This window comes from Salmo salar, chromosome 28 (genome assembly GCF_965601325.2).
Source record: "Salmo salar chromosome 28, fSalSal1, whole genome shotgun sequence".
Lineage (NCBI taxonomy): Eukaryota > Metazoa > Chordata > Actinopteri > Salmoniformes > Salmonidae > Salmo > Salmo salar.
The window spans coordinates 5485800-5774157 of record NC_138318.1 but is presented as its reverse complement, the minus strand read 5'-3'; the positions used below and the strand labels follow the sequence as shown (position 1 = coordinate 5774157).

At 43.1% G+C, this 288358-nt stretch overlaps 4 protein-coding genes, 1 long non-coding RNA gene and 1 pseudogene across 12 annotated transcripts; 3 read left to right on the top strand and 3 right to left on the bottom strand.

Moving 5' to 3' along the window:
* The first annotated feature begins 45555 nt into the window (after window positions 1-45555).
* On the top strand, window positions 45556-49194 carry LOC106589333 (transcription factor Sox-8). The gene is made up of 3 exons (XM_014179177.3): window positions 45556-46307; window positions 46674-46921; window positions 47145-49194. Exons 1-3 carry the CDS (start codon window positions 45901-45903, stop codon window positions 47885-47887), a joined length of 1398 nt encoding a protein of 465 aa, XP_014034652.3. The 5' UTR covers window positions 45556-45900; the 3' UTR covers window positions 47888-49194.
* A 4247-nt stretch (window positions 49195-53441) lies between these two features.
* Window positions 53442-100014, bottom strand: LOC106589331 (arf-GAP with dual PH domain-containing protein 1). 2 transcript variants are annotated; one of them, XM_014179175.3, is made up of 10 exons: window positions 99643-100014; window positions 70937-71067; window positions 69648-69739; window positions 68674-68756; window positions 64338-64450; window positions 63875-64039; window positions 58539-58622; window positions 58316-58450; window positions 57918-58146; window positions 53442-53738 (listed from the first exon to the last, which is right to left on the bottom strand). In XM_014179175.3, the coding sequence occupies exons 1-10, from the start codon at window positions 99725-99727 to the stop codon at window positions 53710-53712; spliced, it is 1146 nt and encodes a 381-aa protein (XP_014034650.1). In that variant the 5' UTR covers window positions 99728-100014; the 3' UTR covers window positions 53442-53709. The 2 variants fall into 2 exon arrangements, with proteins under 2 accessions (XP_014034650.1, XP_014034651.1); XM_014179176.3 differs by having other exon boundaries at window positions 63875-64021.
* Window positions 94702-96282, bottom strand: LOC145865515 (uncharacterized). The gene is made up of 3 exons (XR_014383016.1): window positions 96077-96282; window positions 95034-95116; window positions 94702-94849 (listed from the first exon to the last, which is right to left on the bottom strand). It is a non-coding gene; the product is annotated as an uncharacterized LOC145865515 (long non-coding RNA).
* Window positions 100015-100998: 984 nt separating the features above from the next.
* On the top strand, window positions 100999-102550 carry cox19 (cytochrome c oxidase assembly factor COX19). Its single transcript, XM_014179174.3, has 3 exons — window positions 100999-101185; window positions 101470-101581; window positions 101715-102550. The coding sequence occupies exons 1-3, from the start codon at window positions 101104-101106 to the stop codon at window positions 101803-101805; spliced, it is 285 nt and encodes a 94-aa protein (XP_014034649.1). The 5' UTR covers window positions 100999-101103; the 3' UTR covers window positions 101806-102550.
* Window positions 102288-106549, bottom strand: LOC106589181 (uncharacterized; annotated as a pseudogene). Its single transcript, XR_006762544.2, has 7 exons — window positions 106529-106549; window positions 105656-105771; window positions 105383-105517; window positions 104971-105073; window positions 104636-104789; window positions 104334-104447; window positions 102288-102828 (listed from the first exon to the last, which is right to left on the bottom strand). The product of XR_006762544.2 is annotated as an uncharacterized LOC106589181 (transcript).
* Window positions 106550-106977: 428 nt separating this feature from the next.
* On the top strand, window positions 106978-279133 carry LOC106589328 (vesicle transport through interaction with t-SNAREs homolog 1A-like). 6 transcript variants are annotated; one of them, XM_014179169.3, is made up of 9 exons: window positions 106978-107178; window positions 119772-119830; window positions 120771-120881; window positions 149086-149163; window positions 154589-154609; window positions 169444-169528; window positions 225303-225373; window positions 227712-227773; window positions 274667-279133. In XM_014179169.3, exons 1-9 carry the CDS (start codon window positions 107085-107087, stop codon window positions 274758-274760), a joined length of 675 nt encoding a protein of 224 aa, XP_014034644.1. In that variant the 5' UTR covers window positions 106978-107084; the 3' UTR covers window positions 274761-279133. The 6 variants fall into 6 exon arrangements, with proteins under 6 accessions (XP_014034644.1, XP_014034647.1, XP_014034646.1 ...); XM_014179172.3 differs by having other exon boundaries at window positions 227712-227784; XM_014179171.3 differs by lacking the exon at window positions 154589-154609.
* The last annotated feature ends 9225 nt before the right edge of the window (window positions 279134-288358 follow it).

Here is a 288358-nt window from a genome sequence, read left to right as displayed (position 1 = left end):
TCAAAACTTGAGACATCTGTGTCATTGTGTTGTGACAAAACTGCACATTCTAGAGTGGTCTTTTATTGTTCCCAGCACAAGGTGCACCTGTGTAATGATCATGCTGATTAATCAGCTTCTGGATATGCCACTCCTGTAAGGTGGATGGATTATCTTGGCACAGGCGAAATGCTCAGTATGTCCCAATGATATCCACAAACATCAAACTAACACACCTGGACAGAACCACCGGCCAGATAAAGATGCAGTGTCCCATTTTAAGTACTGTTTTTTTTCTGCACCTTGAAAATGTCAACTTGAGTTGAACTCAATGATTGACACGTCGCATTTTTGTGCATATGGAACATTTCTGGGATCTTTTATTTCAGCTCATGAAACACGAGACCAATAATTTACATTTATATTTTTGGTCAGTGTAATTTAACATCCTAAAAATGACCATGAAACCAGAACTTCAGGCCTAGTAGCATGTCAATAAACTATATAATCAAGCCTAGTGTTTTCAGTGATCATTCAATAGGAACCCATGCCAGCAGAAGGGTGTGCTGTCAATCACAACCAAATCAATTTAAAATGGAAACAATTCTGAAAGATTGCAAGACGTACGTCAATGGGCTGGCATTATACAGTTTGTGTTTATTAGACAAGAGGGATTTCATATTCAACCAATCTCCCTCATGCTGGCCAAAGCTGCAGCTTACTTGTGCTGGTAACTAGCTATCACTAGCAGCTAGCAAGCAGCTAACTGTGGAGCGCCAATGGCTAGCTAATAGTCAGAGCATGGCTATTCACACAAGCCCTCAAAACAATGTCAGAAGAACATTGATATGGAAAACAACCTGTTCCATAAAGGTTATTTCTGCTCGTCATTTCTGGCAGAATAAACATTTGTATTCAGCTCTGACAAAAAGCAATTTGCCATGTTTGAACATAGTCTCTTTTCAAGGCTTTTATAAATGGCAGTATTGTCTGTGTACTTGAAGAGAAGGTTTATTGGATTGAAAATATGAGAGGAAACGCAAGATTATCCTGCACAAATGACATTTCCACTCCCTCTCATTTTTTCCTCATGCCATCTGTTGAGGTACAACAACACTTTACATCACAGATCACACCACACCATCACAGTGGTGTGTGTGTGTGTGGGCTGGCTCGATGAAAACACAGGGCTATAGAAATGAGCTCAGTCCATCTATGGTAACCATACTGAGAATGAAAACTGTTGCGCTGTGTCTAATCCACTTGAACAGCTGCTAGTAGCAACTTTCTACGAAAGGCAGTGAAGAAATAGTCGTTATCATATCATTAAGTAGAAGTTCATCACAGGGCTCCAGAATTTAGTCGCATTTTGCAACCTTTTGCGACCTTTTTTAAAAATGTACTGGTCGCATTCTACATGGTTACCTCAAAATGTCCCTCACCTCAAAACAGACAATTTTTTAGGAGGCTAAAACCATAATTTGGTCAAACAGTAAAGTACATTTTCCTCATGAAAGTGTCTGCCTGCTTCCCCTGTGCCTGCTTTGCTGGGGACTGCTGCTGTGTCAAGCAAGCCACGAACAATCTACTTTCCCAGGGGCAAATATTTATTTGGATTTTATAACATTTTAAAATCCAATTGGGGAAAATACAGCTATCCTGTTGTCATAGTTGGAGGGAGGAGGTTCTCAGCTTTCTGTAGGTATACTTCTTTATTTCTAAACTCTCAATTTGAGTTCAATGGCAACTATTTTGCAAACAAGATATTTGATATGGCTTTGAGATATGGAGCATGCAAAATGCACATTGGCCATTGTGAGTGCATAGGCCTCATTGGGTGGTAGGCTGCAACATATTTTTGGGACATTGCATTTAGCGTTAGGTTAATACATGGCTACTAGCAGTGGGTATTATATTTAGAGCTAGCGATCTAGCTAATGTTTTTTGAGTTCCCACTTAATCAGGTGGTGAATTAGCCCCAAATAAATTAGCCTATGATATAAGAGCACATAAAGATTCAGGCAAATTCATCTCTATTGAACCAAAAAAATCTGAAAATTCTAGAGCCCAATTTTGTGTATCCAAAATGCATGAAAATTGCTGGATTAGGTTGAATGTTACAATGTTTTGAATCACAGTAGGAAAAGATGAAACAACTTATTTATTTAATACCATCTCAGCAATCTGCTACACTTTTTAATAAAGCACTGTGAATGACTTTATAAGGTGATAATAATATTTAATGTAGCTGACATTTTATGTAATGATGGTCCCGGGAATCGAACTGGACTTGGTCTTTTACCAAATAGGGCTATCTTCGGTATTCCACCCCTACCTCCTCACAACAACTGATTGGCTCAAACGCACTAAGAAGGAAAGAAATTGCACAAATTAACTTTTAACAAGGCACACCTGTTAATTGAAATGTATTCCTGGTGACTACCTCGTGAAGCTGGTTGAGAGAATGCCAAGAGTGTGCAAAGCTGTCATCAAGGCAAAGGGTGGCTATTTTGAAAAATCTCAAATATTAAATATATTTTGATTTGTTTAACACTTATTTGGTTACTACATGATTCCATATGTGTTATTTCATAGTTTTGATGTCTTCTATTATTCTCCAATGTAAAAAAAAAAGTAAACATAAAGAAACCTTGGAATGAGTAGGTGTCCAAACGTTTGACTGTTACTGTGTGTGCGTGTATATATACTGTAAATATATATATATATATATATATATATATATATATATATATATATATATATATATATATATATATATATATATATATATATATATATATATATATATATATATATTGTGGCAGACCAGGGGGTTTGGTCAAGACGTTTACACAGATCAGACACGGACAGAGTTTGATTAGCTCGGTTTCAAGGGTGTTTATTTAAATAACAAACAAAATTAAAATAATACTTATCCGGGATACTGTATTCTGGGCTCCGGATCTTGCTGTATCCTGTGGGGAACAAAACTGAGCTCCCTTTGTCATCCCTGGGACTGAGCAAGGCTATAAGGGAGTAACCTCTCTTCCCCCAGTCCCCTCTCCCGTATGTTGCCTTCCTGGCAGCTTTATGGGACTCGTCCAGCTGGTGAGCAATCAGCCCCTTGATTACTCACCAACCACAATCACACTTCATCTGTCACCAGGCCTCGATCGCCCTGGTGGCTGACCTGCTGTGGATGATGATATCATCCAAATAGGCCGCTACGTACTGTTGGTGGGGTCGAAGTACTTTGTCCATCAGGCGCTGGAATGTGGGCGGGGCTCCGTGGAGACCGAAAGGGACCGTCCGGTACAGATATAATCCATCCAGTGTCAAAAATGCCATCTTCTCCTGGGAGGAGGCTGCCAACGGTACCTGCCAATATCCTTTGGTCAGGTCGAGGGTGCTGATGTACCTGGCCTTTCCCAATCAGTCAATGAGCTCGTCCACCCTCAGCATGGGGGTAGGCGTCAAATAAGCTGATGTCGTCCACACCCTGGAAATCAATACAGAAGCGCAGGCTACAGTCCGGTTTGGGCACCAACACGATGGGGCTGCACCATGCACTGTGGGACTCTTCGATGACCCCCATCCTCAGCAAAGCCTCCACTTCTTGCTTTACGGCCTACCTTTGCGCCTCAGGAATCCAATGTGGCCTCTTTCGTGCTGTTTCCCCAGGCCGGGTGCAGACGTGGTGTTCAATGAGGGTTGTGAGGCCCGGCTTCTCGGAGAACACCGCCGTGTTCCGATCAACAAGCTCCCTGAGCGCTTGCTTCTGGGCCGGGTCGAGGTCCTCATTGCTCGGGACCACCACTGGTACCATTGGCGTCCTGGGTCCTGACCATAACATGGCCAAGGTTGTCCTCCCGTGTCACTTCTTCAACAGGTTCATGTGGTAAATCTGTTGGGGTTTACATCTCCCCAGCTGCCGTTCTATCACCCTGAATGGCCCGTGTCATGTTGCCAGGATGTACCAGTGTCCTCGTGCTGTTTTTACCAGGGGTCCCACTATGTTCATGGTGATGCGTTCAAAGGGCACCCTGATGATCGGTTGGGGGACCAGCAGGGTTTCGGAAGTGTGCTTTTGGGGCAGTGATTTGGCATTCCGGGCAGCTGCGACAATAGTCTTCCATGGCCCTCCTCATCCCGGGCCAGTGGAACCGGGCGTCGATCCGTTCCCGGATCTTCTCCATTCCGAGGTGCACCCCCAACAGGTGGGTGTGGGCCAGCTGAAGAATGGTTCCCACGTACCGTCGGGGCAGCAACAGTACCTCTCAGTTCCCCCTGTTGGCACAATACCTGATACAAAAGGTTATTCTTGATTTGGAAATGGGGGTATCGCCAGTCACTCACCCCCAGAAGTAGCTGTCCATCCACAGCTATCACTTGGGCTGCGGCGGCTTTCAAGTTTGGATCCTCCAACTGGGCAGTCCAAAACTGTCCCCTCAGTTGGCCCCCAGTGGGTGTCTCAACTGGTCCCTCGAAATCGAGGAAGGGGAGTATGGGCTCCTCCTCCAGTGGTTCACCAGGGGGGTCAGGTTCTGACACCCCCTCTGACTCCGACTCCGGACCCGTATATACAGGTTTGTCAACCGCTTTCTTCCGGGCCACACAGGCGACGGGTCGTCCTCGGTCTCGTCTTCGGACAGCTCGTACCTTTTTCCTCAGCTCGTGCCTCCACAGTGCCACAAACAGTGGACAATCTCGTCGCACGAGGAGGGGTACCGGCAAATCCGTTACGGCACCCAACATCATCTGGCAGCTCCCTTGTGGTGTCACGATATTGGCCTGTACGGTTGGATAAGCCTTTGTGTCACCATGGACACAGGAAATGGACATCTCCCTATCATGTTTGGTCCCCTAGTTCAGGAAGCTCGTGGTTACGAGCGTAACTATACTTCCGGAGTCTAATAGAGCTTCTGTGTCGTGTCCGTCGACCTTCACTGGGACCATGGGTGCCATTGGTTCATGTTGCGCCTAACAGGAGGTGACGTAGTTCACTGTGTGGCCCACCTTGCTTCCGGGGCTTGCTGATGGCATCGACTCCTCTCATGCCAGGCGAATCCAGGCAAGGTTCCCCCGGGAGCCACACTCAAAACACCTCCTTTGGTCTCCATCAACCTGGGGTTGTCGGTGGCTGGTCGCCTCTCCCCCAGCCGTCTGTCCATGGGTCTGCGACACTATGGCCCTGCCGACTGTCGGTTCAGGGTATACAGCAGTGGGGCTGTCCTTCCGTCCCCTTGGATGGATCCCCGACTCGGCCCGGCTCCCTCTCAGCAGGGCCTCAGTGTTCTGATGCGTCTCCACTGCTCCCAGGAGGCCCTCCAATGTCTAGGGCATGCATAGACCCGCTGCCCTCTTCATGTCGTGGGGTAGCACCCAGAAGAAGCGATCCAGGACCCCTTTGTCTAGAATGGAGAGGGTGGATAAATTGGTTAGGAGCCATGCCCTGGTGACGCACAGTAGATCGCTCATCTGGGCTTGGGGGGATGCATTGGCCACAAACCTCCAGTTGTGGAACAGTTGGGCCTGATGGGCCAGGCTGTACCCATAGCGAGTATCTCATAATGAGTATCTCCCATTGTAGTCCGTCGTAGTTAGCCGCCTGTTCGTCGTTAACCTCTATGGGCTAGGTGGGATGCTTGCGTCCCACCTACTCAACAGCCAGTGTAATCCCGTGGTGCGTCATTCAAATACCTTAGAAATGCAAAACCTTCAATTTCTCAAACATATGACTATTTTACACCATTTTAAAGATAAGACTCTCGTTAATCTAACCACACTGTCCGATTTCAAAAAGGCTTTACAACGAAAGCAAAACATTAGATTATGTAAGCAGAGTACCCAGCCAGAAATAATCAGACACCCATTTTTCAAGCTAGCATATAATGTCACATAAACCCAAACTACAGCTAAATGTAGCACTAACCTTTGATGATCTTCATCAGATGACAACCCTAGGACATTATGTTATACAATACATGCATGTTTTGTTCAATCAAGTTCATATTTATATAAAAAACCAGCTTTTAACATTAGCATGTGACTAGCATATGACTAGCATTCCAACCGAACACTGCCGGTGAATTTACTAAATTACTCACGATAAACGTTCACAAAAAGCATAACAATCATTTTAAGAATTATAGATACAGAACTCCTCTATGCACTCGATATGTCCGATTTTAAAATAGCTTTTCGGTGAAAGCACATTTTGCAATATTCTCAGTAGATAGCCCGGCATCACAGGGCTAGCTATTTAGACACCCAGCAAGTTTAGCACTCATCAAAGTCAGATTTACTATAAGAAAAATGTTATTACCTTTGCTGTCATCGTCAGAATGCACTCCCAGGACTTCTACTTCAATAACAAATGTTGGTTTGGTCCAAAATAATCCATCGTTATATCCAAACAGCGGCGTTTTGTTCGTGCGTTCAAGACACTATCCGAAAGGGTAAATAAGGGTTACGAGCATGGCGCAATTCGTGACAAAAGATTTCTAAATATTCCATTACCGTACTTCGAAGCATGTCAACCGCTGTTTAAAATCAATTTTTATGTCATTTTTCTCATAAAAAAGCGATAATATTCCGACCGGGAATCTGCGTTTAGGTAAACAGACAAAAGAAAAGAAAGCATTCAGTCGACTCGGGCACGCGCCTAAGCCCATAGTACTCTGAGCGGCCACTTGCCAAAAGCGATAAAGTGTTTCACTCTGAGAGCCTATGGGAGCCGTAGGAAGTGTCACGTTATTGCAAAGATCCTCAGTCTTCAATAAAAAGAGCCAAGATAAAACACACCTTGTCAGACAGGCCACTTCCTGCATGGTATCTTCTCAGGTTTTGGCCTGTCATTTGAGTTCTGTTATACTCACAGACACCATTCAAACAGTTTTAGAAACTTTAGGGTGTTTTCTATCCAAAGCCAATAATTATATGCATATTCTAGTTACTGGGCAGGAGTAGTAACCAGATTAAATCGGGTACGTTTTTTATCCGGCTGTGTCAATACTGCCCCCTAGCCCTAACAGGTTAAGGTCCCAATACGCCTTTTGGGCGTTCCCGTAGAGGAACGGAGCCAGCAGACTTGCCCACTTTGGCCTTGGCCATCCTTCCCATAGTGCTGTCCATTCAAATGTGCAGAGGTATGTTTCGATGTGGTGGTCTCCCGTTAGCTTGATTAAAAACTGGTTTGGATGCGATTCAGTAGGCGCTCCTCCTTGTAGCTTCCTGATTTCTTCAACAAGGCGGACATTTTGGAGCCGCTGTTCCTTCAGCGTTCGTTCCTGAACCACCAGTTGTGCTTGTTGGGCCCGGACGAACTGAGCTACAGTATCAACTCGTCCATGCTGATGCTGCATAAACGTCAAACCTGATCTGACCACGTTATCAGAATTCCCGCGTTCTCCACCACTTGTGGCAGACCAGGGGGTCTGGTCAAGAAGTTTACACAGATCAGACATGGACAGAGTTGGATTAGCTCGGATTCAAGGGTGTTTATTTAAATAACAAACAAAAATAAAAAAATAGGTCTCCACCAGTAAACCTTCTCCGGGATACCGTCTTCTGGGCTCTGGGTCTTGCTGTATCCTGTGGGGAACAAAACTAAGCTCTCCATTATCCCTGGGACTGAGCACGACTATATGGGAGTATAGTGATGTGGACTATTGTGGCGTACAGCAGGTCAGACGGAGTCCACATCACGGGGCGATGGCTTCCTTTGCTGGACGTGCCAGGTCTAGACAGGCTCTCCGGACAGTACTAATTGGGGCTGATTGTGGTTGGTGAGTAATCAAGGGGCTGATTGCTCACCAGCTGGACGTGGCCCATAAAGCTGCCAGAAGGGCAGCATACGGGAGAGGGGACTGGGGGAAGAGAGGTTACTCCCATATAGTCGTGCTCAGTCCCAGGGATAATGGAGAGAAAAATTGCATCTCTGCACTTAAATAGCGAATGGAGGACACTTTTCCCGTGGTTCATTTTCATGCCAGCCAGGTAGGCTATGCTCCTGTTGTAAAGATAAGCAATGTGCTTAATATTAGTAAAGTTGAGAAATAAATATTGTAGACCCAGTTTATAGAAAGCTGAAGGGACCCTTCTCTTTCTAATAGAGGCTATCACTGTTTTCCTCACGCAATTGCATAGCCTAAAGAATTATTGCGCAACATGAGCTTACATTGATTACATTTGCGATTACATTTGCATTGATGTCAGATTGATTAGAGGGACTATAGAGAGCTGAGTGCCAGGCTGTTAGCAAGCTTGGTAGGCCGCTAATGACCATCAGCAGCATCAGAGCTTGGAGAAGCCTAATTACCTTGACTAAACAGTCACATGGAATTTGACTGCCTTCATGACTCGTGACCGGCGGTGTGGCAGTAATACGGTCACCACAACAGCCCTAGGTGTGAATACTTTCTGAAGGCACTGTAGCTTATATTTGTCACTCACTATTGTACCCTTTACGTTCAGAACTACACTCAAACAAGTTGGTTAATACAAGTTGTCAATCAAGCCCTATCATTGAAGTGCCTACTAGCCCCATGCTACATCCTACCCGGACGGTCCTGTGCCTATGCCATCGTGCCCTATAGTGTATGAATCCTCATCTTCATTAAACCCGCTTCAACTGTAATTTACATGTCTCATCTGTGTTCGGATCAGCACCTGGGAGCGAACACATTAAGGAATACCAAACCTAAGCATATACAGTCCACCAAGTCCTTAATTAATTACAAACTGTGTTGGTCTCTAGTTGTTAATAATATGCTTTGATTAAATCTAAGACGAGTATTAAGGCACACCCTGTAGTTGGTCCTGCATGTCAATCAAAATGAATAATATATGTTCCAATATATTATATGTTAGGCCTCCCTGATATTCACTAACAAAACAAGGGACTTTTAGATAGGAAGACCTGAGACAAGCTGACAAACTGCATGTCCAGAGTGTGCAGCCAATTTTGTGACGAGCCCTAAAGCCATCTTCTCAATTACTAAAGCAGTTTAATGAGAGAGGGATTTCTGCCTATGCCTTGATAGATATGAAGCTGAATTTAATGTGCATAATCACATTAAATAAATCAACAAATTAAATTAAGAGAAAAACAAGGAAGGACAAGTGAGGTAAATGAGCAAAAAGAGCTGAATTGTGTGATTAAAGGGGAGACCGCAAAATTAGGTTGCTGTTAAATATTCTGATTGGTTTCATCCTCCCAACTAAAAGTCCCAATATGGCATACTGTATCACTTTACATTTGTATTTTGGGAGAAATGTATATTTTTTCTGAATTTGATCGAAGTCATGCCGTCAAGAGATGATAAAATATTATCACTTAGTGCTAATGGAGTGGTTGTAGCTTGCTTGCTAACTTATTCCATCCCCAAACCATGCTAGATCTGAGTGTGCCAGTTTGTTTTGCATGGACCGGTGCACTTAGATCTTTGTTGTCTACTGGTAACATAACATGACAACCCCCCCCCCCCCCCCCCCCCCAATTCGTTGGGGCATCAACTCTAAAGGTGTCAAAAGCGTTCCACAGGGATGCTGGCCAATGTTGACTCCAATGCTTCCCACAGTTGTATATCGTGCAACCTTTAAGCTATTTATCTCTGATTTAATCTCCAATTATAGGACATAAAAAGCAGCACTAAAAAAGACAGCAAGGGAGAGAGATACATGGAAATAAAATGAAAAGTTAGTTCCAGTTCTCTTCGGTGGTCCATCAAAAGACCAGAGCATTACGACTGACTCAGAAAAAAGTAAAGGGGGATAAAGTAGTCTTTACTTGTTGTTTGACATGTATTTCCTCCTCAGAGAACTCAAAAAGGCAAAACTCAATCTCCTCTTTGCAGAAACCTATGAACCAATGCAGTTACCAGTGCTTGCAGCCACACACATGGCTCAGTCAGAGCTCATGCAAAGGTTAGCTCCCCCACAGTAACATTCTCCTCAAATGGTCTCATGCACCACAGACCAGTCCCAAATGCATCCCTCTCCCTCTCCACTAATGCAATAGAGGCTGATTAGTGTAATCAGGCTGCATATTGCAAGCTGATATACCCCTGGGGGAGCAGGGATAGAGGGTTAGCAGGGTAGTTGCGGCCCCTCACTGACGATGGGGGCCTAATTCATGGGTTACCTTTGCTATTCATCAGCGAGCATTCTTGCATCTATGACATTACAGATAATTTAATAAAGGAGCCGGCAATGTATTTTCTCTCAGGGAATAAATTTGATTCCACTAATTTGAAAATGACTGTCACCCCCCCCTCTTCTAGTCCCCTCCACCTCTCAGCTGGTCTATAAACCTAACGAGGATACATTTAGTTGTCTGCTTCTGCCATCTCTGCCTGCTGTCCTAATGCCATTTTAAACAGGATTGTTTTCTAGCTACAGCAACAGAGGGCCATCATGACTGTTCTATTTAAACATTAGCAGATGTGACCCGTGCTAACAATGTGCTATGGTGTACTTCAATAATAGTGTTGTTCTGTTGTGTTCTGTTCCTACACACAAAGCCAAAAGAGAAGACGAATGAAAGGCTTGGAGGACCATGACAAATCTAAACAATAGTTCTTATGGGGTAATAACTCACTGTTGTGCAACAACTGCAATTTAAGCCCCAGAATAAAGCTTGAAGAGAGAGCAGTCCTAGTCAAAGTGAGGGGTTGAATGGCACTGACTGAAAGACAGCCTTGGAATGGCAAACCACAGTGTTTGATATCAGACATTATGATATCTGCAAGAAATTATATCAAAAATGTCCCTATGAAATGAAAGGGCATAGGAAATAAACTTCATATGGCACAGTTGTAGAGGGAAAACCCCAGGATCAAAATGTATACCATACGACTGTTTGAAGCACTAGTCTGTCTTGGCAATGCATAATCGACAACAACTGCAGACAGCCCTTGGAGGTCAAGCGCTTAAAGCCTTATTTCGACAGAGAAGACTAAACCCACCGGGCACAAACTGGTTGAATCAACATTGTTTCAACGTAATTTATCAACGTATTGTCTCAGGAATCTTCAAGGAAAATGCATTGTTTTGCAGGTGAAATTTCAAGCACAGGATTATGTCATCATGGTAACCAAATGTCAACATAGAAAAACCTTGTATAAAATGTTGAATTTGTACCTTTGAAATAACGTCAGATCTTTAACGTGATATCCACTATCAGAAAAAAACTACTTCTAGGCAGCACCTACTGCTGGAGAATTGATCTACAGCTACTCTTTGGACTTCCATCCAGCGTTTTAACCAAGCCCAGCATTGCTATATATTTGTCCTTTCAGACTATTACCAATGTGCTATCGTGAGAATGACAGTTGAGAGATCTCCACTTTAAAACTAAATAGATTCACTCCATCTCAACCAAAAATCTACGTTAAAGAATAGGACTAAATCAAATCAAACTTTTTTTAAAGTGCATTTAAAGTATGATTTGATTTAGTCCTATTCTTTAACTACAAACTAATGTAACAAATCTTAAAATGAGTAACACATCCATGGCCACTTTGAGGTTACTGTAGAAAAAAAAAATCATCTTATGTAATCATATGAAGCATGCATGTTCAAGATAGCAAGCATAGGTCATTGCAGGTCTGTGGGGATCTTCACAATTGCTGTAATAATCTGTGCAGAATCTCAAACGACATTGATCAGTTGCGCCATGTACTTTCGTTGGGCCCAGTGGGCAGTCAATGAAAGGTACTGAGACTGCAACTCCAGAAAAAGCAGCAGGGATACAAGCAAACTTCTGTCCTTAAAAAAAATCATTTTTTTCCCCCAAATAAATAAGCAGTGATGCGCTTTGAGAGTGCAGCCAGGACATGAGATTGTCAGCATTGACACATCTGCCTGTCATAGGGCACGGAATGCGCAATAACTCAGTTAAACTTTGTTAAGCCAAATTGGAATTATCAGGACATTGGATTTTGTTTATAACTCATTGGGTCAATCAATGCCCAACATCCAATTCAGTCGTGAGGATCTGAGTATTATCAATTGCCATATTTTAAACATGGAGATAAACAGTTTCCCAGAGAACCTTGGAGGCTCTACTGCAACGTTATTTTGAAAAACTGTTTAATGGAATGGCCTTTAATGATATTGGAATTCTGAAGAAATGTAGGAATGAATCATTGAAGTGTTAACAGGTTTATAAAATATTGAGCATTACGAAACAATTTGAAGCCATCAAACTTTTCCTTCTTTTATATGATGGGGTTGTCGCTGTGACACTGCTTTGCGTTGTTAACACCACAAGTGAGAATATGAGAACAGGCATAAAAGAGAGAGCGGGTGCCGCAGCCATTATCCCACGAATTTGTCACCATAAAAAAAATATCCCGGTCATGACAAATTGAGTCGACGCAATAAAACACCTTTTGGAGTGTTTTATTCCACAGTGCTGGGCTCCATCCATCCACACCGAACAACAGAACTCTTGCCCTCCAGTTGTACATTGGTTGGAGCCCTTCACAACTGCACAAACGACAGCAAGCAAGTCCCTCCATTTTCTGTTTGGGTGTTGCACTGAGATTTATTCCGATTTATTCCGTGTTAATCCCTCCTGAGATGTGTGCAAACCTGGTGGCCAACTACAAGAAACGTCTGACCTCTGATTTCCAACAAGGGTTTTGCCACCAAGCACTATGTCATGTTTTGCAGAGGGGTCAACTACTTATTTCCCTCATTAAAATGCAAATCAATTTATAACATTTTTGACATGCGTTTTTCTGGATTTTTTTGTTGTTATTCTGTCTCTCACTGTTCAAATAAACCTACCATTAAAATTATAGACTGATAATTTCTTTGTCAGTGGGCAAACGTACAAAATCAGCCGGGGATCAAATACTTTTTTCCCTCACTGTATGCGTTACAGGGAAGACATCCTCCTCCATCACGTGGTACCCTTCCTGCAGGCTCATCCTGACATGATCCTCCAGCATGACAATGCTACCAGCCATACTGCTCATTCTGTGCGTGATTCCCGGCATGACAGGAATGTCAGTGTTCTGCCATGGCCAGCGAAGAGCCCGGATCTCAATCCTATTGAGCACGTCTGGGACCTGTTGGATCGGAGGGCTAGGGCTAGGGCTATTCCCCCCAGAAATGTCTGGGAACTTGCAGATGCCTTGGTGGAAGAGTGGGGTAACATCTCACAGCAAGAACTGGATAACATGGTGCAGTCCACGAGGAGGAGATGCACTGCAGTACTTAATGCAGCAAGTGGCCACACCAGATACTGACTGTTACTTTTGATTTTGACCCCCCCTTTGTTCAGGGACACATTATTCCATTTCTGTTAGTCACATTTCCGTGGAACTTGTTCAGTTTATGTCTCAGTTGTTGAATCTTGTTATGTTCATACAAATATTTACACATGTTAATTTTGCTGAAATAAATACAGTTGACAGTGAAAGGATGTGTCACGTTTGTCGTAAAGATGGGACCAACGCGCAGCGGGAATGTGTAAACTCATCTTCTTATTTATTGTGTAGAAAACGTGAACACAGAAAAACAAAATAACAAACAATGACTAAGACGCTAAACAGTCCTATAAAGCACACAGCTTACATACGGAACAACTACCCACAAAAACCCATGGAAAAACACCCCTACTAAAGAGGACCTTTAATTAGAGGCAACGAGAAACAGCTGCCTCCAATTGAAGGTCAAACCAATAAACTAAGCATAGAAATAGATAAACTAGACACAGACATAGAAATAGCCTAACATAGAACATAGCCCAACAAACCCCAAAACACATTAAACAAACACCCCCTGCCACGTCTTGACCAAACTACAATAACAAATAACCTCTTTACTGGTCAGGACGTGACAGTACCCCCCCCCACCCCCCCCCCCCCCCCAAAGGTGCAGACCCCGGATGCACCTCAAACAAAAAAAACACAAATAAACACAAAAATAAACCCCAAAACAAAATAATCCAAAACTAAAGGGAGGGAAGGGAGGGTGGTACACCCCAATCCTCCTACTATGGAGGTGGCTCAGGCTCTGGCCTTAGTCCCCAACCTAACCTGTCCACCCCCGCTGAAGGCTCAGGGCTAAGGCGCGTCGCTGGAGACCTCGGGCTGATGCGCGTCGATGGAGACCTCGGGCTGATGCGCGTCGATGGAGACCTCGGGCTGATGCGCGTCGATGGAGACCTCGGGCTGATGCGCGTCGATGGAGACCTCGGGCTGATGCGCGTCGATGGAGACCTCGGGCTGATGCGCGTCGCTGGAGACCTCGGGCTGATGAGCGTCGCTGGAGACCTCGGGCTGATGTGCGTCTCGCAGAGACCTCGGGCTGATGCGTCTCGCAGAGACCTCGGACTGGAGGGCGACTCTGGGAGCTCCGGACTGGAGGGCGACTCTGGGAGCTCCGGACTGGAGGGCGACTCTGGGAGCTCCGGACTGGAGGGCGACTCTGGGAGCTCCGGACTGGAGGGCGACTCTGGGAGCTCCGGACTGAAGGGCGACTCTGGGAGCTCCGGACTGAAGGGCGACTCTGGCTGCGTCGGTTCCGGACTGTAGGGCGATTCTGGCTTCGCCGGTTCCGGACTGTAGGGCGACTCTGGCTGCGCTGGTTCCGGACTGTAGGGCGACTCTGGCTGTGCCGGTTCCGGACTGTGGGCCGTCTCTGCAGGCACCGCACTGTGGGCCGTCTCTGGCGGTTCCGGACTGTGGGCCGTCTCTGTCGGTTCCGAACTGTGTGCCATCTCTGTCGGTTCCGGACTGTGGGCCGTCTCTGTCAGTTTCGGACTGTGGGCCGGCTCTGTCGGTTCCGGACTGTGGGCCGTCTTTGCAGGCTCCGGACTGTAGGACGTTGCCTGAAGCACTGAACAGGGAACTGTCGCCGGAAGCTCTAGACGGGGAACTGTCGCCGGAAGCTCTAGACGGGGAACTGTCGCCGGAAGCTCTGGACGGGGAACTGTCTCCGGAAGCTCTGGACTGGACAGGCGCACTACAGGCCTGGTGCGTGGGGCTGGCTTTGGAGGCGCCAGACTGGTAACACGCACCTCAAGGCCAGTGCGAGGAGCAGGAGCAGGACGTACTGGACTGGGCTGACGCACTGGAGGCCTGGTGCGTGGGGCTGGTACTGGAGGTACCAGACTGGAGACACGCACCTCAAGGCTAGTGCGAGGATCAGGAACTGGATACACCAGGCCATGAACAAGCACTGGAGGTCTGGAGCGCACAGCCTGCACAACCCGTCCTGGCTGGGTGGTAACAGTAGCCCTGCACGGGCGGAGTGCTGGCACAGGGCGAACTGGGCTGTGCAGAGGCCTGATGGCTGCCGTGCGTAGAGCAAGCGTAGGGTAGCCTGGGCCTAGGAGACCTACTGGTGGCCAGATGTACTGCGCAGGCATACTCCTACCTGGCTGGATACCCACTCTAGCACGGCACCTGCGAGGGGCTGGAATCGCTCGCACCGGACTGTGCGTGTGCATGGACGAGATCGTGCGCACTTCCGCATAAACCGGCGCTCTTCTGATCCGCTGCTCCCCATAATAAGCACGGGGAGTTGACTTAGGGCTCACCCTTGGCCCAGCCAAACTACCCGTGTGCCCCCCCCCAAAACATTTCTTGGGGGTGCCTCCCGTGCTTCCGTCGTTGGGCACGCTCTTCATACTGTCGCTGTTCCTCCCTCGCTGTCTCCACCTGTTTCCATGGCAGGGTCTTGTTCCCTGCCATTACCTCCTCCCATGTCCATGATGTCCTCCACTCCCTTCTCTCCCTGGCCCAGGATCCTTGCTCCTCCTGGGCCCGCTGCTTGGTCCGTTGGTGGTGGGTAGTTCTGTCACGTTCGTCGTAAAGATGGGACCAAGGCACAGCGGGAATGTGTAAACTCATCTTCTTATTTATTGTGAAGAAAACGTGAACACAGAAAAACAAAATAACAAACAATGACGAAGACGCTAAACAGTCCTGTAAGGCACACAGCTTACATATGGAACAACTACCCACAAAAACCCATAGAAAAACACCCCTACTAAATAGGACCTTCAATTAGAGGCAATGAAGAACAGCTGCCTCCAATTGAAGGTCAACCCAATAAACTAAACATAGAAATAGAAAAACTAGAACGAACATAGAAATATACTAACATAGAACATTAACCAAAAAAAAACGAAACACATAAAACAAACACCCCCTGCCACGTCCTGACCAAACTTCAATAACAAATAACCCCTTTACTGGTCAGGATGTGACTGGATGTTTCTTTTTTTGCTGAGTTTATGTAAAGCGTTTTGAGTACACCAGTGTGTAGAAAAGTGCTAAATAAAATGCAGAATTTGGCACTTAAGCAAGTCTTTATTCATATTGAAAATCTGATTTATTGAATTATCCAGGTAGTATATATTAAAGGGCACTTCAAACAGGATTGTAAAATGAAATATTGGTGCATCATTTCCACTTAAACACGTCCACCAGCAATTGTTTAACTTTTACTGTTGAATAGCAATATCCCAAGTATACATACAGTAAAGTACACACACAAAGGGTAAAATAATGGGGTGCAAAAAGCGTTCATTTCGTGAAACGACCTAGTACAAGTTCTGTCCGTTGGACTTTTCTTCTAATGCTCTCATCAAGTTTGTCTGTTTATTTGTCATACGCACATGAAAGACATTTGCAGTCATTTTAATGCATGTTAGAGTTTTTAGTGTGCTTTTGTTGTGTCAAGTACAATAAAAATGCATTTGAAAAAAGATATACTGTACCAGCGGCAGCCTATTAGAAAACTTGGAGGCATGGCTTGTTGAGGGTGTGGCTTTGTCATAGTGCTTATTTGGCTCACATAACACAGATTGTCATGCCAGTAAATGTTATGGTTTGTTCTGTGATTATAGGTTAAGCTTGAACACTGCCAGCTCTGCAGTATTAATGAGACTGACATAAGTGCATGTGATGCCAAAGAGTTACATTGTTAAGACAGTCACCATTTCTTTCCAATATGATTTGGCCAATATTTAAAAGGTCAGGAAACATGAGTTTTTACTCACCAAAGTAAGAACAGTGTGGTCAAAGACTTAGTAACTTCCCACAGGGCACAACCCGTCATTTCAATGTGGAAATGCAGGTAACATTTGGTTTAGACATTGACCAATGATATTTCAATCTTCATTCACCAACTCAGAAAGACAGCCAGAAGTTGGCTGAATTCCCAATGTTTTATCCCTGCACTTTCAACTATTTAAAAGCACATCAAAGGTCAAACGGGAATACAATGTCAGATATTTTTAATTTAAACAACTTAGTGTTAGAACTGTGCTTCATCTAATAGCACAACTAAATGACCTGGATTGCATTTGAGATTACATTCGAAGTACATAGTGTAAGTGATCAATGCTATTCTAGACTCCAGCAGATAACAGCAATTGTGAAGATCTCTACAACCCTGAGACCTTTGCATGCTATCTTGAACATGCATACTTTATGATTACAGAATACATTTATAGTCACAGTAGGCTAACCTCAAAACGTGTCCATGGATGTGTTACTATTTAAAACTTATTTGAGATCGGTGTCCCTTCCAAGGGACGGTTGAGCTAACGTAGGCTAATGCGAGCTTGTAAGTAACAAGAACATTTCCCAGGACATAGCTTATATTCTTGTTAATCTAACTGCACTGTACAATTTAGTGTCTATTACAGTGAAATAATACCATGTTATTGTTTGAGGAGAGTGCACAATTCTGAACATAAAAAGTTATTAATAAACAAATTAGACATATTTGGGCAGTCTTGATACAAACCTTTGAACAGAAATGCAATGGTTCATTGGATCAGTCTAAAACATTGCACATACACTGATGCCATCTAGTGGCCAAAATGTAAATTGCACCTGGGCTGGAATAATACATTATGGCCTTTCTCTTTTATTTCAAAGATGATGGTACAAAAAAATGCAAAAGAATAGTTGTTTTTGTCTTTGTATTATCTTTTACCAGATCTATGGTGTTATATTCTCCTACATTTCTTTCACATTTCTACAAACCTCAACGTGTTTCCTTTCAAATGTTACCAAGAATATGCATATCCTTGCTTCAGGGCCTGAGCTACAGGAAGTTAGATTTGGGTACGTCATTTAAGGCGAAAATTGGAAAAAAAGGGCCGGATCCTTAAGAGGTTTTAAGGTTGAATAAATACTGTTATATTAGTTTGTGAGAGCCTTAATTTTAGGCATTTGCTCTATTACCAAAATATTACTGAATTGTGTTTGGTTGACAACACAATCAAATATAACCATTTAAAGAATATCTAACGCTTGGATTGTTTTATCCGAGCCACTAGCTTAATCCTATTCTTTAACTTTTATTTTTGATTTAGTTGGTGACGTGAATCCAACATTATTTGTTAACTTGTCAACAAGTTAATAGGCCATTTACTGTATTAAAAGTGAATTGTCAACAAATTCCAGTTTGTCTACAAATTAATAATTTATATGTTGGATTCAGGTCTCCATCTAAACCAAAAATAAAAGTGAATGAATAACACTAAATCGAATATAATCAAAACTTTAAATAAAGTTTGATTTAGTCCTATTCTTAAACTTAGATTTTTTGGTTGAGATGGAGATGTGAATCCAACATAAATATTGCATATTAAAAATCAAACAAAGCTTGAAACCAAATGCCTATATTTATTGTGTATTTTTAGTTGAATCTCAAGTTGAATTGAAACAATTGCTGTTGACTACTTTGCAAATGCTATATAGGCCTAAATAGTATTGTTGATGATATGTGACTTATGGTTACATTTATCAACAGTGAAGATATTTAGTTATTAAGAGGTCTTTCAATTATCATTCTCATGATAGCACATTGGTAGTAGTCAGTGACAAATGTAAAAGCTGGGCTTGGTTAAAACCCTGAATGGGAGACCAAATTAATAGCTGTAAAGCAACTCTGCAATAGGACTTGCTGCCTCAGCCTATTGTTTTTTAGTGAACGTTTTTATAACATTGAAGATCTGACGTTGTTTCAAAGGTACAAATTCAACATATTTTATACAAGGTTTGGCTGTTGAAAATTGTTTACAATGACATGATCCTGTGGTTGAAATGTCACCCTCAAAGCAGTTGACTTTTTTCAAATCCAATGTATTATCCACAATAGATTTCACATCACAATACGTTGACAAATTACGTTGAACCATTGATTCAACCTATTTGTGCCCAGTGTAGCTACGATCTGGTTACCTATAACAAACAGTTATGTTGAGTCTTTTACATATTTAAACTTATTTCCGGATATCTTCTAAACTACCCACAAACTCAATGCATCATTTCTCAACATCATACCAATAATCAACTCTGCATTAGCTAGCTCAAGCTGGCTAATGTTAGCCACCAGCCATGCAGTCCGAGTGTTGGCATCAGTGAGCTACAATCCACCAATCAGGAGGAGGTGTGATGTAAACAACCAATCAGATTCCCCACACATGGGGGCTGCATGACCTGTTCTCTGTGTAGGGTACCAGAGTTTGTCAACCTTGGCTTTGTACTAGCACGCTACTGTTGTGATCATTTCCACAGCAGGGCTAACATTAGCAGGTTAGTTGGTTAGGAACCTTGCAAGCTGATTTTTAACAATACATTCATAAAGTATTTTCTTGTAAGTTGGCTGAAAATTCAATTAAAACTAGTCATGAGTACAAATGATTGGTTTAATTTAAAGTTATACATTTGAAGTTACTGGCTTACCCAGTCATACATATTATGTCACACTCGGCAAAAACATTTTCCGGTATGAATTCGGAATTCTGATCGGTTTCATGTAATAACTAGAAAAATTGAGAAGTGAGGTTTAACCTGCTTTGGAACATTTGATGCATATACTAATGCAAATCCATTTGTTAAGTTTATGCTACCTACACTTTAATAAAAAAATATATTAGTTACAAATACATTTACATGCATGTTGAAATATATTTTGCAAAAAATATCGGTAAATACACAAAATATATTCTAAACTATATTCTTTAATGTATTTCGAAATACATTAAATACGATTTCTAATGCATACAGTGTAACATAAAGTGTATTCGGAAAGTACTCAGACCCCTTGACTTTTTCCACATTTTGTTACTAGAGCCTTATTCTAAAATTGATTAAATAAAAAATCTCATCAAGCTACACACAATACCCATAGACATTTTTGCAAATTTCTTAAAAATAAAAAACAGAATACCTTAATTACATAAGTATTCAGACCCTTTGCTATGAGACTCGAAATTAAGCTTGGGTGCAACCTGATCCCATTGATCATCCTTGATGTTTCTACAACTTGATTGGACATGATTTGGAAAGGCACACACCTGTCTATATAAGGTCCCACAGTTGACAGTGCATATCATTGCAAAAACCAAGCCATGAGGTCGAAGGAATTGTCCGTAGAGCTCCGAGACAGGATTGTGTCGAGGCAAGGATCTGGGGAAGGGTACCAAGAAATCGGGGGTGAAGGGAGGTGACCGAAAGCCTGATGGTCACTGACAGACCTCCAGAGTTCCTCTGTGGAGATGGGATAACCTTCCAGAAGGACATCCATCTCTGAAGCACTCCAACAATCAGGCCTTTATGGTAGAGTGGCTAGACGAAAGCCACTCATCAGTAAAAGGCACGTGTCAACCCGCTTGGAGTTTGCCACATGGCACCGAAAGGACTCGGACCATGATAAACAAGATTCTCTGCTCTGACTACAAAAGGGAAACCCAGCAACGAGCTGCCCAGTAACACGAGCCTACCAGACAAGCTAAATGCTTTTTATGCTCTGAGGCAAGCAACACTGAAGCATGCATGACAGCACTGGTTGTTCCGGACGTCTGTGTGATCATGCTCTCTGTAGCCGATGTGAGCAAGACCTTTAAACAGGTCAACATTCACAAGGCCGCAGGGCCAGACGGATTACCAGGACGTGTACTAAGAGCATGCGTGGACCAACTGGCAAGTGTCTTCACTGACATTTTCAACCTGTCCCTGACCCAGTCTGTAATACCTACATGTTTCAAGCAGACCAAAAATGTGAAGGTAACCTGCTTAAATGACTGTCGCCTTGTAGCGCTCACGTCGGTAGCCATGAAGTGCTTTGAAAGGCTGTCATGGCTCACATCAATGCCATCATCCAGCAAACCCTTGACCCACTCCAATTCACATACCGCCCCAACAGATGACGCAATCTCCATCGCACTCCACACTGCCCTTTCCGACCTGGACAAAAGGAACACCTATGTGAGAATGCTGTTCATTGACTACAGCTCAGTGTTCAACACCATAGTGCCCACTAAGCTCATCACTAAGCTAAGGACCCTGGGACTAAACACCGCCCTCTGGACTTCCTGACGGACCGCCCCCAGATGGTAAGGGTAGGCAACAACACATCTGCCACGCTGATCCTCAACACGGGGCCCCTCAGGGGGCCGTGCTTTGTCCCCTCCACAACTCCAACGCCATCATTAAGTTTGCTGACGACACAACAGTGGTAGGCCTGATCACTGACAACTATGAGATGAGTTTGGTGCCAGGACAACAACCTCTCCCTTAATGTGTGCAAGACAAAGGAGCTGAACGAGGACTATAGGAAAAAGAGAGCCGAACAGGTCCCTATTAACATCGGCGAGGCTGTAGTGGAGCAGGTCGAGAGTTTCAAGTTCCTTGGGGTGCACGTCACCAACAAACTATCACGGTCAAAACACACTAAGACAGTCGTGAACAGGGCACGACAACACCTTTTCCCCCTCGGGAGACTGAAAAGATTTGGCATGGGTCCCCAGATCGTCCAAATGCTCTACGGCTGCACCATCGAGAGCATCCTGACCGGTTGTATCACCGCCTGGTATAGCAACTGCTCGGCATCCGACGCTACAGAGGGTAGTGCGTACAGCCCAGTACATCACAGGGGCCTGTCAAGGACTCCAGTCACCCAAGTCATAGACTGTTCTATGCTACCGCATGGCAAGCAGTACCGGAGTGCCAAGTCTAGGTCCAAAAGGCTCCTTAACAGCTTCTACCCCCAAGCCATACAACTGCTGAACAATGAATTAAATGGCCACCCGGACACACAATTGGCCCAGCGTCGTCCGGGTTAGGGAGGGTTTGGCTGGCAGGTATATCCTTGTCTCATCGCGCACTAGCGACTCCTGTGGTGGGCCGGGCGCAGTGCACGCTGACCAGGTCGCCAGTGTTTCCTCCGACACATTGGTGCTGCTGGCTTCCGGGTTGGATGTGCGTTGTGTCAAGAAGCAGTGCGGCTAGGTTGGGTTGTGTTTCGGAGGACGCATGGCTCTTGACCTTCGCCTCTCCCGACTCCGTACGGGAGTTGCAGCGATGAGACAAGACTGTAACTACTACCAATTGGATACCATGAAATTGGGGGTAAAAAAATATATTTTTTAAAAAAAGAACATCTCTGGAGAGACCTGAAAATAGCTGTGCAGCAATGCTCCCCATCCAACCTGACAGAGCTTGAGGGGATCTGCAGAGAAGAATGGGAGAAACTCCCCAAATACAGGTGTGCCAAGCTTGTAGAGTCATACCCATGAAGAATCAAGTCTGTAATCGCTGCCAGAGGTGCTTCAATAAAGTACAGAGTAAGGGGTCTGAATACTTATGTAAACATATTATTTCAGTTTTTGTTATATTTAATACATTTGCAAAAAAATCTAAAACCTGTTTTTGCTATTTCATTATGGGGTGTTGTGTGTAGATTGATGAGGAAATTGTTTTAATTCATCCATTTTAGAATAAGGCTTTAACGTAACAAAATGTGGAAAACGTCAAGGCGTCTGAATACTTTACAAATGCTCTGTATATTGTGATATACATTTGACATATACTACGCAATATACGTTGGAATGTATTTAAATTGTATTCAATACATTTGGCCAATTCAATATTTCACATCTACAGTGCAGTGAGAAAGTATTCACAACTTTGTCTTTTCACATTTTGTTGTATTACAGCCTGAATTTAAAATGTATTAAATTGAGATTGTGTCACTGATCTAAACACAATACCCCATGATGTCAAAGTAGAATTATGTTTTTAGAAATGTTTACAAATTAATAAAAATGGAAAGCCTAAATAAGGAGTAAAAAAAACTGCTTAACAAGTAAAATAAGTTGCATGGACTCACTGTGTTATAATGGTGGTTAACATGATTTTTTAATTACTACCCCATCTCTGTACCCCACACATACAGTATCTGTAAGGTCCCTCAGTCAAGCAGTGAATTTCAAGCACAAATTCAATGACCAAGTCCAGGGAGGTTTTCCAGTGCCTTGCAAAGAAGGGCGTCTATTGGTAGATAAGCAGACATTGAATATCCCTATGAGCATGGTGAAGTTATTAATTACACTTTGGATGGTGTATCGATACACCCAGTCATTACAAAGATACAGGCATCCTTCCTAATTTATATGATGGAGAGAAAGGAATCCGCTCAGGGATTACCAAGACGATATTGAATTTTCCTGAGTGGCTTAGTTACAGGTTTTACTTAAATTGGCTTGAAAATCTATGGCAAGATTTGAAAATGGCTGTTTAGCAATGATCAACCACCAACTTGACAGAGATTGAAGAATTTTTTTAATAATAAAATGGGCAAATGCTGTATTGTACAATCCAGGTTTGCAAAACTCTTAGTAGACTTACCCAGAAAGACTCACAGCTGTAATGGCTGCCAAAAGTGATTTTTAACATGTATTGACTCAGGCGGTTGAATATTTATCTAATCAAAATATATTAGTGTTTTATTTAGCATTAATTTTTAAAAGTTAGCATTTTTCTTCCACTTTGACATAGTTTTGTGTTTAATTCCACTTAACCTCTACTGGATGGGTGTCCCGAAACTGGGATGGTTGTTGCTAACTTGCACTAATGTGACTAGAATGACTGTATACAACAGCCAACTTTCTGGGACATAGACATATCTTATATGGGCTGACAGCTTAAATCCTTGTTAATCTAACTGCAGTCTCCAATTAACAGTAGCTATTACAGTGAAAGTACTACCATGTTATTGTTTGAGGAGAGTGCACAACAATAACTTTTATCATGGCAACTGGTTTGATACATTCACCTCAAGGTAAATAATGTTCTTACATTCAGTAATCTTGCTCTGATTTGTAATTCTGAGGGCCCCAGAGATAAAATGTAGCATAGTTTTGTTTGATAAAATCCATTTTTATGTTCAAATGTAGGAACTGGGGTCCACAGTTTGACCCCACTGCTGTCTTTGGCTCCACACCCACCCCGCCCAGCCATCCAGATGTGTGAAAGTTAGTGTATAAGCTAATGATCCATCATGTATGACATTCTTGTGAGTGTGTAAACTTACATTTGTTATTACCATAGCATTTTTGTGTGTTCTCCATAGTTATGTACTTGAAAATGTATCAATTGACCAATTCGGCACATTTGGGAAAACTCCAGGTAGACTTGATACAAAATATTGTGCAGTAATGTAATTCTTCACTGGATCAGTATGAAATGTTGCACATACACTGCTGCCATCTGGTGCCCAAAATCTAAATTACTCCTAGACTCCTATCTGAACGTATGGCCTTTCTTGCATTTCAAAGATGAAAAAAAAACATGTTTTTGTTTGTATTATCTTTTACCAGATCTAATGTGTTAAATTCTCCTACATTAATTTCACATTTCAACAAACTTGAAAGTGTATCCTTCCAAATGGTATCAAGAATATACGTATCCTTGCTTCATGTCCTGAGCTACATTTACATTTACATTTACGTCATTTAGCAGACGCTCTTATCCAGAGCGACTTACAAATTGGTGCATTCACCTTATGATATCCAGTGTAACAACCACTTTACAATAGTACATCTATATGTTTTTTTTGGGGGGGGGGGGGGGTAGAAGGATTACTTAATCCCATCCCAGGTATTCCTTAAAGAGGTGGGGTTTCAGGTGTCTCCAGAAGGTGGTGATTGACTCCGCTGTCCTGGCATCGTGAGGGAGCTACAGACAGTTAGTGAGGGTGTCATTTTAGGAGGGAATTTTAAAGGATACCAACAAAATGTGAAAAAAGGTCAAGGGCTGTGAATACTTTGAAGGCACTGTATCCTAAAAAAATATCTAAGAATATGTTTTGAAGTTCCACTATGCAGAAATCACTCCACCATTTCCTAATTGCTAAAACTAATAGCTCACCTAATTTCAGTTTATGTGACAAAATAAGCTAGTATAGTGCAGAGAATTATTGTACCATCTAAACCACTGTGAAATATATTTTCCATAACCCCAAATATTGTTTCAGCTGGTGTGCAAAACCGAAAGTAAAAGACACAAAAACAAAACTTAAGAACGGGAAGCATAGAATTTCTATGTGAATTTGGTGGGGTCACCCAAAAAGTTACATATTTCCACTTTAAATATATATTTTTCCTATGCTTCCTACAGTGTTGATACTTCCTAAACACCAAATTCACTCAGTAATAACCAATCTTCAACACCCAATGACCAACAGCCAATGACCCTGCGCTCTCCCATTGGCAGCTGTACACTGGATCAAGCCAGCATCCGTTTCCCTACAAAGGAAAAAAAGCCTAGAATACATTTACGTAGCATAGTCTTCTCTCCTCCAAAAAGATTATTATTTCATTTGGCGTCTGGGTTCATTCTGACATGCTTCGGTAAATAAGAGAGACAAAGGGACATCCTAAAGGTACACCTGAACACCCCTGCCAACTGACTTAAGGTATGCCCCTGCCAACCGCCTAAACAAGACATTAAACACTCCCAGAAACCCTCAAACAGGAACGATATGTTTCTCCACAGGATGCAATCAACTACATTACAGTGAGCCTTTTATTCCATGTCAACTTTCAGCTATTTTGACCTATACAACATCTGTAATTCCCAGTACTGGGAACCAATAATTGTTTTATACCTAGCTCTCCCTACCAAAAATTCCTATCAACAGTCTGAGACAATAGACAGCGCAGAGGCCAACTACATCTACAACATGGACGCATAGATACGGACCAAACCAACAAACAACCTGCAGGAGACACTTCTTCGCAAAGTGATCACCCTTAAGTAGAATGGCACGGTCCAACCAGACATGCACTTTACTGGACTTCTTCAAATCAACATGAGCCTGAGGGGAGATGCACAATATAATATAGGAACAAGCTACAAAGAGGAAAAATGTTAGACTGAATTCTGTTGGCTGAAGATCATTTATGTGCAAATGCTCTCCATCATTGCCTGGTGCACTCTTCCTACCGTTCCTCCTGCAAGAGTGTGAGATGTGACACGTCATGGTGTGGCTGTGAGACAGCTAGTTAACTGGCCAGGTCCAAACTATATCACACCCAGTCATTGGGCACCAAACCGGCCCACTGGAACCCTGATTACTATGATTATATTTCACAGTTTAAACAGACACTGCCCTGTGCATCAGATCCCATTAACACCACTTAGCTAACCGCCTGGACTTAAACTCTGATGCTAACAGCCTTGATAGCAAATTGAAGGAGATGCTTACGCACATACATGCACGTGCGTATGTTGTTTTGGTTTACACGCACGCACAAACTTAGCTTAGGGACGTGGAACCATTAAGGAACAGGGGAAGAGAAAGTAATGTGTTGCCAGGAGGGATATTTTAAGCATGTGAGGGAGGGCCTTATGTCTAAAGTCCTTAAAAATGTAGAATCTGTTTAGATGAATCTGCTGAAATTATCAAATATATTTTTGTTAATAGCACAATTATTAAATTCTAAATAATTTGACAGCATACGGAGCAGTTTGGATAAAACTGACAGATATTAGACATTGAGAAATAAGACAAATCAAAATCAGTGAACTGGGTTATGATCTGATGCATTCGGAATCCAAACATGAAACCGCTCTGGATCGAGTTTCTTACTTAAGGTTCCTTTGAAGTTTACTGGTTACACCCACTTCACTTAAGGGTTCTCAAAAGCAGTCTAACAGAGGTCAACACAGACCAAGGGATAGATTACCCTGACCTAGTCTAACCAACACTTACAGAACCAACACTGAGTGACTGTAGCATGGGCTTTGAACTGTACCACACTGTATTTACACTGCCAGTGTCAATCTAAGGAACTTCAGACTTTGTCTATCATTTCCAAAAAGGTTTAAGCTTTAACCTCATGTCATCTAAAGATCAAAACTATATGCTTTCAATTATATAAAAAAAAACTATTTGTATCCTACCCAAACCACAATAAAAATGATTATCCCACAATTAATAGGTTGTTTATTGGTTAGGCCTCAGCTGTGTCTAAGGGGACCTAAAGTGCTTTGTTTTTAATAAATGTGTTGTAAGAACTTTGTGTCTATGGGAAATGAGTTAAAGTAAGCATTTCAAGTCAATCATACTCTTGAAACTGAGGTTAGCTGAATGAACCCTCGTTGCTCTGTCCTCTTTATGGGCCTAATTGAAAAAACACTGATCATTGTGGCAAGTTTCAACCCCCAAGTTCTGGCAGACAACTGTGCTGTGTTAGTCTGGGTTCGGTGTTCCATCTCTCCACTATGGAAACCATAAGCGAGTCAGAAAAATTGCCTGACTGGTTCCATACTTGCATTTACAATGCATGTCAGTTTTTTTAAGAGGTGTTTTTTTCCAAAGGGTTTTTCCAAAGTGTCTAAGCCCAGTACACTTTTTTTTATCTAAACACAGTGAATGACAAATCACTAGAAATTCTGTGTTTTTCCACAGACTATGAGGTGAATTCAGGTGAGTGTCCATTTGCCCCACTTTGCCCTTACAAATGTGAAGGGCTGGCAATATATGTGTCAGTGTAATAGATGTGTACATGTGTGCGTATGAGTCTGTGCCTGTGTGAGTCTTCCTGTCTGCCTGTGATTGTGCGCGTGTGTGTGTGTTTATCAATCACGGCACCCAGAATTATCTCTATGGGGGTGCCACAGGGTTCAATTCTTGGGCCGACTCTCTTCTCTGTATACATCAATGATGTAGCTCTTGCTGCTGGTGAGTCTCTGATCCACCTCTACGCAGACGACACCATTCTGTATACTTCTGGCCCTTCTTTGGACACTGTGTTAACAACCCTCCAGACGAGCTTCAATGCCATACAACTCTCCTTCCGTGGCCTCCAACCGCTCTTAAATACAAGATAAACTAAATGCATGCTCTTCAACCAATCGCTGCCTGCACCTGCCCGCCCGTCCAGCATCACTACTCTGGACGGTTCTGACTTAGAATATGTGGACAACTACAAATACCTAAGTGTCTGGTTAGACTGTAAACTCTCCTTCCAGACTCACATCAAACATCTCCAACCCAAAGTTAAATCTAGAATTGGCTTCCTATTTCGCAACAAAGCATCCTTTACTCATGCTGCCAAACATACCCTCGTAAAACTGACCATCCTACCGATCCTCGACTTCGGCGATGTAATTTACAAAATAGCCTCCAATACCCTACTCAATAAATTAGATGCAGTCTATCACAGTGCCATCCGTTTTGTCACCAAAGCCCCATATACTACCCACCACTGCGACCTGTACACTCTCGTTGGCTGGCCCTCGCTTCATACTCGTCGCCAAACCCACTGGCTCCAGGTCATCTACAAGACCCTGCTATGCTAGGTAAAGTTCCCCCTTATCTCAGCTCGCTGGTCACCATAGCAGCACCCACCTGTAGCACGTGCTCCAGCAGGTATATCTCATTGGTCACCCCCAAAGCCAATTCCTCCTTCGGCCGCTTCTCCTTCCAGTTCTCTGCTGCCAATGACTGGAACGAACTACAAAAATCTCTGAAACTGGAAACACTTATCTCCCTCACGAGCTTTAAGCACCAGCTGTCAGAGCAGCTCACAGATTACTGCACCTGTACATAGCCCATCTATAATTTAGCCCAAACAACTACCTCTTCCCCTACTGTATTTCTTTCTTTCTTTCTTTCTTTTGCTCCTTTGCACCCCATTATTTATATTTCTACTTTGCACTTTCTTCCACTGCAAATCTGCCATTCCAGTGTTTTACTTGCTATATTGTATGTACTTCGCCACCATGGCCTTTTTTTGCCTTTACCTCCCTTATCTCACCTCATTTGCTCACATTGTATATAGACTTATTTTTCTACTGTATTATTGACTGTATGTTTGTTTTACTCCATTTGTAACTCTGTGTTGTTGTATGTGTCAAACTGCTTTGCTTTATCTTGACCAGGTCGCAATTGTAAATGAGAACTTGTTCTCAACTTGCCTACCTGGTTAAAGAAAGGTGAAATAAAAAATACAAAAAATAGAATTATGTGGACGATGAGCCAGCGGAAGGTCCAGATGGAGATGAGCGAGGGGGCAGGGGCAGACACCATACAGGAATATCCCCAGGAAGCCTGTCTCCAACAACTGACTCTCCCAACCTGGGGGGGAAGGCGAAGAGGCAGAGAGGGAGCGAGAGAAGAGAGAGAACAGTCAGAGAAAGAACAACAGGAAGAGAGTACAGAAGAGAGAGATTACAGAAAAAGGACAGGGGAATGACTAGTAGTCAAGCAGATGTGGGGGGAATATAGTGTGGCAGTGCATGTGTGTGTAAGGAAGGAGAATGAGAGGGACCATGATATGGGATGAGATGACTAAGGGGCATGAGAGATGAAGAAATGGGATATGAGAGAAAAGGACAGATGGGATTGCTAAAGGACAAGCTTGGCAAAGGTAAAAAGTTACCACATTTCTCAGCAAGGGAAATAAGGCATTGATACGTTCGGGAAGTTACTCAGTTACGACATCTGTGATGAAGTAGTTATAAAGGGGAGAGTTAAAAAGGGGGCAACAAAAATTCCCTTTTGCATAAAAAACAACAACATCTGAGCTGACCTCACGGTTCTGAAGCATTATTTACAGTTAAAGCAATGAGAGCAGGTGGGGATGCTTTAAATAACCAAATATGGCCAGCTGTAATGGGAGAAGTGACATAGGGTCAGTTAACCTGCTGTATATGCAAAAATCACTGTTCTGGAATGATCTCTATCAGTCATTATAAACTGGGTGGTTCGAGCCCTGAATGCTGAAAGCCGTGGTATTTCAGACCGTATACCACAGGTATGACAAAACAATTAGTTTTGCTTTTTTACAGCACTTTGAGATACCAGCTGATGTAAGAAGGGCTATATAAATACATTTGATTTGATTTGATACTTTTACTTTCGTAACCAGTTGATAATAGCAATAAGGCACCTTGGGGGTTTGTGATATATTGGCCATATACCACACCCCCCTCGGGCCTTATTGCTTAATTCTGCAGTGATGAACCCAAAACCTCCTATGTGTATAAGCGTGTGTGTGTGTGTGTATATATGTCTCGAGTGGCATACACAGCAGGCTTGTTCATAAATGTAAAGTGAAAATGTTCAGAGGTAGTGCACATCAGAGAATGTACAAAACATCAGGAATACATTCCTAATATTGAGTTGTACCCCCTTTTGCCTTCAGAACAGCCTCAATTTGTTTGGGCATGGACTCTGCAAGGTTATAAAAGCGTTCCAAAGGGATGCTACCCAATGCTACCCACAGTTGTGCCAAGTTGGCTGGATGTCCTTTGGTGTGAAAAACCCAACAGTGTTGCAGTTCTTGACACACTCAAACCGGTGCGCCTGGCACCTACTACCATACATTGGGGTGGCAGCGTAGCCTAGTGGTTAGAGCGTTGGACTAGTAACCGAAAGGTTGCAAGTTCGAATCGCTGAGCTGACAAGGTACAAATATGTCGTTCTGCTCCTGAACAAGGCAGTTAACCCACTAGGCCGTCATTGAAAATAAGAATTTGTTGTTAACTGACTTGCCTAGTTAGATAAAGGTATACAAAAATAAATACCCTGTTGAAAGGCACTTCAATAAGGGGTCATATCTTTAACCAGGTCAATCTATGTCATGGAAAGAGCAGGTGTTCCTAATGTTTTGTACACTTAGTGTACATAGAGAGTTGAGCCAATGCGATATGTCTGAAAGTTCCGAGAGCGCTGTTCTCCTCCATGGCCACTGCTAAGTGATAACTAACACTTCCGCACTGTGCTTTTTCTTTCTGATAGTTTAAAACCAATGAAGATGTCCAGTGAAAGCAGATATTCAATTTGTCGACACCAGAGGGTACAGACTTGGCTACATATTACATATCATCCCGAATGTTAATCAATAAAAATGTCTTAAGGGCGCTGATCTGTTTTGCTTGTTTACAGGGACATCAAATCAACATCAAATCAAATCAAAATCAAATCAAATGTATTTATAAAGACCTTCTTACATCAACTGATATCTCAAAGTGCTGTACAGAAGCCCAGCCTAAAACCCCAAACAGCAAGCAATGCAGGTGTAGAAGCACCAATGTTATGAATAATGGCGGTGGCATGACAGCAGAACTCACTGTATACACGCACACGCACACACATGGCCAAAGGTATGTGGACACCTGCTCGAAAATCTCATTCCAAAATCATGGCCATTAATATGGAATTGGTCCCCCCTTTGATGCTATAACAGCCTCCACTCTTCTGGGAAGGCTTTCCACTAGATGTTGGAACATTGCTGCAGTGACTTGCTTCCCTTCAGCCACAAGTCGGCGTTCCAATTCATCCCAAAGTTGTTAGATGGGGTTGAGGTCAGGGCTCTGTGCAGGCCAGTAACATTCTTCCTCACGGATCTCAAACCATTTCTGTATGGACCTTGCTTTGCGCACAGGGCATTGTCATGCTGGAACAGGAAAGGGCCTTCCAAACGTTTGCCCAAAAGTTGGAAGCGCAGAATTGTCTAGAATGTCATTGTATGCTGTAGCGTTAAGATTTCCCTTCACTGGATCTACGGGAACTAGACTGAACCATGAAAAACAGTCCGAGACCATTATTCCTCCTCCAAACTTAACAGTTGGCTCTATGCATTGGGGCAGGTAGCGTTCTCCTGGCATCCGCCAAACCCAGATTCGTCCGTCAGACTGCCAATGGTGAAGAGTGATTCATCACTCCAGAGAACGCGTTTCCCCTGCTCCAGAGTCCAATGGCGGCGGGCTTTACACCACTCCAGCCAACACTTGGCATTGCACATGGTGATCTTAGGCTTGTCTGCGGCTGCTCGGCCATGGAAACCCATTTCAAGAAGCTCCCGATAAACAGTTCTTGTGCTAACATTGCTTCCAGAGGCAGTTTTGAACTCTGTAGTGAGGGTTGCAACTGAGGACAGATGATTTTTATGCGCTATGCTTCAGAACTCGACGGTCCCGTTCTGTGAGCTTATGTGGCCTACCACTTTGTGGCTGAGCCGTTGTTGCTCCTAGACGTTTCCACTTCACAATAACAGCACTTACAGGTGACGGGGCAGCTCTAGCAGGGCAGAGATTTTACGAACTGACTAGTTGGAATTGCAAAAGGGTTTTCTAATGATCAATTAGCCTTTTAAAATGATAAACTTGGATTAGCTAACACAACGTGCCATTGGAACACAGGAGTGATGGTTGCTGATAATGGGCCTCTGTACGCCTATGTAGATATTCCATAAAAAATCTGCCGTTTCCTGCTACATTAGTCATTTATAACATTAACAATGTCTACACCATATTTCTGATCAATTTGTTGTTACTTTAATGGACAAAAAATGTGCTTTTCTTTCAAAAACAAGGACATTTCTAAGTGACCCAAAACTTTTGAACAGTTCCCCAATAGCTGCCCCTCAACCATCCGAGACCCCTCCCACAGTCCCGCCCAAGATTTAAAAATAAATTAAAAAAAACAAAGATAATACATTAATTCCATTCCCACCCCCAGGAACCCTCCCAATGCACCAACATCCCAAAAAATTAACTGAAGAGAAAAAATCTAAAGACAAAGGAAAACAGAAAACAACAATGCAAAAAACACAGGACATCAAGGACAACTTAAATCATAGCAGCAAGGCCAACTGTATATGTTTGAGTACATGTCTGGCACTATTTACATGTGCGTGTCCCCGTGTATGTGTGTATTTGAATGAGAGTGTATGTATATGCATGTGTACAAACACTTGCACGGCATCAGCCTCAGGCAAACTGGCTTTAGCTGTAAAAACACTGCCCTTCAGTGTCATTCAAACTTACTTTTTATTATGTTTTATTTTGACTTTATTTTTTATACTTTTATCTTTGACCATCATTCTATCCCAACCCTCAGCTTCCCTCAGCCCATCCCACCTATCTCTGCTGGCCACCCTCTTCGGATTTCTATGCAACATATATCTTTCAACTATGCTGCGATGTTTAACGTACAATTTCAATCTATCTAATTGAATAGAATCCACAGATTGCGAGTTGAAGATAAATATATTAGTAATTGACTGACCCGGTCTCTCCAGATCTCCTAACAGTACTATTTCTAGGGTCAATTTTAGATCAATGTTATGCATTATCAGCCATTCCTGAACCTGAGACCAGAAACAGACTACCTGAGGGCAATATCAAAATAAATGGTCTATTGATTCTATATCGTCACAACAAAATCTGCAGAGCTTAGATGATTTTATGCCCCAAATAGTCAACATTTTGTTGGTGGCAAGAATTCTATATAATAATTTTAGTTGAAAAGCAAGAAGTTTTGAATCTTGCGTTGTTTTATATATCAACTCATACACCCTCTACCGTGGAATCGGTACATAAAAAATCTCTTCCCAACTATTTTGCAATCTGTATGGCACAGTTGTCAACATCCTGGTCCTCAAATGAAACTGGTATACTTTCCTATTTATGCTATTTTTATTCCTCCGCCAGTTTTGATCCTTTATATTGGGCAGACAGACCAGTTCCCCACCTCCTCCCGCTGCCACCTGCCTCCTCCATTTTTGGGGTAATGCTGTAATCAATTGGTTGTACTCTTGGATTGAGCAGACCTTCCTGTACAATTCTGATAACTCCAGTTATGAAAGACAGAACTCTACCATTCCAATTTACAATATAATTTAAGAACAAAATACCCTTTTCAAACATCTTTCCCATAAATACAGGTATTTTATCAACCAGCACATTTGAGTTAAGCCATAATATTTGTTGTAATATTTGTTCTATCTTTTCAGGGGGATGAAAATGAAATTGTAGCCAGCTTTGCAATGCTTGTTTGAAAAAGAGAGATACTTTGAAATAAGTATCATTTTCAATTAATTCGAAAACTGAGACATGGCTATCTGCACAAAGGCAAAAAAGCATTTTTTAAACAATGGATGAGCTTTTCTTAGTAATCTACTTGAGAACTATTTAGGGTTCAAGGAAAACTTTTGAATAAGTGAAGGTTTTAGAGAGAGGTTTAGTGCTTTTATATTGAATAATCTCAACCCACCCAATTCATATTCATTATATAGATAGTCACGCTTTATTTTGTCTGATTTAGCGTCCCAGAAAAAGCTAAATATTATTTGCTCATATGACTTGAAAAACGAATCATCAGGAGTAGGCAGCGCCATAAGTAAGTGAGTAAACAGAGATATGACTAAGGAGTTAATCAGGGCAATTTTTCCATAAATAGACAGACACCTCTCCATGGTTGCAGGATCTTGTCTATTTTTACATGTTTTCTATTGAAATTCATTGTGGAGAGCTTATTTATATATTTTGTGATATGAGTACCAAGTATATCTACTTCACCTTCAGCCCATTGTATAGGTAAATTGCAGGGTAATGTAAAAGTTGTATTTTTTAAAGATATTTTCAGATTTAATACATTGTAAGGCTGCATAATGAGACTGATGATGTGAAAAAAAGTATCTCGAAGGGCATGAGTTCTGCTTTCTTTTTTTGCAAAGGCTGTACACACTAGCAGTCTCCCATTCACAATTTGACAAGCACATTGATAATGCATCGAATTTCACGGCGGCATCTCCTTTGTGTAGCCGTAATTTTACATTTACATTTAAATCATTTAGCAGACGCTCTTATCCAGAGCGACTTACAAAATGGTGCATTCACCTTATGATATCCAGTGGAACAACCACTTTACAATAGTGCATCTAAATCTTTTAAGGGGGGGGGGGGGGTTAGAAGGATTACTTTATCCTATCCTAGGTATTCCTTAAAGAGGTGGGGTTTCAGGTGTCTCCGGAAGGTGGTGATTGACTCCGCTGTCCTGGCGTCGTGAGGGAGCTTGTTCCACCATTGGGGTGCCAGAGCAGCGAACAGTTTTGACTGGGCTGAGCGGGAACTGTGCTTCCTCAGAGGTAGGGGGGCCAGCAGGCCAGTGGTGGATGAACGCAGTGCCCTTGTTTGGGTGTAGGGCCTGATCAGAGCCTGAAGGTATGGAGGTGCCGTTCCCTTCACAGCTCCGTAGGCAATCACCATGGTCTTGTAGCGGATGCGAGCTTCAACTGGAAGCCAGTGGAGAGAGCGGAGGAGCAGGGTGACGTGAGAGAACTTGGGAAGGTTGAACACCAGACGGGCTGCGGCGTTCTGGATGAGTTGTAGGGGTTTAATGGCACAGGCAGGTAATCCATGCCTTTTGTGCCCTGAGTGCTGCACATGCCGAAGCACCTCACTCACATGGCTCTCCATCAGGTGATCGGGTCTTTCTCACAGGCTACAAGTGAAGACAGTCCTTATCCAATTCCGAGGTGCATATTGGAAGAACTGTCCACATTTACTTTTCGTCAGCCAACAAGATGATTAGGCCTAACGAACAGCTAAAGCACTAGCCTATGTCACTCTACTATCCCCCATAGTACACAAGTTGACCTATTATATTCTGTGTGAGAAATAAATATTCCAAACAACCACTAGGATCAAAAAACTTTTACGCAATGAGGCTGACGCAAAAGATCAGAACGTTTAGCTTAAAATGTCGATATACTATTAGGGTATTTATTCACATTATAAGTGCAGCAATGCGAACATGGCAGTAGGCTATAAGCACAAATGTTCCATTAGCAGGAAAACACCATTATCAAAAGTGTGATTGTGCATGTAAATGTGATTATGCATGCAATGCTTTTATTATAAAAGGTGCGTTTTTATGGTGAAAATTATCTTCCCCAAACTTGAAACTCACGCGATGCTTATGTATGCCAGTTAGGCTCTACACCCGTTGTACAGCAGATTAATGTGCTTCATTTTTAAGAAGTCATTTGGCCACTTTAGTTTTGATACAAACCTTATCAAAACATAGACCTATGGGCTAGGCTACAAGAGGTGTCTGACTATGATTTGAAAAGCTCGCAAAAAAATAGAGCATCGAGCCAGCGGGGTGGTGGCACTGGAATCCTCATCTCTCCCAAGTGGACATTCTCTCTTTCTCCCCTGACCCATCTGTCTATCTCCTCATTTGAATTCCATGCTGTCACAGTTACCAGCCCTTTCAAGCTTAACATCCTTATCATTTATCGCCCTCCAGGTTCCCTTGGAGAGTTCATCAATGAGCTTGATGCCTTGATAAGTTCCTTTCCTGAGGATGGCTCACCTCTCACAGTTCTGGGTGACTTTAACCTCCCCACGTCTACCTTTGACTCATTCCTCTCTGCCTCCTTCTTTCCACTCCTCTCCTCTTTCGACCTCACCCTCTCACCTTCCCCCCCTACTCACAAGGCAGGCAATACGCTTGACCTCATCTTTACTAGATGCTGTTCTTCCACTAATCTCATTGCAACTCCCCTCCAAATCTCCGACCACTACCTTGTATCCTTTTCCCTCTTGCTCTCATCCAACACTTCTCACTCTGCCCCTACTCGGATGGTATTGCGCCGTCCCAACCTTCGCTCTCTCTCTCCCGCTACTCTCTCCTCTTCCATCCTATCATCTCTTCGCTCTGCTCAAACCTTCTCCAACCTATCTCCTGATTCTGCCTCCTCAACCCTCCTCTCCTCCCTTTCTGCATCCTTTGATTTCCTCTGTCCCCTATCCTCCAGGCCGGCTCGGTCCTCCCTCCTGCTCCGTGGCTCGACGACTCACTGCGAGCTCACAGAACAGGCTCCGGGCAGCCGAGCGGAAATGGAGGAAAACTCGCCTCCCTGCGGACCTGGCATCCTTTCACTCCCTCCTCTCTACATTCTCCTCCTCTGTCTCTGCTGCTAAAGCCACTTTCTACCACTCTAAACTCCAAGCATCTGCCTCTAACCCTAGGAAGCTCTTTGCTACCTTCTCCTCCCTCCTGAATCCTCCTCCCCCCCCCCCCCCCCCTCCTCCCTCTCTGCGGATGACTTCGTCAACCATTTTGAAAAGAAGGTTGACGACATCCGATCCTCGTTTGCTAAGTCAAACGACACCGCTGGTCCTGCTCACACTGCCCTACCCTGTGCTTTGACCTCTTTCTCCCCTCTCTCTCCAGATGAAATCTCACGTCTTGTGACGGCCGGCCGCCCAACAACCTGCCCACTTGACCCTATCCCCTCCTCTCTTCTCCAGACCATTTCCGGAGACCTTCTCCCCTACCTCACCTCGCTCATCAACTCATCCTTGACCGCTGGCTACGTCCCTTCCGTCTTCAAGAGAGCGAGAGTTGCACCCCTTCTGAAAAAACCTACACTCGATCCCTCCGATGTCAACAACTACAGACCAGTATCCCTTCTTTCTTTTCTCTCCAAAACTCTTGAACGTGCCGTCCTTGGCCAGCTCTCCTGCTATCTCTCTCAGAATGACCTTCTTGATCCTAATCAGTCAGGTTTCAAGACTGGGCATTCAACTGAGACTGCTCTTCTCTGTGTCACGGAGGCTCTCCGCACTGCTAAAGCTAACTCTCTCTCCTCTGCTCTCATCCTTCTAGACCTATCTGCTGCCTTTGATACTGTGAACCATCAGATCCTCCTCTCCACCCTCTCCGAGTTGGGCATCTCCGGCGCGGCCCACGCTTGGATTGCGTCCTACCTGACAGGTCGCTCCTACCAGGTGGCGTGGCGAGAATCTGTCTCCGCACCATGCGCTCTCACCACTGGTGTCCCCCAGGGCTCTGTTCTAGGCCCTCTCCTATTCTCGCTATACACCAAGTTACTTGGCTCTGTCATATCCTCACATGGTCTCTCCTATCATTGCTATGCAGACGACACACAATTAATCTTCTCCTTTCCCCCTTCTGATAACCAGGCGGCGAATCGCATCTCTGCATGTCTGTCAGACATATCAGTGTGGATGACGGATCACCAGCTCAAGCTGAACCTCGGCAAGACGGAGCTGCTCTTCCTCCCGAGGAAGGACTGCCCGTTCCATGATCTCGCCATCACGGTTGACAACTCCCTTGTGTCCTCCTCCCAGAGTGCTAAGAACCTTGGCGTGATCCTGGACAACACCCTGTCGTTCTCCACTAACATCAAGGCGGTGACCCGATCCTGTAGGTTCATGCTCTACAACATTCGCAGAGTACGACCCTGCCTCACACAGGAAGCGGCGCAGGTCCTAATCCAGGCACTTGTCATCTCCCGTCTGGATTACTGCAACTCGCTGTTGGCTGGGCTCCCTGCCTGTGCCATTAAACCCCTACAACTCATCCAGAACGCCGCAGCCCGTCTGGTGTTCAACCTTCCCAAGTTCTCTCACGTCACCCCACTCCTCCGCTCTCTCCACTGGCTTCCAGTTGAAGCTCGCATCCGCTACAAGACCATGGTGATTGCCTACGGAGCTGTGAAGGGAACAGCACCTCCATACCTTCAGGCTCTGATCAGGCCCTACACCCAAACAAGGGCACTGCGTTCATCCACCTCTGGCCTGCTGGCCCCCCCACCTCTGAGGAAGCACAGTTCCCGCTCAGCCCAGTCAAAACTGTTCGCTGCTCTGGCACCCCAATGGTGGAACAAGCTCCCTCACGACGCCAGGACAGCGGAGTCAAATGGTCGGAACTAGAAGCACAAGCATTTCGCTACACTTGCATTAACACCTGCTAACCATGTGTATGTGACAAATAAATTAGATTTGATTTAGGCAGGTTACCTTGGTGTTCTTGGGCACAGGGACTATGGTGATCTGCTTGAAACATGTAGATATTACAGACGGTCAGGGACAGGTTGAAAAGGTTCAAAATATACATTTTTATGCTGGTCTATTATTTTTCTCTCCTTACAGGTATTCGTTTGGTAAGTTACCTTCGATTACATGTATGACTGCAGCATCAATCTGCACCTGGATCTTAACAGCCTGCTTTTTGTTACTCCACAAATTCCTTTTCTTTAGAACCTTCCCACAACTATAACAGAGCCCTTGTTATCCCCATTCCCTAGGCTTAGGTGAAGGGATCACATTCAGATCAGTGTTAATATGATCTGGGTCTGGGCCATAGCCAGTGGTCTGGGATGATTACATTTGATGTCAATGCATAATCTCATCACTCTGGTGGTGTGGGGGTCGTCAACACCAGCCAGGTGTCTCAGCTGACATGATTTAATGCCGCTCACTGGTCTGTACTGGCAAATTTTCCTGCTGGCAGAGAGATCAGAGTTAGTGTATCATGCCACCCAAACCCCCATTAAACATCTAGCCATGGATGGGCCTGTATTCAAAACGTGTCTCAGAGTAGGAGCTCGTATAGGATCCGTTTTGCCTTTTCAATCATGATAAATATGATTATATATGACAGGGGGGGGACCTGTTCCTATACAAATAAGCACTGCTACTCTGAGAAGCTTTGTGAATACGGACCCAGAACCTTGGGAAACAGGGTTAGCAGATGTGGCTGATTCAGCTGGACTTTGTTGTCTGAAAAGGATTCCTCAGTTGTCATCCCAAAAACTCAACTCGCTCAATTCAATCCGACTGAGGTTTTATGGTACGTGGGGCATCTAATCTTTCAAAAGCAGTTATGGTGTCAAATCTAATCGCTGCAGGGGTTGAGAATAAGTAGTTCTGGATGTAGGCCACTAGTTCAGATAAGAGCCCAGGTCAATTTGACTTCTCTGATTGGTTAATGACACTTTGGATGCTGGATGTCTGTTGGTCAGGTTCTATGGTCTCTTTTTGTCTTCTTGTTCATTATACAGAAGACTCGCTTATCGAGGAAATCAAATGCTGTAGGTACCACAGGAGGTTGGTAGCATCTTAATTGGGGAGGATGGGTTTGTGGTAGTGGCCGGAGCGGAATGGTATCAAACACATGGTCTGATGCCATTCCATTCCAGACATTATGAGCCATCTTCCCCTCAGCAGCCTCCCCTGGTTTGTACAGTATTAGATCAATGAAATGAAAACAGAACCAAGAATGAATTGGTACCCTCCTCCCTTTCAGTTGTAGGACTTGTGTTCAACTACACACTGTGTCCTTCCATATTTCTGTCTCTACATCGCTCTTTTTCATTCCCTCTGTACTGTAAATCCATCTCTGGCCTGATCACTATACAGTAGTCGCATGTCCACTGGGCCAGGGTTACAAAGACAGTCTTTGGCCCTATTCCCTCTACGAGATATGAAGGAGAGTCTGGGTGGGGTGGCAAAATAGAATTCTACTTTTCAACTCGCATTACATCCTTGCCTTACCATTCATTGTGGATGGCAAAGAGACATTCTTGGTCCACAGCTGAAAATTGACCAGTAGCCAGTAAGCATAGACTATTCAAAAAATATCACAGTAGCCAGGTGAAAATATCACAGTAGCCAGTAAGCATCGACCATTCAAATAAAATTACACTTTGAATAATGCAACAGTTTATTTTCTCGTCTGTAGACTACTCGTTACAGCCTCATTCTAAAATGTATTAAATTGTTTTCCCCTCAATCTACACATAATACACCATAATGACAAAGCAAAAAAAGGTTGAAATTACTAAATATATCTTTTTTAATTAATATCACATTTACATAAGTATTCAGTTGAGCTCCGGTGCATCCTGTTTCCATTAATCATAATGCACTGTATAGCCCAACATTAGTATCACAACTAAAGTTACATAAACTCAATTAAGCATATAGGAGTACCGTTTCTTTGTTAACCGCTCAACACTAAATGGCCGCATGTGCGCCCTCAAATCATTTGGAGAACGTATCCGTTCTATTTTATTCAGCTATGTTCAATTGCATTCTTCATACTATAAAATAATTCCACGGAGTTCTAAGCTAATCTTCTCTGCTTTATTAATAGTGAAGCCCACATCCATAGCCAGACTAGGGCCTAACATAAGGACAACTCAGAGTATGCTATTCTGTTCTTCTGAAATACACAACATTTTCTATGTATCAAAAGGTCTGCATCAGTGGCTTGCAGGCTATGCATGGAAGCCAGGAGATGCTAAATGTGTTAATTAACAGTCAATTACCGTGAGACCGGCAGTTACTTGCTTGACAACTACAGACCGACAATTTCATGACCGCCACAGGCCTTGTCCAAACACACCAACACAGTCATGAAGAGAGCACGTGCATTGGGCTGTAAGCACTACCCTCTGTAGTGCCTTGCGGTCGGTGGCCGAGCAGTTGCCATACTAGGCAGTGATGCAACCCGTCACGCTGCTGTCGATGGTGCAGCTGTAAAATCTTTTGAGGATCTCAGGACCCATGCCAAATCTTTTCAGTCTCCTGAGGGGGAATAGGTTTTGTCGTTCCCTCTTCACGACTAATTGGTGTGCATGGACCATGTTAGTTTGTTGGTGATGTGGACACCAAGGATCTTGAAGCTCTCAACCTGCTCCTCTACAGCCCCGTCGATGAGAATGGGGGCGTGCTTGGTCCTCCTTTTCCTGTAGTTCACAATCATCTCCTTTGTCTTGATCACGTTGAGGGAAAGGTTGTTGTCCTTGCACCACACGGTCAGGTCTCCCTATAGGCTGTCTCATTGTTGTCGGTGATCAGGCCTACCACTGTTGTGTCATCAGCAAACTTAATAATGGTGTTGGAGTCGTGCCTGGCCATGCAGTCATGAGTGAACAGGGAGTACAGGAGGGGCTGAGCACGCACCCCTGAGGGGCCCCCATGTTGAGGATCAGCATGGCGGATGTGTTGTTACCTACCCTTACCACCTGAGGGCGGCCCGTCAGGAAGTCTCGGATCCAGTTGCAGAGGGCGGTGTTTAGTCCCAGGGTCCTTAGCTTAGTGATGAGCTTTGAGGGCACTATGGTGTTGAACGCTGAGCTGTAGTCAATGAATAGCATTCTCACATAGGTGTTCCTTTTGTCCAGTTGGGAAAGGGCAGTGTGGAGTGCAATAGAGATTGCATCATCTGTGGATCTCTTCGTGCGGTATGCAAACTGAAGTGGGTCTAGGGTTTCTGGGATTATGGCGTTGATGTGAGCCATGACCAGCCTTTCGAGCATTTCATGGCTACAGACGTGAGTGCTACGGGTCGGTAGTCATTTAGGCAGATTACCTTAATGTTCATGGGCACAGGGACTATGGTGGTCTGCTTGAAACATGTTGGTATTACAGACTCACACAGGGAGAGATTGAAAATGTCAGTGAAGACACTTGCCAGTTGGTTAGCGCATGCTCGGAGTACACGTCCTGATAATCCGTCTGGACCTGCGACTACGGAGAGCGTGATCACACAGTCATCTGGAACAGCTGATGCTCTCATGCATGTTTCAGGGTTACTTGCCTTGAAGTGAGCATTGAAGTTTTTCAGCTCGTCTGGTAGGCTCATGTCACTGGGCAGCTCTCGGCTGTGCTTCCCTTTATAGTCTGTTATAGTTTGCAAGCCCTGCCACATCCGGCGAGCATCAGAGCCGGTGTAGTACGATTCGATGTTAGTCCTTTATTGACGCTTTGCCTGTTTGATGGTTCGTCAGAGAGCATAGCAGGATTTCTTATAAGCTTCTGGGTTAGATTCCCGCTCCTTGAAAGCGGCAGCTCTACCCTTTAGCTCAGTGCGAATGTTGCCTGAAATCCATGGCTTCTGGTTGGGGTATGTACGTACAGTCACTGTGAGGACGACGTCCTCAATGCACTTATTGATAAAGCCAGTGACTGATGTTGTGTACTCCTCAATGCCATTGGAAGAATCCCAGAACGTATTCCAGTCTTTGCTAGCAAAGCAGTCCTGTAGTTTAGCATCTGCTTCATTTGACCACTTTTTTATAGACCGAGTCAATGGTGCTTCCTGATTAAATGTTTGCTTGTAAGCAGGAATCAGGAGGATTGAATTATGGTCAGATTTGCCAAATGGAGGGCGAGCTTTGTATGCATCTCTGTGTGGAGTAAAGGTGGTCTAGAAATGTTTTTCCTCTGGTTGAGCATATAACATGCTGATAGAAATGAGGTAAAACTGATTTAAGTTTCCCTGCATTAAAGTCCCCGGCCACTAGGGGCGCTGACTCTGGATGAGCGTTTTCATGTTTTCTTATGGCGGTATACAGCTCATTGAGCTCGGTTTTAGTCCCATAATATGTAGACTGCTACGAAAAATACAGATGAAAACTTTCTAGGTAGATAGTGTGGTCTACAGCTTATCATGAGATACTCTACCTCAGGCGAGCAAAACCTTGAGACTTCCTTAGATATCTGGCACTAGCTGTTGTTCACATATATGCATAGGCCCCTGCCCTGTGTCTTACCAGAGGCTGCTGTTCTGTCCTGCTGATTGAGTGTATAACCCGCCAGCTGTATGTTCTTAATTTCGTTGTTCATCCACGACTCAGTGAAACATTAGATATTACAGTTTTTAATGTCTCGTTGGTAGGATATACGTGCTTTCAATTCGTCCCATTTATTTTCCAGAGAATGAACGTTAGCTAGCAGGACGGAAGGCAAGGGCAGATTAGCCACTCGTCGCCTGATCCTCGCAAGGCACCCTGAAATCTAATTTCGATTACGACATTAATGTGCGAGCTAGGACGGACAATATACTGTAACGATTTGTTCAGCACTTTTGAAATGTACAGTGACATAATTCAGAACATGGGCCATTCTTACAGTATTCTCCCTGTACACCAAGTCAGAACTGTAGCAGACAATGAAAGCTCTTACAAAATTAGATGATTACATTTCTCTAAAACAGGCTATAGGCTACATGTGCACCACCAAATTAGACCAGTAGGCAAAATTAGGAGGGGAAACAGGACCAAATTATTAGAGTGAGGCACATGGGCTAATAACAGCTTACTACACAACATACACTTAGTATTACTTTCCTAGCTACAGTATACATACATCTCCCTAGCATATTACATAATTTATGCAACAGCATACAAGACATTTTTGGACTCACCTTGTTGTGCTGTGCTCACTTGAACAGGAAGGTGGCGTGGCGGTCCTTCGTGTGCAAATTTTGTCAACAAACTTTGTCATCAAAGTCTGTCATTCTCTGGATTTATGGGGCTATCAAGACAACTGGGAACTCTGAAAAAACAAGGTTGAATCATGATGACATCAGTGATCTTCAGGTCGGAGCTTTAGAAAGAGGCCATTTCACTGAAATCAGATTTCCCAGTTCTGTGTCTCCTGTTGTTTTGAGCGCGGCAAATGTCATGCTGGATTGATACAATGGCCAATGTTGAATGTTTATCCTATTAAGCTTGGAAAAGAGACCCTTAATCCTAGACTTTGGACCACACACCCACTCCAGTGAATAGCAGGCTGGTGATTGCTTTGCAATGCTTGCAGTTAGCCACTGATTCCTTCCAAACCACTCATTGTTGAATTTGTGATTTCCAACTTTTTGTGTAATGTTTAAGTCCAAAGGCCGATGAGCACCGATACGTTTTATCTGTAATTTCTTTTCATTATTTCTCTTCACATGAATAGGATTGAAATGGATTTGCCAGTAGATTGTCAACTTGATTCATGATGACTGCTAGCTTGCTAGCTAAGATTCTGAAAGTATGATGTTGACATTTATGGCTCCCTAGTGGCACAGCGGTCTAAGGCACTGCATCTCAGTGCTAGAGGCGTCACTACAGACCCCGGTTCGATCCCGGCCTGTACCAGCTGGGATCGGGAGTCCCATAGGGCGGCGCACGATTGGCCCAGCATCATTCGGGCTAGGGAAGGGTTTGGCCAGGTTAGGCCATTGTTGTAAAATAAGAATTTGTTCTTGACTGACTTGCCTAGTTAAATCAAATCCCAACAAAGCTGCTGTAGATAAAATGTAATTATATCTGTGGCCAATTACCTTGAGCCTTCTTGGATTGGCCCATCTAATGTAACTCTATGGCCGCACCCAAGGGTCTTTAATTTTTTTTGCTCTAACCTTAGATTTGGCGGTGACATAGTGTCCCCATGAGTGACAGAACACTGAGCCAATGACAGCGCAAGAGAACATTACCAACCCCTACACTCCGTATTTTCAGCTGGCTGCCCCACCACCATAGAAACCACTGAGCTAGACTGAAACACCTGCATTTTGGAGCTGCCTTACTCAAGAAAGCAAAAAGAAAGCAAGTTTGTATGCGGCTTTATTAACATTGTTTGCAAACTGATATGTGACAAGTATTAATGCCAAAATAACATGCAAAACAGGCATCACCCCATATTTCATTTTTAGCTAGAAAGGTGGGACTCAAAACAGGCGGGGGTCTGCTATGAGGTTGCAAGTCCATAGAGTTCATGCCTTGCACATATTGTTCCACAGTTATTGTATCTGAATATAAAGACCATGTTAATTTTGTCTACGAGTCTCCTGTTTTAATGTCTGAATGATATAAGCAATTTTACATCGGTTATACAGCAAAACTAATCATTAGAATGTATATAACACACATTTCAAATCACTGGCTCATATTTCCCACAAATGGGAGGAATCAGTGGAGCTACAGTGTATGTACAAACCAATAAGATATGAGGGGTGGAGTGAGAGGACGCAACCAGATTCCAACAACATTCTCTTAACAACAAAATGTGTCAGTATCAAACTGAGATTTCAGAGTGTGGACATTATAACCAATATGACAAAACTTACAACAGGGTGATAGGTAAGAATTAACATCACGACAAGCGTTTGGGATTTTACATTAAAAAATTTCGTCACTCAGGTCTCCGTGCGTAAAATGCGCATGTGGCACAATCAACAGGCAGCTAGACAGACCAAAGCAAATTTTCACTGAACATGACCGAGGAAAAGAGTAAGTCATTCAACGACCATCCATGTAGTCCAACGGGAACCGCCAGCTCGATGTCGCAGGACGACTCGGATTCGGACGTCCCGTCCTCTCCAACCGGCTCCGATGGACAGGCTCACGGCAACGGGATAACCCCAAAAATGGACACTAGCGAGGAGGATAAACGGTTTCCCGCGTGCATCCGAGACGCAGTGTCTCAGGTACTGAACGGATACGACTGGTCGCTCGTACCGATGCCTACACGAGGAGACCGGTCTCTGAAAAACAAACCCCATGTGAAGCGACCGATGAACGCGTTCATGGTGTGGGCGCAGGCGGCGCGCAGGAAACTAGCTGACCAGTACCCGCATCTCCACAACGCCGAACTCAGCAAGACCTTGGGGAAGCTCTGGCGGTCAGTAGAGAGAACCGAATGTTTATATTTAATGGGGGGTATAGTACACATTTGCGTACCTAATGTGCCGCATAGAACATGGCACAGATGTACTATGGAAATGTTTTTTGCACCAAACCCAAAAATCTGCAGTGAAGATTGTTGTAGACAATGTTCATTGTTGACAAGTTACAAAATACTTATTATTAGTTTATTTTCTAGTATTGTTTCATGAAAATTTGTGCACAACTTTGCCTTTTCATAATGATTAACCTCATTTTACATGGCATGTTTAGAATGAAGATGATAATGATATTCACTGTGACATCCAGCATTATGCATCTTATAATAGTCCACAACTCAACCCAACCTGTCATCAATTTCCAGCCTGCTCTCTGAAAGCGAGAAGAGGCCATTTATAGAGGAGGCAGAGAGACTGAGGGTGCAACACAAGAAAGACTACCCTGACTACAAATACCAACCCCGGAGAAGGAAGAGCATCAAGCCAGGTCAGAGTGACTCGGACTCCGGGGCTGAGCTGGCCCAATTCCACCCAGGCCAGATGTACAAGGCTGAACCTGGTCTGGCCAGACTGACCTCCATGGGGAATGGGCATAATCATCCAGAGCGGACAGGTGAGTGGATTTCCCAGCATATTTGATACATTTGTGCAAGAATGTAGAACAATCCTTACTCAATAGCAACACGCAGTTTGTCAGTCACCAGGTCTTTTTTTTACTGATTGAGATCTTGTATGAACGCTTATCTCTCCTGGGTTCAGGGTTGAGGTGTTCAGGCACGTTCTTTTGTTAGTATGCCATAGCTAATGTTTAGGCATCTGTTGTGTCTTTTCTGAAGGCCATCCACATGGTCCCCCCACACCCCCCACCACCCCCAAGACAGAGCTGTATCTTGGGCTGAAACATGAGGGCCGGCGCCACCTGGATGGGGGACGGCAGAACATCGACTTCAGCAACTTGGACATCTCTGAGCTGAGCACCGATGTCATCAGCAACATGGATGCCTTTGACGTCCACGAGTTCGACCAGTACCTGCCACTCAACGGGCACAGCTCCGCCCCGGCGCCTCCGGACCATGGGCACGGATCCAACCCCCCCTCTGGGTCCCTCAGTTCCTCCTACGGCCACTCCCACAGCAATGCCTTGCCTTGGGGGCCAAAAGGGGCGGGAGCGGAGGCGGCGCTCCCCTCTTCCTCCTCGTCTTCTAGTAACAGCGATGGCGTTCACCACAGAACGCAGATCAAAACGGAGCAGTTGAGTCCCAGCCACTACAGCAGCCAGCACTCCCACAGCTCCTCGCCACCCCACCCCGACTACACCCCCCTCAGCTCTGGAAGCGGCCCCTCCTCTGCAGCCTCCTCCTCCCTGCCCAGCCCCCAGTGTGACTATGCAGACCTCCAGAGCCCCAGCTACTACAGTGCCTACTCCAGCTACCCCGCAGGTCTCTATCAGTACCCCTACTTCCACTCCTCTCGCCGCCCCTACGGCAAACCGCTCATCAACAGCGTAGCCATCCCTCCGCCCCACAGCCCCACCTCAAATTGGGAGCAGCCGGTCTATACCACACTCACCAGGCCTTAGACTCATTGACAGCCTATGGTGCCTGATATGGCTTTCTTCTGTTTTTGCTGTGTTAGTGAGGACATGACATAAGGCTCAAGGTTGGACATGATCTAAGAACAAGTGCCTGCTGGTTTTGTCAGAATGGACAGAGAATCTCTACCCACAATCATGCATGAATCTTCTATGGGAAAAATGTGGAACACACTTCTGTTTTGACCACGAAATCACAAATGAATACAATTCTAGATTAACTTTTTTTAGTGCCTTTCTTATGTTCAACTCTTTATCTCAGATTGAATAATTATTGTTTGTATTTATGTTTTATATGAACATGTTTTATATTGGAATGCACATTCCAGCTTAACAAATGCACCAAATGAATAATAATTCCACTTGTTAGTTACTGTTCATCACTCCAGTGCAGTTCCATTCCTTCCTTCTTAGTTACTGTTCATCACTCCAGTGCAGTTCCATTCCTTCCTTCTTAGTTACTGTTCATCACTCCAGTGCAGTTCCATTCCTTGTCAGAAAAGGCGGCGGGGACTTTCACTCAAGGCAACAGGTGTTCAATTCTGTTTCCTACAAATCGAGATGACAAGATTTCAGGGTCGAAGGAAATTAGTAAAATGATATACCATATGCTGTGATTGACTGGACAGCTGGACTGAGGACAGGAACCACCATGCTCGCCATATAGCATGGACCGCTAAGCCCTGTGCATCTGCTGCACTTGTCAACTTTTGAAGAAGACATGTCCATTCCATCCCAGCAGTTCTGTGCGGATGAAGGCCGAAATGGCTTGTCTTTCTGAAAAGGCAACTGCAAAAAAACATGGAGAGACTGCCCAATGGGCAATCCAGGTTTGATTATTGGACTTTTATACTTGATATGTGGACTGGATTATTTGTATGCTGGCTCTATGAAAACCAGCTAATATCATTTGTAACTGGTGCTTGTAAAAGCTTGATGAACTTAGTGTGCGTGACCACGCATTTATGCTGTTTTATGTTTACCTTTACGATTAAATAACTGCATTGCAGAGTGTTTTCACCAACAACGAATTCGGTTAGAAGTTCCTCCCCTTGCGGGGGATTGTGGGAAGGTGAGCGGCGAAACCCTGCTAGCGGAGTGGTAGAAAAAGTTCAGCTCTTCTCTACTTTGTGCAAATTTCAAGCGGAGCGAAGCGTTGTCAAGAGGAGGCACCGCCTCTGGTCAAAACCCACTGTATGAACTCACGCAGAGCCGTTAAATACGTTGGCCCACACACCTTTTTCTTGCAGTTCTGAATATTTTTGCAAATGACATATAAACTTAATGTTTGAGTAGTTGGGCAGTTTCTTGAAGACAAGATGGATGCTCGCCATGCAGTTACTGAGAGTGGGCATACTACCAAGTGTGTTTGTGTGTGTGAGTGTGTGTGTGAGTGTGTGAGTGCATGCATGAGTGAGCGCGTGCGTCTGTGTGTGTTTGTGAGCGTGTGCTTGCGTGTGAACGTGTGACACAGACAAAAAGCTCTGAATTTTAATGAGCAATTACTTTGTTGAAAGATCCTTTGTCTCCCTTTTATCTGGGGAAAGAGAGAGAAATTAATTGGACTGACAAATAAAAACTGCATCATTACCAAACGCACCAACAAGCTACAGGGTATGAGAAGAATTAACCGCAGGGAAGCTGATCAGAACAGATGGGATGTGGGTGGCTTGTGAGCGGAATACTCATAACAGATTTAAATGTATAGCCACCAGTACACTACCAGTATGCTGTAACTCAGACTGTCCTGCCTATTGTTTGCCAAGACATTTTAGTAGAAACTCAACTAGAGAGATAAGGATGAGGATAGAGAATGGAGACAGAGTGTTAAGAGTTATTGACAGAATGAATCAGGGTGCGTTGCATAATAACAGGAGTTTGGCGATACAAATGATGCATGAATCACCACGATCACTTGCCCAACTTGAATAGACTGATCATCCAGTGAATAACGGACACTGTACCTAGACCAACATAGCTATTAACAAACTTTTTTTTTTTACAGATATACTGTACCTGGCTCATAGGTTGCTATATTTACTCTCAGGCCATGCTAAATGCCCTACGTTTCTGCCCCTGGGCTTCACTACAGATATGATGGCTGAGGATTTGGGGTTCCACCCACTTTTAATTACTTCCTGAATGGTGAAAATATCTGGTGAGTTTCACTGAGTTAGTGTCTAATGGAGTTTGCCTGGCCTGCCGGGGCGCCAACGACAACAAGCTGCCAGACAGAACTAACATTGACTTACCCATGATGCCACGGGGATCTGGAGCCAGGGCGGAGGGGCAGAGGAGTGTGGAGGGACACATCAGGAGACCTGACTCGCACTGTGATTCGCCACACAAATGGTCATATATACTGTACAGGTGGGAAGGCAGTTCCACCTCATTTGGATTGGTAAAAACACACAGAGGCAGTTGAAATTCTGCTAAGACTTTGCATGGGAAAATCGACCAATTGACCAACTGTTCAATCACCTACAAATCCCAGTTGAATCACTGCACACACACCCTCACTTACAAACCTTTCAAGCAGCAGCTTCATGTGTTCATCTTATTTCGTTCCAAGTCAAGTTCTGTTCACGTTAAGCTCTGTTCAATTAGTCTCCTTAATTATTTTGAAACATGTTTATAAAGTTACTGATATCTTTCTCATTTTCATTACAGCTTTTAGAAGTTAAAGCCTATAAGTGGTTCATACAATTTTAAGCAGTGAAGGGGATCCCTTGTGTGTGTGGGTTTATCCCGGGACTTTTCATTACATTTGTGCTGTAGCCTCTCTGTAGCCATCCTTTAGGCTTTAGACTCATCACTAAATTATTCCCTCTAACTTGAAACAGACTGAGGCAGCAATGTAATAGACTTACAACAGTCAATTAGACCATAAAACCTCTAATGATGCAAGTGATGAGGTACAAGTTTCTCCCTGATCTTGTCTATGTGGTATTCTCTGTCTCAAGATAACAGGATGATACTGGCAAGTTGTTCCAGTGCAGTGCAACAATGACAAAAGGGTGAATAACAGTTGTTCGAACTGCAGGCCCATTTCTATTGTTCAATCTAAGTAATGGCTTCTATTTTCTACAAATTCATCAATAGAAAGACTAAGGAGGTTCCAAGACATTGACGTTCCCACAGATATGGTACACTTCTCATTTCAACCAAAAATAGTGCCCTTTGACCCTTTGGGGTGTATCAACTGTTCTTCAATCCCCCGTCGTGTTGGCTGTTTGGACCACTCCAATCCCTATAAAGAGAAAGCACTTTGCCTTGGAGTGGTCTGGAGTGGTCTGCGATGGTTTACAATGCCAGAAACAGAGTAACCGTGAAACTTCACCGCGGTGACTGAGGTCAACCACAGCACGTTGCTTTGGCGCCAGTCCTTGGGAAAAGCATGTAGCCCCCATCTCGCAGACAGAGGGATGGCCTGTCTCGATGCCTGACAGAAAAAATCTGCCAACTCACTCATGCGCTTTATATATTCAGTACATGTACATTTGAAGCATACTATTTCATATGAATAAAATCTAAATGTTTAAATAAGAAAACATTCTCTATTACCAGTAGATAAAGACAATGTTAATTGACTTAGTCTTGATGGCAGAAGCAGATGTGAACCCTAAAGTCAGTGAGATTACAGAAAACTGAGGGAGGGAGAAAAAGGTGTCAGAAAGAGAGAGGGAAAGAAAGAGTGAAGGTAGCATGTGCGACTGTGTCCCAGCTGTTGCTATGACGATTGGGCTGCAGCGCCATGAGCCTGACCCCCCCTGAAGCTCTTAATCCTAACCTCCCAACACACACACACACACACACACAATCACACACACACCACACACAGAGGAGTATCCCTCAAGGATTTCCCGCCATGTGGGACCGAGATGTGAATGTGGTACAATTTACTGGAAGTTCACAGGAAAGGCACGCAGTTCACAGAACAGGCACATACTGTATGTATGGAGACATGACGGGAGCATGTCCTTATAGTTACGCAAACAAATAAACAGAGATAATCACATGCCCACACAGAGACACCAATTGACAAGAATCAACGCTCCACCACATCTAACCATTACAATGTTACCATAACTATTTACTACATAATTGAACTGTTGTGAACTTTTAATTACACACAATACCAGGTCTGTGGGCATGTGTAAGCTGCACAGCCATTATCATGCGTCTTGTGCGAGTGTTTGTGCAGACAGTCAGCGCACTCCAGCCCATACTGATAATGTTGGTCCTCCACACTTCACAACTGCTCAGCCACACTTCCCACCCGCCTCAGAGAGTCCATCCAGCCCAGGCTTAACACCAGAACTCTCCCTGGGTGGAATTCCAACAGCTGTCTGAGCTCTCCAACCGCCACCTCTAACGGCAGCTGTGTGTCTGTCTGTGTCCACGCATCAGTCAGCACAGAGAAGCACACAGCTTCGGAGGGTGGCTCTATGAATTCTGCACACATGCATACTACCAGAACACACACACACGCACGCACACACAAACAAACACAGGCACACCCGCACACATTATCTGAAGACAAGAGACTACTGGAGTAGTGGTTTCCAAACCCTGAAATTGAACTGGGGTCAAATTTGATCAAACAAATGAATTGTTCTCTCTTCAAATGGGCGTGGTGTATAATAGAACATTTTGAGTGTCAACTAAGGACCTTTTACACTATTAAAATTCACTTTCATGTAATTATGCGTTGGGACAGCCCTGCTGAACCTTAAATTGAGTGAATATGAACCCATATACAGTACAAAGTGGGGTCCCCTTCATTTTCTAGCGTCAATTTGTGCGGAACATTTTTGGGAACCCGTGCACTAGAGAGAGGACAGACAGACAGACAGACAGACAGACAGACAGACAGACAGACAGACAGACAGACAGACAGACAGACAGACAGACAGACAGACAGACAGACAGACAGACAGACAGACAGACAGACAGACAGACAGACAGACAGACAGACAGAGAGAGCCCAGCGGTTGATGAAAAACAACAGCATTATTTAATGATTTATTTGATAATAAGAATCCAAAGTAAAGGAGACACGGTCAATGGGATTGTTCTCAGCTTGGATCCCTGTCAAGTTTATTACAGCGGCAGACCAATAGAATGACAATGCACATCATGGGTGATGTATTACAATGGCCTAGAGTGCCATCTAGTGTCTTTCAATGATAATCACAATTTGGTTGAATCAGTTAATATTAAATAAATTACAACCCTGTTGCATGAAGTAACAAAATATTTACATTCACATTTATATTTAAAAAAAAAAAAAAAAACAGCCACGAGATGTGTATAACCCTGACTAAAAGCATACGTTTAGAACAATCAGAGAAATTGCATAAATCCACTGTCATCAAAACTGTCCAAACAATAAATTACAATTACAGTACTGCTCTCAACAAACACAGTGAACATGACTCATTAGTATACAACAAGGGATGAACCACTCACAACACTAAGAGCGGGGGTGCAGTGTAGAAGAGTCTATGTGGAGAGCGGCAGCAGGGGAATTGATGTTTCAGTGTTATTTTCTCTCCTCTCAAATCCCCTGACCCCTGACCTCTAACCCCCGGTTTAGGCATCATGTTCAGAAGAGGTGGAGAAGTAAGACCTTTTATTGTTTTTCTCTCTCCTCTCTGATCTATCTCTTCCGTCTCTATCATCTCGTTCCTTCGCTCCAGGTACAGTAAAGACTTGTGTTATTCTGGCGTCTCTGCAGAGAAATCCTGTCTGTTCTGTTCTTGGTGGGACTTGAGCTGACCAGTAGAGTGACAGCTCTAGCTCCAGTCTCAGGGCTTGTGTTTGAAATGGGCCTCCACTGCACGGTGAAGAGCAGAAAACCAGTCAGTGTTACCACAACATAGAGATACAATCACAGATAGGCATATAGACACAGCACAGTACATAAACAGGCAATCACTCATTAACCTGCTTTGGACTGCCTCTAAAAACACACCATCAATCTATAATTATAATGATTAATACCAATGCTGGTGCTAGGGAGTTACCCGGTGTGCAGGTTTTTGTTTTAGCCCTGCCATAAAACATTGGCTTTAGCCAAGCAACTGCTTGCGAGACCTTGACTAGTTAAATTGGGGGTTGTACATACCCTGCAAATATTATTGCAAAGATGCAATATCTGCATACATGCATGCTCCTCAAGAGTAAAGCTGTGGCACCCGGTGATTGTCAAGAAAATAGCTGCCGGGCTCACGGTAATTAGCATAAGCGCGTTTAGCATCTGCTGGCTTCCACGCATAGCCTACAAGCCACGGATGCAGATCTTTGGAACATCTACATTTAAAAAAAACAAATAAATCCATATAATATAGCCTGCATGATCACAATAAATCCATTATTTATTTTTGACAGGTCTTAAGAAACATGATATTAAAAAATGAACAGAATAGCATACTCTGAGTTGTTCTTATGTTGGGCCCTGATCTGGCTATGCCATATGGCTGTGGGCTACCCTCGTTCATTTAGCAGACAAGATTTGCTTAGAATTCAGTGGCATAATTTTTTTAAATTACTTCATAGTATGAAGAACACAATTGAACATAATAGAAAGGATATTTTCTCTAAACGGTTTCAATGGAAGTGCGTACATGTGGCTATTCTGTGTTGATCGGTTAACAAAGAAACCAGTCCTATATGCTTAATTTAGAGTTATTTATGCAGTTGTGATATAAATGTTGGGCTATATGTTAAGATTTTTAATACATTCTAAGGCTGCATGATGGGACTCTAGTGATGATTTGAAAAAAGTCACAAGCTTCACTCATTACATCAGTTTCTCATTCACAATTTGACAAGCACTTGATAATATTCTCACCAGGACTCGAATTTCCCGAAGGCATCCCCCTTGTGTGGCGGTAATGCCCCCTAAAAAATCCATGCCTTTTGCGGCCAAAGTGGCCATTGTGCCCATGGGCTGAAACTAATAGGCTAATTATAATTCCCTTCTCCCGGCTGCCGTACTCCGAAGCACCTCTCACTCACATGGCTCTCTCAGATGTACAGTTGAAGTCGGAAGTTTACATACACCTTAGCCAAATAAAAATTTCCTGTCTTAGGTCAGTTAAGATCACCACTTTATTTAAAAAATGTGAAATGTCAGAATATTAGTAGAATGAATGATTTATTTCAGCTTTTATTTCTTTCATCACATTACCAGTGGGTCAGAAGTTTACATTCACTCAATTAGTATTTAGAAGCATTGCCTTTAAATTGTTTAACTTGGGTCAAACGTTTCGGGTAGCATTCCACAAGCTTCCCACAATTATTTGGGTGAATTCTGGCCCATTCCTGTTGGCCTCCTTGCTCGCACACACCTTTTCAGTTCTGCCCACAAATTTTCTATGGGATTGAGGTCAGGGCTTTGTGATGGCCACTCCAATACCTTGACTTTGTTGTCCTTAAGCCATTTTGTCACAACTTTGGAAGTATGCTTGGGGTCATTGTCCATTTGGAAGACCCATTTGCGACCAAGCTTTAACTTCCTGACTGATGTCTTGAGATGTTGCTTCAATATATCTACATAATTTACATTCCTCATGATGCCTATGATGATCTATTTTGTGAAGTGCATCAGACCCTCCTGCAGCAAACCACCCCCACAACATAATGCTGCCACCCTCGTGCTTCATGATTGGGATGGTGTTCTTCGGCTTGCAAGCCTCCCCCTTTTTCCTCCAGACATAACAACGGTCATTATGGCCAAACAGTTCTTTTTTTGTTTCATCAGACCAGAGGCCATTTCTCCAAAAAGTACGATCTTTGTCCCCATGTGCAGTTACAAACCGTAGTCTTTGTTATGGCGGTTTTGGAGCAGTGGCTTCTTCCTTGCTGAGCGGCCTTTCAGGTTATCTCGATATAGGACTCATTTTACTGTGGATATAGATACTTTTGTTCCTGTTTCCTCCAGCATCTTCACAAGGTCCTTTGCTGTTGTTGACGGCTGCTCGGTCCCATGGTGTTTATACTTGCGTACTAATGTTTGTACAGATGAACGTGGTACCTTTAGGCGTTTGGAAATTGCTCCCAAGGATGAACCAGACTTGTGGGGGTCTATAATTTGTTTCTGAGGCCTTGGCTGATTTCTTTTGATTTTCCCATTATGTCAAGCAAAGAGGCACTGAGTTTGAAGGTAGGCCTTGAAATACATCCACAGGTACACCTCCAATTGACTCAAATTATGTCAATTAGCCTATCAGAAGCTTCTAAAGCCATGACATTATTTTATGGAATTTTCCAGGCTGTATAAAGGCACAGTCAACTAAGTGTATGTAAACTTCTGACCCACTGGAATTGTGATAGAGTGAATTATAAGTGAAATAATCTGTCTGTAAACAATTGTTGGAAAAATTACTATCATTATTATTATTATTATTACTACTATTATGTCCTAACCGTCTTGCCCAAACTATAATTTGTTAACAAGAAATTTGTGGAGTGGTTGAAAAACAAGTTTTAATGACTCCAACCTAAGTGTATGTAAACTTCCCGACAACTGTAGCTAATTCCCGTGACCGGGTCCTTTTCACAGTCATTTCAGCTAAGTAGTAGGCTACGAGTGAATGGAGACAGACACATCTGGGACGCATCTGCGCGCTTCCCTCTTATTGAACTCTGAGGCGCATATTGAAGATGTTAGAGCTGTCCACATTCATCCTACATTTCATCAGCCAACAAGATGAGTAGGCCTGACGAACAGCAAAAGCAATTGCTTATGTCAATGTACTATCCCCCATAGTACAAAAGTTGACCTATTCTATTGGTCAACGTGCTTCTGTGCAATAAATAAATATTCCAAACATACTCTGGGACAGTTGTGGGATGCGATAGATCCCAAATGAATACAACCACTTGCATCAACACCAAAAAAACGTTTAAAAGCAATGAGGCTGATCGTTTAGCAATAAGCGCGAATGTTCCAAAATGCAATCAATTAGAAGAAAACGCTGTTCTCAAAAGTGATGGCAAATGCGATTATGCGTGTGATGCTTTATTATAAAGGTGCATTTTTATGGTGAAAATGATCTTCCCCCAAACTTGAAACTCACGCGCTGCTTATGTAGGCCAGTTAGGCTCTACACCGGTTATAAAGAGGATTCATGTGCTTAATTTTAACAAGTTATTTGGCCACTTTAGTTGTAATACAATCCTTATCAAAACATATAGACCTATGGTCTAGGATACATGCAGGGGACTATGATTTGAAAAAGATTCCCCCAAAAAAGGTATGCGCTTCTTGCCTTAATGCACAAGCTGGGCATCATTCACAAGTGATAATACCTCATTCACAAGTGATAGTCTAATATTGTCACCCATCAGTCTATTCTTAATTTAAATGTTGTCTTTACGTATAATATATGTATGACATTTGTTCTGATTTAGAATGGACCATTATCATGCACCTGTCTCGGAACAGGGGCATGTGGGAAAAAATACACATGTCATCTATACACTTAAATAGCGAATGGAGGATGCATTTCCCATGGTTCATTTTCATGCCAGCCAGGTAGCCTATCTTCCTGTGTTAAAGGGAATCAATGTGCTTAATATTAGGAAAGTTGATAAATAACATTTTGTAGGCCTAGCCTATAGAAAGCTGATGGGATCCTCTTTTAAATAGAGGCCATCGAACCTCTGTTTTCTCACGCAATTGCAGAAATGTTGCGCAGCATGAGCGCTCATGAGGTGTCTGATTAGATTTTTGATAACATTTGCATTGATGTCAGATTGATTAGAGGGACAATAGAGTGCTGAATACCAGGCAGTTAACAAGTTTGGTAAGCTACTAATGACCATCAGCAGCATCAGAGCTTGGAGAAGCCTAATTACAGTGACTAAACAGTCACGTGGAATTTGACTGCCTTCATGACTCGTGACACCGGTGCAGCAGTAATACGGTCAGCGTAACAGCCCTACTCAAGAGTACACCTAACGTAGTGCATACTCGAGTACGCCGGTGTAATTCAGGCTCATGACTTACCTGCGTACTCTTGTGGTCTCATGGGTCTGTTGATGACCCTCTGGAAGGCAGCGATCCAGTCCCTCTGCTCCGCCTCCGTCTCGCAGGCAAACAGGAACTTCCTGTCTGGTGTTACTATGGTGATGCCATGGTTCCAGTGGTAGCCCTGTGTTGAGGGGGGAAGGCCTGGGAGCACGGTGTAGCTGTTCTCTTTACTGCCGATGAACACCTCTCCCCTTGCATAGGCATCCTGAGAGAGGAGGAGGGAAAGGCGGGGGGAAAGAGAGTGTGAGAGAGATCAGAGAGAGAGATATCAGAGAATAAAGTATGCTGTATGCCACAGAATAGAAAGTTATGACAAGTAGGGTTCATTCAGCATGGATCAGTTATTTTAGGGTAGGGTGTGTCTGTCTCCTCACCAGAGGATCTTTGAAGTACATGAGTCTCCTGTCATCCATGGTGAACCACCTTTTCTTAAAGCCCTCTGTGTGCTTTGGGCCTGTCTTTTCCATGAAGCCCTCTTTCATGAAGCTACGTGTAAGTTTGGGCACCAGCTGAAGGCAAAGACAAGAGAGAAAATGATTTGTTTAACTGTGTTTAATAGTGGTAATACAAATGTCTAAATATATGTTGTGGCCTCACCTCCTCATCACTGGCTCCAGGGAAGGCCACCTGAAGGTAATGGAACCTGGCAGCTCTGATAGCGTTGAACCAGTCCACCATTTCCTACCAAAACAAAAGACACAAAAGCACCCTAGTCAGAGATAGTCAGACACATGCCTTATTCAGAGTCATCCCTGCATTGAGAAGACCGTAAACCTACTACAGTATGGAACATTACGAGACGTGATTAAGGTATATCACGACAAAACCGCTTTAATATTACTGTTCTGTTCAAGCTTGCTATCGTGTCTGTTAATCAGTTGAGGAGGCTGTACCCACGGTGCCTTTCATCCTAACCCACAAACAAGGGTGACTTGCTACTGAGAGAGATGATCACCTGTGTGCACAGCAGTAAACCCTCAGAGAAAAACAGCTTGCCAGCCAGCAACTCTCTGTGTGATTGCAACCCCCTCCACATTCCTCTAGCCAGCTCCACTGACCAGATTGCACGGCAGGATGACGAGTACTGCTGTCACAGTGAAGAACGCGTCTGCTGATGAAATAGATATCTAGACATGTTCATTTCCACTCTCCCTCGGTTATCCAGAACAGCTCATATCTACTAGAGATGCTTAGAAGGAAAAGGTGCTATCTAGAACCTTAAAGGGTTCTCCGGCTGTCCCCAAAGGAGAACCCTTTGAAGAAACCTTTTTGGTTCCAGGTAGAATCATATTGGGTTCCTTGTAGAATCCTTTCCCCAGAGGGTTTTACATGGAACCCAAAAGAGTTCTACCTGGAACCGAAAAGTGTTTTCCTATGGGTAAACCCGAAGAACCTTTTTGGAACACTTTTTTATAAGAGTGTAGAGACTGAAATTTAGTTGAACAGACTACAGTGGTTCGTCCTTTAAAAGTTGCAGTATACTGCGGCGAAGCTTGTATGTTGCTGCAGAATTCGATGGCACGTATTTAAGTGTGAACCACTGGTACCATTAATGCTCGTTAGTGCTAGTTTGACCACCAGAGGAGCATTTGATAGCCTTCAATAGTGGCTGTACTAAAGAATGCGGGCACGCGGGAGACCTGTAATGAATACCCAGGGAGAAAAATGTGTAGATTCACACGCAGAGCACGGCAGATGTTTATTAAGCCTTCACAGAAGGCAGGAATCGTGATCACAGGCAGGCAGGCAATGGTCAAACACAGGTAGGTAGTCAAAAACAAACAATACCTCACAACCACACAAACAGAAAGAACTGAACTAAATAGGGAGCTGATGAGACCAAATGAGAAACGAACACAGGTGAAATAGGCTACCTGGAGCGGCAGGTAACCTTGTGGTTAGAGTGTTGGACTTGTAACCGAAAGGTTGCAAGATCGAATCCCCGAGCTGACAAGGTAAAAATCTGGCATTCTGCCCCTGAACAACGCAGTTAACCCACTGTTCCTAGGCTGTCATTGAAAATAAGAATTTGTTCTTAACTGATTTGCCTAGTAAAATAAAAAGATTTAAAAAAAATCTATGATCAAAAATGAAAGACAGGGCTATGATCCAGAACACAAAGAAACAGGGCTATGTTCAAGAACACAAGGTTGACTAAGAAAATAAATGCAGAACCTTACAAGACTGGGGGTCAATTCCCCGACGGGGAGGAAGGAGTAAGCTGTCCTTGAAAATAAGAAATTGTTCTTAACTGACTTGCCTAGTTAAATAAAGGTTACACTAAGAGCATAAGTCTAACATATACCCAAACAGAGATTCTGTGAAAATAAAATCGTATTGATTGATCAAGACCAGTCCCCATGCTTGTCTCAGAGCAGCGCGAAACGGTGCTAAAATAGTTGTAGGCTATTGCTTCAAATCCAATGGCTTCTAACTTCAATATGCTCTTTAAATAAATAAGACCTACACCACTTTTAACAGCACATTACTCAACACTAGTGAGACTCATGTCGCCTACGGTCGGCCTAGAGTATATCAAAAAATATGACGTGACTCTCCGCCAATGATTACATATAGAGGATTGGAGGATATTTCTGTAATTCAGTGATATTTATTCCCATAGTAATGGATCCATAACTAAACAAACAGCATTTTGAAAGAGTATTTTATCATTATTTTATTAACGAAAGCATAAAGATGCCATTATTAGTTACATTGTTTTAGTTTGAACGTGCAGACTGGCACTAAGAACAGAACAGCGGGAATGTTTCCCTAGTCAGCGCCATTATTAGTGCAATGCCCCTTAGTGTTGCCTGTCTGGCAGGGTGGGGGTGGGGGTCCACACCCCTCCCCCTTCCTCCTCCTCCCTTCCCCATGGGCTAGGTCGGCCTTCTGTGTGCGGCTCTGCGGCCCTTCCCGTGCCCCCTGCCCTCGTGCCTTGAACCTTGCACACTTTCAGTGGATACAGCTGGAGAACTGCAAGGCAATCCCATTGTGCGCCACTCAGGAGCCATGACCAATATGACCAATATATATTGTCCTGCTAATAATAGGGTTAATAATATACTGCTGAAAAAAATAAAGGGAACACTTAAACAACACAATGTAACTCCAAGTCAATCACACTTCTGTGAAATCAAACTGTCCACTTAGGAAGCAACACTGATTGACAATACATTTCACATGCTGTTGTGCAAATGGAATAGACAACAGGTGGAAATTATAGGCAATTAGCAAGACACCCCCAATAAAGGAGTGGTTCTGCAGGTGGTAACCACAGACCACTTCTCAGTTCCTATGCTTCCTGGCTGATGTTTTGGTCACTTCTGAATGCTGGCGGTGCTCTCACTCTTGTGGTAGCATGAGACGGAGTCTACAACCCACACAAGTGGCTCAGGTAGTGCAGCTCATTCAGGATGGCACATCAATGCGAGCTGTGGCAGAAAGGTTTCCTGTGTCTGTCAGCGTAGTGTCCAGAGCATGGAGGCGCTACCAGGAGACAGGCCAGTACATCAGGAGACGTGGAGGAGGCTGTAGGAGGGCAACAACCCAGCAGCAGGACCGCTACCTCCGCCTTTGTGCAAGGAGGAGCAGGAGGAGCACTGCCAGAGCCCTGCAAAATGACCTCCAGCAGGCCACAAATGTGCATGTGTCTGCTCAAACGGTCAGAAACAGACTGCATGAGGGTGGTATGAGGGCCCGACGTCCACAGGTGGGGGTTGTGCTTACAGCCCAACACCGTGCAGGACGTTTGGCATTTGCCAGAGAACTCCAAGATTGACAAATTCGCCACTGGCGCCCTGTGCTCTTCACAGATGAAAGCAGGTTCACACTGAGCATGTGACAGACGTGACAGAGTCTGGAGACGCCGTGGAGAACGTTCTGCTGCCTGCAACATCCTCCAGAATAACCGGTTTGGCGGTGGGTCAGTCATGGTGTGGGGTGGCATTTCTTTGGGGGGCCGCACAGCCCTCCATGTGCTCGCCAGAGGTAGCCTGACTGCCATTAGGTACCGAGATGAGATCCTCAGACCCCTTGTGAGACCATATGCTGGTGCAGTTGGCCCTGGGTTCCTCCTAATGCAAGACAATGCTAGACCTCATGTGGCTGGAGTGTGTCAGCAGTTCCTGCAAGAGGAAGGCATTGATGCTATGGACTGGCCCGCCCGTTCCCCAGACCTGAATCCAATTGAGCACATCTGGGACATCATGTCTCGCTCCATCCACCAACACCACGTTGCACCACAGACTGTCCAGGAGTTGGCGGATGCTTTAGTCCAGGTCTGGGAGGAGATCCCTCAGGAGACCATCTGCCACCTCGTCAGGAGCATGCCCAGGCGTTGTAGGGAGGTCATACAGGCACGTGGAGGCCACACACACTACTGAGCCTCATTTTGACTTGTTTTAAGGACATTACATCAAAGTTGGATCAGCCTGTAGTGTGGTTTTCCACTTTCATTTTGAGTATGACTCCAAATCCAGGCCTCCATGGGTTGATAAATTGGATTTCCATTGATTATTTTTGTGTGATTTTGTTGTCAGCACATTCAACTATGTAAAGAAAAAAGTATTTAATGAGATTATTTAATTCATTCAGATCTAGGATGTGTTATTTTAGTGTTCCCTTTATTTTTTTGAGCAGTGTATATCTGTGAGAATATCCAAGGGGCTTTTATATAATTCTAAATTAATAATAATAATCACTTTGTTTAAAAAAATAACAATCTTTTGGAGATGATTTTCTTTTCAAATAACGTAAATGTAACGTCTGCTTTCAACTCACACCCTCAAATACCTAGATCCCCTGAACGCAGCTCACTCTCCAGATCCCAATCACCTGAATTCTGATCACCTGTTCACACACCTGTATGTCATTATCACACACTATTTAGTTCAGTTCTTTGCATCCCATCACTGTGAGGTATTGTTTGTTTTGTGACACACGGCTGTCAGAGAACTGGGTTTCTGGTGAGTTACTCCTCCCGTGTATGATAGTTTTTGCCTATTCCCTGCCTGTACTTTAGCCTGATCTCCCGGACTACGTTACTAGCCTTTTCCCTGCCTGTACTGTTGCCCTTTTGGACCCCTGTGTATGACCTTCTGCCTGCCCCTGGACCTAGCTACCTGCCTCCTCCTGTGGTCCTTTGCAATAAACACCTGCTGCGCCCTGCGCTTGAAACCAGCTCTCTGTCTCCCCTTGTGTTCATTACAGTAAAATGAGCGAGGAAAAAGGCCATTCTTGAACATGGGGTGAGACATTGTTACTAATTTGTAAATAAAGCCAGTTTGTTATTTAGAATGATTTATTTCTGTTTTTAGAGGGAGAGAAACCTACAATCAACAAATGGGTCTCCCAGCTGAGGCTGGCACAGGTATTGAACGAGAATCTGTCGTAAACCAGCTTAGAACGTTGCGCCACTCAAGCGCTGTACAACGTGACCGGTCGGGAGAGGCATACAGTACTACAGTAAGAATAAAATAATAAAAACCTTAGTCTAACAACAGTTTTAGTAAGTAATACTGAAGTCGTGCACAATTATCAGTTTCTATTTAGGTTTATGTCGCCCATTCATTGTCAGTTAGAGACACAGTAGGACCCAAAAGCATAATCGGTGCTCTAACTCCCCCTTGCGCTGGTCTGGAGCAATGAAGTGGTGACGCAGGGTACCGTACTAAACCACAAATCACCTCAAAGTCCCGCAGCTTAATCGCAAAACTTTTAGTGGAGCAACCGCTGTAAATCAGTGTTCCTTGATATGAGGAACAGCAGCCATGTTAGGTGTACCACTGAATTGATGATTCATCATACATCATATCTCTAAGAATTCCGTGCATTTACACACTATACAATAGGAGTTGGCTATACCAGTATAAACAGATCTGGGACCAGGATACAGAGCCTCAGTTTTGTCACAGTCACCCATAATGCCTCACCTTAGAGTCGCTGTGGTAGACAAAGATGTTCCTGGTGCTGTTGTCTCTCAGGTAAGTAATCTGCAGGCCGTAGGGGTTGCCTATCTTAGCCGGCTGGAACGTGGCGTTGAGAGTCTCGATCTTCATCACCGCCTTGGGGTCCCGCGCCTGGGGGAGATACACAAACTGTACGGTACATAAATACAGTATACGTATAAATTGTTACATTGAATAATACATACTGTATGTTTACAGTAAACACAAAAAGATAGGTAAGGAGATTAAGTCTGAGGTATTTGTTTTAGTTTCCTCGTGGACACATTTACATAGCGCGCTATACAAGTATTCGTGGTTAACTTGAAAGAGATGATTAACCTGGAAGCTAGTAGCATAAGTTAGCTGGAGATTACGTTTCCCAGGAACATGCTTGGATTTATGTGTGAGAGCATGTGCAGATGTGAACACGTGTGGACTCCAGCCTTACGTCCTGCTTGTTGAAATACTTGAGCGCCCCCTCTCGTTCTGACAGGATGAATTTCCGGCTGAGGAACTGGCCGTTGTCTCGCCCGCGTTTCCATAGAAACCCCTCTCTGTAACCTGGGTAGATAGAAACCCACCAGACAAACTCAGACAAACTGAAATAACTCTCTGGTGTAATCAAGAAATACCAAAGCGTATGAAGGGAGAGAGAAAGGGAGACAGAAAGAGAGGGATGAAGAGACAGAGAGAGGGGCTTTAGGTGAAAGAGAGTACATGAGAGAGGAAGTCATAGAACAGAATGCAGGAAGAAAAAAATAACCTCACTGATGGTAAAGTACTGTACATTCTTTTACATGTCAATGACACAGCACTCTAGTCCTTCCAGTCTATTTCTGGACCTCTTACAGACAGGAAGTGGTTTCATTAAGTGGCAGTACAGAGCACTGTGTATAATTCATTACAGACTACACACTCTCTTCAACTCTCTCTTACTCTCTCATATTCTCTCTTTCTCCCTCCTCCCCCTCTATTTTCTCTCTTTACTTCTCTATTTTCCTTTCTCCTCCCTCCCACGAATCTCTGCTCACTGTATCCCCATCTATGTATCTATGTATCTAATACACACTCACATATACTGTATCCATGACATACTACTAATCCCCATTTTCAATCTTCCCATCCAACACCCCTCAAGTCCCATACCTCCCAACGTCTCTCCTTCCTCATCTGTCCCCTGTTTTCTCCTCCCTCTCATCTCTCCATCCCCTGGTGACAGAGGTTGGCATCTCTCTTTTTCCCAGTTAATCGTGATTTATTCACCTTGCATTACCTCATCGATCAATAACAACCCCCCACTCCTCCCTTTTCTCTGCATACAGAATCAATACTGCCATTGAGCACTGGGAGTCTAGTTTACCACCACCCTCCCTGCTCTACAGAAGGATATACCCTACCAGTCAAAAGTTTGGACACACCTACTCATTCAAGGGTTTTTCTTTATTTGTACTATTTTCTACATTGTAGAATAATAGTGAAGACATCAAAACGATTAAATAACACATATGGAATCATGTAGTAAACAACAAAAAGTGTTAAACAAATCAAAATATATTTGAGATTCTTTAAAGTAGCCACCCTTTGCCTTGGTGACAGCTTTGCACACTCTTGGCATTCTCTCAACCAGCTTCATGAGGAATGCTTTTCCAACCGTCTTGAAGGAGTACCCACTTATGTTGAGAACTTGTTGGCTGCTTTTTCTTCACTCTGGGGTCCAACTCATCCCAAACCATTTCATTTGTGTTGAGGTCATGCTGGTTAAGTGTGCCTTTCATTCTAAATAAATCACAGACCGTGAGACCAGCAAAGCACCCCCACACCATCACACCTCCTCCTCCATGCTTCACGGTGGGAACCACACATGCGGAGATCATCCGTTTACCTACTCTGCGTCTCACAAAGACACAGCGGTTGGAACCAGAAATCTAAAATGTGGATTTTCACCGGTCGAATGTCCATTGCTCGTGTTTCTTGGCCCAAGCAAGTCTCTTCTTCTTATTGGTGTCCTTTAGTAGTGGTTTCTTTGCAACAATTCAACAATGAAGGCCTGATTCACGCAGTCTCCTCTGCACAATTGATGTTGAGATGTGTCTGTTACTTGAACTCTGTGAAGCATTTATTTGGGCTCCAATCTGAGGTGCAGTTAACTCTAATGAACTTATCCTCTGCAGCAGAGGTAACTCTGGGTCTTCCTTTCCTGTGGCGGTCCTCATGAGAGCCAGTTTCATCATAACACTTGTTGGTTTTTACGACTTCACTTGAAGAAACTTTCAAAGTTCTTGACATTTTCCAGATTGACTGACCTTCATGTCTTAAAGTAATGATGGACTGTGGTTTCTCTTTGCTTATTTGAGCTGTTCTTGCCATAATGTGGACTTGGTATTTTACCAAATAGAGCTATCTTCTGTATACCACCCTACCTTGTCACAATACAACTGATTGGCTCAAACGCATTAAGAAGGAAAGAAATTCCACAAATTAACTTCTAACAAGGCACACCTGTTTATTGAAATGTATTCCAGGTGACTACCTCATGAAGCTGGTTGAGAGAATGCCAAGAGTGTGCAAAGCTGTCATCAAGGCAAAGGGTGGCTATTTGAAGAACCTCAAATATAAAATATATTTTGATTTGTTGGAATCATGGTTACTACATGATTCCACATGTGTTATTTCAAACAAAAAACCTTGAATGAGTATTTTAAACAAAAAACCTTGAATGAGTAGGTGTGTCCAAACTTTTGACAGGTACTGTAGGTAACAGAACATATAAGGCCCTAAAGAGGGTAGAGAGGCGACAGATGTCTGGATGAGGGTAGGACCTATGGATCTATTAATTTTAACCCTGGGTACAGCCGATGCAAATGTATAGACGATGCAAATATTATGTGATGCAAATAGATATAAACAAATTCAAATCTCCTGCCTAATGCATCCCTATGTATCACAGACAGATAGCTGTGTGTGTGTGTGTGTGTGTGTGTGTGTGTGTGTGTGTGTGTGTGTGTGTGTGTGTGTGTGTGTGTGTGTGTGTGAATTAAGATGAAAGGAAAGGAGTATGTGTGTTTTTGATTTTACTATGCTTGTTGAGACCAGAAGTCCTCACAAGGATAGTAAAACAAGGAAAATTCAGACAAGTGGGAACATTTTGCCGGTACCCACATGGAAGAATACTATTTTAGGGTTAAGGGTTAGGAGTTAGGGTTAGCTTTAGTATTAGGGGTTTGGGGTTAAGGTTAGGGTTAGGTTAAGGGTTAGGTTTAGGAGGTTAGGGAAAATAGGATTTTGAATGGGAATCAATTGTTCGGTCCTCACAAGGATAGTAAAACAAACGTGTGTGTGTCTGTCTGTTTGTGTGTGTTTGTGTGCGCTGTGTGTGTGTGCATGCTTGTGCATGCACGTGTGTATGTGTGTGAGTTAGTCAAGCGCAGGTCAGCTGTTTGTTCACCCGCAACCCCCCACAACCCCCCACAACCCCCCACAGTGCCCTTTTTTCTCTTGAACATTTATTGAACAATTAATTTTTTTATGCAAAATGTTTTCACTTATTTATTGCATATTTAGGCCTTTTGAACAGTATGTGATGATGCGACACACCTCTGTATTTCCTGCAATCTGTCATTGCATTGATTAGTCCTGTTTGGGATTCATGCTACACTCTGACAATGATCCATTGTATTGCTTAACCAGTAACTGTAGCAAATATGGTGTATGTTTATTGCGGTGACGTCTGTCTATTTGATTTCCTTTTAGTGCCTATAACGATGGTCTATTCATGTATCCGCTTTAAGTGCGCATTGGTATGGTCTTTCTACAATCGGGTGCGCCGGGGTATTGTGGGTATATAAGCCCGCTCTTTACCATTATCAGAAGGACTGCTGTTGTAAATATTCACCTACACTAATTTCACTGGACAGCAAATAAATCATAATAATATGTAAATACAACCTTTGTTCTGTACCTTATTTTAATACTGGTTGTTCTCTGGTGCTGAAAACCTAAGTTAGACTGCCGGATCCCATGATACCTTAACAGAGTAGCCTAGTAATGTTCTGCTGAAACAAAAAACGGCATGTATTTGGTGCGCATACAGTTAGGCCCTAAAGCTAATGCCAGATTTAAAAAAAATCTGAATGAAAAACCTAAAAGTAGCCTATAGATATGAATTTCACAAGAATTCTACATTCATGGATTTTTATTGCACTGTTTTCTCTTTAGCCACCCGCCCTTCATCCACACAATATTACATAACCCTAAACCTGACCACCCTGAGGATATAACTGCAGGTTATGAGTCAACCCGCGTATCACTACTGTGTGCGTGTGTGCCCAAGGAGGAAGTTGAATCTCATAGTAAACAGATGAGGTCATCTTTAATCAATGAGAGTCCAGTCTGGCTCCAATAAGAGCGAGAGTGCTTTCATGCAATGAAAAAAAAAGAGCATGAGTCATTCACTGACATTGACACTTATACTGTCTGCCTCAGCTTAATAAGAACACAAACAACCACCAAGGAAGAATACAAGGCCAGACATTTTCACTCTGCCTTCATTCTACGCCTCAACGTCATCCTTTCTTCAAATTCATAGTTCACAAAAAGCATTTATGTGGCCACTGTTGAGTGCAATGGATGAAAAAATGTTCTGACTTGATGCTCGGGAATGGCTTTTCTTCATTTTTAGAGGACGATTTGTTGGTTTGATTTTGCATAGCTCTGCATCCATAGCTTTGCATAGGCAAAGCTTTGTGTGTGTGTGTGTGTGTGTGTGTGTGTGTGTGCCAGCTCACCTGCAGAGTATGGCTCCTGTTTCTCGATGAACTCAAACTCGTTCCTCTCGTACCTGGCTCGGATCCACTGCTCCCGCAGTAGCCTGGAGCACAATGGAGCAATGGATGAGTTTCACCTTCTCTCACCTTTCTCTATGGCACAGGTGCCACGCTGCTATGTGAATGAATGATGACCTAACAAGCTGGGAGGTTGGGACACAGGCCACATTTCTACTTATCTCGCGGTGACAGATTCTCCTTTCCTTTCATCTCATTGCACACACACACACACTCCTTTACCTTTACTCCAGGACAAAGAGATTGATTAGCATGAGTAAACAGATTAATAACAGATGATCTATTTTTGGTTGTGTGTAGAGGAGTGAACCTCACCATGACAACAACAGCCTCTCCCCTCTCTCTCTCTCTGATAGATGTTTTTAAGCTGTATGCAGGTCTATTTTAGATGTTTCTATCTTTTTCCGGTGTCTCTTATAATCATGTCAGTACGGTCAGACCGTATTTGTTCATCTTTTCAGAACAAACATCAGATAATTCAGATTAAAGTAATCCATTCAATTGACACAGAACCAAATCTGTCTCTCACATGTAATATGCTTATTGGGTTGGCACCCACAGAGAAAAGTAATGGCACAGGCACAACTCGGAGTTGTCATTGTAGAAGTCACACCTCTCTCTCTCTCTCTCTCCAGGCAAACGCACTGACACACACACACGTGCACACACACACACACACACACACACACACACACACACACACACACACACACACACACACACACACCCACACACACACAAAGGAAGAAGAAGTACTGAAGTGTCTTACATTTCAGTACGGGTGTGAAACAGTAAGCGTTTTACAGTAACAACACTTGACACAGCAGTGATGTCTTTGTATACCACTAAGTGTCTACATACTAATCGACCAGACGTTGTTAGTACATCATTAGAACTCAGTCATGTGGGTGACTTACTTGCAGTCTGTGTGTTTGGGTCTGTAGTAGAATGCTGGAACCTTCTGTTCATACTTGGCTTTGGCTGGTTCATTACCCATGGCAGCCATTAGCTGAGGACAGATGGAACAATAAAGGTTTCTCGGTTTTAATACAAATCAATGAATGCATTGACAACTTATGACGTATATAAACCCTGGATTGCTGATGCTATGTACTGGCCATTGAAAGGCTTTGAAGCCACCGGTCAGCCATATTGGCAATCCCAAGTAGGAGCAGTCTTCCATAGGAATGAATGGAATTCTACAGTACAAAATTACATATATTTAAGTATTTTGTTGTTGTAGTGGGGACAGTAATATTAGTAATCTCCAAAAATCATACTTTAAGAACAAAACATGTTTTCATTTTTTTAATGTTTAGCTCACATAATATAATTTAAAAGTATGTATTAACCCAAGTTGACCCAAGTTAAACAATTTAAAGGCAATGCTACCAAATACTTATTGAGTGTATGTAAACTTCTGACCCACTGGGAATGTGATGAAAGAAATAAAAGCTGATTTTTTTTTTACTAGGATTAAATGTCAGGAATTGTGAAAAACTGAGTTTAAATGTATTTGGCTAAGGTGTATGTAAACTTCCGACTTCTATATATATATTATATATATATATATATATATATTCACATACATACTTACCACCCCTACCTTGTCACAACACAACTGATTGGCTCAAATGCATTAAGAAAGAAATTCCACAAATTAACTTTTAACAAGGACCACCTGTTAATACTTGGCACGCATGGGGAATGGAGAATGGTGGTTCTATGTTATGAGAGAGCATTAGAGAGCTTGCATCGTCATATACTGTTCAATAGACCTAAATATGAAATAAACTAATTCATATATGTTGAAGAAAAACCTATTTGTTCAATAAATGTTCAAGAGAAAAAAGGGAACTGTACAGCACATTTTCTATATTTGCGGGTTAGGGTCAGGTGTGGCCCTCAGATGTTCCCTTTATCACATATAGTCAGGTGGTTGCGGAAGGGGTTATAAGCAATTGCGGGTGAATAAACAACTGACCTGCGCATCCCATTCAGACACACTACTGGAACTGACTGCGGGTCAGTTTTTTGCTTGTTCTAACATGAGCAGACTTAAGAACTTGGATGGCAAGATCTGATCTCAAATCAGGTTGTGACATGTAATAAAATGTACTTGTACCAATGTAATGCAACACAATATCATGTACATGGTCCCAGTATCTTGCTCTCCTGCTTCCCTCTATGGCAGGGGGTTACTGACCTCGACCTCTGAGGCGTCCCATGTCTCCTGCTGGACAGACTTGACCCTGCTGATGTGAGGGATGCCTCTGTGGAGGAGGGAGCAGCCCTGGCACACAAACACACCCAGAGTCACTGAAGCCCAGTCTGGCTCTGAGGAGAGAGGGGAGGGCATGAGAAGGGGGAAAGAGAGGGAGGGAGGGAGAGAACAGTGGGGATGGAGAGATATGGAGGGAGAGGAGGAGAAAGGAACCAAAGGGGAGAGATAGCGTCATAAATGCGGTGCAACAGAAGGGATATGAGCTCAAGGTCCAAACTATAAATACTAAAAGTGCTGACACCTGCAGTTCTGAAAGGTAATAGGTAAATGAAGCAAACCCAGTATAACTGGATAGAGCTGCGTAGAGAGAGAAAGAGATAGAGAGTGGGTTTGTGTGTGGACCAAAGACAGCAGAGCTACAGAATTGGATTAGGGGAAAACATTTTTAGGCTTCGCACAGGAAATGAGCTAGATGCTGTATTTATTCACTGATCAAACTCCACAGAGAGTAGTAGAGCACTGTTCAACAGACCTCCAGGCCATCGCTAGACTATCACACACATGCAAGCATGTACGCACGGTCCCGCACACACAGCGACTACAGAGCTATGACAGGCAAACACATGACAGAACTCTGCAGAAAGCACTGTGCTATGGAAAGAATAAACTGTCAAATTGCATCTGCCACAAACATGAATAGGCCTGCACTTGGCCTTTTTTGGGACACAACAAAGAGATATTCATGTTTATAAGCATGGGTGTCCTGAAGATATGAGAGATGTTATCTCTCTACTGTTGGCTGACTGAATGACCTTATGCATTGACTTGAAAGAGAGCACTCATCCAGGAATTGAGCTTATTCTAGGCTTTTGAAACTCTTGACAATGTGAATGTAGCCCAATCAGCTGATACCTATAAAAATTCCCAGTCTTAGATCAGTTAGGATCACCACTTTATTTTAAGAATGTGAAATGTCAGACTGGTTGAGAGAATGATTTATTTCATATTTCACCACATTCCCAGTGGGGCAGAAGTTAACATACACTCAATTAGTATTTGGTAACATTGTCTTTAAATTGTTTAACTTGGGTGAAACGTTTCGGGTAGCCTTCCACAAGCTTCCCACAATAAGTTGGGTGAATTTTGGCCCATTCCTCCTGACAGAGCTGGTGTAACTGAGTCAGGTTTGTAGGCCTCCTTGCTCGCAAACGCTTTTTCAGTTCTGCCCACAAATTTCCTATGGGATTGAGGTCAGGGCTTTGTGATGGCCACTCGCAAACCGTAGTCTGGCTTTCTTTATGGCGGTTTTGGAGCAGTGGCTTCTTCCTTGCTGAGCGGCCTTTCAGGTTATGACGATATAGGACTCATTTTACTGTGGATATAGATACTTTTGTACCTGTTTCCTCCAGCATCTGTTGGTCCTTTGCTGTTGTACTGGGATTGATTTGCACATTTCGCAACAAAGTACGCTCATCTCTAGGAGACAGAACGCGTCTCCTTCCTGAGCAGTATGACGGCTGTGTGGTCCCATGGTGTTTATACTTGCGTACTATTGTTTGTACAGATGAACGTGGTACTTTCAGCCGTTTAGAAATTACTCCCAAGGATGAACCAGACTTGTGGAGTTCTACAATTTTTTTTCTGAGGTCTTGGCTGATTTCTTTTGATTTTCCCATGATGTCAAGCAAAGAGGCACTGAGTTTGAAGGTAGGCCTTGAAATACATCCACAGGTACACCTCCAATTGACTCAAATTATGTCAATTAGCCTATCAGAAGCTTCTAAAGCCATGACATAATTTTCTGGAATTTTCCAAGCTGTTTAAAGGCACAGTCAACTTAGTGTATGTAAACTTCTGACCCACTGGAATTGTGATACAGTGAATTATAAGTGAAATAATCTGTCAGTAAACAATTGTTGGAAAAATGTATTGTGTCATGTACAAAGTAGATGTCCTAACCGACTTGCCGACTATAGTTTTTTATTTTTTATTTCACCAGGTAGGCTAGTTGAGAACAAGTTCTCATTTGCAACTGCGACCTGGCCAAGATAAAGCATAGCAATTTGACACATACAACAACACAGAGTTACACATGGAATAAACAAAACATAGTCAATAATACAGTAGAAAAAAGAAGTCTATGTACAGTGAGTGCAAATGAGGTAAGATAAGGGAGTTAAGGTAATAAATAGGCCATGGTGGCGAAGTAATTACAATATAGCAATTAAACACTGGAATGGTAGAATGTGCAGAAGATGAATGTGCAAGTATAGATACTGGGGTGCAAAGAAGCAAGATAAATAAATACAGTATGGGGATGAGGTAGATAGATGGGCTGTTTACAGATGGGCTATGTACAGGTGCAGTGATCTGTGAGCTGCTCTGACAGCTGGTGCTTAAAGCTAGTGAGGGATATTTGAGTTTCAAGCTTCAGTGATTTTTGCAGTTCGTTCCAGTCATTGGCAGCAGAGAACTGGAAGGAAAGGCGACCAAAGTAGGAATTGGCTTTGGAGGTGACCAGTGAGATATACCTGCTGGAGCGCGTGCTATGAGTGGGTGCTGCTATGGTGACCAGTGAGCTGAGATAAGGCGGGGCTTTACCTAGCAGAGACTTGTAGATAACCTGTAGCCAGTGGGTTTGGCGATGAGTATGAAGCGAGGGCCAACCAACGAGAGCGTACAGGTCGCAGTGGTGGGTAGTGTATGGGGCTTTGGTGACAAAACGGATGGCACTGTGATAGACTGCATCCAATTTGTTGAGTAGTGTGTTGGAGGCTATTTTATAGATGACATCGCCGAAGTCGAGGATCGGTAGGATGGTCAGTTTTACGAGGGTATGTTTGGCAGCATGAGTGAAGGATGCTTTGTTGCGATATAGGAAGCCGATTCTAGATTTAATTTTGGATTGGAGATGCTTAATGTGAGTCTGGAAGGAGAGTTTACAGTCTAACCAGACACCTAGGTATTTGTAGTTGTCCACGTATTCTAAGTCAGAGCCGTCCAGAGTAGTGATGCTGGACGGACGGGCAGGTGCGGGCAGTGATCGATTGAATAGCATGCATTTAGTTTTACTTGCATTTAAGAGCAGTTGGAGGCCACGGAAGGAGAGTTGTACGGCATTGAAGCTCGTCTGGAGGTTAGTTAACACAGTGTCCAAAGAGGGGCCAGAAGTATACAGAATGGTGTCGTCTGCGTAGAGGTGGATCAGAGAATCACTAGCAGCAAGAGCGACATCATTGATGTATACAGAGAAGAGAGTCGGCCCAAGAATTGAACCCTGTGGCACCCCATAGAGACTGCCAGAGGTCCGGACAACAGGCCCTCCGATTTGACACACTGAACTCTATCAGAAAATTAGTTGGTAAACCAGGCGAGGCAATCGTTTGAAAAACAAGTTTTAATGACTCCAACCTAAGTGTATGTAAACTTCCGACTTCAACTGTATGCATGCACATTTGCACGTGCATAAGTTTGTGTGTGTACATCATTTGTGTTTAATATCATTTTAGCTTACTTAGGCTCAATGTTTCAACTCATTTGAATAGGTCCTGAGCCATTGAAACATCCCATGAAGTGTAGAGGAAGTTTGCACAGCTGGCAAGACCACCCTCTTTGCAGATAATTCTGACACCTCGTTCTGACAAAGCACATTCACAGACACTGGAAAGCCCCTCCCAAACACAAAGGCACTGCAGCCTTGTGCTCCTCACACACACACACACACACACACACACACACACACACACACACACACACACACACACACACACACACACACACACACACACACACACACACACACACACACACACACACACACACACCACTGCTAGAGTGTACAACTCAAGAGAGTCAGTTGAGAGCTAAGCGGTAGGTATAGAGTCTATTCTTGCATTTCCATGTACTCTTGGGATGCAGGGAAAGCTCAGATGGAGATACAGACCCTTTTAAGTGCTGGGGCAAGTACCAAAGAGAGAAACGTGACATTGGAAAGGGGGAAAAAAATAAAGAGAGAGAGATGGGGGGGGGGGGGGGGTTGATCTGCTTTGTGTAGACTTTGTCCACTCTCTCCACTGTATCCTTCAGCTCTGAGTGCCCAGAACATGTAATCAGGGTGTGGCCTCATGTACGTAAACAATGACTCCATCTCTAGGGAAACAATCCCCATCAGAACTGGCCTACTTTCTATAGCCAGAGGTGGGGTCACTAGGTGTGTGAATCAGAGAGCGGAGGAAAGCAAACTGACCAGCAACAGAAAACACGTGCTTCTGTCACTGGGATTTTCCACTTGACATGACTGTTAGTATCGGTAAGGTGGAAAACACATCCTCGTTAAAACACATTGGATTCCCCCTGTGTGTGTGTGTGTGTGTGTGTGCGCACACGTGTTTGTGTGCAAAGCAGCGTCACAGTACAGACAGTGGGGGGGGGGGAATGTTTAATTAGTCAGAACGAGATAACAAGGCTATTAATTGATTCATTAATTGGCCGCCTAATGCCTACCCTCTCATGTTCCCTAGAATGGCTGATGTTTTAACCCCTTCGTCACCATAGCATACATTAGTTAGATCGCTTCAGCAGTAGGTCTACACTACACTGCTTTCACCACATTCTCTTCCTGCTTCTCTGGGCACTAGTCTGACAGAGAGCTGAGAGCTGAGCTAGGCATTGTTATCATGCCCTGTGGTTGTGGGCGTGTTTAACTATAATAAACAAACAGAAATTTGACCAACTGGGGACATTTTGTTAGTCCCCACAAGGTGAAATGCTATTTCTAGACGGTTAAGGGTTACGGTTAGAATTAGTGTTAAAGTTAGATTTAGGGTTAAGGTTAGGTTTCATTGTTAAGGTTAGGGTTAAGGTTAGGCAAAATAGAATTGTGAATGGGACTGAATTGTGTGTCCCCACAAGGTTAGTTATACAAGACCGTGTGTGTGTGTGTGTGTGTGTGTGTGTGTGTGTGTGTGTGTGTGTGTGTGTGTGTGTGTGTGTGTGTGTGTGTGTGCGCGTGCGTGAGCGTGCATGCGTGAGCGTGCATGTGTGCGCGTGCATGTGTGTCCGCACCTGGGCGTCTGTGTTTGATGGCTTATTCGTTCTTACTCTGTGCTCCACTAGACGAGGTAGGTCAGTGACTAGTAAAGCTTAACAGTTTCTCTCTGTCTCAGCATTTGGATGCTGCCCTTCATGGAGGGTACAGACAAATTCCCGTGTGGGAAAACAAAATCGCAGTCATTCTCTGTGGGCTGTGGCCATTGAAGGGAAGCATCCTGATAAGAGAGATGAGGTTGTGTGCGGGCCTACAATATCTGGCCTTATATCAGTAGGACCACACAGGGGAGACATTCTGAACATTAGCATAATACTGTATGGCTTCATCAACGTGTGGGAGCAAATGGCTATCCCTCTGACAGTGGTACAGTACATCACTGGTGTAAATTACCCTGCATAAATCAGTGAAATACACTAATTCCTCACTGTATATCTCAGTGCCAGAGGCGTCACTACAGACACCCTGGTTCGATTCCAGGCTGTATCACAACCGGCCGTGATTGGGAGTCCCATAGGGCGGCGCACAATTGGCCCAGCGTCGTCCGGGTTTGGCCGGTGTAGGTCGTCATTGTAAATAAGATTTTGTTCTCAACTGACTTGCCTAGTTAAATAAAGGTTAAATTATTATATTTTTTTTTTATTAATAAATAAATAAATAGTAGGTTGGTGACAGATGGTTACGGGAAAGCAAGAGAGTCGCTTGCGTGATATGTAGCCTATGATCAGAGGCAGAGCCAGAGCGGAGTCTTCCTGCCCATAATCATCACTTGCTCCACCTCAGCTCACCAGCGGGTTTGGCGCATCCTTCTCACTGCTAGAGAACAGAACCCTTGCTGCTTTGCGCACCCATTTCTGCTAATATTCTGCTTAGCACAGTAGCCTATCCAGTCCAAGTGCAAATACAAGTCACGAGAAGGCGAGTTCGAGTCACCAAGGGTCGAGTCCAAGTCAAGTCACAAGTCTTGAAAATCGGGACGTGAGTCCTGGACTCGAGTACTACAACACTGTCCTCTGCGGGTGATTTGCAGGATGTGCAATGATCAAAGTAAAAGGAAGGCTGTGAATGGTTACATTGCCTATTATGCCAATTTCTCTGTATAAAATGGGCCTTAACTTTGAAACTAGCAGAGATCCCACTCTGGAAATGTGATATGCCCTTAGAGTATATTATGTTCAACAATATATAGAATCATTTGCCAAATCAAAAATGGTACATTGTTCATATTCCTGTTTATATTTTTCTATATTCATAAATTGGTGTAAAAAGAGTAATATTGAAATCAAAATACTACTCATATTACAGAGCAAGCATTAAAGATGAATATGACACCAAGTTTTGCTTTGTAGCATCTACGGATTAAACATTACAGAGTCTTAAAGGGTAAGGCCAAAATGTCATAAATGTGTATATGCCAACTTTAATTAATTATTTCTCAATTATGCTTTTAGATACAAATGTCAAATACACATTGATTGTACAAAACATTTGGAACACCTTCCTAATATTGAGTTGCATCCCCTTTTGCCCTCAGAACGGCGTCAATTCGTCAGGGCATGGACTCTACAAGGTGCCGAAAGCGTTCCACAGGAATGCTGGCCCATGTTGACTCCAATGCTTCCCACAGTTGTGTTTTCTGGATGCCAAAGCGGTCATCAAGGCAAAGGGTGGCTACTTTGAAGAATCTCAAATATAAAATATATTTTGATTTGTTTAATACTTTTTTGGTTACGACATGATTCCATATGTACTATTTCATAGTTTTGATGTCTTCAATATTATTCTACAATGTAGAAAATAGTAAAAATAAAGAAAAACACTTGAAACTTTTGGACACACCTATAAATTCTCAGACAACCCAAAGATTCCTTGATGCCCTTGCAGACTCCCTCTGCCTACCCAAGGACATCAGAGGACAAAAATCAGTTAACCACCTAAGTAAGGAACTCAATTTAACTTTGCGCAATACCCTAGATGTTAGTTGCACCCCTAAAAACTAAAAACATTTGTCATAAGAAACTAGCTCCCTGGTATACAGAAAATTAGAGGTCGACCAATTAATCGAAATGGCTGATTAATTAGGGCCAATTTCAAGTTTTCATAACAATCGGTAATCGGTATTTTTGGCCACCAATATATATATATTTTTTTTTTACACCTTTATTTAACTAGGCAAGTCAGATTAAGAACACATTCTTATTTTCAATGACGGCCTAGGAACGGGGGTTAAGTGCCTTGTTCAGGGGGGATTCGGGGATTTGTTTTTTCAACCTTCCGGTTACTAGTCCAACGCTCTAACCACCTGCCTTACATTGCACTCCACGAGGAGCCTGCATGGCAGGCTGACTATCTGTTACGCGAGGGCAGCAAGAAGCCAAGGTAAGTTGCTAGCTAGCATTAAACTTATCTTATAAAAAACTATCAATCTTAACATAATCACTAGTTAACTACACATGGTTGATGATATTACTAGTTTATATAATGTGTCCTGCGTTGCATATAATCGATGCGGTGCCTGTTCATTTCTCATTGAATCACAGCCTACTTCACCAAACGGGTGTTGATTTAACAAGCGCATTTGCGAAAAAAGCACTGTCGTTGCACCAATGTACCTAACCATAAACATCAATGCCTTTCTTTAAAATCAATAAACAAGTATATATTTTTAAACCTGGATATTTAGTTAATATTGCCTGCTAACATAAAATTGTGTCACATCTCTAGCGTTCATTGCACGCAGAGTCAGGGTATATGCAACAGTTTGGGCCGCCTGGCTCGTTGCGAACTAATTTGCCAGAATTTGACATAATTATGACATAACATTGAAGGTTGGGCAATGTAACAGGAATATTTAGACATAGGGATGCAACCCGTTAGATAAAATATGGAACGGAAAAACTTTTGTTTTCGAGATGATAGTTTCCGGATTCGACCATATTAATGACCTAAGGCTCGTATTTCTGTGTGTTATTATGTTATAATTAAGTCTATGATTTGATAGAGCAGTCTGACTGAGCGATGGTAGGCAGCAGCATGCTCGTAAGCATTCATTCAAAACAGCACTTTCGTGTGTTTTGCCACCAGCGCTTCGCAATGCATTGCGCTGTTTATGACTTCAAGCCTATCAACTCCCAAGATGAGGCTGGTGTAACCGATGTGAAATGGCTAGCTAGTTAGCGGGTGCTCGCTAATAGCATTTCAAACGTCACTCGCTCTGAGACTTGGAGTGGTTGTTCCCCTTGCTCTGCATGGGTAATGCTGCTTCGAGGGTGGCTGTTGTCGATGTGTTCCTGGTTCAAGCCCACGTAGGAGCGAGGAGAAGGACGGAAGCTATACTGTTACACTGGCAATACTAAAATGCCTATAAGAACATCCAATAGTCAAAGGTATATGAAATACAAATTGTATAGAGAGAAATAATCCTATAATTCCTATAATAACTACAACCTAAAACTTCTTACCTGGGAATATTGAAGACTCATGTTAAAAGGAACCACCAGCTTTCATATGTTCTCATGTTCTGAGCAAGGAAATTAAATGTTAGCTTTTTTACATGGCACATATTGCACTTTTACTTTCTTCTCCAACACTTTGTTTTTGCATTATTTAAACCAAATTGAACATGTTTCATTATTTATTTGAGGCTAAATTGATTTTATTGATGTATTATATTAAGTTAAAATAAGTGTTCATTCAGTATTGTTGTAATTGTCATTATTACAAATAAATAAATAAATAAATAAATCGGCCGATTAATCGGCATCGGGTTTTTGGGCCTCCAATAATCGGTACCGGCGTTGAAAATCATAATCGGTCGACCTCTACAGAAAATACACGAGCTCTGAAGCAAGCTTCCAGAAAATTGGAACGGAAATGGCGCCACACCAAACTGGAAGTCTTCCGACTAGCTTGGAAAGACAGTACCGTGCAGTATCGAAGAGCCCTCACTGCTGCTCGATCATCCTATTTTTCCAACTTAATTGAGGAAAATAAGAACAATCCGAAATTTCTTTTTGATACTGTCGCAAAGCTAACTAAAAAGCGGCATTCCCCAAGAGAGGATGGCTTTCACTTCAGCAGTAATAAATTCATGAACTTCTTTGAGGAAAATATCATGATCATTTGAAAATAAATTATGGACTCCTCTTTAAATCTGCGTATTCCTCCAAAGCTCCGTTGTCCTGAGTCTGCACAACCCTGCCAGGACCTAGGATCAAGGGAGACACTAAAGTGTTTTAGTACTATATCTCTTGACACAATGATGAAAATAATCATGGCCTCTAAATCTTCAAGCTGCATACTGGACCCTATTCCAACTAAACTACTGAAAGAGCTGCTTTCTGTGCTTGGCCCTCCTATGTTGAACATAATAAATGGCTCTCTATCCACCGGATGTGTACCAAACTCACTAAAAGTGGCAGTGATAAAGCCTCTCTTGAAAAAGCCAAACCTTGACCCAGAAAATATAAAAAACTATGCTGTTGCGCAGCAACTCACTGCCTTCCTGAAGACAAACAATGTATACGAAACGCTTCAGTCTGGTTTTAGACCCCATCATAGCACTGAGACTGCACTTGTGAAGGTGGTAAATTACCTTTTATAGATGTCAGACCGAGGCTCTGCATCTGTCCTCGTGCTCCTAGAACTTAGTGCTGCTTTTGATACCATCGATCACCACATTCTTTTGGAGAGATTGGAAACCCAAATTGGTCTACACGGACAAGTTCTGGCCTGGTTTAGATCTTATCTGTGAGAAAGATATCAGTTTGTCTCTGTGAATGGTTTGTCCTCTGACAAATCAACTGTACATTTCGGTGTTCCTCAAGGTTCCGTTTTAGGACCACTATTGTTTTCACTATATATTTTACCTCTTGGGGGATGTCATTCGAAAACATAATGTTAAATTTCACTGCTATGCGATTGACACACAGCTGTACATTTCAATGAAACATGGTGAAGCCCCAAATTGCCATCGCTAGAAGCCTGTGTTTCAGACATAAGGAAGTGGATGGCTGCAAACTTTCTACTTTTAAACTCGGACAAAACAGAGATGCTTGTTCTAGGTCCCAAGAAACAAAGAGATCTTCTTTTAAATCTGACAATTAATCTTGATGGTTGTACAGTCGTCTCAAATACAACTGTGAAGGACCTCGGCGTTACTCTGGACCCTGATCTCTTTTTTGAAGAACATATCAAGACTGTTTCAAGGGCAACTTTTTTCCATCTCTGTAACATTGCAAAAATCAGAAACCTTCTGTCCACAAATGATGCAGAAAAATTAATCTATGCTTTTGTTACTTCTAGGTTGGACTACTGCAATGCTCTACTTTCCGGCTACCCGGATAAGGCACTAAATAAACTTCAGTTAGTGCTAAATATGGCTGCTAGAATCCTGACTAGAACCAAAAAATGTGATCATATTACTCCAGTGCTAGCCTCCCTACCCTGGCTTCCTGTTAAGGCAAGGGCTGATTTCAGGGTTTTACCGCTAACCTACAAAGCATTACATGGGCTTGCTCCTACCTATCTTTCCGATTTCGTCCTGCCGTACATACCTACACGTACGCTACGGTCACAAGACGCAGGCCTCCTAATTGTCCCTAGAATTTCTAAGCAAACAGCTGGAGGCAGGGCTTTCTCTTATAGAGCTCCATTTTTTATGGAATGGTCTGCCTACCCATGTGAGAGATGCAGACTCGGTCTCAACCTTTAAGTCTTTACTGAAGACTCATCTCTTCAGTGGGTCCTATGATTGAGTGTAGTCTGGCCCAGGAGTGTGAAGGTGAACGGAAAGGCTCTGGAGCAACGAACCGCCCTTGCCGTCTCTGCCTGGCCTTGCCTCTCTCCACTGGGATTCTCTGCCTCTAACCCTATTACAGGGGCTGAGTCACTCGCTTATTGGTGTTCTTCCATGCCGTCCCTAGGAGGGGTGCGTCACTTGAGTGGGTTGAGTCACTGACGTGGTCTTCCTGTCCGGGTTGGCGCCCCCCCTTGGGTTGTGCCGTGGCGGAGATCTTTGTGGGCTATACTCGGCCTTGTCTCAGGATGGTAAGTTGGTGGTTGAAGATATCCCACCTCTAGTGGTGTGGGGGCTGTGCTTTGGCAAAGTGGGTGGGGTTATATCCTTCCTGTTTGGCCCTGTCCGGGGGTATCATCGGATGGGGCCACAGTGTCTCCTGACCCCTTCTGTCTCAGCTTCCAGTATTTATGCTGCAGTAGTTTATGTGTCTGTTATATCTGGAGTATTTCTCCTGTCTTATCTGGTGTCCTGTGTGAATTTAAGTATGCTCTCTCTAATTCTTTCTTTCTTTCTCTCTCTCTCTCGGAGCACCTGAGCTCTAGGACCATGCCTCAGGACTACCTGACATGAGGACTCCTTGCTGTACCCAGTCCACCAGGCCGTGCTGCTGCTCCAGTTTCAACTGTTCTGCCTGCGGCTATGGAACCCTGACCTGTTCACCGGACGTGCTACCTGTCCCAGACCTTCTGTTTTCAACTCTCTAGAGACAGCAGGAGCGGTAGAGATACTCTCAATGATCGGCTATGAAAAGCCAACTGACATTTACTCTTGAGGTGCTGACTTGTTCCACCCTCGACACCTACTGTGATTATTATTATTTGACCATGCTGGTCATTTATTAACATTTGAACATCTTGGCCATGTTCTGTTATAATCTCCACCCGGCACAGCCAGAAGAGGACTGGCCACCCCTCATAGCCTGGTCCCTCTCTAGGTTTCTTCCTAGGTTTTGGCCTTTCTAGGGAGTTTTTCCTAGCCACCGTGCTTCTACACCTGCATTGCTTGCTGTTTTGGGTTTTAGGCTGGGTTTCTGTACAGCACTTTGAGATATCAGCTGATGTAAGAAGGGCTATATAAATAAATTTGATTTGATTTACTGTATCTACATATCTGCATGTATTTAATTATTTATCTATGTATTATCTAATTACTCAAACTTTAATTAATGTATATATTTATTCATTTATGTATTTATTCCTCCAATGTTATAATGAGGGGGTGTCAAACATCTGTATCTAACACACTATTGGTTGATTAATGTCACGGTGCATTGCTCGACTCGTTTTGCCTGCTTTTGCATCACCTATGTGAAGCTAGCCACAATAATGATTAGCCACAATGGTAGAATTTGTAGTTCACCTTCAAAATAAAAGACCTGCATTGAAACTGACGCAAACAGATACAAATAGTGGAATCATGCCATATTTGAACTGGATAATGCTTAACAAGTTTGGAATGTTGTTATATAAAGTCAACAATTAGTTAATTTGCCCCCAAAATTGTAATCAGTTGAAATCACACTGTGGACGTATTCGACTTCAGAATTGCATTGGGGGCGGACTGAATGCATTGTACAGCTGTGGCCAAAAGTTTTGAGAATGACACAAATATACATTTTCACAAAGTTTACTGCTCAGTGTCTTTAGATATTTTTGTCAGATGTTACTATGGAATACTGAAGTATAATTACAAGCATTTCATAAGTGTCAAAGGCTTTTATTGACAATTACATTAAGTTGATGCAGAGTCAATATTTGCAGTGTTGACCCTTCTTTTTCAAGACCTCTGCAATCCGCCCTGACATGCTGTCAATTAACTTCTGGGCCACATCCTGACTGATGGCAGCCCATTCTTGCATAATCAATGCTTGGAGTTTGTCAGAATCTGTGGGTTTTTATTTGTCCACCCGCCTCTTGAGGATTGACCACAAGTTCTCAATGGGATTAAGGTCTGGGGAGTTTCTTGGCCATGGACCCAAAATATCGATGTTGTGTTCCCCGAGCCACTTAGTTATAACTTTTGCCTTATGGCAAGGTGCTCCATCATGCTGGAAAAGGCATTGTTCGTCACCAAACTGTTCCTGGATGGTTGGGAGAAGTTGCTCTCGGAGGATGTGTTGGTACCATTCTTTATTCATGGCTGTGTTCTTAGGAAAAATTGTGAGTGAGCCCACTCCCTTGGCTGAGAAGCAACCCCACACATGAATGGTCTCAGGATGCTTTACTGTCGGCATGACACAGGACTGATGGTAGCGCTCAACTTGTCTTCTCCGGACAAGCTTTTTTCCGGATGCGCCAAACAATCGGAAAGGGGATTCATCAGAGAAAATGACTTTACCCCAGTCCTCAGCAGTCCAATCCCTGTACCTTTTGCAGAATATCAGTCTGTCCCTGATGTTTTTCCTGGAGAGATGTGGCTTCTTTGCTGCCCTTCTTGACACCAGGCCATCCTCCAAAAGTCTTTGCCTCACTGTGCGTGCAGATGCACTCACACTTGCCTGCTGCCATTCCTGAGCAAGCTCTGTACTGGTGGTGCCCTGATCCCGCAGCTGAATCAACTTTAGGAGACGGTCCTGGCACTTGCTGGACTTTCTTGGGCGCCCTGAAGGCTTCTTCACAACAATTGAACCGCTCTCCGTGAAGTTCTTGATGATCCGATAAATGGTTGATTTAGGTGCAATCTTACTGGCAGCAATATCCTTGCCTGTGAAGCCCTTTTTGTGCAAAGCAATGATGATGGCACGTGTTTCCTTGCAGGTAACCATGTTTGACAGAGGAAGAACAATGATTCCAAGCACCACCCTCCTTTTGAAGCTTCCAGTCTGTTATTCAAACTCAATCAGCATGACAAGAGTGTTCTCCAGCCTTGTCCTCGTCCACACTCACACCTGTGTTAACGAGAGAATCACTGACATGATGTCAGCTGGTCCTTTTGTGGCAGGGCTGAAATGCAGTGGAAATGTTTTTTGGGGGATTCAGTTCATTTGAATGGCAAAGAGGGACTTTGCAATTAATTGCAATTCATCTGATCACTCTTCATAACATTCTGGAGTATATGCAAATTGCCATCATACAAACTGAGGCAGCAGACTTTGTGAAAATTAATATTTGTGTCATTCTCAAAACTTTTGGCCACGACTGTACAGCCTTGCCTATGGAACTTGGGTCAATTAAATGTTCACAGCTGTGAAGAGTTTACACAAATATTAGGGTCATAGCTCTTATTGCAGGACTTAAACTGTGGGAAATTACTTCACTATTCAGATTATTTTGCGTATTGAACATTCATGATGCAATGTAGAGCTTTACCTATGGATCTTGGGTCCATGAAATGGGGTAAGTCCAGAACACAGCTGTACACTGCAATATGAATGTCCAAAATGCACAATAGACTGACAGGTGAGGTGATTTCCCACAGTCAAAGTCCTGCAATAAGAGCTACAACACTAATATTTGTGAGAACTCTTCACAGTTGTATTCTGTGGGTGTCACTGAGTAGGCAGATACCCAATTTAAGTGGCCCAAGATCCATAGGTAAGGCTGTACATTGCAATATGAATGACCAATACGCACAATAGTGACTGGCGAGGTGATTTCCCCAGAGTCAAAGTCCTGCAATATGAGCTACAACAGTAATATCTCTGTGCACTCTTCACAATTGTGTTCTGTGGGTGTCACCGAGTAGGCTGATACTCAATATCATGGTCCCAATATCCATAGGTAAGGCTGTACATTGCAATATGAATGTTGAATATGCACAATAGGCTGAATATTGAGGTGATTTCACACAAAGTCCTGCAATAAGAGCTATGACGCTTATGTGTGTGTAAACCCTGCACAGTTTCGTTCTGTGGGTGTCAGTGAATAGGCTAATACCCAATTTAATTGATCCACAATCCATAGGTAAGGCTGTTAAGTGAAATATTAGTACGCCCCCAATGCAATTACAAAGTCTAATATATCCACAGTGCCATTTCAACTGATTTGTCCTTTTTGCCAAATTAACAAATGATTGTCTTTTGTTGAATATATATATAACAACATTCCAAACTTGTTGAGCATTATCGTTGTATAAATTAGCGACGCATGAAGTGACATGCTATGATTATCGGAGTAGGGCACCGATAAATGCCGTCATATCTGGCGTCTCGATGGATATTGAGGCTTCATGGTTTAAGATGAACATGCAAGGAATAGCTGATTCACGTCGCTTAACCCGCGCTGTGAATTGAAAGGAGGAAAGCCTTTCTGTATTCTTGATGATTGATGTGAAGAATTTCCCCTGACCCATTTTAAGCTGGGATATGAGATATGTGGTGCAAGCTTATGTAAAAAAGCCACTTCAATGTCATAAATGTAAAAAGTCTGGCCAACGGTCTGAGGAGGCACGGTGTTGCAATTGGGATGGGAATCACGTTCCCTGAGTGCCCTGTTAAGGTAAAGAAGGTCAAAGCAGGAAGGATCAGGGCTGTCGAGAAGGTCCCCTATGCAGAGGCAGTGACAATTGTCGAAGCAGTGAGTAGAGATGATGAAGCTATGGCAGTGGATGCCCAACAGTCTGTGGATGTCAGTCAGTTGAGAGATCCTGAAACACTAATCGTGTAGAACAAAACAAAACAAAAAAAATGACCTGGAAATCATTGTGAAAGCGGCTAAAAGGTTCTTGGATCTCCAGGACTCAAATACTGCAGGGAATACTGTCTGAAGATACTTCCCCCTTTCAGGCCCCAAAGCCTGTGTAAGGATCTGAGTACATTTGACTACAATGCATTTTCTTATATATATATATATTTTTTTTTTATAATATATTTTGTCATTCTTTTTTTAAATGATATCTGTTTTTACCCCACCCAGTAGTTGGCAGCAATACACCTTTTGGGATGTAGTCTGCCAATAAATTTAAGAAGCTTGTGCACATTTACATTAGTGTTTCGTTAGCTAAGTTACTGACTGAGTAAGCTAATTCTTATTCCTGTTGTAGTTGCATTTCAGGTGGCGTGGCATTGCTGACAGGCCAGCATGCATATTGAAAGAATCTCAGAGTAGCACTGATTTTAGGATAGGTTTTGCATACACACCGAGTACAATTACATTGACAAGGGGGAGGTTATCCTAGATCACTATCCCTATGCTGAGACGCTTTGTGAATATGGGCCTTGGAAGAAATACCTTGCACAGCAGTCCTTTCAATACAGGATCCTAGAGCAGGGGTAGGCAACCTGGTTCTAGGAGTACTGCAGGATTTTGTTTCAGCTAGGCACCACAGCAGGGGTGCGTTCAGTTCACTTTCCCAAAACATTATTGTATGTCCTTGATCAGACTTGGAGATACGTTTGCGCCGTTCGGTGGGTGTGGCTTGAAGCAATGAGTGAAGTATTTAAAGGGCAGTGGTGCATTTTGTACCCACAACCCAACCCCTAACCATTTGTCAACTTGTCGCTCAGTACAGCACCGTTTCTGTTCAATTAAACATTCTCTTACATTTTTATGTACTGAACGCAGCTCTGACCAACTGAGCTAATTGATCAGTTCAGTGATTGCCTAAATTCAACACACCTGGTCTTCCAGGTCGGTTAAATCAAAACCATGAAGTGCCTGCGGCACTCCAGGACCAGGGTTGCCTTCCCCTTCCCTAGAGGAATTAGTCAATGCTTATGAACTGAATATTGTATATGAATTTCCATATATCAATGACACTAACAAAAGGGTTGAATTGTTCAGAAACACGGGCAGTAAACGCTAACATGGCTTTGGTATTTGTATTAGGATCCCCATTAGCTGTTGCAAAAGCAGCAGCTACTCTTCCTGGGGTCCACAGAAAACATGAAACATGACATAATACAGAACATTAATAGACAAGAACAGCTTAAGGACAGAACATCATACATGTATTTTTTTAAAGGCACACGTAGCCTATACATGAACAATCTAGGTCAAATAGGGACGAGGCGTTGTGCTGTGAGGTGTTGTTTTATCAGTTTTTTTTCAACCAGTTTTGCTGTTTATTTGAGCAATATGAGATGGAAGGAAGTTCCATGCAATAATGGCTCTATATAATACTGTACACTTTCTTGAATTTGTTCTCGATTAGGGGACTGTGAAAAGACCCCTGGTGGTATGTCTGGTGGGCTAAGTGTGTGTGTGTGTGTGTGTGTGTGTGTGTCAGAGCTTTGTGTAAGTTGACTATGCAAACAATTTGGGATTTTCAACACATTAATGTTTCTTATGAAAAGAAGTGATGCAGTCAGTCTCTCCTCAACACTTGGCCAAGAGAGACTGGTATACCATAGTATTTATATCAGCCCTCTGATTACAATGAAGAGCAAGACGTGCCTCTCTGTTCTGGGCCAGCTGCAGCTTAACTAGGTGTTTCCTTGCAGAACTCGACCACACAAATGGACAATAATCAAGATAAGACAAAACTATAGCCTGCAGGACTTGCTTTTTGTAGTGTGGGTGTAGAAAAATCTCTTTATTACGGACAGACCTCTCCCTATCTTTACAACCATTGAATCTATATGTTTTGACCATGACAGTTTACAATCTAAGGTAGCACCAAGTAATTAAGTCTCCTCAACTTCTTCAACAGCCACACCATTCATTACCAGATTCAGCTGAGGTCAAGAACATAAGGAATCATTTGTACCAAATACAATGCTCTTAGTTTTAGAGATGTTCAGGACCAGTTTATTACTGGCCACCCATTCCAAAACAGACTGCACCTCTTTAAGGGCATCATTGGTCTTGGCTTCATAATACAGCTTATTCTTTTTGTTGAGTTTAGTCACTTAATTTCTCAATTTGCAGTAAGTCAGCCAGGCAGATGTGCAGCCAGACTTATTAGCCATTCCCTTTGCCCCATCTCTTTCAACCATACAGTTTTACAGTTCCTCATCAATCCATGGAGCCTTAACAGTTCTAACAGTCCATTTCTTAACAGGTGCATGTTTATCAATAATTGGAAGAAGCAATTTCATAAATTCACCAAGTGCAGCGTCTGGATGCTCCTTATTAATCACATCAGACTAACAAATATTTGTAACATCATCCACATAAGTCACAGCAAAAAATGGGTACGATACAGCTTTAGAACAAAGTTCTACAGTATTAGTTCAAATGTGATCGAATCATGTGGATGATCTTGTCCATGTAGTGTTTGTACTGTAAACACCATGGTAGGTTGATTAATAACCTGAACCAGATTACAGGCACTGGTTACAGTGAGAAGCTTCCTCTTGACGAGACTACTTGATGAAAAACCAGTCAATATTCAGGTCCCCAAGAAATTAGACCTCTGTTTACATCCCATACACTATCAAGCATTTCACACATATTATTTAGATACTGACTGTTTGCACCTGGTGGCCTATAGCAACACCCCAAAAGAAAAGGCTTTAGATGTGCCAAGTGAACCTGCAACCACAACACTTCAATAACACTTGACATAAGATCGTCTCTAAGCATTACAGGGATATGGCTCTGAATATTCAGTGGCAAGAGAAAGTATGTGAACCCTTTGGAATTACCTGGATTTCTGCATAAATTGGTCATCACATTTGATCTGATTTTCATCAAAGTCACAACAATAGACAAACACAGTGTGCTTAAACTAATAACACAGAAATTATTGTATTTTTCTTGTCTATATTGAATACATCATTTAAACATTCAACAGTGAAGGTTGGAAAAAGTATGTGAACCCCTAGGCTAACCTGGAGTCCAATCAATGAGACGAGATTTGAGATGTTGATTAGAGCTGCTCTACCCTATAAAAAACACAACATTTGAGTTTTTTATTTACAAGAAGCATTGCCTGATGTGAATCATGCCTCGAACAAAAGAGATCTCAGAAGAATTTTTGACTTGCATAAAGCTGGAAAGGGTTACAAAAGTTTCTCTAAAAACCTTGATGTTCATCAGTTCACAGTAAGACAAATGGTCTATAAATGGAGAAAGTTCAGCACGGTTGCTACTCTCCCTAGGAGTGGCTGTCCTACAAAGATGACTGCAAGAGCACAGCGCAGAATGCTCAATGAGTTTAATAAGAATCCTAGAGTGTCAGCTAAAAAGACTTACAGAAATCTCTGAAACATGCTATAACATCTCTGACGAGTCTACGATACATAAAACACTAAACAAGAATGGTGTTCATGGAGGACACCACGGAAGAAGCCGCTGCTGTCTAAAAAAAACATTGCTGCACTACTGAAGTTCGCGAAAGAGCACCTGGATGTTCCACAGCGCTACTGACAAAATATTCTGTGGACAGATTAAACTAAAGTTGAGTTGTTTGGAAGGAAAACGTAACACAATGTGTAGAGGAAATAGGCACAGAACATCAAAACCTCACCCCAACTGTGAAGTATGGTGGAGGGAGCATCCTGGTTTGGGGCTGCTTTGCTGCCTCAGGGCTTGGACAACTTGCTATCATTGACGGAAAAATAAATTCCCAAGTTTATCAAGACATTTTGCAGGAGAATGTAAGGCGCTCTGTCCGCCAATTGAAGCTCAACAGAAATTGGGTGACGCAACAGTACAACGACCCAAAACACAGAAATAAATCAACAAAAGAATGGTTCCACAGAAGAAAATGTGCCTTCTGGAGTGGCCCAGTCAGAGTCCTGACCTAAACCCGATTTAAGATGCAGTGGCATGAGAGAGCGGTTCACACCAGACATCCCAAGAATATTGCTGAACTGAAACAGTTTTGTAAAGAGGAGTTGTCCAAAATTCCTCCTGATCGTTGTTCAGCTCTCATCGATAACTACAGAAAACATTTGGGGGATTTTTTTTTTTAGGTTATTGCTGCCAAAGGAGGGTCAACCAGTTATAAATACAAGGGTTCACATACTTTTTCCACCCTTCACTGTGAATGTTTACACAGTGTGTTCAATAAAGACATGACAACGTCTAATTGTTTGTGTGTTATTAGTTTAAGCAGACTGTGTTTGTCTGCTGTTGTGACTTAGATGAAGATCAGATCAAATTTGATGACCAATTTATGCAGAAATGCAGGTAATTCCAAATTCCAGGTAATTCCAAACTGTATGTATACAGTTGAAGACGGAAGTTTACATATACTTTGGTTGGAGTCATTAAATGTCGTTTAATCAACCACTCCACAAATTTCTTGTTAACAAACTATAGCTTTGGCAAGTCGGTTAGGACATCTACTTTGTGCACGACACAAGTCATTTTTCCAACAATTGTTACAGATTATTTCACTTATAATTCACTGTATCACAATTCCAGTGGGTCAGAAGTTTACATACACTAAGTTGACTGTGCCTTTAAACTTCTTGGAAAATTCCCCAAAATGTCATGGCTTTATAAGCTTCTGATTGGCTAATTGACATCATTTGAGTCAACTGGAGGTGGACCTGTGGATGTATTTCAAGGCCTACCTTCAAACTCAGTGCCTCTTTGCTTGACATCATGGGAATATCAAAAGAAATCAGCCAAGACCTCAGAAAAGATTGTAGACCTCCAAAAGTCTGGTTCATCCTTGGGAGCAATTTCCAAACGCATGAAGGTACCACGTTCATCTGTACAAACAATAGTACGCAAGTATAAACAGCATGGGACCACGCAGCCCTCGTACTGCTCAGGAAGAAGACGCGTTCTGTCTCCTAGAGATGAACGTACTTTGGTGCGATAAGTGCAAATCAATCCCAGAACAACAGCAAAGGACCTTGTGCTGGAGGAAACAGGTACAAAAGTATCTATATCTACAGTAAAATGAGTCCTATATCGACATAACCTGAAAGGCCACTCAGCAAGGGAGAAGCCACTGCTCCAAAACCGCCATAAAAAAGACAGACTACGGTTTGTAACTGCACATGGGGACAAAGATCGTACTTTTTGAAGAAATGTCCTCTGGTCTGTTTGGCCATAATGACCATTGTTATGTTTGGAGGAAAAAGGGGGAGGCTTGCAAGCCGAAGAACACCATCCCAACCATGAAGCACGGGGGTGGCAGTATCATGTTGTGGGGGTGCTTTGCTGCAGGAGGGACTAGTGCACTTCACAAAATAGATGGCATCATGAGGGAGGAAAATTATGTGGATGTATTGAAGTAACATCTCAAGACATCAGTCAGGAAGTTAAAGCTTGGTCGTAAATGGGTCTTCCAAATGGACAATGACCGCAAGCATACTTCCAAAGTTGTGGCAAAATGGCTTAAGGACAACAAAGTCAAGGTATTAGAGTGGCCATCACAAAGCCCTGACCTCAATCCTATAGAAAATGTGTGGGCAGAACTGAAAAAGCGTGTGCGAGCAAGGAAGCCTACAAACCTGACTCAGTTACACCAGCTCTGTCAGGAGGAATGGGCCAAAATTTACCCAACTTACTTTTATTTTTTTAACAAGGCAAGTCAGTTAAGAACAAATTCTTATTTTCAATGACGGCCTAGGAACAGTGGGTAAGTGCCTTGTTCAGGGGCAGAATGACAGATTTTTATCTTGTCAGCTTAGGGATTTGATCTTGCAACCTTTCGGTTACTAGTCCAATGCTCTAACCACTAGGCTACCTGCCGACCCAAATATTGTGGGAAGCTTGTGGAAGGCTACCCGAAATGTTTGACCCAAGTTAAATAGTTCAAAGGCAATACTAATTGAGTGTATGTAAAATTCTGACCCACTGGGAGTGTGATGAAACAAATAAAAGCTGAAATAAATCATTCTCTCTACTATTATTCTGACATTTCACATTCTTAAAATAAAGTGGTGATCCTAACTGACCTAAGACAGGGAATTTTTACTAGGATTAAATGTCAGGAATTGTAAAACATTTAAACTCAGTTTATTTGGCTAAGGTGTATGTAAAATTCCGACTTAAACGTTGTGTGTGTACAGCAACACCTTCCCATAAGCATTTCTGTCTCTTCTATAGATGTGTTACCGTTGTATTGCTACTGCTGTATCATCAAATGAGTTATCTAATTAGGTTTTTAAAAAATGCTAATATATGAATATTATCTGACGTTAGCAAGTTATTGATTTCAAGGAACCTTATTTCTAAGGCTACATATTAACATGGGCTATTTTCAGCCCATCCCTGGGTAGCTTATTAGAGATAGACATAATATGGAAAAGAGCAAACAAAGCAAGAGAACAAAATTAAACAGTACATTCAGCAGTCCATGAATTAATTGTTGTGTGCTGCGGAGTTGAAGCTATGAACCAATAGGCTTGGCTCTCTCATCCCTTCCAGGCTTCTGGGAGTGAGGGTTGACAAAGCACCTGTCATTGCGGATGTAAGCAATGTCCCCACGTGTTCTGGCAGCTTTCATGGCTGGGAAAAGTAATTTCCTCTTCTGGTGCACAGCTTCAGGATAGTCCTCGTTGAGGAAGATATCCATTCCTCTCAAGTTCTTGGCTCTTTCCAGAACAGCTACCTTGTCCTTGAACCTCAGGAACTTGACCCCTATCGGCCTGTCACCTGGACCGGTGGTGGGTTTTCCAGTCCTGTGGGCGCACTCCAATTCAATCTTCCTGTGGTCCATCTTCAATTTCTCAGAGATCATTTCCCTCAGTTTGTCCTCAGACTCCATCCAGGTCTCATGTGGAGATTCTGCAATTCTGTCCACAACCATGTTTCGCCTTGATTGTCCCTCGAGTCTGATTTATCCATCATTGTTATCATGGATTCGCACACAGAACTAATGTCCTCTCTCAATGACTTACAGATTTCTGTCATCTTTCCATTCTCCTGTTTCAACTCATCGAGCTGACCTTGGGAGAACTGCAAACTGTTCTTCAGGTCCTGGACCCCTCTGGTGAGGTCGTCCATTATTTTATTAATTGGATCCACCAGTATTTGGACAAAACACTTGAAGCTATTTTCTTGTTGTAACAACTGCTTGTAGAACTATTTTTGTTAGTTTAAAAGATCCTTCACGTGTGATAGAGAGACACTACTCAACGGTACTCCCACCGCCTTTGGTCTTTGTCATGGTCGGTAGCAACGTAGGTTATGCTGTTACTCCTTGCAGTTCCAGACAGGGCAGGTCACAGGGAAGATTGAAAACTACAAAGAGCAGGGATCTCGACAGCCACAAACCCGAGACAAACAGCGGTCCCATCCACAATGGCTAACTGCGTCACGGGGTTGCGTTCAAGCCCTCAAGAAAACCCTGCTAGCTTGATAGGCAGTTAGCTAGCTGCTACTCCAAATAGCTCCTCAAACCCGGCCTTGGTCAGCAGGATCACTGGACAGAGACTAGCCTGTCACAGCAACTGATGCCAACTGCGTTGTGGGATCCAAACTAAAAAGTTAGCTAGCTACTAAGAAACTTTCCAATACACTTTCAAAACAACAAACCTTGCTCTCCCTCGTTCAACAGGGAGTGACGTATGTGTGCCAGTGTACTCTGAAGAGTTAAACAACAGGTCTGGGACCAGGCTAGAGACAGTGATGGAAGCTACATAATGCATTTATTGTCATCTCCCTATCAGAACACTGCATGCTGTAACATGGGCCTGGATGAGGACACATCTTCAAGCTGCCTGACTGAAGACTGTGGCCTTCAGTGGTAGCGGAACCAAAAGCCTTCCCTGGGTGTACAGCAACAGTCTCTCTCGCTGTCTCACAGCCATTCTGTCAACAGGTATTGTATGTAACCACTCAAATTCATACCAACAGCTATGGACACAAGCATTGACTTATTTTCACTTTGTCGACTTGTCCCATTCTTCAATCTTGTCTGAGATATACAGTATATTTTAGTTGAAACACCTGTGTTATGTCTAATATACATGAATACAAATCTATTTAGCATTCACTTTAGACCTTTTGAATCGTAAGCTCCAAGTGTTGTGTTTGTTACCACAGGAAGTAGTAAAAGTTAATGACAAACATTCTATGGAAAAGTTGTTGTATTGTAATGTAACAAAATGTATGAGTTTATACAAAACTTTATTGCATTTGGTCATCCCCAAAAATGTGGCCTTTGAAAGCCTTGATAGACGCATCCTTCGCGTAGCTGACAACAGGGTGGCAGGTCTTTTGATGTGCTGCTCTAGAGTTCCATAGCCCAGCAGACTCACCTGGGGATAGGGGGACGGACACATGTTAGTTTTGATAAAAGTCTGGGAGACGGGGAGGAGAGAGCATGAGTTTTGGCGTGAGTACAAAAAATCCAATCCAACCAGTGGCTTTGGATAATATGCTATGTCATCACACAGGCAGACTGCCACAGAGAAAGAGGATTACATAGCGCATCATGTATACCATTATGAGCTTAGTTAAGCTTCTCTGTTGCTCTGGAGAGGTTGTTGGTCAGAAGGCCTTAGACCATTCCGTCTCTGTAGCACCTGGAGAGAGATGAATCGAGGTAGTGAGTGCTAGAAAGAGAACGCCCTTACCCCTGATCTCCCATTGGCCCAGAGTCTCCTGCTCAGGCTCCAAGAAATCAGATGACAAACCTGCAGAGATTAACAAAAGAAAATGGTACCTTTATTCACAATTAATTTGTCACTTTGTTCTGGGGCGCAACTTTCACTGGGGGGGAAATATAATTTTTTTTCTGAAATTGAATTTTCGTCTCCTCCAGTTTTATCATTGGAATATGATACAAAACGAGGCAACGGTGTGCTTGAGGACCATGCAGACGCCTCCGAGCGGTCGGGTAGGCTGTTTTGAGTGTTTATCTGACTGGATAAAAAATTGATGTCTCCCCACATCTAAAACCAAAGTTGCGCCCCTGACTTTGCCTATTTCACATTAATAAATTACAATATCTGATTAAAAGTACGCATGCCATTTTGTGATAACAGCTATGACAAATTACATGGCATACATGTGAATTTACAGCTAGCTAAGATATTATTTATATTTTATGGCACAATGTCTCATCTCACTAACAATTACTAAGGGGAACAGCAAATTCCATTATTGTGGCTCATCCGTATTGTGGCTAGCTACACAGAGGTGATTTATTCCATCATGACAACATGCTCCTCATTTGACTGTAGTTAGCTAGCTGCTAGCTTATTAATTAAGTATCCACTCTATTGCTTAAAAAGTGATCTAGTTAATGTGAGCTAGCCAACATGCTTTGCTTTTGACATGCCACGATCTTGCTTGCTTTATATCTGACAAATATTTTATCTACCATAGCTAGATAATGCTTTATGATAATTATAGTTAGTTCATTAGCTAGCTAGCTAGCTAAGTGTAAAACTGAGAGTCTGGCTGTAAAACGCAGCTAGCTAACCAACTCGACGTTATCAGTTGTAGCCAAGCTGGCTTGATACTCAGTAACGTTATCTTACCATGCTTTTCTGGCCAACTGCACATTCCTCTCGCCCATCCCGGTCGATTCCGTCTTGACTACTCCCGTCTCCTGGTCTTCCTCTAGGTTCAAACCTATATGGCTGTAGTCCGTTGCCTTACTGTCAAAAGCAATCCACTCCTAACACAACCACCTGGTGCAGGCAGGTAGTCAATGGCTCAGCGTTCCAAAACTGTTCACCTGTTTCTACGTCAAGCAAGCACAATGTTCCATTTGTTATTTTTGAGTGTTTTTATGGTGCGTGTAGGGAACAGCAGCATATAATAGATTTCCAATCCCCCCCCCCCCCCAAAAAAAACTGACAAATATAATAGATCAACATGCAGTGGTATTGATCAACCAATCAATATCACCCATATACGTTTGCTTGACACCCCCTCATTGTCATACTGGAGGGATAAATACAAAAGTAAATGCAGAAATTACATGAATGAATAAAATGAAAGAAAGTGGGATTCATTATTTAAATGATGTATCTATTTATGTGTGCAATTATTAATCAATGTATTTGTTTTATCTATTTCTGTGTTTATTTACCTATTTATATATGCATTTTTATTTATTCATGTATCTATTTATGTGAGTATTTTATTCTAATTAAGGCAGCTTTGGTGCTCCATAGTAAAGGGGCCTTTGCTCCCTTAAAAATACATGTTTAGATTTTCCTTTTGTATTTCGTGATTTTAGTCGTTCTTTGGTGGAGTTTCCCACCGGGCACAGAAGTCAATTCAACATCTAGTTTTGATTTACATTTGGTTGAGTTGTCAACTAACATGAATTCAATGTGAAATCAACCCAAAACGTCACCCTGTCATTGGATTTAGGTTAAGACTAAGACTTGGGTGAAAGAAATATAACATTCCATTACATTGATTACTTTTTGCAAATTACGTAATCACATATCTTTTTTTGGTTCAAATTATGTAGACACAACGTTGATTCAACCAGTTTTTGCCCTGTGGGTTGTTTGTCTTTATGCGTTCTTGTTGATTGTAGGCCTAAGTATGTCCTTCGATGTCTTTTTATTTCAATGCATGTGTATGATTTGTATGGCATAGTTTGCATTCGCGGTCAGCTGTTTTATGCACTGGTTACTTTCACATTGATGTCGGCATTTGAAGTCAGGCTTGTGAATTGATAGCGTTTATTATGCATATATTTCATGTTGCACTGTACAGGGACGCGCCATTCCACAAGTAAATCAGTCAATTTATGATGAGGTTGAGCAGTGGCTGGGCTCATTATTATTTTTTTGTTCTCCAAGTATAATTTTGGAGTTTTGCCATACCCAGGGGCGGAAATCCCGGGGGGGGGGGGGACGGGGGGGACACGACCCCCCCATCCTGGGAAAAATATGATTTGTCCCCCCCAATATATCACTGAAACATAACTATGTAATTTAAATAATATTAATAATACGCAATGAAAGCAATTGTGCTGATTATAGACACTTAATAGCGCGTTTTTAAGTTTCAAAAGATTGCAACCCCCCCCCCACCCTTTGCCTCACAATGTTTGATCCACTGCCAGTTCCTTAGTTGGCAAGGTAACAGAGGGGTCGTATCTACTGTCTGAAAGGCACTCAATGAACGTAACTGACGTGAGGTTAATCCAGTCAATCGCGCCATAGCAATGTTTTGTTTTATGTTGGCAGGGTTCATACAGACACTAGCTGAATGCAGAGCTAGCGCAGAGCTAGCGTGCAAATATTAACTATTAAGCTAGCTAGTACCTATTCCATTTATGTGGCCTCGTCAAAGATGGAATCTTTGCTATCGTCAATTTATTCCAAGATCAGCATGCAGATGATGTAAATTAGTGCTTCAAAGTCCCTGTGATAAGGTTAGCGATAAACTGAAGTCCAAACTGAACAGAACTACACTCTCTTCTACCATTGTCTTAAATATATTTAATGGTGTCATTACAAAAGCTAAATTGTCGCTAGGGAACTTTTATTTATTTATTTTATTTCACCTTTATTTAACCCGGGTAGCAAAGATTATAGCAAACACCACTGAAACGGAATTGGTGCTCGCCAGCTTTGCAAATTCAGATATTGTTGGAAGCCAGCCAATATGAAACAAACTATTAAAATTACAAAAGGTTGCAGCATATGTTGTGTAAATGGTGAACTCATACAGCTGTCAACTCTTGTCATTTTAATCCGTTTCACATTTGCTAGCTACCTTTTAGATCAAAGCCCAAATAGAATGATAAAAGATAAGATGATAGAAGCCCATCTCCTACTGTAAATAACCTACACACTGTGTAGGCCAGCCAGCCAGCCAGCCAGGTAGAAAAATGGCAGAAAAATAAAAGACGGACATCAGAGTATTTTTCAGTACACCAAAACGCAAAGTAAGAACCCTAGTAGCCTAATATCTCAAAGACTAGTTGATCAAATGTTCATAAGAAAGAAATGAAATTCTAATGGAAATGTTTCACAACGATGTCATTAGGCAGAGCAGGCAACAGATGGCACACAGACAGCAGAGTTGGGGACAGATATGCAGGGACAGACTGGCAGAGACAGGGAGTCTCAGGTAAGTTTGTTGAGTCTTTGTTTGGCAACATTATGAAAAGTTCTAAAAAAATTTGACTTGTAAAATAGGAACATAATTGGAAAATGCCATGGATACCCCCACTCTCAACTTAAACTGGTGACTGAACTAAGATGTGTTAAAGGGAATGGTATTGCTGTTGTGATTAGTTGTGTAGTTATGGGTACCGGTAGTTAGGAGTACGGCAAACACCTTATTTCTTTGGTTCCTCAATATACATTTACCATATTACAATGTAGGCTATGTGTTACAGCACTACTTTTGGTGTCCCCCTCAGGAATTGCTCTTGGGAAAATTTCATGTAATTGTCCCCTCCAAAGTTGATATCAAATTTTCCTCCTGGCCATACCCTAAGTTTAACTGAACTGACACCACTGGTTTAACCACACATTTTCTTGTCTGTCAGAATGACAGTGTGGGTTCGAGTGACAGACAGTGGCATACATGATGGAAGAAAGTATAGGAATGTTTTTTGTCTTTACAAGGTCTGCATGTCTCAATACACTTGGCAGTTTTCCCTATACCCTACAGCCCTACAAGGTCCATAGTCCATCAATTCTCCTCAGTAGGCGCTGGCTGCCAATGCTTTAGCACTGCCTCTAAGGCTATAAGGTGTGTCTCAAAAGCAATTCATATTATTTCCTGTTTCCACAACTATTCACTTTAATGTGCACTAGAAATAATGTCATTTCATAAAATAGAGACATTCATTAGATAGGGACTGCGATTTAACCAAGAATTGTATTTTGACATTCCAGAACAATGTCAAAAGACAATTCTTGGTTGAATCGCAGCTAGGACAGCACTGACTGACAAGCTGTCACAGCGACAATAAAATAAATCAGTATAGGCTATTTAAGGTTAACTGGCAGGTGCATTCTACACTAGGATATGACACCTCGCGCATCGCTCACATGCACACATGCATGTTTAGGGACCATTAACGATTTGGCGCTTCTATTTTATCAACCGTTCGTTTGCCTACCTGCATTGCCGCAGTCTGCACATACATCGTTTCCAGGTCTGGCCAGGACATCTTGCAAGAGCCGTTTATTCCTCTCCGACTCCATCGCCGTTTGATCTCCACCCAATCCGAAAGACTTCAATACAAAGCACGTTCACTGGGATAAAATAAAAATACAATTGTGACCTTGTAGGCTACTCGAAATGCTGAAAAAATGCTACTGGTTTTGATTTTTTTTTAAAAGCTAATAAAAAGCCTATTAGAAATCCGCTTGGATGAGATGATTTGAAGGTTTGACAAGTCTCTCTCTCCTAAACTACAGCTCTATTACGAAGTGTTGCTGACTGCATTATCTGAAGTCTGTGTCATCCCCTCCTTCTCCTCCAACTCGTGTCTGCAGTCGCAGTGAGACCTCCAGTGGTATGATGATCGTTACTTGTTTTTTTTACTACCTGTGTAGCCTAATTTTTTTCTTTCTGACACTGACATATTGCCAACATATTGTGAAAGTTTTTATAAGGACTATTTGATTTTGTACAAAATAAACTGTGCACTGTCCATACATTTCATTGGCAAATATTATGTATTTGTAGTTGCTTTTATTTCCACTTACTTCTGTCCCTTTAAAAGTTAGTAGATTGTCGAAAACATAGATTTAGAAACTATAATAGTAGAAGGTATTTAACACACTTATTATGGGCTAAAGGTCCGCCATTTTGGTCAGGGAGGTGGTCAACCATGGTTTGCCAGTGCTGTGATAAGAAATTGGGTGCGTTCGTAAATTCACTCTGGCTATCTCCTCCGATGTCAGAGAACTCTCGTCTGAGTGTGCCAGAGTGCAGAATAACTGCTGAATTTACGAATGGTCAACACCCGTTGAATATGGCCGGTGCAAGTAAACGTCAGCAAAAAAGGGTAATTAAATTGTTGCCAGCAGCACAGTTCCAGTCACCAACGCTCTGGATAACATAAACAGTCTAACCAGCTCTGCAAGGGCGAGTAAAATGGTCAGAGAGAGGTGTTCTCTCATTTGTGTCTGAAAGTAGCTAGCAAGCTAGCCAAGGTTAGCCAGTTTCCTTGTGTGCTTGACTGACATTGTGAGGTCAGAACTTGGATCAACCATACTCCTCAGTCAGAGCGTCCAGTGTGCTCTGAGAGCGAAATGCGCTGAATTTACAAATGGACAATGCTCTGATTTTACAAATGCCCAGAGCACACTTGAACACTCCTGACCAATATGGCTGTAATATCCGTCATTCTGGAACTTTGAAGGTTTATGACTAGGTTTATGATTAGCCCCTCAAGTAATTGAGTAGGATCTCTATGGTCGAAAACGTAATCGATGTTATCTATGGGTTGATTATTCACGTCTAGCTCAGAACGTTTGCCTACGTCACAACTGTGCGGCGACTGCGAAATCGCTTGAAATAATCGCGAAGGTCTTGTTTTTTATTTTTGATACGTCTCTTACAAAAAGCAATCATGTCGACCGCTATGAACTTTAGCAGTAAGTCTTTTCGGCCCCGTGCTCCAGACAAAGGATCCTTCCCTCTGGATCATTTCGGTAAGAACAATAAACCATTCCTTGTTGAGTAACTGACTCGTTAGTTCCAGCAATAGCTGTGACGTGCGCAGCTCCATAGTAGTTTATGTAGTTTCCAGCTGTATAGGAAAGAGATGTTTGACCTCCGATGTATGAGATCTGTGAAATGACGGCATACTGAATGAGGGACAGTGAAATGACAGGCATACTGGAATGAGGGACAGTTCAACTGCTTTTGATTTCCCTGTAGTTTAGTGTTTGAAGGGCAATGCACCATTGCATCTCTTTGCTGTTTGTCGTTGCAGGAGAGTGTAAAGCATTCAAAGAGAAATTCATGAAGTGCTTGAAAGACAACAGCTATGATAACTCCATGTGTCGACTACAGTCCAAAGACTACCTTGAATGCCGGATGGATAAGTGAGTATTGACTACTGTTAGTTTAGCTGCTACTTCTTTCCTGTTGAGAATGAGATGACTAGGTATACACACACTATTGACTAGATCATGACTGCTCTGATCACCAATGTGAAACTATTCTCTGCTATTTAAGTCAGCTGATGGCCAAGGAACCTCTGGAGAAGCTTGGGTTCAAAGACCTGATGGACAAACCCAGCCAGCAGAACAAGGAGGCTAAACCCTAAACTTTCCTTCCTACACAGATGGATGCTGTCATGCTTGAGTGATATTAGACATGAAGATAGTTTTTCTTGTCCAAGTCTTGTATATAAAATTACAATGTAATATATTGGGGGCAGTGTTTCAAGCGTTGTGTGTGTATATAAATATTTTTGGGTAAATTAGCCATGCTTTGTTTTGCGTTGGAATCTTGACAAATGATTTATCTGAGGCGGCTTCTCAGTTCTCAAAGTGTTATGTTTCAAACTTGTGTCCACATGGTACACAAAAGATCTTCCCTCAGTCTAGCTAGCCTACGCATTATGAATAAGGAAACGTTTGAATACATGCTTTGCTACACTTCATCAAAGGGCCTTACTAACCACTCAAGGTACTATGTAATGTTGTAGTATGGTGTGAATGAGTCTGGCGGAAACCAGTCATAAATTGTTCCAAGACTCATTAATTTTGTCAAGAAAAATAAAATAAGAAAATCAGGCAGCACATGTCAAGCTGGCCTCAAACTAAAGACAGTTTAGTAGTTGCATATGAAAACAAAAAACACTCAATCTATGTACAAAACAAAACTATAAAAGTTCCACAAAAATGAGAATTCTGTCAACCACCATTCAGCTCTTTAGGACAAATCACAATGGCATGAGAGAGGGGGGGTCATTTCACTCCTCTTGACAGTGCTAGCTTGCCTCAGATTGATCCTAGCAACTATTATTATGCTTATAGACCAATAAAAATATACTATGGCTAGAGAAAGGCTGTCTCAATACTCATGTTTTTTCCTGTAATGTCCTGTGAGATCAGTGATCGTAGAGGGAAGGACACAAGGATAGGAAGCTGGGTAGAACTTTTGATACAGAAACTTTTCCAGTGAAGAAAGGGAAAATGAGGAAGAGAGGAGCTGTGAGGTCAGGGGTTCCAGGCAGCTCTACCCGGAGGAGTTCGAGCTGGAGCGTGAGCGGTGGCGTCTGCAACCGGGGGAGCGCGAGCGAGTTCTGCGGCGAACTGGAGAGTGTTTCCGTGGTGACCGAGACCTTGAGGCACAGAGGGGGATGAAAACAGGTCAGGAGACTTATTTGCCAGGGGAATGACAAATGGTCTTTATCTTCACACTTGAGGGGATACATGGTCAACTGCCATTCATTCTGTAAATCAGGGATGCACAAGAGAAAAAAAATCTATAAACAATATCAATCTAATTACAGGATACAGATGTAAGCCATAAGACTCCAGATTTTCTTACAATAGTAAATAGGGGGAAAAAAATACACACAGTACCAGTCAAACGTTTGGACACCTACTCATTTAAGGATTTCTTTATTTTTACTATTTTCTACATTGTAGAACAATGTAGACTTCAAAACTATGAAACAATACATAGAATCATGTAATAACCCCCCCCAAAAATTATATTTGAGATTCTTCAAAGTAGCCACCCTTTGCCTTGATGACAAAGGGATCATCATCGTCCAGGGATCATCAACTAGATTCAGCCAAGGGACAATTTATTTATTTTTAACCAGCTTCATGAGGTAGCCACCTGGAATTTATTTCAATTAACAGGTGTGCCTTGTTAAAAGTTAAACAGTTGTGACAAGGTAGGGATGCATACAGAATATAGCCCTACTTGGTAAAAGACCCAAGTCCATATTATGGCAAGAACAGCTCAAATAAGCAAAGAGAAACGACAGTCCATCATTACTATAAGACATGAAGGTGAGTCAATGCGGAACATTTCATGAACTTTGAAAATTTCTTCAAGTGCAGTCGCAAAAACCATCAAGCGCTATGATGAAACTGGCTCTCGTGAGGAACGCCACAGGAAAGGAAGACCCAGAGTTACCTCTGCTGCAGAGGATAAGTTCATTAGAGTTAACAGCTTCAGAAATTGCAGCCCAAATATATGCTTCAGAGTTCAAGTAACAGACATGTCAACATCAACTGTTCACAGGAGACTTGTGAATCAGGCCTTCATGGTAGAATTGCTGCAAAGAAACCACTACTAATGGACACCAATAAGAAGAGACTTCTTCTGAAGTCCAGAATTCTATCTGGTTTGCGCATAATGGGTCTATAATTTGTTTTTCAAGAGGACAATGACCCAACACACCTCCAGGCTGTGTAAGGGCTATTTGACCAAGAAGGAGAGTGATGAGTGCTGCATCAGATGACCTGGCCTCCACAATCACCCGACCTCAATCCAATTGAGATGGTTAGGGATGAATTGGACCACAGAGTGAAGGAAAAGCAGCTAACACGTGCTCAGCATATGTGGGAACTCCTTCAAGACTGTTGGAAAAGCATTCCAGTTGAAGCTGTTTGAGAGAATGCCAAGAGTGTGCAAAGCTGTCGTCAAGGCAAAGGGTGGCTACTTTGAAGAATATAAAATATATTTTGATTTGTTTAACACTTTGAATGAGTAGGTGTGTCCAAACTTTTGACTGGTACTGTATGTAAATACAGAAATGTTCTGTGAAACGTCATTAGTGACTGACAGAACTCCACACACGCAAAGACATTAACACTATAGGAGACTGACCTCCTTATGCGGGATGGGGTGCGTCGCCACATAGGGGGTTGTGGAGGCATCCTGTGGGGGGGGTGGGGGGGGCCAGCACGGCAGTGGCTGTGATCTCCTGTCCATCAATCTGACCTGCAGACACCACAGATGAAAAATAACGGTATAGAGGAAACCAGATTGTTTTTGATGTTTTAATTGTTTGATTAAAGTAAAAACTGAGGATAGGTTATGGACAGTGAGTCCAACAGAGTAGTATTACAATGCATTCAAACTAGAGATGCTAACTGCATGTAGACCCAGAACCATTGGTCTCCACCAACCTCCATCCATGTGTTTGAGAGCCTTGTTGGCGTCAATGACCGTCTCAAACTCCACCTTGGCGTAACCTTCCAACAGGTGTGGGTGGAGCCTGTCCACAGGCATGTCAATCATTTTGATCTTGCCATATGTGCCGAAGATCTCCTGAATGTGTCCCTGAAAAGAGAAGAGACTTTAGTCAAAACCCAACATCAGAGATATTGCTCCCTACTCCCACAAACCTCCAATATCTTCAACATAGACTGCAGCTTGACACTAAAAATGCATTCAAATAGGCTATATTGAATCCAATTGATGTGCACATACACTTGGAGACTGAGCAGTCATTTTTACTCACCTTGATTACGTTTCTGGTGAGGTGCCCCAGGTACACCTTGGTGGGGGGGCTGGGGCTCCTCCTACGCCTCTCCTTGTCATCCTTTTTCACTGATAACTTGGATCTACAGGACAAATGGAAGAGCTCTTACTCTTTATTCCTCCACTCCCCAAAACATGTCACACTTCCAATCTCAACGATCCCTCTCCTTCAGTCTTTGGATTAGTTTTTCGGAGTGATCACCGACACTGGTCCTGCAGAGTTAAGGAGCAGGCGGGTTTTATGTCAGCCCAGCACTAACATACCGAATTCAACTAATGGAAGTTCTTGAATGTTAAACCATTAGGTGAATTGAAAGTATTTAGCCTGCACGCACTTTAACTAAGGGCTGGGATTGGAGAGTGGAGACCACTGCTTTACGGGTCACACATACTTGGACTGTGAGCGTTGGCAGTTGTTGTTGCGGAGGCGAATGAGGTTGGGTGACCCTGAGGAGCTGGAGGATCGGGAGCTGGAAGACCTGGAGCGGCTGGAGGCAGAGGAGGAACTGGAGCCGCTGGAGCCAGAGCTGAGTGAAGACAGGGAGAGGGGCTTACTGTGGGGACAGATCAGAAAGCAGTGACTGCTGAGATAAGCGGTCTGATTCAGCAGAGATGCGTTGTGGCTGAGAGATGGGAAAGGAGCGGTCACTCAAATTGTGTCCAACCTGCTGCTCCCAGAGGAGCTACATCCTTTGCGTCCCTTCTCCCGTCTGCTCCTTCCTTTGTGGGACCCTATTTCTCCTTCACTCGCTCTTTGGCCTTGTCTTCCATATGCTCCTTTCTACGGACCGGAGAAAGCGCCCTGTAGATTGTCACTTGTCACGCAATGACATGCTGCGTTGTCCTCCCACTACGTCTAGTCAGGGAAAGCATGCAGTTTACTAGGCTTCAGATCACATAAATGATTATGAAATTCAGAGGGTGGTGAAAGTGCAAGCTGATGCTCCTTTCCAATAAATATTGAGGGTCTTATTCTGCTGACATTATCATCGATGCTTGGCTGCCGTTTGACAAATACAAATTCTCGTTTTTAACTGGTTGAAAAGGTGAAACCGACATGGTCAATTCGGACGGGAATTAAATTACAGATGTGGTTATTTGTGCTCGCGCAGAAAAAAACTAATGCCGTGGGACGATCACACAGCATGTCATCGCGTGACAAGTTTACTTCGATATGATGGTTATTATATCAATATTTGTGCATAAAAGCGTTTCCACCTACATTTGTCGCATAATTAATTTTACCGACACAAAAAGATCCCACCCTGTCTAGCGTATTTTATTAAGTCGACATTTGGAAAGTTTACCGAAAAATGTTAGCACAGTAATTTACACTAATTTGATGTCTTTATATCGCAAGACGTGTTTTTCAATGCTGACATGCCCATACAGCTAGTTTTAGCTAGCTACATTCTATTTAGCTAATTCAACACAGATAGGTGAAATATACACTCGAGTCAAACTGCGTTCCCTATAACAACAACATAATATATATTCGTTAATTAAATTATTGAAGTAGCTTAAAAAGGCAACTTTACATCGTTCGTGGTGGTTGCAGATACAAGTCGCAGAGAGATGACGTTGCAAAATTGAGGGGATGTGGTATTTCACAAGACGCACAGCTCCCTCTGGTGTTGCTTATTGGAATAGGACATTATTTGGGTAGGTATGGATAATGTGTAACACATCATTTTATATTTTTTAAACAAAATGTGGGATTAGTAAAGATTATAAATGTGTATGTCTATTTAAAATTGTAGCAACATTCTTTATTCTTTATAAATGTGCTATGTCCTCTTAAAAACAAATGGTTTCTTCTATTTCAATGTGATAAAGCTATAAATAAATGTTTAATTCATAAACTGTCTTTATTTTCTAAATACAAGTGTGTTTTTTTCTATCCCCGCAGTGTGAACGTTTTGACAGTTCACATTGGAAGAACCAATGAATTAACAGTTGCTGTTTTCTTACCGGGTAAAATGTGTTGTAGCCCAACACGGAAGTGACGGTTCGCATTCGCAGAAAGCGTTGTTTTGCTTCATCTTCAGCTAACTTTCAGCCAAGAGGACACCTCTTTTACACTCAAACTTCAAAATGTCTTCAGACTTTGAAGCCTACGAACAGGAATTTGGAACCCTGACAGCAGAAATAACAAACAAAATTGGAAGGATTCCCAAATTAGGTGGAGGTAAGCCACGTTAAGCTCTATTTACTGGCTTGACTGTAGCTAGCTAGCTATGGCTCAGACATGGTTTAGTTATAAATATCTTTGCTATAATGTCAACAAATTAACAATGCAGCTAGCTAGTTAGTTTCACATGACACGTATTTTACGCAAATGTCATTATATTCATCATATTCACTTTGTGTTAGTGAAATAAGGACGTTACCTATCCAGCTTGCTTGCTAACTATCCTAGTAACTGCCAATCCTAAGAGCAGGACAACCTATGGACATTGCACCAGGATTCAATCTCCCTTTAGGAACATATCTAAACTTTAACATTAAACTACTTTGTACTTGTCAGCACAGCATCTGAATGGTCAGGACCTACAGTACCAGTCAAAAGTTGACACACTTATTCATTCCAGGGTTTTTCTTTATTTTTTACTATTTTCTACATTGTAGAATAATAGTGAAGACCCACTAACTATGAAATAACACATTTAGTAACCACAAAAGTGTTAAAAAAATCAAAATATATTTGAGATTCTTCAAAGTAGCCACCCTTTGCCTTGATGACAGCGTTTCACACTCTTGGCATTCTCTCAACCAGCTTCATGATGTTGTCACCAGGAATGCCTTCTTAAAAGTAAATTTGTGGAATTTCTTTCCTTAATGCGTTTGAGACAATCAGTTGGGTTGTGACAAGGTAGTGTTGGTATACAGAAGATAGCTCAATTTGGTAAAATACCAAGTCCATATTATGACAACCACAGCTCAAATAAAGCAAAGAGAAACGACAGTCCATCATTACTTTAAGACATGAAGGTCAGTCAATGCGGAACATTTCAAGAACTTTGAAAGTGCAGTTGCAAAAACCATCAAGCGCTATGATGAAACTGTCTCTCATGAGGACCGCCACAGGAAAGGAATACTCTTTTTACCTCTGCTGTAGAGGATAAGTTCCTAAGAGTTACCAGCCTCAGAAATTGCAGCCCAAATAAATGCTTCAGAGTTCAAGTAACACACATCTCAACATCAACTGTTCAGAGGAGACTGCGTGAATCAGGCCTTCATGGTTAAATTGCTGCAAAGAAACCACTACTAATGGACACCAATAATAATAAGAAGAGACTTGCTTGGGCCAAGAAACACGAGCAATGGACATTTAGACCAGTGGAAATCTGTCCTTTGGTCTGATGAGTCCAAATTTGAGATTTTTGGTTCCAACCGCCGTGTCTTTGTGAGACGCAGAGTAGGTGAACAGATGATCTCTGCATGTGTAGTTCCCACCGTGAAGCATTTTGGGCTCCCGAGTGGCGCAGTGGCCTAGGACACTGCATCTCAGTGCAAGAAGCATCACTGCAATACCGGGTAGACCGTCCATTGTAAATAAGAATTTGTTCTTAACTGACTTGCCTAGTTAAATAAACACATTTGAGGAGGAGGTCTGATGGTGTGGGTGTGCGTTGGTGGTGACACTGTCAGTGATTTATTTTGAATTGAAGGCACACTCAACCAGCATGGCTACCACCGCATTCTGCAGCGATACACCATCCCATCTGGTTTGCGCATAGGTCCACTATCATTTGTTTTTTGACAGGACAATGACCCAACACACCTCCAGGCTGTGTAAGGGCCATTTGACCAAGAAGGGGTTTGATAGAGGGCTGTGTCAGATGACCTGCAGTTCTTTATTTTGAGAACAAATTGTCAATGCTCACTGTAGCTAACTCAACTGAGGGGGAATGGGTCTAAGAAGAGGACATTTGGTATCAACGCTAGGGCTGGTACAATTACCGTATAACCGGGTAACCGATAGTTTGGATGAAGACCATCATGAAAATAAAATAACTGTTGAAAAGTTTTCCACAAAAAGTTGTATTTTTCTTTTTCGGTCTGGTACAAACAGCTGACTGAAGACGGGACGGCCTGTCATTCACGCGGTTGAGTCCGTTTCTGCCCGAAAGTGGACTCTCAACAACGTGATTGAACTTTGTTGCTCCTTGCTGAAACAAGCAAACGAGCCCCTCCGTCCCCCGTCCCTGCCCAATGCAGCAGAAGCACACACACAGAATGGGCTTTGACATGTCCGTGGTTTTCCTGCAAAATTTGGCTACTTTGAAAACAATGCCACGTGTGAAAATGGATTGGTTGCAGGGTTTTGGGATACTTCTAAATATCGCCGCGGCCAACATGGTAAAAAAACAAACAATTAATTTCACTAATCACACTGATAAGGGAGGGCCGGGGGGTGTGTGTTTGGTGAGAGAGCGTAGCTGAGTGAGTGAGAGGAGAGCAGTGCCAGAACATGGGAAAGTCTTGACAAGCAATGATGTAGTGGAGGTTCTTACACAGGGACACTCAGTCAATCTTAAATTAATCATTGTTTATTGTCAGTGCGTTGGAGAGATTCCAACCAACTCAATTCACCATAGTACACATGTCAATCAGGAGCTCTCCCTGGGCAGTCCCAGTAGTTGTCTTATATACAGCTATACACAGACAAGTTATATTTGCGTGATTTTAGCATAATTCATTAATAATTACTGTTTTGTTTCATTCATGTGACAGACCAATACTGGTTCATAACATGTGACAGACCAATACCTCACGAGGCTTCTTCTCTCTAAGCTGAGACCTTGAAACTGAGATCTTTTGTTCGTTCTCAAAACAAGGTCTGGGCGTACTGCCAAATTGCAGCTACTGACAGTGATGAAATTGTACAGTCAGCCTCTTGCATGAACACAGAAATTGGTTTATAGAACACAGAAATGAGTTATAAGAAAAGCATAAACATTAAAATTCCCTTAGAGGATAAAAGCTAACAGTTTACCCAGATTTTGCCAAAAAATGCATTGAAAGAATAACTTTTTCACCGTGACCAGCAATCGATCGGAGTTGTAAAATGAACTAACAGCACGAGCTAGCTACATACTTCTCTATCATGTGGCAACTCCTCTGTTGCTGTGCTACATTTTTTCAGGCCTTGTGGATGGGTTTTAAGGGGTTATTGGTCATGACATTTTAGGTATACCTAGTAACCCTGCTATGGGTACACTCACAATTGCCGCCAGTCCACACATTATGCCGTCGTTGACTTTAATGGGGACGCCCATTCTATTCATTCTATTTCAATGGCAGCACATGCAGTCAGGAGAGGAGTTTTTATTTGCTAATCGAACGCTTATTACGGTGACCGGGGTGAACATTCAAAGATCCATGACCGTCACAGCCCTAATCAATACAGTTATGCATAAGTAAAGATGGCGCTGCAGTGGATAGCAGCTATTTTGTGTTTTTTTTTTTTTTTTTGTATTTGTATTTTATTCTGATCTTACGTTCTTTTGTACGTACGGTGCATTCGGAAACTATTCAGACCCCTTAACTTTTTGTTACGTTTAGTGTTATTCTGAAACATTTTCCACTCATCAATCTATACACCCCATAATGACAAAACAAAAACAGGTTTTTAGACATTTTTGAAAATGTATTAAAAACATTTACATAAGTATTCAGACCCTTTACTCAGTACTTTGTTGAAGTACCTTTGGCAGCGATTGCAGCCTTTTTGGATATGACGTTACAAGCTTGGTGCGCCTGTATTTGGGGAGTTTCTCCCATTCTTCTCTGCAGATCCTCTCAAGCTCTACTAGGTTGGATGGGGAGTGTTGTTGCACAGCTATTTTCAGCTCTCTCCAGAGATGTTCTAGACTGGGCTCTGGCTAGGCCTCAAGGACATTCAGCGACTTGTCCCGAAGCCACTCTTGCGTTGTCTTGGCTGTGTGCTTAGGGCCGTTGTTCTGTTGGAAAGTGAACCTTCACCCCAGTCTGAGAACCTGCTCCAGAGCGCTCAGGACTTCATCAAGGATCTCTTTGAACTTTGCTCCGTTCATCTTTCCCTCGATCCTGACTAGTCTCCCAGTCTCTGCCGCTGAAAAACATCCCCACTGCATGATGCTGCCGCCACCATGATTTACTGTAGGGATGGCACCCAGGTTTTCTCCAGACTTGACGCTTGGCATGCAGGCCAAAGAGTTCAATCCTGGTTTCATCAGACCAGATCATCTTGTTTCTCATGGTCTGAGGCCTTTAGGTGCCTTTTAGCAAACTCCAAGCTGGCTGTCATGCCTTTTTCTGAGGAGTGGCGTCTGTCTGGCCACTCTACCATAAAGGCATAATTGGTGAAGTGCTGTAGAGATGCTTGTCTTTCTGGAAGGTTCTCTCGTCTTCACAGAGGAAATTTAGAGCTCTGTCAGTGACCATCGAGTTCTTGGTCACCTCCCTGACCAAGGCCCTTCTCCCTGATTTCTCAGTTTGGCCGGGCAGCCAAATCTGTGCCTCGGCACAATCCTGTCTCGGAGCTCTACGGCCAATTTCTTTGACAAAATTGCTTTGGACGTTCTGCTTACTCCGGGCCTGACCCTAATCCCGTGTACTTGAAGAGGAATCGACGGTGCAAGAGAGGCAGTCGAATTGGCATCCTGGCGAGAATACGTTTGCGAGCAAATAAATTGCCTGTACCTCCTGTTCTATTGGCGAACATAGTCCCTAATGAACAAACTGGACGTGCTCCGTTCCAGACTATCCTATCAACGGGACCTGAAGAACTGTTATATTCTATGTTTCTAGGAGTCGTGGCGGAACAAGGACATGGATAATATACAGTGCCTTCCAAAAGTATTCACCCCCTTTGGCATTTTTCCTATTTTGTTCCATTACAACCTGTAATTTAAATTGATTTTATTTGGATTTTATGTAATGGACATAAACAAAATTGTCCAAATTGGTGAATTGAAATTCAAAAAATAACTTGTTATAAATTTAAAGAACTACGGAAAAGTGATGCGTGCATATGTATTCACCCCCTTTGCTATGAAGCCCCTAAATAAGATCTGGTGCAACCAATTACCTTCAAAAGTCACATAATTAGTTACATTGCACACAGGTGGGCTTTATTTAAGTGTCACATGATCTGTCACATGATCTGTGTGTGCGTGTGTGCGTGTGAGTATATATCTATCTATATCTCACACACACACACCTGTAAGTAAGGGGTGGCACCATGAAGACCAAGGAGCTCTCCAAACAGGTCAGGGACGAAGTTGTGGAGAAGTACAGATCGGGTTGGGTTAGAAAAAAACTATCCAAAACTATGAACATCCCACGGAGCACCATTAAATCCATTATTAAAAAATGGAAAGAATATGGCACCACAACAAACCTGCCAAGAGTGGACCGCCCAACAAAACTCACGGACCAGGCAAGGAGGGCATTAATCAGAGAGGCAACAAAGAGACCAAAGATAACTCTGAAGGAGCTGCAACGCTCCACAGCGGAGATTGGAGTATATGTCCATAGGACCACTTTAAGCCATACACTCCACAGAGCTGGGCTTTATGTAAGAGTGGCCAGAAAAAGCCATTGCTTAAAGAAAAAATAAGCAAACATGTTTGTGGTTCACCAAAAGGCATGTGGGAGACTCCCCAAACATATGGAAGCAGGTACTCTGGTTAGATGAGACTAAAATTAAACTTTTTGGCCATCAAGGAAAACGCTATGTCTGGCGCAACCCAAACACCTTATCACCCCGAGGACACCATCCCCACAGTGAAGCATGGTGGTGGCAGCATCATGCTGTGGGTATGTTTTTCATCGGCAGGGACTGGGAAACTGGTCAGAATTGAAGGAATGATGGATGGCACTAAATACAGGGAAATTCTTGAGGGAAACCTGTTTGTCTTCCAGAGATTTGAAACTGGTGCGGAGGTTCACCTCCAGCAGGACAATGACCCTAAGCATACTGCTAAAGCAACACTCGAGTGGTTTAAGGGGAAACATTTAAATGTCTTGGAATGGCCTAGTCAATGCCCAGACCTCAATCCAATTTAGAATCTGTGGTATGGCTTAAAGATTGCTGTACACCAGCGGAACCCATCCTACTTGAAGGAGCTGGAGCAGTTTTGCCTTGAAGAATGGGCAACAATCCCAGTGGCTAGATGTGCCAAGCTTATAGAGACATACCCCAACAGACTTGCATCTGTAATTGCTGCAAAAGGTGGCTCTTCAAAGTATTGACTTTGGGGCGGTGAATAGTTATGCAAACTCAAGTTCAGTTTTTTTTTGTCTTGTTTGTTTCACAATAAAACATATATTTTGCATCTTAAAAGTGGTAGGCATGTTGTGTAAATTATACAAACCCCCCAAAAATCTATTTTAATTCAGGGTTGTATGGTAACAAAATAGGAAAAATACCAAGGGAGTGAATACTTTCGCAAGCCACTGTACATCTAACTGGTTTTTCCATGCATTGTCAAGACCGGTCGGCAGCCTCGGGTAAGAGAAAGGGGGGATGTGTGTGTCTTTGTTAACAACCACTGGTGCGCAATCTATAATGTTAAGGAAGTATTGAGTTTTTGCTCGCCTGAGGTAGAATAAGTCATGATAAGCTACAGACCATACTATTTACCAAGAGAGTTTTCACCAAAACTTTAGCTCAGAGACTAATAGGTTAACATGGTCCACACACACACACCAACACAGTCGTGAAGAAGGCAATTCCTCTTCCCCGTCAGGAGGCATGGGCCCTCAGATCCTCAAAAGGTTATACAGCTGCACCATTGAGAGCATCTTGACTGGCTACATCTCCGCTTGGTATGGTAACTGCTTGGCATCCGACCGCAAGGTAGTGATGGGTCGTTAGCGAACGAGCCGGCTCATGTAGGTGAACTTTGGGAACCGGCTCGCATATCAGAAGAGCCGAATCTATTTATAAAAAAATAAAGAGATGAATAATCAAAAGATTTTAATTAATAGAATTAACTAATTCAAATAAATAAAATAATATAGGCCTCAATGCTCAAGCGCACACATTCGTTTTGACTGTTTGCTCAGACTAAAAGCCTCACCTGTTGTTCTTGTCAATCAGACACGCAGTGTCAACCAATGAACCAAAGATGCGTGAGGGAGGGCCGAGCCAACTCACTCAGTCACTCACTTAGCAGCCGAGGAGAGAGCGGAAGGACAGCTGTGAAAACAACAGCTGGAAAATGAGTCGGAAGCACAGTAGCATTTGGATGCATTTTAATAATGTTGATAATGTTAGAGCGCAGTGTAGAATTTGCCAAAACAAAATGTCATATAAAGCCGGTTCTACACACAACCTACACCGGCATATGCGAACTGTGCACCCAACTGTGAAGCTAGCTGTAGCGGAGCTTCGAGAAACTAGCGGGCCTGCTAGTGATAGTGGTGGAGCCAGCGTATCCACTCAGTCAAGTAGACCTACTCCGCGACCCACAGCAACGCAGTCTTCTATGGACAAGTTTATGTCAAAGTCTGTCTGTCTAGCAAAACAAGGCCAAATTGATATTGCAATGGTTGAAATGATTGCCACCGATTTCCAGCCATTTTCGATCGTGGAGGACAGAGGTTTTAGAAATTATATCAATAGTCTAAATCCAATGTACACTATTCCAAGCAGAAAAACCCTTTCAAAACTACAACTGCACGAGAGCACGCCGGTTTCAGTGCCTCAAAGAGTCCAAAAAGCTACTGTTGTTTGCCTTACTGCTGGACATCAAGGGTAACCACTTCTTACATGTCGGCTACATGTCACTTCATTGAAGGTGAAGATCAGTCTTCTGGACTGCTTTGAGTTCAGCGACAGACACACCTCAGAGAACTTGGCAGAGGAACTGTTGAGGGTGGCCAGAGAATGGCAAGTAGATGGAAAAGTGGTCTGTTGTGTTAGCGACAATGCAGCTAACATAACCAAAGCCATGAAAATGTTAAATGGACCCATCATCCATGTCTTGCCCACACAATCACCTGATTTGTAAGAGATGCTCTGAAGATGAAGCCCACTGTGGACAAAGTGAAAGCAGCTGAGGAATACTTCCACAGGTGCACAGTAGGTGCTGAAAAACTAAAGTCTACACAATGCCAGATGGGGATGCCTGAGCTGAGGCCTAAACAAGACTGCACTACAAGGTGGAATTCAACATTTATATGTTGAAGTGGTTTCTTGAGTCAAAGGATAACATCATCTCTACCCTGGCCATTGTTAATGCAGCTGTTGATGCTCTGACCCAAGAGGAATGGGAGGTGGTGGAGGAGGTGGGCAGAGTCCTGGAACCCTTTGAGCGGGTCACTGTGGAGGTCAGTGGACAGAGGTACAGTAAGCAGTTATTACTACATCATTATTTAATCCAGTATTTATATATATATATATATATATATATATATATATATATATATATATGAGAATGTAGTATCAGTAGACAAAACATGAACCTGAACTAATAAGTTACTGTTCTCTCTCTTCAGCTATGTGCCGGCCTCAAAAATGATACTCCTGTATAAGTGTCTGCAGCGAATCACAACCAGCCGCCAGAGAGAAGCAAATGTAGCCACAGGACATGTGACAGGGTGTCCAGTCCATCAACTCTATGTTCATCAATGGACAGAAAGTTCCACAGAATGGAATATAATCATGTGCTATCAGAATCCGCTGCACTTGACCCCAGGTTTAAGAAGTTAGCCTTCAGTGAGATAGCAAAAGCTCAGGTTGCCCAGGCCGGCGGAGATACAATCTTCGGCAAAATCATTCGCAAGGAGATTCCTGCTAAAATATTATTTGAAGATGAAGCGATTGATGAGGCTCTTCAGCAGCAGGGAGGGACAGCCCCAGCAGTCAGCTGGCTCAGGCAGCAGGGCAACAGGAAGAAGGGGGATCAGATGGAGCAGAAGCACCAGCTGTAGTGCCACAAACGTCTGCTGTTTGGATGCTGTTTGACGAGAGTGCAACTGTGAATGCTGGGAAGGAATCCCTCAGCAGATGCCGTAATGCAGGTCCTATCCTATTTGGAGGAGCACCTCCTTCAAAGATCTGCAGATCCTCTGAGCTGGTGGAAGAACAAGGCCTCTGTCTACCCACGGCTTACTAAAGTCATGACAGGGAGACTCTGCATAGTGGCCACATCCTCTGAGAGGGTCTTCTCGAAAACGTGACAAATAATTACTGAGAGAAGAAACCGCATCAGCCCCTCAAGTGAGGCAGATTGCATTTCTGAATGCAAATCTCTCATAAAAGCAAACTGTGGTCAGCATTGCTGTGTGCTGCTGGTTATAACATGGCAATAAAGAAGAGAGAGAAAAGAGGGACCAGTTTAATGTTTTAAGTTGGATGCTGCAGTTTTGCACATTATTTATTTTTCTTTGATATGGAGCAATATTCTATTATGTTGTTCAGATTGTATTCGTTTTGAATTGTTACATTTATATGCACTTTGTTTATATACATTAAAGTTATACTTTAAATGCACATGTGTAATAGCATCCTTCTTTTTTACATTTATTTACATTTGCGGGATGCTGCAATTTTGCAAATTGTTATTAATTTTTCTTTGATATGGTGCAATATTCTATTATGCTGTTCAGTTGGTATTCGCTTTGAATGGTTAGATTTATATGCACTTTGTTTATGTACATTCAAATTATACTTTATATGCAAATGTTTAATAGCATTCTTTTTCATAACAAGCCAATGCATTTTTAAATACTTTGTGGTTAAGGTAGAGTATGATTTCATTTAATTCTTATTTTAACACCAATCATAGTTTGACTATCGCAGACTGTTTTTAACTTGGAAAAAATACAAAACCGCCGGTTCTTTTTTCTTTTCTTTTTTTTGTGAGCTGAGCCGAACGTGCCGGCTCACTGAAAAGAGTCGGAATGCCCATCACTACCGCAAGGCGCTACAGAGGGTAGTGCGTATGGCCCATTACATCACTGGGGCCAAAGTCCCTGCCATCCAGGACCTCTATACCAGGCGGTGTCAGGCAGGCCCTAAAAATTGCAAAAGACTCCAGCCACCCAAGTCATAGACTATTCTCTCTGCTACCGCACGGCAAGTGGTACAGATGCACCAAGTCTTGAACCAACAGGACCCTGAACATCTTCTACCCTAAAAGCCATAAGACCACTAAATAGTTAGTCCAGGTAGCTATTTGGTTATCTGCATTGACCCTTATTGCACTAACCCTTTTGACTCATCACACACTGCTGCTACTGTTTATTATCTATCCTGCTGTCTAGTCACTTTACCCCTACCTATATGTACATATCAACCTTAATTAACTCGTACCCCTGCACATCGTCTCGGTACTGGTACTCCGCGTATATAGCCAAGTTGTTACTCGTGTATTTTATTCCTTGTTATAATTAATTTCTCTGCATTGTTGGAAAGGGCCTGTAAGCATTTCATTGTTAGTCTACACCTGTTAATGAAGCATGTGACAAAAAATGTGCAATCTACTTATTGCCAACTTTTCTGTCACAGTCCCCATTTTTAATAATTTCACCTTTTTAAGAATTCACTCTAGGCTAACTGAGACCAATAGAGAGGCTTGAGAGCCTAAAATTGTGTACCATGACTGTAAATATACCTGTACTGGTCTAATTGTTAAGTGAACACTTTATTTGCAAACCTAAAGGCTGTCTACCTATTCACAGGGCACAGGTTCACCCACTGAACGTTTTCCTTTCCTTAGCTCATATTTTTGAGGTCTATTGCTTGTTTATTTTGCTATGCAATAGCTGATGGAAATGTACATCTGATTGAATTGTCAATGTTTGAATTGGCTTCTTGGCAGAAACAATGCATCTTTCACAGTGTAATGTCGCCATGTTTCCCCACTACCCTATGTGGCGCGTGTTAAAATATGCCTATACAAATACGAACAAAGGCGGAAGCCCATCATACCCCATGGTAATTGTTCTGTGTCCTCTTCTCCTACCAGAACAGTTTGCACTTGAATTTCAATTCCATTCCTACTCATGAAGACATTTTCTTTTTCTCCCCCTCGAGTGCCTGAATTGTGCCCATTGGCTGACAGCCCTCCGTTTCATATGTCGACAATAGTTTTGACAAAGACCTTTTGTTGCTGTTGCTGGATGTCACATATGCACAATTACTGATGATGGTTGTGGCATGCTAAGAAATGTCCTTGACGCTGTCTTGGCCAAGCCTTCAGCATTCACCCAAGAATCAAATGGAGGATGTGTTTTTTTTGTTTTGCTTCGTTTCCGTCGGAAAATCTTGGGATTGAGTTTTGAATAAGAATACAATACAATGTAATGCAAGGTCTAGTTCCATTAAACATAAATGTTTTTTGGGGGTTTTTTTCTCTCCCTTAAGAGTGTTTATGGAAAGCTGAAGGCCTGTCAGTCACTTGCGATTAAATATTGAGCAGAGATGAAGAGACTCTCCGAGCTCCAACTTTTTTTTGCCTTGCTGCTGCATTTTACAAAACTACTCGTCCACCCATCCGTCGGTCTGCGGTACTCATAGTAAATTGCCATGTATATTTCAGGCTCCTTTTGCCATGTACAGTGCCGTAGCGGTCTATACCTTATCTTGTGGAGAATCGCCTCTGGCTGTTTACTTGTGTAGGCTGTGAGGTTGTACATAGGTTTTAAAAATGGATTTGATGACTGGCAAAGGGCAGTGCAGACCCATAGGGCAAACCATTTTTTTGATCTTCACTTGGTTTTCACACTGTTATGTTCCATCACTGATAGGCTAGCCTTGTGGATTGCTTTTGAGCTGGAAGTTCTTTGGAAGTCTGGGCTCAACTTTTCAATGATTGAAAATATGGCCAATTTAGGTCTAGCCTATTTAACGAACTTTGTACCACAGCAGGCCGGTCTTTTATAATGATCCTTGACTTCTTAGATGTTGGTTTCAACTCTGGGCCATCAAAGTAACAGTTTGCTTTTTCAAAAGTAAACTATGTCCAAAATGGAATGGAGAATATTAGGAATATTTAACTGCTGCTATTGTGGATGGGCGTGAGTTCTCGATTCAAGATTTGTATTAGATTGCTCGAAATGTACAAATGCAATTACTGAGTAGGTTACATTTTTATAAGCACTGACCAAATGTGAAACCCTAAGATTTGGTTTGTGGAGTTTGTCAAATGCAGTGAAAATATTTGGTTTTCAGTTGTGTATCAGAACCAGGAATTGGAAAAACCGGAAGCATACGGCAAACTTTTTCTGTCTTCAGTCCCGTTTCACGCTAACATGCGAGTAATCAAAATTATTTTATGTAGCATGTACTCAAACATAGAAATAATGTCGAATGCCCATCTCTAGTTGCTACACAACATGATTAGTTCAGCCAGAATTTTGAGATCACACAATAATTTACAAGGTTCCACATTAAATTATTGAGGCCAAATGAGCTTGAAGTAATGATGTGCAATAGATGCCACCAGGTGAGCATGGTGCATTTTAGTAATTCATTTTAGTAAATCTTAGTGGGACTCAAAGTTAGAAAATTTGGCAACCTAGTAAAGCTGACACCTCCTTTCTTTTTGAGTTGGCAAGAGGTGTCTCGTTGCTCCTCTATAAAAGCCAACAAAGGGCTTTTACACGTGGATAAACAAGAGACATCTAATGTGGATCGGCGTGCGGAGAGAATGTGTAAATATATCTTCAAATGCATTCTGGTGTGTGTTGTTATCGCTCCCCCCGTTGCGGGGGAGTTGGGTTGTCATAAAGCACTGCTCCTCTGTCGACTGATCAATATGTTGCTACTGTTTCCCTTTTCAGAGGAGAAGACACAGCTGGTTCTAAATGTCGACAAACAGCTTGAAGAAGTCAGAGAATTGGTACGTCTTTGATCAGTAATTTCCGCTCTTCCCATTTTCTAAATAATGAATTTGGAAAAGGAAACGAGACAATTTCACTGGCGAACGCAGACAATGACACCTGTGTAATCCTAACGGTGACTTGACACACAAGCACTTCACGTGGCGGATGGCTGCTCAGCGTGATAATGGCGTGATCACATTAATGATAATTTGCTTTTAAGTGACATACCTGTGACACATTTCAAGCTGTTATTTGGAAGGAGTCTTCACGTCATGTTTAAAAATATGAAGGAAGTGAACTAACGTGTAAATTCTAGACGTCGTTGTGTTATTATGTCATCTTGATTAGGCTTCTCCAAATTCACCTCAGAAAGTCTTGTCACCGTGTACCTCTAATGTACTCTCTATTTAAAATGAAGGGTTTTCAAATTGATTGTATCATATTTATTTGCCAAACTGCCTTTCTGTCATAACTTTTTTAATCATTGATGAATGACACAAAGAGGAGCAGTCAATGTTTCAACAAATCAATTCTGAAACAGATTAAAGTTAAGGCTGCTGAAGTAGCTCATGTTAAGAAGTTTTGCAGGCGTTGATTTTAGTTTAAATCTTCAGAATCTTTTGATGTTTATCAAAAGACTCTTGTGCACATTATTTTGGTATAATTTCATTACATCTAGTGTGTGTGTGTGTGTGTGTGAATATAAATTCATTTCAACACTAACACATTTCAACACTCATTTCATTTACAGTGTAGTCACTACATACTCAACAGTATAGTGTGTGATAAGTTGAGTTTAACAACAGTCTTTTATTGTACATGTTTTGTTTTGACATATTTCCAGAATAATGATAGAATAATTACACAGTTTACATCGACGACGTTGTAGCCATTTTGGCCAATATGTCTGTTTGAATCATTTAAATGGTGAATGAAATAGTTGATTGCTGGACCTAGATGGAGCAGATGGATCTGGAGGTGCGTGAGATCCCCATCCAGAGCAGAGGCATGTACCAGAGCAGACTGAAGAGCTACAAGGGGGAGATGGAGAAGCTGGAGAAAGACTTTGTGAGTACCCCATCTTACTGTAATACCTCATTCATCTTAGTGTATTGCTACGCATATACACACAGTCTATTACGAGTGCATAATGCCCTGTGGTATCCATAACGCCAATCCCGGCTTACATGTTTAGTCTTCCATCCAGCTGGAGAATAGGGTTAGTGATGCACTACATGACCAAAAGTATGTGGACACCTGCTCGTCCAACATCTCATTCTGAAATCATGGGCATTAATATGGAGTTGGTCCCCCTTTGCTGCTATAACAGCCTCCACTCTTCTGGGAAGGCTTTCCACTAGATGTTGGAACATTTCTGCGGTACTTGCTTTCATTCAACCACGAGCATTAGTGAGCTCCGGCACTGGTGTTGGGCGATTAGGCCTGGGTTGCAGTCGGCGTTCCAATTAATCCCAAAAGTGTTCGATGGGGGTGAGGTCAGGGCTCTGTGCAGGCCAGTCAAGTTCTTCCACACCGATCTCGACAAACCATTTCTTTATGGACCTCGCTTTGTGCACAGGGGCATTGTCATGCTGAAACATGAAAGGGCCTTGCCCAAACTGTTGCCACAAAGTTGGAAGCACAGAATCGTCTAGGATGGCATTGCGCATGGTGTTCTTAGGCTTGTGTGCGGCTGCTTGGCTATGGAAACCCATTTCATGAAGCTCCTGACAAACAGTTATTGTGCTGATGTTGCTTCCAGATGCAGTTTGGAACTCGGTCGTGAGCGTTGCAACCAAGGACAGACTATTTTTACGCACTAAGCGCTTCAACACTCGGCGGTCCCATTCTGTGAGCTTGTGTGGCCTACCACTTCGCGGCTGAGCCGTTGTTGCTCCTAGACGTTTCCACTTACAGTTGACCTGAGCAGCTGTAGCAGGGCAGAAATTTGACGAATTGTAAAATGTACCCATAAAACTTCAATTAATATCCCAGGTTTTTATTTGCTTCAATCAATGAACACAACCAGCGTATATTAGAGACAGGATTCTATTTAAGCCAGGCCTCTATTTCCCTAATGTACACAGCTTTTACTCAATAACATTTTCAATAGACTACACTGTTTATAATGACCAGTATAAACATTTATGATAACAAATCCATCACAGATCAGACTTGCAAAGACTCACCCCAGTAACTCTACTTGCACACTCATCTTCTGCACATCTATCACCCCAGTGTTTAATTTGCCATACTGTAATAATTTCGCCACCATGGCTTTCGTATTGTTTTAACTCCCTTATCCTACCTCATTTGCACACACTGTATATAGACTTTCTCTAATGTATTATTGACTGTATGTTTGTTTATTCCATGTGTAACTCTGTGTTGTTGGTTGTGTCGCACTGCTTTGCTTTATCTTGGCCAGGTCGCAGTTGTAAATGAGAAGTTGTTCTCGACTAGCCTACCTGGTTAAATAAAGGTGAAATAAAATAAATCAATAAAAATAAAGATTAGGCTGCCTATCATTCGCTTTAGCACCATTCTCTCACTTGTTGCGCCTCCTTGCGCCTTGTACCTCCCCCCCATAGTTGCAGATAGACTGTGTTCGACGTTGCACAAACTAATAGCGAGTTTCAAAAATGAAGCTAAAAATGCTTACAAGTGTAGGTAGTGGCTACCGAAATGTCATTTTTGGTGAGTTTGGACGAGAGACGTGCAAATGAACAGTTTTGACGCGTGCCTGTCTGAAGGAGGAAGAGAACTGTCTCTGAAGCAGCACGTGTACACGCTGTGTCTGTGTGGAGTCGCTAGGGCAATGTTCCTGCTTGCTCTGCTCAGAGAATAGGGGTGAGGAGCAGACAGGCAAGAACGGAGAGGAGAAAAAAAATGTACGCAAGGAAATCAAGATGGCAGCTGTACAGAACTCATCCAAAGCACTTTGACTTCTCAAATACGTCAGAAGGATATCATCATCATGATGCCTCATCTCCTTATTAATTCAACCACTTACGTAGTTAACTATCAAGTTAAACCAAATGCACAGCTGGACTCACCAGCTCCGGCTTTCTACCATTAATGCTTTTTAGAAACAAACCCGTGACTGGTTCAACTGTTCTGGGGAACTACGGTAAGCTTCATAATGTACACTGAGCAAAAATATAAACGCAACATGTAAAGTGTTAGTCCAATGTTTCATGAGCTGAAATAAATTATACCAGAAAGTTTATTTCTCTCAGATGTTGTGCACAAATTTGTTTGTGTCCCTGTTAGTGAGCATTTCTCCTATGCCAAGACAATCCATCCACCTGACAGATGTAGCATATTAAGAAGCTGACTAAACAGCATGATCATGACACGGGTGCACCTTGTGCTGGGGACAATACTCTATGCCACTCTATGCCACACACAACACAATGCCACAGATGTTTTGAGGGAGCGTGCAATTGGCATGCTGACTGCAGGAATGTCCCACAGAGCTGTTGCCAGATAATTGAATGGTCATTTTTCTACCATAAGCTGACTACAACGTTGTTTTCAAGAATATGGTAGTACGTCCAACTGCTGACCATGTGTAACCATGCCATCCTAGGACCTCCACATCCGGCTTCTTCATCTGCGGGATTGTCTGAGACCAGCCACCCGGACAGCTGATGAAACTGTGGGTTTGCAGGGGAAGCTCAGGGAAGCTCATGTGCGTGCTCGTCGTCCTCACCAGGGTGTTGACCTAACTGCATTTCGGCTTCAGTGGGCAAATGCTCACCTTCGATGGCCACTGGCACACTGGAGAAGTTTGCTCTTCATGGCTGAAACCCGGTTTCAACTGTACCGGGTTGTTGGCAGACAGTATGGCGTTGTGGGGGCGAGCAGTTTGCTGATGTCAATGTTGTGAACAGAGTGCCCCATGGTGGCGGTGGAGTTATGGGAAGGCATAAGCTAAGGACAACGAACACAATTGCATTTTTATTGATGGCAATCTGAATTCACAGAGATAGCGTGACGAGATCCTGAGGCCCATTGTCGTGCCATTAATCCACCGCCATCACTTAATGTTTCAGCGTGATAATGCATGGTCCCATGTCGCAAGGATCTGTACACAATTCTTGGACTCTGAAATGTCCCAGTTCTTCCATGGCCTGCATACTCACCAGACATGTCACCCATTGAGCATGTTTGGGATGCTCTGGATCGGCAGCCTGTTCCAGTTCCCGCCAATATCCAGCAAGAGTGGGACAACACGCCACAATGAAAAGCCTGATCAACTCTAAGTGAACGAGATGTTGCGCTGCATTGTGGTCACCAAGGTATCTGTGACCAACAGATGCATATCTGTGTTCCCAGTCATGTGAAATCCATTGATTAGGGCCTAATTAATTCATTTCAATTGACTGATAACTCACTCAGTAAAATCTTTGAAATTGTTGTGTGTTGCGTTTTATATTTTTGCTCAATTTAAAATATTGTCACCGGTGAAATAAAGCAGATTGCGTTCTTCATCTCCTAACGTATTGCTCAAGTTGACTGCAGGTATTTACTGAAGTAACAAAAAAATATGAACATTTGTTGAAAAACTTCAAAGAAATAGTTTTGAACATATTGACTGTCTTAAACCCATCCAGTGGCTTTTTCCAAATGACCCGGTATACCGCCCAAGCCCAATTTCCTTCCAGGCAAACGTCGAATACTAAAGTGAGACCATTACATCTTGTTGGTACTTGAGCCGACCATGTCAAACCATACCGTCTCATCCATGGAAATGATGTTGCTCTCCTTATCTTCTTCTGCGCATTCTTTACAGTACTCACTGAAGTTCACTCGTAACCAGTTCATTTAGACCCGTTGTTTGTTTGAAACAGGTGCTTATTTGCTCAAATGTGTGCCGATGCCCGGCTATCAAAAGGACCGGTGGCTATTTAAGACATTTAATTGAAGTTTACAGTATGTGTTTGTTTGTGTGTGTACAGGAAGTGAATTCAGGAACTTGCACATTCATTATAAACAGGCCAAGTTGTGAGCATACTTACACCTTCTCACATACGCTCACACTTTCTCAAACAGACACACGCACTCGTGCACACACACTCGGACTGAAATTGAAGGTCAGTGGCATGTCCACTGTGGATCCTTTTTTTTTTTTTTTTAGCTGTTTTTGAAAGCCCAAGTATCATCCGTAGAGAGCAGGCTTGTGTTGATGCTGCAGAACATGGCCTTGTTTAGTAATTCATAAACCGCACCTGTCTGTCTAGAACCCCCCCCCCCCCCCCCCCCCACCCTACGCATATCAAACCTTAATGAGAAGCCAAGTGTTTTAACTTTAACTCATATTTTAGGCTCCCTGTTTTACTTTGACATTACTCCCATTAGATGCAAGTATTGTATTAGGGTGCCCTCTTGGCCCCCTAAATCAAGGTTAAGATCCCCAGGTTTACATTTGGGGATTGTGTTGCTTTGAGTACGGTACGTCTGAACGCCCTCAGCTTCCTTGTGGTTTCATTTAACTGTGTAACTTCTGTCTGGATCGTTCCCCTTGATACTTGTGAGGATATTTAGCCTTTCATTTTCCAAGAGGTGGATTTAAAATGTGCAACTAAACAGGAGGTGTATGCGATATCAATTGCTTCTTGGTAAAAGCACCTACCAACATGATCCGAAATATTAAACAAACAAGCAAGCAAAACTGAGATATATCAGGTGCTAGTGATCTGTTTCTCCACTTCTGAAAGTCTGGTAGCTCTCAGATCACAGAAGAGATCTCTAGTCTTTGAGAGGGCTCGCTTTCCTCGCCGTGGGCATTTAATTGGCTGATGATTAATCTTTAGCTTCTCTCTCGACACTAGCCGTGGTTAATTATCAAGCAATTAACACCTGCTGTGTCGGATATTACGGCTAATTCGCATTCCTCACATTTTTTTGTCTGTTATGCTGTTTTGAGCGCGTGCTATTAGATGCGAGGAGACCCTTTTTTGTCACCTTTATAGCCAACATTCTCATACATTAAGTGTGAAGAAGAAGAAAGTGGAGGAAGTCTAGGTCAGTGTATTCCAAATTGTTCTTAGTCACATACCCTTAAGACAAAAATATATAGGCCTAGTCACATACCCTTCTCACAAAAAAAGATAGTAGAGTCCGATTTAAGGGTGGCCTTACACCAAGCGCATCATTGTGTCATTTATGTGCTGTTTTTAATAATTGTGGATAAAGTAGATCAAACCAATTTTTAGTATTGCTTTTCAACTTTGTTCACTTACGATTGGGGAGTTGTGTCCTCCCCAGCCTGTGTGAAACCCTGTTATGTTGATAAAACAATTTGCTCTAAACGTTCGGTTTTTTTTGGGGGGGGGGGGGTGATGTGCGTTTGTAGCAGGACATCTCACTTTCACTCAGGCTCCATTTCTAGTTCCCGCTAAAGCTGATGAGTTCTACCAAAGCTGGTGCTCCCACTTCAGATAAGTACAGGACACCCAGCTCTAAAGAATGCCCGCCTGTGAAAAAGGCCATCTCCTCTCTTTTTCATAAAAAAAAAAGCAGTCTTTGTTGTGCTTCCCCAGGAAATAAAGGCCTCAACCTCTTCTCCCACTACTGGCTCCCTAGGGTGTCTTCCCCCTTAACCCCCCTCTCTCATCCTCTCATTCCCCTGCGGTTTGAAGTGTTCACGCCACCAACGCGCCAGATTGAACCCCGTTCTTTTATGCCAGACTGGGGAAAGCCTGACCTCAATAACCTGGCCATTTTTCCAGACTGATGCAAAGAAAAAAAAGAGTACACGTTATCAGATGGACATCCCGAAGGTGCATTTGCAATTTGTTTGCTGGTTGGCAGCTTCATTTTGTTAATAGAGAGACAAGGGGTCTTAAAGCCAGAGGACCCCTGCAGATGGGCCTTGCATCAGCCAAAGGGGATGCTGGCACAACCAACCCTCCCCCCCACAACACACACACACACACACAAAAACTAAGGGGAAAAAACTGTTTGATAGAGGAGATGCGTTTAAGTCGGGGAAAGCAGAATGCCATGCCTCTTAGCGTTGCCTTTGATCAGGCAGAAGAGAGGCCTAATGGAGGCTTAATTTAATGAAACCTATCGGGTAAACAGACCCTCCATCTTCAAAGGTACCGCCAAAGTTTTTTTCCACCATTGGGAGGCTCGGTCCACAGACATCTGAGTCCCTCTAAATGCACTCGACATCTATTTTGGCTGAGCTCAGACTGCATGGACTGTTGGTGACAACTGAGAGATGGGCATAATACATTTATAAACCGTAGATATTTGAATGTTGAGCATAGTGGTTTCCCTTAGTGGCTATGATCTAAAATGCCTCAGCGGGTAGCCTATAAGTGGACCAATAGCAAGCTTGACAATGCTTGAGTGCCACATTTCTAAGACTTTAGGTTTGAGAATATACATTTCGATTTTCTACCTTTTTTGGGGGATTTCAGTGTGCCAAAGTGTCCCAACATAAACTTACTAGAGAAGCTGTCTTCCCTCTTTGCTGACACCAGATGGCGATGTTGCTCAAGGAATTCGGGCCTCGTTGAGTTATCTGGTTGAGGTGATACTGATGTTTCTCCTGGATATATGGAGACCTGCTAAACAAGCTTCTTATCACCGCGGTTGCCTCTGACCTTGTCTCTTCTGTGAAACTTGGGAGATGGAAGTAGAGAATAGTTTGTTGACGTGCAGGTCCTATACTTCGAATTCTTTCGGACAGAGCTGTGTGTTTTTGTTTGTGGATGTGTGCGGGTGTATTTCACCCCTTATGAAATTGTCAGTCCATACTTAGAAAAATGCTATTTCCTGACCTTGGCCGCTTATATTTTCCTCATTTTATTTTCTGTTCTTAGAATGTCAGTGCTTTATATTCCACCTTTTTAATTGTAAAAGAAAATGTGTAAGGTATATTACAGTATTGAAATGGAAGGATTCTGGTTCAAATCGTAGGTGTCGTAAAAGTCATTCAATCTCTTTGGTTTACAAAATATCCATTTGTAAAGTTGATCTTGGTTCAACCACCGCTGTTAACAATTGTCAATTATAGAATGAATCACACATTTTTCAATCTACCAAATGTGTTACTTAAGCGCTATAATATTTCACCTGTTTTTATGAGGAAATGAATAGATTTTCTTTTCAATGTTCACTAATCTTTTGATATTTGTGCTGCTCTGCAGAGTTTGAACCATCCATAAGTTCAACAGTCCCTTCACGGTGGATTTTACATTGAGGAGGCAAGACGATCTCGATCTGGTTTTCTTGTCCAGTTTATGGCACTGGTCGAGCGTGACAAACACCTTTTTAGACTGAATGGTTTCAAGTCTCTCTATCCAGGGAGATAATTAATGTATTTCTTTAGCGTTTATGGAGTCAACCAGCCTTGAAATAATGAACAATTTAATCACCTGATACAGTCAGGTGAATGGAATAAAAAGCGTTCTTCTGCACCGATCCCATATGTGTAACAGCCTTGTTTTCATATTTCATCGTCTCTTAAGTGATTATTAATGACCTTCAAGTGGAAAAATGTATAATTCAATGAAAATGTGTTCTATGTTAGGGAAGCTATTGAATTCCGTACCTATGCAGTGAGCATCTTGGGCACTTTTAGTATATTCTGTAAAGGGGGAAAATGCCTCTGTACTGTCCATTGTGTGTCAGTAAGCGAAGTTCGGGACATCTCGATTGGCGTGTCGACAGAATCAGGTCTGCCTGAAGTTACCCAGTGCTCTACGCTGATATCTTTCACAAGGAGCACATAAGCAATAGGTTTCTTTACTTCAGTTCCAAACCAAGACAAAGGAACTGATCATGGACTGCAGTAAACGCCAACCGAGCGCGCACCCATCCACATCGACGGGGCTGTAGTGGAGCGGGTCTAGAGCTTCAAGTTCCACATCAGTAAGGAATTATCATGGTCCACACACCAAGACCGTTGTGAAGAGGGCACGACAACGCCTCTTCCCCCCCCCCCCTCAGGAGGCTGAAAAGATTCGGCATGCACCATCAGATCCTCAAAAGGTTCTACAGCTGCACCATTGAGAGCATCTTGACTGGCTGCATCACTGCTTGGTATGGCAACTGCTTGGCATTCAACCGACTGCTTGGCATTTGACCGCAATGTGCTCCCAATCATCCAGGACCTCTGTACCAGGCGGTGTCAGAGGAAGGCCTTAAAAATGTTCAGACTCCAGCTACCCATGTCATAGACTGTTCTCTTTTGAAACCGCACGACAAGCGGTATCGATGCACCAAGTCTGGAACCAACAGGACTCTGAACAACTTCTACCCCCCCCAAGCCAAGAGACGAAATAGTTAGACGGGTAGCTATTGGTTAACTATCTGCATTGATTGATTTTGCATTTACTTTGACTCATCACATGCGCTGCTGCTACTGTTTATTATCTATCCTGTTACCTAGCCACTTTATCCCTGCCTATGTATATATCTACCCCTGCACATCGATTAGGTAGGTACTGTTACCACATGTATATAGCCAAGTTATCATTACTCATTGTGTATTTATTCTTAATGTTATAATTTTTCTATTCTCTTTTTTTTTATATATATATCTGCATTGCTGGAAAGAGCCTGTAAGTAAGCGTTTCAATGTTAGTCTACACCTGTTGTTTACGAAGCATGTGACGGATAACATTTGATTTGAAACCCAGCAGCACCCAACTGTTTCTCAGAGATCATTCATGAGATATATATATATGCTGCTCAAAAAAAATAAAGGGAACACTTAAACAACACATCCTAGATCTGAATGAAAGAAATAATCTTATTAAATACTTTTTTCTTCACATAGTTGAATGTGCTGACAACAAAATCACACAAAAATAATCAATGGAAATCCAATTTATCAACCCATTGGAGGTCTGGATTTGGAGTCACACTCAAAATTAAAGTGGAAAACCACACTACAGGCTGATCCAACTTTGATGTAATGTTCTTAAAACAAGTCAAAATGAGGCTCAGTAGTGTGTGTGGCCTCCACGTGCCTGTATGACCTCCCTACAACGCCTGGGCATGCTCCTGATGAGGTGGCGGATGGTCTCCTGAGGGATCTCCTCCCAGACCTGGACTAAAGCATCCGCCAACTCCTGGACAGTCTGTGGTGCAACGTGGAGTTGGTGGATGGAGCGAGACATGATGTCCCAGATGTGCTCAATTGGATTCAGGTCTGGGGAACGTGCAGGCCAGTACATGGCATCAATGCCTTCCTCTTGCAGGAACTGCTGACACACTCCAGCCACATGAGGTCTAGCATTGTCTTGCATTAGGAGGAACCCAGGGCCAACCGCACCAGCATATGGTCTCACAAGGGGTCTGAGGATCTCATCTCGGTACCTAATGGCAGTCAGGCTACCTCTGGCGAGCACATGGAGGGCTGTGCGGCCCCCAAAAGAAATGCCACCCCACACCATGACTGACCCACCGCCAAACCGGTCATGTTGGAGGATGTTGCAGGCAGAACGTTCTCCATGGCGTCTCCAGACTCTGTCACGTCTGTCATGTGCTCAGTGTGAACCTGCTTTCATCTGTGAAGAGCACAGGGCGCCAGTGGCGAATTTGCCAATCTTGGTGTTCTCTGGCAAATGCCAAACGTCCTGCACGGTGTTGGGCTGTAAGCACAACCCCCACCTGTGGACGTCGGGCCCTCATACCACCCTCATGGAGTCTATTTCTGACCGTTTGAGCAGACACATGCACATTTGTGGCCTGCTGGAGGTCATTTTGCAGGGCTCTGGCAGTGCTTCTCCTGCTCCTCCTTGCACAAAGGCGGAGGTAGCGGTCCTGCTGCTGTGTTGTTGCCCTCCTACGGCCTCCTCCACGTCTCCTGATGTACTGGCCTGTCTCCTGGTAGCGCCTCCATGCTCTGGACACTACGCTGACAGATATAGCAAACCTTCTTGCCACAGCTCGCATTGATGTGCCATCCTGGATGAGCTGCACTACCTGAGCCACTTGTGTGGGTTGTAGACTCCGTCTCATGCTACCACTAGAGTGAAAGCACCGCCAGCATACAAAAGTGACCAAAACATCAGCCAGGAAGCATAGGAACTGAGAAGTGGTCTGTGGTCTGCAGAACCACTCCTTTATTTGGGGTGTCTTGCTAATTGCCTATAATTTCCACCTGTTGTCTATTCCATTTGCACAACAGCATGTGAAATGTATTGTCAATCAGTGTTGCTTCCTAAGTGGACAGTTTGATTTCACAGAAGTGTGATTGACTTGGAGTTACATTGTATTGTTTAAGTGTTCCCTTTATTTTTTTTAGCAGTATGTGTATATCACACACACACACACACACACACACACACACACACACCAACAAATATTTTACTGAGTTAGTTCTTATAAGGAAACCAGTTAATTTAAATAAATTCATTAGGCCGTAATCTATGGATTTCTCATGACTGAGAAAAGAGAGATACATCTGTTGGTCACAGATACCTTAAGAAAAAAAGGTAGGGCTGTGGATCTGAAAACCAGTCAGTATCTGGTGTGACCACCATTTTCCTTATGTAGTGCGACATATCTTCGCTTCGAGTTGATCCGGCTGTTGATTGTGGGATGTTGTCCCATGCCATTGAATGGCTGTGCGAAGTTTCTGGATATTGGCGGGAACTGGAACACACTGTCATACATGTCCAGAGCATCCCAAACATGCTCAATGGGTGTCGTCTGGTGAGTATGCAGGCCACTGGGTCATTTTCAGCATCCAGGAATTATGCACAGATCCTTGCAACATGGGGCCGTGCATTATCATGCTGAAACATGAGGTGATGGCAGCGGATGAGTGGCACAACAATGGGCCTCAGGATCTCGTCACGGTATCTCTGTGCATTCAAATTGCCATCAATAAAATGCAATTGTATTCGTTGTCTGTAGCTTATGCCTGCCCATACCATAACCCCACCGCCACCATGGGGCCCTCTGCTGATGTCAACGTTGTGAACAAACTGCTTGCTCACACCATTCCATACGTCTGCCGTCTGCTCGGTACAGTTGAAACTGGGATTCATCCGTGAAGAGAACACTTCTCCAGTGTGCCAGTGGTGAGCATTTTCCCTCTGAAGTTGATTATGATGCCGAACTGAAGTCAGATCAAGACCATGGTGAGGTCGACAAGCATGCAGATGAGCTTCCCTGGAATGGTTTTTGACAGTTTGTGCAGAAATGATTTGGTTATGCAAACCTATTGTTTTTCTGGGTGGCTAGTCTCAGACGATCCCGCAGGTGAAGAAGCCAGATAAGGAATTCCTGGGCTGGCGTGGTTACACGTGGTCTGCAGTTGTGAGGCCGGTTGGACGTACTGCCACATTCTCTAAAACAACTGAGGCGGCTTATGGTAAAGAAATTAACAAAATGATCTGGCAACAGCTCTCGTGGACATTCCTGCAGTCAGCATGCCAATTGCACACTCCTTCAACTTGAGGCAGCTGTGGCATTGTGTTGTGCAGCAAAACTGCACATTTTAGTGGCCTTTTATAGTCCCCAGCACAAGGTGCACCTGTGTAATGATCGTGCTGTTTAATCAGCTTCCTGATATGCCACACCTGTCAGAGGGATGGATTATCATGTCAATGGAGAAATGCTTACTAACAGGGATGTAAACAAATTTGTTTACAACATTTGAGAGAAATATGATTTTTATGCGCTTAGATATTTCTGGTATCTTTTTTCAGCTCATGAAATATAATACACATGTTGTGTTTATATTTTGTTCAGTGTACATTTTTAACCCCTTTTTCTCCCCAATTTCGATCTTGTCTCATCGCTGCAACTCCACAATGTGCTCGGGAGGCGAAGGTCGAGTCGTGCGTCCTCAGAAAAATGACCCGCCAAACCGCGCTTCATAACACTCGCCTGCTTAACCCGGAAGCCATCTGCACCAATGTGTCTGAGGAAACACCTTTCACCTGATGACCAAGATCAGCCTGCAGATGCTCTGCCCGCCACAAGGAGTTGCTAGAGTGCGATGAGCAAAGGAAAGCCCCACCTGGCCAAACCCTGCTAATTATGCACCGCCCTATGCGACTCCCGATCACGACCGGTTGTGATACAGCCCGGAATTGAACCCGGGTCTGTAGTGACGCCTCTAGCTCTGCGATGCAGTGTCTTAGACCGCTGCGCCACTCGGGAGGCCCACCAGTGTAAAATGTTTTATTTGTGTATATAGTCTTCTAATGTAAGTGTAAACGCAAAGCGTGCTATCTAATAATAATAAAAAGGCTTAATGGTAGTAAATGGGAAATTGTCTTCGTCTGAGTTGGAGAGAAAGCAGTACATGACCTTGTGTACAAATCACATTATTTCGTCATTATTGTGGGAGCCCCTCCTATGAGTAAGAATTAGGCCGTTTTGAGAACGTTTGAATGCTAAGCAACCTGCATACATGTTGTTTGAATTATAACAGACCAACATAGTCATTTCCAAAATAATTGACACCTTTTTGAGAAAGATGTGCAAAAAATACTAAAATAATACAAATACAGAGCTCTATTGAATGCTCACAATTGTTTTACTATTATATTTTATACTAATACATTTGCTAAGATATATGCCGTTTTGACATGGGGCCGTGCATGAAGATCCTGAGGCCCATTGTTGTGCCATGGGGCCCCCATAGTAATACATTTGCTCAGATATATATATATATATATATATATCGCCCCAAAAAAGATAGGGGTCAATTATTGGCACCCCTGTTTTCAATACCTCACCTTGCGAGGATAATGGCACTGAGCCTTTTTCTAAAATGTTTTATGAGATTGGAGAACACATTGGGAGGGATCTTGACCAGTCCTCCATGAAGAATCTTTCCAGATCCTTTATATCCTTTGTCTGCGCTTATGACCTGCCCTCTTCATTTCAAACCGAATGTTTTCAATTGGGTTCCATGTCCGGAGAATGAGATTTTTGATTTTGTGGCCAATTAACAGTTTCTTTGTGAAATGTCAATGTATGCTTGTGGTTGTCTTGCTGGAACATCCAATGCTGCCAAGTTTCAATCTCCTGGCAGAGGCAACCTGATTTTTGGCAAACATGTCCTGGTACTGGGTATAGTTCAGTTGACCTTAACCATGGCACCAGGACCAGTGGTATCAAAATAGCCTCATAAAATGAACCATCCACCACCATATGTTACAGTAGGTAGGGGTTATTTTATGCATAATTATGTATAATTATTTAGACGCAAACCCCACCACTGGTGTGTGTGTGTGTGTGGCCAAAGAGCTCTATTTTCATGTCATCCAACAAATATAAATGCCCGGTAAATGGCATTGGAACTGGTGTTATGGTCAGATGACATGAATAATATATATAGCTCTTTAGTCACACACACCAGTGGTGGGTTTTGCATCCCAAAAAATCTGCATATGCAAAAATAATACACATTTTTGTTTTATTTGAAAGAAATAGTGGTTTAATTGACCCAGGTCAGTCAGTCAGCTGCTTGGCCCTCTCCCAGCCTATAGTTGCTCGATTGAAGTTCGGCAACTTCTGGTGAATCTTTGTTTTAATTTCAAGAACTTTCTCTTGTGATGTACTAGATGTCTTGAGTAAGATTGCTGTAAAAAAATTATATATATATATATATATATATATATATATATATATATATATATATATATATATATATATATATATATATATATAGTTGAAGTTTACATACACTTAGGTTGGAGTCATTAAACTTGTTTTTCAACCACTCCACTAATTTCTTGTGAACAAACTATAGTTTTGGCAAGTCGGTTAGGACTTCTACTTTGTGCATGGTGTACCTGTGGATGTATTTCAAGGCCTACCTTCAAACTCAGTGCCTCTTTGCTTGACATCATGGCAAAATCTAAAGAAATCAGCCAAGACCTCAAATACTTTTTTCCCTCACTGTATATTACGGGTGCGTTCGTGAATTTAATCTGGAGTACCAGAGTGAGCGCAAAGCGCACTCTGGGCGTTCGTAAACTCAGAGTGTTGTCAGGTTGTCCGTTCCTATATTCAGAGCGTTTCGCTCTAAGGGTTCAGAGCGCACACTCTGGCCGAGGACTAGGGTTGATCCGAGCGTTCTCACCTAACAGCAGCAGTCAAGCACCCAAGCTAACTGGCTAACGTTGGCTAGCTTGCCAGCTACTTCCATACACAAATGAGAGAACAGCTCACTGTGACCATTTTACTAACCCTAGCAGAGATGGTTAGGCTGTGTTTATATTATCCAGAGCATTGGTGACTGCAACTGTGCTGCTGGCAACAATTTTAATTACGCTTTTTTGCCAATGTTTTACTGACACCGGCCATATTCAACGGGTGTGTTGAGCATTCATAAATTTGTCAGATATTCTGCGCTCAGGCACACTCAGACGAGAGTGCTATGAAATCGGAGTAGATAGCCAGAGCGAATATACCAGATACAGTGGCTTGCGAAAGTATTCACCCCCCATGGCATTTTTCCTATTTTGTTGCCTTACAACCTGGAATTAAAATATATTTTTGAGGGGTTTGGATCATTTTATTTACACAACATGCCTACCACTTTGAAGATGTCAAATATTTTTTGGGGTGAAACAAACAAGAAATAAGACACAAAAAAACTGAACTTGAGTTTGCATAACTATTCACCCCCCCAAAGTCAATACTTTGTAGAGCCACCTTTTGCAGCAATTACAGATGCAAGTCTGTTGGGGTATGTCTCTATAAGCTTGGCACATCTAGCCACTGGGATTGTTGCCCATTCTTCAAGGCAAAACTTCTCCAGATCCTTCAAGTAGGATGGGTTCCGCTGGTGTACAGCAATCTTTAAGCCATACCACAGATTCTCAATTGGATTGAGTTCTGGACTTTGACTAGGCCATTCCAAGACATGTAAAATGTTTCCCCTTAAACCACTCGAGTGTTGCTTTAGCAGTATGCTTAGGGTCATTGTCCTGCTGGAAGGTGAACCTCCATCCCAGTCTCAAATCTCTGGAAGATTGAAACAGGTTTCCCTTCAAGAATTTCCCTGTATTTAGCGGCATCCGTCATTCCTTCAATTCTGACCAGTTTCCCAGCCCCTGCCGATGAAAAAAGACACAGAGTTTTCCTTGATGGTCAAAAAGCTACATTTTAGTCTCATCCAACCAGAGTACCTTCTTCCCTATGCCTTTTGGCTGTTCTTGCCATAATATGGACTTTGTCTTTTACCAAATAGGGCAATCTTCTGTGTACCACCCGTACCTTGTCACAACACAACTAATTGTTTCAAACGCATTAAGAAGGAACACCTGTTAATTTAAATGCATTCCAGGTGACTACCTTATGAAGCTGGTTGAGAGAATGCCAAGGGTGTGCAAGGCTGTAATCAAGGTAAAGGATGGCTACTTTGAAGAACCTTAAATATAAAATAAATGTAGATTTGTTAAACACATTTTTGGTTACTACATGATTCCATATGTTATTTCATAGTTTTGATATTTTCACTATTTTTCTACAATGTAAAAAATAAAGAGTAGGTGTCCAATCTTTTGACTGGTTATGTACATGGATGGACACTTTTCCCCTCTGTCACGAATACAATGAGCCTTATGTGTGTTCTCTTTTCGAATCCATCTGCATATTTGCAATCAAACGACAGGATTTTCTCCATCTCCTTAGCTATCATTCTCTAAATGCACTGTGCATTCCTCATTTCAAAACTCGGTCTTCCAGAAAGTGGAGAGCAACACTTAGTGAGGGAAAAAAGTATTTGATCCCCTGCTGATTTTGTACGTTTGCCCACTGACAAAGAAATGATCAGTCTATAATTTTAATGGTAGGTTTATTTGAACAGTGAGAGACAGAATAACAGCAAAAAAATCCAGAAAAACGCATGTCAAAAATGTTATGAATTGATTTGCATTTTAATGAGGGAAAGTATTTGACCCCTCTGCAAAGCATGACTTAGTACTTGGTGGCAAAACCCTTGTTGGCAATCACAGAGGTCAGACGTTTCTTGTAGTTGGCCACCAGGTTTGCACACATCTCAGTAGGGATTTTGTCCCACTCCTCTTTGCAGATCTTCTCCAAGTCATTAAGGTTTCGAGGCTGACGTTTGGCAACTCGAACCTTCAGCTCCCTCCACAGATTTTCTATGTGATTAAGGTCTGGAGACTGGCTAGGCCACTCCAGGACCTTAATGTGGTTCTTCTTGAGCCACTCCTTTGTTGCCTTGGCCATGTGTTTTGGGTCATTGTCATGCTGGAATACCCATCCACGACCCATTTTCAATGCCCTGGCTGAGGGAAGGAGGTTCTCACCCAAGATTTGACGGTACATGGCCCCGTCCATCGTCCCTTTTATGCGGTGAAGTTTTCCTGGGCCATTAGCATAAAAACACCCCCAAAGCATAATATTTCCACCTCCATGTTTGACGGTGGGGGTGGTGTTCTTGGGGTCATAGGCAACATTCCTCCTCCTCCAAACACGGCGAGTTGAGTTGATGCCAAAGAGCTCCATTTTGGTCTCATCTGACCACAACACTTTCACCCAGTTGTCCTTTGAATCATTCAGATGTTCATTGGCAAACTTCAGACGGGCATGTATATGTGCTTTCTTGAGCAGGGGGACCTTGCGGGCGCTGCAGGATTTCAGTCCTTCACAGCGTAGTGTGTTACCAATTGTTTTCTTGGTGACTATGGTCCCAGCTGCCTTGAGATCATTGACAAGATCCTCCCGTGTAGTTCTGGGCTGATTCCTTACCGTTCTCATGATCATTGCAACTCCACGAGGTGAGATCTTGCATGGAGCCCCAGGCCAAGGGAGATTGACAGTTCTTTTGTGTTACTTCCATTTGCGAATAATCGCACCAACTGTTGTCACCTTCTCACCAAGCTGCTTGGCAATGGTCTTGTAGCCCATTCCAGCCTTGTGTAGGTCTACAATCTTGTCCCTGACATCCTTGGAGAGCTCTTTGGTCTTGGCCATGGTGGAGAGTTTGGAATCTGATTGATTGCTTCTGTGGACAGGTGTCTTTTTATACCGATAACAAGCTGAGATTAGGAGCACTCCCTTTAAGAGTGTGCTCCTAATCACAGCTCCTTATCTGTATAAAAGACACCTGGAAGCCAGAAATCTTTCTGATTGAGAGGGGTCAAATACTTATTTCCTTCATTAAAATGCAAATCAATTTATAACATTTTTGACATGCGTTTTTCTGGATTTTTATGTTGTTATTCTCTCTCTCACTGTTCAAATAAACCTACCGTTAAAATTATAGACTGATCATTTCTTTGTCAGTGGGCAAACGTACAAAATCAGCAGAGGATCAAATACTTTTTTCCCTCACTGTATGCAGTTCTACTACGCTATATCTTTCATAAAAGCAACGTTAGAAAATATTACCTATACATACTGACCAGCTCATGTTATAGACGGAAGCGTGCTACATGGCAGACCAATCCAAACTCATTTCTCGGCATGTCCAGCCCACTCATTTTCGCAGCCAATCATGGCTAACGGATTGGTTGCTGGCTTTTTCTGTGGCTAAACCAACTAGGCTTGAAATTTTAAAATGTTTTATTACAAGTTTGTTATTAAGGTGCATGAAAGTTCACATGTTCCAGAAGGCATTTCTGCCAAAAATATGTTGTAATGGCTCTCCTGTGAAGTAGTGACGCGAAATATGCCTAGTTTCCTGAAACGAGTCACACACAGCTCAGTATTTGTATTTTTTTCATAGTCTTTTTTTGCTCATCTTTATCAAGGGTCTCAATCATTTTGGACCTGACTGTAGCTACTGTAGTATGTCAAAGATGTGTGCTAGAAAACCTTGGTAGAGCATGGGTGAAGTAGGCATTGTGGTGCTCATGAAAAAATGTTCAGCTTCAGACCAGCTTCTCACTTAAAACATTGTTTTTGTGTTTAATTATATCTATAGCCTGCATAGAACTGGCTCATTCTTTTTTTTCAATATGGGGGATTGAAGAAGAAAATCAAAACATACCAACTTGTCCATTGTACATTTAGTAGTGTATAAATGAGATCTTCGTTCATGGTCATGGAGACTGTAGAACTTTGGTACTTAACTTCAGGAGAACTATCTTGATGGGCTCTGTTAGGAATGTAACAGAGAAAAAACTGTCACCAAAGGTTTGTAAAGCCACTTTATTGGAATGTCCTGCTGTCCTTTCTCAAAATATATCTAGTTTAAACGTCATCCAGAATTCTTCACTTTAAATCGAAGATGCTTAATAATTATGGTATTACATATAGGTTTGAAGGGATATTGAACAAGCACTGTACTTAGCTGGTCATGGCACAATGTCCTTGTAATCCAGCTAGGAGGTTCTGTGTCATTTGCACCCAATCCTCCATTACAGTGACTTCTACAAACAAAACATGACAGACCAACATTAGTTGGATGTTAGACACTATAAATCCCCTTAAATTGGCTCGTCTGTGCTTGTCCTCCCTAACACATTTCAGTCTTCGTTGTGTACCATTAAGGAGTTAATGCAGATTATGATTTATATGTTTCGTAGTTAACAAGTCATCAATAGCGCCAAAGTCCAGTCACACATCCAGATGAAAAATATCATATTTCTTATGGAAATTGCCCGGATTGAGGGGAATTTTTTTCTCTCTCTTTTCTCAGAGCCCAGCGCAGATTTAAGATGTAAACAATCAATATTTTTCTCCGCTTATGAATTCTGCCTTTCATTTTGAAGCTGTTCTCCACAGCAGCTCTTCCCGAGCTTCTTGTGGATTGACTGAGTAAATAGACTTCTCCTTTTTTAGACACAAAGATGGGGCTTGCAGCCTCTAATGGATCAACCTCTACAGTCTCACTGTTGGGAGAGTGTTTATGGTGTGGCGTAATGGTGGTGGTGGAAGGGTGAAGGACTGAGTCACCAGAAGGGGAGAAGAGTCCTGGTTACTCCAACAGTGTTGTGATGGTTCTCTTACCCGGAGACATGAGCAACTGAAGCATTGAGAAATTGCAGTACAGTGTTCTCTGTCAGTGTGATAATCAACCAATTGCTGTGGTCAAAGCGATATATCAATTCATATGATTGTAATAAATCAGTTTTCATTTGTCAATAATGTGTGAATAATGCACTGTTGGTACACCAATTCCTAAATTATCTTACAAATATTTGTCTTTAATGGTATGTACAGTGCCGTCAAAGTATTCATACCCCTTGACTTATTTCACATTTTGGTGTTACAGCCGGAATTCAAAATGGATAAATATACAGTACCAGTCAAGTTGACACACCTCATTCAAGGGATTTTCTTTATTTTTTACTATTTTCTACATTGTAGAATAATAGTTAAGACCTCAAAACTATGAAATAACACATATGAAATCATGTAGTAACCAAAAAAGTGTAACAAATCAAAATGTGTTTTAGATTCTTCAAAGTAGCCACCCTTTGCCTTGATGACAGCTTTGCACACTCTTGGCCTTCTCTCAAACAGATTCATGAGGTAGTTACCTGGCATGCATTTCAATCAACAGGTGTGCCTTGTTAAAAGTTAATTTGTGTATTTGAGCCAATCAGTTGTGTTGTGACACAATAGGGTATACAGAAGATAGCCCTATTTAGTAAAAGACCAAGTCTATATTATGGCAAGCACAGCTCAAATAAGCAAAGAGAAATGACAGTCCATCATAACTTTGAGTCTGGGTAGTTCCATTTTTTTTATTTTTTTTTCCCACTATGTTCTTGGAAACTTTCAACACTCTAGAAATATTTGTATACCCTTCCCTAAGATCTATGCCTCATCACAAATCTCGGAGATCTATAGACAGTTCCTTGGACTTCATGGTATAGTCAACTGTGGGACCTTATTCAGGTGTGTTTCTTTCTAAATCATGTGCAAACAATTGAATTGGCCACAGTCTCCAAGTTGCAGTGACATCTCAAGGATCATCAAAGGAAATTGGATGCACCTGAGCTAAATTTGGCGTGTCATAGGAAAAGGGTATGAATACTTATGTAAATGTAGATATTTCTGTATTTCATTTTCAATAAAGGTGCAAAAATGTCAACTTGCTTTCGCTTTGTCATTATGGGGTATTATGTGTCGATTAGGTGAGAGAAAGAAAAAACAATTGAATCCATTTTGAATTCAGGCTGTAACACAACAAAATGTGGAATATGTCAAGGGGTATAAATACTTTCTGAAGGCACTGTATTACAGATGTAGGATCTTAATTTGATCACTCTGTTGCATTAAAACTTGTAGTCTATTTGAGATTTAAAAAGGCTTCTGAAGTTAATTTCCACTTTGAAATTTCAGACTTGATTTTCCCTTATTAAAAATCTATCAACCCCTTCAAAAATGTCCATTAATGACGCTAGATTATTTTCCTGCTGTAGCAAACTGGCTCAAATTAAGATCCTACATTTGTATGTGTGTGTGAATGTGTCTTGTAGTTTGTATTATTCATTTAAGCGAGCACTTCCTTTTGCTTATCTTGGGGTCCTCTCCAAAGCAGAGAAAGTCACCGTCCCACTGACAGTGATCAGTACTGTTAGACATGTCTGCCTGGAGTAAGGGCCTCGCAGGTCCTCTCTGTCCTCAGGGCTTATTTGATTGAGTGACTTGACTGAGAGGGGACTAAAGATAATAAGGGGGAAACATAAAAACATGGGGATATAATATCACCCCTCCCCCCCTCTCCCATCCACTCCCCATTCCTCCCAGTGCTGTCCTCACCCTTGTTTCAGGGCCTCAAGCCTATTCCACGCACCAGTGCAAACCTGAATTGACACGTGACACCCACACCCAAGTGATGCACTGACAAGAGGGCCTTGAATAGGTGACAGATTATTATATTTTTTCCAGACTGGCTTAAGTATGTAAAAGTCATGAAATTTTTATGAAATGCATTATGAATGCATCTAGTAGGCTTGTGTTTTTCCTCTGTTTTTTGGGGGGCTTTTTTCTCTGTTTCTTTTGGGGGGGGTTTCCTTTAAGAAACGAGTCTGGAGAGAGAGCGGGAAAGAATGGGAGAACTTTGACATCTACAGTTTTCCTTGACACTCAGTGGGTTTTCCCAGTTAGCTCAATGTGTTTACCCTGCGATGAAATCTGTAAATGGAAACAATGATTCCCCCATCGAATTGCATTTCTCTTGCTCTTGCTTAAGTGCTTCTAATGGGGAGCATGCAAAAGAAAAAGAAACTGCTTTTGGTCTTTGCGACCGACAATTTTGTCGTTTCTCGGCTGGTTTTGAAGCCTGCGGAGGAATCTTGCTGTGGCCTTGATCAAAATTACACTGTAGAGGATGAATTAAGGATTTGTTCATTTATCCCAGAGGTTGGTCGCCATCAGAGCATCAACTCACACCCACAGTGAAACTAAACACTTCTGTTTTATTTGGCTTCTGATGCACTTATTTGTACTTTTTTGTGTTTACATCTTTACACAATTTATTGACATCACTTGGTAGATAAAATTGGAATTGCTCACATGTTGCGCTCAAAATGTGATTTAAGTCAGAATTCTGGGTATCGCTTCATTCCGCAGTCTTGTTTCAGCTGGTATTTACTTGGTAAGAAGTTATTTGATAATGTATACTTGTTGGTACAAAACATTTCAACTCCCAATACCAAATGGTACAAGGGGGTATTAGTTTATAATTCCAAGGAAACCAAAATGTGAATGTTAGGTCATTTGTAATTGCTAAGCTAATACCAGGTGAAAGGTGGACTGTAAAATAAAGTATAGCCTAATCGGTAAATCACTTCATGTCTTGTCATTTGATTTCAGTGGTTTATAGGTTTTGTTTCAACTCCTAATTTAAGCTTAGAATGAAATTCTTATTCATGTGAGTAGTTAAAAACCTAGAGCTAAGATCGTTTCTTATGTGTTGTAATACATGTGGAATAGATGGTGAAGTGAAGTATATCCATATGGAATTACTGCAACCTGTAACAGTTACTCCAAACATTAATGAGACAGGTATTCACATGCATATTGCTTGCACTGTGTTTTATAATATGAATGTTCCCTTAGACTAGCACTATGCCCTGGCGAACTTAACATCTTAGGATGAGTATCTGACGTTGTTGTCTGTGTCCTTTCTATGGCTTGTTGAAATCCATGTGAAAGAGGTGAACGAGACCCCCGTTAACCCTCAATTGGCCATTTCTCATAGTTCGGAGAACTGGTCTGAATTCCGCCACGAAATCGGTGGATTCCCATCGCACCGGGAAGTGTGTAGGGAAGTTCACAAGGGCACATGTTGGAATGGCTCTGCTGGAAGAGACCTACGGACCTCATCTGCATTTGAATGCGGTCTGATCAGTGAAATAAGACAGTATACATAGATATATAGAGTTAATGATGGGACTAAGCCCCTATGCGTGCTGCTGTATTCGTATGGTAATAAGGGAGCCTGGAGGCATTCAGTCCAGACAATGGTCACGTTACTTCGAAGAAAGGCGAGGGACAGAGGAAATCTTCTGTGCATTTCCATAGACGGATGCATTTGGGCACGCACACACAAACAATAACAGTCCGACGATATACGGGCCCACATCTCTTCCTTTGTGTCTAACTTTATACCTTTTTTAGATGACACTCAGAGAATAGACATCAAACAACGATGAATCATAAATCGAGGTCAAAAGAGAACACTCTCCAATTCGGAGAAAGGGTTAAAAGTGAAGGTCTTTTTAAAAAAAGAAAAAGACAGATTCACGCAAAAGAAAAGAGAAAATATTCTCAGTGGAGGGTTCAGTGAACCATATGTAGGTAGCCACAGGCTAATGGGCCGATTGGTCCCTGGCTCGCCAGGTATCCCGTACCGTGTGCCCCCCCCGAAATCCCTCATCCATTCCCCTCTAATCTCACCTTTTTCTCTGGCGCTGACCCGGGGAGGCCCACTTTTATTCCCCACTGCACGCCAGAAGCCAGCGTTGTGATCCGAGCGGGCCCCGCTCTGGTTCCTCTCGCCCGGCTGCCTCCCCGACGGCTCTCCTCTATTGATTTCTGCACTGCTGTCTGTGTGTTTGCACCACCGACGCCCGGGCCTGGCTCTCCTCTCCTCTCCCTCTTCCCTCATACAACCCGGGATTCATGTACTGGGAGAAGAAGAGAAAGAGAGAGAGAGAGAGAGAGAGAGAGAGAGAAAGAGCGGGGGAGGGAAAAAAGAAGCCAGGCTTTTGATTTTTCATTAGAACTGCTTCCGTATTTTAATATTGGGTTTAATCGGCCCTCATGCCTTAAAGAAATAACCATTGAGAGACGATTCCCCGGCCTTCAAAAAGTATATGCCGTTTCTTCAATCAAAGCCCCTTGAATTTGCTCTTTTGTTTAGAGTTCAGTTGCGATCGTTTTTTTTCCCTCCTCTCTCGCTCACCCTCTTGCTTTGCGGGTAGAGTCGTTAGGCTTATTGACTGATCTCGACTCTACTTAAACAATAGAAACGACTTTGACAGGAGAATCTAGCTCACGTATTACAGTGGTGGAAGCGTAAAAGACCCCCATCGTAACAATATACCATTAAACAAAGGCTATCCCTTAACATCACATTTTTACATCACAATATGACATATTGTAACATAATATGATGTAATATTATATTATATAAATATTGTGTAATGTTGCCTGGTTAAGTACAAATTATTTTCAATGTAATCCATTTAAACGTTGAAAGTGCGAGTCTGACCCATTTCGTTATATGTTTCCTGTATGTACTTAGTATTTATGGACATACACAATATTATTTCCTGCTGAAATGACATGAAGGCCCTTTGAAATGGATTGAGTGCACGTTGTCATATGGGACAATTCCTCCACCCTCAGCCCAGTTTAAATGTGTGTATAGCTCCTCTGCTATTGTTTTCCTTGGTCATTTGAGTTTGTTTGTGTTTCTGTTGTAGCGCTGGTGAGATTCATTTATTCTTTTCATGGCTGTGAAACACAATGCCTTGTGTGTTTTTAAAGCCACAAAAGCACCAACCTGTGCACTAATGAGAGGCCCCGTGCTGATATCTACGGCTTAGGTTCCCTACTACTGTTGCAGTCATATTAAGAAAACACACAGGCCAGTGTGTGCGCGCACACACACACACAGAACGTGCACACACACAAGCTCGCAAGGCCCTTTATTCCACATAAACACATACACACAAGTACACACTCCCTCTGATGATAGACAGTAGTGGATTTGATGAAACCAAAAATCAAAACAAAGGCACAGAAAACCCCTCCTGTGACAATCTCAATTGTCGCCTGCTTGCCTTTATCTGAAAATGTATCAAATGCACCAAAAAGAAGCACTTACTTAATTGAACAACCTCTGCCAATTTGTTTGTCTTAAAGGAGAGGAGGTGACACAAAAACAACAATTGTGTGTGTGTGAGAGCTGTTCTTTGTGCCAGTGGAGTGTTAAACCCCCTGCCAGGATGAGATGCATTATTGAAGACGCTGTTGTGATACTTCTGCCTGCTTAAAGATCTCTGCTTCCTTTTTAACGCCGCGCCACCCTCAGCCACCTCTGCCCCGCTTCTGGGGAACTAGAAAAGAACCACTATCACCTGAGAACATATCACAGGGACACAATAATAGGAACTAGGAAGTGATGTCGCGTTTTCAGTTTTTGTGCGCTTGTGGTTTTCTTTTGTCTACTTTGTGGCCACGTTTTACTAAGGTTTTTAATAGGATAGTAGTGGTATTAATGATAACAATACAGTCATAACAATTGAGTGTTATTGTTGATAAATATTTTGTTATATATTTTATTCTATGTCGATTCCTCTTCAACAGTATGTGGAGCTGATTAGTAGCAAATCAAAGGTTAAATGACAATTTGCAGCTGACACCGAGTCGTGGCAAAAGTGCCATTTAAGTACTTTTTTTGTTGTTGTAAATAGCCTGCCGCTCTCCCACTGGTGAGAAAGATGTAATGAAACACACTTTTGTAAATTCAATATCGTTAATTACTCTTCACGCCACGCCACCAGCCGTGTGCTCGGGATGAAAAGAATGAGTGGAAAAGTGGAGGGAAAAGCGTCTGCAGAGTAACTTCAGGGCCCCTCATTACACCCTGCCCCTGGGTATTTTTACGCCTTTTATATCCCTTTTAATGAACTGTTTACGTTTTTCAGCTTTCCAGGCACCACAATTATTTGCACGCCCTTGTCGCTTGTTGCAACGGGTATAGAGAGAGGAGGCTAGTTGGGGCGGCACCCCAAAAAAAACTTGTTTACCAATGAAGATCAGTTTATTTGGTTGAAATGATTCTGATAGTTTTAAGAGGAGAACTTTTGAAAACATTTTTAAAGGTGACTAATGTCAATTGGGTCTATAAACCAAGGGTGTTGAAATTATTGTCCACTTCAGCCTAATGTTCATGTAAGTGAAGTAGTGGTTTGTTTGTTCAGAATTATTATTTTACTGAAAAGTAATGATATATATATCTAGTCATTCATGCAGGTATGTAAACAGAAATGGTATTAAAACACTTTTATATTTTTTGTCATAATTGCATGAATATAATTTCCAGCTCTGATATTGTTCTTGATTAGCATATCTTACAGTAGGAGTTATTATGCACGCATATATAATTATGTTTGGATGGGTTGAAGAAACTCTTTCTTCTCCCGTCGATGTCAACAGAGGTTAGACACGTGTGTTTTTTGACAGGACACCAAAACCTCCATCTCGCATTTGACGATATGTGTAGAGTTTTAAAAAGAAGACGGCCACTTTGCATAAAGATAGATCTTTGTACTTTTGTGCTTCCGGGAATAGAAGCAAATTCTCACCCAAGATTAGAAAAAGTGACAAAAGAAAGACCTTTCAAAAGGATAAAGAAAGATGTATTTTCTATGGCAATAAGGTATCTTATGAACGTGCTCATTCTTTTTAGATTACAAAGCCTCGTCGCCTGGTTTCATGTTCCTTTAGTCATTTACATTTTTCCCGCTCCATCTTTAACACACTAACTAGGATGAGAAACTTTCGATATTGTCTTTCTGAACAGTTCTTTTGCGGTTTGTTTTCTTTTTTTCTTTTAAATAACTACTATTTAGACCTTTTTTTGGAGATTTTTGGAACCACCTTAGTTATTATAGACCATGATATACCCCGATCAAATATATAGATCTTTCTCAATAAAAGTCTGATCTCAAAAGTCACACATGACAAAACATTATCAAATGAAGATAGCCTTTTGAGGTGCACTTATTTGCATAACACCCCAACCGGTAATCAAAGTCTATCAATGGGTGAGGCAGTCAATATTGCACAGCTGCTCTTGTTTTACATCAAATGAACAGGAAATAATCACTCTAAGGGTTATGGGGTTTTTTTTTCCAGAGGGGGGAATTCAAACCATAAGTAAATGGGTAGGGAGCAGCAGTAGTCTTTGGTTCAGTCGCATTTGCAGTTCTTTTTATTGTCTGTTTTATTTGTGCTGCGTTCATCGTGGAAACTGTTGATACTCTTGGCAGTAACAAACAGCTATTTAGAAATACCAAAAAAACTGCGGGGTTTGAAGAAGACGTCAGGCTCTGCGTACTCAAATCAAGCCTTCTCCCTGGCTTCTAGTCTCAATTACTGGCAACCCGTCTTTCCTCTAAGTTACACTGCGGCTCTTTAAGATGACGCTCCACTAAAATGAGATGTGGGTGTTATCCCGGCAAAACATGACTCGACGCTGTCTGCCTGTTCCAGATTGATGTTTGTCTTTGTACTCACACTAACAACATGCCTTAACTTTGTCATAACCTGCACATTTGGAAGAAAGGCTAATTATACTTCCAGTTAGGAGTAGAATTAATCCTGTCCAAAATCTGTTAATGATGTATTTGAATAATTTAGTTTGCAAAAATGGATTGTTCAAATCACAGAAGAGGGGAAAAAAATACAGTAGATGCTCGCAAAAAAAGGTATCAACACTTCATGTGCAACAATGATGCAAATGTTGTCATTTGGATTGTGAAGGCATTCGATTGTATTTGTGCGTATTCTATGGCGGTGCTGTGTTTTTGATTTGGGTCATTGTGTATTCCGCTGTTCCCCGCAGTCGTTCCTTCGGTGGTTAGCATAGGTCCCCGTGGCTCAGTTGATGCCTGTAAAGTGTGTTGTTTGGGGGCTTCTCTTTATCTAATGGTTTTTCGCTTGTCGCCCTGGTCAATCAGCTTCCCAGACAACTCGGTAATTACTCCTGTGGCTGTGTCCCTCACTGTCACAATAACAACACAAATCACTTCCCTGATGGCTTTCCACTCACTGGTCAAGTTTACGGGAAATAAAAAAAATAAAAACGGGGTGACGCATATATTTATATATTTTTCTCTACTTTATTTCAATGAATGATTTAGAGATTTGATTCTTATTTCTTCAAAAATACTGTAGCACTGTTACTATATTTGTTAAACAATGTGATTTTTAGATTGAGCTTCTAAATACAAATTCTAAACAGGAAATAGACAAAATATTTGCCAAAAGCAGGCGTCTCGAAAGATCTTAGGATAGATGTACCAATTTTTAGGCCCATATTTCCCTGTGATTTTGCTCTCCTCACACTGCCCACACAGAAGTCCTGTCAAGGCAGAAAGAGAAGAAAAGACGAGGAGGCTTAGTAAACAGCTTCTCTTTCTCCGCTGTTGTGTATTTAGTTTGGAGGGCATTTGAAGCGGGCGCTTTTTCTGTTGGTGTCTGTAAACAAGCGCTACACAGGGCCTGCTCCTTCAGCAACGGAGGTGGTACACTGAAGAGTGTTTGTCATTTTTTTTTGGGGGGGGGGGGACATGGCATTCCCTCTCCCACCCCTTCTGAAGAGGAGAGGGATCCCAAATCTGATGGAACGCCAATGGGTGATGAATTATTCCCTGTCTAAGTCCCAGTATCGGCATTATCACAGAGCCTGCCACTGCACTGTGCTGACAGCAGTGACAGCCCCCAGAAAAGATTTAGCGCTGACGAGTGATACTTTCCTTGTACGTCTCCCGCCCCCTGCCCCTGCCCCTGTGCCAGAGCCCTCCGTAGTTGGTTTTATTCTTCAGATTGTGTTTATTTAAGTGGGAAAGGGGGACATCTCTACAATTTCAGTGGTACGAGATCACTTCGCAAGTGTGCCCACACGCACAACCGCAGGTGCCTTGCCTTTTTTTGACAGTCGGGTCCATTAGGGGGCTCTCGTGCTTAAGAAATGCCTGTTATGTTTTTCCAAGACAACTCCACTAAGGCTTATCCCCCCCCCACCCCCACCCCCCACTGTTTTCTCTTTCTCCCCTCTTCTGTTCTCTCCTCTTCTGTCTTCTTCTCCTTCCTCTTCCTCCTCCCCCTGCAGAAAAGGTCACGTATCGCCTACAGTGATGAGGTGCGGAACGAGCTCCTGGGGGAAGACGCCGGCTCCTCGGAGAGTCAGGTAAGGTGCTAATCAAGCCCCTCAGGTCCCCAGTGTGGGTGGCTGGCCCTGGGTGTGAAAGGGTCAGGGCCTCCTGGGGGCACCTCCTAGGGCCACCAGGGCCACCGCAGCATTGGCACTAAGTCATGCAGAAGGAACACTGTTTAATGCAAAGCTGCCCAGGGTCTGAATGGGCTCCAGGCCTGGGCCCAGCATCTGGGCAACGCCAGATTGGGGCAACCCCCCCCCCCCCCCACAGCTGTTCTCCAGCCGTCTGTGTACTTATCCTCCACCAACACACTATCAGCCGCACACAAACACACAACCAACCTGCTCCCCACAAACGGTGTCTTTCACACTCCTTTAAACACCAGGGGTGGCGAAACCACTCGATGCAGACACTCAGGATAAATAGGATTCTCAGGTTCAATGTTTATAAGCGTTAGTATCAAAAAGTCACTGACAGTTTTTATATTTTACTCGTTATAGTTTGTTGCAAGTGATATTGAAAATCGTAGAATTTTATATTATAATTCTATGCAATTACAGTTGAAAATGTATTCAAATTCATGAAAAGATGTATGGTGAGTTTTGTAATGAACATTGAAATGTCATTTAACGTTTTATTTAAACTGTGACGGAGTTCAATACAATGGATTACAAACAACAGATAAAAAGCAAATTAGCCATATTTTTTCCCATTGTCACAAAATTATAAGACATGGGAAATGAACAATGCCTTAAAAAACTGTGTTGATTCAGTCATATTGAATATGAGAGAGGAAAAACAAAAGCAAACATCTTAAATAGTGATCTTAATTGCCCAAAATATGCCACATGTTCTTTTAAACTTTGATTGTTTTGAATTATGTCTGAAGTGCTGCATCAAGAAAACACCCCAACAGCTACACAAACCATCTTTTTAACACTTGACGTGGTGCCTATATCTCACCTGCACAGCTGCCACTCACAAACAGACACTCACAACTCTGACCAGCATCCTTTGACAAATTATATATTACCTTAAATGATCCTGTCAGCTTTGCAATAGTCGCTGTGCATCTCAGTCACACACAAACAAACACACACAAACACAGAGGGAGAAATATGCACATGTGCACATTTAGTCCCTCAGTACTTTGTAAAAGTACAGTGAGATGGTCTGCAGTTGAGCGGAGCTAAATAAAGTTGTCTCGTCTTTTTTATTTTTTTTGATAGCTTCCTTATTACCATTTCAATGATGACCCATGCACTGCACATCTTGCAAACATATGTATCGCTAGCCGAGATGTGTAATTGATATGCATATTCCCTGCAAATTAGTGAGACACAGAAGTGACTCTGACATTTTATACAGGAGTTGGAAGTGGATTTGCTGCCAGAACTGTCACATTCAAGACGGTGATGGTTCCTATCAAAATCTTGTCAAAGGGAAAAGAAAAAAGAATATGACCCACATTTCAAATATATATATATTTCCCTTTCATTAAAAACAATTGATGATGAACCCCATTATTGAAATGATTATTCATAGACCTAAGAATATTTTTCATAGGATAATAATTTGTTTAAACAATGGAACCACCCTGATGAGCTCATCTAGAAGGACAATATTATGATGCATGCATTTTAAGTTGTTTTTAGTCTGTTCTGCTGCTTTGTTGAACAATGATACCATTATTTGAAATGATATCACCTCCCTACTATTAAATCGCTGAGTGAATGTTTCTTGAAGTACATTTTAAGATAATTCATTTGTCCAGCCTTCAAGTAATCCCATTTTGTTTGTAGAGCGCTAACATGTCAAGGAATGTTGTTGTAGTTTAATTATAATACACTTGTCTATGTTTTGTCATTCAGCCATAAATTCAATATCCTCCATGGTTCTCACAAAACCTTCTATTTTCTCAAGTGATTTAATAACCCTCAAGGACGGACGGAAAGCACGGGGAGGCAAATTGTCCCTGAACCAAAGGGAAAAAAGTCCACATTTAGTAAGACAAATTTAGTAAACATGTATAAGCAAATAAAAATGAAATACAAAATACAACAGTTATTCAAGAAATAAATGGGGATTTATAGATCTAGAACAAACTTATGGCATCTTTAAACCCTTGTATTGCTCAGTAACCATAGACCTGTGGTTTGGTGTATACCTATTCCTTAAATAGTTGCTTCAGAATCTTGAATGCTCAAAGCATAACATTTGTACTATAAGTTGAGTCAGTATCAGAATTCTAATATTTGTACATTGTAAAACAGACATTGTCTCTCACACACACACACACACACACACACACACACACATTTTTCTATTTACCATGGTGCCATATTTACCTCATTTCCATTTAAAAAACTTCTGGAGATAACACTTGGTCTTGCTGTGAGTGGAGTGCTCGGAACTTCATTTTTTTTTTTTTTTTTTGATCGAACAAGACGGGAGCGATAGAGAGGATGGGAAAGATGGGGGAGCTTGGGCAAGTCGGTCAATTTAATTCCTGACGATCTGAAAGAGTTCAGGATCATTTCATATAGCTCTGGCTAAACGGATCATTACCAGTCACAAATCTATTCGTTACATGGCAAGGATTTATAGCTAAATAAATAGGGAGTTCTGAAAATGGAGTGTTGGCCCTGCGATAATGGCTAAAGGACGATTTAATAGAGTTGGGCATTTATTCGTTATCTGTATGCGGACAGAGACTGAAATGGCGCTATCACTCTTTTTTTTTTAATAACGTGGTAGTCTACCGTTGCACTTTTTTTTCTCCCCTTTCTCACTCGGCATGCAACTCACATACACACACACACACACACCCTACCGCACACGAACACTCTACGGAATAGTTTCGATTTCAGTCACAGCAGAAGGCTTGGCCACAAGAGATTGTGCTGGTTTGAGCCGGCATGGACCAGATTTTACAGGCTACAAAGGAAGCAGATTACCACTTGTATCGAATTCCGTATTGAATAAAAAAATCTTTGTTTGAAAAATCTGCTGATTATCATAACAGAAAAATTGCAGCAGTGCAATTTTGAATACTGGCTGGCATTACAAAAACACAGGGAAAGGCGCTCACGAAGCCGTAATTATAACATTTACAGTTTTCTGTGTTTAACACTTTATTTCTCTCAAGCAAAACTAGCGTTGTGGGTTACGTTTGAAAAGAATGGTAAAGATTGATGAAAAAAAGAGAATGCCAAGCACAAAACCCCTATATATATATATATATATATATATATATATATATATATATATATAGTTTCAGCAAATCCTCCACGAGGACTTACAATCGGCCAAGCAGCACAAATAAGATGGAACAAGTTTTGTTTGGTTCTCATTGAATTGGAGGGAAGGGCTGCGGCGAGTGATCGGCAGCTCTGGCTGGCCTGTTCAAACCCTAAATAGCCACATATGTAGTGTAGTTTTAAACTTCAGCCTCCTCAATAATGCGTTCAACGCAGGGGGCTGTGACCTTCGAAATAAAGGACAGTTTCCAGTCTGAAAGTGGCCCTTTTTCTCACCAAAAGAAAGGGTGAAGAAAATCGTATTTCTTTGCAATGTTTTTTTTTTCTCCATTTGTTAGCCTGTCGCTGCCAAGTTCCTCAAGGCCAGTGGCTCACTAAAATGAAGCTCTCAGCAGACGAACATTAAGCCCTTTTTACTTTTGCATATTTTCTTTCGTTCTATCACGTGTCTGAGCTACTATATGGCTTGATAGCGGGCTGGAACACATTTATTCTCTGACTTTTTGGACATTTTCATCGTGTTTCCTTTTTTAAACTCTGTTTACAGAATTACAATAATAAATTATGATATTTGTTATTGGAAATCCTTTCCTAATTTATTTGGGGAAAGCTGATTTAAAGTACATACAAGTATTTAAACAACAATTGGACATTTTACTTTGAATTAAGGTGGTAAGAACTGTGATATTCTGTATATTTAAAATAAATTCACTCTTTTTAAGTATAGTTGGCTACAATTGTATATAGCCATATATTAGCTAAAAATATATATGTTATTATTGAACAGAGACAATTATACTGATGGAGCCACTCCAGATATGGCTGTGTATATTTTCTCTCACTCTCTCAAATCCTAATAGACACCCATCAGAGTAGAATGTAACATTAGAGTTACACCGACATAATTGTGCTTAAATTGCTCATCCATTTTTACCGACTGGGTGGCTGCGTCTAACTCTTCGGGGTGAGCACATTTCAGAAAACGCTTAAGCGTGGAGGAGCCTAGCCTGTCGCTCCTGACGACCGTGGCCACGACAACCAATAGTTTAACATCAATCCCACCACCGAGCCTCTTCTTTCTTCTCGACAATCCCGTTGTATCATTTATGATCCAAGTCCTCCTGCCTCTTTTCTGATAGCAAATGATTTCAAACTAGCAAAATTCAAAATGACCACCACATACAAAGTGAGATTAGAGGAGAGTAATAGTGGCCCTGAGCCTCCCTTCAGATCTGCTAACCTTTTAATCTCGCTCAAGAAATGGAGATAAAAAAAAAATCACCTGCAACGGATGACAAATTAAGAAACCTGTCCTTCCCCTCCTGTACTAATTGATGTTGTGTTCTCCATGTCTTTCCCCTACATAAAGAACAGGTTGTGGCAGAAGCATCCTTTTTAATGGTGTTTTAAGCTTGATTAAGCTCGAATTTAATCGTTTCTCTCCTCCAATGTCTGTGTCTCTATTAAAGATAAGGTAACAACAGTAGGACATGGGGATGTTTTCTATTTACTCTGCTTGAACACTCTTTTCATCAAAAATGAATAACTAATGCGAAGATTCATTTTTCATGACTCCCAGTTGTCCTAATAATAAACTCTGCCTTTATGTATACACAGCAGGTATCTGTATTGCAATATATAAGGAACGTGACATATTGACAATGTGTCACCAATGATGGACACATTGGAAACAATGGATTGGCTCTACATTTCACAATCTAAAATAAAAAAAGGCATGTCTTTTTTAACTATTTGGACAGGGATATATAAAATAGAGATATTCCCTCTATCAAGCTTCTATGCATACTGTACCCAAACTGTATTTTCCTACTGTACAGAGTGGGATCTATTTTCTTCTCCCTTTTTGACACATCAAGTGTTGTGATGTGACTTCCTTGATGGTGCTAGTTTAGACACTGCGAGTCGAGCAATCCATTCCCTCTCTTTGTCTAATGTGACAGCGAGAGAACTTGATCTTTGTTTGTTCAAAAAAGTCTGCATGAGTCTCGTGTTTAGCTTCGTTTAATGTGTTTGTCTGTGATTTCTAAATGCTAAACATGCAAACGGATAAATCGTCAAGGTTAATTCGGTACCCAGCCACATGACTGATCTGCTTCCTGCCATGTCTTTTTCTTTTTATCTTTCTCTCGCTCCCTCCCTCTATTTCTCTCGCTCTCTCTTTGCTTTCACATGGCAGTTGATAAAGTTACGTGAAGAGGTAAGTGCCTCTCTGCCTTTCCCGTTTTTAGATTCCTTTTCGTCTGAATTTCTGTGCCCTCATCTCTGCAGCCATAAGGCCTAGGCTATTTGTGAGGCTCTTATGAGCCTTTAGGGGGATAAATTCTATGAAAGCCATTTTCTGTAAAAATCTGAAAAGGAAGATAGTTTTTCTGATAGCACACTCTTTTCAAAACAACCTTGAGGAAAAGGCTGGCATAAAGTACACTTCAGAGGGCAACCCTTGGAAAAAATACACTATTTTATTAGAAAACCATAAGCATCTTTATGCTCAGCAATCATGGTTGCTCAATCTCATGCCTAATTAGTGGATTCTGTATTTTGCCCTTGTTACTTTCATTTAGAACTAACTGTAATCTTGTGTAGTAGTAATGCCATTTGTTGTTGTGGTTTTGTATTTGTTATAGCAATAAAGGAGGTGGCGTGGTCAGTTATCGTCAGGGGTGAAAGTAAGGCGGTACGGTCTGGTACGGCGTCCCTGTAAAACAAAGAGTGGGGGTACGCTGTACCGGTGAAATGTGAGCCTTTCACAATTTATACAATGTGCCACATGGAAAATTGTGAATTGACTGGAAACCAGGAGGACTGGAAACCGGGTTGTATACACCTACTCATTCAAGGTTTAAAAAAAAAAAATCACTATATTCTACATTGTAGAATAATAATGAAGACATCAAAACTATGAAATAACACATGGAATCATGTAGTAACCAAAAAAGTGTTAAACAAATTGAAATCAACTCAGGAAAAAAAAGAAACGTCCTCTCACTGTCAACTGCGTTTATTTTCAGCAAACTTAATGTGTAATATTTGTATGAACATAACAAGATTCAACAACTTAGACATAAACTGAACAAGTTCCACAGACATGTGACTAACAGAAATTGAATGATGTGTCCCTGAACAAAGGGGGGGGGGGGTCAAAATCAAAAGTAACAGTCATTATCTGGTGTGGCCACCTGCTGAGTTAAGGGCTGCAGTGCATCTCCTCATGGACTGCACCAGATTTGCCCGTTCTTGCTGTGAGATGTTACCGCACTCTTCCACCAAGGCACCTGCAAGTTCCCGGACATTTCTTGGGGGAATGGCCCTCACCCTCCGATCCAACAGGTCCCAGACGTTCTGAATGGGATTGAGATCCGGGCTCTTCGCTGGCCATGGCAGAACACTGACATTCCTGTCTTGCAGGAAATCACGCACAGAATGAGCAGTATGGCTGGTGGCAGTGTCATGCTGGAGGGTCATGTCAGGATGAGCCTGCAGGAAGGGTACCACTTGAGGGAGGAGGATGTCTTCCCTGTAACGCACAGAGTTGAGATTTCCTGCAATGACAACTAGCTCAGTCCGTTGATGCTGTGACACACCTCCCCAGACCATGACGGACCCTCCACCTCCAAATCGATCCCGCTCCAGAGTACAGGCCTCGGTGTAACGCTCATTCCTTCGATGATAAACGCGAATCCGAACATCACCCCTGGTGAGACAAAACCGCGACTCATCAGTGAAGAGCACTTTTTGCCAGTCCTGTCTGGTCCAGCGACAGTGGGTTTGTGCCCATAGGCGACGTTGTTGCCGGTGATGTCTGGTGAGGATCTGCCTTACAACAGGCCTACAAGCCCTCAGTCCAGCCTCTCTCAGCCTATTGCGGACAGTCTGAGCACTGATGGAGGGATTGTGCATTCCTGGTGTAACTCGGGCAGTTGTTGTTGCCATCCTGTACCTGTCCCGCAGGTGTGATGTTCGGATGTACCAATACTGTGCAGATGTTGTTACACGTGGTCTACCACTGCGAGGACGATCAGCTCTCTGTCCAGTCTCCCTGTCACGCTGTCTTAGGCGTCTCACAGTACGGACATTGCAATTTATTGCCCTGGCCACATCTGCAATCCTCATGCCTCCTTGCAGCATGCCTAAGGCACGTTCACGCAGATGAACAGGGACCCTGGGCATCTTTCTTTTGGTGTTTTTCAGACTCAGTAGAAAGGCCTCTTTAGTGTCTTAAGTTTTTATAACTGTGACCTTAACTGCCTACCGTCTGTAAGCTGTTAGTGTCTTAACGACCGTTCCACAGGTGCATGTTTATTAATTGTTTATGGTTCATTGAACAAGCATGGTAAACAGTGTTTAAACCCTTTACAATGAAGATCTGTGAAGTTATTTGCCCACGGGGGATCAGTATGGAGCAAAAAATATATGAAATGTATCCATTCACTACTGTAAGTCGATCTGGATAAGAGCGTCTGCTAAATGACTAAAATGTAAATGTAATTTGGATTTTTACGAATTATCTTTGAAAGACAAGGTCCTGATAAATGGACGTTTATATTTTATATTTGACATTCTTTAAAGTAGCCACCCTTTTCCTTGATGACAGCTTTGCACACTCTTGGCATTCTCTCAACCAGCTTCATGAGTTGGTCACCTGGAATGCATTTCAATTAACAGGTGTGCCTTGTTAATTTGTGGAATTTCTTTCCTTCTTAATGCGTTTGAGACAATCAGTTGTGTTGTGACAAGGTATGGGTGGTATACAGAAGATAGCCCTATTTGGTAAAAGACCAGGTCTGTATTATGGCAAGAACAGCTCAAATAAGCAAAGAGAAATGCAAGTCAATCATTACATTAAGACATGAAGGTCAGTCAATACGGAAAATTTCAAGAACTTTGAACGTTTCTTCAAGTGCAGTCGCAAACCCGTCAAGCACTATGAAACTGACTCTTATGAGGACCGCCACAGTAAAGGAAGACCCAGAGTTGACTCTGCTGCAGAGGATAAGTTCATTAGAGTTACCAGCCTCAGAAATTGCAGCCCAAATAAATGCTTCACAGATTTCAGGTAACAGACAAATCTCAACATCAACTGTTCAGAGGATACTGCGTGAATCAGACCTTCATGGTCGAATTGCTACAAACAAACCACTACTGAAAGACACCAATAAGAAGAAGAGACTTGCTTGGGCCAAGTGGAAATCTGTCCTTTGGTCTGATGAGTCCAATTTTTTATATTTTTGGTTCCATCGCCGTGTCTTTGTGAGATGCAGAGTAGGTGAACGGATGATCTCTGCATGTGTGGTTCCCACCGTGAAGCGAGGAGGAGGTGTGATGGTGTGGGGGTGCATTGCTAGTGACACTGTTGGTGATTTATTTAGAATTCAAGGCATACTTAACTATTATGGCTACCACAGCATTCTGCAGCGACATGCCATCCCATCTAGTTTGCTCTTAGTGGGACTATAATTTTTTTATAACAGGACAATGACCCAACACACCTTCAGGCTGTGTAAGGGCTATTTGACCAAGAAGGAGAGTGATGGAGTGCTGCATCAGATGACCTGGCCTCCACAATCACCTGACCTCAACCCAGTTGAGATGGTTTGGGATCAGTTGGACTGCAGAGTCAAGGAAAAGCAGCCAACAAGTGCTCAGCATATGTGGGAACTCCTTAAAAACCGTTGGAATAGCATTCCAGGTGAAGCTGGTTGAGAGAATGCCAGTAGTGTGCAAAGCTGTCATCAAGGCAAAGGGTGGCTACTTTTTGAAGAATATAAAATGTATTTTGATTTGTTTAACACATTGTTTTGGTTTCTGCATGATTCCATATGTGTTATTTCATAGTTTTGTCATCACTATTATTCTACCATGTAGAACATTTTAAGAAGAAGAAGAAGAACCCTTGAATGAGTAGGTGTCCAAACTTTTGACTGGTACTGTAGGTGTTTTGTAACTGATGTTTCTTTCATTCATCATATTGCGGGTGCAAGGAGTACTGTTAGTGTTCGGATGCTGAAATTATTTTGTGAGTGAACAAATGTGCACGGGTAGCCTACAGGAGCGCCTTTGTCAAGTCATTATTTTTTTTTGACAATCAGATGAAAACAACATAACCGGTTGCGTTTATGCCACATTAAAAGGCATAGGCAGCATCTCTATAAGGCTTGGGGAAGCCAATCTTTCTCTAAAGTAAATTAAATTGCCAAAATGTTATAGCCTAATTAGCATACAGAAATAAATAGAAAACATTCAAAATAGGCTACTACACCAGAAAGCATGATTTGGCCAAAGAGGATCATTAGCTTCTTCTAAAACAAAGCTGTGGATTGTTTTAAATGGTGTAACCTACGGTCGGGATGGCCCGCAATTTGGGCAGCGTGCACTGCAAATACCAAATAGATGATTGTTAAATTGCGACTGTCAGTGAAAAAGCAGAGGCCCAGCCAGACATATTGCAATATTTAAAAATACAATTGTGGGAGAACTGTTTGGAAAGCAAATGGCTATTGCTGTATTGAGATGACAATGAAATGACTCCAATATGTCTTCAAGTTATCAAAATTCTTAACTTAAATGAGCGAACAGTAGCCTATCTTATTGGTACCAGCCATATCCCCGATGAGTGTGCATATTCACTGTCTTTTAAATCTACTTTCACCCCTGGTTATCAGTATAATTAAGATATTAGTTAGATACCTTCTTTACGATATTTCAATGTAATCAATGAATACATTCTGGATTGGTGCTTTTTTTTCTGTCTTATTTGATCATTTCATCGAAGGAAAGAGATGTTCATTTAGCAATACGGCATCTAATGAGACTTTGACGATGGTGAAACAGCCTACAGGGAGGAGGTCAAAGATCGTGGACTACACGAAATGCAGGGCCGAGCACGCCCCCATCCACATCGGCGGGTCTGTAGTGGAGCAGGCCGGGAGCTTCAAGTTCCTCGGTGTCCACCTCAATAAGGGAATTATCATGGTCCACACAGACGAACACAGTCGTAAAGACAATGCCGCTTCCCCCTCGGGAGGCTGAAAAGATTCAGCAGGGGCCCTCGTATCTTTAAAAAGTTCTACAGCTGCACCATTGAGATCATCTTGACTTGCTGCATCACCGCTTGGTACGGCAACTGCTTGGCATCCGACTGCAAGGCGCTAACGGAGGGTAGTGCGTACAGCACAGTACATAACTGCGGCCGAGCTCCCTGCCATCCGGGACCTCTTTACCTGGTGGTGTCAAAGGAAGGCTCTAAACATTTTCTAAGACTCCAGCCACCCAAGTCATAGACTTTTCTCTCTGCTACCGCACGGCAAGCGGTACTGATGCGCCATGTCTGGAACCAACAGGACCCTAAACAGCTTCTACCCCCAAGCCATAAGACTGCTAAATAGTCCGGGTAGCTATTGGTTAACTATTTAACTATCTGCATTGACCCTTTTTGCACTCCCCTTTGACTCATCACATACGCTGCTGTTACTGTTTAATATCTATCCTGTTGGCTAGTCACTTTATCCCTACCTATATGTACATGTCTACCTCGTACCTCTGCACATCAACACGGTACTGGTGCCCCGTGTATATAGCCGAGGTTATCGTTACTCATTCTGTATTTATTCCTACTGTTATTATTTTTCCATTTTTCTCTCTGTTTTGGTGGGAGGGTCCCGTAAGTAAGAATTTCACTGTTAGTCCTCACCTGTTGTTGACTGAGCATGTGACGATTTTGATTTGTTGAAATGTCTTTGAAGGCTCAAAATGATCTTGCCTCAAAGTTTTCTATCCTCCAGCTTTTGTGTTTATGTTGGCCTGCCTGTACAGTACATATCTTTGACTTTGTAATATGGTTTTGTGTAACATGTGGCCTGTGGAAGCTTTGTCACTGTAATGTGATCAGAGAGAGGATCTCCTATCTGCAATCCTCGCTCAACAATCTAGCACCGTCAGCAGGGCCCCTTGATGCCACCCCCCACCATTGCTACTCCGCCGTTCAATACGTTTCTTATAGGATACCATTGAATAGGCAGAGTGCTTGGTTTTATATGATGAGACTGACAGTCGAGGGGAGTGAATTGTCCCTTCTGGTTTGAACCCAAATGAACACTGACTGGGAGTCAGCGTGGTTGGCGGCCATGGGCTGCTTGATAGCTGGTGAAAGACCACATGGGCTGACATGAGATGTAATGTATGACCTGATTGGAGTTCAGTTTGGTACGCTCAAACATTGCATTCACCATTTATATTCAAACAGACCGCAAACGGCGGTTGTTTCTTCTGATGTAGGTTTATTAGCGATATACACTGAGTGTACAAAACATTAGGAACACCTTCCTAATATTGAGTTGCACCCCCTTTTGCCCTCAGAACAGCCTCAGTTCGTCGAGGTATGGACTCTACAATGTGTCAAGCGTTCCACAGGGATGCTGGCCCATGTTGACCCCAATGATTCCCCACGGTTGTGTCAAGTTGTCTGGATGTCCTTTTGGGTGGTGGACCGTTCTTGATACACACAGGAAACTGTTGAGCGTGAAAAAAACCAGCAGCGTTGCAGTTCTTGACACACTCAAACCTGTGTGCCTGGCACCTACTACCATACCCCACTCAAAGACACATCTTTTGTCTTGCCCATTCACCCTCTGAGTAGAACAAATGCACAATCCATGTCTCAATTGTCTCAAGGTTAACAAATCATTCCTTAAAAGAGCAGGTGTTTTTAATGTTTTGTACACTCAGTGTAGGTCTGTGTGAACTTGCTAGAGTAAAATGATCATCACTCGTTCTGTTAGCTGACCAGATTCCTCTTTTCAATTGTCATTCAGAAACAAGAACAAGACACATTTTTAATTGTCCACAGGAATATCTATTGCTATCCATTGTTGCTTTGTTGTGATAAACAAAAATATGCTTATAATGATGAATTGGCCATGCTTAAGCAAATCTTTTGGAGCATCGCTTTAGGCAACATGATATTTGCATTTCCTCTGTCAAATCAAATGTTTTCGTCACATGCTTAGTAAACAACTGGTGTAGACTAACAGTGAAATGCCTACTTACTGGTCCTTCCCAACAATGCAGAGAGAGAGAACATTTAAGAAAAGTAATAACATGTAATAATAAATACACAATGAGTAACAAAATCTGGGCTATATACACTGGTTACCAGTACTGAGTCGATGTGCAGGGGTACGAGGTAATTGAGGTAGATACAGGTATGTACAAATATCTAGGAACAAAGTGACTAGGCAACAGGATAGATGATAAACAGTAGCAGCAGCGTATGTGAAAGCAAAAAAGAAATGGTGCAAAAAGGGTCTATGCTGGTTGTCTGGGTAGCTATTCGGTTAACTATTGAACTAACTATTTAGTCTTATGGCTTGGGGGTAAAAGCTCTTCAGGGTTCTGTTGGTTCCAGCCTTGGTGCATCGGTACTGCTTTCCGTGCGGTAGCAGGAAACAGTTTATAACTTGGGTGGCTGGAGTCTTTGACAATCTTTAGGGGCATTCCTCTGACACCGCCTGGTATAGAGGTCCTGGATGGCAGAGAGCTTGCCCCCAGTGATTTACTGGGCCATATGCACTACCCTCTGTAGTGCCTTGCGGTCGGATGCCAAGCAGTTGCCACACCAAGCGGTGATGCAGCAAGTCAAGATGCTCTCAATGGTGCAGCTGTAGAACTTTTTGAGGATCTGAGGACCCATGCCAAATCTTTTCAGCCTCCTGAGGGGGAAGAGGTGTTGTCATGCCCTCTTCACGACTGTGTTGGTGTGTGTGGACCACAATAGATCCTTAGTGATGTGGACACCGAGGAACTTGAAGCTCTCAACCCGCTCCACTACAGTCCCATCAATATGAATGGGGTCGTGCCCGGAACTCCGTTTCTTATAGTCCACAATCAGCTCCTTTGTCTTGCTATCATTGAGGGAGAGGTTGTTGTCTGAATTTGTGTGTGTGTGTGCTTGTGTTTTAAGGGTGTCTGTGAATGTGTATATGCAGGATTCTTAGCATTTGTGAATGTTTTTGTTGTATTTCATACTATTTCTATCAAAGCCTCCATTCAGGTCCATTCATAATTTAGAACCCTCACTACTGTTCTCTCCAGACTTCTTTTCGTTTGCTTTTGTCTCCCCTTCCCTCCACCTTGACACAGTGCTTTTCCACACAGTGCTTTTCCCAGTTGCCCCAGGTCAGGAGACACCTTTCGTTACCTCACCTGTTCTTCCCCTTTGGAACGCACTGCTATTTCATTTGGTTTGATTCGCGCCCTCTTCACCATCTCAACCCTTCTGTCTACTCCTTTTTCCTCCCGTTCTTCCTGCTTTTGAATCAAAGACTGGCGCAGCTTATACACACTTAAGCCCCCTTTTAAAAACTATACTTTTTCCTCAGCTGGAAAACATGTTTAAATATTTAGCACCCATATTCACAGCTGTTTGACACTTGTAATTCCTCGTCTTACAAGTCCCAAACAAACCGCAGAGAAGATCACACAGTCAGTCTGAATCACAGCTGTCATCAGTATTCACTTCCACTCTCCCCCCTTATTGAAATAATAAGGAATCATCTGAACTTTGGAAAATGGTGATAGTAACCGCTGGTGTTTGATATTTAATAAAAGGCAGCAGAAAATGGAAGGAAGAAATTCTTTTGAGCTGCAGCTGCATTGTTCTGGGGCTGTCTGTTAATAACTTACAACTGAAGTGCGGTTCTCCACGGGAAAAAAACCCAAACAACAAAACAAATCCAATTTTTATAGTTCCTAAGAAGGTCTTTGTTTCAAATGTAGGTGTCAGATAAAAAGGCATACGCGGAAATGGGGAAGGGGCGAGCACTCGCAGACGCACAATATTTATCATGGACTGTTTTTAAATCATTTGATGTTTAGCTGCATGAGAAGAAGAACAATTATTTCGATAACAGGCCATTATCATTTCTTTAGGAGGTACGGTATATGGCAGGTATTTATTTATAGGTCAATGCGTATGCGTCTGTGTATATGCTTCCCTATGTGTGTCTGCTCGTATGAGTGCACGTGTTTGTGTGTTTATTCTTGTGATGTTTTGGTGACTCGGCTCCTCTGTCAAAGCCACAGGGGTAAAGGCTTGATATTGTCTGTTGTAGCTCACCAGGAGTGGCCAGCAACTTGGCACTTTATTTAAATGAGTAGCAGGGAAGATTCTGGCACTGACTGGATGACTTAGGGAAATGCACAATCACATTTCTGATGGGAGAAATTCTGCCCTTAGTCCGTCCTCTTGTCCCATTGCATAAGTAGAGAGATGGTTGTACAGGTAAAGTTGTGTTTTTTTTAATTTATTTATGTTGTTTTCGAATGTAGATATTAGGTTATGGATTTGGGACCTGTTTAGTACTCATACCTACAAATGCATTTGATACCTGTTTCATGTATGAGGACCACCCTAGTTTGCCGCCTAGTTCGCTATATATACAAAAGTATGTGGACACCCCTTCAAATTAGTAGATTTGGCTATTTCAGCCACACCCAGCCTTACTGAAATGCTCAATGGCCTTATTGAAAAGCTCAGTGGCTTTCAACGTGGCACCGTCATAGGATGCCACCTTTCCAACAAGTCAGTTCGTCAAATTTCTGACCGGCTAGAGCTGCCCCGGTCAACTGTAAGTGCTGTTATTGTGAAGTGGAAATGTCTTGGTGCAACAACGGCTCAACAACGGCTCAACAACGGCTCAACTGGTAGTTGCTCCTTAACACCTGCCAGCCTAACCCGGAAGCCATGCTCCTTAACACCTGCCAGCCTAACCCGGAAGCCAGCCGCACCAATGTGTTGGAGTAAACACCGCTCAATTGGTGACCAGGGTCAGCCTGCAGGCCCCCAGCCTGCCACAAGGAGTCACTAGAGCGCGATGAGCCAAGTAAAGCCCCACCGGCCAAACCCTCCCCTAACCTGGACGATGCTGGGCCAATTGTGCGCCGTCCTATGGGTATCCCGGCCACTGCCAGTTGTGGCACAGCCCGGGAATGAACGTGGGTCTGTAGTAACGCCTCTAGCACTGGGATGCAGTGCGCCACTCGGGAGGCTCAGTGAAGCAAAGTCTTAATGCTAGTGCATTCAATGACATTCTAGACAATTCTGTGCTTCCTTATTTGTGGCAACAGTTTGGGGAAGACCCTTTCCTGTTTCAGCATGACAATGCCACCGTGCACAAAGCAAAGTCCATACAGAAATGGTTTGTTGAGATCGGTGTGGAAGAACTTGAGAGCACTGACCTCAACCCCATCAAATTGGAACGCCGAGCCGGTCCTAACATCAGTGCCAGACCTCACAAATGCTCTTGTGGCTGAATGAAAGCAAGTCCCTGCAGCAGTGTTCCAACATCTAGTGGAAAGCCTTCCCTTATAGCAGCGAAGGTGGGACCCACGCCATATTAATGCCTTTGATTTTGGAATGAGATGTTCGACTAGCAGGTGTCCACATACTTTTCTGTTAGTTGGTTTATATCTCTGGCTGAAGTCGTCATATGACCGGTGATGTGGTGTCGTTACTGGATCTGTGCCGGCTGGGCTGCACTCTCACCCCTTCCATCAGGTTACGTCAGCGTCAAACCTGGCTGGGCGCATTATTCTAATGACCCCCCTCCCACCCCAACTCACAACCGCTACCACCAGCACATCCCCGAATAACCCCCCACCGAAAAGTAGACAGAACGAGGGAGAGAGAGATAGCGGGAGAGAGAAATTCAGGGAAATGCTTTGAAGTGGCTTTTCACTGCAGTGAGTCTGCTGGCCGTCTCCCCGAGACGTGTCACCTTTGCCGAGAGGGAATAGGAAAATCACGTTTCGAATGGTAATGATAACATACTAATCACTTGAGCTCTTTGAAGAACGGGGGAGTGAGCTACTCTGTCAGTATCCCCGGCTTCCTTGTGCTCCGAGGCACACAGGCACAGCCATGGTCTAGGTGTATTAGCTTAAGCGTTGCATGTCAATACGTCCCCTCCATCTCCGCTGATCCATAGGGGCTCATTAAGCCGAGCTGACTCCCTTCTCTCTCCCTGCACGGCGCGCATCGGCACACCACCATCACACTGCACACCCAGCCACCCACCACCCGCCAACCCCCTTCTCTCTCTCCCTCCCTCCCTCCTTCTCTCCACCTCACTCTCTCCCACCAACATCCTCCGCCCCTCCCTCCCTTTAACTATTAAAAGTATTTCTGCAGTTTTAAATGACATCTGTCAACCAGCAAGGAGAACACGAGTAAAAAAATAATAAAAAAATAGCCTTTTTTTTTCTTCTTCTCTGTTCCCATCCCTCTGATTGTCAAAGTTTGAAAAGTGGGATGTCGTCTTATTTCATCTATTTTATTTCCTTGGAGTGATTAGCTGGTACACATTTTTGACAGGTTAACTAGAACTAGAGATTCCAGTGCTCCTCTCTCTCTTTCAAAACGGGTGGAAACCCCTTTCAGAGAGTTACCATTCATCTGAGTGGTGGATCTATGGTAGCCTTGTTGGGCTTGCATAACATAACTCGTGTTAAAAGGGTTTAAAACGTCACACATGTAGGTTCAGTAAAGACATGACTACTGAAAGACTGGAGAATCCCAAGGCGAATTACCTATATGTAGGCCTAGATGTATAATTGAGTTCAGGTTATTATAAAAGATGGTACAGCCCTTGACTGTGACTTTTCCGCATAACTATCTGAATGGCTTGTTAGGACCATTTTTATAATGTAATAATACAATGACATTGAATGTGGTGATTAGCAAATAAATGCAAGACGTTTTTTTTATTTTTTTTTATTAAACATATTTCTAGCTTTGCGAACACGACAGTGGTTAAATATGTTTTTGTGAATGTGACAACATTTGTGACTCCACAGATTGATTACATTTGTGACCAGCATTTTACGCATTTGTGTCTTTCTTTACGTTTGTGAGTTGTGTTTTACGGTCAAATTGTGCAGATTAATGATCTGGCATCCAGATTTGGACATCTTCAGTTATCTTTAAAAAATATATTTGAAAATCCTATCTTTCTTTCCTCGTTGCTCTCATTCCTTTGCTAGCACCCTTTCCTCGCCTCCTTTACTAGTTCCCTTTTCTCCTTTCTTAGCCTACTTCCTTTCTCCCTTTCCTTCAATTCCTCCCCTCCTTAGCTTTCCTAGCTCCCTTTCCTTGTTTCCTTTCCTAGCACCATTTCCTTTCTTCTTTTCCTAACTCCCTTTCCTAGCAAAGGAGGAAATGAATCTATGAAAGGTGGAAAATAATTGGGTCTAGGAAAGGAAACAAGGAAAGGAAATGGGGGAAGCAACTCACAAATGTAATTAGTCACAAATATACTGAACAAAAATATAAATTGGACAACTTCAAAGATTTTAGTTCATATAAGGAAATCTGTCAATTGAAATAAATAAATAAAGTCCTAATCTATTGATTTCACATGACTGGGAATACAAATATGCATCTGTTGGTCACAAAAGAAATGTATGGGTGTGGATCAGAAAACCAGTCTGTATGTGGTGTGACCACCATTTGCCTCATGCAGCGTGACACATCTCCTTCGCAGAGAGCTGATCAGGATGTTGATTTGTTGCCTGTGGAATGCTGTCCCACTTATCTTCAATGGCTGTGTGAAGTTGCTGGATATTGTTGGGAACTGGAATACGCTGTCGTACACGTCGATCCACAGCATTCCAAACGTGCTCAATGGGTGACATGTCTGCTGTGCAGGCCATGGAAGAACTGGGACATTTTCAGCTAACATAAATTGTGTACAGATCCTTGCAACATGGGGCTTTGCGTTATCATGCTGAAGCATGAGGTGATGGCAGTGGATTAATGGCACAACAATGGGCCTCAGGCTCTCATCACGATATCTCTGTGCATTCAAATTTCCATTGATAAAATGCAATTGTGCTCGTTGTCTGTAGCTTATGCCTGCCTGCCCATACCATAACCCCATCGCCACCATGGCGCACTGTGTTCACAACGTTGACATCAGCAAACCCCTCACCCACACGACGCCATACACGTGATCTGCTGTTGTGAGGCCGGTTGGACGCCAAATTCTCTAAAACGATGTTGGAGGCGGCTTTTGGTAGAGAAATGAGCATTCAATTATCTGGCAACATCTCTGGTGGACATTACTGCAGTCGGCATGCCAATTGCACACTCCCTCAAAACGTGAGACATCTGTGGCATTGTGTTGTGCAGCAAAACTGCACATTTTAGTGGCCTTTTATTGTCCCCAGCACAAGGTGCACGTGTGTAATGATCATGCTGTTTAATCAGTTTCTTGATATGTCACACCTGTCAGGTGGATGGATTATCTTGGCAAAGGAGAAAGGCTCACTAACAGGGATATAAACAAATGTGTGCACACAATTTGAGAGACAGCTTTTTGTGCGTATGGAAAATGTCTGGGATCTTTTATTTCAACTCATGAAACATGGGACCAACACTTTACATGTTGCGTTTTATATTTTTGTTCAGTGTACATAAAATGCAGGTCACAAATGCTGTCCCATTTCAAAAATGTGCTCTTAATTCAACGAATGTATTTGCTAATCATCATTTGTTTTTTTGTTAACGATGACTCGTATGCTTTTAGATCATGACATATGTTTGTGAAACTACACGGGCATATTTACAGACTGGGATCTGTATTTGCAAATAATTTTTTGTTGTTGTGGTTTATGACTCACTACTCAACCACTTATAACAGGGGCCCAATATGTATGGAAAGTTTTGTTCAAATGGAAAAGGGATGCGATCAAAACAGGGATTGAAATCAAACGGAACGACCTGTCTTCCAGAAGAGAACGGCTCGGGGTGGATGTTGGCCATGTCATTCACTGATATTGTTGATGCCAAATGTAATATTCTATTACAACTCCGACCAGTGTCTCGATAAACAAAACGCCTCTGTCTTTGAAAAATGATCAAATCAATCACTTGCTTATTTAAGAAACACAAAGTACCTTGATACCCCTTTTTAGAACTGCTGTATATCATTTCAATGGGCAGCCTTGTCAGTTGTTGATACCTATGAGTAAGTCAACATCCAGTGCACTCTGTGTACAAGGCTTGATATGCTGTTGTGAAGATGTATTCTGGAACTGGAACTCGTGGTTGTAAGGATTACTGTTAGTCTATACAAGGATAATCTAGTATTGTAAGTGGCCAATACTAACTGGTCAGCACCTGTTTAAGAGTACCTATAATCCATTATTGTCAATATATCTCAGCGTCCATTTGTTTAGGATGTCACTGGTCCTTGTTTATATGATTGCATGGTACATGTCGCTGATGTGTGTGTTGTGTATTTTGCTATTTGTTTTAGTGCTTTCTGTGTGTTCAGCCTTCAGTAATTATGTTAGGCTAATGTTGCATTTCTGTACTCACTTTCTACGTAACACACTTCCAAATCCATTGGCATGATATGGTCCTATGGTCACCTCCTGAAGTGGTCTACTTGGTCAGTCACCATCCATTTGCCACACCAGTAGACATTTCTAGAAAGCAATATCTTTCTTATGTTCCATAACCAAATACATTAGGAGAGTAAATGTGTTTGATTTCCACTTTAATGAGGGTTTTCTCCTTAATTCCAGAGCCATCGCCTTGACAGGTTATTTCTTTGAACTTGAAAGCTGCAAATGATAAATTATTACATCTCAATTAGCTCTTCCTCCCTCCCTCAACTTTGCCCTCCACGCTAAATGTGAAGTAATTACTTGCAGTAGACTCTGAACAAGACGAGGGGAGATACATTTAAAAAAAGAGAAGGACCTTCTTGTGATTCTCATTTTAATATTGAATAAGAATAGATACTTTATTGTACTTATAGTTTTCATAGTTTTTTTTGCAGTAACAACTGTGCGATATGCCCCCCCCAACTCAACATGCATGTTACCGATATTTCACTGGCTACACATGGTTGTTAATGAAGAATGTAGTGGTGGTCTGTGTTTGGTGACAGTGTTGAGATGTTTCTCTGAAACGCTTCCCAGCCCTCTCAATCATAATTTTTCTGTCTCGTTTTTTTCTCCAATTTGTTTTAGAAAGCACATCTGTTGGACAACACAGAGAAGTTGGAAAGGTCATCTCGGAGGCTCGAAGCTGGCTACCAGATAGCAGTGGAAACCGGTATGCATTCTGTTTGGATGGGGGGGGGGGGGGTGGTGTGACTGAGCGACAGCAAATTGTCTCGCTCGTACGTGAGGTGGATAGAGAGAGAGGAAAAAACTCCTTGACGACTGGTGACATTTTCACGAGCACATCAAAGGCTAGCAAGGGAGAGAGAGGTGTACAGGCGACAGAGCAGGCGCCGCTGCTCCTCGTTTGGCTCCTGGGAAAAACACACGCTCTTCTTCTCCCCTGCATCTGCGCGTGTGTGAGTTGTTTTTTTATAGCGGCAAAAAGACAGGGGTCTACTGAAATAAACAACATCAGCGTTTCCTCCACTAGTTCTTCATTTAGAGACCCAAATAAAGCACAATAAACGTCACTGAATACATGGCCATCTAGAACAGAAAGTCATGTGTTTTCCTCATTACCAAGGTTCGCTTTTTTATCTTTAAATATGGAGAAATTATCTCATTTGGATTTTAAATAGATTAAACCAGTTATTCGTTTTTTCTCCTCCTGACAGTCACAACATTATTGAGTCACAGTGTATTCCTTAGAGAGATATCAAAGCTCATTCTTGAAGTATCAACTGGCTTTCTGTGGCTTCCGCTGTAGTTTTGAAAAAGTTTGTTCATTTACACTATAATGGAGGAATGGCGCGCGTGTGACATCGACAGATTTAATCATTCACGTCGAGAAAGGGGTGCACAGACCACTGCCTTTTGATGTTCAGTAAGTAGAACTCACAAATTCATAAATACAATCTGCATTCTCTGCTTAAAAATGTTGTTTCATATGATTCTCTGATGATCTCCGAGACTTATATTATTCTTGTTTTCCTCGTGTTGAACTCTGTGGCAGACCCTATTTTGGTTCCATTCAGTTATGTATTTCAGTTGAATGGCTCTTTTTGATGGTTTGTCTAGTGCGTTGGTTGGTGTTAAAGAAATGGTCCGTGTTCTATACCTCCCGGGCCCATTACTTTCCACAGTAAGGGCTAGTCATGCGCCCTCTGAACCCTCATCTGCTCTGTTTGTAAGGCTAACTGAGAACAATGGTTGTTTATCCTGGTCCCACACACACTGCTCACTGCTCAGGTCTACACCAGCAGTGAGTTGTTTGGGGTTTGGTGGGGTGTGAGCCTTTGTCACCTCGTGTTTAATCTGTGACCCCCCCCTCACCCTCCTGTCGGCCCCGGCCCTCCGCTCAGATGCACAACCTGAAACGACAAATGCTCTGGGAGAACCAACGCTGAGAGGCAACAGCCGAATCACGTTGGGAACACTGTCAGACCACAGACAACAAACAATCTTAGAACTCAAATGTGTTGTGACCCCAGACGTGTGAGAAATGCAGTGTCTTCAAAAAGTATTCACACCCCTTGACTTTTTCAAAATGTTGTTGTGTTTACAGCCTGAATTAAACATTTATTAAATTGACATTTTGTGTCACTGGTCTACACACAATACTCCATAATGTCAAAGTGGAATTATGTTTTTAGAAATTAATCGAAAATGAAAAGCGGAAATGTCTTGAGTCAATAAGTATTCAAACTCTTTCTTATGGCAAACCTAAAAAAGTTCAGGAGTAAAAATGAGCTTACATAGCATGGAGTTTTGAATGACTATGTCATCTCTATACCCCACACATGCAATTATCTCTAAGGTCCCTCGGTCGAGCAGTGCATTTCAAACACAGATTGACCCACAAAGACCAGGAAGGTTTTCCAATGCCTCGCAAAGTGTAGATCAGTAACAATAATACAAAATAAAAAATATTCTAAAACAGGCATCCTGTTTGCATCAAAGCACTGAAGTAAAACTGCAAAAAAATGTGGCAAAGAAATGAACTTTAAGTCCTGAATAAAAAGCGTTATGTTTGGGGCAAATACAATACAACACATCACTGAGTACCACTCTTTATATTTTCAAGCATGATGGTGGCTGCATCATGTTATGGGTATGCTTGTCATCGGCAAGGACTGAGGAGTTCTTTAGAATAAAAAGAAACTGAATAGATCTAATCCTAGAGGAAAACCTGGTTCAGTCTGCTTTCCAACAGACACTGGGGGACAAATTCACCTTTCAGCAGGAAAATGACCTAAAACACAAGGCCAAATATACACTGGAGTTGCTTACCAAGAAGACATTGAATGTTCCTAAGTGGCCTAGTTGCAGTTTTGACTTAAATCGTCTTGAAAATCAATGGCAAGACTTGAAAATGGCTGTGGAGTGATGGTCAACAACGAACTTGACAGAGCTTGAAGAATTGTTCAAGTAATAATGTGCAAATATTGTACAATCCAGGTGTGCAAAGCTCTTAGAGACTTACTCAAAAAGACTCAGAGCTGTAATCCCTGCCAAAGGTGATTCTAACATGTATTGACCCAGGGGTGTGAATGCTTATGTACATGAGATATTTTTGTTTTTAATTTTCAATAAATTAGCAAAAAATGTGTAAACCTTGTTTTCACTTTGTCATTATGGGGTATTGTGTGTCAATTTTAATACATTTTTGAATTCAGGCTGTAACACAACAAAATGTGGATTAAGTCAATGGGTGTGAATACTTTCTGAAGGCACTGTGAACACAAACGTTGACTAGTGGTCATTCATCCCAGGTGGTTCATGAATTTATGTGGCCAACCAATGCTGCTTCAACAACCCGTACTGCATATTTACATCGGTAGACAATCACAGCACCACGAGAAGACATGAAATTCAGTGGGGCAATCCAGCTAATGGATATTTTTTGGGTTTTGTAGTCATTTTGTTTAATGTTTTTCATTGTATTTTAGTGTTGACAAAATTCACAGAAGATTTTTGAAAGGTTTTATTTTGTGCATGTTCTCAATTCACTTGTTTGGCCTAGCAAATGCCCCATTCAGTTATCTCGCTTTCAAACTAAAAGAGATAATGATACGAGTATGTACCGGGCTATTATTCATCGTTCTGAAGCATAAACATTTCTACATTTTTAAGATTGCTTAAAATGGATAAAGGATATGCTTTGAAATGTTGACTGTCGGGATGGATATTGTCTTAAAAGGGTTAAACAATAATAAATTGTGCGTTGTGTTTGTCCAATCAAAGACTTACTCTGGTCATAAATACGATGTTACACGAAACAAACTCTTATTAGGACGGACAATTAAAGCATCCTTAGTGAAAAACAGTTAGTGTAGCTATTTTACAATAATTCAAAGTCGCCCTCCAAATCCACACAATATATAATTATGCCCCATAAGTACTGTAATTGACCAATGGGGAGAAAAAAATATTTAAAGAATGTTTCTCTTTTCTTTCAAAGAGAGAGATACTGAACAAAGGCAGAAAAAAAAAGATGGAGCTCCAACTGCTGCTTGCCCCCCTTTACTTTGGCATCGATAACATTCCACTTAATGACCACAAATGAAAAAAGCCAGGGTACCATAAGGTCACTTTATAAAAAAGACGTCCTCTCAGTTCTTTGAAATGGTGAGTCTTCACAGAATATCATTTTAGAGAATTTATTTGAGCAGTGTGTTTTTTTTTTCTTCTTCTATTTCACACTCTCCAGTGTATTTTGGAAAGCGCAGGCTTGCCAAGAGCACTGAAAGCCCTTTGAGGGATATTGAAGGCTCTGTGGACATCCCAAGCTATTTACCACACACACCCTTAAGAACCAGCCTCTGTTTGTCTCATAAATAAAGTATAGAACTTCATTAGTGGAGGGCACAGACTTAAAAGGCGCGCATATGAACATGCAGACGGAGGGCTAGCCTGTTTAAAGACAGCCCTAAGTACAGGAGGAGGGCATGTAGTTAGCCAATTTAAACGCATTTGAATCAAGGGTGTCTGCAAGCCCAAAATGTGAGGAGGGTAGACTGACTCCAAATCAAAGAGGTCAGATTCTGAGGCGCAATTTGACTTTGTGAAGATGTGAGAGGGGTCTGATTGGACATGTTTAGAGATGGATGGCATGTCAGATTCCATTTTGTAGATGTACTGAAGTGCTCTCTCCCCTTGATTAGAATCAATTGGAGAGGTAGAGGGTAGAGTTAGTTTTGTTTGCTGAGGGGCAATTAATACAATACTGGCTTCCTTTGAAGTGCATACACTTACAGTATATCTGAACACTATACACACGTGCACACTGTACTCAATTGATTATTGACCTAAAATAATACTTTTTGGGAAAAAAAGAGATACAATCACTCTGTTTAAACTTAAGATGCTTATGGGAGTAATTTGTTTTGTTTAGCCTGTACCGGTGTATGTTTGTTACACCTGCATTGCTTGCTGTTTGGGGTTTTAGGCTGGGTTTCTGTACAGCACTTTGAGATATCAGCTGATGTAAGAAGGGCTATATAAATAAATTTGATGATGATGATGTTAGATGGCACACTTTTTAGTGTTTTGAAGTAATATTTTTTCCCATCTATGATATGACAGGCATATTATTGTACATGTATTGGATATTAATCATTAGAAAAAAACAGAGGCCTCTAATCTTGGCTCCACCAAAATGTCAACCCCCTTTTCCTCTTTTAAAGCTCAGCAGTCGAAAACAAAGCAAAGCAACTGAAACAAACCACAAAGTGGGCAAAACGAATAAAAGAGAAACTCTAGGGGCCAGCGATGAGGCCGAGATCGCTCATCAGCTCGCGGCCCCGGTGTCGGGGCTCTGATCGATGGGGGAAAATGAAATCAGCTCATTAGGGATTGATTTCAGCCCTGTTTAGATAACCAGAGAGGGTCGAGGCCCGGCCCCTGGTGGCCCCTCGGCAGCCCAAAGTTCACTCTGTGCCAGGCAGAGAGCAGCACCGCAGGCCATCAACTTTATTAGCACTGAGATAAGCTGATTAGACCTTGTCAATCAAAGGTGCCAATGACTCAATCGACAGCCTTTCTTTTTCACCCTTTTCTTCCCCTCTCTCTCTCCCTCCCACTCTCAATCTCCCTCGCTTTTTATGATAAATCATTGAAGCGACCAACAAAGCAGTAGGCAGACATCGTGGGCTAAGCTAAGCAGCCCTGCAGTTGTCACCAAGGCAGACGTGCAGGGACCCTGTGATGATGTGACAACTGTATTACAGATTAGATCAATTTGTTTTAGAGCAGTTTGATTTCCAACTGCAGCGGTATTAAAAGTCGAGGGGAGGAGAGGGAGGGAGAGAGCATTGATTGTCGTCATCGAACATGACTCCAGCGGCAGAGCACAGGGTGTTGGGGACACAGATAACTAAATAGATAAATGATGGGGTGGAGAAATAAATAAATATGTTTTGTAAACATAAAAAAAGTCCTCGGCGCTCGTTTGAAGCAAAGCATGGCTTTGAGACTTGCTGTGAGTCCATGGGTGCTGGAGTGTCTCAGTAACATGGCTCACGCTTGTCCCCGGCTTGCACGATCTCCCCCCTCCATCTTAGCCCTTTCTTTCTCTGTTTCTCTTCTCACTCTCTTAATTTCTCCCCGTTCTGTCTTAAGATCAGACTTTATCATTCTTTTGGTGTTTAGCCACCAAAGTGATGCTTGCACTTCAAATCCTTTTTGGCTTAACACTTAGCAAATGACATAACAAGCTATATTTAGCAATACCCAGAAATATTTTTTAGGAACTGGCTTTCAACGTTGAATTTTCTTTTCTTGTTCTCTTTTTATGAGACAACACATTTATAACTAATGTTGACGGGTTTTGTGCTATTTGGTAACAGAGGACAAAATCTAACAAAAAAAATCAAACTATCTGTCAATACTATTTAGCATCATTGTATCAAATCCAGCTACATTGGGTCTCGGGCAAAGAGGGAAAAAAGGTAATATTCTGCTAACTGGTATCATTTGTTATTTATCAGAGAATCTAGTTAGTCACAAAATAGTATACTTAAGTCTAATATTCTCTATCCTCATAATGTTCATAATAGTGAAACGAATCTGTTCATCTGTTGATTTCAATTTGAATAGCTTACATTGTGGTGTTGTTTACATGGTCCTCTTTGTCATTGTTTGAAGGAAGTTTAGTTTATCAGGATCCCCATTAGCTACTGCAAATGCAGCAGCTACTCTTCCTGGGGTCCACATAAAACATAAAAATGCATGACAGAGTACAGAACAGTTATAGACAAGAACAGCAAAAGATGTTACAGAAAAATACAAAGTAATACATTGTCAAGACACCAAGAAACTATTTACACGCTATTCATATATGCATATTCATATATCTACAGTACAGTTATATTACATCTTTATAAAGAGGAGAGGCGCTGTGATACAATGTTTTTTAATAAAAAAAAAAAATAATGTTTTAAAGCTAAATTAACAATAAAGTGCTTCACCTGGTCTAGGGTGGGGTAGTTTTTGTATTTACAAAATGTATTAAGACTAAATATTTAGCGTGTCACATCCAGATAATAGAGCGATGTTTATCCAAGAAGTAGTGAATTGATTAATACAATGCATTTAGATCATTTACACATACGATGTGCCGTCTATGTTGAGATATACCCATTATAGATCCCTTTCTTAGGAGTGCAGGCTCCATCTCCACTTCTGCTTCAGCTTATTCATTCTGTGGCACAGTGTCATTTTAATATTTCAGTATGTTCTTATTCATTTGTCTTTTATAAGGACAGTTTGCTAAAGTGGATTTCCTCGAGGTATAGCATATGCAATAACTTTAGTTTTTTGTAGTCTGATAAAATCTGAATGCTGTGGCGTTTCAAAAAGAATAGGAAGTTATTTGATAATTGTTTGATTCATGGCGCTGAGAGATGGGATTAAAATATTTCACAGCTTGAGTTTGCAGTTAGGCAGAAAGGAGGCCTTTTTTATTAAATATTTTTTAAGGGGGAAATGTATTTGTCTTTTGTCTCAAGGAAAGAAATTCTAAGAAATATAGACGGAATATAGCCCGGAACTGTATTTCCGACATATATACGCCTTAACGTATAGCCTAACATTTTGCTTTCAGTAAATCTACCCACGGTAAGCTGTTTATCGGTAAACCCCCCCGGCGGATGAAAGGCCTCGTAATAATGATTTTTTTTCTCTCCTAATCGGGCCTTGTCAGCGAGGCGTCTTATCGTGGAGAGGAAAATGACACCGATCCTATCGAGAGCCCGAGTCCGAGTCGGAGGCGTGTGTTCCACCCCCCTCCCCCCCAATCATGGCCGGCCATGGCCTCGCCATATCTAGCGCTGCCACAAACGGCGAGCGCCGCTTTTTTCTTGTGGACTTCAAAAACGACGCGAGTCATTAAAATTGCACCCGCGTTTGGCTGCGGGTGTCAGCCGCTCCAGAGCGAAAATGCGATGTGGGAAGAGGAGACTCGCTAAATGTGCTAATTCCTGCCTCACATGTTTACGGCTTAATTTTAATCGGTTTGAGGGAGGAGAAGGGGAGGAAAACTTTTTTTTTTGGTGGGGGGGGGCCAATGAGAACCTCACATTGAAATAAATCGTCATTATCTTTGACACCCTAGGACTCAGCTGTTCCAAGGATTTAGGGGTCCACTGGCAACAGTGTGTATTGTGGCACACAAAAAGTGTTTACGCTTGAACTGTGGTAGCTAAGGTGCAATCGCTGGTTTCAGCCTGCACAGACAAAGGCCCGACTCGACACAATGGCCAGCCAGCATACAGACCCCTCAATGCAAGAGCTCAACCAACAGACTTGAGTGTGTGTGGGGTTCATCTGTGTGTTTGCTTGTCTGTCTGTCTGTAGGTCCGCAGGTGTTTTTCGCAAGAATCCGACTTGCGACGTTAGCTCAAGTTAAATGGACTCGTCGAGGCGGCCATATAAGAATGAAGCTAGGGAGACGTTTGTGAGAAATGAAAGTGACCAGTCGTCATTCGTAGCTTATCCAGAATTCAGGAGTGAACAGAATACTTCCTGCTCCAGTTAAGTTCCATTATTATTGCTAGCATAGCATCCTGTTAGCAGCCCATTTAGTCTGCACGGTGGATGCTAACAAGGATCAACGGTGTTAAGAGAAAGCGGTGGATCTAGAGTAATTAGACTTTTTAGTAGAATGATAAGCTTCAACAAAGAGCAGGAGTCTTAAAGTAATGATTAGCCTATGAAGCTTAGACTGGAAGGAAAGACCTCTGAGCATTTCTTCTTCTTAGTGCAGAAGGCAACATTACCAAAAGAAGGATAAAACCCGCGGAAGGTCAACAAATCATCCATTGGACTGATGTAAACATGAATACATTGAGAGGCAGTTTAATAATACAACAATGTATAAAGACCCATTCTGATCAATGTTTAATTCAGCGTTGTCATTCATTATTATGTTGATATAAATGATGCACAAGGCCACTTAAACAAAACAAATATTTATGAGAAAAAAAACTAAGTACTCATATTACACTTTACAATGAGTAATTGTTGGTAAACATGTTGATTTTATAGTAATACCTGTTCATAATGAAGCCTTATCTCACATTAAAAAAAGCACATTTAAAAAGGTAGACATTTTATTTCAAACCAGCTTCTTTTCTGTTCTTTCGAGGTTACAACCACTATAAAGATACCCCCCCACCTCCCTGTACGCACAGCAGAAAGTGCAGCACTGACCTCGGAGTGACACACAGAGAGAGGAAGAGAGAGGGCTCAGAAAAGGGATGAGCGGGATTGCGTTAAAATGAACCGTTTCAGAAGGAAATGGGAGACAAAAGCGAGGACTCTGGGCCCCCATGGGCGCTTTAAAGAGCTCCTACATCTGAGGCACTGAAATATTTTAAAAAAAATTAAAAAAAAGAGAAGGGGGGGAAAGAAGTGAAATTAAGTAAAGGAGAGGCAGAGAGGGAGAAGTGTGCCACCTCGTCAATACTAGTCCTCTGATGACAATGACACGTTGATGACAGACAATTGATGCCAGTGAAAAGAGTATGAAATATGTTTTTTTAAAGTGCTATGCATGGGGAGTGAGATACAATGCGATCAGATTATTTACACCTGTTATTTTATGTATTGATTAATTCAATATACACCAATTAGCATCTTGCCCTCCGACCCCTTTACTCCTGTGGGTCAGTGGAGAGCATCTTCTATGATATGGAACCAACAAGCTTTACTTTAGTGTAGTAGGTTTGACGTGTGTTTTATTATATGTGAAGGCTAGTGTAGAATGCAGTCACGTAACAGAGACCAGGCCTAAACGCTGTTATTAGCCCCTCTCCACCTATACCCTCACACACACACCCGCACACACACACACACAAACCGATACACACACATACACACCCACACACGTACAAATACTTTAAACACATTAACCCTCAGAAACACATGATTAGGCATCGCCGTCTGTCCCCTCTGTTTGCTCTCCTCCTGGTCGCCCTGAGGAGCGGGTCCCCACGCTTCCCCCCTCGGCCCCTCAAAAGAGCTTCCTCCTCGGCCACCCGATGCCCACGGACAGGGCGCCCGCGCGTTTAGGACGCCCGGGGAACATGAAACGGCCCAGCCCGGGATGTCAGCTGGTCGCCCCATCTGCCAATCAGTGGGACAGCAAGGCTTTTGTCTGGGGGGGGGTTATGGAGACAAGTAGGGTGGGGATGGGAGGTGGAGGGCGGGTTGACGTTGAAGTGCAAACAGCCACCACCACCGTGTGTCTAGCTGAGATAGGGATAGTAAGATAGTGCTGGAAACTAGACACACAATAGGTTATGACTAGTGTGGGTAGTTGTTTTGTTGTTGTTTGCGACACTGCCAAATTCTTGGAATGGAACTGCGTTCTATTGTCAATATGACTGTTGGTTTCTGGCCCATGCACACGGTGTGAAGAACAGCAGAATGTCACCTGCTATAGCTGTGATAAGTACACCAGCAAACGTTTTCCAGTTTGGATACTCCGTTCTTTGTCGTAATGTGAATTTGAATGACAATGCAGTACAGTTTTTGAGGGACATAGATGTGTGAAAAAGATTGTCCTACCGAATAGAGTAGCTTAATTCGTCTCAATCAAAATGTGACTTTCCTTTTTTATGTAAATCACAGTTGGCACTCGTCTGAAATGAATTTCAAGCTGCAGAACTTCAGTCTGGTCTTTCCGTCCTCCCGTTAAAGAACATAACCTTGGCAGTACAAACAGTTTGACTCCCGTAGTAACGAACATACCTTGTGTGTGTGAGTGGATGGGTGGCTGGCCCTGCACGGGAGGGTTTTTCCATGTGCATTCTGCTGTACGGCAGATAGGCCGCGCCCTTGAGCCACCGTAGGAGGTTCTGTAAGCCCGGGTTTTGGGTTCTTCTCAGTCTGCAGAAGGTAACAGCGGGGCCTCTACACACACAGGCGTGCTGTGTTAAAGTATTTGGGCTGAAAATACTTCCTGAAAAGAGACAAGCGGCAACTCACAAGAACTGGTTATGTATTTATCACTGAGTTTTTTTTGTTTGTTTTTGTTGTCATGCTTTCTGAGAAAATCTGTTTGTTTGTGTGTTTTCTGTTCGCCGTCAGCTATATTGCCCTCAGTTAAATTCCATGATTTTTCCAGTGTGTTGTCAAGCTCGTCTTGTAATTATTTTAGTCAAATCAGGATGGTACATAGAAAGAATGAACAATGAAGTCTTTCCTCACATTTCTCAGTCCCAATATACAATGTAAGCCGTGTAGGCTTGGTGAACTGTGTTCAAACTCCTTCTCCTGTTAGGAGAGCTCTGGTTGGGTCTACGTAAGGACTGAAATATCCCAACATAAGCCCCTGATTTCCAACAACTGTAGAATGGCAGTGTTTATATAGCCTAACGTTAAGAAATGTAATGTGCAGTACAATGGCGGTTGAGCAACTTTGTTTACAAGTCAGGTGTGATGCGGCGTTGAGATTGATTTCTTTTCACTCACCGAGAACAGTTGTAGCGTTTCTTGGCCTCGTTCTCTAGCAACCATTTTTTTTTTTATTAACACATCAAACGATACCTGAATATAATGTCCTTAATGCATGAAAGTGTTTTTAGGCGTTTATGCAACACAATTAAAGAATACAAGTACAAGATAATGCCAGTAAATATTAAGTTAATCAGGTGATGCTCAATATTTCAAGACTGTTTTCCCTGACCTCTCCCCTCGTTAATAGCTTTGGGGAAAACATGTTCGCTTAATTTGAAAACACTATTGAAAGGCTCCCTCCGCTCGGTAGGAGCGTGTTGACTTGGATTGTTGTCCTTGTGCTTTGTCAGATATGTTCATGGAACTCATTTTAATACAGCCCTTAACCTTTGTCTTTTCAGTCAGACATACCAGACATCTATCGATCCCAGAACTTGTCGTCATTGTGCCGGGCTAGATTACTCTTTTTCTGTTTGGGATCATAGCATTGAACTCATATCGCTAAATAAGAATGAGTTAATTAATACACTGTTTTCAATGGGGTTTTTTGTGTGTTTTTTTTACCGTAAGACTCTCAGAAGCTGTTGAGAAGGTCAGTTCACTCAATAGTACAGCTAACGAAGTTGAAACTTCCTGTATAGGATATTCACCCTCTAGTGATAACATTTTATATAGGCATCTTTCAATCATTGGTCATCATAGGCATTCAGTCATACACAGGATTTATCACGTTGACATTGAATAAAATGTTTTATCGCATGCTTTTAGTAAGATTTTGTGTAATTCTTATCAGCTTGCTATATAGACTAATGGCTGAAAGAAAGGTGGAAGCCTCATTGTGACCGCTTACTTAATGCATACAATAATCGTTAGTGTTTCTGAATTCAGACATATGGACTTAATGCAAATGTGGGCGACGAGAAGGGGGAGGTGTGAGGTAGTGTTTTTCTTTAGAATAATTATATGCCAGGGTCCCTTCTTTAATGCATTGGTAAGCTCTGTTGCTGAACACACACACACACACACACACACACACACACACACACACACACACACACACACACACACACACACACACACACACACACACACACACACAAGGACAGGTGACGGTTAAGATCTTACACATATGGAGATGCTGTGTGTTGTTCTGGTGGTGTTTTGAACGTATGTCTGCTCCCCAGTCTGACAGGTTCACCCTCCTCTCCAGGGGACGCCTTCACTTGTAATTTCCACAGTGACACTGAAATGGCGGCGGCAACAATGACTTCGCCGTCATAACTGTATCTAAAGGTAACTTAACATGCTTAGATATAGGAACTTGATCTGTGATGTAAATACATTTCAGTATATTTTTCTGGAGGGGTTCATTCTCCTGGTGATATTGTCGTGATTTTATTCCTTCTCAGTTATAGGTAATGTTCTAGAAAAATAAGAAAATAAGATGTTACCCGTCATTGCATGGTAAGGAATGGCGTAATTGACAATCAATTTGACTTATCAGGCTTCCGATAAACTTTGCCAATGGAAGTTCAATAGCGGTTCAAAAGACCTCAGGAGGTAAGAGCTCTCATCGAGGACATTTATATATATATATAGAAAAAAAGACTTCCGTAAAGACTATAAACATGTGCTCGTTTTGCCTTTGTATCTCAGCCTGAACCATAGAAATCTGCTGAGACCCAAGTGCTCACATTTACTTGGTCCGTAGGGAGGCCTTGTGTGTACGTATCCACATCGGAAATGGCAACACTGCAGCCTCTGCCTCTCCCGTCTGCAATGGACAGCTTGTTTTAAACCGGTTTGAAATGTCAGCGTAAAACACAACTCAAAGGGAGCCAGTGCAACCTGTTGGAAGGTGGCCTGTTACAAGCCAATGCAATATTTCAATCTGGACAACCACATCCACGTTTCAGTCAAGCCAAGTAAGATGGCGTGCTTTTCTGCAACTTCATTTGTCTATGGCCGTTAATGTTCTATAGAAGTTCTGCAATACGTTGCAGGTTTGATTAGAATTCAGAGCGGATCCTCTCTAACACCCCTGTAAACCAGCGTTTCCCAAACTCTGTCCCCGGGACCCCAGGGGGTGCACGTTTTGGTTTTTGCCGTAACACTACACAGCCGATTCAAATGACCAAAGCTTGATGATTAGTTGATTATTTGAATCAGCTGTGTAGTGCTATGGAAAAAAACTAAACGTGTTTTGGGAAACCCTGCCGTAAACACTCAAATGGGCATCGTTTCTTAATGCCCATTGCGATGTTCACCTATCCTGTTTCTTTCATGAGGGGTGAATCTGGGCCAAGGCTGTTTTTTTAAACACAATGACAGAGGGGGAGGGGGAGGGGGGGGGGGGGTGTAGTGACCGGGCCAGGCATCCTGGGCCACCTGGATTTAATCGGGCCAAAGAAGAGGCCCATGTCCGTCTGGGGGCCCAGTCTCCTGTCCACACATGGCTGCAGATCGACGAACAGAAGGTGTCTCCTCAGAACTCACACCTGAGCTCGCTCCCAGCCTGGGACTGGCCTAACTTTTCCCTCCCTCCATCCAACCATCCATCCCCTCATCCACTGTCCTCAGCATTATCACCTCTGTCAAGCCCTATCACCCCCCCCCCCCTTCTCTCTCTCCATTTCTACCTCCATGCCTCTCTCCTCTCTCTATGGCCATGACCTGATCTACTTTTATCTTTCTCTCCGGACCCCTTTGATGTCTGCCACTTTACCCCGTCCACAGATCATGTGTACGTTTTACAAACAGCCTCTCACTTCATGCTTAGTGTGTTGATGTATATACATTTCAAAACACAGATATTTAGTAAATGGTCACTGGACTTTCTCAGCCCACTGTATGTAACCAGATTGACTATGACTAAGGTTGAGTGTGCATTCCACTGTGGTATATGTACTGTATGTCTTGTTCGCAGTCGACGGCGATTTCCACTTTCTTTCGTTGATGGTTTTCATGAGTATCTCGACTCAAGTAATTGTTTATTGGTTGCGTACAGATTTGCAAATGTTGTCGCAGGTGCCGCAAGATGCTTGTGTTTCTAGCTCCGACCATGCCGTAATAATACCTAACAATACAAAACAATAAGCACATAATCCAAAAATGAAGAAATATCAGATCGAGCAATGTCAAAGTCCGGAATATAAATATACACTCAGTTGCCAGTTTATTAGGTACACCATCCCGTTCACGAAAATCAATCGCTCCTGCACAGACAGTAAGTCACGTGGCTGTGGCTTGCTATATTAAGCAGGCAAAACAGGCATTCAGTTACTGTTCGATTGAATGTTAGAATGGGCAAAACGAGTGATCTAAGCGACTTTGAGTGTGGTATGATCGTCGGTGCCAGGCACGCCCGATCCAGTATCTCAGAAACGGCCACCCTCCTGGGCTTTTCACGCACAACAGTGTCTAAGGTTTCCTAAGAATGGTGCTACAAACAAAAAACATCCAGTCAGCGGCAGTCCTTTGGGCGAAAACAGCTCGTTGATGAGAGAGGTCGAAGGAGAATGGCAAGAATCGTGCAAGCTAACAAGCGGGCCACAAACAGGCAAATAACGGCGCAGTACAACAGTTCCACGGCATCTCGGAACACACAACTTGTCCATCCTTGTCATAGGCTATGGCAGCAGACGACCACATCGGGTCCCACTGTGATCAGCTAAAAACAAGAAGCGGGCACGTGATCATCGACACTGGACAATTGAAAAGTTGAAAAACATTGCCTGGTCTAACGAATCCCGGTTCCTGTTGCGTCATGCTGATGGCAGAGTCAGGATTTGGAGTAAACCGCATGGGTCCATGGCCCCATCCTGCCTGGTGTCAACGGTACAGGCTGGTGGTGTAATAGTGTGGGGAATGTTCTCCTGGCATACGTTAGGTCCCTTGATACAAATTGAGCAACGTTTCCATGCCCTGAACCATTCAGGCTGTTCTGGAGGCAAAGGGGGGTCCAACCTCGTACTACACTGAACAAAAATATAAATGTAACGTGCAACAATTTCAAAGATTTTACAGAGTTATAGTTCATATAAGGAAATCAGTCAGTTTGAATTTATTCCGTAGGCACTAATATATGGATTTCATATGTCTGGGAATACCGATGTGCGTCTGTTGGTCACAGATACCTTAACAAAAAAGGTAGGGGCCTGGATCAGAAAACCAGTCAGTATCTGGTGAGACCACCATTTGCCTCATGCGGCGAGACACACCTCTTTAGCATAGAGTTGATCAGGCTGTTGATTGTGGCCTGTGGAATGTTGGCCCACTCCTCTTCAATGGCTGTGCATGCAAAGTTGCTGGATATTGGCGGGAACTGGAACATGCTGTCATACGTGTTGATCCAAAGCATGCCAAACATGCTCAATGGAAGAACAGGGACATTTTCAGCTTCCATGAATTGTGTACAGACCCTTGCGACATGGGGCCGCAAGGGCACAACAATGGACCTCAGGATGTCATCACGGTATCTCTGTGCAGTCAAGTTACCATTGATACAATGCAATTGTGTTCGTTATCTGTAGCTTATGCCTGCCCATAACATAACCCCACCGCCACCATGGGGCACTCTGTTCACAACGTTGACATCAGCAAACCACTCCCCCACACGATGCCATATACACTGTCTGCTTTCTGCCCAGTACAGTTGAAACCGGGTTTCATCCATGAAGAGCACACTTCTCCAGTGGCCATCGAAGATGAGCATTTACCCACTGAAGTCAGTTACGACGACAAACTGCAGTCAGGTCAAGACCCTGGTGAGGACAACAAGCACGCAGATGAGCTTCCCTGAGACGATTTCTGACAGAAATTCTTTGTTTGTGCAAACCCACAGTTTCATCAGCTGTCCAGGTGGCTGGTCTCAGATGCCTGCACGCAAAGAAGTCAAATAAGGAGGTCCTGGGCTGGCGTGGTTATACATGGTCGGCAGTTGTGAGGCCGGTTAGACGTACTGCCAAATTCTCTAAAATGACGTTGGAGGCTGCTTATGGTAGAGAAATGACCATTCAATTCTCTGGCAACAGTGGACATTCCTGCAGTAATCATGCCAATTGCACGCTCCCTCAAAATTTGAGACATCTGTGGCATTGTGTTGTCTGACAAAACTGCACATTTTAGAGTGGCCTTTTATTGCACCTGCGTAATGATCATGCTGTTTAATCAGCTTTTTTATATGCCACACCTGTCAGGTGGATGGATTATCTTGACAAAGGAGAAATGCTCACTAACAGGGATGTAAAGAAATTGGTGCACCCAATTTGAGAGAGAAGCTTTTTGTGTTTTATGGAAAATTTCTGGGATATTTTACTTCAGCTCATGAAACATGGGACCAACACTTTACATGTTGTGTTTGTATTTTTGGTCAGTAAAGATAATAATGAACTAGCCACTGAGTGTATATAATGGTGTGTATGGACAGTATAGGAAAGGTTTGTACAGCAGTAGGTATGTAGGATGAGCCATTAATACAGTATACTTAAGTGGGTAAAACAACATGTAAACATTATTAAAGTGACCAGTAACAACTAACAGTGACTAAGGCTCACGGCATCTCTTGACTTAATTCCTTGAAAAGAATGTCAGTTTTTGTTGTTGAGGAAACATGTTTTTGGCTGTCTGTTGGCATTTATTTTATCTTGAAGTGACAGTTTTTCAAGGTGAGAAGCCACGGAAGCAGTATAGAGCAGTATACAACCAGCTGACTGTGTGTGTATTAGAAGAGTTTGACCGATTTGGATTTTTCAAGGCCGATACGGATTATTGGAGGACCAAAAAAAGCCGATACCTATTAATCTATTTATTTATTTATTTATATGTGTGATAATGACAATTACAACAATACTGTATGAACACTTTTATTTTAACTTAATTTAATACATAAATAAAATCAATTTAGTCTCAAATAAATAATGAAACATGTTCAATTTGGTTTAAATATTGCAAAAAACACAGTGGTGGAGAAGAAAGTATAAGTGCGATATGTGCCATGTAAGAAAGCTAACGTTTAAGTTCCTTGCTCAGAACATGAGAACATATGAAAGCTGGTGGTTCCTTTTAACATGAGTCTTCAATATTCCCAGTTTAGAAGTTTCATGTTGTTGTTACTATAGGACTCTTTCTCTCTATACCCTTTGTATTTAATTTACCTTTGACTATTGGATGTTCTTATAGGCACTATAGTATTGCCAGCCTAATCTCGGGAGTTGATAGGCTTGAAGTCAGAAACAGCGCTGTGCTTCAAGCATTGTGAAGAGCTGCTGGCAAACGCAGGAAAGTGCTGTTTGAATGAATGCTTACGAGCCTGCTGCTGCCTACCACAGCTCAGTCAGACTGCTCTATCAAATATCAAATCATAGACTTAATTATAATATAATAAACACACAGAAATACGAGCCTTAGGTCATTAATATGGTCGAATCCAGAAATTATCATTTCGAAAACAAAACGTTTATTCTTTCAGTGAAATACAGAACCGTTCCGTATGTTCTAACGGATGCCATCCCTAAGTCTAAATATTGCTGTTACATTGTACAACCTTCAATGTTATGTCAGAATTATATACAATTCTGGCTAATTAATTACGGTCTTTGTTAGGAAGTAATAGTCTTCACACAGTTTGCAACGAGCCAGGTGGGCCAAATTTCTGCATATACCCTGACTCTGCTTGCACAGAACACAAGGGAAGTGAGACAATTTCCCTCGTTAATATTGCTTGCTAACATGAATTTCTTTTAAATAAATATGCGGGTTTAAAAAAAATATACTTGTGTATTGATTTTAAGAAAGGCATTGATGTTCATGGTTAGGTACATTGGTGCAACCACAGTGCTTTTTTCACGAATGTGCTTATTAAATCATCACCCGGTTGGCGAAGTCGGCTGTGATTCGATGAGAAATTAACAGGCACCGCATTGATTATATGCAAAGCAGGACACGCTAGATAAACTAGTAATATCATCAACCATGTGTAGTTAACAAGTGATTATGTTAAGATTGATTGATTGTTTTTTTATAAGATAAGTGTAATGCTAGCTAGCTACTTACCTTTTGTTCCTTGCTGCACTCGTGTAACAGGTGGTCAGCCTGCCACGCAGTCTCCTCGTGGAGTGCAATGTAATCGGCCATAATCAGTGTCCAAAAATGACGATTACAGATTTGTTATGAAAACTTGAAATCGGCCCTAATGAATCGGCCATGTTGTGTTTTGGATGTGTTTATCTGAGCTATCACACTTGATAAGTTTACATATTGTGTTTGATGGGATTAGATAGCTGTTAGACATCTAATTGCAATTTTGTTACTGAATGACTTGAACTGATTTATAAAGTTTCCCTCATATGTTGTCTCTGTCTGTTTATCCTTTCACAAGACACAGACCAAGCCATTCCTAATAATGCAAAAACTCTAACAAGCATTTGCAACACTTTTTTTCTGGCTTTAGCTATGCCTGGCCCTGTAGCAAGCCCTGCTAGAGTTAGCCATCTTTTGGTTACATACCTGCCGACACTGCTTACCACCTGGAGAAAGCCTGCCTACGCTAACGTGCTAATCAATCCTTCCCACTGCGGCCTGTCTGGACAGAGACAAACGGCTAGCCCCATCTGTTTCCTGCTGACATGTTGAAAGTGACTGTTGCTGTTAGCGTTCATGCTAGCTCCTAATTGATCCAAATTGAATAACGCAGCTTCTCAGGATTTAAAGCCAGGGTGGGCACAAACCAGTGGTGACACCAGTTGCCTGGGTAACCCAACAATTTACAGGATGCTCTGTATCTCTCCATTTCCTTTCTATCCAATGTGAGGTTAACCATACGATTTAGTAGACCTGGGAGGGGACACATTTCTGCTGAATGTTCTTGTATGTCGTGAAAGTCATCCCGTAAGTAATGTAACGGTATGACAAAAATAACATGTTTCTAGATATACTCTGATTGTATGGGTACTGTTACTTGCACCTATGACATTTAGGCCTAGACCACTGCCTTCTTTCACTTGCTATTTTTGACTGGAAAGTTAAGTTACTATTTTAGCAATTAGCGTTTTCTGTAAAGTAGAATCCTCTGTCAGCGTTATGGTCCATAACTCTAATTGTTCCATTAGTTATAATTAATCCTATCTAATGCAATTCAACCCCTCTTAATATTGGTTTTTGTGTTTCCCCATTCATATTTAATACATATAATGAACATAGTTATTTCTCTCCCTTTGTCCGTGAAAGCAAAACGGGGCCCATCGGCTGATACGTTTCTGGAAAGCATTCTTTGCAAGTACGTGTTTTTAAAACTTAAGTCGAAGTGACACTCCGCTCGGTTCATTGGGGAAATAACCGTCTGTTTTTTTTCCCTCATTCAGACGCCATCAGAGGAGCTGACTAATTTCTCTATCAGGCTAATACTGTATTAGTCCATTCTCCAAGATGTCTGAAACCGTAATTAGTGGCTTGCTTTGAGTTGGGCGGGCTGGGGGCGGAGGGGGTGTGCGGAGGTGCGAGCAAGGGGGCTGCAACGGCGAGAGAGAAGAAAAAGGCAGTCCGTTTTTTATACTCTGATGGAGGTTATATTTTCTGTGACAACTGGACCAGAGTAATCAAAACGTGTTAATAATCCCTTCAAAGGGCTGTCGGCGCATCAGTGGAGCCTGAGTGAACATGAATCCCCTGTTAGCCTCGGCACTGGCTGCTCCACCCACGCTAGCCTTCCCTTTCTCTTTCCATCTCTCCTCTCTCTATCGGTCCCTTTCCCTTTCTTTCTATCTCCCCCTCTTTCTATCTTCCCCTCTCGTTCTATCACTTTGTCCCTCTCTCTTTCGCCCTCTCTTTCTCTCTTTCTACCTCTCACTGTAGTCTGAACCTCAATTACACAGCCTTAGGACCAGAGCGTGGCCCACAAAGACCAACACACACACACGACACAGGCAATACATATGTCAAGTCAAAGACTGTAAAAGATGTTCCAACACTCACAGTATTCTTGTGTTGCTGTCCGTATTGAGGGACCAGCCCTGTCTTTGCACTAACAGTCCCCACTGAGCTGCAGTACAGCCAGAACCCAGGAGAGGGCATTGGACAGCACCCTGGGGTCCAAGCTGAAGCTGTTTGATCTCTTGGACAACTCAGGCTCTTTCCAGTGGTGTAGGTTGAAGTCTCCAATAGACACTGATGAGTTTTTGGTCCATTTTTTTTTTGGGGGGGGGGGGGGCAGAATGGAGCATAGTTTCCTCATAAACCTGAAACTGAAATGAATTCTAAGAACTATTACTACAAATCAAAGCAAATACTGCCTAGAAACATACTGCCCAGAGACAGAAGTACTTAAAAGTTTGAGCACTTAAATGTGCAAAGAACAGCTGTAAAGTTATTGCTAAATTTGGCAAAAGAAATGTTGGACCTAGTCATAGGGGCATACGACGTAGGTAAAAGGGGCTTTATAAAACACATTTAATTATTAAGTGTACAGCTTTTCTTTTCAGTCTCCTTCACAGAAACATTCACACAGTGCCTCATACAAAGGCACCGATGCTGAGAATCAGCCTTTGAACCCCGACAAAATAGATATGGTACTACAACAGACTATTTCTTCCAGGAAATGAAATCAAAAGTGCCCACCACCCTTTAACCCCAACACCATTCACATCTCTCCTGCCTTTTCACAAACCTCAAATTGGAATGAAAACATGCCTAAATTAGTAGTGCTGTAGATGTCGCGCTTAATTTGTAAACTTAAAACGCACGTTCTTAAGAAATGTCGCTCTTCTTTCCCCACGAATCTGTGAACGTGTTCCTCTATCTCGCTGCCATTTAACCAGCCCGTTAACCCTGAATGCTGGGGTAGACCCCCGCTGGCTCTGGGTTTAGTAAGTGGTAAAACCTCCACTCACACACACACACCGCTTCTCTAAATCTCATCCTCAACACATCCAACAGGCCTCAGACGACCTGATGGCTAGATATAAGATACAAGACGTTGGAATAATCAAAAGCGTTGTTTTTGATGTACTTCATAGCGTATTTTTATTTGATTTGAATTACTGATTAGGGCCCAGCACAAGGAGTATTTGTGGTCTTCGCTCGTCTTTAAAGGTGTGCGTGTGTTACCGTTACGAAAACACTCAGCTTAATGTCAAGTGGAGGTGTGACGGGATCAGTTGGAGGTGGTTAAAAATGCATGGGGTCCAGGCAGGGCTCCGGGCCCTAAACTGACCCGTGATCAGCCAGTGCTGCCGTCCCAGGGGACCCTTTGTCTGTTGTGTTGGACCAGGAGACGGGACGTGCTCAATAATGTAGAAGAGGCATGGCATTAAAGACGTGTCCTCTATGCCACTGTCTGTCATGGCATACAGTCAAATACGTGTGTGTTGGGTGCGTGTGTGTCTAAATGTTAGTAATACGCTTTAATGTGTGTGTCGGTGTTGTTTATGCCTGTATGGCTATGTGAGAAACTTTTATTGACGGTTATTACTGTAGATTTGTGTGTATGTATGTATGTATGTATGTATGTATGTATGTGTATATAGATCTATCTATCTATCTCTATATATATATATATATATATATATATATATATATATATATATATATAATCTCGTAAAACTGTTCCGTCGTTAGCATTACTATACATTTGCTTGTACAACTTGCCCTCCCAACCTTGAAAATACGGTAAGCATAGGTGTGTTTATCATGTTTTTTTTTTTTCAAATACGTATTGGTACTTCGGCATGCATTCGTAAAACATGTGTCAGATACACAGGTGGTGTATATCTGTGTGTACGCCCCAACTAGCTAGCGCCTGGCCCTGGTCTGGCTCCCTGGGAAAGCTAGCGTAGCTCGGAGCGCTGGAGGACTCATTGACTTTCTAATGATCACTGGTCAGCCCCCTATGCCAGTGCCAGGGGTTTCGCCTAGCCGCTGCTCACCGCACCGCTATCGACTCAACCCCCTACCTCTTTTTTTTTTCCTCTGGCCCGACGGCGCTCCGTCAAAACCTATTAGCAACACCGCTAACGCTGAAAACACCCCTTTTTTTTCTTATTTTCTTCCTCTACCTCTTCTTCCTCTTTTTCCCTCCCTTGTTCTTCCCTCTGCTCTTCCTCCTCTGCCTGTTTGGAATAGAGAGAGAGAGACAGAGATAGGAGGCTAACCTCTGGCAAAGGTTCCTGTAGTTGTAGTGTATATCATATTGATCCAGATTCGCTTTAGGTACTGTGGAGAAGCTCTTCGTGTTCCCTTCTTTTAAGTCCCACACATTTCTGCGGGTAGCTGGGACGTTTGAGATGAAGGTTCGTTGACCTTTTCAGGTTCTGTCAATTATATTGTGTTTTTTTTTTTCTTCTGACATGTTAATTTCCACTTCTGTGTTTCCTATATGTATTTCGGTACATTGTTAGAACAGCGATTTCACCCGACATTATTTAAATAGTTTAGAATGTCTGACTGGCGCTGTACACAGTCAGTATTTGATTTAGTTTACTTTGCATTTAATTTATGTTTACTTGTATTAGGAGATGTGCTTTGCAATGGGTCACATACAGTATAGTACCATGCACAAGTAATGGACAGTGTACTATGAGAATAGAAGCTGTTGGTACATTTAGGAACACACACTGTGAAAAATGGTTCCTTGACACACACCTCTCTCCTCGCACAATGTTCCTTTTTGTTGATTGGCTCAAACTCCCCGGAGAGAACTGTCTGTCAAATCTCACCGTTTGTCCAAATGCCTGATGCCTCCCCTTCACTACTCATCAATCCCCTCGTTTGAGTCCATTATTTATTCATATTGGGTGTTATTTGAATAATGTGGGGATCGAGAAGGAACCAAACAAACAACAAAATGACAACCACACCAAAAACCACCCGAGGGCACATGCCAACGCATCACATCAGTGTCATCCGCTCCCCTCCTCTCCCCACGACACAGCAGCTCTCGACAGGTACAGCACACACACACACACACGCAGACTTACACACATCTGGGAGAAACTCACTCTCACACACACACACTCGCATGCGCACACACACATATAAACACTCGCTCATCGCCCACACCCTTAGCCTCTTGAGATGGCAGGAGTGGCACGATGGGGATCTCATCTAGCTGCGGTATCGGCTTGTCAGACAAGTGCCACATACAGCCAAACACAATCAAAAACACGGCTGGAGCACATGTCGGTTGCAAAGGTCTCATTGGAGCCCTCATATCCATCAGTGAGTGAGTGGTGTACCGTTTTGACATGAAATGAACCAACTCGTATTAAAGGAGAGCTGTCAATGCGTTTGCAGCATGTGTTGTCTGTCGGTGTACACAGCAAATGTGGAGACTGATGCTTTTTTTTTTTGTGTTGATATTTAATTATTTAGCCGATAGTAGTGATGGGGGGGGGGGAATTGTATACAGTTACGTATCGGGATTTTCTTTTTGACGAGATATCGTATCGTTTTGACAATATCACAAGATCATTTTTGCTTTAGTTGGCTGTACCTGCACCAAAATTCCTGTGTTTTCATAGCTCGTTCTCCGTCTTTTTAAAATAGGGAGACAATTTGTTTTCAGCACTTTTATTTCCATGACTGATCAAAACGAGTTTTCTCATGGCTGTCTCTTGTCCCACTGCAGAAGATATATGGTGAGCAATATGTTTGGAAAATCGAAATCGCAACACATATAGAATCGTGAGAATCGCAATAGATATCGTATCGGCACCTAATTATCATGATAATATGGTATCATGAGGTCCCTGGTGATTCCCAGCCCTAACTTGATAGTGAGGTGTGATTTTGGCATTTCAATTTGAATTTCCCAAATTATTCTGATAATGATGATGAACATTGTTTGGGATCACTGTAGTTAGAGCGAGTACTGTGTCAACAGCCAAACTTCACAACAAGCCCACTGTCTCTTTTTTGGTACTCTCTCACGCGCACACACACACACACCCGCCACCCCCAAAAACCAGACATTAACACCAAACCCCAGACCAAAAAATAAGCAGAAACCGTCTTTTGTTTGTTATTCTCAAAGGTGGATCACGGACCGTGCCGGGTAAGGGATTGTGACAGAGGTGATGTCTAAATTAATCATTCATGTCTCTCTCACATGGCCTACAGTATAGCCCTGAAATATTAATGGCCAGGAATACATTTGATTCTCTTTACCTCTGATTAGGATCCACCGACGCACACACATGTTTATTTATACCCTGGAGATGAGGCACCGGGGTCACTACCAGGAGTATCTCCTAGCTCGCCTCGCTAGCTCGCCACTCACCTCATTGTTTTTGGAATATGTACATATTTTCGCATGTGTAGGGTGCACACGATACATTATACATTATAGAGATGTAGCAACAAGGTATGATATCATATACAGTATGAATAATGTGCGGATGGGGGGATTTTGTTGTGTTATTGTAATTAGGTAAGGGGTGTATGTCGGTGGTGGGGCTGACGTCGCCAAGGCTTGTTATGACCACTCTGTCGGTTTAGTTGACTTGGCGATGGAGATGGGGGGGGGGGGGGGGGGCCAAGATGGGCGACATCAATGCAAGATGTAGCCCTTTGTTACGACCTTGTTCCCCTTTTTTAATCCAAAGTTATGAAGACTCTTTGACTTCATTTTCCAGGAGCATGGCTTTTGGGATGTTGATATCCTCATTCCTTTATTTGTGTAGGAAATCCAGACTATTTGGTCAGACAAGGAAAAAACTCTGGGTCTAGCTCTAGGGACGGGCTAGAAAACCTTGCTCTGTGTTCATCACAGTCTTTCAGGTAAGTGGCCGAGTATGGCTCAGTTGGTAGAGCATGGTGCTTGCAACTTCAGGATTGTGGGTATAGTCATCCGTGCATACGTAAAATGTATGCACGGATGACTATAAGTCTCTTGTGGATAAAAGTGTTTTCTAAATGGCTTATATTATTTTATTTATAGGGTGATATCTTGCACCCGTAGAGAACATCTCTGGTGTTGTTTTGACTCCCCAGACACCCGTGCTGTGCCGTACTGTAACTAGCAACGTAACCCTAACACCGATGGTGTTTATGTCTCAGCATGTCAGAGGAGGTCCGTGTCGCCATCCCTCCCTCCGTCTGTCTGTCACACCCTCTCTGTCTAATGGTAAACGCAGAATGGTTGAGGAGGTCAGTATCTCCCTCCCTCCCGTTCTTCCCTCCATCTGTCTGTCACACCCTCTCTGTCTAATGGTAAGTGCAGAACGGTCAACAGGGGGAGAAACTGGAGCTGGCCCATGATTCTTTGTGACAACACAGCCGGCATGGCAACATAGCAACATGCCCCTGGAAGTACTACGTTTTTACCAACGTCCTTCTAAAAGCACCAAGGTTTATGCGTTTAATGTTTGTCCTTTCGCGCATTGTTCTCTTCAACACATTTGTTTCTCCATTGGAATGCAAGGCCCTATTATCTATCAGTACTATCAACTATTGCCTGCCCCTAGGATTTTGTTTCTGACAGGGGGTTTTTGCATATAGGGGAAACACTGATTGTCTTAGTATATATACCTCTGTGGGTGAAAATGTGTTGTCTATGACCGATAATCAACCCATTGTCAAGCACATATTTTCATAGACAACACTCTATCGTGGAGAGGCACCTCTCTGCTGAGGCGAAAGTAAAATAACTGAGAATGAAAGTAATTGAAAAAGAAACTTCAATAATTTTCAATGCTCAGGTCGGGATAATAAATAGTACATTAACTTGTGGAGTTGTTCAGATTGTTTGGGCTCGGTTGGATATGAATATGCACATTGATTTGATTTTGAGCTGAGACCATCTCGCCTCCCCTGTGTTGCCTGTTGCCGCACTGGATAGCCTGACTGTGGCAGTGATTTGTAGCCGTAACATTCTGTCAGGTAATTTTAGGATTATCCGTAAACGTAATATTGTTTGGGTCCGCTGGCATCCTATTTTGTTTCCCTGCGATACTCCACCAGGTTATATTTAGCTGGTCTGTAACTAAGCCTTGCTCTGTACAGTTATGTTTTTATTTATTGTCATGCCTTAGTAGCCTGTTATATTTAGTGTGTTGGCCATGGTTGGTGTGTGTGTGTGTGTGGTATTTATAGGGTGACATGTCTATACGGCCAACAGCTTCATGCTCTGTTTAGAGCAGACGTTCTGTCATTCTCCCAACACTGGCTCACTTTGATTGTCCCCCACAATGAAATCGGGGAGGGGACTATGGATCTGTCTCCGTCCGTCTGTCTGTTCGTACGTTAGTCACACGCGATATCTCAGACAGCACTGGCCCGATGTTGATGAATCTAGGGTGAATGGTGCGTCTTGCCCTAGAGATCCGGCGTTTACAAAATGACGCTGGTTGGCCCAAGGCGGGAGCTATAGTAATTAACTGAAATTTGTTGACATCTCAATTGGCCCACGGGGGGCGCTGCATCATTTTTTGGGGAGGGAGATGATTTTTACTGTTGCCTTTTTATCTATCTGGAATAAAATGGCATTTCTGCAAAGGCAAGCTCACACTTCAAACTCACAAATACACTTTCACATACGCATGCTCATACCTGCACACAGTGACTCATAGCTTAGTGTGTGTGTGTGTGTGTGTGTTGGTTTTACTATCCTTGCGGGGACCAGAAGTCCTCGCAAGTATAGTAAAACAAGGAAAATCCGGACAAGTGGTGATATTTCGCCAGTCGCCACAAGGAAAAGTGCTATATAGGCTGAGAGGTTTAGGGTTAGAATTAGGGTTAAGGGTTATGGTTAATTTAAGGGTTAGAGTTAGAATTAGGGTTAGGGGTTAAGGAAAATTGGATTTTGAATGGAAATCAATTGTTTGGTCCCCACAAGGATAGTAAAACGTGTGTGTGTGTGTGTGTGTGTGTGTGCAAGTGTGCGAGAGAGATACTAATGACACCATTCTCCGGGGCTGTACCTGGCTGTCAGTGTGGTGCTGCAGACTGTCTCACACACACACACACACACACACACACACACACACACACACACACACACAGCATCTTGGGGAGCCCGGTCATTTTTCATTGTCAGGATAGAAGATTCACTCTGGCACCAGATTGATCCCACACATGTTTGCATAATTCTCCCTTTGCATATGGCTTCTCCATATAGACCTGTTAGTTAGTGCATGGATCCTTTATGGAGGAACAATATGTACTTCTGTTAGCGAAATTCAAAGTGTAATTGACTTAATGTTCTTTAATCTTCATTGGTAACCTAATTAGACCAATAGGCTCACATTTTCTGTCAGCGAAACAGTTATCGGATTGAGGAAAATCTTAGCAAAAATGAGTTGCTTTTTTCGGGAACGAATTGTCAACTAATGGGGGTAAAAAAGAAAGAGAATTTTCTGCTTGTTCACACCCTAACTCTCTATCCCACTCTCCCTCAGTGTGTTGGCATGGGCCTGTGCCCTGATCCTCACCTCCTGGCATCCTAGCCTCTCTGGTCAGAGTAGTAGACCCATGTCCCGTGTGGCTGGGCCTGGGTCTCAGTAGCTCGGTATTTTATTCTGGGCTATTTGTAATGATGGCGCTCCTCCACCGTGGAGTAGAGGTGGAGAGGCTCTGACAGGTGCTAATCGCTGACAGGAAAAGTAGCTGAAGATTGTGCCAACGCCCGATCTGTCTTTTTGGCTCATGTCCAAGGCCACTGTAAGGCCCCTTACCCTCCCTTCCAGTATCAGTCCCCCTCTCCTCCCAACCTGTGGACAGTTGTTGACATTCCCTCAGGGAAAAGGCCCGCTTTTGCTCTCCGCATTGTCATCGGCGCTCAGCCTTGTCACAGCTGTCTGTCTGTCTCGTGAGGGGCATGAACAGAAAGGGGTGGGGGAGGCGCGTTGTCGACAGGGACAGGGAAGATATGGAGGGTGGGGGGGGCAAGTCTCATATGAAAGTGGTGGTGGGGGTTGGTTGGGTAGTTTATCCATGCAGTCCTCCCTTGGCCCACACCTAGCTTCAGGGGATGGGCCGGTCATTGTGACTGCCTGTACGCAGGGGCATATCCAGACACAGTTAGAGTAATGTGGTAAAGTAGTAGACAAAACCGCAGGAGGAGTTGCGATGGTTGATAGCTCCTGTTAGTAAGATCTAATCTCAATCTTTGATCAGTGTTGTGTATCTAAGCACTGTAGATGAGTCCCTTGCCAGGAGGGTAGGGAAATCAGTGGAATCCCCAAAAGAGCCTCTAACAACAAATACATTTAAGCAGCAATATTAATGTTTTGCTCAGTAGAAAGACTCAAGGCAATCAAGGACTGTTTTACTCAAAACAATAAAAACCCTGTTCACACTAAAATAAGTTACTCAATTTAGCCTTGTTTTTTGTTGTTGTTGTAGCAGCATCCAGATGGAACAGGTGGACATCATCTACATTTGTACCAACATGTATGGTGCATGCCCTGATTTAAAGACACCCTAGCCAACAAGGCCAGGAGAGCGTGATGATGGTATTCTTCCTCAGACCGGTGAAACCGCAGCAGATCGAATGTCCTTACACCACGACACAGACTCCCTCGGGGACTGTGGACAGGTTGACATGGACCTGTTTGAATTATTACAGGCAGCGAAGTCTGCATTGAAAGGATCTCGTGGCTCTTGCCAGAGCATGAAGGTAACATCAGTTCAGGTCTTATGGCTGGGTCTTCGCCGGTAGGAGAACAGAAATTCAACTACGTTTTGTTTAATGTGGCGCCTTCTGCAGTCATTTGTCACAGAGCAGGTAACAAAAGGGAGGAGTCTGAATCCCTTATAAACATAAACCCTAGGGCGACATTTGAGAGGAGAGAAACCGTAAGCGTCAGACAAACAAACATGCACAGAGTCCACAGATACACTCACTATATGATGTAAACTGATTGCTCAAAAAAGTGTTGGTAATTCTCTTACAGTGTGGTGAATTACACTTTTTGGGAGTAATCAGTAAGTATCCCTTTTTCCCTGAAGGAAAGATACCTTAGCTTGCTTGAGACTGACAGACAAAAAGTTTTGGGAAAAAAGTTTCGATGCAGGTTTACAGGTAGACGTAAGCACGTGGCAATGCCCTTCTTGGCGTGGACCACGATGCCCACTGCCTAGGCTTGCACCCAGGTACCATTCACGCCAACTAAGCTGGCACACTGCGGGCATGGCCACAGCCAGTCTTCCTCAAAGCCCCCGTCTCCCTGCTCTCCTCTCAGTCCCTGCTGCTCCGTAGCCCAGGGAGCTCATTAGCCAACACTTCCACTTCATTTAATCCATTTTTTATACCCTAAAAAACAGCCCCTGATCTTAAAAATCCCAGCTAATTTAAGCCCTGGAAGTTGGGTGAGGAAGAAGAAAAAATGAGTCCATGTACCCATGTGTCCTTGGTGCTTTTTATTTTTCTTCTGAGGTCTGAAATGGGAATAAATGCTACTGCAGTATAGTACAGCCGAGTGTGTTGTCCAGGGTGGAAGGAAAGCAACCAATGAGATGAGCCGGTCTTCGCTTAAGTTCAAGACATCCTTAATCCTTTTGGGAGAATGAGTTAACTTTGCCTAATGGGAACTCTGATAATAACATCCAGTTCTTAGTTTTACATCTTGGAAATGGGTACTGGGGACTCTGTAGTCTCCCAGTTCTACCTGTTGTGAAACTAAAGTTTCATTTCCAGTATCAAGTCCTGGTGGAGAGACTTACCCAGCCTCTCTTGCCTTCATTCCATTGCTCTTTGTCCATCTCAGCATACAGTGCCTTCAGAAAGTATTCATACCGTTGACTTATTCCACATTTTGTTGTGTTACAGCCTGAATTCAAAATTGATTAAATATTTTATTTAATTCTCCCATCTACACACAATTCCCCATAATGACAAAGTTAATTTTATTTTATTTTTAAAATTTTAGCAACGTTATTGAAAATTAAGTACAGAAATATCTCATTTACATAAGTATTCACACTCCTGAGTCAATACATGTTAGAATCACCTTTGGCAGCAATGCATCCTGTTTGCAATAAGGCACTAAAGTAAAACTGCAAAAAATGTACATTTTAGTCATTTTAGCAGACGCTCTTATCCAGAGCGACTTACAGTAGTGAATGCATACATTTCATACATTTTTTCTCCGTACTGGTCCCCCGTGGGAAACGAACCCACAACCCTGGCGTTGCAAACACCATGCTCTACCAACTGAGCCACACGGGACCTAGTTCACAAGTTCACCTTTCAGCAGGACAATAACCTAAAACACAAGGCCAAATATAAACTGGAGTTGCTTACCGAGAAGACATTGAATGTTCCTAAGTGGCCTATTTACAGTTTTGACTTAAATCGTCTTGAAAAGCTATGCCATGACTTGAAAATGGCTGTCTAGCAATGATCAACAATCAACTTGATCAACTCCAGGTGGGCAAAGCTCTTAGAGACTTACCCAGAAAGACTCACAGCTGTAATTGCTACCTAAGATTGTTTTAACATGTACTGTCTCAGGGGGTTGAATACTTATCTAATCAAGATATATTGTTATATATCATTTTTTTGCTTCACAAATAATTGTGTGTAGATCGATGACCAAAAAATGACAGTTAAATCAATTTTAATCCCACTTTGTAACACAACAAAATGTGGAAAAAGTAATGGGTGGGAATAATTTCTGAAGACAGTATGTGTGGGGTATAGAGATGAGGTAGTTATAAAAGAAAATCATGTTAAACACGATTATTGCACACAGTGTGAGTCCGTGCAACTTATTATGTGACTTGTTAAGCCCATTTTTACTCCTGAACTTATTTAGGCCTGCTGTAACAAAGGGGTTGTGTACTTAATTTTTTATTTCCCCCAAAATGTTATTCAGGTTGTAACACAACAAAATGTGGAGAAAGTCGAGGGCTGTGAATACTTTCTGAAGGCACGGTATCTCTTCCCTCTCTCCACCTCTCTTTTGTGAGATCTGTCATAGTCTCATTTTATATGACAGGAAAATTATACTGCTAGGAGTTAAGATGACAGCCATCACCTGTTATGTAATCAACAGAACGTTGGCCAATACAAATGCAAACGGTATATCCCTAACTTGTCGAAACCTGTCTCCTTGTCCTTTATCTTTTTCCGTAAGAACGAAGCTCATTTGACGATGAGGGCCGTCATCCACAGCCATTATTGCGCCTCTCAGGTTCCACTGTTGATGAGCACCGTCTCCTCAGGACCTCAGACACGTAGCTACCGCACCAAAGGTCTCGGAGCGCACAAAGAACATGGAGGAAGAAAAAAGAGCTCGCCTCGCCAACGGATGTGGCGGAATTCTTAAGCAGCCTCGCCTGCCCCCTCGTTAGCCTCGCTGACACCTGCTGACGGGGGTGAGGAGGGGGCTTGGGGAAGGTTGGGTGGCCCCGGGGGTACTATGCCATGACCATGCCAAAGCCGGGAACCCGTGCCACCCTCCTCGTACCCCCTGTCAGCATGCCCCTGCCCTGGGTCAGTGCCGGGCTCCGTACAGGGGGATGTCACGCGTCAGCCTCAATTACAATCAGATGACAACACGCCACCACCAGCGCTAATGTTAATGCTACAGTATAACTGTACTATATTTCTCTATCATGGCTGGCTAGCTGGGGAGATATGGAATACTACCTGTGTTTAACCCCCACCTCCGCTACTGCTAAGGGAATCTCTATTTTCTTTTCACTTTGTCACATAGAGGCGAGCGGGTGTTTTGACACATGCATTTTGTAGAGGTGTCAAGGACACTCTTAAAGCTTTTCAAACTTTCACAGTGATAAAAAGTCTACTGTACCCATAGCACTGTGAATGACCCGGGAATGAACGAATCGTCATTCTTAGGAACCACAAAAACACAGTCACTAAAATGTCTTGTATATGGCTGTACTTGAATGATACACAACACTGTGTGTGTTTGTCTGTTGGATATGCTTATTAATAATTGTGTGCCAGCCTTTAGTTTCACTTTGTCATTTTTTTTATTTAGCCGACAGAAAGCAGGTGACATTCTTGTCATTCTCAGTCTGTACAATACTTTAGAATCATTAGCAAGGAAACAGCATTTGAAATCAACTGTGAAGCCACTGGATGCTACATGCAAGTGACAAGTGAAGAGCATTGAGAACCTTCTCTTTGTGTGTGTGCGACTCCCTGTGTGCGACTGCTTGCGAGTGTGTGTGTGTGTGACTGCGTGTGTGTTCTCACTTAGACCCAGGGGGAGGGCACTGATGAAAGTCCATTTCATGTTTCTAGACAGTTTGGAATTTCCCAAGAAGCTTGTGACAGTCTTATTATTCACAAAAATGTATAATTACTTATTACTTTAATTTGTGTACTCATGCATTAGGTGTAATTTGTACTTGGATACTTGGTCATGTAACATTTTGATGTATCTGTTGACTTGACAGAGAGATGAGCCAATTGCTTGATTGATTTCTTGATAGATTGCCTGGTGTTACCACATACTGCTCCAATCCAAAACCCATATTATTGCTATGTGCAATTGTCATCTACATGTTGAGCTTCTCTCTGTTAGTTACCTGTGTGTGGAATAGGAAGCAGGTCTTTGCCGTCAGGGCGCCATAGCTCAGTCAACCACTGCTGTGTCTGTCAGTCATTCCGGGGTCACATTCCATCATCCCCCCCCAGGAGAAGAAATGGCAGCGCTACGCCGGCCGACGGGCCGCTGTGTGTAAAATGGAACTCGTCCCGGCGCCCGCCACCTCAGCATGCAGCGCCCGCCGCATCTAAACAACATTGAGACAAGGTGGGCTCGAGCAGATGCCATGTTTTATTCATGAGGGGACAGAAAGGTATTGGGGTTGTGTTATTACCGACGCCGAGCCTCTTCTTCTTTTGTTGAGCTGGCCCCGCCGACGCACTGCACAAACCCACGGGGAGCCGCGCCAATCGCTACCGCCCCTTCCCCGCCCGCACACCATCGACCAACTTCAAAAAGCAAAATATTTTGTTCGGCGGCGACCATGACAATGTGTACCGCACAGTTATAGATTAAAAACTGGGACTTGCAGAAAAAAGAAAGGAGCCTAAGACAATAGAGGAACGACAGACGGGATAATAAAAAATAAAAGGACAGCCACCGAGTTGACAATTTAGTTATAATATCATGTCCTTTATGAATAATGAATTTGATGGCACGAGGCCCTTCAGAAGTTAGATTCAATTAGTTCTGGTATGTCGTAAAAAGGTAGATGTGCTTAATTAGTTTGGAAGATGGCAGGAAAGTTTTTTTTTGTCAGTGAGAACTGTTTTAGTTAATTCCCTAGAACACGAGACATCTTGTCTCTGCTAGTGATACAGTCGGAAGTTTACATACACCATAGCCAAGTACATTTCCTGACATTTAATCCTAGTAAAAATTACCTGTTTTAGGTCAGTTAGGATCACCACTTTATTTTAAGAATGTGAAATGTCAGAATAATAGTAGAGAGAATGATTTATTTCAGCTTTTATTCTTTCATCACATTCCCAGTGGGTCAGAAGTTTACATACACTCAATTAGCATTTGGTAGCGTTGCCTTTAAATTGTTTAACTTGGGTCAAACGTTTCGGGTAGCCTTCCACAAGCTTCCCACAATAGGTTGGGTGAATTTTGGCCCATTCCTCCTGACAGAGCTGGTGTAACTGAGTCAGGTTTTTAGGCCTCCTTGCTCACACACTCTTTTTCAGTTCTGCCCACACATTGTCTATAGGATTGCGATCAGGGCTTTGTGATGGCCACTCCAATACCTTGACTTGGTTGTCCTTAAGCCATTTTGCCACAACTTTGGAAGTATGCTTGGGGTCCTTGTCCATTCGAGAGACCCATTTACGACCAAGCTTTAACTTCCTGACTGTTGTCTTGAGATGTTGCTTCAATATATCCACATAATTTTCCATCCTCATGATGCCATCTATTTTGTGAAGTGCACCAGTCCCTCTTGCAGCATCTATTATAACTTTTATTGTTACACGTTTTACTTTTTTTGTTTTATTCTCTCCCGATCTTATCTACTCAGTAAAGTAGTTACAGCGCAAATATACTGAATACAATGCATACAGTTGTCATTCACACCGTGGTATATTTAAGTAATAAGGCACAAGGGGGTGTGGTATATGGCCATTATACCATGGCTAAGGGCTGTTCTTAGCACGACGCAAAGCGGAGTGCCTGGACACAGCCCTTAGCTGTGGTATATTGGCCGTATACCACAAACTCCTGACGTGCCTGATTGCTATTATAAACTGGTTACCAAAGTAATTGGAGCAGTATAAATAAATGTTTTGTCATACCCTGTCAGCCAATCAGTATTCAGGGCTCGAACCAACCAGTTCATAATGTACAACACATTGTAACTTTTCAATTGTTTTTGCTCTGGATTACGTTGACAATGCACTCTTACTTATAAACTTCTGTGCCATTTTATTCAGGAGAAAAATAACAATAATGGCCAATGACAATAATTGTCCTTCATCTCCGTGGCTGTGCTCATTGTTAAATGAGGCACATGACGCATCTCTCTCTTGTGAGCCCCCCTCTATGCCTCATATCCTTCTTATAATAGCTGTATTATTGGGCTCTCACAAGAGTAGGGAAGTGTGTTAACCCCAAAGCGAGAGACAAACTTGCTGTTGTGAGCGGCCACAAAGATCTAGTGTTGTGATCAAGTCATAAGCTTTGCTGTTGCTTGGTAGAAGAAATAGCCACAGTCACCTTAAACTGCTGTGCAACCTCATGGGCAACTAAGGCAACGGAAAGGTCACCGTCGATCACTTCATGAACTATGTAAGCTTAGGTACAATGATTAACAAGCGTAGACTAAAGGAATTTGTAATAGCCACTGACTTGGGGGGCAAACCTTTTGTTATTTAGCTAGTGGTGATTGATAAAGTTTCAAGTTTTAATGTGACATGCACAACTACAGTGAAATGCCTTTAAACCCAACAATGCAGTAATCAATAACAATGTAATGCTAAGAATAACAAGGTAGAACAAAAACACGAGAAAGTAAGTAAGCGTACTATATACAGGGTCGGTTTCAGTACCATATGTACAATGTGCAGGGATACTGGAGTGATAGAGGTAGACATGTATAGGGGTAAGGTGACCAGGTATCAGGATAAAGGATATACAACCTTTAGCATTAAATGCATGTGTAAGCATTTAGACATTCATCATTCTGTTGGGTGAAATGGGTTTCGTGTCTCTGTCATGTTTTTTTGGCATTATGTCACCACAACAAATTGTTTTACTCTCAACTTCAGTGTTTTCTTTGGGCACCATTTTTCTTTTTTTGTAAAATTATAATTCATTTGTATTAGTAGGTTTTCAAAGCAACGTTGGAGAGCACACAATACAGGAAACTCTTTGCCATTGAACAAAGACTTTGTTGGCCTTTGCGGTTCTCACTGTGTCATTTTCAGCTGACTATGAACTATGTCCAACCAAAACCCTCTCTGTGTTTTGGGAACACACTCCACTGCGCTCATGAGTATTAATGAATTCAAAGTTTGAGAAAAGAATCCTTAAGTGTTAATAACTGTCAGCTTCTGTCAGCGCTCTGACGCTTATCGTCTTGTGCTTTCCATTCAGGCTAATGTTTGATGTCTTGCTTTCACGCCCTCCTTTTCCTCTTTAGTTAAATTACCGCTGACAGTCCTACGTCCCTGTAGATTGTTTGTTTGTTTTTCCGAGCACACTTGTTTTACATATCGTTGACGTGGTGCTATGTTTATTTAGAGAGTTTGTTAATGAGGGGAAATGGAATATTCTTTGTCGATTTGCCTTTCATTTGATTAGAACTGGATTACGAGTCTGGGTGCTTCTTGGCATTGCCTGTATGAATGGGATGAGGAACATTGAGGTCGGTTCAAAACCTTGAAAGGGTGGGCCCTGGCTCTTGCCCTAGGGTGTGAAAGACCAATTCCTTCAAAAAGACCAGAGAGCTTCTGGTGTTATGTAAATCCCTTTAAGAACAGTCAGTCAGAAACAGACAGCGATACAGAGTTGAATCGTGTTGATCAGAACAAGAAACTGTTAACAGCATCATCATCATCATTGGGCTCCCGAGTGGCGCAGCGGTCTAAGGCACTGCATCTCAGTGCTAGAGGCGTCACTACAGACACCCTGGTTCGAATCCAGGCTGTATCACAACCAGCCGTGATTGGGAGTCCCATAGGGCGGCGCACAATTGGCCCAGCATCGTCCGGGTTTGGCCGGTGTAAATAAGAATTTGTTCTTAACTGACTTGCCCAGTTCAATAAAGGTTACAAAAGATATATATATATATAAAAATTCAATCAGGATGGCCACAAAGCGACTAGTTGTTGCACAACTAAACGTATCGTTTGCCTCACTTTTACTCTAACTCTCCGACGATTGGGGAGGGGGAAAGGATCTGAAACAAAGCACAAATTAATGAGTTATTAACAGTATAATCAGTAGGTGTTGAAATTTGCTAAATACTCCCTGTGCTCCAATGGGGGGGGGGGGTGCTTGAATCATGACAGGTCCTGTCAAAACATGCAAATGAGGGTGACGGCGTGTCCGTTTTGACAAACACAATTAAGGCGTTTCAAATTGGGACACGCCAATAAAGAGAGGAACACAGGCCTCCCCAGGTCTTCGCTAATTGTGAAGATTGCTTTAAAGCTCTTCGAAATGGTTGCGCCTGGTGTGTGTGTGTGTGGAGTGTGTTCGTTGTTTTCCCCCCTTTTTATTGGATAATGAACTGTTAAGAAGTGTTAGATCTTCCTTCGCCGTCTTTCGCCGAGAGTTTGAGATAGGCAGGGAAGAGCAGCCCGAGGTGTGGGGTTTTATAGATAATTAAAAGGCAAAAAAAATAGTGTTGCACGCTTTGATCTGTCTGTCAACTTTCTGATTAGAGACATAAAAGCCTTTAATCAAGAGTAAAGCGATTATTAACGTTCCTAAACTGTGGACAAGGCAACGGCGTAACGTCAAGTTTCTTCTTCCCCTCATGTATTTTCTTCAAGTCTGTTTCGCTAAACTGACAAACTTCTTTCCTCCGCTGTGTGTTCCCGCCCGAGGAGGGTAGATGGGATGCTGTGTTTGATTAGGAGGAATTGAGATGTTTGGGTTTTTTAATTGCGGGTAAACCTCCCTCTGCTGCTTCCAAGTTTAGGAGTATTTATCCTTGTTTCATATGTATTCATCTTCTCCGGTCTTCCTCATAGTTTTTTTTCTTTCGTCATCTTTCCATACAGTTTCCACTTATTTCCTTTCTACGTTGAGACTATTTGTCAGCTGTGAGATGGTTATTGTGTTATGTCAGTAGTTTGTACTGTGATAGTCATTTCTATTGTCCACTACACAAATGATAAACTTTAATGTATTCCCAACTACATACCGAAAGTAATTAGCTGTAAAGCTCATTGTAAAGGCACCTTTTCTTTCATAGGCTATGGCTTTGTCATATCCACACTACCAACAATGTGCTGAAAGGAGTCTGATGCGTTTGTTTGTGATGCTGCTTGTGTGTATATACACTGAATAAAAATATAAACACAACATGCAGCAGATATGCATCTGTATTCCCAGTCAGATACCTTCAAAAAACAAACCAAAAAGTAGGGACGTGGATCGGAAAACCAGTCCGTATCTGATGTGACCACCATTTGCCTCTTGCAGCGCGACACATCCTTTGCATAGAGTTGATCAAGCTATTGATTGTGGTCTGTGGAATGTTGTCCCACGCCTCTTCAATTGCTGTGCGAAGTTGCTACAAGTCAATCCAGAGCATCCCAAACATGTTCAACGGGTGACATGTCTGATGAGTATGCAGGCCATGGAAGAACTGGGACATTTTCAGCTTCCAGGAATTGTGTATAGATCCTTGCGACATGGAGCTTTGCGTTATCATGCTGAAACATGAGGTGATGGCGGCGGATGAATGGTACAACAATGGGCCTCAGGATCTCATCACGGTATCTCTCTGTGCATTCCAATTGCCATCGATAAAATGCAATTGTGTTCGTTGTCCTTTGCTTATGCCTGCCCATACCATAACTCCACCACCACCATGGGGCGATCTGTTCAACGTTGACATCAGCAAACCGCTCGCCCACAGGACGCCATACACGCTACCTACCATCTACTCAGTTCACTTGAAACCAGGATTCATCTATGAAAAGCACACTTCACCAGCGTGCAAGTGGCCATCGAAGGTGAGCATTTGCCTACTGAAGTCGGTTACGACGCCGAACTGCGGTCTGGTCAAGACCCTGGTGAGGACAACGAGCTTCCCTAAGACGGTTTCTGACAGTTTGTGCAGAAATTCTTTGGTTATGCAAACCCACAGTTTCATCAGCTGTCTGGGTGGCTGGTCTCAGACAATCCCGCAGGTGGAGGTCCTGGGCTGGCGGGGTTACATGTGGTCTGCGGTTCTGAGGCCATTTGGACATACTGCCAAATTTTCTAAAATTATGTTGGAGGTGGCTTATGGTAGAGAAATGAACATTCAATTCCCTGGCAATTGCTCTGGTGGACATTCCACCAGTCAGCATGCCAAATGCACACTCCCTCAAAACTTGAGACATCTGTGGCATTGTGTTGTGACAACTGCACATTTTAGAGTGGCCTTTTATTGTCCCCAGCACAAAGTGCACCTGTGTAATGATCATGCTGTTTAATCAGCTTCTTGATATGCCACACCTGTCAGGTGGATGGATTATCTTGGCAAAGGAGAAATGCTCACTAACAGGGATGTAAACAAATGTGTGCACAACATTTGAGAAATACACTTTTTGTGCGTATGTAAAATGTCTGTGGTGTTTTATTTCAGCTCATGAAACATGGGACCACCACTTTACATGTTGTGTTTATATTTTTGTTCAGTGTAAGATAAGAGTACCAGCACTGTTAATAATATTTACGTAATTTAATCTTATTTGTAGGTTGCTTTTAATTCCACACTTCATACATTTTCTACGCATTCTGACCACAACCTTAATCAATGCGTGCAAATAATTCCAGGAGCAGTGGAAATGGAATTAATCAGTCAAGTCCATTTGATCCATAGAATTGACCTTCGTGGCTGCGTGGATACAGTAGATGTATGGCCTGACCAGCCGTCTGTGGAAATTCACCATTTTTAATTGAAGGCCCTGTAAGGCGTCGTTCCCATGTTACTGTGTGTTGAGGCAATCACAGCGTGGCCCAAAGTCCATTAGTTTTCATTTGAATGGTTCAGGAAGACTGGGTTGATTAACTCCAGGCAATTTGCTGACAGCAACCCCCTCCTTCTCCTCCCCCTGCTACCCATTATTGTGGTTCAGGTTAATTTAGTCAGTATGTTTTGGGATTTAAACAATAGGACTTTACAGCTATTGATCTGCTTTATGTATTTGCTCTGTTTTAACTTAGGAGTTTCTGATTTCTGAAGTTTTGCCTCAAGTTGTCTTCAGTACATTTGTGTATTTAAGTTTTTACATTACAAGTAGTGTATTGGGATACTTAAAGCAGCAATATGTCACTTTTTGGGCGACCTGACCAAATTCACATTGACATATCTATATCACACATTTCTTTCTCATTGAAAGTATGTCTAAGAAGGACTATTTCTATGCTTCCCTTAAGTTTAGTTTTTGCGTCTTTTATTTTCGGTTTTGTACACTAACGTCAAACAGCTGAAAATATAATGTTTTTGGTTATGGAAAAGATATTCCACAGCAGTTTAGATGGTACAATGATTCTCTACACTATACTTGCTTGTTTTGTCACATAAACTGAAATTAGGCGAACTGTTCGAATTTTAGCAACCAGGAAATGGCGGCGCAATTTCTGCATAGTGCACCTTTAAGCAATAAGGCCCGAGGAGGTGTGGTATATGAACAATATACCATGGCTAAGGCCTGTTCTTCAGCACGATACGGAGTGTCTGGATACAGCCCTTAGCTGTGCTATATTGGCCATATGCCATAAACCCCAGAGGTGCCGTATTGCTATTATAAACGGCTTACCAATATAAAATAGAATAGTAAATATTATACCCATGGCATATTGTCTGATATACACACACCTGAAATGCTGTTTCAGCCAATCAGCATCCAGGACCCAAACTATCCGGTTTATAATGTACGTTAAAGTTCCCTCACATTTTAATATTGGTTTTTATTTGTAAGCTGGTGCATTGCTTTGTGCCTGAGTATTTGACTGTGTGTACATATCTGGTCTGTGGCCATGTCTACATCAGCATCTGTGTGTGCTTGACTGAGTAATTTCATAAATGTAAAACAACCGCCACCGCTCTCGAGCCTCATCTATTCTCATTCATGGCGAGTGAGAGGGACCTCACTGTTAAAAGTCAATTCGGGAACAGGAGTGTTTGAACTCGAGGCAGCGAGGGAGTTCAATTGAAGAAAAACAGCCTTCATTTTTCTCCCTGCCCCTTTTCTGCCTGAAACAAATGGTTCTATTACCAGTTGGTCCTCCTAGTCAGCCTGGTCATTTATACCCATTAAACCTGCGTCTTATCACCCATAAGACTCCCTTACATCTCTCCATCCGCCAATTGTCCGTAATCAGCCATTTAAAACTGCGGCGGAACATTTCCTTTGCGTCTTGCTCCGGTCTGACGGACGGGCGAGGGAGGGAGGGGGAGCAGGGGAAGGGGAAAGGGCGGATGATGAATAGGCTAAGTTGAGTGGCTGACTAATAGAGATCTGTCTTAATCAGAAGTCATTTGTCAGAACAGGAGATCTGCGGGGTCAGGGCGCAGGCCATGAATAAAACACGGCCCGACGCGGAGTGAAGAAAGGCCCCCAGAAATATGTCCTGACTGGCTGCCTACCTCATAGCCACATACACATGCAGACGAAGGCCCACAGGGCTGGTCAGCCTGCTTGGTGTGTACACCCTTATCGGCTCACGTCTATGGAAACTCGTTCAAGAAAAGGCCCCTCAGATGGGCTGCCAGCTCAGAATACACCTTATCCCTCCGCTGCTGTTCAAAGGAAATGCTGACAACACACAATAGGGGTCATACTCAGTGGAGGGTCCTCAGCAGGACTCTCCCCCCCCCCCCCCCCCCCAGTGTACTGAGGTGAATATAGCTCCTTCTTATTGTTAGTTGTCACAACACTGGAGATTGTCCAGATGCTGCATCACCCCCAATAACCTGGTTCTTACCTACTTCAATTTGTGAGCCAAGTCAGTCGATGTGACCAAGACTAGACACATGGCCTTTGGGCTCGGCATTTTAAACCAACCGTTGTGTGTACAACTTCGATGAGTGTAAGGAAAATATTCCAGATGGTGTACAAAGAAAGCTAACTTGTTCCCCAGGTATTCTAGCCAAAGAGTTTCCCGAATGCAGATGCAGAAATTGTCATTTTGTGTGGGTGGGTGGGAGGGGCTTGTGTGTGCATGCGCACGAGTCTGTGTGCTTGCATGTGAGACAGTGGCAGACTCTACCTACCCTCACAACTCCCTCGGGTCGTTTTCACTCCTTTGTCTGTGTGGATTGTGTCCGGATAGAAGTTTGTGTGGTAACCTTTAAAAAGTGGTTCCAACCAGCTAATGAAACGGAGCTGTGCTGAGCCTCAGAGTGTTACCGCTGTCAGGGCTTGTACCCTTTCAGCTCAGGGGAGAGAGGGACCAGAGCAGAGGAAAGATAGAAAAAGGAGAGAAAGAAAAGGGGCCCCAGACATCTCACGGTGGAACTGCTCTAAAAACTGCTCCTGTAAAATTGATGATGTGTCCAATTATATGTGCCTGTGGAGGGAGGGGTGGGAGGGGGCCCCTGGAATGGTGTCTGGGGTGGGTTGTCTTGGGATGGGATGGACTGGCTGGGAAGTAGACTTCTAACCTTATGGTAATTACCTCGACTGGGCTTCTTTGGCCTGGGCTACAATTATCTCTACTGGCCTACACTGGCCTTTCTCTCTCCCATTGCTCCATAAGAAGTGTGAAGTGGACAACCCGTGTGATGATGTGGTGAGACCCAATGCATCTCACCAACACGTGGCCATAGAACCAAAGGGAAGGTGGAAGGATGGATCTGGATACTGTTCAATTGAATTGTCTCAGTATCTGATTGAGGTAAACTCAGTCAGCACCACCATTGGGTCTTATCTAGTACCTCTATTTGTACCCTCTACAATGATCACTTCTGCTAATCTCCTGTTAAGAGGGCGAGTTAATATATAAATTCCTGCTCTCTGGTGGTGGTGTGATTTCTAATGTGAGAAGAGTAATAGACTTGTTAAATGGACCTTTGGGGGATGTGGATGTTTTAGCGAGCAAGGCCTTAGCGCCAGGGTCATTTAAATAGTTAATAGCCGTTGAAACGGGAGGGGAATATTTTATATGCTAACGAGCAACAAGTCCGGATCGTCAGCAGGAAATGATCTTTTTCTCCGTTCTTTCCAGTGTTTTGGCCAACCTAGGGTTGTTCTGTCTGGTGGTTAAGCGTTGAGAGGAGTTTTAGTGATTCTGAATTTGAAGTGGATTTACTTTAGCTCAGTGTTCAATTCGCGCCATTTTGCATTATTGTGATAAATAGTAGCTGATGTTGACAACGATGTATATTAAACATGTTGAGTTGTTTTGAATCGTGCTTTTCTGTGACCCTGTTTCAAACGGTTTGTTAATTCACTCTGATCCAATCTCTATTTTACAATTCTCACTCTGACGCCCTCTTCCACGCCTTGTCTACGGCAGCGGTTTATGATGGTGCCTTAATGCACAGTAACCTAGATGTGAATCCGCGTTGGATATTTTGCTGTCGTAAACACGCGTTGACACAGTGCCGTCTGTAGTGTAGCGAACCAGTGTGGGTTGGAAGCCTGGTGACGATCTGTCGAGTCAAAACATCATCAGAGACTTACAGATGCAGGTGATAGAATCTTATACAGCAATTTTAACGTGACCTATTTGCGTATTGATAGTAGCTTAAATACAAGCTACATGGAAATGGATTTGGGGGGGGGATCTTTATTTTATTACTGATTGCAGGACGGATTGTCATCAGGGGAAGAGATGCTTATTAGAAAAGCCGTCTCTCATCCTCCTCCACAGTAGCTTTGTTGGTTTTCGAAAGCCAAATTCAACATTTAGCCGATACGAGAGCTCCTTTTTCCAGGTAAGAGATTTGTCAATTCGTGAACATTACCCTAACTCTCTGAAAGTGACTGGTCAGGTGAGAGAGTCAGGTACTGTAGATGGAAATGTACTTTGACAAACTTAGTGTGTGTGGTGAGAGAGAGAGATGGGTTAAGGGTGATCCCCTTTACCCTTCTGGGGAAGGCCGTGTGTGTGTGTGTGTGTGTGTGTGTGTGTGTGTGTGTGTGTGTGTGTGTGTGTGTGTGTGTGTGTGTGTGTGTGTGTGTAGGGTGAGGGATTTCTTAATGGGAACATCCATTTGTGGTCCCACAGCTAAGGGAAATATTTATCTTTGAGTTTGTGGACCTGGCTGCGTAGAGTCTTTAATGTGTTCTACAGTCTGTCGGCTCTGGGGACACTTCATCATACTGCGATGGATTTTGCAGCACACAGGCCCAGCAATTAAATGAATGTACAACTTACCTATGCAGGGGAGATGCTGTCTACACCATTGTTGGTACAGTGGTTATGACCTTCATCACTAGTGGTTGGAGGATGAGTAGCTGTATTAGCAGTCATAGAAACGATGGTACTTATCCATTTTGGTGGCTGTGGTACATGTAGCGCTCTGCGTTAGATAGCTAGCGCGCTCTCGGAAACCTTGACGCCGCCTGTCTCATAGAGAGACAGGCCAGCCTCTCATAGAGACAGGCGCACGGCTCCTCTCAGCAGCACTGCCAGTAGAACGGAAAGAAACCGGAATCCACAAGGCCCATTCTTAGCCACTGAAATGTGCCTGGGCGGTTGATTTTCTCTCCCTTTGTGTGTTTATGCGTCTCTGTTAGGCCATGCACATTTTATCAAATGCTTAACTGGTTTCATTGTTTGAAAAGTGAGGCGAGCGTGCGGAAAAAGAGAGAAAAAAAGAAAGATAAGGAGACCCTCTTGTTAAAATACTATAGCAGCCTTAGTGCATCACTGGGGCCGAGGTACCTGCTGTCCAGGACCTCTATACCAGGCGGTGTCAGAAGAAGGGCCCAAAAATTGTCAAAGTTTCCAGCCACCCACGCCATAGACTCTTCACTCTGCTACCACACGGCAAGCGGTACCAGTGTACCAAGTCTGGAACAAGTAGGACCTTGAACAGCTTCTACCCCCAAGCCATAAGACTGCTAAATAGTAGAGGTCGACCGATTTTTATGATTTTTCAACGCCGAAACCAATTATTGGAGGTTCAAAAAAAGCAGATACCGATTAATCGGCCAATTTAAAAAAATAAAAAATAAAAATAAAAAAATATATATTTATTTATTTGTAATAATGACAATTACAACAATACTGAATGAACACTTATTTTAACTTAATATAATATATCAATAAAATCAATTTAGCCTCAAATAAATAATGAAACATGTTCAATTTGGTTTAAATAATGCAAAAACAAAGTGTTGGAGAAGAAAGTAAAAGTGCAATATGTGCCATGTAAAAAAGCTAACATTTAATTTCCTTGCTCAGAACATGAGAACATATGAAAGCTGGTGGTTCCTTTTAACATGAGTCTTGAATATTCCCAGGTAAGAAGTTTTAGGTTGTAGTTATTATAGGACTATTTCTCTCTATACCATTTGTATTTCATATACCTTTGACTATTGGATGTTCTTATAGGCACTATAGTATTGCCAGTGTAACAGTATAGCTTCCGTCCCTCTCCTCGCCCCTACCTGGGCTCGAACCAGGAACACATCGACAACAGCCACCCTCAAAGCATCGTTACCTATCGCTCCACAAAAGCCGCGGCCCTTGCAGAGCAAGGGGAACAACTACTCCAAGTCTCAGAGTGAGTGATGTTTGAAACGCTATTAGCGCACACCCCGCTAACTAGCTAGCCATTTCACATCGGTTACACCAGCCTAATCTCGGGAGTTGATAGGCTTTATGTCATAAACAGCTCGATGCTTGAAGCACAGCGAAGAGCTGCTGGCAAACGCACGAAAGTGCTGTTTGAATGAATGCTTACGAGCCTGCTGCTGCCTACCATCGCTCAGTCAGACTGCTCTATCAAATATCAAATCATAGACTTAATTATAACATAATAACACACAGAAATACGAGCCTTTGGTCATTAATATGGTCGAATCCAGAAATTATCATTTCGAAAACAAAACGTTTATTCTTTCAGTGAAATACAGAACCGTTCCGTATGTTCTAACGGATGCCATCCCTAAGTCTAAATATTGCTGTTACATTGTACAACCTTCAATGTTATGTCAGAATTATATACAATTCTGGCAAATTAATTACGGTCTTTGTTAGGAATAAATGGACTTCGCAACGAGCCAGGCAGCCCAAACTCCTGCATATATCCTGGCTGCTTGCACGCAACGCAAGAGAAGTGACACAATTTCCCTAGTAATAAGAAATTCATGTTAGCAGGCAATATTAACTAAATATGCAGGTTTAAAAATATATACTTGTGTATTGATTTTAAAGAAAGGCATTGATGTTTATGGTTAGGTACACATTGGTGCAACGACAGTGCTTTTTTCGCGAATACGCTTGTTAAATCATCACCTGTTTGGCGAAGTAGACTGTGATTCGATGAGAAACGCAGGACACGCTAGATAAACTAGTAATATCATCAACCATGTGTAGTTAACTAGTGATTATGTTAAGATTGATTGTTTTTTTATAAGATAAGTTTAATGCTAGCTAGCAACTTACCTTGGCTTCTTGCTGCCCTCGCATAACAGGTAGTCAGCCTGCCATGCAGGCTCCTCGTGGAATGCAATGTAAGGCAGGTGGTTAGAGCGTTGGACTAGTAACCCAGAAGGTTGCAAAAACGAATCCCCGAGCTGACAAGGTAAAAATCTGTCGTTCTGCCCCTGAACAAGGCAGTTAATCAACCGTTCCTAGGCCGTCATTGAAAATAAGAATGTGTTCTTAACTGACTTGCCTAGTTAAATAAAGGTGTAAAAAAATATATATATAAAAAATAAAATATCGGCCACAATCGGTGTCCAAAAATACCGATTACCGATTGTTATGAAAACTTGAAATCGGCCCTAATTAATCGGCCATTCCGATTAATCGGTCGACCTCTACTAAATAGTTCTGTTAAACGGCTACCTGGAATACTTGCATTGATCCTTTTTTGCACTGACTATGCACACACACTGGACTCTACCCACACATACTTACACATACACACAACATACGCTGCTGCTACGGTCTATTATCTATCCTGTTGTCTCGTCACTTTACCCCTACCATATGTACATAGCTACCTCCATTACTTCGTACCCCTGTACTTCGACTCCCTGTATTTAGCCATGTTATTGTTTTTCGTTGTTCACTGTGTATTTATTCCTCGTGTCACTATTTAAATGTTTTATCTTTAACTCTGCATTGTTGGAAAAGGACCTGTAAGTAAGCATTTCACTGTTAGTCTACACTGGTTGTTTACATTTACATTTTAGTCATTTAGCAGACGCTCTTATCCAGAGCGACTTACAGTAGTGAATGCATACATTTCATTATTTTTTTATATATTTTTTTGTACTGGCCCCCGTGGGAATCGAACCCACAACCCTGGCATTGCAAACACCATGCTCTACCAACTGAGCCACAAGGAAGCATGTTTACAAAGCATGTGACGAATACAATTTGATTTGATTTGGTTCAACACCTAGCGACCCTAATCAAGAGGTTTTAGCCTCTTGGGGAAGCTACAAGAGGCATAGTTCAACCATAATCCAAAAGGAAATTGTGTATCTGTTTACTGAAAGCTCAAGGACATAATTTGTGTTTATAATCTTCCAAATTCTTCAGTACAACTTTTACATTTCTGAGAGAGGGGAATCCGTTAAACATTTCATTACATGTATATCATTCAGAGCGAGGCCCTGTACACTACAACCAAGGACTTAATGTCAACTCAGCACCAGCACAGAGTCTTTACAGCAGGATGTCATTGGGCCCTATTCTTCTGCAATGACCTCATCCATCTTCTCAGTTGGAGTGTGTGCTTTTCCAATAATGCGCTCTCGGTCTTCCTCCACGCCAAAGACTTGTCACCCTCATTTGTTTTAAGCCCCATCCCGGACAGAGACGGATAGAGGCGCTTAGTTGTCTTTACAGAAGATTTCCTGCCACACCTCCGTTCCCTGTTTATTCCTTGTTCTTTTGGAGGAGACATGGGGGGGGGGTTGTATTATTATGGTTATTAATACCTGTATTCAGTCTTTTAATCTGCCCTATTTGTCACATGTGACTGTCTGACTGCACTGTTTAATCTGTGTATCCTTCAATCTGTCTCCTCCCTGATTAGAAATTAATGAAGGCAAAAAGAGACACATTGCGCGCGCGTTGAGTGGAATAGAAGGGAGAGGAAAGGGAGTACAAGCGTCACTCATTTGACAGCGTACCCCCCCCCCCCCCCTCGGTTTTTTTCTCTTCCTCCTCTTTTTGCGCTCTCTCCTTTCTATCTTGTTTAGCTGCCAGATGTAGCCCTTTTTCTGCGGCGTTTCCCCTAAACAGGCAGCGCAGCACGTGGGCTCTTTGGAGTGCCGCACCTGTGTAGTGTATCCTACTCAGCAGTGCGTTGTTTACGCCGGATTGTTTGGTGTGTTTGAAAGGCCGTCTTTTGATCCGCGCAAAGATTCCTCACTTCTCTTTTTTTTCTCCCGCCCTCATTTTTATTTATTTTTTTACCCTAATGCAGTATCTGCTTACAGTTGGTGGCAGCGGTAGGATCTTTTTGGGGGTTTGTTTGTTTGGTGTATTTTATTCTCTCCGTCTAACCCAAGGGACCAGGAAATGACAGTGACCACTGACGAGCTTGTCAGACGCCTTGTTGGCAATGTTTTCTAAGTGTGCATTAATGTGTTTACATCCACGATAGACGAGCAGCATTTCAAAGAAAGCGGTTTTATGAATATTGCATCTGCTGATTGGAGTCCAGTAGCAGGATGTAGTGTACTGCCTGAGATATTGTTGTGAGAGCTGGAATTATAGTGATTTAAGAGCCCAGTTTAGTTGCAGAGGTCTAAGGAGGAGGCATCACTACAGACCCTGGTTCGATCCCGGGCTGTGACCGGGAGTCCCATAGGGCGGCGCACAATTGGCCCAGCATCGTCCGGGTTAGGGGAGGGTTTGGCCGGGGTAGGCCGTCATTGTAAAATATGAATTTGTTCTTAACTGGCTTGCCTAGTTAAATAAACGGTCATGGTCAAAACATATTGATACAACAGTAGCTAAGATGGGGAGAAGTCTGTCCGTAATAAAGCGGTACTCTACCTTCTTAACACTATCAACAAGGCAGGTCCTACAGGCCCTAGTTTCGTCGCACCAGGACTACTATTCAGTTGTGTGGTCAGGTTCCACAAAAAGGGACTTTGCAATTGGTTCAGAACAGGGCAGCACGGCTGGACCTTGGATGTACACAGAGAGCTAACATGAATCATATGCATGTCTATCTCTCCTGGCTCAAAGTGTAGGAGAGATTGACTTCATCACTACTTGTACTTATGAGAGGCGTTGACATGTTGAATGCACCGAGCTGTCTGTTTGAACTACTGGCGCTCATACATAGAGCCATGACTACATGGAACTCTATTCCACATCAAGTAGCTGATGCAAGCAGTAAAATTTGATTTAAAAAAACAGATAAAAATACACCGTATGGAACAGCAGGGACTGTGAAGCAACATAAACATAGGCACAGACAAGTGCATACACACACACGATAACATACGCACTATACACACACATACACATGGATTTGGGGATACATAATAAATACAACTTAAGCCATTATTAAAGCAATTGTTAAAATTTTAAAATGAAAATATTTACCTATATTACCTAATTTAAAATGCATACAATTCACGCTCTGCAAGTGTTGGATAAAATTCCTAGCATTGCATATAGTTCTGATTTATTCTAAGTACAGTGCATTCGAAAAGTATTCAGACCCCTTGACTTTTTCCACATTTTGTTACGTTACAGCCTTATTCGAAAATGTATTAAATAGTTTTGTTTAAATCATCAATCTACACACAATACCACATAGTGAAGAAGCAAAAGCATTTTTTTTCCTTTTTTTTCTAATGTATAAAAAACATTTACATAAGTATTCTAACCCTTGAAGCACATTTTGCATTGATTACACCCTCAAGTCTTCTTGGGTATGACTCTATAAGCTTGGCACACCTGTATTTGGGGAGTTTCTCCCATTCTTCTCTGCAGATCCTCTCAAGCGCTGTCAGGTTGGATGGGGAGTGTTGCTGCACAGCTATTTTCAGGTCTCTCCAGAGATGTTCAATCGGGTTCAAGTCTGGGCTCTGGCTGGGCCACTCAGGGACATTCAGAGACTTGTCCCGAAGCCACTCCTGCATTGTCTTGGCTGTGTGCTTACGGTGGTTGTCGTGTCGGAAGGTGAACCTTCGCCCCAGTCTGAGGTCCTGAGCGCTCTGGATCAGGTTTTCATCAAGGATCTCTTTTCCCTCGGTCCTGACTAGTCCCTGCCGCTGAAAAACATCCACACAGCATGATGCTGCCACCACAATGCTTTACAGTAGGGATGGTGCCAGGATACCGCCAGATGTGACGCTTGGCATTTAGGCCAAAGAGTTCAATCTTGAATTCATCAGACCAGAGAATGTTGTCTCTCAATATGAGTCCTTTGGGTGCCTTTTGGCAAACTCAAATGAGCTGTCATGTGCCTTTTACTGAGGAGTGGCTTCCGTCTGGCCACTCTATTATAAAGTCCCTAATTGGTGGAGTGCTGCAGAGATGGTTGTCCTTCTGGAAGGTTGTCCCATCTCCACAGAGGAACTCTGGAGCTCTGTCAGAGTAACCATCGGCTTCTTCTCCCCCGATTGCCCAGGCGGCCAGCTGTAAAAAGAATGTTGGTGGTTCCAAACGTCTTCCATTTAAGAATGATGGAGGCCACTGTGTTCTTGGGGACCTTCAATGCTGCAGAATTGTTTTGTTACCCTTCCCCAGATCTGTGCCTTGACAAAATCCTGTCTCGGATCTCTACGGACAATTCCTTCGACCTCATTGCTTGGTTTTTGCTCTGACATGCACTGTCAACTGTGGGACCTTACATAGACAGGTGTGTGCCTTTCCAAATCATGTCCAATCAATTTAATTTACCACAGGTGGACTCCAATGAAGTTGTAGAAACATCTCAAGGATTATCAATGGAAACAGGATGAACATGAGCTCAATTTCGAGACACATAGCAAATGGGCTGAATACTTATGTAAATAAGGTGTTTCCATATTTTTTTTATAAATTTGAAAACATTTCTATAAACCTGTTTTCGCTTTTGTCATTATGGGGTATTGTGTGCAGATTGACGAGGAAAAACATTTTATTTAATACATTTTATAGTAAAGCTGTAATGTAACAAAATGTGGAAAAGTCAAGGGGTCTCAATACTTTCCGAATGCACTCTATATATGGGCAATTCCACGCCAGGAATATTTTGTTTGTATCTCAGATTGTTCTGGCAATTCTCACATTTTAACTTAATTGGGAGGAAGGACGTTTGATATGCTTTTTACATTTTGTATCACAAACCGTTTTTGAGAAAGTGGCCATTTTAGGCCCTTTTCAGACCTACAGTGCCTTTAGAAAGTATTCATACCATTTTACTTATCCCACAGCCTGAATTCAAAATAAATACAAAAAAATGTATCTCGCCCATCGACACACAATACCCCATAATGACAGAGTGATTACCCCATAATGACACCTTTGGCAGCAATTACAGCTGTGTGTTTTTCTGAGTAAGCCTCTTAGAGCTTTGCACACCTGGATTGTTCAATGCACATTATTCATTTAAAAATTATTCAAGCTCTGTCAAGTTGTTTTTTTGATCATTGATAGACGGCTATTTTCAAGTCTTGCCATAGAGTTTCAAGCCAATTTAAGTCAAAACTGTTACTAGGCTACTCGGGAACAGTCAATGTCGTCTTGGTAAACAACTCCAGTGTATATTTGGCCTTGTGATGTAGGTTATTGTCCTACTGAAAGATGCATTTGTCTCCCAATGTCTGTTGGAAAGCAGACTGAACCAGGTTTCCCTCTAGCATTTTGCTTGTGCTTAGCTCTATTCTGTTTCTTTTTATCCTAAAAAACCTCCCTAGTCCTTGCCGATGACAAGCATACCCATAACATGATGCACCCACCACCATGCTTGAAAATATGAAGAGTGGTACTCAGTCATGTGTTTTGTTGGATTTGCCCCAAACACAATGTTTTGTATTCAGTAAATTTCTTCCCCAAATGTGTTGCAGTTTTACTTTAATGCCTCATTGCAAACAGGATGCATGTTTTGGAATATTTATATTCTGTACAGGCTTCCTTCTATTCACTCTGTCAATTAGGTTAGTGTTGTGGAGGAACTACAATGTTATTGATCTCTCCTCATTTATCTCCTATCACACCATTAAACTCTGGAAAACCTCCCTGGTCTTTGTGTTTGAATCTCTGTTTGAAATTCACTGCTCGACTGAGGGGCCTTATAAAAAAAAAAAAAAAAAATGTCTAAAATGCCTTATAGATATTTGTATATTGTGGGGTACAGAGATGAGGTAGTCATTAAGAAATCTTTTTACTCCTGAGTTTATTTATGCTTTCCATAACAAAGTGGTTTAATACATATTTACTCAACACATTTCAGTTATTCATTTCTTATTAATTTGTAAAAAAAAAAAAAATTTAAAACATTATTCCACTTTGGCATTATGGGGTATTGTGTAGGCCAGTGACAAAAATCTCGATTTAATCCATTTTAAATTCAGGCTGTAATACAGTTTTGTTGGGGGGGGGTGAATACTTTCTGAAGGCACTGAGACCAGCTTATTCAGTGCTTGACTTGGGATGGAAGAAGTGCAGGAGCTGTCCATTAGACTATGTTCACCGAAATTCACAAATTACATTATGCTATAGAGACGACCTGATTATTCACTGTTAACGGTTCATACACATTTTCCATGACTTCTCTCTGACTTTTAACCCATATGTTCATGACTATTAATATAGTCTACATGGAAAAAGTAACCATTACTGAACCTGGAAAGCTGCTGTGTCTGATCCCATGTAGACCTACCACCTCCTGCCGTTGTGCCCTTGATCAAGGCACTTAGCCCCCCACCTAGAACTGTACTGTTAGTCACATGTTATCAACATGTGGTCAACCCTCGATCTGGAGAGCTCCTAGGTGTGCAGGATTGGCTTTTTCAACATTACACCCAAATACTTTTGTCTTTATAAAATGATTCCCTCATTCAATATCAAATGGATAAGGTAGGCTGTTTCAAAGCAAGGTATCTAACTAGACATGTTTATATATAAGGCCCAAATATTCATGTTTCGGGGGAGATCTATGCACATGAAGTTATTTGTCAATTAGGCTATTCTTAGAATATGTTTAATGTTGTCACAGTTACATGGCTATTGTTTAATAGCGGTATTATCTCAGCTTTCCAACGGTGCAGATATATTTAGGCTCTACAGTGCAGGTGGAAAGGCAACAATGAAATGAATGCTTAGTTAGCTGTAGTTAACTTGTAGCGGTTCTCTCGCTGGTTATGTTTTCAATTGGTGATGTAGTTAATCTGTCTGTGATTATTTTATACCTGCTGCTGAAATGTCTCTTTCTCCTCGGGCAACAACGGCCCACTCACACTGGCACATACGCAGCACCACAGATATGCTCTGAAGGGTCATTCCGATAATGGCTGATAAGTATTTTTTATAATTGATTGATCATATTTAAAAGTGTGCTTTCAAGAATTACATTAACAAAATGTAATTTGAATTTGAATTTTTCAATACTTACAAACCCTCATTTGACAACTTGCAACATTTTCAATCTGCACAATCTCGAACAGCCTACTGTCACTCAAATATTCACAGATTAGCGGCAAATAAACTTGAACAAAGCGGAATCAGGAAATGAATGCCCACATTGCTATTCCATGAAGATCCCGCCTTCTTTCCGCTTTGATCAACCTTTTTTGCCTCAGTGTGTGAATCTGGGCCAGCGATAGGCTACTTTGTTTTTATAGAGGAGCACTGAGTTTATCGTAAATTGAGACAACATCCTTTCCCCCTCCCCTCAATATACTCTACTTCCAATGAAGTAACGATAGAAGTAGCCTATGCCGATGGACTACATGGACACTGAAAATAGCATTCCAACAAGGAAATATACCATGTCTGTCAATAACGTGACTGGTCAGGTGAGAGAGTCAGGTACTGTAAATGGAAATGTACTTTAACAAACTTAGTGTGTGTGTGTGTGTGGTGAGAGAGAGACAGAAGTAAAGATGGAACGATACAGTGGGAGATGGGTAAAGGGTGATCCCCTTTACCCCTCTGGGGGGGAGGAGGGAGGGAGGGAGAGAGAGAGAATATGTGGATGCATCGGGTACAGTATATGTTGGGCGGGAATGGATGGGTGTAAAGGCATGCTTCCCAGCTGATTCAGTTCGGTAGAGTTCGTGCGTATATTACGATGCTATTTTCTGACGTTTTTGTTTGTTTTGGACTTCGGCTGTTCGGGCACACAACATTTTTCCCGAGGCAAGCCGAAGTTCGTAGCCGAAGTCTTACGCCCCTTCGTTGGTGATTGATTGAAGAATCCCTACTGTTGACCAATCAGTCAAATGTATTTATAAAGCATAAAGCCCTTTTTACATCAGCTGATGTCACAAAGTGCTATACAGAAACCCAGCCTAAAACCCCAAACAGCAAGCAATGCAGATGTAGAAGCACGGTGGCTAGGAAAAACTCCTTAGAAAGGCAAGAACCTAGGAAGAAACCTAGAGGAACCAGGCTCTGAGGGGTGGCCAGTCCTCTTCTGGCTGTGCCGGGTTGAGGTTATAACAATAAAGTCTTTGTTGTCATTCAGCGAGTGATGACTCGTTTTCAAGCAAATTTCTTAAATGAAAAATACTGCTCCAAACGTGTTAATGTAAAATTGCATAACTAAGATCTCCTCTGCAAAAACATCAAAATTAATGACAGATTAGATCTATTCTAACTACTTTGAGGAAGTGTATACTGGCTATGGAGTCTCAAAATGGACAAATGGTACCACTGCCAATTTGTTCTCGTTTCTCAAGCAAATATCTTTTAAGGGAGTATGCGAGCACAATCATTTGGTTCGGCTAGCAGAGTTCAGCTAGGCGCTAGTCGAACTAAAGCATGCTGACACCTTTAGTGTGTCTGGGAGGTTGGGACAAGATTGGCTTGGGTGGACAAGGATGGGAGGTTGGGACAGGCTTGGCTTGGGTGGGCAAGGATGGGAGGTTGGATGGGAGGTTGGGACAAGCTTGGGTGGGGTAAAGGGGGGAGAAACTGGGGAGTTGAAGGGGGATGGGTTTGGCTTGGGAGAGAGAGAAGGGAGGATTTAACTATACTACAATGTCATTTTTTTTGTTTTTTTGTGATTTGCAAACCTGCTGTAATATGAATGAGTTCTGGACAGATTAGGAGATGTCATGTATTTGGGGCGGCAGGTAACCTAGTGGTTAGAGCGTTGGACTAGTAACCAAAAGGTTGCAAGATTGAATCCCCGAGCTGACAAGGTAAAAATCTGTCTTTCTGCCCCTGAACAAGGCAGTTAACCCACTGTGTCATTGAAAATAAGAATTAGTTCTTAACTGACTTGCCTAGTTAAATAAAGGTAAAATGAATAAAATAAAAATTATTATTCCTTGTTTGTCGTTATAGTTAAGATTCAGTGGTGGTTATTGGTGAAAGTGGAGAGGGACTCTATCCAAGGGATTGGGACAGGGTGATTGGGAGGGCATCAAACTTCTCTGAGGTGTATATTTGAATTGAATTTACAAGGTAATACAAACTGAGCACAATACTTCAGTGGTAGTCTTTCTCCAATGTACAGTATGAACAATGAGATATATTTGTATTTAATTTTCAGTAAATGTGCAAAAATGCATAAACTTATTTTCACTTTGTCATTATGGGGTATTGTGTGCAGGGGGAAAAATCTATTTAATTGAATTCAGGCTGTAACACAACAAAATGTGGAAAAGGTCAAGGGGTGTGAATACTTTCTGAAGGCACTATATTAAATGGGTCATATCTTCCACTTTTAACATTGAATATATTAATGTGAACACTTTATTTCAGAATCTAGACATACAGTACTCCGTTATGTTAGAGCACACTATAAGGAGTATAACGACACCTAGATGTTGTCTGGATCATCTACGGTTCACAGATCATAGGGTCTTACAGGAACCATGCATATGTCTAAAAAGGACCTAAAATCGCCAATTTCATCATCATTACCCCTAAAATTGTTTGTGACACAGCTGTAAAAGGAATATCAAACATCCTTCTTCCCAATTAAGTTTCTATGTTCGAATTGCCAGAACAGTCTGAGATACCCCGGAAAATATTTCCAGGCCTTCCTGACGTGGAGCCGCCCATATCTATTCTAAGAATATGGCATTACATGAGGATTCATTGCTAGTGGTGGTGAAGCTGATAGTTCTGTCTGCACAGCTGATCCAGGCTCAATTTAGCCGTGCTAAGTAAGGCTTAGCTAGGCCAGACATGTGTTTTTGGCCCAATGTTCTCTAATGTTATAAGGTTAGTGGGCTGGTTAAGCTGAAGCCAGCTGTCTGCTACAATAGCTTACACACACAAACACCTCACACATACTGTGGGTCTGCACACCTCGATGCCTATCCGCGTTAGCTGTGGACTAGACTATTTGGCAACAGAAGCAGAGCACTTAAGAAATGGACTTAAATCACTGGTTCAAGTTCAGGGCTTAGTGCTGTCATGTCCTTAAGTAAGGCACTTAGCTTCAACTTCTCTCAGAAAAGGTTCAGTTAGGAATCAAATGGATGACGGGTGCATCCCAGGCACAGCGTACCCATGCTTACCTATACTGTGTTTCTCCTCTCTTTTGTCTTTCAGAACAAGTGGGCCAAGAGATCCTGGCTAACTTACACAGTGACCGCGAGAAGATCCAGAGATCCAGAGATCGGGTGAGAAGAGTTGCGCGCGCACACATGCAGGAGACACACGCGCCGGACACGAACCGTTACCCTCATAATCTAATGAGTGTGTAAAGGCCTGCGCTAGAAGGACAGTGGGATTGAAGGCTAGAACAAAGGGCTGATGACGACAAGGCGTTGTAGTTGGTTAGGGACGTTCACCACCTCCACCGCTGTGCTCATGAAGGCATTGTGTGTCCCATGTAAGATGATGTAAGACTGTCTAATTGAACACACAAACATCCACACACAGAAGCGTGCGCACACATGCACGAACGGACAAACACACACACACACACACACACACACTGACTGCATAAAGAACTGAGCGTTAGGCCTTGCATCTCTCTCTCTCTCTCTCTCTCTCTCTCTCTCTCTCTCTCTCTCTCTCTCTCACTTTCTCTTCTTCTTTTCTCATCTCTATCACACTTAGAGCGTTAGACTCTGACCCTCTCTCCCCACCCCCCTCGTCGTCGTCCCCCCCTCCCCAGACAGACAGTCAGACAGACAGGTAGAGCAGAGAGAGCCCCAGCACGGTGAGGGGCCCTCTGACGGCCCCCTCTACGGAGAATGCTTTAAGATCACAACATGGCAGTGGGCCTCGCAGGCGATTTCAAAGGAAATCAAACATCTCCTTTCAAAAGGTCTGCCTGCCGCTAAGGAGGATAGGGTCTCGCTTTCTCTCCCTCGTTTTCTCTTTCCCATGAGCCTGCACAGGCCCCCCCCTCTTCCTTTTTAAAGACAGTTTGTGGGGCAAAAAAAAAAGGGAGGGAGGGAAAGAGAAGAAAAACATGATGTGAAGACACACAGGATGGAAGGATCGTAAACGTCTTTCTCGCATGAAAAAGACAGAGGATGAAGGCGTTTGGGGGGCATCGTTTAAGCATAAATACAGAGACGCACACTTGCATTCACAAGCAGTGGCGCGCACACACACACACACAGCAGGAGGCTTTTCCCTACAGTCAAAGCAAGTGTGAAAGTTTATTGAAAATATTTCTTCTGGTATCAGCGGAGGTCGACAGCAGACCCTTGAACCTGGGGCCAAAAGTAGATGTCCTTTTTTAACTTCACTCACTGAGGCCCCGTCACCAATCCTCACAGTATATGAACTCCTTAAATACTTCATTACAATGTATTGTTTGCCTTATTGCCTCATCAATCTTCGGCTATAGCTTATAAATGGGCCCTTTTGATATGGCTGAGAGAGAGAGAGAGAGAATGAGAGAAAGCGAGAGTGTGAGATTGATTCAGAAAGTGTGAGAGAGAGAGAGAGAGAGAGAGAGAGTAGTATTTTGGGAGAAAAGTGGGAAGTCTCTGGGGAGCGATCCATCCATGGGGTTTGAGAGAGACATCAGGCGGCTGTGGGGCTGGTGTCAGAGCCAGCAGCCAAACCCACCCAGAACCACATCTGTCCCTGAGCCTGCTCAGCCTGGCAATCAGCACGGTCCTCAAAACAGCATGCCAGAACAACCCTCAGACGGAGAGAGGGGAACGAAAGGAGAGTAGTAATCAAAACTTTTTGTGGGTTACTACATGATTCCACGTGTTATTTCATAGTTTTGATGTTTTCACTATTATTCTACAATGTAGAAAATAGTACAAATAAAGAAAAACCCTCGAATGAGTTGGTGTGTCCGAACGTTCGACTGGTGGTGTCCGTCACACTTCTCGTGTCACAGAGGCTGAAAACAAAAACAGAAATGTGACCCCAAAGAGATACTAAAGGATATTAATTATTGCGATCGGGACATCTTAAGTACTGTTCAGTACAACACAGTTCAGACGTCGGTCGAGACATCTCTCCATGTTGCTATTTACCTTGACCCTTAGTTGTTTGTACGAAAAAAGCAGTTGTGAAAGATCTCAACAGGGAAATGTCGAACACAAATGGGGGGGGGGGGGGGGGGGGCCACCAGTCACAATAATGAAAAGAGTAACACTTTGCAGATGGATCCGATTGTGCCATTAGTGTGTAGACGTGAAAGTAGGAATAATCCGAAACCATAGCGAACCTGAAGGCCACAATCCTGCACAATGCCGTATATACAATGTGTTCAGTTACTGTATGTTCTCTCAACCGTACATGTTTCTCTTTCACTTTACAGGCCCTTCTCTCATTCTTTGTTTGTCCCTTTCTCGGAATCTCTTTCGGTCTCTCATTTTTATCCCAGTTTTATTCTCTGCATCTCTTTCTCTCCCACATTCTTCCCCAGAGACTCTCTCCCAGTCTCACTCTCCCCTCAATCCCCAGCTGAGCCGTGCTCTATATGGACTGTGTATGTCTGTGTGTTACACCTGGCCTTTCTCTTTTCCCCCCTGCTTCTAGCTGAGAGAGACCGATGCCAACCTGGGCAAGAGCTCCCGCATCCTAACGGGAATGCTGAGAAGGTAAGAGGCAGGTAGGGACCATGATTCTAACGCACCTCTCTGCAGATGTCTTCACCTGTGTCATCAGCCACGTTCACGTCCACTCATTTCGACCCAAGTGCACTTGAGAAGGGCCCTAATAGGCAGTCATACAGTATACACAGGTGGCAAGTGCATGCGTCATAAAGCACGTACAGAAACTCATGCGCACTCAAACCCACATCTTATTTATCCCGAATACATACTGTACTGTTGTTCTACATAATCCTAGTGGGGAAAGTATGTCCATGTGTTCGAAGACTGTTGTCTTATGAGCATACAGTATGTGAATTCCCCATACGTTGTGTGTGATGTAGACAACTCTTTTCTGCAGTTAACTATGGTATAGTTCCATCAGTCTAATGCAGAATGATATTGTATAAGAGCTGTCCAACAACCAATACTGGATGCTTTTTCGACAAACAAGAAAAACACAAGCTGTACGCAGTACACTCCGGCAATTTTCGAAATTGTCCATAATTTTCACAAACACACATACCACCACCCCTAGCCAACTCGCGCTCTCTCTCTCTGTCTCTCTCTCTGTCTCTCTCTCTGTCTCTCTCTCTGTCTCTCTCTCTGTCTCTCTCTCTCTGTCTCTCTCTCTCTCTCTGTCTCTCTCTCTCTCTCTGTCTCTCTCTCTCTGTCTCTCTCTGTCTCTCTGTCTCTCTCTCTCTGTCGCTCTCTCTCTCTGTCTCTCTCTCTCTCTCTGTCTCTCTCTCTCTGTCTCTGCCTCTCTCTCTGTCTCTCTTTGTCTCTCTCTCTCTCGCCTTCTTTCTTCCTTACTCTTACCCACATCCGTTCACTCACAAGCATACCAACCCCCCTCACTCTCTCTCTCTCACACACACACACACACACTCAGCTTAATGTCTTGTCACATCTCCATTTTATAAAGTGCCTCTGCGCCTACCCCTGAACCGTGACGCCACGGTTTTGTTTCTTTTCTCTTTTTTTTATTGCCCAGTGTGGTTTTTGATTAAGAGTAATATGTAAATGACACCAGCTAAATGTAAAATCCCTGTGCTAGGAAGGAAGTGCCAATTGAAATAGATGCTTCAGTGCCTTTAGACAATCAGGGGCAGGCGCGGGTGGGGTGGGAGTGCTAGCAGGAGACCAGGCAGGGCTGTGACGCCGACTGTAACCAATATTTCTGCATAGGTCTCCATTTTGTCAAGTCTGATTAGAGGAGGCCTGGGCTCGCCTGGTGTCACCCAGAGCTGTCCAGAAATCATTCATCATCCTGCCCCCCCACCCCCCACCCCCTTTCCCTTGTCCTCCCCCTCTGCCCCTCCTCCCCCTGCCTCCTCCACCCGGGCGCTAAAGTAAATAACACCCACTTATTTCAATATTATCATATTAATGTTAAAGTTCAGCTGTCACCTAATGGGAAGACTTAATCAAACGTAGCATTTAAGAGCGGTAGCGCCTGCCTAGCGCTCGCAGGCCTGCGGCTCTCTCTGGTTAGCCCCGACTCAAATCAGGATTTATTAGGTCTTTCTAAAGCTGGTCGGCCCCCAGCCTCTTCCCAACCGCTGTCTTGCTTTCTGCTTCACGGGGCTTCCCGTTCTTCTTTTGACAAATACCAAGCATTTTTTACTCCTCTTTCTTTTAGGGTTTAAAGAAAAGTCTTTGGTTGTACGGTTTTGTTTAGATTTTTTTCATCTCTAAGAGTCATTTATAACCAGAAAAGGGGACAGAGAAACAAGTGTCACATGGTGTAGTTTTGATATTAAGACTGTCTACCGTTTTTGTGGATTTCCACAATTCATTTCATTACTTGGTCCTGTAGGTTTCACACATTTTGATTGTTGTATTTTTATTAGTCATGTAAATTGTTGCGCTGTTTGAGGAGGGGGGGGGGGTGTTGGCGACTTCGTTTAGGCGGCTTGCTGTGTTTTGTGTTTTAAGCTTGCCAGTAGTGTGCGAGAGTTATAGTGTCATTTGTAAGTGAGGCCAGCAAGGGAACCTCTACTGCTATGCAACTTCAGTTGTGCTGCGCAAATTAGCTTCTGGTACTCATTTGCTGCTCCCCTTTTCAACTTTTTAATACTGAAACTCTTTCTAACTTAACTGTTAGAGGGTGCCTTACCTCGTAATGACCCTGTTAAAAAAAACACATTTCGCTGCGCCTATCCGGTGTATGGGACAATAAATCTTTTTTTTTTAATTGACTATTTAACGCTTTGAATGCAATATGTAGAATGTAGTTCGATCAATACTGAAATTGCTTGGATATTAAAAAGTGAGTGAAAAGGGACAGGATTGCTCAGCGAGAGAGAGAGAGTAAGATAACGTCTTATCGGATTTAAGTCGAGACGTTGGTCTTGTCACCTCTCCTTCTCTGTTTCTCCTGGTTGATCCGGAGGAGAGGAGAGTCACTATGAATGCTGGATATCACTCCAGCTGAGCATCAATTAACACTCATTAGTAGATCTGTTCTTTTGGTTCAAGGCAGCTAATTAACTGAAAGATTAACTGAGAAAGAAACCTCACTTCTCTAAGAAATACTCTTAAGATCAACACGTCTGAGTTAGCTGTTGGTCTAGTGACGCAGTTGAATAGTATTTCTTTAACGGCGTAAGTTAATGTTCACGATACTAATTGGTTGAAATGAAACCCTGATTCTACCGGAGTGGAGTTGACTAAACCCTGTCCTATGCTAGTCGTCCTCCTACAGTACATGCCCTGGTATGTCTTAGTCCCTCAATTACTTAGCCTAGTGTCGGCTGGTGGAGGGCTTCTTCCTCAACACACCCTTAAATTATTCATCCAATCATCTGGGCTCCTGAGGGTTTTAATTATATGGTCATGGTGATCTCATTATCGTTGAATGCTAATGCTAATATATATTTTTTTAAAGTAATGTTAATGATACTCATCGGGAGTTAAGCGGTCTGAAATTGATCATGGACAGTTAGAACGCTCCCCGTTATCAATGGCCACTGGTGCTGGTAAGCTGCAGTTCTTTTCAATGACGAGCTGTCAGGACATCTGCAAATGTTGTATTTAAGAGGTATTCAGGAATAGTGACACATGATTGAGTCATCGACCCATATCAGTCAAGTCATATCAATAAACTTGCGGAATCATATCAATTCATTAAGAGGATTGCATATTATCACACTGCGTATATTCTAAATGACATGTTGTCAGATGGAAGCTGGACCTTCCCATGCTAGACCTTGGGAAGAGGAATGCTGGCAGTAAGACATGAGCAGTAGGCAGTAGTGTCTGTGTTTTGAGGTCTTTGTTGGTGGTACCACTGGCCTGTGAGGGGTGTAAGGATCGGCTGGTGGTGGAAGCCATAGCTGATTAGAGGAGCCACAGGCCCCAGCTCTCTCCTCAGTTATCTCAGTGCCATGGGGCCCTGACATTACAGCCCTCACACTGCGGTCACAAAATGGCTCCCATGACTTTGCCCGACAGAGGTGGACTGTCTGTGGTGGGAACGGAGCCGACTCCTGCTGCTACGGTAATCATGTCCAGCATCTCCTCCCAGCCACAGCACACAGCAGAACAGAGCGGTCGGAGAGTTAAGATGCAGCTCCAAACCCAGTTATGACCGCTGGGGTTCTGGAGGGTTCTGGGAAGGTGGGGCTGGATGGGGAGGCAGTGTGATGGGCAAGGGAGGCAGGGTAGGAGGGATTGGTCTTGTTCTCGCTGGCGGCTGATCCCACATGCAGGTGGTCGAGTCAGTCGCCAGGCAGATCAAAAAGTCAAACCCCTGGGTGGACCTCTCTTTGAAATGGGAATGGGGCCGAGATATCAGACAGAAAACATAAGCACACCCCGGCCGCAGAAGGGCTCCATATTCATGGCGTTAGCAGGGCTGGCAGTGGCAGGGACCCCAGCCTTCAGAGGAGGGCTCTGGTCGCTCTGGACACTGATTAAGAGATCAGCACTTGGCCTGGTGCTAGGACGCTAGACCCAGCATGCTAACTCCCTTCAGCTCCAGAGAACCCACCAATGACCGACGATGTGCAAGAGCAGCGCACCTTAGCCCATTCGCTAACTTTCTCCATCCTGGCCAATATTCTATACTAATATTATACGGAATGCTATATTAGTAGCCCTCAACCTGGGCTAGCTCACTTTGAGCCAGAGCTTATATACTGCAAACTGGACTACCAGTGCTGCGGTAGAGCTAACAATTATGTTCAGGCTTACATGCATCCTGACCAGGATAACCTTATGTGTATATACAGTATGTCTCGTTTGTTGATAAAATGTCCAATTCAATTCTTATTATTGCTAGTACATGCAACGATAGTTAAAGAAACCCTGAGTTATTAGGGCATTTTGTCCACACGTTCACGTCTTCACACCCGCTCCCTTCAGGAAAGCAGCTGGAGCCAGGCCCCTCTTCCTTTTTGATTCACTGGAAAGTGGAGTTGCAACGATGGGCTTTCGAGAGAAAGGAGAAGAAGAAGAAGAAGAGGAGAAAGAGAAAAGAGCGTGGCTGCGTTCGTTCGCGTGTTTGCCAGTCCCATTAAAGTGACATTTGCAAACAATGTCAGGAGGGAAGGAGATCAAAGTGCGCCGCCTCAGAAAAGTGCTGGGAGAAGGGAGCTCTGATGTCCTGAAGATCTCCAAATTTAGACCCGTTCCTCCAGTATTGGCTGAGTTTCTCTCTTTTCCAGTGCTGGAATATTAACTATGTGATATGTAGGTCATATAATTAATGGAATTCAGCTCCACCAGTGGGCTGTGGCTGGATGCAAATGGAAGGAAGTCTTGGGGGCCCTCTTGAAGTCTTGCTGTGAAGTCAAACAAAAATATTTGATATTTTTTGTAATTGAAGCTGAAAGACAGAACAAATTATAGTTCAGTGTGTTTTTTTTCTCCCTCTTCTCGTTCCTCCGCTTTAGTCCTTTTTTCCTCTTCTTTTATTGATTTGGTTTGCCTTTTTGGAGGAGGAGCGGAGGAAAAGCCTTGTTAAGATGCGAGAGTCGGGGGAGTGAGAGAGAGGCTTGGGTGGAGCAGTAACGGAGGGGGCAAGGCATCTTCTCCCTCTGCGTGCGTACACACACACACACACACACACACACACACACACACACACACACACACACACACACACACAATCCCTCACTAGAACTTGTACAATCAGTCTATTTCATTTTCAGCTGGGTGAAGGCGATAACCTGCTATTGAGTTTTCACCCAGGCGTGCGCCATAATACCTATGGAAAAATCACAATGATCTTTTGCGAAAGACGTGTGTGTATGTATATATATATATATATACACACATATATATATATATATATATATATATTATATATATATATATATATATATATATATATATATATATATATATATATATAATAGATTTCCTGTTCCTGTCTCCAAAGTATTCTGGTCATACTGTGGCCTGAACACTCGCACTGCCGTCCCAGGTCCAGCACACCAGGGTAGACTTTGCTCGCGTCTCCGCATCCCTACCGACTCCGTAATGAGAGCTGCCGTTGGACCTCACCTGTCCGCTACGCTTCTAATGATGTGATGTTCCTCTCTTCCAGCTCCGACTATCCGAATCACCTCAGCTTGGTTTTTGGCCAACAAGCCTTTTTTATTAGCATGCTCATTAGGACGAGTCACATCCACGTGATGACCGTTGGTCGATTGTCTACCAAAGTCAAAGTTTGATCAGTCTGAAGAGGTTTGGTTTCGATAGTTTAAAGCAAAACAAACCACCCCCCTCCCCTGTTTTCCATTGGGTAATATTTCCAGTTGAACTCATTTCTTCAAGCCAGAGAGGCTGGAATAGCCATAGCCTAGCGCATATAGCCTAGCGCATATCGCCTATCCCGAGAGTGGCGGACCAATCCCAACGGATGCCTCTGATCTGTTCTTCCGTGTTGCGGCGGATAATTTGTACTCCGTTCCCTCTCGTCTCTCGATTTATTCAGCATGGCTGATATCACTTTGGCGTTTTCTTTTCCTCCCTCTGGGTCGGCCTATCTGCTCCCTCTGTGAACTTTTCGAGTTTTACTCCTCTGTTTCCCTGGCAAACGAGTGAAGTACCAAAGCGTGAATCGTAGCTGGCTACCTCTTTCGCCCATCGCTGGTGTAGGCAGCTGGCTTTTGTTAGTGTGTGTGTTTGCGGTACACGAGCATTCAGTAGGGGATACAGTAGTACAGTAGGGACAGCGTTTTAGAGCTCAGTGCCAAGTGTACAATGCTGAAAGACTTTATGAGAGCAGGCCTCTGTGGATTGGAGACCTTTATCTAGACTAGATCCATGTACAGAGGGGCTTCCTCTCCAATCCACATAAATACATTGATTGTGTAGCTATGGAAGCAATGGCAGACTGGGAGGAGCTCCAGCTAGTGTCAAGCACAGAGATAGTCGGTGCTGCTCAGTACACTTTTTTTTTAAACGGGAGAAATGGACAGTATGTTGTGTATTCCGCCACAGCGTTCCTCTTTGAGTTTGTAGAGTTGTAAGTGGGCCTACTGGCTGGCAGAAAACTTTTGGTGTGACAAACAATAGCTTCTCCATGTACTTGAAGGTTTTATTGTTGTTGCGTGTGTTCTTTTACAGTACATTCAGTTTAGTGAGATAGGTACGTGTGTGTGTGTTTCCGCTAGTGTGTGTTTCCGCTAGTGTGTGTGTTTCCGCTAGTGTGCGTGTGTTTACGCACACGTGTGTGTCTGGCTGCTGGGACAATGACAGGGTGCGCCTGAGCCTCATTACCAGCCACTCCGATCCAAACAAGCAGCACTGCCACCTATCTCTCTCTTTCTCTCTCTGTTTCTTTCTTTCTTTCTCTCTCTCTCTCTCTCTCTCTCTCTCTCTCTCTTTCTCTCTTTCTCTCTTTCTCTCTCCCCCGTTAGAAAATGCTGATGGGACACTTTTGGGGAAAGGAGAAAGACACAAACAAGCCTGGGCTGCAGAGAACGGGGTTGTTTACAAGGGCAAAGATGGGCTCATGTTTTCTATAAGGAATGCCTTTGTCTATTGAGGGACGTGACTGTTTCCTGACTAGCTCTGGCTTTCTCTTCTCTGCATCATTATCTGTACCACACCTATAGTTGCAATGCCACTGGGCCTTAATGGGGCTCAGATACGGCTTGTGTTTTCTAGGTTTTGTTGAGATATTTCACTTACTATATATACAGTGCTAATATGTGATATCGGTCTAATATGTGATATCGGTCTAATATGTGATATCATTCTAATATGTGATATCAGTCTGTCATTTCCCTACTTTTGGATTGTCATGGAAGTTGCCTGTAAGTTGCCGAAGTTTGCAGTCCTGTGCAATGCTTCCAATTGATTTCAATTCCAGATAAGGTTAGTGCTGCACATGGCAATGTAACCTTTTAAAGACGATGAGCAGATACAGCCATAGCAGCCTATCAATCAACTAGTTTTCCGCCCTGGAACAGGGACTTTTACTGTCATACTTTTCCCAACACCGTGAGGTCAACCCCGTGTGACATTGAGGTGATGGTTTTATTCGCCCTCTCTGGTTGTGTTCCGGTTGAGGCGCTTTTCCCCTCCGACATCGACAGGCCGTTCCGACGAGCTGACTGGAGATCAGTGCCGCCTTCCCCCCCTTGAAGTAGTTCCAGGTGTCACTCCAAGTGTACCCGCCCCGTTTGATCTGCCTGTCGGGCGCCAGTCAGGCTGCAGCACCCTCTGATTCGCCCGTCAGATGTCCAAAAGTTCTGCCACTACTTTTGAGTGATGGCAAGGGAAGCTTGGTGGCAGTGGTATCGACGTGTTGTGGTGACAGTTAGGACGAACTGGTCTGAATACTGGTTTGAATACTTAACTCTTGAGAGTAGCCACTGGGGAAAGCCTTCATTCCCCTCAATGCATAAGAAGACAGCATGAAGGTGTGACTTCTTCCATATGGTTCTCCAGACCCAGACAAAACACAAAACAGCTACAACACCAAAAAGGAGACAAAATAAACATAAAAAACTGATTGACGAAGTGATCTCATTCGAAGCCTTGTCGTACGAAGTGCCAAAAACACCCACTCCTCAAACATCTTCGATGCTGTCCAAAGGAGGTCCCTGCCTTCTGGAGGATTGAAAGAAGAGCTAGTATGCAGAGGACGAAACGGATCAAACGGAGAGGAGGGAATGTTCTGTGGAAATCTGTGCGGACACAGACGTCTGCACTTCCTCTCTTTTATTCCCTGTTTCCTTCATTCCTTTCTTTTCCACCTACTGTTGTTGCTGAAATTACAGGTGAGCTCCCAAACTGTGGCGGGCCCATCCTTTCGTCAGGCGAAAGAAAGAGAGAGAGACGCTTCTCGTTGTTGTTTGCGGAACCCACTCTCCCTTTGTATGGCTCGTGATAACTTATTCAGCACGGCCTGTTCATCCAGGGGTTGAGCGCGGGCGTCCGTCAAGACGAAAATAATGAGGCGACACGGAGAAACTCCTCTCCCCTTCGCCTGGGTCGCATCCACCCCCCCCCCCCCCCCCCCCCCCCCCCCTCCTCTTCTTCCACCCTCCCAGCCTACCGTTATCAACCAATTTGCCATAATAGGGGGCCTTATTTTGGACATTTTGAAGCAATTAGAACCTATCACACTGTTCCTCCCCTGGCTGTCGTCCCTGCCAGTATGCCATTGTGTGTGTGTGTGTGTGTGTGTTTACATCTGGGCTCTGCGCTCCTCTAAACAGCTGCCTCAGAGAATGCAGAATGCCACTGCAGACGTGGACACTAGGTATGCATGTGGAAGAGAGTCCTGGTTTGTCGCCATGTTTTAGAGCCGTACTGACCCACTCGAGCATGTTGGGTTGGGCCATGCTTTGCCATGCCAGGACATGCCATCACTGTGCCGTGCCAAGATGTTCTGTGCTGGGGTGTTTTAGCCTGTCTTAGTCCGCAGTGCAATGGCTGCCAGGATGAAACCGCTGTAGCCAAATGGCCTAACAGTCTTCGTCTACCCCTCCCTCTTACTGTATATGGACACATTGGTTTCTGGTGACTAAAAAGGGGATCAATACTTGACCTTACGTCTTTGGTACAGGGAGACTTGGTACAGGAGCTCAGATGGTTTCTTTAGCCCCTCACTTTCCCAATTTTTGTTTTACTCATTTTACAAATTCTCAATGAGCGTTTATCTGCTTTAAATATTCTGCCCTTTGCCATGGAATGTAATAATGCATCGGATCACCACTACTCTCTAGCCGTCAGTGTTGTAGTGCCCTCTTAATAGGAATAAGACATTGTCTGTCAGATTTACTGCAGTTACTGATAAAGCTTTCAGTCAAAGGAATAGATAAATACAATATCTGTTGACTTATCAGATTATGGAAGACTAAAGTGAATGTATATCATATCTTTGAGGGGGATCCTTATGTAGTGTTTGTAGACAATTGCATTGATAAAACACATGAAGAAAGATCACCTTTGACTATGTTTTTTGACATCTGGTTGGATGGTTAAACTGAAACTTTGCTGTTGTTGCATCTCTGATCTCTCTTTGGCTGGGTGTAAAAGCGTGAAATATTTACAAAATGTTGAAGTTCCTTTTTTTCCCCCTCCTTTATATTGTTTCTCTTCCATCCTTTTTAATAACGTCTCCTTGTCTTGTCTGTCTCTCTGCCTCTCTCTCCTAACCTACCCTAGCAGTGTGTGTGGGTGCATTTCGAGGGTGGAGGTTTTGGGGGGGGGGGGTGGAGAACACAATGCAAGCCTGCTCATTTTGAGATGTTGACACTCGTGTTGCAGATAGCATAAAAGATTCCCTTTATCCCAGTGGTAGGAAAAATAAAAACAGGACCACATTTTGAAGATGCTGAAGAGTTTGTAGCGTCACTCCCAACAAGCCTGGGCTTTGTTGGCTATGGAGAGTTGAGAGGGGCTCCCGTCATGCCACTTCTCAAGAGTTTCAGTCCCTCGTTTTTTTTAAAAGCTTCCAGCCTTGAGCGCTTTTATGATTAACACAATGATAGCGTATTGGACAATCTCGAGGTCTGAAAAACAGACCACAGAAGAGAAGACTCCTATCGCTGTTCGCTCGCTTGGAAGGGTCTTGTGTAATCCATATTGTCCATATCCTGATTGTACATAATGTATGTAGATTGTAATTCCTCTGTCTATATTCTGTCTGTCTATTTTGTGTATTGCTGGCAGCACCATTTCACCAAGTCTAATTCCAGGTGCTGTATATGCAAATGTGCTTTGAATAAAGGTTATTCTGATTATAATTGCAATCAACTGAGGAGAAAAGTTAGCACACGGCCAAGACTTCCACCAGTAGTTTGGAAGAAGCACTTGCTTTTATAGATCGTTCTTTTATTTTTTCACAGAACAGCAACAAGATGGGGTTGGTTGTTTTTGTATCAAGTGTTAAATCCCTCCATTCAGGACACACTGCTGTGAAAATCCACTACACCTCAAAGTGTGATCTGGAAATCCATTAGGGCAGGCCACACAATCGGATGCCCAGCTTCACATTTTTCCCCCAAAAATATATGAATTGCAAACAATAGAAGGAAAAATATGAGCTGTAGCCTTTCTTTTGGATTATGTCACTGCAAAACTTATTTTGTAGATACTTTAAAGTTGATTTGGGCATTCAATTTATGAGATATTGCACTTCAATAAGATGTCATCTTGCACAGTAAACACTTCCTAAAGTAAGATAATGACCAAACTAGAAAAGGTACATTTCCTGAAGAGAATTTGTGTGCTTGCTTCAGCGGTCTAAAAATATTTCCATGGTAGTGGGATGTGTTAAATGTATAATTCAAGCTGAATATAAGTTAAAGCAGTTCAATATACACTGAACAATAATCTAAACGCAACATCTAAATTGTCGGTCCCATGTCTCATGAGCTGAAACAAAAAATCCCTGACATTTTCCACATGCACAAAAATGTTATTTCTCTCAAATTTTGTGCAGAAGTTTGTTTACATCCCTGTTAGGGAGCATTTCTCCTTTGCCAAGATAATCCATCCACCTGACAGGTGTGGCATATCAAGAAGCTAATTAAACAGCATGATCATTACACAGGTGCTGGGGACAATAAAAGGCCACTTTAAAATCTTCAGTTTTGTCACGCAACACAATGCCACAGATGTCTCCAGTTTTGAGGGAGCGTGCAATTGGCATGCTGACTGCAGGAATGTCCACTAGAGCTGTTGCCAGAGAATTGGATGTTCATTTCTCTACCATAAGCTTTCTCCAACGTTGTTTTAGAGAGTTTGTCCAACCGGCCTCACAACCGCAGACCACGTGTAACCCCGCCAGTCCAGCGCCTCCACATCCGGCTTCTTCACTTGCGGGATCGTCATTTTGCTGAGGAGTATTTCTGTCTGTAATGAAGCCCTTTTGTGGGGGAAAACTTGTTCTGATTGGCTGGGCCTTGCTCCCTAGTGGGTGGGCCTGGTTGCAAAGTGGGTAGGCCTATACCCTCCAAGGCCCACCCATGGCTGCACCTCTGTCAGGTCGTGTGAAATCCATTGATTAGGGCCTAATGAATTTCTTTCAATTGACTGATTTCATTATGTGAACTGTAACTCAGTAAAATCTTTAAAATGGTTGCATGTTGCATTTATATTTTTGTTTGGTATACTATTTCCTCTAGCACATCAAGTATGAGAAATAGCAGAATATTTAATGAATCAGATTAACAGTTAATAACATTTGTATGGTCCTATCTGTAATTAATTGAATCCCAGCCTTAGTATTCAATTGTTCTTTATCTGTATTGTATGTCAGCCATTGGAACGACACACCTCTTGCCTCTATAGAAATCATAGTGTGCGCGAATCAGTGTAGGCCTCACTCAGGTCCTCCTCAGTAAATCACAGCAAAGTGTCTTGGACTCTTTGACCCACATCAGCGTGGCCAACGACCCTTCAGGAAGTGACTGATGTCCAGGCTGGACAGGGTTCATGACATCACGTTCGCTTGATGACACATCTGTGGAAAGAAGCTATTGGGCGACGTTTTGTTCTTTTATACCGCCTGCACACAACCTACGGTTTTTGTGTGTTTGTTGATGCAGTCTGTGAGCTCCTGCACTTCTCCATGCGTGCCGCTTTGTTTCTGGGACCATGAGAGGAGCGTTTAGTGTCGGTTGCAGTGAAATGTGAGGGGAGAGAGGGAGCAGGCCTCACTATACAATCACCCACTCCTTATTGAAGCTCACCGATAAAACTGTGATGTTCTAATTGGTTCATCTTAATTAAGCGCCGTGTGTGTGTGTGTGTGTGTGTGTGTGTGTGTGTGTGTGTGTGTGTGTGTGTGTGTGTGTGTGTGTGTGTGTGTGTGTGTGTGTGTGTGTGTGTGTGTGTGTGTGTGTGTGTGTGTGAGAGAGAGAATGCGCCAAACCGAAGTATCAAGCCAGGCGTCTGTGTGTGTGTTTGCACCGCTGGTGACTCAATTTACTCAGTCTCTCCAAGATAAAGACACACAGCTGCCACTTGTCCTCTCGTTTTATTTGAACACATTTCTCTCTCTCTCTCTCTCTCTCTCTCTCTCTCTCTCTCTCCCTCTCCCTCCCTCCCTCCCTCCCTCCCTCCCTCCCCCTCTCTCTCTCTCTCTCTCTCTCTCTCCCCCTCCCTCTCCCGCAATCTCTTGCCTTTCAATGCCATTCTTTCTCCCTCACACATGGCAGAAGGTTTTATGTCCTGTCTCTGTATTTTATTTTCACCCTCCCCCTTCCTTTTTTTCTTTCATTCTCTCATTTTTCCAATACATTTTTGGTGTTTAATTTAATAACCGACTTGAGAGAGCATTCAGTGTCACTTTTCTTACCTGTGAGTCTTCTGGTCCAGCCTTGAATTGTCTGTTAGATAGGTAACTCTTTGTGGCTTACCTAAAAGTCTGGATAAAATACTTTGTTTTGATTTTGTCTCCAGCAAATCTGAATGAATAGTTACTTATTGATCAGTTAGCTTGTGATAAGTCATAATTATTTTCTGTAGCATGCTATGGCTTATGACATACAGTTGAAGTCAGAAGTTTACATACACTTATGTTGGAGTCATTAAAACTCGTTTTTCAACCACTCCACAAATTTCTTGGTAACAAACTATAGTTTTGGCAAGTCGGTTAGGACATCTACATGACACAAGTCATTTTTCCAACAATTGTTTACAGACAGATTATTTCACTTCTAATTCACTGTATCACAATTCCAGTGGGTCAGAAGTTTACATACACTAAGTTGACTGTGCCTTTAAACAGCTTGGAAAATTCAAAAAAATTATGTCCTGGCTTTAGAAGCTTCTGGTAGGCTAATTAACATAATTTGAGTCAATTGGAGGTGTACCTGTGGATGTATTTCAAGGCCTACCTTCAAACTCAGTGCCTCTTTGCTTGACATCATGGGAAAATCAAAAGAAATCAGCCAAGACCTCAGGAATAAATGTGTAGACCTCCACAAGTCTGGTTCATCCTTGGGAGCAATTTCCAAATGCCTGAAGGTACCACGTTCATCTGTACAAACAGTAGTACGCACATATAAACACCATGGGACCACGCAGCCGTCATACCGCTCAGGAAGGAGACGCGTTCTGTCTCCTAAAGATGAACGTACTTTGGTGCGAAAAGTGCAAATCAATCCCAGAACAACAGCAAAAGGACCCTGTGAAGATGCTGGAGGAAATCGGTACAAAAGTATCTGTATCCACAGTAAAACGAGTCCTATATCGACATAACCTGAAAGGTCGCTCAGCAAGAAGAAGCCACTGCTCCAAAACCGCCATAAAAAAAAGCCAGACTACGGTTTGCAACTGCACATGGGGACAAAGATTGTACTATTTGGAGAAATGTCCTCTGGTCTGATGAAACAAAAATAGAACTGTTTGGCCATAATGACCATCGTTATGTTTGGAGGAAAAAGGGGGAGGCTTGCAAGCCGAAGAACTCCATCCCAACCGTGAAGCACGGGGTGGCAGCATCATGTTGTAGGGGTGCTTTGCTGCAGGAGGGACTGGTGCACTTCACAAAATAGATGGCGTCATGAGGAAGGAAAATTATGTGGATATATTGAAGCAACATCTGAAGACATGTCAGGAAGTTAAAGCTTGGTCGCAAATGGGTCTTCCAAATGACAATGATCCCAAGCATACTTCCAAAGTTGTGGCAAAAAGGACAACAAAGTCAAGGTATTGGAGTGGCCATCACAAAGCACTGGCCTCAACCCTATAGAAAATTTGTGAGCAGAACTGAAAAAGCGTGTGTGAGCAAGGAGGCCTACAAACCTGACTCAGTTACACCAACTCTGTCAGGAGGAATGGGCCAAAATGTACCCAACTTATTGTGGGAAGCTTGTGGAAGGCTACCTAAAAAGTTTGACCCAAGTTTAAACAATTAAAGGCAATGCTACCAAATACTAATTGAGTGTATGTAAACTTCTGACCCACTGGGAATGTGATGAAAGAAATAAAAGCTGAAATAAATAATTCTCTCTACCCATTATTCTGACATTTCACATTCTTAAAATAAAGTGGTGATCCTAACTGACCTAAGACATTTTTACTAGGGTTAAATGTCAGGAATTGTGAAAAACTGAGTTTAAATATATTTGGCTTAGGTGTATGTAAACTTCCGACTTCAATAATGCGTCTCAAAATATGTTGACTTATCCTTTTTCATAAGGGATATTTCATGATAATGTGACCTCTTTAAAGAATAATAAACATAATGCATCTTGGGGAATGGTGTTTGTTTGACTTGCTGGGAAGTTTTTCCATTCTTCAGTGCTGTGTTATCGTGGCCCATATTCACAGAGTGGCACACAGTAGGAGTGCTGATCTAGGATCAGTTTTGCTGTTTAAATCATAATGAATAAGACTGGGACCTGATCCTAGATGAGCACTTCTACTCTGAGACACTTTTTGAGTGCAGGCCAAGAACAGAGAAAAAAACACGACGGCCTCAGAATACCTTCAATATTGGTATTTCTGCTGCTTGAACATGACTTGAGCATGAACGCTGAGAAGTATGTTGTGGAGATTAGATGGGAGATTGAGTTCTGCTGCTTCCACACTAGGCTAATTCCTTATATCTCAAACACTGCCAGCAGTTTGTGACTCAGCTCATTTTGTTTGTTTATCTGCATTTCACCTGGATACGTTTTTGAAGAAACTGAATGCTTTGGCAAAACTCTGGTTTGACGTTTCATAAAAGATAATCACCCTCTGCTTGTCGTCTTGTTATGGAGTGAATTCTAGAATGTTATTTTCATGGCTGTTTCCTCTCTGAGGTCAGCTAAAGTACAATGACAAAGCAGACTAGACTTTGGATGTCTGGATAACTCCCGATCAATGCAGAAAATGCCTGAGAGCGAGTAACCAAGGCTGAACAGAGTCTCGTTATAGAGCATCTCATTCACATGCACTTGTATGTCTGTGCCATAGGGCCTAAACGGCGTTTCACATTACTTATCCGCCGATTTTTATTAGGATGTTATTGATATTAACCACAGGTCATAAGGTGCTCAACTTCTTGTTATTTGTATGGTAAAAAGACACTCTGCAGCAGAGAATTATTGGTATATCCTTGCTCTGGGACAGCTCTTGACAAATTCAGGGCAGAGCAGGGCTGGCCTTGACGATGCATGCAACTCAGTCAGTAATGACCGGTTCCATGCTGCCGTGGCTTCTGGCCCATTGGGTTGTTTGTTTGGAGAGTGGTGCTCGAAGGGTGAAGTGCTGGCCCAGCTGCCACTGCACTCACCTTCCCCTGGCCGACGGGTTAAGGTTTGGGCCAAGCAGCCAGGCAGGCAGGGGGGTATTTGGCTGGGCACCCCAGTGCTAGCCCAGGCCCCATGCCAACTGAACGGCAGACTCCTCGACTCGGCTCAACCTGGGCACCCAGCGTCTCCGTGGCGACAAGGAGTTTGGTTTTACACCTCCAGGGTCAACATCATCCTGTCGCTACCTGTCCCAGTTGGGACGGGCCCTGCCTCGCAGAAACCCACTAGCCTTGCTGTAAATTACACAGTACGTTTTTAACCACACACACAGCACTTTTTCAAAGCTGTATACTGTACCTCTTTTTTGAAATGTCATTATCTTGATTGAACACTGCTATTTTTTTCCATGTTCTTTTTGTAAGACTGATAATTTGTCATGAAATTGTGACAGTTTGATGGACTTGTTTCTCTTACAGATCTCAGTGGCTACTGTATCTAATAGGCTTACAGGAGGAACATCTAAAATGATATTCCTCCACCCCCCCCCCCCCTAATTTTTTGACTTGTATTTACATTACTCATATATGCTACAAACATTCATCGATAGGGCAGAAAAGTAGAGAACTTCGAAAGAGAGGAAGCTTTTTAAGTGGGGCGAAAAGACTGCTTAACCCAATTTATCGTCCATAATTGCACCAAATTTAGGTGTCTGCTACCAATGCGGTCTATTGGCAGGAGTGGCTTGAGGTACTCTGACCTCTAATTGACCCCTACTTACAGGAAATAATGACATGGCCTTGGATCAGGGCACACACAGAATTCAGAGTCTGATTGTTAGTAATGATTCCTTATCAGCTGTTCAGACAGCCCTATTCATCTTCACAGTTGTAAGGGTATATCAGATGCTTCTATCCCGGGAATCGAACCCACTATCCTGGCGTTACAAGTGCCGTGCTCTACCAGCTGAGCTACAGAGGACTCAAACGTGTATGTACTCAAGCTTGTATTTGTGTTTCGAATGTTTATCTATGCATTGTAGTTGTGTGCATATACAAACACCCCTGCCATACTTCCATACAAGGAGCACTGAATCGACCCGGAAACCCATTCAAATCCGCAACTTCTCAAGTTGAGTCACTCGGCCAGTTTGTTTATTTGTCCCAATGTGTTCTGGGTCACTGCGCTGTTTCCTGTCTGCTGGCCTACGGTCCTAAACCCCCAGCTCTGATGGCGCCAGGGCCAACACTGCTAAGACGTTAAGGCGAGGTTGTGATTACATTGGCGTCTCGGCCTAGCAGTCTTGTGTCAGTTACCCAGCCTGTTTGCAGAGCCTGTGAATCCCCAACCTCAGCTGACCTGCGTAGTGCGTACACTCCCCCCCCCCCCAGCATCATACACATGTGAGGAGCTGTATTATAAGCCAGGACCAGCGTTGCTACAATGTTGCACCACCATTGTGTGGAGGTTTGTCCTCTGGCCTGGCAGACAGAGAAAGCTCTGTCCCTGTACATTTTCGCCAGCCTCTATTTGGGCAGACGCTGTCGACGCACACCAGTCCCATCAAAAAGCTTCCCTGTGGTGGAGCATTTCAGGACAAACTTGACATAAACTATTCTAAACACTGGTTTCCTTTCACAAATCTTTAATTACATATTTTGGTGTAGTCCAAAACGAAGAGTTTATGGCGAAGTGACCTTGCCACCAAAGTGTATAATAGTGAGGGTTACCACAGGGGACAGTTGGGAGAAGAGCACGAACACATACTGAGGAGACTTGGATTAGAAATTGAACGAGTTGGTGGTCCTGAGAGTTGAGAGAGGATTTCAAGGCTAACCAATGTAGCCTCGTAAAGTTTCAGTATTTTTCCAGGTCGAATTAGTTCTCGAGGAGGCTTTCTGAGAAGAGCTCGGTGTCATCCTTCTCCGCTGTTATTGAACTACTCCATCTGAGGTCGGATAAACCTCTCTTCGTTAGCTATCGCTACAATGGAAGCTTTTGTTGTCGTCTCGTCCATTGTATTGCGACCCTACTCAATGGGACAAGTGAATCCATCTTCATTGGCCTAGTTGCCATTCAGGCCTCTCTTCATTCTCGCAACACAAGTCAACTCACTTAAACGGTGTCCATTGTGTTATTGGTCTCTAATTGCTTCAGTAAACAGTCGAATCCATACCAATCCTCTCCCATGTTGTCAATAGCTTCGTGCCAGAACTAAAACCTCTTAGAGACTGCAGTCTCATTGCCTTGTTGCCCTGTGTTCTGGTGTATTATGGTGCATATGAAGAAGGGCATTGTAGCCCTGGACATTGAACAACCCCCCCCCCCACCCCAGGCTGTAGTACAATGACAGCAGTGAGGTTGTCTCTAGGCCAGGGCTATGAGAGATGTCAGCTCCGGAAGATAAAGGCAACACAAACAGATGCTGTCGCATAATAGTGTCAGCGGTGGGCTTGTTTGGCATCTTTTGTGTGAGGAATGTTTCTGGTTTATGAACGTTGTGCATTCTCCCCCCCCCCCCCCCCCCCCCCTCTCTTATTGTGTTGCGTTACTGCTCTTCCTGGAGTGCTAAGTGATGTATAGTTTGTGCAAAGTATTGCTTTACTGCGTGTGGAGCTCAAACTTTAATGTTTTACATTTGAACTGACAAAAGTTGTACCTTATCTGGCCTGAAGTCATGTTCTGTGACATATGAGTCGACCAGGGTAGATGTACACGCTAGCTTGCCTGAAGCTATACATACTAGTGTACTGTTAATGGGAGGTAACAGTCAACCCTCTTATTGAGACCTCCTATATAAAGTCCTCTGGACAGTTCAGGCTCAAGGCCTTGCTTTTCAAAATGTTCACAGGATCCTGAAGAGCCCAGTCCCGCAAATGTTCTCAGTCTAACTGGCTTCGCAATGAATCTGTCACTTTATGGAAACCCACCAGCTCTCAGGAGCAATGGGGCTTGCAACGCTGTCTTAGCGTTTGGGCCATTTCAATTGGAAACCACAGAGTTTGTTTAACTTTCTTTTTTATGTTCAGTCAGTGTTTGAAAATAGAACAGGGTTGGAGAACCGTTAGGGCTCATGACAAGCAGAATTACAGTGCTGCTGTTGGTAACATGGGACAGGATACTTCCCCCGTCCAGCCCCAGGGCTCTTCATTGGATCTAGTCCAGGGGACGGATGTGCCTGATGCCCTTTAAACTGTCAGAGTGGCCATTATTGAGCTGCTCTTCCTCTCTCTCTCTCTCTCTCTCTCTCTCTCTCTCTCTCTCTCTCTCTCTCTCTCTCTCTATCTCTCTATCTTCTGGGTTTGAGCGCTTCTCCATCCGACCCGGTGAATAAAAAGATTTTTTTCCCTCTTCCGATTATTGCTTTTTTTTAATGGTAAACGTTAAGATCCAGGAGCGGATCAATGGTTCTGGTCCTTTGATGTGCCGAGACGCATTACGACGGCCGACTTCTAATTGGCCAGGAGAGCTGTAGGATCGATGTGGGCTGTAATGGCTTGACACAGGATGGGTTTTAGACTTTATTATCATTAATATTTAGACATGACGTGGGAGGACCCGGCCGGGGTTAAATGTACTGCGGCGGCGCGCGCCTTTGATCTAGGAGATAAGCAGATCGATCGGAGTGCTGGTGGAATGAGGTCACAGGAAGCTCGACAAGCGAACCAGCAAATGAGTGGCGGCGCTAGCCAGGCCCCGGGTTTTATCGGATTTCTCTGGGAAGTTTCGACTTGGAAGCTCAGAAAAAGGTCGCTCTTTCATTAAATAGTCTGCGTCAGAGAAGAGGGAAGAAGGTTGGTGACCGGGTTGACATCCGTGACTCTTCAATGTTAGATGAACATCACAATAACGACGCATAACATCTGTCTACTGTGCCTTCATAACAACTGCTGGTATTATTATCCTCTTGTATACAAGAGGTGTGAATGAAGACACAATCGCCACCTCTTTCAGCCTCTAACCTGAGCTACAGTTTGTCCTTTTGTTAGGATCTATTGTTTTGGAGGTGTCTCTGAGAGTAGGACTCCGGCATCCGGCCCGGTGGGGACTCACCATGCCGAGTGGACTCTTCCGTCCTCTCCTCGTCCTATCCCCATCGCATAGCGTCGCCACAGGGCCTGGGATTACCCTTCTCAGGGGTGGGGCGGTGGGAGACTGGACAACCAGAGAGGAAAGAGGCGGAGATGGTGCTCACTCCTAGAAGCTGTCAGTCAGGGTATTTCTGTTGTGCTGAGCTTTTCCCAAAGGGTTGATACCTTAGTCATTGTACTTAGTGGGACAAAGATCGGTAACAGGCAGGACAATTGCGGTCGTCTCGGTTTTCGCCGCTGTGACCCAGTGCCTGACATGGGACAAAGTGGAAAGGCCCCCAGGATCCAGGCCACTGGAGCTGTTGATACTGTACTAGAGAGGAGGGAGGGGATGAGGTGAAGGGGGAGAATTGTCAGTATTAGTGTCCGAGACTGTGTCATACAAAGACAACCATACTAACAGAAGCTCTTTTACCACATATCTTCACAAATGATACCTTTAAATCAATGTGTGTTTTGCGTGTTTGAGTGTCTCACCTTTTCAAGGATTTGAGACCTTTTGACTCTTCCATCACAACCTAGTGTCTATATAACACGGGGAGCAAGAAAGGGCGAGGGTCTGTGAGTCGAAGGAGGAATAGAGGAATGCACATTTAAAGGTGGAGAGCAAGAGAGGAGGAAGAAATAGGAAATGTGGACATAGTTCATGGCTTGGAGGGCTACCCAGGTGATTAGTTTCAATCTTAAAACACAAATATAAAAGAATACACAGGAAATATAAAGCAAATACAGTCACATAATAAGAGAGAACATTGTCTTTGCATCACACCAGACCAGGTGTCATCCGCTTAGGATAACATTGGCATTTACTTGAACCCACCATCACAAAGTCCTCTTTATTCTGTCATAGCCGACTGTGACTGTGGGAATTACCGCGTAAGTCAATAACTCTTTACTGAAAGAGAGAGTCTCGAACTGAAAGCGGTGACGTTAAAGGGTTTTGTGCTAAACCGTGTAGTACTACTGCTCACGGCTAGCTCAGTCTATATTCATTTCTCTTATTATTTTCCCTGTGTGTCATATCGGTACAATATCAAGAGACCAAGGCACCGTTGTGAACAAACCGGTGTTGCACAACAAATGCCCTATTATGTCATTTTTCTGGATTGTTACGCCGGCTTGGGCAACGTTAACGCGCCCATTGTTTATTGTGTGATCATTTGCGGATGTGTAAATACAAAGTGCTGATGTGTTTTCAGATGAGGGTTGTAGTACAGTAGTTCATGCAGAGTTCTGGTATAGTTTTCTAGCTAAACAATATGGAATATATTACTTCACGGAATATAATGTACATGATATTGATTATTGTCACCAATGAAGCCAGTTAAGTCCAATGTTACAACCAGTGAACTCTGAATAAACTTTGTCAGCTTTTTGTATTTCATCACCAATATTTAGGTTGTTTGTCTCCAGGAACAGTTTGCAATGAAGCTTGCGTTTGTATGCCCTCACTTTTCATGACGTGTTTTCCGAATATGTGATTGTGTGGAGATGAGCAGTGCAGGTTTTGTGGGTGCACGAGTATGTACGTTCACCGTTTTCTTCAGTGCGTTTCCACGAGTGCCTCAACGTGTCTTCACTGTATTACATTGTTGTCTGTGTGCGCGTGCCGTTGTGTTTGCGTGAGGGCGTGTGTGTGTGTGTGTGTGTGTGTGTGTGTGTGTGTGTGTGTGTGTGTGTGTGTGTGTGTGTGTGTGTGTGTGTGTGTGTGTGTGTGTGTGTGTGTGTGTGTCTCTGTGTGTGTCTCTGTGTGAGTGCGAGATAAGAAAAAGATGAGACGCCGTTCAGAAGGCTTTTTCAGTCAGAAGCGTCCCCATCTGTTCGCACAGGCCTAATTGTTCTGGGTGTGAAGACAGGAAAAGGGAGAGGAGTGATTGTACTCATCCTCTTCCCTGAGTTATTTCCGTAACCTTAAAAGAGCGCTGCCAGAATGCTCCAGATTATTACCATGTAAATAATGGCACTTGGCCCCATTCCCTGCTAATGAATGTCATTTATTTTTCCAAACGAGGATTAATTATCGACCAAGGACCCCTCTCTCCTCCCACTGGGAGTCAGTCGCAATTAGCAGCAGGAGATGGCTGCTAATATTTGTTTTTTAATATGTGTATATGTATGTACGCGTACATATGTCACAGTGACACCGGAGAATAACCTTGCAATGAATTATTTACCTAATTCAATGGATTCAGTGGAAAAACGGAGAGAGTTTGTGTTTCATGAAATGGAGAAATTTGTCGCTGTGGATTGGACAGCGGGGCTCGTTTCAGTCTACTCTCCACAACCTTTTCTTGGTGAGGTTGTTGTTGGAAGTGGAATGTTGGACATTCTTCTTGTTTGCGATGGATGGCAGAGAGACGTTAGAGCTTGGAGGTTCGCCTCCCGCCTCCCCGTTGCAAAATGAGGCCAGTGAAACAAAGAACAGACTCAAATTAGATTTCCCAAAACACAACATTCCCTCTCATTTGACACACCACTGCGGCCCGAATCCCGAAATAGAACTTCCCGAGAAATCCGCTCTGATGTGGAACGGCACGGTCATTCCTAGAAGCCATACGCTCGCTGCAAATACAGTATGCTAACAAATCTATTTTTCTTTCCCCAAAAAATAAGTTTAGCAAACGCTGACAGTGCTAAAATATCAATCTTGCTTACTTTAAAAATGTTCTGCCTATGTGCATTTTATGAGACTTCCTGACTTATTTTGACATTCGGCTGTTGACGAGAAGGTTGCGTCTGGTATCGCAAACCTTATCCATCTTTTCCTACCTCCCCCTTCTCTCTCCCTCCTTCGCCCTGCTCGCTCTCTCCGTCTATCTCTGGGTGCGTGGGCAGTGTGGAGCGGAGACACTTAACCCAAATGAAGGTGGAGACGAGGATGAGGGTTATTCCAGTCGACAGTGTTGCCGTTTGAGGTTGCAGACCCCCTTCTGAGAGCAGGAGACTTTGATTTATCTCCGGAGCTGAAGGGGTTAACTCATAAACTGTGTGGTGGTTCTGAGGAAGCATAGTAGGAGAGCTCTAACATGAAATACACTGTACCCGGATGATCCTAAAACATACATTTCGCTGTTTGTACATGCATTTGTATTTCATGTTTTATTTTAAAGTGCAATATTTTCTTCCTTTTCCATTCCATGATAGTTTTTAACAAACCGTATGAATTCTGCTCCATTTGCAACCATGGCTTGCAAAGTTTGTTTATGTCAACAGAGGTTGACCCGAGTGCTTCTGTAATGAAAAAAAGCCAACTGCAGGCTTAGTGTGACAGGCGTGCAGAGAGAGAAGGGGATTATGATAATTGATAACTGTGAGAAAGGCAGAGAAGGGGAGCCATATTATACCACCCCACCCCATGTTTTACGACTGGATTCTGTTACTCCTCCTCGGCTCGCCCTGTGGTGTGAAATGAGCATGTCCCAACTTTCCTGACTCTCACTCTACAAACAATGGAAGGTGTGTGAGTGCGTGTTTGCGCATGTGTGCGTGCGTGAGTGAGGTTGTCTGTGCATAAGTGCCAGCATTCGTCTGTGTGAATATGTGTATTTCAGCCCTGTGTGTGTGTGTGTGTGTGTGTGTGTGTGTGTGTGTGTGTGTGTGTGTGTGTGTGTGTGTGTGTGTGTGTGTGTGTGTGTGTGTGTGTGTGTGTGTGTGTGTGTGTGTGTGTGTGTGTGTGTGTGTGTGTGTGTGTGTGTGTGTGGTGTGTGTGTGTGTGTGTGTGTGTGTGTGTGTGTGTGTGCGTGCGTGCGTGCGTGCGTGCGTGCGTGCGTGCGTGCGTGCGTGCGTGCGTGCGTGCGTGCGTGCGTGCGTGCGTGCGTGCGTGCGTGCGTGCGTGCGTGCGTGCGTGCGTGCGTGCGTGCGTGCGCGCCCACACACACACACACACAGTCTCCCTCTCATCCTGTCTGTCAATAGCAGGTAAACGATAGGAGGGGCTGATGTTTGCTCGGTGGCATTTGACACTGCAAGTATGAACACATTTCAGCACCCTTCTCTTTCTCCCCGCTGTCTCTCTTTCTCTGTCTCTCCCTCCCTCTCTCATCTCTTTCTTTTGGGAGGAGAGAGGGCATGCTTTAGGCTGGTTCAACTGGTTCTCAGTCAGAGAGATATTTGACTCCCTCACGTTTCATCATTTCCTGCGTTCACAAGTTGGTTCTGAAGTTAAAAGCATAAATACTTGTATCACGAAGGGAGGTGTCAAAGCAGGAGCTTTTTCGTATTCGGTTGTACATATCTAAATTGTAAATATCAAGTGTGACAAATAGAAGTGTTGTCTTTCCTGTAATTGTTCAATACGTTTTTGTGAGAACTTGGGCTCTTTTTGTGCGTAAACCGTGTTTAAATGATTTACATTTGATTTACACTCTTATCCAGAACGACTTACGGAACCAATTCGGGTTAAGTGCCTTGCTCAAGGGCACATTGCCATATTTTCTATCTTTGTTTTGTTCGTTTCAGGGTATAGTCCCTATTATCTTTCAAGATACCCCCCCCCCCTCTCATATTTTCACACACACACACACACACACACACACACACACACAAAGGAGTTGATCGTGGACTGCAGGAAACGGAGGGACAAGCTCGCCCCCATCATCATCGATGGGGCTGTAGTGGAGCGGGTCAAGAGCTTAAATTTCCTGTGTCCACATCACTAAGGAATTAACATGGTCTACACACACACACCCCGTAACAGTTGTGAAGAGGGCATGACAGCACCTGTTACCCCTCAGGAGGCTGAAAAGATTAGGCATGGGCCCTCAGATCATCAAAAAGTTCTACAGCTTCACCATTGAGAGCATCTTGACTGGCTACATCACCGCTTGGTATGGCAACTGCTTGGCATCCAACCGCAAGGCTCTACAGAGGGTAGTGCGTACAGCCCAGTACATCACTGGGGCCGAGCTCCCTGCCATCCAGGACCTCTACACCAGGCGGTATCAGAAGAAGGCTGTAAAAATTGTCAAAGACTCCAGCCACCCAAGCCATAGACTGTTCTCTTTGAAACCGCACGACAAGCGGTACCGATGCACCAAGTCTGGAACCAACAGGACACAACTTGCGACATACGGCTAGTTTCCTGAATCGGGTCACAAATGGCTAATCAAATGTCCGCGTTGTATACATTGGCTAATCAACTGTCTGCGTTGACCCTTTTCTTTGTTGCACTAACTCTCTTGCACGGACTCTATACACACACACACTGGACTCTACCCACACACTCACATATACTTACACTGACACCCCAACACACACATACACACACACACACTACATACACCCACACATACAGTTGAAGTCAGACGTTTACATACACTTAGATTGGAGTCATTAAAACTCATTTTTCCACCACTCCACACATTTCTTGTTAACTAACTAAGGTTTTGGCAAGTTGGTTAGGACATCTGCGTTGTGCATGACACAAGTAATTTTTCCAACAATTGTTTACAGACAGATTATTTCACTGTATCACAATTCCAGTGGGTCAGAAGTTTACATACACTAAGTTGACTGTGCCTTTTAAACAGCTTGTACATTTCCAGAAAATCATGTCATGGCTTTAGAAGCTTCTGATAGGCTAATTGACATCATTTGACATCATTTGAGTACCTGTGGATGTACAGTGAGGGAGAAAAGTATTTGATCCCCTGCTGATTTTGTACATTTGCCCACTGACAAAGAAATTATCAGTCTATAATTTTCATGGTAGGTTTATTTGAACAGTGAGAGAGAGAATAACAACATCCAGAAAAACGCATGTCAAAAATGTTATAAATTGATTTGCATTTTAATGAGGGAAATAAGTATTTGACCCCTCTGCAAAACATGACTTAGTACTTGGTGGCAAAACCCTTGTTGTAATTTCTTTGTCAGTGGGCAAACGTACAAAATCAGCAGGGGATCAAATACTTTTTTCCCTCACTGTATTTCAAGGCCTACCTTCAAACTCAGTGCCTCTTTGCTTGACATCATGGGAAAATCTAAAGAAATCAGCCAAGATCTCCACAAGTCTGGTTCATCCTTGGGAGCAATTTCCAAACGCCTGAAGGTACCACGTTCATCTGTACATTCAATAGAACATGGGACCACGCAGCCATCATACCGCTCAGGAAGGAGACGCGTTCTCTCTCCTAGAGATGAATGTACTTTGGTGCGAAAAGTGCAAATCAATCCCAGAACAGCAACAAAGGACTTTGTGAAGATGCTGGAGGAAACGGGTACAAAAGTATATATCGACAGTAAAACGTGTCCTATATCGATATAACCTGAAAGGCCGCTCAGCAAGGAAGAAGCCACTGCTCCAAAACCGCCATAAAAAAGCCAGACTACGGTTTGCAACTGCACATGGGGACAAAGATCGTACTTTTTGGAGAAATGTCCTCTGGTCTGATGAAACAAAAATAGAACTGTTTGGTCATAATGACCATCGTTATGTTTGGAGGAAAAAGGGGGAGGCTTGCAAGCCGAAGAACACTATCCCAACCGTGAAGCACGGGGGTGGCAGTATCATGTTGTGGGGGTGCTTTGATGCAGGAGGGACTGGTGCACTTCACAAAATAGATGACATCATGATGTAGGAAAATCATGTGGATATATTGAAGCAACATCTGAAGACATGTCAGGAAGTTAAAGCTTGGTCACAAATATATCTTCCAAATGGACAATGACCCCAAGCGTACTTCCAAAGTTGTGGCAAAATGGCTTAAGGACAACAAAGTCAAGGTATTGGAGTGGCCATCACAAAGCCCTGACCTCAATCCTATAGAAAATGTGTGGGCAGAACTGAAAAAGTGTGTGCGAGCAAGGAGGCCTACAAACCTGACTCAGTTACACCAGCTCTGTCAGGAGGAATGGGCCAAAATCCACCCAACTTATTGTGGGAAGCTTGTGGAAGGCTACCCAAAACGTTTGACCCAAGTTAAACAATTTAAAGGCAACGCTACCGAATACTAATTGAGTGTATATGAACTTCTGACCCACTGGGAATGTGATGAAAGAAATAAAAGCTGAAATAAATCATTCCCTCGACTATTATTCTGACATTTCACATTCTTAAAATTAAGTGATGATCCTAACTGACCTAAGACCGGGAATTTTTACTAGGATTAAATGTCAGGAATTGTGAAAAACTGTACATAACATACGCACACATGCATCCTGACGCCACAGCACACTTTCACACTCGCCACATACGCTGCTGCTTCTGCCTATTATCTATCCTGTTGCCTAGTCACTTTAGCCCTACCTATATGTTCATATCTACCTCTCCCCTGCACATCGACTCAGTACTGGTACTCCCTGTATTTAGCCATGTTATTTCTACTCATTAGTGTTATTCGTTATTCCCTGTGTATGTATTCCTCGTGTCACTATTTCTAATATTATACATTTTCTGTTATCTTTATCTTTAACTCTGGATTGAAAAAGGACCCGCATTTGACTGTTAGTCTAAACCTGTTGTTTAGGAACCATGTGAGGAATCTAATTTGATTTGACACACACATCCGTACTTGCACCACCTCTACGTTAAACCACGTGAGCCTAGTGGCTCAGTCTGTTCTATTTCTTCCTCCGACTAGACATATGGTTTCAGAAAGACTGCAGTTACATCATGAGATGTTTATACTGTAAGTAATGAGACCAGGGACTTTGTCATTACATCACGTTGGTTTCCTTATTCTACCATGCCCCAGTTTTACCTGGCAAGGAGCTCACTCAGGCCCTGAAGAATGGAAGAGGATGGAAGAGTGATAAAGAATAAGGGAATAACTAGAGAAATAACCACAGTACAACATAGTGTAGTGTCACTTTGGCGGAGTGCCAAAACAGGTCATTTTCTCCCCCCTTGGCATATTTTGGAAGGCCTAGAGCCAGACCCTGCCCGCTCCTGTCTGCAGTCAGCCTGTCTGCGCATTTTGCCGCAGATCACATACCAGGGGCACCATTTTCCACCCGGAGACAGACAAGCCGGAGGATCTGATTGGCCCGCTGCCAGAGCGCTCACAAAGGCTCCTTTGACAGCAGGTCAGTTGGTTAACCAAGCAGTTGAGAGTCAGGGGGGAGAAGAGAAAAAAAAACTTTTCGCCGCCACCTCACCCCCTTGGCTTAAAAAAACAGCCTCTCCACCAAAAAGGAGAAGGGTGTAATTGTGGCCCGCAATTCGGGGAGTCCCTGCGTGTGGGCATTCCTGCATCTGCAGGAACCCCTCTATATACTTCTATTGGTCCATTTTTAAGTTGGACTCCGGTACACAGGCGGGAGGCAGTGGGCGCTTCAGTACAGTAACATAACGTTGGATGACAAGGGTAGCTACCTAGCTAGGACACAGGTAGACAGTGTCCTTCGCCCCCGCCTGTCGGGCACTGCTGTCCTGCAGTTCTGTTAACGAGGCAGGGGAAGGTGTTCGGCAGGCGTGAGGAAAGGACACTGTGTGCTAGCTAGGACTCCAGTACACAACAGGTGAGCTGCGGGATAGGTAGCTAGCTAGCTATGAATGCCCACATGCAGGAAAACCCCGAATTGCGGGCTGCAAACACACACTATTGCCAACAAAAAAAAGGCACGTTCGTGTTTGTCAAACAAATCGAAGAGTGTAATTTTGGGTATCTGGGTCATTTTGGTATTTTTGGTTTGTTGTGTTTTTGTCAAAAGGGAGGTAAAGATGAGTTACGACTCTAGGCCTTTACGCATGTTTGAAATGTGTCTGCTGCTCGTCAGCAAACAAGGATCTGGGCTTTTGTATGGACAGAAGTTCACAGTTCAAGGGTAAACTTGACCCCTGGTGTATGTTGTGGATGTGTGCCTGTGTTGGACCACATGACTAACACAAGCCCGCCTTTGCGCGTTAACTCTCCTGTAGTAAATCCAATGCTGTAGCTGATACAGTCTCAGAACCCTCTTTCCCATAGTCATGCTGTTTGGGGGAATCAACTGACATAGTTGTGGGATAAATAGCTTGATTTCTATAGGAAAGCCCCCCCCCCCCCCCACGCTCTGATAGCTCCCGTGTGGCTCAGTTGGTCGAGCCTTGCGCTTGCAACGCCGGGGTTGTGGGTTCGATTCCCACGGGGGACCAGTACGAATGAAAGTATAAAAATGTATGCACTCACTACTGTAAGTCGCTCTGGATAAGAGCGCATATGCTAAATGGCTACAATGTAAAATGTAAATGATAGAGAAGGCCAGGCTCTAGCTCTCTGGCTCTGCTCTGCCGCCCCTGTCTCTCCTGTGTACTAGCCGCTTTGCATACGACTGATGTTTTAAAAGCTTCATTGTTAACTGACGTTGGGTAGCCCTCCGCTGACCCGGGAGGTATTTGTTCGTTTGATCACAGGGCAGGTGTTTTAATGTATCCAAGCATCATTGTTCCACAGCGACCAGAATGGGATAGACAGAGGATGAAGGCAGGAGGATCCTATGGGGTTCATAAGGGCTGATTATAAGAATATCTATTTGTCAGGGACGCCATGATGGCGGTGGGGGGGGCTGCTGATCTGCACTTCCTCCTAACTGGGGAAGGTGGGAGTTAGCCGTTGGAGGGTGGGCGTCAGCCGTTGGAGGTTAGCATCAAAGACACAAGTTAAAGTCTATTAGCGGAGCGAAGGAGAATCGGCCTTTGTTATTCAAAGAAGAGGGACGCCACGATGGCGGTGGGGAGGGGGGCTGCTGATCTGCACTTCCTCCTAACTGGGGAAGGTGGGCGTCAGCCGTTGGAGGGTGGCGTCAGCCGTTGGAGGGTGGGCGTCAGCCGTTGGAGGGTGGGCGTCAGCCGTTGGAGGGTGGGCGTCAGCCGTTGGATGGTAGCCGCAAAGACACAAGTTAACGTCTATTAGCGGAGCGAAGAAGAATCGGCCTTTGTTATTCAAAGAAGATGTACTATAAATATGGATTTCTAGATCTAATAAGTGTTCCCAGGTATTATTTTTTTTAAACATGGCTGCATGTTTATTTGTTTGGCATTGTGTGTGTGGTTTCTCTTATTTGCTACTATGTAATTTGCGTACTCGAAATAGATCTTCACCACACCTATCTTTCTGTCTTCAAAATAAAACCACGCTTTACTTTAGTTCATCTGCCTCTCCCTGATCTGCCTGTGTGAGGTTTTACCCACAATTCTCAGCTCTCTGCCTATAGCCAATCATCTGTCTTATCCCAGCCCCCCTTCCCCAGCCTCTAATCGGCTGTGGATTAATAGACCAACAAGTGAAGAAAAATCCCTTTTGTTAGCATAAACCTACTTCTCTTTCAGCAGTGGCACTGAAGGAACAAATCCAAACAGAGTTTTCTACCAGGACACAACCATCTCTCCTCTCTCGCACTCTCTCTCTCTCTGTGTGTCTCTGTGTGTGTGAAAAATCGAAGTCTTCAGTATTAATAATGGATGATTGTTCCCCATGAATTTTCCATCGTGTGACTCCTTGGTCAGCCTATGATGTTTTGAATGTATGGTGATGGAAATGGAGAGTGTCTGAGAAGGGACTCGACCCTTAGGACAGGGTCAAACCTTACTGTATGTAGATGACCAAGTGGAGAAATTGTAAACATCAACATGGGATGTTTGTGAGGCTTGTAGTGATTGTGTCGGGTAACATTTAAGCGTAAAGGCCTGTGTAAGGGATGTTTTGGACATGTCACGTGTGTCTACACTGACTGCGATACTGTATATGGAGAGGCATCGACGGGACATTTGTATCCTTCAAGATTGGGGAGATTCAGAGAAAGAATAGGTCCTTTCTCTGCTTCTGTTGCCAACTAGACACCAGATATTTGAAGGTTTTATAATGCTGCCGAAGATGTCTTTCAACTCTCAGAAATTGAGTCCAATATAACTGTTACCATTTATCACTGGTTTTGATCAATTGCGCTCGCATTCAAGATGTGCACCGCGTCACTTTGCACTCAAAACTTTTTTCCGATTTGGAAAGAAATCTCTTTTACTATTAGCTCACAGGTTTTGAGGGTTTGTTGAGGAGAGAGAAGGGGTAAAGAGTGGGCGGAGCATTATGCTGTGTGAGGTGCGTGTCCACACGAAAGTCTACAGCAGGAACTAAACTCATAGCAGATTATTATTGGGACTTCATCTCTTGACTTCCGTTTCCAAGACGGAGTCCCCAAGCAGCCCTGACAGCCCCTGACCTTTCAACCCTGACTCGTAGGGATGGAGAGGTGAACCAGCAATCTGCGTCTCTCACGCTCACTCCACCGCTCCGTACATTCAGAGATGGCAAGAAAGAAGGAAAGTGTAGTAAATTAATTTGTGCAGCTGTCAGTGTGCTTTGAGAGAACTTTCTGAACCCCTCCCCTCTCTCTCTCCCGCTTTCCTCCCTGTCGTTCCATCGCAAAGTTTCCTATAGATTTTTTCCCCGAGTTTTCTTCAGCCTGATCCTGTGTGGCTGCGGGCCTTGATTAGTTTGGAGCGGAGTCTATGGATTCCAGCCTCCAGGGCACTAAGCAAATGGAGCCAGTGCATCATGTCAATAACCCAGTTAATGCAACAAACCCTCCTCACTGCTGGCCCCATCCTCAAATTGTTATTTTTTTAATTGGGGGGGGGGGGGGGCAATCATGGAGGGAATCAGTGTCACTCGGGGCTTCTACCCCTCCTATCCCCTCACCTCTCCTTTTTCTCACTTTCTCTTTCTCCCCTCCTCTCTTGCTGGATTGCCCCCCCCCCCCCCCCCCTTTTTCGCTCTCTTTCCTCTTCCTCTAGCACATTGTTTCTCTCCACTCGCTCACATCTTAGGTCTCTCTCTCTCTCATCATCCCCACTATCCCCCTCTCACGCTCCACTGCCCCCCCCCCCCCCCCCCCCTCTCACAGCTGAGACAGGGATTGTACTGGAGAAAGAGAAGGAAGTTGGTCTGCAAATTTAATGCATCGGCATGGATTATTTAGACTGACTAAAACCTCCCTTGTAGTGTCAAACGGTAGATGACATTATCCTTTCTCTTACTGGACTGACCAACCAGCTTGAAGCTTCGCCCGTTTTTTCACAGAATGGAGCTGGTTGGCTTAGAGAAGAAACACAAGGCCCAAACAAGTGGTTCTCCAACAACCGATGAATCACAAACCGAGATTCTGTTGGGGCTTCTTGTGTAATCCGATGGTTATTTCACACGGACACGTCAATTGCACTCCTGTAGTTTTCCACTTTTGCACTACGCCCTCTTAATGCGAACATGCACGTACACAAACTCTCTCACACACTGACACACACACGGTGGACCTCAGTTCATCTCCTGTGCTCCTGCCTCCTGGCCACACTAGCGTAGTGTGTCCATAACCCCGGAGGTCGCAGGGTTAACTCTAAGATGGGCCTGCTGCCCTGAAGCCTGTGGGCTTGACCTCTGACCTCTCTTGCTAGAGCAAATTTTTATCCACACCACTAAATAACCTGGCTCACCTTTAACCTGTAAACACAGTCTGTTCAGACTGGCCCAAACAATGAAACTATAGAAATCAAGACATGATGAGTCAGAGGCCGTTTTTTTCTTGCTAGTTTCCAGTCAGTCACCATCACCCTGTGTGTTGGCCTGTCCATAGAACTGTAGCTGTACTGCTAGTATATGACAGACTATTCAAACCAGGTGAATGGCCTGAGGTAGAAGGAAAGAGCTCTTTGTTTTTTCCTAAGCGCTAGTTTTGAAGTGCTAGGCTACTAACTGTCACAGCCATTGTTTCCATAGGTTGCTAAGGCTGTGTGCCACAGAGGAGTGTTCTGTCGAGTGGTTTGCGTGCGCCAAACACGTGTCAACCCCCGCCTCTCCATGGTGTACTTGTCTATGGAGCAGCGACTAGAACTGCCCCTCCCTACCTTAAGGCTTAAGAAAGGAGGTGAGGGCTCTGCGAGTGTGGTGCCGGGAAAATAACCTCTCACTCAACGTCAACAAAACAAAGGAGATGATCATGGATTTCAGGGAACAGCAGAGGGAACACCCCTCTATCCACATCGGTGGGACCACAGTGGAGAAGGTGGAAAGCTTCAAGTTCATCTGCATACACATCACTGACAAGCTGAAATGGTCCACCCACACAGACATTATGGTGAAGAAGGCACAACAGCGCCTCTTCAACCTCAGGAGGATAAAGAAATTTGGCTTGGTACCTAAAACCCTCACAAACTTTTAAAGAAGCACAATTGAGAGCATCCTGCCGGGCTGTATCACCGCCTGGTACGGCAACTGCACCGCCCGCAACCGCAAGGCTCTCCAGAGGGTGGTGCGGTCTGCCCAACGCATCGCCGGGGGCAAACTACCTGCCCTCCAGGACACCTACAGCACCCGATGTCAAAGGAAGGCCAAAAAGACCATCAAGGACACCAACCACCCGAGCCACTGCCTGTTCACCCCGCTATCATCCAGAAGGTGAGATCAGTACAGGTGTATCAAAGCTGGGACCGAGAGACTGAAAAATAGCTTCTATCTCAAGGCCTTTAGACTGTTAAATAGCCATCACTAACACATTAGAGGCTGCTGCCTGTATACATAGACTTGAAATCACTGGCCACTTTAATAAATGGAACACCAGTCACTTTTATAATGTTTACATATCTTGCATTACTCATCTCATACAGTGGGGGGGGAAAAGTATTTGATCCCCTGCTGATTTTGTACGTTTGCCCACTGACAAAGAAAGGATCAGTCTATAATTTTAATGGTAGGTTTATTTGAACAGTGAGAGACAGAATAACAACAAAAATATCCAGAAAAACACATGTCAAAAATGTTATAAATTGATTTGCATTTTAATGAGGGAAATAAGTATTTGACCCCCTCTCAATCAGAAAGATTTCTGGCTCCCAGGTGTCATTTTGACAGGTAATGAGCTAAGATTAGGAGCACACTCTTAAAGGGAGTGCTCCTAACCGCAGCTTGTTACCTGTAAAAAAGATACATGTCCACAGAAGCAATCAATCAATCAGATTCCAAACTCTCCACCATGGCAAAGACCAAAGAGCTCTCCAAGGATGTCAGGGACAAGATTGTAGACCTACACAAGGCTGGAATGGGCTACAAGACCATCGCCAAGCAGCTTGGTGAGAAGGTGACAACAGTTGGTGCAATTATTCGCAAATGGAAGAAACATAAAAGAACTGTCAATATCCCTCGGCCTGGGGCTCCATGCAAGATCTCACCTCGTGGGGTTGCAATGATCATGAGAACAGTGAGGAATCAGCCCAGAACTACACGGGAGGATCTTGTCAATGATATCAAGGCAGCTTGGACCATTGTCACCAAGAAAACAATTGGTAACACACTACGCCGTGAATTACTGAAATCCTGCAGCGCCCGCAAGGTCCCCCTGCTCAAGAATACATATACATGCCCGTCTGAAGTTTGCCAATGAACATCTGAATGATTCAGAAGACAACTGGTGAAAGTGTTGTGGTTAGATGAGACCAAAATGGAGCTCTTTGGCATCAACTCAACTTGCTGTGTTTGGAGGAGGAGGAATGCTGCCTATGACCCCAAGAACACCATCTCCACCGTCAAACATGGAGGTGGAAACATTATGCTTTGGGGATGTTTTTCTACTAAGGGGACAGGACAACTTCACCGCATCATTTGACGGGGCCATGTACTGTCAAATCTTGGGTGAGAACCTCCTTCCCTCAGCCAGGGCATTGAAAATGGGTCGTGGATGGGTATTCCAGCATGACAATGACCCAAAACACACGGCCAAGGCAACAAAGGAGTAGCTCAAGAAGAAGCACATTAAGGTCCTGGAGTGGCCTAGCCAGTCTCCAGACCTTAATCCCATAGAAAATCTGTGGAGGGAGCTGAAGGTTCGAATTGCCAAACGTCAGCCTCGAAACCTTAATGACTTGGAGAAGATCTGCAAAGAGGAGTGGGACAAAATCCCTCCTGAGATGTGTGCAAACCTGGTGGCCAACTACAAGAAACGTCTGACCTCTGTGATTGCCACCAAGTACTAAGTCATGTTTTGCAGAGGGGTCAAATACTTATTTCCCTCATTAAAATGGAAATCATTTTATAACGTTTTTGACATGCGTTTTTCTGGATTTTTTTAGTTGTTATTCTGTCTCTCACTGTTCATATAAACCTACCGTTAAAATTATAGACTGATCATTTCTTTGTAAGTGGGAAACCTACAAAATCAGCAGGGGATCAAATACTTTTTTCCCCAACTGTATGTAAACTCAGCAACAACAAAAAAAAATCCCTTTTTCAGGACCCTGTCTTTCAAAGTTAATTTGTAAAAATCCAAATAACTTCACAGATCTTCATTGTAAAGGGTTTAAACACTGTTTCCCATGCTTGTTCAATGAACCATAAACAATTAATGAACATGCACCTATGGATCGGTCGTTAAGACACTAACAGGTTACAGACGGTAGGCAATTAAGGTCACAGTTATGAAAACCTAGGACGCTACAGAGGCCTTTCTACTGACTTTGAAAACCACCAAAGGAAAGATGCCCAGGGTCCCTGCTCATCTGCGTGAACGTGCCTTAGGCATGCTGCAAGGAGGCATGAGGACTGCAGTTGTGACCAGGGCAATAAATTACAATGTCCGTACTGTGAGACGCCTAAGACAGCGCTACAGGGAGACAGGACGGACAGCTGATCGTCCTCGCAGTGGCATACCACATGTAACAACACCTGCACAGTCTCTGTACATCCGAACATCACACCTGCGGGACAGGTACAGGATGGCAACAACAAGTTACACCAGGAACGCACAATCCCTCCATCAGTGCACAGACTGTCCGCAATAGGCTGAGAGAGGCTGGACTGAAGGCTTGTAGGCCTGTTGTATGGAAGGTCCTCACCAGACATCACCGGCAACAACATCGCCTATGGGCACAAACCCACCGTCGCTGGCTCAGACAGAGTCCATGCCCATCTTCCAAAAACATCTGAAACCCTACCTCTTCAAAGAGTATCTTAAATAATCCCACAGCACTTGCCCCTCCCCCCTACTAGCACTGACTTTGCTAATAGTTACTTTGAGGAAAATTTGACTTACTATGACTGAGATATGTGGTTGTCCCACCTAGCTATCTTAAGATGAATGTTCTAACTGTAAGTCCCTCTGGATAAGAGCATCTGCTAAATGAATGAAATGTAAAATGTTGATTCAGTCTTGCCATTTGTTTTCAGTTATTCCGCTTTGTGCAACCAAGGTCCTGCTTGAGTGTGTTTTGTGGTTAAGCGCACACAATGGTCAATGGTATTTGATGGCTCATCTGTAAAAGAGACCTTGGTCTCTGCGTGACTCCGTGTCAAGATAAACGTTAAATGCTCACATTGTGTTTAATTACTATACTTATTTCAAAATAGCTTTTGTAAAAGCTATATTTCTTTACAGAAGAAATGCCTTTCATTTCAGAAGAAATGTGTACTTCCTTGTGCTCTGGGTGAACTATTTGTGCGATAACTGAGGAGGCAACACTCTGTCGTGTGTGTGTGTGTGTGTGTGTGTGTGTGTGTGTGTGTGTGTGTGTGTGTGTGTGTGTGTGTGTGTGTGTGTGTGTGTGTGTGTGTGTGTGTGTGTGTGTGTGTGTGTGTGTGTGTGTTGGGGTTGAGATCACTATGTCAACATTACCCATATCTGGAGACACAGGATGCTGAATGAAGCCACAGGGGGTTTTAAGCAAATATTTGGAGACTTTATTCGAAATGGCAAACAAACACAAAAGGAGTCTCCACACTATTTAATAAAAAAGACGCAGACATAAACACACATTTCCTCATTACTTCTCCTCCGTGGAATCCTAGACAGCCCTATTTTACGACGTAATTAGTTTAAGGCATTGTTTGGAGCGGAGACAGTACTCTGGCTGCTTGCTTAAGCAAACAATGTCACGTGGTACCATGTCGTCAAGTTATTGAACGTTTTAAGATACAACAAGCATGGCAAAAAACTCTTGGCGATGCTTCCGTAATCATCATTTGTCTTAGTCATTTCTGTTTGTTTTTCCCCCATCCTTTTCTGTAATGCTGCGATCCCAAACAGCTTTTTAAAACTCTTATCTATTCCTGATCCAATGGCTTCAAGTTGCCAAATTCCATGAAAGAAGGAATTGGTGTCAAATGTTAATCCTGGCTGTATTCCTACTACCATTGTCAGACCCAATACTTTTACATAGAAAAGCAGCACAACATGCACCTATAGAGCTGACGTCGTAACTTTCCTTAAAGTCTTTAACGAGACAGCCATGTGAACGAATCCACTAAAACCCCATCTATCTTTCTCTTTTCACTCTGTCTGTGGCGGGTATTGTGTGACTGCAACGCAGCATGCAGACATCATAAACCATTGCCCCGGGTCTGCCCTAGAACGCTCAGCGCATCCCTGCTCAACTTCTCCCCCCCCCCCCCCTCCTCCTCCCTTTTTCTCCTTTTCTTCCTCACCGTCTCGGTGAAAGCGAATGGACAGCCCATACGGATGATTTATGTGGCCTAATGAGATTTCAATACTGAACAAACAATAAAAATGTATGTGCATCATAGTTTTAGAGGCCTGTGGTTCCATGGCTAATGTCACGCCCTTACAACAGGCCCCGTTAATCCGATGCGCAGCTGGCCCTCCCGTGGAATGCGGCCGAGAGGTTTTGTGTTCGGAAATCTTAGCAAGCGAGACGAAATGGTGAGAAAAGTAATTTATCGGGCTCTGTATAAACGCTGTACTATTCACTATCAACCTCCAGGCTGGAGGGATTCTTGTCTCAATGTCCCGCACTGCCCAGCCACCTTCCCAGAATTCATTTCATCAGTCACAACAGCAGTTGGTGGCAGCGGTGGGACACGTCAGGGGTTAATGCTTGAACAGCAAGTTAGGTTAAGTCTACCCTATTGCTTTGCCAACCACTTAATTCAACCCCATCTATCCTTGCATACAGTATGCTTTTGTAATAATACATTGTACTGTAAAGATTAAGGTATAGAAGTATTTTTTTTTTTTTACATGCAACATCCATGTATGGCCTACATACTCAGTCGTGTGGAATTTGCACAGCAATATAACCTTGCCCTCCAAGTCAAGGCTCCTCTAGGAATCCTGTGTCGGCACACTTGAGCATCGTAGGGGTCAAAATCACATTTCATTTGTCACATGCTTCGTAGACAACAGGTGTAGACTAACAGTGAAATCCTTACTTACGAGTCCTTTTCCAACAATGCAGAGTTAAAGAAAAGATAAAACATAATAAAACATTTAAATAGTGACACAAGGAATAAATACACAGTGAATAACGAGTAAAAATAACATGGCTAAATACAGGGAGTACCAGTACAGAGTCGATGTGCAGGGGTACCAGGTAATTGAGGTAGCTATGTACGGTACATATAGGTAGGGATAAAGTGACTAGACAACAGGATGCATAGACAGCAGCAGCATATGTGCATAAAAGTTAGTAAGTTAGTAAAAGTTATTCCATAAAAATTATTCCGGGTATTTAGAGTAGCAATTTGATTAGCTGTTTAGCAGTCTTGTTTAGTTTTATGGCTTGGCGGTAGAAGCTGTTCAGGGTCCTGTTGGTTCCAGACTTGTTGCACTGGTACCGCTTGCCGTGCGGTAGCAGAGAGAACAGTCTGTGGCTGGAGTCTTCAACAATTTATTGGGGCCTTCCTCTGCAATATGCCTAATTAAATGCCACTACATTAGAAGAAGAAGCCCCATTGTGGACATAGTCAAAAAATGTCCTCTGTCCTTTCTCCAGCTATTTGTTTGTTCCGAGATGCCTATGGGAGATAAGTGAAGTATGCAGGACACACAATGCACATATTATCCACATATTAAAAGGAGGGGGAGTGTAAAGAGGATAGGGGAAAGGGTGGAATAAGGGATGCAAGAAAAGACAAAGGGGGAGCGAAAGGCAAATATGGTGGGAGAGATCATGTGAAGGTGAGGAGAAGGAGAGAAAGTGGTTCAACTAAAAAATAGAGAGGAAGGTAAGTAGAAAACAGAAAAGGGGAACAGGAAGCGAGGAAAGGGTGCGGGGGATCGGGTGAGTGGGGGGAGAGATTGTAGAGAAAGGGAGGTAAGGAAAGGGAGCTACTTTTCTGTCAGGCTGCCAGCTAGGGAAGTGATCTGTGTACCTATCAAAATAAGAGAGAGCCTCAAAAAGCCACCTGTACATTTCACCGGGACAGGAGGCTGCAGCTGCCTGAAACCATTACAGGCAAAAGTTCTTGAAAATTCCAGAAACAGTTGCAAACAAGGTATTTTCTCTCTCTTATTTTGTTTTCCCTCATTCGCTCTCCTCTCTCACTTTCTTTGCCTGGCTCTCTTTTACACGCACGCACGCGCACACACACACTCAGTGCCCAACTCCTCTCTATATATCTCCTCTCTCTCTCATTCTCTCCCTTTCTGCATCTCATCCTCCCGCCATACCACACTTTCCATCTCCCTCCTCCCCTCCCTCCACCCTCCAACACATTTCCAGGTAGAGGTCCAAGTCCCAGCCTCGGCTGCTGGCCGGGTTGTTAGCCGCCAAATAAAAAATGGATGAACTTGTAGAGCCCCGGTGCTGCTCTCATGCGTCGGTGCGAAGCTCGTTAAAAGAAAAGGAAAGGGTGCTCCGCCATGGAGCGGCTGTGCACCTCGCTCAGACCACAGACTCCAAACGGAGACAGACTCCCTCCCAACCGTGGCACAGAATGTAGAATACAGCAAATAGAGCTAGAGATTGAACAAGCCTGTCGGAGGACGCGTGTGGGAAGGAAAAGAGAGCCCTCACTGTGGTGTATATGAGCATGTACTAGTACCCCCCAAAACAATCACTCCTACTTTCATTAAGAGATCCAGTGGGTAATTACACTGGAATTTGACTAATAAGCTCTTGTGAAAATGATGTATAATAACATTCAGGTACCTATTGAGATACAGTATTCAGTATTGGCTAGAGTGTGATAGTATGTATAATAACATTCAGGTTCCTATTGAGATACAGTATTCAGTACTGGCTAGAGTGTGATAGTATGTATAATAACATTCAGGTACCTATTGAGATACAGTATTCAGTACTGGCTAGAGTGTGATAGTATGTATAATAACATTCAGGTACCTATTGAGATACAGTATTCAGTACTGGCTAGAGTGTGATAGTATGTATAATAACATTCAGGTACCTATTGAGATACAGTATTCAGTATTGGCTAGAGTGTGATAGTGTGTATAATAACATTCAGGTACCTATTGAGATACAGCATTCAGTATTGGCTAGAGTGTGATAGTATGTATAATAACATTCAGGTACCTATTGAGATACAGCATTCAGTATTGGCTAGAGTGTGATAGTGTATATAATAACATTCAGGTACCTATTGAGATACAGCATTCTGTACTGGCTAGAGTGTGATAGTATGTATAATAACATTCAGGTACCTATTGAGATACAGCATTCTGTACTGGCTAGAGTGTGATAGTATGTATAATAACATTCAGGTACCTATTGAGATACAGAATTCAGTATTGGCTAGAGTGTGATAGTATGTATAATAACATTCAGGTTCCTATTGAGATACAGTATTCAGTACTGGCTAGAGTATGATAGTATGTATAATAACATTCAGGTTCCTATTGAGATACAGTATTCAGTACTGGCTAGAGTGTGATAGTATGTATGTGTGCATAAGTACTGTTTTTCTTTCGGGAATTACATGATGTCGGGGACTTTTTAAAGTAAATAACATGCAATTAAGGAGCTCTATTTTTTTCAGCTCGTGTGTGTGTGTGTGTGTGTGTGTGTGTGTGTGTGTGTGTGTGTGTGTGTGTGTGTGTGTGTGTGTGTGTGTGTGTGTGTGTGTGTGTGTGTGTGTGTGTGTGTGTGTGTGTGTGTGTGTGTGTGTGTTAAGAAATCTTATTTAGCTTGAATACACCCTTGGGGCAATGGGCAGAACATGCATACAGAGGGATAAAATCGCTCTACTTCAGGTCAGCCTATTATCCAAGCTGTTAGCCCAGCAGCTGTTTTTTTAATTTTTTTATGTGGTTCTTCGCACACAATTTACGTCTTAACACATGTATTTTGTACAGTATGCTGTTGATGCTGATTTGACTCATTTTACTAGATCCGTTTCATTCATTAGATTGAAACAAGGCAAGTTCTTACAGCTCTTTCCATTGAATCGATCAATTTAAACAGAGTACTTTGAGTGTGAGTGAGGAGGAGGGGTGTGAAGATGGGCAATAGAATGAAATATTTATTTGTATTAGTTCACGATCACAAGCAAACGTGTTAGTCAGGGCTCCCCCCCCCCCCCACCCCCCCCCCGCTTTCTGCACCATTTCCATTACTCTAACTATTTGTGAACACATTGAGCCTTCCGGCACCCCTCCCTCCTCCCTCCTTTTTTCCCTCCCTCGTTCCCTCCCTTCTTTTCTCTCCTCCACTCCTGTCCCATGCTGCATATTCCCAGGATTTAGAGAGAAAGAACCAGAATTGGTCAGACAGACATTGATTTTAGTTTTATTGGCCTAGTAGTGGAAAGGAGGGGGGGGGGAAGAATCTCTGGGTGTTAAGTTTGTTTACTAGGGTAGTAGTGATGTTCTGTGGCCGTCTGTCTGTCTGAATGTGTGTCTGTATGTCCACAAGTCCACCTCAGAGAGCCAGCAGAGAGGGTGTGTGTGTGTGTGTGTGTGTGTGTGTGTGTGTGTGTGGGGGGGGGGGGGGGGGCTTTAGGGCACACACACACACACACACCCCGCGCGCGCACCCACAGTCTCACTGACTCTCACACCATAGAGGTGTATCCCTGGCCTCATTAGGACTGGTAATAAGGGTGTGCTGTGAAGAAAATACACTAAGGGAGAGGGAAAAGAGAAAAAAATAAGAGATTTTAAATTTTAATAACATGGGTAAGATTTTGTAAATCTTTCCTGACAGAAAAGTCCTCATTATTTTCATCTGTCTCTGAGGAGGCTCTCTTCCAGCCTCCTTCTCCGGGTAAACGGACTCTTCTAGGGTTTCTGCGCTCTCTGCTGCTTCTCTCTCGTTTTCATTCTCCAATCCTCGCCCCGCCCCCTCATCCCCCATCTCTTTTATACTTCTCCCTCCTCTTGCCCCTCTCTCCCTCACTTGCATGCATGTACAGCATCACCCGTCTTTGGGCAGTGCCACAGCTGCTTTGCTCTCTAGTGAACTGCTTGGTTGCTTGTTGGAGAGAGAGAGAAGAAAGAGGAGAGAGAGAGAGGAGAAAGAAGAGAGAGGAGAGCGAGAGAGAGAGAGAATGTTGGGGGATCACAGAAGGGCCTCATGAGAAGGTGCGGGGGGGGGGGTGTATAAGGCTTATCCCAAGTCACCTCTCCACCCCTCCCATTCTTTTCTCTTATGTCAAGTGTCAAACACAGAGGATGGATCCGGTTTGATAAGTTCTGTTCTGTCTGGAGATGTGATGTCTCAGAGCTGGATCTGCTCTAAGGTAGAATAAACCATGTTTTTCACACTGAAACTCTCTGGTCAAAGATATGTTTGGAGAATTTTATGATGGCATTATGTGACTTCATTTGAATAAATAAAGCTTGTAATCATATGTGGCTGGTAGACTGAAATGAATCTATTTGTGTGATATATCATCTTTGCAGTGTAGATATCTGTTAGATGGACAACTTTGTAGCAAAAGGTATCATTGCAAATTAGGTCCAGTGGATTATAAAATTGGGGACTGTTACCAATACTATCGCTGACTGATCTGGTTTTTGATTGTGGAGTACAGGAAAAGGAGGACCGAGCACGCCCCCATTCTCATCGATGGGACTGTAGGGGAGCAGGTTGAGAGCTTCAAGTTCCTTGGTATCCACATCACCAACAAACTAACATGGTCCAAACACACCAAGACAGTCGTGAAGAGGGCACGACAAAGCCTATTCCCCCTCAGGAAACTAAAAAGATTTAGCATGGGTCCTGAGATCCTCAAAAGGTTCTACAGCTGCAACATCAAGAGCATCCTGACCGGTTGCATCACTGCCTGGTACGGCAATTACTCGGCCACCTTCTCGGCCTCCGACCGCAAGGCTCTACAGAGGGTAGTGTGTACGGCCCAGCACATCACTGGTGCTAAGCTCCCTGCCATCCAGGACCTCTACACCAGGCGGTGTCAGAGGAAGGCCTTAACAATTGTCTGCTACCGCATGGCAAGCATTACCGGAGCACCAAGTCTGTGACCAAAAGGCTACTTAACAGCTTTTACCCCCAAGCCATAAGACTCCTGAACAAGTAATCAAATGACTATCCAGACGATTTGCAATTGCCCCCCCACCCCTCTTTTACGCTGCTGCTACTCTCTGTTTATCATATATGCATAGTCACTTTAACTATACATTCATGTACATACTACCTCAATTAGCCTGACTAACCGGTGGCCCCACACATTGGCTACCCGGGCTATCTGCATTGGTTCCCGCCACCCGCCAACCCTTCTTTTACGCTACTGCTACTCTCTTTATATCATATATGTCACTTTAACCATATCTACATGTACATACTACCTCAATTAGCCCGACTAACCGGTGTCTGTATATAGCCTCACTACTGTTATTTTTCAGTCTTCTTACTGTTGTTTTTATTTCTTTACTTATCTATTGTTCACCTAATACCTATTTTTTTACTTAAAGATCGCACTGTTAAGTAAGCATTTCACTGTAAGGTCTACACCGGTTGTATTCGGCGCACGTGACAAATAAACTCTGATTTGATTTCATTCATCCACTTTATGATGGATTGTAGTGAACAATTCAAATGAACACATGACACAGATAGGTGATCCTTGTTTAAGAGTGACTTACGCGTAGATTACTGAGATCATCATGTCGTTGGGCACAGTCGGATATACGTTTGAATGCTCTTTTTAATTCACAGAGAGACAGCTTTGAACTAGCCAAACCAACTGAATATTCCTCCTTTCACACCTCTAGCTTCTCTCTCTCTCTGTCGTGGGGGGTTCCGGGGTTAATTTCACTGGCTGTCAGAGGGCAGGGCTTACGCTCTTTAAAGTGTCACAGACACTGTTTAGTAAATGGATTTAAACATGGCTTAAGTGAATTATGACTCCGTTCTAATCCCTCGCTCCTCTCCTCCGCCCTGGACTCTCCTCTCCTCCCCGTCTGGCAGCCTGGGCGTGAGGGGGTTGAAGGAGTGGCCTGGGGGCCTATTCCTCCCCCTCGGAGGGTGTTTTCAGAGGCCCCTAGCCACCGGTATATTCATCTACATTACTGTAGGCAGGAGAGGGCTCCCCCTGTCCCATGCATTTTACTCATTCATTCAAATGACCTGGCTGGCATCAGACAGACCAGGCCTTGGTCCTCTCCTCCTCTCCAATCCACTTTCCCGGTTTTATTAAGGTGGCATTTCCCATATCCAATGAACTAGACACCCCCTAGTTAGGGATTTCAATAAATGCATATTGTGTTCATATGTAAAAGCGGAAATAAAGTCTAAAATATGACGAGCAATGGGGCTTCAGAGAAATGGACCGAATCTTCCTAAGGCTAAGTGGTAAAGGGATACGGCGAGATTCACGCAATCGAGCCCTTTTTTCTACTTACCCGGAGTCCAATGAACTCGTGGACACCATTATTATGTCTCTGCGTGCAGTTTGAGGGAAGTTAGTTTCGCAAGCCAATGCTGACTAGCGTTAGCCCAATGACTGGAAGTCTACAGGTGCGGTAGCTTCTGACACTAAATGACGGGTGTCGTTTTTAAGGAGAGTATATCTTTTTTTGGTGTAGTGTTAAAAAAAAAGTCACTCTATAGGATACCCCATTATACTTATAAATGCTTTCTAAATTATAATAAATGCTAATTTAGACATTGTATAATGCATGCCTTGTTAATAAATGGTTAGGAATGCTAGAAGACTCATTTATCAGCAGTATAGGCCAATAGCTACACTACTTATAGTTTATTAAGCTTATTAAATACAACTTATTTTAAGGTGGTACTTCCCTATCCCCCTAACCAAGCTTTCGCCAGCCCAAAACTAACTTCCCCCAAAACCCCCCTTCTCTTTCATCTCAACCCCTCCTCCACAGCTGTAAAATTAACTTGCAGCAGGATCCCCAAAACGCATCACATACAGTAACATGCTAGCGTCTCTGTTGGGGCGTTTGCGGGTAAATAATCATGCTAAATAATGAATGGCAATTAAAGCGAGACATGGGGGAGATGTGGCCTAGCTAAACACGCACTGATTAATGTTTCCCCCGCTTTTCCCCGCAATCGGCTCGGCATTATGCAAATGCTGCAGCGCCAGGACCCTATCAGGAGTGGCTAGAGCCACGGAGACGAGGCCCATTTATTCAAATCAATCTCTGATAAACATTGTGAATGGGTATACTCAGAGCGTCAGGGGGAGTGTTATGTCACAGCTAACTTCACTCTCATTGCAAACGTCTTTTCTCGCCCTTACATGTGTAGCCTGCGTGCGCACACAAACACAGCCAGTGACGTGTGTACTGTACAAACATGTTTGCGCACTTTTGCTCATAGGCAGGCGCTCTTAAAATCACTCACGGCACACGCTCCGACACACTTAAACTCTATACAGACACAGGCACGCGTACAGGCAAAGGCTCACGCCGGCACGTGTGCATGTAGAGACAAGTGTTGTGTTGGTGTGTAGGCTGGGGCTCTCAGGGCTGCCGAGCTGTTTCCAAGCTGATGACTCGGGGCCCTGGAGACTCTCTCGATGTCAGGCTGGGACAGGAGCACGGGTCGCGTAGGTCCAGGCTGTGGGCTAGGGATTGGAAATAGGAGTCATAACTGAGGGGGATTGTGAGAGTAGAACATGGGGGAAGGGCTTCATTCTGGAGGCTGGGGATGGAGTATAGACAGCAAGGACTGAGACATGGGGAGGAGTTTAGAGGGTGGGGCTGAAAGGTGGACAGGGGGCGAAGGGGAGTGGACAGGGGGCGAAGGGGAGTGGACAGGGGGCGAAGGGGAGTGGACAGGGGGCGAAGGGGAGTGGACAGGGGGCGAAGGGGAGTGGACAGGGGAAGTGGACAGGGGGCTAAGGGTAGTGGACAGGGGGCAAGGGGAAGTGGACAGGGGAATGTACAAGAGGGGGCCATAGAAGAAGGTGTAAGAAGCTGAAACTCAGGCTGGGATAAGTGTCTGACTATATAAGATCAGTCCAGGACACAGGATAGAGGCAAGAGCAGCTCTACGGCTGGAGTTAAGAGCACACTGCCACTATCCTCAGGCCAGGATAGATGCTGGGGCTGGGGAAGGGGTAGGTAGGGGGTGAGTGAGCAGGCCTGAGTTGCAGCTCCACAGCCCCAGTGATGAATGGCTGGAGCATGGGCCATTCATCTCCTGCTTAGAGCAGTGGACACTGGCCCACCTCCCCCTCCATTCCCTTTCCACTCCCCCTCCACATGTCAGCAAATGTGATAATTCTGTCATTTGTCAGGAGTGACGGAGGGTGGGGAAGTGTGTGGGGAGAGGCACTGGAGACTACTTCTGGGACTACGGACACACACACACGCACAGATAGATACACGTGAACACACACACACACAAACTAACACATCCATTTTGTCTCATTCTCCTCACTACCTCTCTTTGTATAATTTTTTTGTTCAAAGTAAATTTTTTGTCAAGTCTACTTAGGCAACAGTGGGAAAATTGACGCCTCGCAAAAAGAGCGAGGCGTTTTATGGCACATTCCATCAGTAATTCACTGATTTTATTACCTCCAGGAAACTTGTGAGCCACATTTTCCACTTTATTATGAAAATAATGTTTTTAAAGCCTGTCTGCAGTTTTGTGTATGTGTGATTGGATGTGTGTTTACGAGTCTGTGTTTGGGAGATGCTGGAACAAGCAATTGTGCGTGTGCGCGTGTGTGTGTGCGTGTGTGTTGTCGCTTTTGGATAGCAGTCTTGACAGTAGGAACACTGTGAACAGTAAATACCCTTGTATGAGGCCCTCATGGTACCCATTAAACATGATAACCTCGGAGTTAAGGGCCGGTCATTTTGTTACACATAAATGCATAAAAGTTTGGGCGTGTTTCAAATGTCTCTGTGGATTCAGACAGACTACTGTAACCCCTGGCTAACCCTGTCTTTACCTATTTTTCCTTTTCTCTCTACATCTCTCTCTCTACCGCTCTCTACCGCTCACTCTCTCTCTCTCTCTCTACCTCTCTCTCTTTCTCTCTCTCTCTCTCTCTCTCTCTCTGCAGAATCATCCAGAACCGAGTCCTGGTCTTCGTCCTCGGCGCCACCATCCTCCTCACCATCATTCTGGCCATCTATTTCAATGTGCGAGGGCACTGATCTCCCCCAATGCTCTCTCACACACACACACACGCACTCCGTCACACACAGACACACAAAACACGCATGATTAATAGCGACAAAAGTGTTGGCTCTGGAGTAATTAGAACAAATGGTGCCCATGAATCACTCTTTCTGGACCCTGACAGGGGTCTCTCTCTCACTCGCTTTCTCTCTGAGACAGCCCCCTCAGTTTCTTTTATTGCTATTGATAATATTCATGGTGTCGTTGTCACTGGACTGTGTTTAGCATTGGAGATCTTTCTTTTCCCTGGGTGGAGAGGGCCTGTAGGGGATTCAAAAAGTCTAGACGGGTTCAACTTCCTACTGTTGTTCATTCGCCACTTTCCATGGTTTGACCTAAGGTGTTTGCGGGTCCCATTGCTATGTGTGTGTGTGTGTGTGTGTGTGTGTGTGTGTGGTGAGTGCTTGTATATCTGTACGTGGAGCTTTTCTCTCCCTCTGTCAGACCAACTTTCAACACGTCTAGTCTATTAAGCGCTCGACTCAACTCTTTGTGTGCAAGATTAAGATGGGGGGCCTACTATATGAATTACCCAGCCTACTGGCATGTAGCTCCTAGCTATCCTCTTTATGAACTGAACATACAGCACAGCACAAAGGCCAGTGCCTTCAAATAAGTGGTGGTATTCAGTGTCGCCTTTTTTTCAGCACGGTTGGGCCCAAATATGAGAGATGCATTTGTAAATGGAAGATATATTCAACCTATAGAAAATGCATGAACAAGTTTGCTTCTGTTTTAGCTCAAGGAAGGAGACTCAGGATTTGCTGGGAAATCCCCTTTTTATCCACCCTCCTCACATTACTAACTCCTATCACTGTTATCTGACTGTAAGGGATCTTAATAGTGTCCAGACTCCATTTTGTTTTTACACACAAGACATTAATAGAGAATTGATAATAGTAGGCAACATACTGTACTAACAGGTAAATGTACATACTGTACGTAGAAAAATCATTTGTTGGGGGGGGGGGTTCAACAGCAATTCTGTTTATTTATTTATAAACATTGTTTTAGAATTGATGCTAGATTTTTGGGATTAGCGTTAAAGATTATGTGATACTAAGTGTATATTTTATGAAGTCTATTATAAACATAAACTGACGCAGACTAATCGTCTTTGGCCGGCGAATCACATGACTTGTATAGTATTGTATAGTCCAGGACCAATTGAAACATGGATTGCTTTGATTGTGTGTGAATTCAGACTTGTCATTTTTAATATGAGTGAAATTGCTCTGTTGTCCTGTCTATATTATTGTATTTCTTTTTTTTTTTTTTTTGTCAAGTTGTAATGATGACAATAATAATGCAGTACTTTTACATAGAGCCTTTTACCCGAAAGTCTTCAAGCTGACAATGATGTTCCATGCTCTTTTTACCAACTCACAATACTGTGTGTTTTAGTCCTTGTTTTGTAGTTAAAAGCCATTCTACTGTTTGTGGACAGGTTAATATTGTTGTATTTTATGTGTATAATCAGAGACAAGGAAAATGTTGGACTGTTGAGGGTGGATTCCAGTGTCCAGTCATGAGGGCTGAATTATGCTCTTATAATGTCACGCACATTACACTCACACAGAAACATACTCTCTCTAAAACCTACACCGGTACCCCCACGTCCACTTCGAACACACAGACAGACTCACAGACAGACAGAAGACCGGTGGTCTCTGCCTGGCTCAGACCAGACGGCCGCCTGCCTCCGTGTGGCAGAACGCCCTCGCGCACGAGAGAGAGGCCATTTGCTATTCTGTTTCAGGGCGAGCGGATTGTCTTATCCTGGAAGCATGCTTGGTGATGGGGGGGGGGCTTTCTCCGCCACCCCCTCCCAGCCGCCCGGCGGCTTCAAAGGTTCATATTAATGGGCAACAAAATAGTTTGTCTCTGTCCGTCCCATGTGGGGCCAGCCCGTGGAGAGTTATCATTAAGTTGAGGAATAACGAACAAAGAGGAGAAGAAGCAGAAGTGGAAATAAGGAGGTTGAGGGAGGGAGGAGAAATCCCTGCCAGTTTGACAAACCTCATCGGATAAGCACCTGTGCAATTGGTTTTTCCATCAAAAGGAGAAACTGGTCTGTGTGGAGGTCTGTGTGAGAGTCTATACATGGAGGTTGGTGTATATGAGCAAAAGAACGTAATCTTGTGTGTATGTGTCTGCTATTCACCTATGTGTGTGCCCGTCCTCTCTCCCCTGTCCCCCCCCTCAACCCACCACTCCTCCCTCTGTCTCTTCCTCCGTCTCTCTCCCAGCCTGTCAGTATGAGCTGAGTTGTAGCGCTGCTGCAGCCTCCCTTCCGCCGTGCGAGCGTGGCTGCGGCAGGCAGCGAGCGCGGCTCTATTTGAAGTTGTAATGGTGTCAAAAAGTCAGGGCTGACTGACAGCCGTCAGTCCCACAGGGCCTCATTAAAAACAGACCCACTTGACAAGGAAATAATTGAGCGCCGGCGACAACTCTGCCTGGGTTCCGTTTAGATGTTTTTATTTTCTTTCATTATTATTTCTGGCTATTATGTTCATTAAGAAATTGCATTAAACAACTTTAGATATGGGGGGTTAACAATTTATGGGGGGGGTATTTAAACAGGAAGCCTGTCGTGGTTCAATGGCTTGGCAGACGCCTGGTATCATCTGCCAGCGTTCTCCTTCTCCTCTCGTTCTTTCTCTCATTCTCTCCGTTTTCTCTGCCCATCCTAGTCTTATCTTTTTCCCCCCATCCCTCTAATACAGTATCTCTACATGCCTCCCTACTTCTCTCTCTCATCATCTCCCACGTCTCTCTATCCATCCATCCCTCTCTCTTTCCTTCCTTCCCTCCCTCTTTCCCTCAGAGCAGCGGGCGCCTTTGGAATATGAAATAGATTATTCATTACCCCCCTTCTCCTCTTTGTGACTGAATTTGGTTTTTGACGAGCGTCTCGCCACGGAGAGGTGGATGAAAACTTGTCAAAAAATAGGTTATATCTTATTCCAAGGGGCAACAATAGCAGCAGGTACAGACACCTTTTAATATTTCATTAAGCCCAGTGTTAACCCTCCTTAAGTGACTGGAGGTGTGGGAGCTCCGTACAGACAGGGAGATGGGGGGGGGGGGGGGGGGGGGGCATTTGATGTCTAAAGCTTTTTCAAAGCTTCTACGCCTCTGATTCGCTAGACAGGCTAGTCTTTGGGTGTCCTTGGCCATGGTTATATGAACATTGTCTGAGTGGCTGGTGAGTCGTCGTGTCCTTGTTTTGGAGATGTATGTTCTTGGCCATGTGCATCGTTGATTGTAACACAATACCATATAGGCGCATGTGCTTACCAAGGACCCTCTCAACCACAATGCAGGTTAAGCTTACAGCTCCTGGTGTTTGATGCGCAAACCAGGGCTATTCTTCTGAAGATTTGTAAGATGTGCTTCTAAAACCGGTGAAAGGGGGCAAATTGTTCCCCAGGCAAGCCAACCTCTCGGCGGCGTTCCCTTCCAGTACAAAATCCTGCCGTTTTGTCAGCCGTTTAGGGCGGACAGGGATTGTGACAAGGAGCGTTTGAGCCGTTCTTCCTCTGAAGGGTGGGCCTTAAACGGGATAAACAGCTCCAACAGTGGGATCGCGATGGGAGGCAGGCGGGTTTATCTCCCAGAGAGTTTCTGTGAGTCTCAGTGTCCCGCTACAAGGGACGCCTGCCCACCCGCAGACCACGGAGTAGAAATCCACAATGACACCGTTTGACAATACGAATGAATCTGCCTCTGTTTCGACTGTCCACACACATCCATAGACACATTACACACACACACACAGCCATCTCCACTATCACACGTGCTGGACTAACACCCCCCCCCCCCCCTTTTTTTTTATTGTTAAGCAGTAGAGAGAGAGATATGTCCCCCCTTTGTACACGCCACCAGTCCAAGTAGAATGGCTTTCTTTCTTTACCACCATGAACGCTGTTGTTCATTTTCATGGTGTTTATGCTCACAAGGACATGACAATGACCCTATTCTCTGTGGAAATCACTGGCCTCCCCTTGCGTGCGCGAGTACGTATGTACACGTGTTCATTGATTCAGTGAAGAGATGTCAGCGCAATGGTCGAGAAGTCCTGTTGAGTGCAGTTGTCGGTGTGTGTGTGTGCATTGTGTGCACGTGTCTCGGTCTGTCCAAAATGTCCACCCGTAGCGTAAGTCTTGACGATCAGGTCCATTTAACCCTTCATCCGTAGCTGAACTGTACGCACCATGCTGCTTTTCATCCCTTTTTTGGGCTGTTTAGTTTTTCCCGACACATTTTCTGATTTCTGTAGATGAAGAATGCTTTTGTCGTCATTAAAGCAGTATTGTATTGGGACAACAAAGATGCCCTGTCATAAGTTCCTGTCTTCTTCCCTCCGCCACCTTCTCTTTCTGTCGTTCAACCTGACACTTCGGCAAGGAGAAAGGACAGAGCCTGCAAGTTTACATTTCACCCACCGCTAAAACCACAGTCAAATCCCATGTCTGTATTACCGTCCATTTTGGCTATTACGTGTGGCAGAGGCACACCTCGACTTGCACAGAGAAAGTCCCAACACAGATGGACTAGTCATACAATATGAACATTGAAACACACAGACCAGGTCAGACTGAAGCAGACTAAACTACTGCACGTTCTCCTCTCCCTCTCCCTCGTTCTCTTTCTCTCTCATCACTTTCCCTGTAGTATACTGGCATATCCTTTGAGCTAAAATTAACGCTTTACCACTACAAAGGAATACAGTTGTAACCAGCGCTTTCATTTGCATGATAATGGAGACTTAATATAATGGGCCCAGTAGACACAGTATTAGGTCTCTTAAATATTTGCTTACTATTAGCCTCTCGTTTCGTTAAGCAATGCTTATAATTTAATTAGGATCCTAATAGCTATTATATGAATATATAATGTAGTGCAGTAAACGTTAAAGATACTTTTGCAACATATTTAAATGTAGTAATTTGTTATGGTCCATTGATTTAAATATGTGTTCAGTGGTACAGTGAATGTCATTTCCCAGAAGAATGTTGACAAATTGAAATTAGTGGTCAACGGGAACATTGTCTGTTCACTTTTCAGAGACTAATATTCTTCTTCTGGTCAACCCTGAGACAGAGTGTAATGTAGAGATGGGTTGAGCTAGAGAGAGACTGACAGAGAGGTAAAAATAGAGGGATGGATGGATCAGACTAGGTTGCTGGAAGCCTGGAAGGCAGGCCCTGACTGTTGAGCTAGTTCCATGCTGTACAGTACTTTACTTTGCATATGGTGTCTTACCAGACAAGATTCTAAATTTCCAACTGGGAGGCATCAGTGGAGAAATCACTGTCTTCAAACAACGGCCTGCCATTCATGTTCCCCGTAGCCGGAGATCTGAGCAAACGGTGATAACCTGCGACATCTTTCTGGGAAACGGGGAGTCGATCAGCTTTGATGGAGCACATCCTCTATGACAGGCTACTGAAGAGCTCGCTAATGAACTGGGGGGGGCATCGCTTAGCATGGCAGCATGGCGAAAGAAGGGATGGGGGGGGGGATTAGGGATGCGGGGATGGCGATGGGGGTCGAATTGAAGCAGTGAGGCATTTCATATGCATGATTGTCCAAACATAAACATAAGCTCATAAATATACTATGGATGGATGGAGATGAGGACGATAGGATGGTGGGATGAGAGAAAGGTATTGTCTGAATGTTACGCGCAACCCTAGAAAAGGGCAATCGAACCCTCCTCTCCCTGTCCTCTATCCCCCTCCACGCTACCTCCGCCTTAGATGGAGGGTGGTGATTAAATATTCATGTTGTGTCCAATCAGAGAGCTCGTCTGACGGTCTTTCTACACAGGGCAGGAAGTGGAATTGGATTCTAGCGAGGGGGGACCCTGCAGGTTGGCATGAGGGGTCAATTGAATGGGGAGTTCAACAGTACCAGAATCTATTTGATGTCCTCTTATGTCCCCAACCACCCTTCCCTCATTCATACAATAGGATACATCTAACACAGTAAGGAATACCAGCCTGCTTGCTTTTATATGGATATCATGCTCGTTTATCAGTGTTGTAGAATGCAGAACAATATTTGGTTTCAAACTGCCGGCATTTTTCAGTTACTAACTCAAACAGACATCATTCAATGCACTTTCACTGAACACACAGACCCACACATTCTGTCAGTCACGCACGCACGCACACACAGAAATACACATGTTTTTATTAAACACACAGGCACATACATACCCACCTTTATTGAGTTGTGCGGCGTAGGCAACAAAATGCACAACTTTTGTTCATCTCAAGGATTTTCGAACTGCCCAGATGAACAGAGAGCCCATATTGATTTTTCTCCTTGCCACGCAGTGACTGTGATTACCCATTTTCTCATTCATTTTTAAAGACAACTCATGTGATTCTTCCCCTTTTCTCTCTTTTCTCATCTCTCTATCACTCCTATTTTCTAAAGAGTGATTGTGCACTCCCCCTTTCCATGGCAGAATCCCTCCTTGACCCTGAGAATTAAATTATTCTATAGATCACAGCTGTTGAATATTAGGCCTTACAAAAGCGGTTAAATAAAATATGTTCAAATTGTCCAATCCCAGAGGCCACGGCAGAAATTCTAATCAGGTGAGGGAAAGGGAAAGGAGTCAGTGGGGATTATGAATAAAGGGTATCTTTTGGAATTTTACTGGCCGAGTCTGAGAAAGAAAGAGAGAGGACCAAACCTTAATCTCACTCATCAACAATACACTGGAAGGTTCTAGATAACAGCGGGTGGTGGTGGGTTAAAGCTTTTTTTCGAAAGAATAAGGATATTGAGGGTTTTTCGAAAGAATAAGGATATTGAGTGCCTTCAGAAAGTATTGACACCCCTTGACTTTTTTCACATTTTGTTGTGTTACAAAGTGGGATTAAAATTGATTGAATTGTACTTTCTTTTGCCAACGATCTACACAAAATACTCAGTCAAATAAAAAAATGTAACTTGATTAAATAAGTATCCAACCCCCTAAGTCAATACATGCTAGAATCACCTGTTGGCAGCGATTACAGCTGTGAGCCATTTTGAGAAGTGTAATTGTGGCCCGCAATTCGGGGCTTTCCTGAATGTGGGCAATCCTGCATCTGCAGGAAACCGCCTTTATACTTCTATTGGACCATTTTTTTTATTTAGGACAGGCTGGAGGCGGGGACGCTCCAGTACAGTAGGTGGTGTTAATGCAAAATAACGTTGGATGCCAGCCAACGAAAAACCCCACAGAAGAAGGGGCGGGGGCGACAACGGTAGCTAGCTAGCCGTAAATAGGTAGATGGTGTCCTTCGCCTCCACCTGTCAGGCACTGTTTTCCCGCAGTTCTGTTAACGACGGCAGGTGGGAGCGAATGACACTGCGTGTTAGTTAGTTAGCCAGTTAGTCCTAAGGAGGTCTCCAGTACATAGTAGGCGGGAGCGCGGGCTACACTGTGTACTAGCTAACTAACAAACTAGTCGCCATAGCCTCCCATCTGCTGTGATATCGGGAGGCAGGGACTACAGGTAGACCGTTTCCTTCGCCCCCGCCTGTCGGGCACGGTTTTCTCCGGTACACAGCAGAGGGGAGGGGAGGGGGGCAATACTGCGTGCTAACTAGCAAGCAAGCACATTGTATCGCTAAATAGTAAGCTAGCGCATGGTGTCGTCCCAGCCTGCTGTGCTAGCAGGGGTGACCGGTAGACAGTGTCGGTCACCCAGCAGTTCTGTTAACGACGGTGAGGGCAGGCAGGAGTGAAGAACACTGTCTACTGGTGTCACTGACGCTAGCTAGCAACCACATTCAAAAATCTTACACAAGCATGAAGATGTTGTGTTCGGGGGGGTGGGGTTCCTGCAGGAACCAATGGGATGCTCGAGTGGGTGGGTGTTCATGAAGGAACAGGAATGTCCACAATATTGGTATTTCTAGGTAACTCTTAAGAGATTTGCACTCCAGGATTGTACAATATTTGCATTATTCTTTTAAAAAAATATTCAAGCTCTATCAAATTGGTTGTTGATCATTGCTAGACAGCCATCTTCAAGTCTTGCTGTATATTTTCAAGTCGATTTCACTCAAACTGTAACTAGGCCATTCAGGAACATTCAATGCTGTCTTGTTATTAAACAATAAATTGTATATATGATATATGACAATATTTTAGGTTAACAATAATTCTGTTACACAATTTCTGCTATATCACATGTCTTTGTTTTATTTTCCTCCATATGTAAAATCAGGATTATGGCTCTACTGCCATTCATTCCAATTAGACTGGTTTGTATTTCTCCCTGACCAATATGGCTGCCATTTTCATCCCATTCTGGAACTTCAAGGGTTTATGACATACCCCCTCTAGTAATTTAATAGGCTCTCGATGGTAGCCCCTCTCCCCAGATCGGATATGAACACTTCATAAGCCATGACAAAAAATATTAGAATTACAGGAAATTAGCTGTAAAACTGCCAAATGTTCTCTGTCTCATGGCAAAATGTGTAGAATAGCAGGAAATTAGCTTTAAAAATGCTAAATTCTCAGCCTCATTGCAGAATGTGTAGGATAGTATGAAATGACCTGTAAAAATGCACATGTTCTTCTCTGCCCCATGGCAAAATGTGTACAATTGCAGGAAATTAGCATTAGAACAGCAACTTGTTCTCTCAGACTCATGGCAAAATGTGTAGAATTGTAGGAAGTGAGTGTTTTCCTTTATGGTTATTGCACAGATGTGAAGGCTGAGCCCATACAACCAACATGTAGAACTGTAGTTGAGCTTGACCTTATGGACTTTCCATAGAGGGTTTCCCAGATCTTGTGAGAGGGCCCCGCAAAGCTCTAGTACACCACTAGCACACACACACACATATAATCACAAACGTATTACCCATGTTGATGCTGCCAATATGATGGTCCCTTTTAGCTAAAGGTCTTCAACGGGCCAACGCTGTCTTAACCTGCCATGTCAACCAAACACACAGCCAAATAATTGTGTCTCCAGGTATAAAAAAATGCACTCATTAATGGTAAACAAGACAAACCTTCTGGCCGCTGGATGCCTTCACTTGACCAGTTGATGTGGGGGTCAGGATATATTAATTATGCCATATTTCAACATGGAAGTTAGAACCATGGCTGGCCAAGAAAACCTCTCAGTGGGCGATTCTGCACTGTTTTATATACAGTGCTAGTCGAAAGTGTGGACACACCTACTCATTTAAGAGTTTTTATTTTTACTATTTTCTACATTGTAGAATAATAGTGAAGACATCAACACTATGAAATAACACATATGGGAATCATGTAGTAACCAAAAAAGTGTTAAGCAAATAGATTTTAGATTCTTCAAAGTAGCCACCCTTTACCTTGATGACAGCTTTGCACACTCTTCGCATTCTCTCAACCAGCTTCATGAGGAATGCTTTTCCAACAGAGTTCCCACATATGCTGAACACTTGTTGGCTGCTTTTCCTTCACTCTGCGGTCCAACTCATCCCAAACTATTTCAATTGGGTTGAGGTCGTGTGATTGTGGAGGCCAGGTCATCTGATGCAGCACTCCATCACTCTCCTTCTTGGTCAAACAGCCCTTACACAGCCTGGAGGTGTGTTGGGTCATTGTCCTGTTGAAAAACAAATGATAGTCCCACTAAGCGCAAACCAGATGGGATGGCGTATCGCTGCAGAATGCTGTGGTTGCCATACTGGTTAAGTGTGCCTTGAATTCTAAATAAATCACTGACAGTGTCAGCAGCAAAGCACCATCACACCTCCTCCTCCAGGCTTCACGGTGGGAACCACACATGAAGAGATTATTTGTTCACCTACTCTGCGTCTCACAAAGACAAGGCAATCTCAAATTTGGACCGGTCTAATGTCCATTGCTCGTGTTTCTTGACCGAAGCAAGTCTCTTCTTCTTATTGGTGTCCTTTAGTAGTGGTTTCTTTGCAGCAAGTCGACCATGAAGGCCTGATTTCACGCAGTCTCCTCTGAACAGTTGTTGTTGAGATGTGTCTGTTACTTGAACTCTGTGAAGCATTTATTTGGGCTGCAATCTGAGGTGCAATTAGCCTCTAATGAAATTTTCCTCTGCAGCAGAGGTAACTCTGGGTCTTCCTTTCCTGTTGCGATCCTCATGAGAGACAGTTTCATCATAGGCTTGATGTTTTTTGTGACTGCACTTGAAGAAACTTTCAAAGTTCCTGAAACTTTCCGGCTTGACCGACCATGTCTTCAAGTAATGATGGACTGTCGTTTCTCTTTGCTTATTTGAGCTGTTCTTGCCATAATATGGACTTGGTCTTTTACCAAATAGGGCTATCTTCTGTGTACCACCCCTACCTTGTCACAACCCAAATGATTGGCTCAAAAGCATTAAGAAGGAATGAAATTCCACAAATTAACTTTTAACAAGGCACACCTGTTAAAAAAAAAAATGCATCCCAGCTGACAACCTCATGAAGCTGGTTGAGAGAAGGCGTAGAGTGTGCAAAGCTTTCATCAAGGCAAAGGTGGCTACTTTGAAGAATATAAAATATGTTTTGATTTGTTTAACACTTTTTTGATTACTACATGATTACATATGTGTTATTCATAGTTTTGATGTCTTCACTATTATTCTACAATGTAGAAAATAGTAAAAATAAAGAAAAACCCTTGAATGAGTAGGTGTGTCCAAACTTTTGACTGGTACTGTACATGTTTGCATTTCATTGAAAACACATACTTTAACTCCCCCAAACAAAGATATTTGGGGGAGTTTTACTGGCTTTGCTAGGTCTCCGGAATTGTCCAGAAGTTGTCCAGAATTGAATGACCCTAGTGTTCATTCTCAATCAAAAGAAACGTTGATCCCCTCACAGGGAAAAAGAGAAACAAAATAAAACCTTATTAGTTGAACATATTACACAGGTGTGAAGGCTGAGCCCATACTACCAACATGTAGTTGAGCTTGACTTTATGGACTGTCCATAGAGGGTGATTGACCGGAGCTCTATCCCTCAGTGTGTTCAGAAGACTACGAGACGCGCAATTACACTCTGGGATTAAAACGCTGAATTCACAGACTGACTCCCTCTGAGAAATACCGGTGACCTTTAGCCAACCGCCAAACTCCAAACAACAGCATCAACTAGAGATTTGCCATCGACAGCAAAGCAAAACACTTCAGTAAGTCGAACACAGGTTCTCGTTACCAAAAGGGCACGAGATATAGAATTTCACAAAATGACCAAATAATATTTAGTTGTTTATTTCTGTTTTGGTTGGAAGGAGATTAATCCATTCATGCCATGTGTGCATCAGATTCTCATGAGCCATTAATACACATTAGAATAATAATAATTGTGTGTATATAGCAGCTTATGAATCATTAATCCCCATGGTTTCTATCTGGGGGTTTCTGTCGGGGGGGGGGGGGGGTGCTTGGGCCCCAGCGGACAAGCCAGCGCGATGAAAGAGGAAGAGATATATGGATAGTGAGAGGAAGAAACAGGGATACAGCCTACAGTGATGCATTACATTGTGAAACAGTCAATGTATCCTCTATAGCACTCACCTCTGAATATCATGTGCCATATAACTTGTAAAGGATATCGATTATTTTTTTTAAAAATTGAATATCTATTTCATGAATATTTATTCATCATTTTCTTTTTAACTGGGAATGGAGAACCATTAGCCGTGTTTATACCTGGTGCTAACATGCGTCCTTTGTCCTAATCTTATCCACATTCTGATTGTGTCCACATTTTAAGACCGGTGTCGACGATTGAAAGACGCATTGTGATCTAAAGATACATTGTGATCAGATATTCCTGCCCACCTCCGGAGCTAGTGTATATGGATCTGGACAGTGAAACCATTGAAATCATCATCATCCGCCCTCTAAAATCATTGACAACTGGCACCATTGACTTAATGCCATCAATATGAGTATTAAAGTAAATGTATATTATTTTGAAAGAATATCTGTCTCATAATTTGCATACGGGGAGGGACAAGGAAATCTGATCACAATGCAGACAGTGGATGGATAAAATTCACATTTTAACACCATGTGTATGTAACCGATGTGAAATGGCTAGTTAGTTAGCGGTGGTGCGCGCTAATAGCGTTTCAGTCAGTGACGTCACTCGCTCTGAGACCTGAAGTGGTTGTTCCCCTTGCGTTGCAAGGGCCGCGGCTTTTGTGGCGCGATGGGTAACGATGCTTCGTGGGTGTCTGTTGTTGATGTGTGCAAGGGTCCCTGGTTCGAGCCCAGGTTGGGGCGAAGAGAGGGACAGAACCTACACTGTTACATGTAGACACGTCTGAAAATGCGGACACAGTCAGAATTTGGACAACATCAAGATACAAGACACAGGATACATGTTAGAACCAGGTATAAATGAGGCCATTAAAATCTCCACAAATGCTGAAGTACTTCTTGTGGTTGAAGGTCAAGCGAGAAAATGTTTTTATAGCTTTATGCAACAAGTTTAATGGCGGTGATACACATTTTCTTCAGTAAGAATGAATCAGAAAGTTCACTAAGAGTGAGAAATGCCTCTCCTTAGGCAGTAGGCAACAATAGGTCATGAAGGAAAGAAAAGAGCATTTGTTTAAACAAACTAGTACTCTTACTATTGTACCCTCACCATGAATACAACATTTTCATTCTAAATGAATTCCCTCTTGAACGGTACTAATAAAAACAATGGAAATGCCTGGGGATGCCTAGAGCCTTCAGTATTTGTGGTTGAACAATTCTGCTATAGCCTTGAGTCCTCATTCACTTGTATGGTGGTTATGAGTAAATAGCCTATAGTATGCATCCGGCTCTCATTGTGTTTAAATGGGCAATATGCGGTTGCTACATCCATTTTTGGACTTTTAAATTCATGTTACATGTATGGACTCATTGATTCTTTATGAATATAACTTATGAGCTTAGTTCAACTGTCTTACCCCATCAGAACCCAAAATATAAGCTTTTTTTACCTCTTTGTTTCTGAACAAACACTGATGGTTAAAACTATCATTTTGATATCATGGATGGTCAGTGCTTGTATCCATAGCTCCATATCTCTGTCTATGAATTTAAGTTATACACAAATAGACACAGACATATATTTCAAATTAATTACAAATAAAAAGTGGAAATGTCTTGGGTCAATTCAACCCATTTGTTATGGCAAGCCTAAATAAGTTCAGTAGTAAAAATGTGCTTAACAAGTAACATAAATTGTATGGACTCACTCTGTGTGCAATAATAGTGTTTAACATGATATTTGAATGACTACCTCATCTCTGTACGCCACACATACAATTATCTGAAAGGTCCTTCAGTTGAGCAGCAGTGAATTTGAAACACTGATTCAACCACAAAGACCAGGGAGGTTTTCCAATGACTCGCAACGAAGGGCACTTATTGTTAGATGGGTAAAATTCAAAAAGCAGACAATGAATATCCCTTTAAGCATGATAAAGTTATATATATTATAACTTTGGGAGGCTTCCAGGCTTCCTTCCTAACTCAGTTGCCGGAGAGGAAGAAAATCGCTCATGGATTTCACCATGAGGCCAAAGGTGACT

Coding starts and splice junctions, on each gene's coding strand:
- LOC106589333 (XM_014179177.3), top strand. CDS start 45,901: ATGACCGAGGAAAAGAGTAAGTCATTCAACGACCATCCATGTAGTCCA. Junction 46,308..46,673: donor ACCTTGGGGAAGCTCTGGCG/GTCAGTAGAGAG, acceptor ATCAATTTCCAG/CCTGCTCTCTGAAAGCGAGA. Junction 46,922..47,144: donor TAATCATCCAGAGCGGACAG/GTGAGTGGATTT, acceptor TCTTTTCTGAAG/GCCATCCACATGGTCCCCCC.
- LOC106589331 (XM_014179175.3), bottom strand. CDS start 99,727: ATGGAGTCGGAGAGGAATAAACGGCTCTTGCAAGATGTCCTGGCCAGA. Junction 71,068..99,642: donor TGCAGACTGCGGCAATGCAG/GTAGGCAAACGA, acceptor CTCTCTCCTCAG/AGCCAGACTGGGCTTCAGTG. Junction 58,147..58,315: donor TGTACTTCAAAGATCCTCTG/GTGAGGAGACAG, acceptor CTCCTCTCTCAG/GATGCCTATGCAAGGGGAGA.
- cox19 (XM_014179174.3), top strand. CDS start 101,104: ATGTCGACCGCTATGAACTTTAGCAGTAAGTCTTTTCGGCCCCGTGCT. Junction 101,186..101,469: donor CTTCCCTCTGGATCATTTCG/GTAAGAACAATA, acceptor TTGTCGTTGCAG/GAGAGTGTAAAGCATTCAAA. Junction 101,582..101,714: donor CTTGAATGCCGGATGGATAA/GTGAGTATTGAC, acceptor CTGCTATTTAAG/TCAGCTGATGGCCAAGGAAC.
- LOC106589328 (XM_014179168.3), top strand. CDS start 107,085: ATGTCTTCAGACTTTGAAGCCTACGAACAGGAATTTGGAACCCTGACA. Junction 154,610..169,443: donor TGATAAAGTTACGTGAAGAG/GTAAGTGCCTCT, acceptor AATTTGTTTTAG/AAAGCACATCTGTTGGACAA. Junction 225,374..274,666: donor TCCAGAGATCCAGAGATCGG/GTGAGAAGAGTT, acceptor CTCTCTCTGCAG/AATCATCCAGAACCGAGTCC.